We start from the raw sequence: 288358 nt of genomic DNA, 5'->3' as shown, positions 1-288358 counted from the left end.
GAGTGGTGTCTTAGAAAGGCAGCGTCCATTATTAACGCCAACCAGCACCCAGCGTATGACCTTTTCTCACTGTTACCATCAGGTAGGAGATACAGCAGCCTGAAGGCTCACACTCAGCGATTCAGGAACAACTTCTTCCCCTCTGACATCTGATTCCTAAATGGACACTGAACCCGTAAACACTACCTCACTTACAAAATGTACATTATTTCTGTTTTTGCATGAGTTTTAATCTATTCAATATATGGATACCGTGATTTTTTTTTCTTCTTCTTTTATATTGCATTCAACTGCTGCTGCTAAGTAAAGAATTTCATGACACATGCTGGTGATAACAAACCTGATTCTGATTCTGATTGTGATTCTGTTTGTAGACAAGGATAGGTATGGTCCTTGTGGAAAGGTTTTAAATTGAGGTCGGGCAATTTACAAGGGCATTTGGCAGGAACTAATAAGAGTTAATTGGGAACATATTTTCACTCTCAAGTCCACATTAGACACATGAAGGGTGTTTAAAGAGCAATTGCACAGAATACAGGAAAGATATGTTCCTGTCAGAAGGAAGAATGGGGATGGAAAGATACAAGAACCTTGGTTGTCCAGAGAGGTGATGAATTTAGTCATGAAGAAAAAGAAAAAGTATGTAAAGCTTCAGAAATCAGGATCAAAATGAAGCACTTGAGGAGTATAAAGAAACCAGAAAGGAATTAAAATAATTAAGGAAAGCTAGGAGGGGCCGTTAAATGTCTTTGGCAAGTAGGATTAAGGTGAATCCCAAGGCATTCTATACATACATTAAGAGTAAGAGGTTAACTCGGGAAAGGGTGGGACCACTCAAGAATAAAGAGGGGAACATTTGCTTGGAGCAGGGAATGTGAGTGAGGTACTTAATGAGAACTTCACCTCAGTATTTACCAAGGAAAAGGATGTGGAGGACCAGGAGATCAATGCTGAGTATATAAATACATTACGGTATTTGGAAGTAAAGGAAGCAGAAATGTTGGGCCTCCTAATGAGGATTAAGATGGATAAGGCCTCTGGGCCTGATGGGATTTACCCCAGGTTACTGAAGGAGGCAAGAGGTGAGATTACTTAGGTCTTGACCAGTATCTTTGCATCCTCTCCCACCACAGGTGAGGTCCCAGAGTACTGGAGAGTGGCCAATGTTGCACCTGTATTTAATGAGGGAAGAAGTGCAAATTCTGGGGACTATAGACCGGTGAGTCACACATCAGTTGTAGAGAAATTGCTGAAGGAAAATCATAGGGATAAAATATCTAAACACTTGGAAACCCATGGCCTAATTAGGGAGAGCCAGCATGGCTTTGTGTATGGCAGGTCGTGCCGTACCAACTTGATTGATTTTTTTAACAAGGTGACAAGACAGGCTGATGAGGGGAGGGCAGTGGTTGTTGTCTACATGGATCTTAGGAAGGCATTTGACAAAGTCCTTCATGGGAAGCTAATCCAGAAGATTAAGATGCATGGGATCCGCGGCAAATTGGGTGTTTCGATTCAGAACTAGCTTGCGCATAGAAGACAGGAGTAGTGGTTGAAAAGACATTTGAGCTGGAGGTCTGTTGTTACTGGAGTGCTGCAGGGATCTGTGCTGAGGCCTCTGCTGTTTGTAATGTATATAAATGATCTGGATGAAAATGCATATCGTTGGGTTAGTAAATTTGTGGATGATTCCAAGATTGGTGGAGTTGTGGATAATGTAGAAAACTGGCAAAGAATGCAGCATGATGTAGATCTGTTGCAGATATGGGCTGAGAAATGGCAGTTGAAGTTTAACCCAGATAAACGTGAGGTGTTGCACCTCGGGAGGGAAAATGCAAGCAGACAGTACAGGGCAAGTTCCTCAACAGTGTTGCTGAGCAGAGAGATCTTGGGATCCAAGTTCAGACTCCTTGAAACTGGCTACAGAGGTCAATAATGTGGCTAACAAGGTTTATGGAATGCTTGCTTTTATTAGACATGGCATTGCATTCAAAAGTGAGGATGCTGCCTGGAAACTCAACGTCAGGTCACATCTGGAGCATTGCGTACGGTTCTGGTTGCCCCACTATAGGAAGGATGTTGAGGCTTTGCAGAGGGTGCAAAAGAGGTTTATCAGGATGCTGCCTGGTTTAGAGGGCATGTGCTATCACGAGAGGTTGTTCAAATGGGTTGTATTCCCTGGAACGTTGGTGGCTGAGAGGAGATCTGATGGAGGTTTACAAGATTATGGGAGGCATAGACAGAGTGGATGGAGAGTATCTGTTTCCCAGGGTTGAAATATCTATTACCAGCTCTCCTAATTTCATTCTTAAACTCCTTCCTGGAAACTTTGCAATTCTCTAGAACTCTATTATAAACGAGTTTTTGAGCTTTCCTTCTTAACTAGGTTTTCCACATCCTTTGGTTCTTTTACGCTACCATCCTTTCCCTGCCTCAATGGAGCATACCAATGCAGAGCACCATGAAAATTTTCTCTGATCATTTGTCAAATTTCTGCCATGAATTTCCCTGAGAACGTCTGCTCCCAGTTTATGCTCCAAGTTCCTACCTGATAGCATCATATTTTCCCCTACCCCAGTTAAATCTTTCCCCAAATTGTCTGCTCCTATCCCTCTCCAGCGCTATGGTAAAGGAGATAGAGTTGTGATCACTACCTCCAAAATACCCTCCCACCAAGAGATCTGACACATGACCAGGTTCATTTCCAAATTCCAGATCAAGTACAGCCTCTCCTCCAGTTGGCTGATCTACATATTGCAGCACATTCAATCAAGGGATCCCCGTGTGCCTGCGATGTTTGGAAATGGAGTCTCCATCTCACTCACTCGGCAATCCGAGGCTACTGCACTGCAACTGCTCATTTCAGGAAAAAAACCTCTAAATGCACCGGGGATGCCAGATGGGAAATGGGGGCACAGAGCCGGTTAGGTGGGTGGAGGGACAGCAGTGGATGATACATTGGGAAAATGGCAGGATATGTGACCCTGGAGGGGGTATACAAGAGGGGAGAGGAAGGCAGGGTTAAGGCCTAGGAATGGGGACCAGGGGATGGGCTAGTGGTCAATGAAAGAGAAGAGGGAAGTGAGAAGGGGGATTATTGTTACAGAGCAAGAAGGTGAAATGGGGAGGGGGAGTGTGGTGGACTCGGGATCTTGCTCCGTCATATTTTGTAAATCAGGTGCTGTGGAAATCATTGCCTGTAGCTTTTCTTTCAATCTTCCCCTGGAGTTTATGTCACAATTTGAAATTATGTGAATTAAAACAAAGAAAAGGAGAAAATTGAGTGACTGGAGTTGATAAAACTGAGGGTAGCCATTCAGCCCACCTGCCTCCAAGTACAACAAGTGGGTAATGCATCCCAGGACAAATATCGGAGAGATTTCCAGCCTGTAATATATGAGTGTAGCCCCACACATTCAGCTAATTTTCTTATGTTCTCCCTTCAATGTCTCAGCAGAAAGGCAGCACCTCTGTCCCTCTGTACTACAGTGAACAGCCAAGTCAGCCTGTATTTTTGATCTCAGGTCAGTGAAAAGGGACAACAGCATCAGTGACCTGGAACAGAACTCACTGTGGGAACAAAAGCTTTTGGTCTTCGCAGTGTTCATCTGAGGAAACTTCGTGCATCCTGCAGCATCCCCCATCAGAGAGTGTGGAGGTGTTGGTACTAGTACAGGTGACTCAGAACTGGACATCAACCATGTACATGTTCTAATGTGATGTCAGTAAGAGAGAGCATTTTGAGAAAAAAAATGCCAATGCAGGAAAATATAACAGATACTGGAGTAAAACACACAAGGAGAGAAAACATTAAACAAGTGCTAGATTAATGCAAACCAAGAATAGAATAGAATGAAGTCCCCATGCCCATAACCTGGAGTGCATGTGTCAGCAGGAGAGATCAATACAATTATTGACAGAGTCATTCCCAAAGCCATATCTGAGGGAATTCTATCACATGCAGTTTTATACAAACAGAAACTACTTGTCAATGGAATTCCATGGAGACAATTAAATACAATATTGTAATATAACTACATAAAATAAAAAAAAGTAAAAAAAGTCATGAAATATTATTACACTAAATTAATTTCATTGCAATTCAATTAAAAATCAATCCCAATCCTTTGGATCGATCTGAAAACAATACTGTGATGATCCGTCATGATACAACATAACCGTGGTTGACTTCTGGTTATTCATTCATGGGATGTGAGCAGAACAACATTTCTTTCCCATCCCAACTGCTTTCGAACTGGGTGGATTACTGGGTGATTTCACAGTGCAGTTAAAGGTCAGTTACATTACTGAGGGCTTGGAGACATATACAGGCCAGACCAGGTAAAGTCAGCAGATTCCCTTCCCTGAAACACGTCAGTCATGAGTTTGGACACTAATCCATTTCTCAAAGCCACAGTGACATGTTTAATGAACTGACTTTAAACATCCCAGCTGCTGTGATGTGATCTGAACTTGTATATCTACATCACACACTCAGCTTCTTGATTATATTCTCAGTAACTCTCACTCGCATGGTACCATATCTGTTGCTCAGCAACCAGACGCACTCTCATGTTTCAGCCATCTGCAAAGCCGGATGTGCAACAACTGAAGACCTTACCTTACCACTGGCCTCTGCTCCCCTCTGGGAATGTCGGCTCCCAACCCTGGCCTGCCTCTCCTTCTTTCCCTCTGTGAGTACGTGCTGCCAGTCCTCCAGTATATTTTACACTCTTCACTGCTCACAGTAACAGCTTTGTTTTCTGCTTCCTGTTTGTGCCTCTGCTTCTCTCTCTCTCTCAGCTAATGGCTCTGACAGTCTGTTTGTACAAAGTGCAGGCAGCTTGTCAGAGCCAGCTACTGACTCCATGCACAATGGGGTGGGAGAGAGAAATGAGGCAGCAATTTGGGGGTTTGAAAAGTCTGAAATGAGCTTACAGAAGGTGGAAGGAGAGAGAGAAAGGTCAGGTAGAGAGAAAGAAGCAAGGAAGGGCATGCAGGGAGAGATCACAGAGTAAAAGGAGAGAGACCCTCCAAGACCAGTGTACTAGACCAATGTACAAATCCAAGCCATGTTCCTCACTGTGCTTTTTGGCACTGGGAATCTCCCCCACTATGTGAATGTGTGTGTCTCCAAAACCGTATCCAATTATATTTTCACACAACACTGAATAAGGGGGCATTTCCCTGGAGATGGACCGAGAATTGTTCCCTTGAATTTTATCCTGGGTCTTTGTCCAATGACTGCTGATACCTGGATGAAGGAGTCCTCTCATTGATGGGAATCGATCCCATATTCCCGAGTATTAGATAACAAGTGACACTAAAATAGATGGTATTGTAGGGAGTGGACATATTGTACATTCCTGTGACCTTGCACAGGGAGCAGGAATTCAGTTCTCCGGACCTTTCAGACATTTTCTGGGACAGACAGGATATGTATGCATAATTTTGCACCTCTATTTAAGAAGGGCTGCAAATAAAGTTAAAACGCAGGGAACTATAGACTGGTAAACCAATGTCTTTGGAAGGAAGTTAATACAATAGGGCAAATATTGGTGGGAAGTTAGATTGGGAAGATTTTAAAAACTACCAGAGTTTCTTCAGATACATAAAGTGTAGAGGAGAGGTGAGGGTGGATATCAGACCACTGGAAAACAATGCTGAAGAGGTTTGGGGACAATTGGGGACAAGGAAATGGTCGATAAACAGTATAAGGATTCTTTCCAACTGTGATAAGACTGCTGAACGGATCCTGACCCGGATCTGGGCTGAACCCTCCAAATATCCGGACCTGCTTCTCGGTTTTTTTGCACTACCTTACTTCCCATTTTTCTATTTTCTATTTATGATTTATAATTTAAATTTGTAATATTTACTAATTTAACTATTTTTAACATTTTTAATATTTAATATTTGTAATCCAGGGAATGTGAAGCACAGAATCAAATATCACTGTGATGATTGTACATTCTAGTACCAATTGTTCGGCAACAATAAAGTATAAAGAATATATAATACTTAGATTATTATAATACTTATTATAATAATAATAAAATACAATAAATATTATTATTTCTTGGCTAGATTATGTATTGCATTGAACTGCTGCTGCTAAATTAAGAAATTTCATGTCACATGCTGGTGATAATAAACCTGATTCTGATTCTGATTCTGAAAAGAGAATTTAGAGAGCTAGGTAGAAAGCTGAGAAGCAGGACCTCCCAGGTAGTATTTTCTGGATTGCTGCCTGTGCCACACGTCAGTGAGGGTAGAAACAGGATGATCTGGCAGATAAATGCGTGGCTGATAATTGAACTGAATTGACTTTATTTCTTATATCCTTCACATACATGAGGAATAAAAATCTTTGTGTTACATCTCTGTCTAAATGTGAAATGTTCAATCACAGTAATTTATAATAATTTATAATAAATAGAACAGTCAATGAAACATAGAAATACACTCAGATCAGCATGAGTTAATCAGTCTGATGGCCTGGCGGAAGAAGCTGTCCCAGAGCCTGTTGGTCCTGGCTTTTATGCTGCGGTACAGTTTCCTGGATGGTAGCAGCTGGAATTGATTCTGGTTGGGATGACTCAGGTCCCAATGCTCCTACAGGCCCTTTTCACACACCTGGCTTTGTAAATGTCCTGAATCATGGGAAGTTCACAACTGCAGATGCGCTGAGCTGTCTGCAGATTCCTGCGATTAACGAAGGTACAGTTCCCATACCAGGCAGTGATGCAGCCAGTCAGGATGCTCTCAATTGTGCCCCTGTAGAAGGTTCTGAGGATTTGGGGGCCCATACCAAACTTCCTCAATCGTCTGAGGTGAAAGAGGCCCTGCAATGCCTTTTTCACCACAGAGCTGGTCTGTACAGACCACGTGAGGTCCTCGGTGATGTGGGTGCTGAGGAACTTAAAGCTGTTTACCCTCTCAATCCCAGATCCATTGATGTCAATAGTGGTTAGCCTGCCTCCATTCCTGCTGTAATCCACAACCAGCAGGCGGCAGGGCTTCAGGTTCTTGGATCATTGGGATCTCTTCTGGCGTAGGTATGACCTGCTCAAAAGTGACGGCTTGCACCTGAGCCCGAGGGTGACTCATATTCTCGCAGGCAGGTTTGTTACAGCTGTTAGGGAGGGTGGGGACCAGAGTGAAGGGATTCAGGATAGGACAGATGGTAAAAAAGTGAAGATTGCGTGCAGTCAGACTGTTAGGAAAGGCAGGAAGGTGATGGGATGTAGTTGCACCAAACAGGCTGAGTATCAAATCTTTAGGGATGCAGAATCAGAAAGGATAGTAAATACGGTACTCAAAATGCACGTAGTATAAGAAACAATGTAGATGATCTTGTCGTAATATTACAGATGGCTAGGTATGATGTTGTGGCCATCACTGAGTCGTGGCTGAAGGTTGGTTGTAGTTGGGAGTTGAATTTCCAAGGTTACACGTTATATCGGAGGGATAGGAAAGTAGGCAGAGGGGGTGGTGTGGTTCTACTGGTAAAGAATGGCATCAAATCAATGTAAAGATGTGACATAAGATCGGAAGATGTTGAATCCTTGTGGGTTGAGTTAAGAAACTGCAAGGGTAAAAGGACGTTGATGGCAGTTATATACAGGCCTCCCAACAGTGGCTGAGAGGTGGACTACAGGTTACAACAGGAACTAGAAAAGGCGAGTCAAAAGGGTAATGTTGTGATTGTCTGAGGGATTTTAACATGCAGGTCGATTGGGAAAATCAGGTTGGTAATGGATCTCAAGAGAGTGAGTTTGTCGAATGCCTAAGAGATAGATTTTTAGAGCAGCTGAGCCTACTGGGGGATCAGCTATACTGGATTGGGTGTTATGTAATGAACCAGAGGCGATTAGAGAGCTTAAGGTAAAAGAACCCTTAGGAACCAGTGATCACAATATGATTGAGTTCAACTTGAAATTTGATAGGGATAAAGTAAAGTCTGATGTAGCAGTATTTCAGTGGAGTAAAGAAAATTACAGTGGTATGATAGAGGAGTTGGCCAAAGTAAATTGGAAGGAGCTGCAGGCAGAGTGGCAATGGAGTGACTTTCTGGGAAAAATGAGGAAGGTGCAGGACACATCTATTCCAAAACTGAATAAATAATCAAATGGTAAAATAGTACAACAGTGACTGACAAGGGAAGTCAAAGCCATTGTAAAAGCAAAAGAAAGGGCATACAACAAATCAAAAACTAGTGGGAAGATAGAGGATTGGGAAATTTTTAAAAACCTACAGAGAGCAACTAAAAATCATGAGAAGGAAAAGATGAAATATGAAAGCAAGCTAGCAAATAATATCAAAGTGGATAGGAAAAGTTTTTTCAAGTATTTTAAAAATAAAAGAGAAATGAGAGTGGATTTTATTTTTATTTTATTTTATTACTATTTAATTATTTATGGTGCAACTGTAACGAAAACCAATTTCCCTCGGGATCAATAAAGTATGACTATGACTATTTAGGATCACAAGAAAATGAGGCAGGATAAGTATAAATGGGGGACAAGGAGATTGCTGATGAACTAGATACTTTGCATCAGTCTTCACTGTAGAGGACACTAGCAGTATGCCTGATGTTGTAGTGTGTTAAGGAAGAGAACTGGGTGCAGTTACAATTACAAGAGAGAAGGTGCTCGAAAAGCTGAAAGACCTGAAGCTACATAAGTCACCCAGACCAGATGAACTGCATCCTAAGGTTCTGAAAGAGGTAGCGTTAGAGATTGTGGTGGCATTAGAAATAATCTTTCAGAAATCATTGGACTCTGGCATGGTGCAAGAGGACTGGAAAACTGCAAATGTCACTCCACTCTTTAAGAAAGCAGGAAGGCAACAGAAAGGAAATTATATCCCTCAGTGGTTGGGAAGATGTTAGAGTCAATTGTTAAGGATGAGGTGATGGAGTACTTGGCGACACAGACAAAATAGTACAAAGTCAGCATGGTTTCATTCCAGGAAGATCCTGCTCAACAAACCTGTTGGAATTCTTTGAGCAGATTATGAGTAGGAGAGATAAAGGGGATGATGCAATGAATGTTGTATATTTGGACGTTCAGAAGGAGTTTGATAAGGTGCCGCATATGAAGCTGCTTACCAAGTTAAGAGCCCATAGTATTTCAGGAGAGTTACAAACATGGTTAGAGCATTGGCTGATAGATAGGGAGGCAGCGAGTGGGAAGAAACGGATCCTTTTCTGGTTAGCTGCCAGTGACTAGTGGTGTTCCGCAGGGGTCCGTGTTGGGAACACTCCTTTTTATGCTGTATATAAATGATTTAGATGATAGAATAGATGGATTTGTTGCCAAGTTTACAAATGATATGAAGCTTGGTGGAGGGGCAGGTAGTGTTGAGGAAACAGGTGGGATGCTGGACTTGGACAGATTAGGAGAATGGGCAAGGAAGTGGCAAATGAAATACAATGTTGGAAATGCATGGTCATGCACTTCGGTAGTAGAAATAAATGTGTGGAATATTTTCACAATGGGGAGAAAATCCAGGAAACTAGATGCAGAGGGACTTGGGAGTCTTTGTGCAGAACACCCTGATGGTTAACATGCAGGTTGAGATGATGGTGAGGAAGGCAAATGCCATGTTAGCATTCATTTCAAGATGTCTCGGATACAAGAGCCAGTGTGTGATGCTGAGGCTTTATAAGGCACTGGTGAGGCCTCACCTTGAGTAGTGTGAACAGTTTTGGGCCCCTCATCTTAGAAAAGATGTGCTGGCATTGGAGAGGGTCCAGAGGAGGTTCACAAGGATGATTCCAGGAATGAAAGGGTTATCATACGAGGAACATTTGATGGCTCTGGGTCTGTAGTCACTGGAGTTCAGAAGGATGAGGGGGAATCTCATTAAAACCTTTTGAATGTTGAAAGGCCTAGACAGAGTAGATGTGGAAAGGATGTTTCCCATGGTGGGAGAGTCCAGGACAAGAGGGCACAGCCTCAGGATAGAGGGGCGCCCTTTCTAAACAGTGATGCAGAGAAATTTCTTTCACCAAAGGGTGGTGAATTTGTGGAATTTGTTGCCACATGCACCTGTGGAAGCCAGGTTGTTGGGTCTATTTAAGAGAGAGATTGATAGGTTTTTGCTTGTCCATGGCATCGAAGGTTACAGGGAGAAGGCTGGGAACTAGTGTTGGGCAGGAGGGAAAAAATGATCAGCCATGATTGAATGGCGGAGGAGACTCAATGGACCAAATGGCCTAATTCTGCTCCCATGTCTTATGGTCTTATAAAAGCAAAGATGTAATGTTGAGACTTCAGAAAGCACTGGTGAGGCCAATTTGGGGTATTGTCAGCAATTTTAGGCCCCCTATCTAAGAACAGTCGTGGTGATATTGGAGAGGGTCAAAGAAGATTCATGAAAATTATTCCGGGATTGAAAGGCTTGTCGTTGACCATGGATGGCTTCAGTCCTGTGGCCAGTGGAATTGAGAAGAATGAGAGGTGACCTCATTGAAACAGGACGATTGTTGAAAAGACTCGATGGAGTGGATGTGGAGAGGATGTTTCCTATGGTGGCAGAGACTAAGACCAGAGGATACAGCCTCTGAATAGAAGGGTACCCTTTTAGAATGGAGATGAGGACGAATTTCTATCAGCAGAGAGTGGTGAATGTGTGGAATTCACTGCCACAGGTGGCTGCGGAGGCGAAGTCTTTTGGTATATTCAAGGCAAAGGTTGATAGAATCTTGGTTAGTCAGGGCCTGAAGGGATATGGGGAGAAGGCAGGAGATTGGGGCTGGGAGGGAAAATGGATTAACCAAGATGAAAAGGTGAAGCAGACTCGATGGGCTAAAATGGCATAATTCGACGGCTATACCTTATGGTTTTAATGGAGGAGTTCTGAGGATTAAGAGAAATTTCAAAAAAATGGGGTAGGTTAGGATTAATCAGCAAGGCTGTGTGTGTGGGAGATTATATCTCATGAATTTCCTCCATTTCGTCCCTGCTCCAGCTTCCATAAGATCATACAGTTTCTCTCTTTCCATTCTCATTTTTTCATTCCTCATCGATTAGGGCATGGTAGTTTAGTAAGAATGGCTCCAAGGACAGGGTTTTGCAGCCTGTGTGGGATGTGGGAAGTCTGGGAGACTCCAGTCTCCCAGGTGAACACACCTGCACCAAGTGCACCAAGTTGCAGCAACTGAGAGAATGTATTAAGGAACTGGAGCTGCAGCTCAATGACATTCGACTCATACAGGAGAATGAGGAGGTGACAGACAGGAGCTACACGGAGGTAATTACCTGAAAATTGCAGGAGACATGTAACTGGGTGACTGTCAGGAGAAGGAGGGGAAATGTACAGCCAGTGCAGAGAACACCTGTGGCTGTTCCCCTCAATAGTAAGTATACCTTTAGATAGTATTGAGGGGGACGACCTACTGGGGGAGAGCCAAAGTGACCAGGCCTCTGGCATTGAGTCTGGTGATGTGGCTCAGAAGAGCAGAGAGGTGAAAAGGGCTGCAGTTATGATAGGAGATTCCTTGGTCAGAGGAACAGAGATGAGTTTCTACGGGTGCGATAGAGACACACAGATGGTATGTTGCATCCTTGCTGCCAGGATCAGGGATGTCTCAGATTATGAACATGGCATTCTCAAGGGTGAGTGTGCGTAGCCAGAAGTTTTTGTTATGAGACACTCCCAAGCTCACCAGCTTCTGGGATTTAAATGTGCTAACACTCTGGAGAATGGATAGCTGGCTCAGGTTCAGGATAGTCCCACTAATTGGTAATCCTGGTTTTGGTGACAAGGATTGACGATATAATGAGCAGCTGAACAGATGTTTGGTGTTCAATCGTAAGCCTATTTGTGATATCATCAAGCAACACACACAAAATTCTGGAGGAACTCAGCAGGCCAAGCAGCATCTATGGAAAGGAGTATAGTCAATGTTTCAGGTCAGGACCCTTCATCACGATGAGGGGTCTGCTGAGTTCCTCCAGAATTTTGTGCCTGTTGCTTGGATTTCCAGCATCTGCAGATTTTCTCTTGTTTGTAAGGAACAACGGGTTGGAGCTTCAGTGCTCAATCGTAAACTGACTCGTGATATCATCTAGTGTTTGTTTCGTGCTCAGATCTAGTTTGATACCGTGTCTTGAACCTTGCTACACATACCACAGCAACTGGGTCCAAACCGTCCTCATCAAGGACTCTCATCACAGTACGATTAAGCCAACATGTACCCAGTGGGATATCAGAATCTTTCGTCCACTCTGGTCAGCCACACTGAAAGGATTTCCAGACAAGTCCTGGAGATTCATAACCTCCAGGTAGCCGTTCATCAACTTTCACAAGTAGGAAGCCAAGGTTACTCAGGAGAGCCAGTCGGTTCTTCCAACCTCGGAGAGATTCGATAGTACCCAGGTTCTTGCCACGGCTTCCTCACACAATACTCATGAGTATTTAAACTACAGCCATCCCCGTTCCCTTCAGAGCACGGAGAAGTGGCCTTCATTATCTCTCTCCTGACTGGAAGACCCCGGCCTGGGCTACTGCGCACTGGGAACATTGGTCAGAAATCTGCTCGGATTCAAAGTAATTCATGGCAGCCATGAGGAAGGTGCTTAATTACTTCACCAGAGCCAGCAAGCCTCGGACCGCCCGATGAAGATTCAACAGGTGGTATAGTCTGCGGCTGACTATACAACTGAATTTTGGACTTTGGCTCAGGACAGTCGTTGGAACTGGAAGGTTTTGGCCATGCTATAACACCATGGATTCCAAAATAAATTGAAGGATTCGCTTGCCTTAGGAGAGCCAGCAAAGAACTCAGAGGGTCTGATTGACCAGTCCACCCATCTCGATAATCGTCTTGGAGAGCGAAAGTGGGACCACTTCAGGAAAGTGAAGAGAGCTGGTCCCGACACACCGCAGTTCCACTCCCAACCTCGGACCATAATCAGCCAGTCGCCTGCTCAAGATCCAGTTGAACTCACACAGGTCGACTGTGCTTCTCTCTGTCGATGAGAGATCCAGCATTGGAATCAAGATCGCTGGTTTAACTGCAGGGAAATATGTCACCAGCGGGCCCAATGTTCCAGGCTAAGACCGTCCAGTATCGGGAGGACTGTGATGGCAGCAGTCACTGCTCCCTTCCCATTGATTCTGGGTTCGTGCTGAAGGCAGAGTTTTCCAGGGTAACAACTTAAGGCAGGTGAGGGCTTTTGTGTTCTATGGGGCAGCAGGTAATTTTCTGGATTTAACAACAGCCCATTGTTTCGACATACTATTCCAAGAGTTGAGTCAACCCATGTCCGCAACCATCTTGGACGGTTGCCCTCTAGGTTCTAGATGTATCCAGCAACAGACTGTGGATTTGCAGATGAGGATAAATACATAGATACTTTATTGATCCCAAAGGAAATTACAGTGTCACATTAGCATTACAAGTGCACAGATATAAATACTAGAAATAGAAAGAATAAAAAATGAGTTACCTCCAACAGTCTAACAGGAGGGGGTCATCACTTCCCTGGCAATAGGCTGACTCTTTATAGAGCCCAACGGTGAAGGGTAAGAATGACCACATGTAGCTCTGTTTACAGCAGCACACTTGTCTCAGTCTATCACTAAAAGTGCTCCTCTGTTCAGCCAAGGTGGCATGCAGAGGGTGAGAAACATTGTCCAGAATTGCCAGGATTCTCTGTATGGTCCTTCGTTCGACCACAAACTCCAGTATATCCAGTTTGACTCCTATAACAGAGCCAGCCTTCCCAATCAGTTTATTTAGCCTGTTATCATCACCCGTGTTGATGTCATTGCCCCAGAACACCACCCCACAGAAGACTGTGCTGGCAACAACAGACTGGTAGAACATGTGAAGGAAAGGCCTGCATCCTCCAAAGGATCTCACTCTCCTCAGGAAGTAGAAGTAACTCTGGCCCTTCTTGTGGAAGACATTATGGACTCTCCACTCATACCCCTGATTCTCGGTTATCTTGGCTGTCCCAGAATAACCCATCCATGAACTGGAGGGAGAGAGAATCATTGCTTGGTCCAGTCATTGTAAGATAGTTTGTTTGTGGCATGGTGTTCCAAGTCCCAGACTCTCCTGTGACCAACGACCAGTAATGGGGCAGCCTCAGACCTTCTGGACACCTAGTCCTGCCCTCAAGGATGGACAAGCCGGTTCCAGCCAATAGGACTGAGTGAGTCCTGACACTCTCTAGTCGGGATCACACAGGAACTAGAGAGAGGGAATCTCTAGTTCAGGAGAGGACCAAAGAGATCCCAAACAGTCAGTGGAGCTCACAGACAATCTTAAGGAATCCAGCCACCACTAGGTCTCAAGGAAGGGAAAAGACGGCTTTACACTGAACCATGAAACCTATTTCCACGAGGGAAAGAACCCTCTGTAATGCCTCACTGACGTCGCCTGAGGATTCAGGCGGGGATTTGGACTCTGATTTGGCTCATTTCCATGAAGGAGCTTTGTGAACCGAGGGAGCGAACTCTGAGGTCGGTTGAATTACCCTGCTACCTAAGAAGCCTGAGGAGTTGTTCTTGCAGGAAGGTCGGGAGGAGATAGTAACACCCAAAAAGGTCGAGATCCTTTCATTCTACAAGGACCTGGTCTTTGGCAGAGAAAGGCCTCCAGTTTTCCCCTGCACTGACCCTACGACTGTGCGATAGACCTGCTGCACAGTACTTGTCCCACGCAGGGTCAATTGTATGTGCTGTCAGGCCCAGAGAGAAGTGTAATGGAAGACTATGTTATGGAGGCTGTTGCCACGGGCTTCATTCAGCCCTCTACCTTATCTGCCTGGGCAGGTTTCTTCTTCTTACAAAAGAAGGATGGGAGCCTGCAACTATGCATTGATTAAACCACATGATAGCCAAAAATCACTACCCCCTACCATTCATGAATATGGCCTTTAAGATGCTCCAAGGAGCGAGCATGTTCACAAAACTAGACCAACAGATGCATACGATCTGCTCCATGTAGAGGAAGGCAATGAGTGACAGGCTGCATTCAATACACTGATGGGGCATGACGAGTATCTGGTTCTGCCCTTCAGCCTTGTGAATGCTCCAGCCATTTTCCAGGCCATTATAAATGGCAGGCTCCAAGATACTCTCCATAAGTAGGCCTTTGTCGACTTGGATGATATCTAAATCTTCTCAGAGCCATGGAGGAGAGCGTTGTTTATGTCAAGGACATTTTCAAGAGTCTTCTAGAGCATGAACTTTGTGTCAGGTTGGAGAAGTCTGAGTTCCACGTGACGACTGTTTCATTTTTGGGGTTTGTCACCTCCAATGGCAATCTCAAGATGGACTCTATCAAGACCCAGGCAGAGACTGGCCACCATCACCTAGCATCAATCAAGTCCAACGATTCCTGGGGTTTGCAAACTTCAGCTCAGTGGCAGCTCCACTGATGTCACTAATGAAGAATTCCATGGACACTTTCGTCTGACTACTGATGCAGAGGCTGCTTTTGTTGAGCTCAAACATCAGTTCACAACAGCTCCCATCTTGTTTTCTCCTAAGCCGGCCTTACCCTTCATCATGGAGGTGAACGCCTCAGACATTGGAGTGGGTGCCATCTTGTCTCAACACTCACCTTCGAACAGTAAACTGCACCCATGTGCATTCTTCCCTAGGCGGCTACCCCGGCAGAGAGGAACTATGACAACAGAAATCAGGAGCTCCTTCCAGTTAAGTTAGTTTTGGAGTAATGGCATCACTGCTTCGAGAGAGCCAGGAACCCTTTTATCATTTGGACTGACCACAAGAACCTGGCTTATATTCAGGAGGCCAAGAGGCTGAATTCCAGGCAGGCCAGGTGGTCTTTGTTCTTTAACCACTTTGAATTCATCCCGACCAATCGACCGAGGTCAAAGAACCCGAAGCCAGATGCCCTGTCCCATGAGTTTGATGAGTTGGAACAAGAGGAGCAGCCGAACACCGTTTTGCCCCAAGCAAGGGTGGTCGTGGAAATATGTCGGGGAATCAGTGCTTTTGTTCACAAGGCCCAAGCACAAGGGGGGATTTCTAAGAATGGCCCTCCGGGTCAGCTGTTTGTCCCAAGTTCCTTCTGGTCCCAGGTAATCCAGTAGGGACATTCGTCAAGAATGACCACACTGCCGGGGATTGGCAGGACTCTCATGTTTATCAAGAGGAGGTATTGGTGGCCCAGAATGATGAAAGAGGTTTGGCAGTACAGTAAGCAATTGAGGTTTGTGCCCAGAACCAGAAGGCGCATACCCGACCTCAAGAGCTCCTCCACCCTCTACCTTTTCCAGAAAGGTCTTGGGCACACATCCCCCTGGACCTTGTCGCGAGCCTCCTGCCATCTGAGGGGAAGTTGGTCATCATGGTAATTGCCGATTGGTTTTCAAAAGCCTGCAAGTCCATTGCCTTGGAAAAGCTACCATCTGCAGCTGAGAAGGCCCAAATTGTCCTGGTCCTGGTCTTCAGGATCCACAGATTCCTGGTGGACATTGTCAAGGATTGTGGTCCACAATACACCCCACTTTTCTGCTGGGCATTCTTTAAACTGATAGGGGCAACAGCAAGCCTTTCCTCTGGGCCAAAGGTTAGACAGAGTGGACCAGTCAAGATTTAGAACGTATCCTAAGATTCCTGGTCTCAGAAAGACCTGATGAGTGGTGTGATTATTTGATGTGGGCAGAGTTCCACAACACCTTACAGCATTTGGCACATAGTTTGAGTGCCAGTTTCGTTATCCTCCGCCTCTCTTTCCAGAACAGGAGGACAGGGTTGAGGTCCCTTTGGCCGAAGATTTCAGCCAATGCTGCAAGCAGAAATGGATTAGGGCAAGAAAATTTTTTCTGGCCTCTACTCAGAGGGCGGAGACCAAGGTAAACTGAAGAAGGAGACGGGGTCCCACTTTACAGCCTGGGCAACAGGTTTGGCTGTCCACTCATGATTTGCGTCCCTGGGTGAAATCTAGAAAGTTTGCTGGACCCATCGAAGTCCTGAGGAAACTAAATCCAGTGCCTTATACCTTGCAGCTCCCCAAGACCCTAAAGGTCAATCCCACCCTAACATCTGTAAATTAAAACCTGTCTGCATCAACCCCTTATCCCCAGCATCATCAGCCCTGCCGCCACCCAGGTTTATTGAAGGGGGAACAGGTCTTCATGGTAAAAGATATTTGGACTCGCATACTGTTCAGGGTGCTCGGCAATATCTCATGGGCTGGGAAGGATTCGGACCTAGGCAAGGTGCTATGTGCCTGAAAGATATATCTCAGATCCAGCCCTCATCCATGACTATCATCACTATCATCACAGTCTTGGTACATATTGGCACCAATGACAAGGTGAAATGATTTTAGGATTCAAGGTAGAAACTGAGAAATAGGACCTCCAGGGTAGTAATCTCTAGATTTCCGACTTTGCCACATGGCAATGAAGGTCAGAATCAGATGATTTGGATGGTGAATGCCTGGCTGAGGAACTGGTGCAGGGGGCAGAGGCTGAGATATATGGATCATTGGATCTCTTCTGGAGAAGGTATAACCTGTACAAAAGGGACAAGTTACGCATGAACCTGAGGAGGTCCAATAGGCTTGCAGGCAGATTGGCTATTCTAGATTGGGTGTTGTACAATGAACTGGAATTACTTAGAGAGCTTAAGGTAAAATAATCCTTCGGAGTAAGTGATCACAATATGATCAAATTCAGCCTGAAATTGGGATTGGGAAGCTTTTAAAAACCAACAGAGGGTAACTAAAAAAGTTAGTAAGAAGATTAAGATGGAATACAAAAGTAAGCTTGCCAAGAGGACATCAGAAGTGTTTCTGAAACATGAAGTGTAAAAGAGAGGAGAGAGTAGATATCGGACCACCGGAAAACGATGCTGGGAAGGTAGAAATGGGGGACAAGGAAATGGCGGATGAACTGAATGAATATTTTCCATCAGTCTTCACTGAGGAAGACACCAGCAGTTTGGTACAAGCTCCAGGTGTCAGAGGTCATGAAATGTGTGAAGATACTATTACTATGGAGAAGATTCTTGAGAAAAGGGGACATTCAGAGGGCTGACAGCAGAGCAGCAATGACTGGAGTTTTTGGGAACAATATAGAAGGCACAAGACAGATACATCCCAAAGAGGAAGTATTCTAAAGGCAGGATGATGCCAGGCAGCATCTATGAAAAAGAGTAAACAAACAATATTTGGGGCCAAGACACTTCATCAGTCTGATGATGGGTCTCAGCCCAAAAAGTTTACTATTTACTCTTTTCCATAGATGTTGCCTGGCCCGCTGAGCTTCTCCAGTATTGTTGTGTGTTACCTAAGAGCCCATGGTTATTACAGCAAAAGCTCCAAGCATGGATAGACCATTGGCTGATTGGCAGGAGGCAAAGAGAAGGAACAAAGGGAGTTTTCATTGGTTGGCTGCCGGTGAATAGTGGTGTTCCAGTAAGGTCTGTGTTGCAATTGTTTCTTTTCCCGTAAGATGTCAATGATTTGGATAAAGGAAGTGATGGCTTTTATGCCCAACTTTGTGGATGATACAAAAATTGGTGGAGGGGCTGGTAGAGTTGGAGTCAGAGAGGCTACAGACAGATTTGGAGAATAGGCAAAGAAGTGGCAGATAGAACTAAGTGTTGAGAATTGTATGGTAATGCACTTTGGTAGGAGAAATAAAAGTGTAGACTATTTTCTAAATGGAAAGAAAATTCAAAAATCTGAGATGCAAAGGAACTTGGGAGTGCTTCTGCAGGATTCCATTAAGGTACATTTGCAGGTTGAAGTGGTGGTAAGGAAGGCAAATGCGAAGTTTGCCTTCATCTCGAGAGGACATAAGAACATAAGAAGTAGGAGCAGGAGTTGGCCATCAGGCCCGTCAAGCCTGCTCCGCCATTCAATAAGATCATGGTTGATCTGGACATGGACTCATCTCCACCTACCTGCCTTTTCCCTAAAACCCTTAATATCCCATCTATGCAAAAATAGAAACATAGAAAACCTACAGCACAATACAGTCCCTTCAGTCCACAAAGCTGTGCTGGTCATGTCCTTACCTTAGAAATTACCAAGGGTTACTCATAGCCCTCTATTTTTCTAAGCTCCAGGTACCTATGCAGGAGTCTCTTAAAAGACCCTATTGTATCTGCCTCCACCACTGTCACAGGCAGCCCATTCCACGTACTCACAACTCTCTGCATAAAAAACTTACCCCTGACATTTCCTCTGTACCTACTTCCAAGCACCTTAAAACTGTGCCCTCTTGTGCTAGCCATTTCAGCCTGGGGAAAAAGCCTCTGACTATCCACATGATCAATGCCTCTCATCATCTTATACACCTCTAACAGGACACCTCTCGTCCTCTGTTGCTCCAAGGAAGAAAGGCCGAGTTCACTCAACCTATTCTCATAAGGCATGCTCCCCAATCCAGGCAACATCCTTGTAAATCTCCTCTGCACCCTTTCTATGGTTTCCATATCCTTCCTGTAGTGAGGCAACCAGAACTGAGCACAGTGCTCCAAGTGGGGTCTGACCAGGGTCCCATATAGCTGCAACATTAGCTCTCAACTCCTAAATTCAATCCCATGATTGATGAAGGCCAATGCACCATATGCCTTCTTAACCACAGAGTTAAACTGTGTAGCAGCTTTGAGTGCCCTATGGACTCGGACCCCAAAATCTCTCTGATCCTCCACACTGCTGAGAGTCTTACCATTAATACTATATTCTGCCATTATATTTGACCTATCAAAATGAACCACTTCACACTTACCTGGGTTGAACTCCATCTGCCACTTCTCAGCCCAGTTTTGCATCCTACCTATGTCCCACTGTAACCTCCGACAGCCCTCCAAACTATCCATAACACCCCCAACTTTTGTATCATCAGCAAATTTACTAACCCATCCCTCCACTTCCTCTTCCAGGTCATTTATAAAAATCATGAAGAGTAGGGGTCCCAGAACAGATCCCTGAGGCATACCACTGGTCACCAACCTCCATGCAAAATATGACCCGTCTACAACCATACTTTGCCTTCTGTTGGCAAGCCAGTTCTGGATCCACAGAGCAATGTCCCCTTGGATCCCATTCCTCCTTACTTTCTCAATAAGCCTTGCATGGGGTAACTTACCAAACCCCTTGCTGAAATCCATATACACGACATCCACTGCTCTACCTTCATTAATACGTTTAGACACATCCTCAAAAAATTCAATCAAAAAATTGATCCAACCTTGTCTTAAATATATTTACTGAGGTAGCCTCCATTGCTTCATCAGGCAGAGAATTCCACAGATTCACCACTCTCTGGGAAAAGCAGTTCCTCCTCATCTCCATCTTATATCTACTTCCCCGAATCTTGAGGCCATATCCCCTTGTTCTAGTCTCACCTACCAGCAGAAACAACTTTCCTGCCTCTATCTTATCTATCCCTCTCATAATGTTATAAATTTATATAAGATCTCCTCTCAGTCTTCTGAATTCCAATGAGTACAGTCTCTGGCGATTCAATCTCTCCACATAGTCTAACCCCCTTATCTCTGGAATCAACCTGGTGAACCTTCACTGCACCACCTTCAAAGTCAGCATATCCTCCTTCAAGTAAGGAGACCATAACTAAACTCCAGGTGCAGTCTCACCAGTACCCTGTACAGTTGCAGCATAACCTCTCTGCTCTCAAATTTAATCCCTCAAGCAATGTAGGCCAACATTCCATTTGCCTTTGTGATAGCCTGCTGCACCTGCAAACTAATCTTTTGTGATTCACACACAAGCACTCCCAAGTCCCTCTGCACAGTGAATGAGCTCATATTTACCAACATTGAATTCCATCTGCTGGACCTTTGCCCACTCACTGAATCTATCTATATCTCTCTGCAGACTCTCCGTATCTTCTGCACAATTTGTTTTTCCAGTCAATTTAGTATCATCAGCAAAATTAGATACACTACATTCACTCCCCTCTTCCAGATCGTTAATGTATATCGTGAACAGTTGCAGGCCCAACACCGACCCATGCGGCACACCGCTCACCACTGACTGCCAACCAGAGTAACACCCACGTATCCCAACTTTCTGCTTTCTATTAGTTAAACAATCCTCTATCCATGCTGATACATCACCCCCAACTCTGTGCATCCTTATCTTATGGATAAGTCTGTTTTGTGGCACTTCTGAAAATCCAAGTAAATAAATTTCATCTGTTCCCCCCATCCACTGCACTCGTTATATCCTCAAAAAGCTCCATTAAATTTGTCAAACAGGACCTGCCTTTGCTGAATCCATGCTGTGTCTGCCTGATGGATCCACTTCTTTCAAGAAACCTCACTATTTCTTCTTTAATGATAGCTTTAAGCATTTTCCCAGCTACAGATGTTAAACTAACTGGCCTATAGTTAGCTGTCTTTTGCCTACATCTTTTTTTGAAGTGTAGCATGACATTTGCCATCTTCCAATCCGTGGGGACCTGCTCAGAGTCCACATAATTTTGGTAAGTCATCACCAAAGCCTCTACTATAACTTCTGCCATATTTTTCAGTACCCTGGGATGCATTCCATCAGGGATCTTCAGGCCCACAAGTTTACTCAGCACTACCTCATTAGTGATAGCTATTGTGTTGAGGTCTATACCTCCTATTGCACCATAACATCTCTCTTTGGGATGTTTGATGTGTACTCCACCATGAAGACTGACACAAAAATATAAAATGTTGGGTAATGTTGGGGATTTACAAGGCACTGGTGAGGCCTCATTTGGAGTATGGTGAGCAGTTCTGGGCACCTTGTCTGAGAAAGGATGTGCTGATATTGAAGAAGTTTCAAAGGAGGCTCACAAAAATGTTTCCGGGATTGAAAGGCTTATCATATGAGAAGTGTTTAGTGGCTGTGGGCCTGTATTCACTGTAATTCAGAAGAATGAGGTAGGGATCTCATTGAAACCTACCAAATGATAAAAGGCATCGATAGAATGGATATGGAGAGGATGTTTCCTATGTTTCCTCTGGTGGGGGAGTCTAAGACCAGAGCACACAGCCTCAGAATAGAGGGTCGTCCATTTAGAACAGAGATGAGCAGGGATTTCTTCAGCCAGAGAGTGGAGAATCTGTGTACTTTGTTGCCACAGGCAACTGTAGTGCCCAAGTCATTGGGTACATTTAAGGAAGAGGATGGAAGATTCTTGATTAGTCAGGGCATGAAGGGATACTGGGAAAAGGCACATGATTGGGGCTGAGAGGGAAATTGGATCAGCCACGATGAAATACTGGAACAGACTTAATGGGCCAAATGGCCTAATTCTGCCCCTATATCTTATTTTATGGTCTTACTCAGGACCTAAAACATTAGCCAAACTATGGATCACCCTAAAGTTCTGAACTGATACTCAGATTTTTGTTTTGGAGTGACCTCGGAGAATACTGACAGACACCTCTTCATGGGGCTCCATCTCCTTGAATGAGGACAGACCGTCTGTTATTTAGTTCACCTGTCCTCACAGGTTAATGTCTGTGCTGCACCTTGTCACACACAATATCATACTCTCCTGTCTATATTTCAGGTTCAGCAGTGACCAGCAGACGCACGCCCCACATTCAGTCAAGAGATCCCCGTGTGGCTGCGATGTTTGGAAATGGAGTCTCCATCTCATTCACTCGGTAATCCGAGGCTACTGCACTGCAACTGCTCATTTCAGAAAATAAACCTCTAAATGTACCGGGGATGACAGATGGGAAATGGGGGCACAGAGCCGGTTCAGTGGGCGGAGGGACAGCAATGGATGATACATTGGGAAAATGGCAGGATATGTGACACTGGAGGGGGTATACAGGAGGGGAGAGGAAGGCAGGGTTAAGGCTTGGGAATGGGGAACAGGGGAATGGGGGTGTGGTCAGTGAAGGAGAAGAGGGAGGTGAGGAAGTGGGTATGATTGTTATGGAGCTTGAAGGTGACATGGGGATGGGGAGTGTGGTGGAGGGTGCATTTCGTATCTTGCTCTGCCAAATTTTATAAATTAAAAGTTGTGGAAAACATTGCCTATAGCTTTTCTTTCCATTTTCCATTGGAGTTTATGTCATGATTTGAAATTGTATTAATTGAAAACAAAGAAAATGAGAAAATTAAGTGACTGGATTTGATAAAACTGAGGGAAGCCATTCAGCCCACCTTAGTTCCTTCATCACTGCAGTGACTTCACCTGCCTCCAAGTACAACAAGTGGGTAATGCATCCCGGGACAAATATCGGAGAGATTTCCAGCCTGTTTTATAAGAGTATAGTCCAACACGTACTGCTCATGTTCATAATGGATTTCCCACAGTGGGAATACTGGGGTGCTGCACCCCGAGAAAGATATTCAGGAAAACACAGAGGCTCATTGGAAGAGTTTCTCAGAGCATCCCAGAGCCAGATATTGATGGAATGTTTCACAATGAGTGTCCCAATCCCAAATTTCAACACATTATCCTAATCTCCACACTCCACGTCCCATAAAGCTGTGGGTACAGGAGCTTCTCCATTGCACACACAATCTCCCTTCAATGTCTCAGCTGAAAGGCAGCACCTCTGTCCCTCTGTACTACTTATACTTTATACTTTATCGTCGCCAAACAATTGGTACTAGAACATACAATCATCACAGCGATATTTGATTCTGCACTTACCACTCCCTGGATTTTAAATATTAAAAATATTAAAAATTAGTAAATATTAAAAATTTAAATTATAAATCATAAATAGAAAATAGAAAAATGGAAAGTAAGGTCGTGCAAAAAAAACGAGAGGCAGGTCCGGATATTTGGAGGGTACGGCCAGATCTGGGTCAGGATCCGTTCAGCAGTCTTATCACAGTTGTTCCCAAATCTGGCCGTACGAGTCTTCAAGCTCCTGAGCCTTCTCCCGGAGGGAAGAGGGACGAAAAGTGTGTTGGCTGGGTGGGTCGTGTCCTTGATTATCCTGGCAGCACTGCTCCGACAGTGTGCGGTGTAAAGTGAGCAAATTCACTCTCAATTTTTGTTCTCAGGTCACTGAAAAGGCACTTAACAGCATCAATGCCCTGGAACAGAAATCACTGTGGGGACCAAACCTTTTGGTCTTCCCAGTGTTTAGCTGAAGGAAACTTTATGCATCCTGCAGCATCCCCCATCAGAGAGTGTGGAGGTGTTGGTACAAGTACAGGTGACACAGAACTGGATATCGACCATGTAAATGTTTTAAGGTGATGTCAGCAAGAGATCATTTTGAGAAAATATTCCAATGCAGGAAAATACACCAGATACTGTGGTAAAACACACCAGTAGAAAACATAAACAGGTACTAGATTAATGCAAACCAAGAATAGAATAGAATACAACGGACACCAGCAGCTGATTTGAGCAGAGTAAGTCCAAGGAACACAGGACCAGATATTGAAGGAATATACCCTAGAAATAGACTTTGGGGAAAACTATGAAAGACCAGACAATGGGAAAAATACCCCTTCACAGGACCAGAAATAGTGGTAAATTGAATTGAATCAATTGTGATTGATCTTCGGAAAGGTTGTGATTCCCATGTGTGAAAAAAAAATTAAAATCCGTTATTTGGAAGAATCCAAGAATCAGATTCCCAACTCCACACCTCAGGGAATGCACCACGTTCAGTCATATGGGAAAATATATACAGATCAGATTTTAAAGACTGCACCCAAAATCACGTATTGGAGGCGATCGCCTGTGCCCATAACCTGGAGTGCATGTGTAAGCAGCACTGACCAACACAATTATTGACAGAGTCATTCCCAATGCCATATCTGGGGGAATTCTATCACATGCAGTTTTATACAATTAGAAACAATTATCAATGGAATTTCCATGGAAACAACTCAATACAATATCACAACATAACTATGTTAAATAATAAACAGTAAAATAGTGAATTAATTTCATTGACATTTCAGCCATCTGCAAATCCAGGATGTGCAACAACTGAGGACCTTACCTTGCCACTGAAGTCTGCTCCCTTCCAGAAGTGTCGATTCCTGACACAGGCCTGGCCTCTCCTTTCCCTCCATGAGCACATGCTGCCAGTCCTCCAGTATATTTTACATCCTCCATTGCTCACAGTAACAGCTTTGCCTTCTGCTTCCTGTTTGTGTCTCTGCTACTCTCTCTCTCTCTCTCTCTCTCTCTCTCAGCTAATGGCTCCGACAGTCTGTTTGCACAAAGTGCAGGCAGCTTGTCAGAGCCAGCTTCTGACTCCATGAACTTTGGGGTGGGGCGGGGGGAGAAATGAAACAGCAAATTGTAATTCTAACAGTCCAAAATGAGCACAGGGAAGCTGGAAGGAGAGAGAGGACAGGTAGAGAGAGAGCTAAGCAAGGAAGGGCAAGGAGGGAGAGATCACAGAGTAAGAGGGAGAGAAGGGGAAAGGAAGGAGTCTCTGCCATCTCTAAGGCCAGGCAAGTGGACAAATGTCCATATCGTGGCAAAGAACTTCACTTCTTGCTCTGCAACCTGTATTTTGGCACGAGAAATCTCCTCCATTATGTGAATGTGTGAGTCTCCAAAAACTAATCCAATTATATTTTCACACAACACAGAATTAGGGGGTATTCCTACAGAGACGGACTGAGAATTGTTCCTTTGAATCTTATCCTGGGGATTTATCCAAATGACTGCTGATACCTGGATGAAGGAGTCCTCTCATTGATGGGAATCAATCCCATGTTCCCGAGTATTAGATGACAGGTGACACTAAAATAGATGGTATTGTAGGGAGGGAAGAAGATTAGCAACTATTACAGTAGGATCTTGATCAGCTGGGTAGGTGGGCTGAGGAATTACAAATAGAGTATAATTCAGATGAGGATGACTCTGAGCGATTGCAGAACATTCTCAGCGAGGAGGGTGAGCAGACAGAAGTGGTTGCACACATTGGTTCAAATGACAATAGGCAGAAAAATGGATGTGCTGCTGCGGAGTGAATAAAGGGAGTTAGAAAAGAGTTAAAATGTTTCACGGGTCGAGTTTCAGGGCAGGAGTTTCATGACAGGGGTTTCAGGGCATGAGATTCAGGGTAGAAGTTTCAGGGGTCGAGTTTCAAGGCAGGAGTTTCAGGGGTCGAGTTTCAGGGCAGAAGTTTGAGGGCAGGAGTTATAGGGCTATAATTTAAGTGGTAATCTTTGGATTATTCCCAGAGCTATGTCCTGGTGAGCTAAAAATTGAACATATCGTACATTGCTGAAACCTTGCACAGGGTGCAGGAATTCAGTTCTCTGGACCTTTCACATGCTTTCTGGGACAGACGTGATATGTACGGATAATTTTGCCCCTTAATTTAAGAAGGGCTGCAAATACTTTATACTTTATTGTCGCCAAACAATTGATACTAGAATGTACAATCATCACAGCGATATTTGATTCTGTGCTTCCCGTTCCCTGGATTACAAATATTAAATATTAAAAGTATTTAAAATAGTAAAAATGAGTAAATATAAAAATTTAAATTATAAATCATAAATAGAAAATAGAACAATGGAAAGTAAGGTAGTGCAAAAAAACTGAAATGCAGGTCTGGATATTTGGAGGGTACGGTCCAGATCTGGGTCAGGATCCATTCAGCAGTCTTATCACAGTTGGAAAGAAGCTGTTCCCAAATCTGGCCGTACGAGTCTTCAAGCTCCTGAGCCTTCTCCCGGAGGGAAGAGGGACAAAAAGTGTGTTGGCTGGGTGGGTCCTGTCCTTGATTATTCTGGCAGCACTGCTCCAACAGCGTGCGGTGTAAAGTGAGTCCAAGGACGGAAGATTGGTTTGTGTGATGTGCTGCGCCATGTTCACGATCTTCCACAGCTTCTTTCGGTCTTGGACAGGACAACTTCCATGCCAGGTTGTGATGCACCCTAGAAGAATGCTTTCTATGGTGCATCTATAAAAATTAGTGAGGGTTTTAGGGGCCAGGCCAAATTTCTTTAGTTTTCTCAGGAAGTAAAGGCACTGGTGGGCCTTCTTGGCAGTGAACTCTGCTTGGTTGGACCAAGTCAGGTCATTTGCGATATTGACCCTGAGGAACTTAAAGCTAAAAATAAAATGCTGGGAACTATGGACTTCTGAACCCAATATCTGTGGAAGGAAGTTAATATAATAGAGCAAAAATCAGGGGGAAGTTAGAATGGGAAGATTTTAAAAACCACCGGAAGGCAATTAAAAAGAGAAGCAGAAGATGGAATACGAAAGTAAGCTAGCCAAGCTTAAGGAATCCAGCTGTCAGTTCTCAAGGAAGGGAAAAGACTCCTCTACACCGAACCTTGAAGCCTATTTCCAGGGGGAAATAACTTTCTATAATGCCTCGCTGTCATCATCTGAGAATGCAGACAAGGATTTGGACTCTGATTTGCCCCACTTCCATGAGTGAGCTTTGTGAGCTGAGAGAGTGCACTCTGAGGTCTTCGGAATCACTCCTGCCCCCAAATAAGCTTCAGCGGTCATCCTCGAAGGAAGATCCGGAGGAGATAGGAACACACAAACAGGTTGAAACTCCTTCAGTCTACAAGAACTTCAAGGAGGTCTTAAGCAAGGAAAAGGCCTCAACTCTTCCAGTGCACTGACCATACGACTATCTGATAGATCTGTTGTCCGGTACTTGTCCCCCGTGGGGTTGATTGTATGCGTTCTCGGGCCCAGAGCAAAGCATAATGGAACAGTATGTTGAGGAGGCTCTTACCAAAGGCTTCATTCTGCCCTCCACCTCACTTCAACCCCCAGCGCAGGTTTCTTCATACAAAAGAAGGATAGGACCCTGCAGCTGTGCATTGATTATAGGGGATTAAATTTCCGAATGGCCAAAATTCGTTAAGCCCTACCACTCATTAATATAGCTTTCGAGATGCTCCAAGGAACAAGAGTATTCTCTAAACTAGACCTACGGATCACATACAGTCTGGTCCATATAAGTGATGCGATGAGTGGAGGACTGCATTCAATACACTGATGGGGCACTACGAGTACCTGGTTATGCCCTTCAGCCTTGTGAATGCTCCAGCTATTTTCCAGGCCTTTATAAACAACATGCTCCATGATACCCTACATAAGTATGCTGTCGTCTACTCGTATGATATCCTTATCTTCACGAAGTTCATGGAGGAGAATTTTGTCCATGTCAGGGATGTTAAAGAGTCTTCAAGTTGGAGAATCCAAGTTGCACATGATGACTGTTTCATTTCTGGGGCTCATCATCTCCAATGGCAATCTCAAGATGGACCCTACCAAGACTCAGGCTGTCAGAGACTGGCAACCACCATCTAGAATCAAACATGTCCAAAGATTCCTGGGGTTTGCAAACTTCTACTGGAAGTTCATCAGGAACTTCAGCTCAGTGGCAGCTCTGATGATGTCACTAATTAAAAATTCCACAGACCCTTAAGTCAGGACTGCTGAGGCAGAGGCTGGTTTTGATGAGCTCAAACAGTGGCACACAACAGCTTCCACCTTGGTGTCTCCTAACCCGGACATTGCTGTCATCTTGGAGGTGGACACCTCAGACATCGGAGTGCGTGCCATCTTGTCTTAACGATCACCTTTGGATGGTCAACTGCACCATGTGTACTCTTCTCTGGGTGGCTGTCTCCGGCAGAGAGGAACTATGACAATGGGAATCAGGAGCTCCTTGCAGTTAAGTTAGCTTTGGAGGAATAGAGTCACTGGCTCAAGGGGACCATGAACCTTTTTATCAATTGGACTGACCACAAAAACCTGGCTTATATTCAGGAGGACAAGAGGTTGAATTCGAGGCAGGCCAGGTGGTGTTTGTTCTTTAACTGCTTTGAATTCATCCTGACCAATCGACCAGAGTCAAAGAACCAGAAGCCAGATGCCCAGTCCTGTCATTTTGATGAACCAAACGAGAGGAGCAGCCTACCACCATTTTACCACAAGCCAGAGTAGCAGAACCAATTCATTGGGGAATCAACACTCTTGTTCAATAGGCCAAAGCACAGGGGGGAATTTCTGAGAATGACCTTCTGGGTCAGCTGTTTGTCCCACATTCTGTCTGGTCCCAGGTACTCCAATGGGGATATTCATTGAGCAGACCCACACATCAAGGGCTCCTCCACCCACTACCTGTTCCAGAAAGACACTGGACACACATCTCCATGGACCTTGTCATGGGTCTCCCACCATCCAGGGGGAAGTCAGTCATCATCGTAATTGTCAATTGGTTCTCGAAAGCCTGCAAGTCCATTACTTTGGAGAAGCTACCATCTGCAGTGGAGATGGATGAAATTGTCCTGGACCAAGTCTTCAGGATCTACAGATTCCCGGTGGACATTGTCTTGGATCGTGGTCCACAATTCACATCAAATCTCTGGAGGGCATTCTGTAAACTGATAGGGGCAACAGTAAGCCTTTCCTCTGGGTTTCACTCCAATCCAATGGTCAGACCGAGCTGACCAAACAAGAACTGACCCAAGATGCCTGGCCTCGGAAAGACCTGATGAGTGTTGTGACCATTGATGTGGGCAGAGGTCACTCAGAACACCTTACAGCATTCAGCACATGGGATATCAGTCTGGCTATCCTCCGCCTCTTTTTCTGGAACAGTAGGCCGAGGTTGGGATCTCTGCAGCTGAAGATTTCATCCAATGCTGCAAACAGAAATGGAATAGCGCAAGAGAAATTTTGCTGGCCTCTACCCCGAGGGTGGAAACCAAGGTGAAACAAAAGATAAGATAAGGACCCACTTTACAGCCTGAGCACCGGGACTGGCTGTCCTCTCATGATTTGCATCTCTGGGTGGAATCTGGGTGCCACCCAAGATCATGGGAACCTTCAAAGTCCTGAGGAAAGTAAACCCAGTGGCTTATACCTTGCAGCTCCCTGAGACCCTAAAGATCAATCCCACCTTCCACACCTTTAAATTAAAGCCTGTCTGCATCAGCCCCTGAGCACCACCACCATCAGCCCCGCCACCACCCAGTTACTGAGTGCCTGATTTTAGAACCGGCCCTCATCCATGATTATCATCCCCGCTTCTCCGAGCTGCAAGTACCCACATGAATTGAGGAATCAGCCAGGGGTTCCTATTATAAAAAGCTCCCATCCACACCAGTTTCCGGGATTTAGATGATCTAACTCTGCAGAGTACGAGTAGCTGACTTGGCCTCTTTCAGGGATCAAGATAGTCCTGCTAATTGGTAATCATGGTTTGGGTGCCAAGCATTGAGTATTTAAGGAACAGCTGAACAGAGATTTGGTGCTCAATCATAACCCTACTTGTGATATCGTCCAGCATTTGTTCTGTGCTCAGATCTAGTTTGATACCGTGTCTCGAACTTTGCTTCGCATATCCCAGCATCTGAGTCCAAACCATCATCATCAAGGACTCTAGTTACAATCTTGGTACATATTGGCATCAATGACATGGGTAGACAAGGTGAGGAGGTTCTGTGGAGGTCCTGAACTGATGCAGGGGGCAAGGGTTCAGATTTATGGGTCATTGGGATCTCTTCTGGTGAAGGTATGACCTCTACAAAAGGGACAGGTTACACCTGAACCCGAGGAGGTCCAATATCATTGAGGGCAGGCTGGCTGTTGTGCAATGAACTGGATTGATCAGAGAGCTGAAGATAGAAGAACCCTTTAGGGAAAACGATCATAATATGATCAAATTCAACCTGAAATTTGAGAAGGAGAAGGTAAAGTCAGATGTATCAGTATTACAGTGGAGTAAAGGAAATTACAGTGGCATGATAGAGGAGTTGATTGCCAGAATTGATTGGAAAAGAACACTGGTAGGGATTACGACAGAGCAGCAACAGCTGGAATTTCTGGGAGCAATTCAGAAGGCACAGGATATATACATCCCGAAGAGGAAGAAGTATTCTAAAGGCAAGATGATGCAACCATGGCGAACAAGTGAAGTCAAAGCCAAAATAAAAGCCAAAGAGAGAGCATATAATTGAGCAAAAATTGGTGAGAAGTTCGAGGATTGGGAAGGTTTTACAAATCAATAGAGGGCAACTAAACATGTCAGAAAGATGGTTAAGATGAATACAAAAGTAAGCTAGCCAATAATATTAAAGAGGATATAAAAAGTTTCATCAGATACATAAAATGTAAAAGAGAGGCAAGAGTGTATATTGAACCGCTGGAAAAAGATGCTGGCAAGGTAGTAATGGAGATAAGGAAATAGCAGATGAACTGAACAAATACTTTGCGTCAATCTTCACTGATGAAGACACTAGCAGTTCCATGAATCCGGGGTCATGAAGTGTTTGAAGCTATCAATACTAGAGAGAAGATGCTTGAGAAACTGAAAGGTCTGAAGGTAGATAAGTCACCAGGACCAGATGGTGTACACCCCAGGTTTCAGAAAAAGGTGGCTGAAGAGTTTGTAGTGGCATTAGCAATGACCTTTCAAGAATCACGAGAGTCTGGAATGGAAGACTGAAAAATTGCATATGTCGCATATGTCACTGCACTATTCAAGAAGGGAGAGAGGCAGAAGAATGGAAATTATAGGCCAGTTAGTTTGACCTCAGTGGTCGGGAAGATGTTGGATTTGATTATCGCAGATGAGATCTCAGGGTACTTGGGGTCACATGACAAAATAGGCCATACTCAGCATGGTTTCCATGGTTGGGGCCGCTTCTTACGGTTTGGATTATGGAATAGATGGCTTTGTGGCTAAGTTTGCTGATGATACAAAGACAGGTGGAGGGGCCGGTAGTGCTGAGGAAACATAGAGTCTGCAGAGAGACTTTGATAGATTGGGAGAATGGGCAAAGAAGTAGCAAATGAAATATAATGTTGGAAAGTGTATGGTTATGCACTTTGGCATAAATGGGGAGAGAATTCAAAGTTCTGAGATGCAATGGGCCTTGGGAGTACTCATGCAGGATACCCTTAAGGTTAACCTCCAGGTTGAGTCGGTGGTGAAGAAGGCGAATGCAATGTTGGCATTCATTTCTAGAGGAACAGAGTATAGGAGCAGGGATGTGATGTTGAGGCTCTATAAGGCACTGGTAAGACCTCACTTGGAGTACTGTGGGCAGTTTTGGGCTCCATATTTAAGAAAGGATGTGCTGAGGAGAGGGTTCAGAGAATATTCACTAGAATGATTCCGGGAATGAGAGGGTCAACAAACGAGGAACGTTTGATCACTCTTGGACTGTACTCCTTGGAGTTTAGAAGAATGAGGGGGGACTTCATAGAAACATTTCCAATGTTAAAAGGCATGGACAGAGTGGATGTGGCAAAGTTGTTTCCCATGGTGGGGGAGTCTAGTACGAGAGGGCATGACTTAAAGATTGAAGGGCGCCCATTCAGAACAGAGAAGTGAAGAAATTTTTTCAGCCAAAGGGTGGTGTATCTGTGGAATTTGTTGCCACGGGTGGCACTGGAGGTCAAGTCATTGGGTGTATTTAAGGCAGAGATTGATAGGTATCTGAGTAGCCAGGGCATCAAAGGTTATGATGAGAAGGCAGGGGAGTGGGACTAAATGGGCGATTGGATCAGCTCATGATAGAATGGCGGAGCAGAGTTGATGGGCCGAATGGCCGACTTCTGCTCCTTTGTCTTATGGTCTCATGGTCTTCCAGTCAAGCTGGTTTGGGGTTTGTCCCTCCAACCACGCCTTAATTGTTTCCCAACTGGCTGGTAAATTCTGCTTATCCTCTCCTAAATGATGTCAAATTGTTTATTTGCTAAGTTGTTAGCATAGTAACTAAAATTTAAATGCCCACATATGGATACAATTTGTATATACTCTTAATTTATTGAAGTTTAGCCCAAGAAGTTCCCTGGATCATTCATCAGTTTTTTCTGGATCTGCTGGTTAATGACAGACCTCCTGTTTCCTTTCATACTCACCATCAATCAGTCTTGTGTGCTTTCACTCTCTTCGTTTTTATTGGGGCAAGTCCTGACATGGCTGCCAGGCCAATTACCTCATTACTGCCATCATCACTTAAGCCACTAGAGGTCTCTGTTGAGTCAGTATCACTTTGCAGTTCCTTGGAGTTCCCGAGATGCTGTTGTTTCTGTATTCGCTGCCTTTCAACATGATTGACACCACTGGGACAGACATCTCATTTTTCACAGCTAATCCAAACCCAGGTAGAAGAGGTTTTCCTTCCAGATGTCCCTTCCATAATGTGTACCTGTTACCTTGTTCCTTCAGCTGACTTTCTCCTGAACCCCTCACTAGGGTGGCAACATCAATGTCTGTGTTCGAGACTAAAACAACATTGGGACACCCATATCTTTCGCTGTTGGAGATTCCATGGGTTCTCACATTCCAGCGACTCAACTTCACTTCATCAAGTCGCATCAAGTTTATTGTCATTTAACTATATACATGTATATATCGTATATAACCATATAATGTATATTGAAATGGGACAACGTTTCTCTGAACCAGGGTGTAAATCACAGTAGTGCACATAACACGCGATGATTTATGAAGGTAAGGATCAAATCTACAGATGAATCACACATAAATAACAAACTAAATTGCATTAATATTAAATATTGTACTGGAACAGATTAACTAGTGACACTTCGAATTCAATGCGACAGGGAGCTCAGAAGCTGAATGGCCTGGGGGAGAAAGCTCTTACAAATCCTGACCGTTCTTGTTTTTATGCATCGTCGTCTCCTGCCTGATGGTAGAAGGTCAAGGAATATACTGGATGGATGAGTGGGATCATTAATAATACTTAGGGCTCTGCGTATGCAGAGATCCTGATAAATTCCCCCGATGGATGGTCGGGAGACCCCTTTGATCCTCTCAGCCTTTGTCACAGAGTCTTTTGTAGGGAATTCCTGTCCGATGCTCGACTACTCCCATATCAGGTGCAATTTGTCAGGACGCTCTCGATGGTACGCCTGTAGATCAGTTAAGACGTGGAGGAGCCTGGTTGCTTCAATCTGCTTAGGAATTGGAGACACTGCTATGCATTCTTGCTCAGGGAAGTGATATTAAGGGACCAGGTGAGGTCATCCATGATGTCAACTTCCAGGAACTTGGTGCACATAACACTCTCTACGGAGCAGCCATGTATTCGGGAGGGGGATGGTTTGTCTGCACCTTCCTGAAGTCCACAATGTCTTCTCCACGTTCAGGCTTAGGTTGTTCTTCTCACACCAATCCACCAGCCGCTCCACTTCCTCTCTATATTCGGTCTTGTCATCGTTCTTGATGAGGCCAACCACTGTTGTATCATCCATAAACTTGATGACCCAGGTGAGCTGGATCCTGCGCCAGCGGTGGGATGAACACACATCCTTGGGAAGTGCCAGTGCTCAGCACAATGGAACTAGAGATGTTGCTGCCCACACGGACTGACTGTGGCCTTACTGTTAAGAAGCCCAGTTTCCACTTGCTGAGGGACTGTGGCAGTGGCAGCGCCAGAGATTTTTTCTTGCTGATGCTACGGAGGGGCTGAATTATTCAGTGATGGTGCTGAGGGATGCACTGTATGGTAATATGTATTCGCAAGGCCAGACGTATGGCATTAAAAAGTCAGTTTCAAGCATTATGTGCCTACTATAAATGCCTCTGTTGATTCACAAGCAACAGCAATTGATAGATCTAATATAGAAGTGAACTGTTACAGTGTCAACAGCATCAGAGACAACCTGGGCTATATGGAGCATAAACAAAAAAAAAGCAGAGCATCCGAGCAACAGTGGACAACGTGAATCACGCACCAATCCCGCAATCGGCGTCAAATGCATGCTTTTCAACTGAAAAACACAAAACGAACCCACTGCTATTTGCATTACATAGACAGCAATGTCAAAAGATACATCATTATTAAAGTCAAATAAGGCAAACAACAGATGCAAGGCTTTATCAGGAGTTGGACAAATCGTACTCTGACCATGCAATACCTCAATTAATTTGGCTACTGAATTTAAAACAAAAATCAACAGAATCACCGCTTGGAAGTTTAAGCAAAACCAGTAGGCTTAATAGCAGTAAATGTAATATTTTAGGATTTGCAGGAAACATAAGGACTTTGGGGTATCCACCACAAAATAATAATAATAATCAGCATTAGTCTTGGCCCAAATTTTTTAAAAATCAACTGCACTCACCATTAATGTTTTCAGAGAAGCATAATCCGTCCGTTGTGATTGGTGGCAAAAGCATCAATGATTTTCTGGATGTCAAGTGCTTTGGTCCTCAGGCTGTTTATGGCCAATAGGGCCAAGTTGCTGTTCCGAGCATCGCCGCTTCTATTCCTTAAGTAGTTTTTGAGGCGTCTGAGGCAAGAGAAACTCCGTTCATGTGAGGCAGATGTAACAGGCAGAGTCAGTGATATGCAGATTAGTTTGTATAAATCTATAAATGCATCGCAGTAGGGTCTAATTAGAGCTAGAAATTCCACTGTGTCATTCACCGTCTGTCCTTACTTTTGTTTTGCTTCCAGCAGACACCAAACCTGATGTAGCTCTGCAGTCAGGTTCACTTCAGTTACTCCACAGTATTGGGCCATTGGCCAAAGACAATTCTTGTCAAGGAAGAACTCGTGTTTGGGACTCAATGCTGAAACTCCAGTGAGAACACTCCCAGTCTCAACTGAGAACCGTCTTTTCATTTCAGTCAGAAGTCTGTCTATAACCCGATAGAAACAGTGGTTGCGAAGGTCATCAGAGGATGTGACAGGTGTGCATTTAGTTTGGGCCTCAACAACAAAATCATGTAGGCGGCGGGGTGGCTGGGCCTGTCTCCTTTCATGTGGTCTGCTCTGTATACCTGCCTTGACACACAGGTCCCTAGCTCTTGTCTGAACTTCACTCCATGATTCCTCTCCCCATTTTGCTGTGAGTGCATCGATAACAGACTGAGCCAAGTCCACAGCGGATGAAAGCTCCAAACTGGGAGATTGTAGCTGGCCTGACATGAACTTGGTGACTCGGAATAAATCCTCAAACAGAGCAAGAAGTAAAGCAAACTGCTCGTCAATCAGTCCATTTACAGCTCTGGCCTCCGTTTTCCTCCGTGCATTTGGTTGACCCATAATATCCTGTAGTGTAGCTAGAATGGCAGGCAGTGATTTCCTTATAGCCCACAAAGCTGTATACTGCCATGCCCTGTGTGTATCTGACAATTTCTTCAACTCCATGGGCTGTGCAGTTGATTCCAGTTCTCTGTGTTTCTTCATGAAAAGATCGTGGGCAACAGAGTTTGAAAAGAAGTTGTAAAGCAGCTGCACAGTTTCAAAAAACTCACCCTTCCTGCTTGTTGTACATTGCTCACAACATCCACTAAAACAAGGTTAAGTCTGTGAGCATGGCAGTGTATATATAATGCCTGTGGGACCTCTTTCCTGAATCTCTCTTGTACCCCGTTATTGCACCCGGACATCACTGCCGCCCCGTCATAACACTGACCTATACGCGCGTTCTTATCAATAACACACTGGGCAAGTGTCTGGTCAATGCTTTTAAGAAGCGACTCTGCGTCCAACCCTTCTGCTGGAGTGAAGTGCAAGAATTCTTCAAGCATTGTTTCCTTATTCAAATACCGCACCAGCACTGATATTTGCTCCTTTTTACTCAAGTCTTTACTTTCATCCACCATATGGTAAAATGCCCAGCCTCCTTGATTTCTGCACTTATTTGACGTCTGACCGTATCTGCCATAATACCCATAATTTCATTTTGGATATCGTGATGGGTGTTTTTTGCATTTCCAGGATTGTCCTCTATTTTTTTAGCTACAGTCTTATCAAACTTCCCAATTACACTGAGCAACTCAACAAAGTTTCCCCTATTGCCAGATCCATCATTCTCCCGGTGTCCTCGCTGGGCAATGCCTTGGCACGCAGTATAGCGTAGAGACTCAACCACTGCTCTCATATACTCACGATTTTCTTGGACAATCTTTGCAAGTCCTTTATCAAGCATATTTCCCAATCTTGACCCGTCTTATTTTCTCAATCTGAATTCGGCCCATGCCTCCATAGCAAACTTATGAGCTGCACTTACATGGTGGATTTTGAAAGCTGTTGTAGCTTTCCGCCAGTTGCGGTAACCAGTGACAGTGAAGGTAGACTCAGAATGGAAACCATGTCCTCCACAGAGGAAATGCCTGCATGCGAAGCAGAATGTAGCATCTTTTGATTGAATATTCCAGGCAGGAGTACAGGTCAAACCAGCCACGAATAAAACTCCTTTGCTGATTGCCAAACTGTTGCGAAGGGTACTTTTTCAATGCTGGCCAAAGGGGTCCTTCCTCAGGCTGCTGGCTAACATCGCTAACAGTATTCCCACTCGCACTAAGAGCAGCTTCATCCATGTTCTCTTGCGAATCCCACTCCATTTCTTGTTCCTCTACTTCACCCTCACACTCCTTTGATGAAATGCTGTTGTCCTCATCCCCACTTATTTCTTTCTGCATGTCACTTTCAATTAAGACATGCTCAGGCTGAGACACCACTGATTCCTCTAGATAAGGTCGTTTTCTGAGACACCACTGATTCCTCTGGATAAGGTCGTTTTCTGACTAAAAATCGATCCATTTTTCACACCGGCCAAAATAATGCACGTGTCAGGCCCACGCTCGCTTGTAAAAGCACAATGTGTGTGTGTGGCATCCGTTAGTCTCGCGAGACCACGGATTTGCGCCTGGATGTATACTACCAATCTCTCGCGTGAGTGAGAGTGAGTGACATTACCACCTTAAGTGATCTTAGAGCAGCTTAACAGATCTGAGGACAGCAACGGCGAGACATTGACAACAAACAAATAAGCAGAAGTGTAGAGTGAATCTGATAGTTTATAACTTTATTGCTGCGTGGGTGCTGTGGTAATTGGGGGTGCTGTTTCACTAGATCAACTGGAGAAACAAGCTATATTCAAAACTATAGAGAAAGCAAAGCAGCTGCAGTTAATTTCTTGGTGGTGCTATGGTGATGCTATATGCAATTTCTGCTGGGGCTATAGCCCCAGCTAGCACTACCTTAGTGCCGCCCCTGGGTTGTGGAAACCCAGCGAGAACAGTTTCCCCACCAGTTTCTGGTGTATGATGGTATTGAATGCCGAACTGAAGTCTATGAACAGAAGTCTGACAGATGATATCCCATTTTCCAGGTGGGACAGGAGAGAGTGGACAACACAGGCTATTGCATCATCAGTGGATCGATTGAGCATTTAGCAAACTGGAAAGGGTCCAATGTAGCTGGGAGAAAGGCTTTAATCTGCTCCATGACCAGCTGCTCAAAGCATTTCATGATGGTTGACGTTAATGCCATCGGACAATAATCATTCAGGCAGGTTATTGTTGCCTTCATTGACACTAGAATGATTGTTGTCGCCTTAAAGGTCGAGGGAACAATTGGCTGTTCCAGAGAGATGTTGAATATATCCGTCAGTAACACTGTTAGCTGGGCTGCTCAGTCTTTCAGAACCCGACCTGGTATACTATCGGGCCCCGCAGCTTTGCGTGGGTTGACTCTGGTCACGGTTTTCCGCATCTCAGCTTCAGCCAGACGCAGCGTCTGCTCCCGAGGGAGGACGGGTGCCTTCCTCGTCAGAACTTTGTTCTACCCATCAAACCAGGCGTAGGAGACACTCAGCCTCTCAGCGAGTGAAGCATCCTGGTCTCTGACGCACAGGGTAGCCTTGTGGTCTGTAATCCTCTGAGTTTCTTGCCACATGCGCCTCTTGTCTCTGGTATCGCAGAAGTGGATGTAAATTCTCTGAGGAATGGCCTGGGGGGTATTTACAGGTACCCATTACATTTTTTTCAACTACATTGAGGAATTATTGCAGTTGTTTCGGTAAATCAACTGGAAAAGCTGTGGATATCAGAACTACTGACACTGCCTGTCCTGTCAGCGCAGACCCTGCAGCACCAACCAAACACCGACCGATCTTTTCTATGACCTGGGGCGGGATTTTGCGTTCAAAACCCAACAGCCGAAGCGCGGGCGGGAAGATTGACAAGCTGTGATTGGAGGATCGGCCGTCACGTGATGGGAGGGGGGTCGGGAGCTGTTCGAGCAGCGAATTTGATTCTCAATGGTCGGCGCCCGAGTGTGGGCTGGTCGAGGTTCTCACCGGAGGTCGGGGCAGCCGGCAGGAGGTGATTCGGGGAGAGAGTGGGGTTGTGGACACGAGATACGGTAAAAGCTCTGACTGGAGGGACGGACAGAAGGTGACATACGGCCTCCTCCGACTCGCACTTGTCAGAGGCTTTGAGCGCTGATTAGTCTCCCGGTGCCCGCGCGACTGGCGAGGGACGAGCGCGCGCGCGCGGAAAAGGCTCCGGTCCGCGGGAGGAGAGCGCGAGAAAATGAGGCTCCGATTGGTTGACGGGTGAGCGCACGTGACGAGGCGTCGAGCGCGCGCATCCCTCCGACAGCGCAACCGCGAGCGGCGGGAGAAAGGAGGCGCCAGCGCTCAGCTTTCGTGTCCGGTAGTCCGCAGTCCGTGAGTGGAGGAGCCTGAGGGTGGGCCTCACCGGAGGGGAGATCAGCGGCCAACGGGACAACACATTGCAGGGTAAGGGGAGAGGCAGGGCTGTGAAACTCGTTGGCTTCCTCGTGTATCGGACCAGCACAGCAGGGCTGTTTTCTGGCCTTTAATGTTCTATGGTTCTAGTAATTCAATTACAAGGCAATATACAGTAAAAGTTTATTTGTCTTTCTTTATTGTTTCATGACCGAATATGAATGTAACAGAGTAATGTGAATGTGTAAGTCTCTGTTCACGTAGCGTGAGCGAGGAGAACTCATTTCAAGGTCTAGCCTGTTTGTGTTTGGAAGTTAAGGACGTGTGCACCAAATGTAAGTATATCTCTTAGTTGAGATGAGATGTATTTATTCATATTTTTGATGTTGTGTATAGGGTACAGGTCTGGTAGGATTCTAACATTGTTTTGTTTTATAATACTGTATATATTTGCCACTACAGTATTGGTTCTATATATTTTGTTTCAGTTATTTTTGTACTGCATATGTTACAGGGGTGTGGTCTGGAGTTAAACTGACTTTGTAATAGTGGGAACTGTTTCAATTTATTTTGTCGTTTTTATTTTGGTACCCTCTTTCTGCAGCCGAACACCTAAAACAGATAAAGGAACTTAAGACCCAAAAAAGTATTTGTTGTCCTGCGTGTGCATTTTTCTCCAGGCTACAAAATTTGGTACCAGGAGTGGGGTAATTCCAAGCCAGTTTCGAGGGTTTTTGATTTTTGTATGCAGAACAATATACACTACATTATGCAGTAGTGGTGAAGAACAAGACAGCCGGAGGGAGAGCATATTATTGCACCAAGACTGCGGTAGAGCCTTGAGCCCGAGCTGGGACTTCGGGACTGACGCCAGGACATAGAACTGTGATGGTGATCCAGAGGTGTTGCACATTCTACTAGCATTAGACCTAAGGTATAGCCTAGGTTCACAAAGGATGGACAACCAATATGTTTCAAGTGTCAGGTGGGAGGACAGGTAGCAAATAGTTGACCACAGAAGCAAAGTGCAAGGGATGTAGAGCCTGAATCCTCCACCCCTCAGGTTGCTGTGAGACGGGCAATTCGCCGGAACCGCACAGACTCAGATAATGTACAGCCATCCTGTGACCATGTGTTGCAACATACCGTAGGAACATGTCCTGTTGTTGAGCTTAAGATATCTGGTGTCTCTGCCCATTGTCTGTTAGGCACAGGTAGTCAAGGGAGCACCATGACTGAGCAGTTCTCTCGAGAATACTTGAATGGAGAGGATGAGGATATGTTGTCCACTGCTGGCTGGCTTAGGTTAACAGCTGCTAACGGTCTTGATATTCCTTACTTTGGGTATCTAGAGCTAGAGGTTCAAGCAATGGGCATGAAGATTCCCAGTTGTGGCTTTCTAGTAGTCAGGGATTCTGTTAACACTGAACAACCTGTCCCATGCATTGCAGGTATGAACATTATAAGCCAATGTGGACAACTCGTCTACGCTGAATTTGACATGACCCTAGAAGGAAAGTTGGATTCTGATTGGAGAGATGTTTTCCAGAAAGTGCAAATGCACAGTACTGAAAAGAAAGTGATAGTCCGAGTATTGGGAAAAGATACTGAGCACATACCTACTGTGGTTACCATTGTGACTAGGAAAGCCACTGGAGATGCTGGTACTTACCATAAGATGGTACTTGAGCTACATAACACCCCTCTACCGGGTGGTCTTGAACTTATTCCCATGCTCATTGACTCTTGTTTCCGTACACTGCCAGTACAGGTTTCAAATCTCTCTCAAGAGGATGTATGGCTCTCACCTAGGATCCAGCTGGGTATACTATCAAAGGTAGAATGCATAGATAGCGATCAGGAAGGTGCTGTAAGATTGCAGTGGATCTCAGCTGGCATTGAACAAGTGACTGTTGGTGTAAAGGAGAAGGATAGTAACCCCAAGTTAGAATCAACTCTTGACAAACTCGACATTGGGGGTAGTGAAGAACAACAAGCTCAGCTAAGAGCTTTACTGGCTAAGTACCTGGATATCTGTGCATTCAAAGATGAAGACCTTGGGTAAACTAACGAGATTAAGCATGAGATTCATTTAATGAGGATGAGCCTGTTTCACAGCTGTACTGTCGCATTCTGCCCAATCAGTACAGTGAAGTGAAAGAGCACATCTCAAAGTTGTTGAAGAACGGTGTGATTCAGGAGAGCAATAGTGCATATACCTCACCTGTGTTGTTGGTATGGAAGGCTGATGGTAGCTTAAGGCTGTGTGTAGACTATCGGAGACTGAATCCTAAGACTGAAGTGGATGTGTTCCCGCTCACGCAGATTGATGAAAGTTTTGATGCTTTGCGGGAAGCGCAGTTTTTCTCAATGATAGACCTTTCACACAGCCTTTCATAGTGGAGACTGATGCAAGCAGTCACAGACTAAGAGCTGTTTTATACCAGCAACAGGGAGAGACAAAGTACCATCCAGGTCAGAGTAATACTATGGCTGATGCCCTCTCTAGGCAGCCATTTGCAGGGGATCCTGAGCCTATCTCAGCTGACTTTGCTGACTTTGACGGATCCGTGGTGATCTGTAGTCTGATCAATCAAGGCACTGCCCTAAATCCGTCACTGGTTACAGCTGGTCTTAAAAGCTGTGAGGTTAGGCAAATTTGAACTCTTGAAGCTGGTACTAGTGATGTAAGTGATCTGATGTAACGAAACACCCCAACCTTTACAAAATTCACCCAAGCATTCCCACTCGGGATCAAAAGACAGATACCACAGCAAAGGTACTCTTGAGGGAATGGTTTATGAAGTATGGGATTCCTGAGAGGTTGCATTCTGACCGGGGCTGTAACTTCAAAAGTGAGGTCATAAATGAGCTTTGCAAACTGTACGGGGTAAAGAAAAGTCGTACTATACCCCATCACCCTACTGGCAACATTCAGTGTGAGCGTTTCAACAGGACGATGCATGATTTGTTGTGTACATTGCCTCTAGAAAAGAAGCACAGGTGCCCAGAGCATTTACCCGAGTTAGTGTATGCATACAATGTGACACTTCATGCAACCACTGGATATTCCCCTTATTACCTACTGTTTGGTGTTGATCCCCACTTGCCAGTGGATGCTCTGCTGGGGCAAGGACAGTCTGTGAACAGGAGGTATGACTGGTCAGCTGTTCACTAGAAACGACTGAGTGATGCTCATGCCAGAGCAAAAGAATACTCTGAACAGAAGGCAGCAGAACGTATTGCCTGACAGGAGGATAAAATTCATTGTCCCCAGATTGACGTAAATGCACTAGTTTACTTCTGGAACAGACCAGTAGGCTGTAGTAAGATCTAGAATGCTTGGAAATCAACTGTACAGAGTGGTAGAGGTGCTAGACAACACATACACTGTTGATCCTTTGGAGGGAGGGTCTATCAAGAGGGTAAACGGGGTAGACATCAGGCCCTGTGAGAGCGTTCCCACCCCAGTTCCTCAGAGGAGACTGAAAGCTCCTGTAATTCAGGGTAGTCCTTCCCCGGGACATGAATCAGATTCTGAGGATTCAGAGAATGGTGTGATATTGGGAAAAGATGTGTCAGAACAGGGTGTACCGAATCCCGATCCTAGTCTTGACAGTAAAACTTCTGGAACTGAGACCATTGTGCCTGTGACAGCCGATCCAGGGTCAGATGTTGTTAATCTTCCTGTTGCAGCATCCCGCAGGAGTAAAGGAGTAAATGCTAGACCGCACTCTAACCCACATCACAAACCAAGGTCACTTCCAGATGTGGCCTCCATAAGTCGTGCAGCAGTGTCACAGATACTGGCCAGTCTAAGTTCAGTCCTATTCAGAGAAGCAGTTAAAGAGTTAAAGGTACTTTTGCAGTGAATGAGTAATCGAGGACGCTTACTCGTGTGCAGGGGACAATGTAACCAGGTAGTGGTTGAATATGCATCTTTTAATTGTTAAAGTGCACTTATATTTTCAGCTTGGTTATGCTCAAATAGCTGCCAATGCAGAAAACGGTGGTGTCATTTTGCATGGGTGGAGTAGAACGAAGAGTTGCCATGTTCTAGAAAGGACGACGTTTGAATGCTTTTCCCAGGTTTGATGAGGAAAAATTTTCGTGAGTAACAAATGTAGTGAGTAAATTGGTCAGTGCTGGATAGTGTGATTGCTAAGTTCCTTAACTGGCCTACCAGGTTATTTTTTTTTAGTAATTCAATTACAAGGCAATATCTAGTAAAAGTTTATTTGTTTTTCTTTATTGTTTCATGACCAAATGTGAATGTAATGGAGTAATGTGAATGTGTTAATCTCTGTTCATGTAGCATGAGCAAGGAAAATTCAATTCACGTTCTAGCCTATATGTGTTTGGAAGTTAAGCACGTGTGTTCCAAATGTAAGTATATCTCTTAGTTGAGATGAGATGTATTTATTCATATTTTTGATGTTGTGCATAAGGTACAGGCTTGGTGGGATTCTAACATTGTATTTTTTTTTAGATTTGTCTCTACTGTATTGGTTTAGGATATTTTTTAGCTATTTTCATACTGCATACGTTACAAGGGTGTGGTCTGAAGTTAAACTGAGTTTGTAATAGCGGACACTTTCAATTTATTTTGTCGTTTTTATTTTGATACCCTCTTTCTGCAATAAAACATCTAAAACAGATAAAGGAATTTAAGACCCGGAAAAGTATTTGTTGTCCTGCGTGTGTATTTTTCCCCTGACCACAAAATATACAACGTATAACCTGAAATTCTTACTCTCTGCAGACATCCTCGAAACAGAAGAATCCCCCGAAGAATGAATGACAAAAAAAAGCATGAGCCCCAAAGTTCCTTGCCCCTCCCACGCATAAGCAGCATCAACCCTCCCACCCCACCCCCCCCTTTTATTCCAGCATAAAGCGTCAGCATTCCCACCACCCACCATACAAACAAAAGCAAAGCCCCCAAAGAGAGATCATGGTCTACACTACAGTCCATCAACAACTAACTGTTCACTCGAACACAGACTATCAGCTGAACACAAATAAGAAACAAGGAATCAACATGAGGGTGAGCAGGAGACACGGGATACTGCAGATGCTGGAATCTGGGGCAACAAGTAGTCTGCTGGATAAACTTAGTGGTTTGAGCAGTGTTTGTGGGTGGACGAATATGGTGCAGGCATAGAGGGTGTATGAGCAATTTGAGCTGGATGAGCAGGTCATAGAGCACATGATGGGAGTGGTGGTGTGTGAAATAGCCAATGTCCAGAGCATGGCCGGGCATAGAAAAGGGTGATAGGAGTGAAAAGGGTAGGTTGGGCAGCATCTGTGGAGATAGAGAATTTATATTATAGGTTGGTGAATGTTCTTCATTGGACCTGGCCGGTTCTGTCACAAACTGGAATGGTTGGTTATCTGAGACTGTCTTGACATCTCTCAGAGCCAGGGGCTGTAATCTGCCAAGGTGGAAGATATGCCTTTCCTCAAGCTTCATCTTGAGTTGTCATAGTAAGGATGATGAGAGTGGGGTGTTGAATGCATGTCAGAACAAAGTGGAATGTGTCTGAATGAAGAATTTTTGAAAGTTGTTACTGGGTTTCTGGTTTCCCGGGTGTAGAGGAAGCCACATCTTGAGCAGGGAATCAACTACAGTAATTCAGAAATGTGCAAATGAAACACTGTCTCAGCTAAAAGGAGCCTTTGCATCTCTGGGAGTTGAGATGGGAACAAGTTAAAAAGGAAGTTGTTTGATCTCCTACATTTGTGAGAAGGACAGCAAATATTACACAGTAACAGCTTATCAGTGCTGAACAGTGAATTGAGCAGCTGTGGAGGAAATAATCTTGATCGATTGTTTCATGGAAGGGGAGGGAAGATTTATCTTTCTATGATATGACCTGGGAGGTGGTGGAAATGACAGAGAATAATTAATGAATTGTGGGCGCTTGAGGACCTGCTGATGAGTGGGAGGTGATAATGGAGTGAGAGTTGGAGTGCTGTAAGTGGAAAAGACATGGTTGAGAGTTTGGCCAACTATAGTGGAGGAGAAACCATGTTTTAGAGAAAAGAAGGTCATCTTGTAAACAGTGATATGAAGGTACCATCAGATCAAATACAGTGGACCCAGGGAAACAGAATGTAATGGAATCCTTTCAGGAAGTAGAAAGGGAGGATTGAATCTGGTTTAATGGTGGAATTGACATTAGACTGGTTATGTCTGTATTCTGTGTGTGTCACTGGGATGGGCATTGGGCTCTGGCTGACTGGCTTTTGACACTGTGATGTGTAGATAGGGCCATGGTCTGCTGGAATGAATGGTGGGACATTGGTCACATTGATGAGAGTGAAAGTCTTGATGGTGATTGTGATTGTGTCAATGTCTGTGTGGTGTGCAGGTTAGGACTGGATGGTGGGTGAAGTGTGAGTGGGGCACCAGATAGTAGGTGTGGTGCAGGAAGGACTCTGGAGAGTGGTATTGGGGGAGGTTCTGATTGCTTGATGTATAGATAAGAAATCAGACATGGTGGGTGGAACTGAGAGAGGTCATTGTATGACTGGTGGACTAGTGTGGAGTATAAAGAGTTGGTTAAAGCTGAAGACAGGACTTTGATTGCATGGTGGGTAGCCAGACATTAAATGGAGATTACATGATTTCTGATGTAACTATAAACACCTGTGAATGAGCATCCTAAACCTCTGGCCAAGGCGGCTCACAATCATTTCACCACAACCAAGCACTGTGGACATACATGTGTTCCCAGCACAGCATCCATCCATTTCAGACTCTTGGTGGAAAGCTAACACCAGGGAAGTACATCAACTGTCCCTGCCCAATCCCAACATCTCTCTCACTGTGTTTTGATGTATAATTCATCTTGTTTTCTTTTGCATCTGTTAATTTCTGTTAATTCAATGCAGAAAATGTGATAATGTCTGACTGTTTTCTGTTATTCACTCTTACATTCTTTATGTTTTCAAACTTCCTCAAACTCAATGAGTCTGTCCTACAATTCATCTCTAGTATTCATGCAAACCTGGTCTCCATGGGTATACAGATCACAGAGGAGCACTCAGTTATCATTCATGATGAATTGCAGAAAGGAATTGGATGATTTTCACTTACCAGAAGCTGGGACTTGGCGCAGGAAGCCTGAGAGTCCAAAGGAGGTTGGTCCCAAGGCTTGCTGGTGAGCTTCATTTAAATGGCTCCAAAAGTGCAACGTTTACAATTTGTGAGTTAATAGTTGATTAGTTATGAGCTAATTAACAGCAGCCAATACAAGAAGTTTGGGTCAAGCAGAATGGCCATTGTGACAGTGAGTCAGTGGACTGGAAGAGAGCAGAGGCTTTGACTCAAGAGGTTTTGTGATGAAGGGGTGGAGTAAGTGGTTCAGATTTGGGGAATGAAAATAGATTTCTAAAAAGGCTTCACTGAGAAGGCACAGGTAAAGTTTTATTTCGTTTTTCAGTCAATGCAGGATAGTGAAATCCTCCTCCTACCAGACGTGGGAATTCAGGGAGCCTCATGGTCTACATTTGTAGGCAGTTCATCCTTGCATACTAGGTCAAGGAACTGGGGTTGGACCTGCAGGTATTTGGTATCATTAGGGAAGCTGAGGGGTTCAGAGATGAGACTGTTACTGATATGGACACAGCTAAAGTACACACTTCAGATAGATGGGGAAGGAAGAGGAGAAGGCAATCAATGCAAAGGTCCCCTGTACCCATTCCCCTGACTAATAGGTACATGTCTTTGGATACTGTCGAGGGGGATGTTCTTTTAAGGGCTAGCAGAACTGGTCAGGTCTCTGGCTCTTAGGCTCAGAGGGTGAGCATGCAGGCATACTGGGCATCAGGACAGGATACTGAAAAGACTGAGAAGTCTGTGAAAATTCAGTGTCATCTTAAAACATTGTCAGACTTCTATAGCTGTGCTGTGGACACAATACTGACTGGCTGCATCATGGCCTATTTTGGGAACACATACCTTTGAACATAAAAGCCTGCAAAAAGTAGTAGAAACAACGTGGTCCATTGTGGGTAAAGCCCTCCTCACCATTGAGCACGTCTACAAGAGTGCTGTCTCAGGAAAGCAGCTCCAACATCAAGGACCTGCTCCATACCAGTCATGTTCTCTTCATGGAGGAGGTACAGGACACTCAAGACCCACACCACTAAGTCCTGGAACAGTTATTAATTCTCACCCATCAGGCTCCTGAACCAGATGAGATAACTTCACTCACCCCAACACTGAACTGTTCCTACAACCTATGCTCTTAGTTTCAAGGGCTCTTCATCTCAAGTTCTTGATATTTTTGCTTATTTATTTATAGTTATTGTTATTATTTCTGTTTTTTTATTTAGTACTCTAATGTACGCATAAAAAAAGATCTTTAATGAGAACGTTAAATGCGAGGAAACTTAAATTCCTGGACCATGTCATCAGAAAGGGAGAAATAGAATGCTTTACATTACAAAGCTGTATGCCTGGGAAATGCGGAAGAGGAAGGCAAAGAAAATATGTGGACACTGAAAGAACTAACAGATCTAAGTGTGCGAGGTATCATTGACGCTGCGAGGGATCATTCGATGTGGAGTGCCATGATTGCCCAAGCGTGTAACGCGCAAGGCACAAGAAGAAGATTATTTGTAATTTGCTGTATTTTGTTCATCGGTTGCTTGTCTGGCATGTGTGTGGTTTTTCATTGATATGATTGTCTCTCTTTGTATTTACTCTGAATGCCTCAAGAAAATGAATCTTGGGGTAGTATATGGTGACAACAAGTGAGGGTTTAAACTAGATTGGCAGGTGTGTGGGACATAAGAGAGTGAAGTCAGTGATAAGGCAGGGGTATATTCAGCAACCAAAGCGTGTTCGCCCAGCAATCAGGATAGGCATGTTTACCATGAAGTGGCAGATAAGACCCCTGATATACATTATATCTAGTTCCATATTAGGTAGCTGTTGATCCCAGGGGATCATGGATTCACACCTCTGATGGACTGTGTCCTCTCCAGGGCCTGGGTGGGAAGATTTGAAGAACCAGCTGTTGCCCATGTAGCAAGTCCCCCTCTCCACATCACTGATGTAGTCCAAGGGAATACAAGAGCAGATATGTGATATTGAGGCTCTGTAAGGCACTCGTGAGACCACACTTGGAGTATTGTGTTCAATTTTTAGATTAGATTATGAGGACACGTAGTCCTCTTTTATTGTCATTTAGTAATGCATGCATTAAGAAATGATACAATGTTCCCCCAGAATGATTTCACAGAAACACAAGACAAACCAACTGAAAAACTGACAAAAACCACATAATTATAATATATGGTTACAACAGTGCAAAGCAATACCGTAATTTGATTAAGAACAGACCATGGGCATGGTAAAAAAAAAAAAAAAAGTCTCAGTCTCTCGAAAGTCCCATCATCTCACGCAGGCGGTAGAAGGAAGAGGAAAAAAACTCTTCCTGCCCTGAACCTCCAGCGCCGCAAACTTGCCGATGCAGCACCCTGGAAGTACCTGACCACAGCCGACTCTTGAGTCCGTCTGAAAACTTCGAGCCTCCAACACTGAGCACCATCTCTGCCGAGCGCTTCGACCCCGGCCCCGGCAACAAGCAATAGGCAAAGCCGAGGATTTGGGGCCTTCCCCTCCGGAGCTCCTTATTTAAGAAAAGGTATACTGACATTGGAGAGGACTCAGAGAAGATTCATGAAACTGATTCCAGGAATGAAAGGGTTACCATATGAGGAATGTCTGGCAGCTCGTGGGCTGTATTACCTGGAGTTCAGGAGAATGAGGGGGAATCTGATAGAAATATTCCGAATGTTGAAAAGCCTGAACAGATTAGATATGGAAAAGTTATTTCCCATGGTAGGGGATTCTAGAACAAAAGGGCACGACTTCAAAATTGAAGGACGTCCTTTTAGAACTGAGGTGCAGAGAAATTACTTTAGTCAGAATGTGGTAAATCTGTGGAATTTGTTGCCACAAGCAGCTGTGGAGGCTGAGTCTTAAGGCAGAGATAGATAGGTTCTCGATTAGCCAGGGCATCAAAGGGTATGGGGTGAAGACAGGGGAGTGGGGATGACTATAAGAATTGGATCAGCCCATGATTGAATGGTGGAGTAGACTTGATGGGCTGAATGGCCTAGTTCTGCTCCTATATCTTATGGAAGGGCAAGCGCTGATACAGCTTGGCACCAGTGTTGTCGCAGAGGTTGCCAGAGTGAAGTTGTAAACAACATCAAGCTGCCTTCGGGTCCCCTGCTCCAGATTTCTTCCTCAGGATTTAGTTCCGAAGCCTTACCCATGGGTGGGTACGGCCACAAGGTAGCAGGGGTTTAAAATCAGTTTTCCTTCTCCTAGGTGGGCTGCCGTCCCGGGGTTGATGAGTCCCACCTGCCCGAATCTAGTTCCATATGTAACACGCTATAAGGTTTCACTGCTAACATAATGGCCTCTCTGTAATGTTTCACTGCTAATCTACTGGTTTCTCTGTAGCAGCAATGTTTGGGTTATGACTGGAGATAACAGGGCTTTGGAATGTGGGGCTATCCAATGAGAGGAATGTTGTTCTTTCTGGTGGGTCTGGAAGAGGGATTTTTGCGGTCTCTTGTCGGTGAGTGAGGAAGAAGGAAGATACGTGTGGAGAAAGCTGGTAGACCGCTGGATGGAGTGGACTGGGAGCGGGGGGTCCGAAGGTCAGCGACGCCCAGAGGAGGTCAATGGTTCAGTGAGCTCCAACGTGTACTTTTGACTTTTTCCTTAAAATGGACCTTTTTTCTTTTTATTTTCTATACTAACCCTGTATTCAGATTAAGATTTATAAAGTTAAATCATTTAATTGCATATGATGTACTATCTGAAATTTTGCGGTGTGGATCTGTAACTGGGCGACACATCACACAACATCCACACAAATGAGATTTCTTAGTTTGGCAGGGCCAGAAGCTGTCTTCCCCTGGATGAACACATGCTGGCTGAGCCTGAGGGTTACACCTACACTTATCTTAACAGGTAGGATGGATGAAATGAGAGGAGTGTTGATTGCTTCTAGTAACTGGAATATTGTGACCATAACAGAAATGTGGCTGAGAGAAGGGCAGCTCAGTGTTCAGGGATACTGATACAGGGCAAGAGGACAGATAAGACTGGAGAGGATATTGTCCTTTGAAAACAGAGGACATAACAGCAGTGCTTAGGACATTCTTGAGGGGTCATCTTGCAAGGGCATTTGGGTAGAACTTAGAAATAAGAAGAGGATAGTCACCCTGGTCTGGCTAATTACAGATTCCCCAGTAGTCAGTGGGAACTGGAGGAGCAGGCATATGGAGAAATTGTGAGAATAGTAGAGAAGTGCTCAAAGGAAATATCACATTTCCTGGTGTCACCTGGGTCACCCCGAGTGCAAAGGGCCTGGATGAGGAAAGAATTTGTGTGGAGTGTCCAAGACAGTTCCCTTATACCTTATATAGAGGACCGTATTTGGGAAGGAGTACCACTGAACCTTCTCTTCGGCAAAAGGTGGGGTAACTGAAGTATAAGTTGGGGAGTCTAGTGACCACAGTTCTAGAATTCCAATTTTAAAATAGTAATCGAAAAGAAAGAAAGAACCATAGGATTTATCATTTTTTTATTGGCTAGGTCCAAATAGTAAAGTCCTTAACTGCACCAAGGCTGACAAGATAAAGATAAAGAAATATTTGGCAAGTGGGAGATTTTAAAATGATATCGAGAGTCCAGGGGGCAGCATGTTTCTGTTAGTGTGAATGGTAGACACACCCAGTTCAGGAAAACCTGGCTGGCAAAAGATACCAAGACTATGATAAAGAAAAGAAGGAACTGTACAATGTGTTTAGGCAGCTGGGTGTGAATGAATCCTTTGATGAATATAAAAATTTTAAGACCAGGCTTAAGAGGGAAAGCAGGAGGACAAAAAGAGGGTAGGTGATAGACCTGGCAGGCAAGTTTCAGACAGAGGTTCTGCAGCTACCTTAACAGTAAAAGGTTGACTATGGGGAGACTGTCTTTTGAGAGACCATCATGATCACCTGTGTACTTAATGATGAGAGGAAGCAAAGGGTGGTGGTTGAAGATCGATTCTCTGACTGGAGGATAGTGATTAGTCAGTGTTGTGACCTCTGTTATTCATGATTGGTGTAAATTATTTGGAATGTGAATATATATAAGGCACAGTTTAAGTTTGCTGATGATACTAAATGAAGGGGTCTTGTTGATAGTGAAGCAAATTACTTTGATTTGCAAAAAGATCCTGATCTGTTAGGGAGACGGGCTAAGGAATTGCAAAGTGAGGTAATGCATTTTTTGACGGTCAAACAGGGAAGGACATACAGGGCGCTGATGAGTATTGTGGAAAAGGGACCTGCAAGTCCAAGTACACAGTTCACTGAAATCAGCCACACAAGTTCAAAGTACAAAGTAAATTTATTATCAAAGTACAGACATGTCAGAATTAGCAACCAGAGATTCATTTTCTTGCAGGTAATCACTGTAAGTACAAGAAACAAAACATAATCCATGAAAGACTGCATCCAACAGGACAGACGAACAACCAATGTGCAAAAGACAACAAGTGTGCAAATACTGAAAGGAAAAAAAATAATAAAAAATATAATAATGAATAAGCAATAAGTATTGAGAACATTAAGAGTCCTTGAAAGTCAGGCCAAAGTTTAGGGAACAGTTCAGTGATGGGGCAAGAGAAGTTAAGTGAAGATATCCTCGCTGATTCAAGAGTCTGATGGTTGAGTGTTAATAACTATTCCTGAACCTGGTGGTGCGGATCCTGAGATTCCTGCACCTCTTTTCTGAGGAGAGAACATCGTCTGGGTGTATTGGTCCTCAATGATGGAGGCTGCTTTCCTGCGACAGCACTCCTTGTATATGTGCTCAATGGTAGGGAGGGCTTTACCCATAATGGACTGGGCTTTTCCATTCAAGGGGATTGGTGTTTTCATACTAGGCTATAATGCAACCAGTCAATATACTCTCCACCACACATCTATAGAAATTTGTCAACATTTTCAATGAAATGACAAATCTTTGCAAACTGCTAAGAAAGTGGAGACGCTGCCATGCCGCCTTCATAATGACACTGACACTGAGGAATTTAAAATTGCTGAACTTCTCCACCTCTGATCCCCTGATGAGGACTCTTGGACTTCTGGTTTCCTCCTCCTGAATGCAAATACTCTCCTTGACTTTGTTGACATGGAGTGATAGGTGGTGGTTGTTGCACCACTCAGCCAGATTTTCAATCTCTCCCCTATATGCTGATTTATCACCACACTTGATTCAGTCTACGACAGTGGAGTCATCAGCAAACTTAAATATGGCATTGAAGTTATGCTGAGTATAAAGCGAGTAGAGCAGAGGGCTAAGCACACAGCCTTGTGGTGCAACTGTGCTGATGGAGTTTGTGAGGAGATGACAGGGTGGGTGGTGAAGAATGTGTTTAGCATGCTGGCCTTCACCAGTCAGGGCATGGAGTTCAGGAGTGGGGAGATTATGTGGCAGTTACGTTATTTGTTGAGGTCACACTTAGAGTATTGTGTACGGTTTTGGTTACTCTGATATAGGAAAGGCATTGTCAGGCTGGAAATGGTACAGAAGAGATGTACAAGGATGCTGCCTGGACTAGAGGGCCTGAGTTATAGGGCAAGGTAAGCCATACTGGTTCATTATTATCTGGAGCACAGGAGAATGTGGGACAACCTCAGAAGTTTGTAAAATCATGAGGGGTACGGAATGGTGGATGGTCATAGGCTTTTCCTCAGGGTTGGGAGTCCAACTTGGGAGGGTACTAATAGAAGATAAGAGGGCAGAGATTAATAAGAGATCTGAGGGTTAACTTTACACTGAGAGTAGTGAGTACCTGGCAGCATCAATGGGCGTGACCTGTTGAGTTTCTCCAGCATTTTGTGTGTGTTGCTTAATGATTTGTCAGGATTACAAACAGGTTGTGTGCCTCCATTCCCTGAGAGATTTGAATTTCTTGGGCTTCCTCCTCAGGATACTCTCCATCAGGTCAAGTGAGGGGATTCTGTGCAACTTGCTAGGGTACTGCAGACTTTCACAGTGTACCTGGACTGATCCTTCAGTGTGTGTATGTTAACCCCTCACCAGTGGGTGGCTTTGTTCGTTAGGCTGCAAATAACAGTTCACTGTTGGATGTTTTTCCAGTTAGTTTGAATTTGCTGTGAATAAAATTTTTTAATGCTTTGTAGTTTTGACTTTGCAACAGTAATTGAGAGTGCGGGTAAGTGATCTACAGAAACAGCTTAAAAACCCACCATACCTGGGGACAATTAGCTTTGGTACATTAAAGTAACCTGGAATTCAAATGCCATAAATTGTGGAAAATGATGATGTGAAACCACTGAATTGTTATAATCTATCAGGTCCACTCTGCCATTCAGGGAGGGAAAAGTGTCATTCCTTCTTGTTCTGATCCTGCAAGAGACTTCAGAAAGAAAACTGTGTTTGACTATGAAGTCCTGTTGGTGTCCTGAGATTGAGTAAGATGCTGCAAAAGTACAAGTTCTCTTTTTACTACAACTGTTATCCTCAACTCAGATCCCTTGCCCATTTCTATGTCTCCTGCACCCTCCACTGCAGCCATAGTTTCAACCTTTTATGCTGTCAGCACTGGTGTCTTCTCCCAGAATCGTTCCATGTTTCTGTTTTTCCCAGCTCTGAAAAGCTGATCCATAAAACACACATCCTTCAACAAGATTGCAATCAGCCGATAAAACACGGAGAAATGGTGAGAGACAGATGACTTGGATTTGCAGTCCTGCTGTTGCAAACTGCTTCATGTCACTTCATTTAGTCAGCAGTGTTAGACACTAATTAGCATGAAAATGCAAAGATTGTAGAGGTAGATAAATCATACGTGCATAGAAGGAAGGAGGGAGAAAGAGAGAGAGGGAGATAGGATATATGCAGAATTAGGTTATAAAACAGATGCCTAGGTAGAAAAATTCTACAGTTCAACGGCATAAACATTGAATTCTCAAATTTCAGTTAATATAGCCACTTCTGTCCCTTTCTATGGCCTCCAGGTCTACCCAGATCCTCCTATACTCATCCAGCCAGTGACACCACTGCCAACTCTTGATCACACTGTGTCCATCCCCTCTTGCACCTACTCCAATTGTCATCACTCTCACACTTCTGCTACTGAGTTCACTCCCCGCCCCCCCAACTTTCTTATCTGCCCACCCATCTCCCTTATTTGGTTTTACCTTCCATTCCTATCAGATTTCATCATGTACACCCTATTGTTCCCTCCACCTGCCTTGTACCAGTCCTCAGTTGGATTCACGTATCACTAACCAGCTCTTGCTCTGTCTGCCCTCTACTCTTGCAGCCCAGATGCAGGATCTTGACCTGCAGTATCAACTGTACATTCCCCACAGTGGTGTTGTCAAACCTGTTCAGTTTCTCCAGCAGTTTGTTTTAAGACAATTTTAACTCTAATCTCCCATGTCTCCATGGGTCCCAAGTGTCTGAATCTTCTGGATAAGTCAAGCATGAGTGACCATGTTGAATCCTTTACTAAAGCCCATGTAGACAACATCCATTTCCCTGTCAACATCAATCAGCTTCATCACCTCCCAAAAAAATCTCAGTTGTTCATAAGGCAGGAATTCTGATGCACAAAGCCTGGCTGATGGTTCCTCATATGTCCATACTCACCAAAAGTGAGTCAATCCTGTCCCTGAGAATCTTCTCCCATCATTTTCCTACATTTCATGGGAGGCTCATGACCTATAATTTGCTGTGAATAAAATTTTTTGAGGCACTGTAGCTCTGACTTTGCAATGGTAATAGAGAGTATGGGTAAGTGATCCAGAGAAACAGATTGTCCTTATACAAAGAAAAACATTTAGCAATTTTGCAGAAGTCTGGGACCTCACTTCACTAAAGGAGATACAAAGATAACTAGCTCTTGTCCCAGCCCACTCTCTCACCTCTTTATACTGGTGATCTCTGTTCTACACTTCCAGTTAAGGTGAAGAGCCTTCATCCAAAATGTTGATTGCCCATTTCCCTCAAAAACTTCAGATTCACTTGGACCATTTCCGGCACCAACTTCCCCTTTCTTGGTCCATTTAGAATACTACAAAACCACTGACTCCCATAACTATCAGGACAACACTTGCTCTCAAATTCATTCATGTAAGGATGCCATTCCTTTCTCTCAGTTTCTCTGTCTCTGCTGCATCTGTTCTCGAGAAGTGGCCTTCCAAAGCAGGACATCTGGAATGTCGTCTTTTCAGAAGGAACAGCAACTTTCAACGCGCTCTCATGCTGTGGTTGATAGAGACCTGACCCACATCTCCTCTTACAACAATTCTACATTGAATCCATCTCCCTCAGACAGAATAGGGAGTGAGCTTCCTCGCCTTTCATCCCTCCAGCCTTCACATCCAGTAATTCATTCACTGACATTTCCAAAAGCTACAATGTGATCCCACCATTAGTTACATCATCCCCTGCCCACCAACTTACTTTCCACGGGGACCACCCTCTCTGTGATTCACTGGTTTGTTGATAACTCGACTTCAACAGGAATTTCCCCTACAATTGATGATGGTGTAACACCTGCCGCTATACCTCCTCACCACCATTCAATCACCGAAACAGTCTTTCCAGTGAGGCTCAGATTTCCAGGCACCTCATCCGTTGTTGCTCTCAAGGTGACACAAGTAGCGACTAGGGAACCACTTTAACAAACACCTGCACTCCAGACACAATGGCCATCGATAGCTCCCACTTGCAGCCATTTTAATTCCTCTGGCCATTGCCACATCAAGCCATCTGGTCTTGGCATCATTCAGTGCAACAGAGAGGCTAAAAGCAAGCCAGTGGAATAGAACCTCATATTCCACTTGAGTTACCTACAGTCCGATATCCCAAATATTGAATTCTCCAATTTCAGGTCAACTTCTCCTCCTCTGTCCCCTTTTCTCTGTCATCCTGATCTACCCAGATCCTCTCATACACATCATTCTTTCCAAACTCCCCAACCCCAACATGACCCCAGGGGAATTGTTTAGTTCTGACAAGCAAATTTTAAGGGAGATCAAGCAGCAGTGCCATGGTCTCTTGGTCATCGTGGAGAGCGGACATTAGAGTGAGGTGGATTTTTTTCTGATACTGTACTTAGTTTTCAACCTTAAAATGTCTAATTTCAACAGCTCTGGTGAAAGGCTTGTGATATTAGTTTGTTTCTATGCACAGATACTGCCTGTCCTGTAATTTCAGTAGTTTCTATCTCTTATTTGCAACATGTGCAGTTAGTTGTCTTTCAGTGATGATTTCATTCTTCCTGTTGGAGTTCAGATGCCAATTTTGTCTGAAGGCAATTTGATTCGAACACTTCACATAAAAGATGCTGGTGAAAGCAGCAGGCCAGGCAGCATCTCTAGGAAGAGGTACAGTCGACGTTTCGGACCGAGACCCTTCGTCAGGACTAACTGAAAGAAGAGATGGTAAGAGATTTGAAAGTGAGAGGGGGAAGGAGAGATCCAAAATGATAGGAGAAGACAGGAGGGAGAGGGATGGAGCCAAGAGCTGGAAAGTTGATTGGCAAAAGGGATGTGACAGGATCATGGGAGGCCTAGGGAGAAAGAAAAGGGGGAGGGGGGGAAAACAAGCCCAGAGGGTGGGCAAGGGGTATAGTAAGAGGGAGAGAAGGAGAAAAAGGAGAGAGAGAGAAAAAGAATGTGTTTATATATAAATAACAGATGGGGTACGAGGGGGAGGTGGGGTATTAGCGGAAGTTAGAGAAGTCAATGTTCATGCCATCAGGTTAGAGGCTACCCAGACGGAATATAAGGTGTTGTTCCTCCAACCTAAGTGTGGCTTCATCTTTACAGTGGAGGAGGCCGTGGATAGACATATCAGAATGGGAATGGGGCGTGGAATTAAAATGTGTGGTCACTGGGAGATCCTGCTTTCTCTGGCGGACGGAGCGTAGGTGTTCAGCGAAATGATCTCCCAGTCTGCATCGGGTCTCGCCAATATATAGAAGGCCACATCGGGAGCAGCGGACGCAGTATATCACCCCAGCTGACTCACAGGTGAAGTGTCACCTCACCTGGAAGGACTGTCCGGGGGGAGGAAGTGTAAGGGCATGTGTAGCACTTGTTCCGCTTACAAGAATAAGTGCCAGGAGGGAGATTGGTGGGGAGGGATGGGGGGGACAAATGGACAAGGGAGTCGCGTAGGGAGCGATCCCTGTGGAAAGCAGAGAGAGGGGAGGAGGGAAAGATGTGCTTAGTGGTGGGATCCCGTTGGAGGTGGCGGAAGTTACGGAGAATAATATGTTGGACCCGGAGGCTGGTGGGATGGTAGGTGAGGACATGGGGAACCCTATTCCTAGTGGGGTGGTAGGAGGATGGAGTGAGAGCAGATGTGTGTGAAATGGGGGAGATGCGTTTGAGAGCAGAGTTGTTGGTGGAGGAAGGGAAGCCCCTTTCTTTAAAAAAGGAGGACATCACCCTCATCCTAGAATGAAAAGTCTCATCCTGAGAGCAGATGCGGCGGAGACAGAGAAATTGTGAGAAGGGAATGGCATTTTTGCAAGAGACAGGGTGAGAAGAAGAATAGTCCAGATAGCTGTGAGAGTCAGTAGGCTTATAGTAGACATCAGTAGATAAGCTGTCTCCAGAGATAGAGACAGAAAGATCTAGAAAGGGGAGGGAGGTGTCGGAAGTGGACCAGGTAAACTTGAGGGCAGGGTGAAAGTTGGAGGCAAAGTTAATGAAGTCAATGAGCTCAGCATGCGTGCAGGAAGCAGCGCCAATGCAGTCGTCGATGTAGTGAAGGAAAAGTGGGGGACAGATACCAGACTAGGTTTGGAACATAGATTGTTCCAAAGCCAACAAAAAGGCAGGCATAGCTAGGACCCATACGGGTGCCCATAGCTACACCTTTAGTTTGGAGGAAGTGGGAGGAGCCAAAGGAGAAATTATTAAGAGTAAGGACTAATTCCGCTAGACAGAGCACAGTGGTGGTAGAGGGGAACTGGTTAGGTCTGGAATCCAAAAAGAAGTGGAGAGCTTTGAGACCTTCCTGATGGGGGATGAAAGTATATAGGGACTGGACATCCATGGTGAAAATAAAGCGGTGGGGGCCAGGGAACTTAAAATCATCAAAAAGTTTCAGAGGGTGAGAAGTTCATTTCGGATCTCCCCCTCCCACTTTCAAATCTCTTACTATCTGTTCTTTCAGTTAGTCCTGACAAAGGGTCTCGGCCCGAAACGTCGGCTGTACCTCTTCCTGGAGATGCTGCCTGGCCTGCTGCGTTCACCAGCAACTTTGATGTGTGTTGCTTGAAATTTCAGCATCTGCAGATTTCCTCGTGATTCAAACAATTTGTTACCCTGCAATACTAACTACACCCACTAGGGGTCAGAGGACCACCTCCAGATCCTGAGCCTTCAGTTAAACTGGCTGCAGTAATAGTCTCTTGAGTGTCAGTGTAACAGTCAGGCACAGAGACACTGCTGGACGGTGTGGGTGAAACAATGCACAGGAGGATTCCATTGTGCCAGAAGGGTCTGAGACTACAGGAGCTCTTCAGATGAATTTGTCACATTGAAAGTGACAGACAGGGAAAGGAGAGGGTTTTCTTTCATCAGTTTCTCACTGATGGGACATTTTATACAATCCCTGCTTTCCCTCGCTGGCTTTTTCTGTTAATATATCATTACCTTGCAATAATTTGCATTTATACAGTATCTTCAATAGAGCTTGATTTGAGCTCTTGTTCATTGGACTCTGCTTTTGCTATTTTACAGTTGTTTTGATGATCATTGACTGACATACATAAGTTGGCATATTTGGAGATGTATATAGTCTAATCACCAACACTCCATTTCTTTCCCGCCACCACTGATGTACAATCTATATTGCCTGTCCAGTGCTTCCAAGAGTTTTTCCTTCTGATTTTCAACATCAGCAGGTTTTCTTTACTTAGGTAATTTCATTCTGTCTGTTGTTACCCAGATGCTCATGGACTGTCCTCATTCAGGGATTCCACAGCTTCTGTCCACCGATGCTGCTCAACCCGCTGAGTTCCTCCAGTAGATTGTGTGCAGCTCCAGATCCCAGCATTTACAGACTCTTGTGTCTGGATGGAAGACAATTTGACGAAGCATTTGTTACCTTGCAGTGATAAACTGTAACCACTGGGGTCAGAGGAACACCTCCAAATATTCAGGCTTCAGTCAAACTGATTGTTGTAATACCAACCGACAGCCACTGGGTGTCAGTGTATCAGTCAGACTGAGAGGGTGGAGGATGTGGGTAAAACAGTGCACAGGAGGATTCCAGACCATCAGGAGTTCCTGAGTCTGCCGGAGCTTTTCAGATGAATATGTCACATTGAAATATGTCTTTCTTCCACATCCTACAGGATTGTTGGTAGGTTAATTGCCCACGGTAAATTGCACTTGCATTTGGAGAGTCAGAGAGTCAAGGAGCATGGAAACAGGCCCTTCGGCCCAACTCGTCCATGCTGACCAAGAGGCCCATCCAAGCTCGTCACATTGACAGCATTTTGTGGGAACTTTTCCTATCCATTGCCCTCTTCATTTTTTGCATCTACAAAATCTCCACTCGGTCTCCTGCAAGCCAGAGTTTTTCACCAGATCTAAGCTGGAGGTTGCTAGAGATTTAATAACCAAGTACAGTAGCAGAAAGACATCCATCTCACTGTTATTTTGACTCCCCTCAGTAACTGTAAATAAATTATATGTTCTGCAATCTGTATATTCACCCCAAGGAAAGTCTTAGTTTAGACAGCTTCTCCCTTTAACTCAGTCATGGCAACATCCCTGTAAATCTTTTCTGCACTCTTTCCAGATTAATAACATCTTTTCACCAGCAGGACGAATAAAAACTGAACACAATACCCCATATGCAATCTCACCAGCACCTTGTACAATCCCACCATGTACTCCCAATTTTTACACACAATACCAACAGTCTTCTTCACCACCCTGTCTACATGTGACTCCACTTTCAGTGACCATATAGACCATAAGATATTGGAGCAGAACTTGGCCATTCAGCTGATTGGGTCTGTTCCGCTACTTGATCATGGCTGATCCATTTCCCTCTCAACCCCATTCTCTTACCTTCTCCCCATAATCTTTTACACCCTGACTTATCAAGAATTTATCAACCACCATTTTAAATACACTCAGTGACCTGGCCTCCATAACTGCATGTGAAAACTAATTCTACAGATTCACCACCCTTAGGCTAAACAAATTGTTCCTCATCTCTGTTTTAAATGGACGTCCCTCTATTCTGAAGTTGTGCCCTTTGGTCCTAGACTCCCCCACCGTGGGGAACATTCTCTGCACATGCATCCTTATCTAGGCCTTTCAACATTTGATAGGTTTCAATGAGATCCCCCTCATTCTTCTAAATTCCAGCAAGTACAGGCCCAGAGCGATCAAATGCTCCAAATATGATTAGCCTTTCAATCCCAGAGTCATTTTCATGAACCTCCTTTGAACTCTGCCCAATGTCAACACATCCTTACTTAGATAAGGGGCCCAAAGCTGCTCTCAACTCTCCGAGTGAGACTACACCAATGCCTTATAAAACCCCAGAATTACATCCTTGTTTTTATATTCTAGTCCTCTGAAATGAATGGTAACATTGTATTTGTTTTCCTCACCACTGACCTACAATTTAAACTTCAGGGAATTCTGCACGAGAACTCCTAAGTCCCTTTGCATCTTGGATTTTTGAGTATTCTCCCCGTTTAAAAATAGTTTACGCTTTTATTCCTTCTACCAAGGTGCATGACTATACACTTCCCAACAGTATATTCCATCTGACATTTGTTTGTCCATTCACTAATCTAAGTCCTTCTGCAGCCTACCTGCTTCCTCAACAACACCTGCCCCTTCACCTTTCTTCATATTGTCCGCAGACTTGACCAAAAAGCCATCAATTCTGTCATCCAAATGTGAAAAGAAGCGGTCCCAATACTGACCCCTGTGGAACACCATTAGTCACCGGCAGCCAATCAGAAAAGGTTCCCTTTATTCCTGCTCTTTCCCTCCTGCCATTCAGCCAATGCTCTATCCATGCTAGTATCTTTCCTGTAATACCATGGGCTCTTATCTTGCTAAACATCCTCATGTGTGGCACCTTGTAAAAGGCTTTTTAAAAATCCAAGCACATAATATCCACCAGCTCTCCTTTGTCTGCCCTGCTTGTTATTTCCTCAAAGAATTCCAATGGGTTTGTCAGACAAGATTTCCCCTGAAGGAAACCATGTTGACTTGGCCATTTAGATTAGATTAGATTGTGAGGACACACAGTCCTCTTTTATTGTCATTTAGCAATGCATGCATTAAGAAATGATACAATATTCCTCCAGTGTGATATCACAGAAACACAGGACAGACCAAGACTGAAAAACTAACAAAAACCACATAATTTTAACATATAGTTACAACAGTGCAACAATACCATAACTTGATGAAGAACAGGCCATGCCACAGTAAAAAAAGTTCAAAGTCTCTCGTAAGTCCCACATCTCACGCAGACGGGAGAAGGAAGAAAACTCTCCCTGCCATGCCCGACCACAGTCCGACTCTGAGTCGTCCGAAAACTTCGAGCTCCGATCAACCCTCCAACACCGAGTACCGAGCACCACCTCTGCCGAACGCTTCGACCCCAGCCTCAGTCACCAGCAGCAGGCAAAGCCGGGGATTTTGGGGCCTTCCCTCTGGAGATTCTCGATCGCACAGTAGCAGCGACAGCGAACCGAGCATTTCAGAAATTTCTCCAGATGTTCCTCTGTGCTTTCTCACCTCTGTCTCCATCAAATCAGAATTGTGCACGGCATCCTACTTACAAATACGATATCATTTCACCAGAGAGCTGCGCGTGCTGTGCCACGCCGCCATCTTCTCCTCCCGCCTAATTCTCATGTGACTCCAAGGACCCTGAAACTTTATTCTCAACAATCAACTCCAACATCTTCCCAGTCACTCAGACCAGGCTAAATGACCTGGTCTGAGTGACTGGGAAGATGCTTTCTTCTGCCTCTTTCCCTTGTTGAAGAGTGGAATGACATTTTCAACTTTCTAGTCCTCTAGAACCATGTCAGAATCTAGTGATTCTTGAAAAATCATTGTTAATATCTCCACAATCTCTTCAGCTGCCTCTTTCAGAAATCTAGGGTGTAGTCCATCTGGTCCAGGTGGCTGATTTACCTTCAGACCTTTCAGCTTCCCAAGCACCTTCTCCCTTATGCCCCACAACATTCTCAAACCTCCGGCAAACTGTGAGCGTGTTCCACAGTGAAGACTGATGGAAAATATCTATTCATTTCGTCCACTATTTCCTTGTTCCCCCATTACTACCTCTCCAGTGTTATTTTCCAGCAGTCCAATATCTACTTTCGCCTCACTTTTACACTTCATATATCTGAAAAACCTTTTGGTATCCCCTTTGATATTATTGGCTAGCTTACCTTCATATTTCATCTTTTCTCTCCCTACGGCTTTTTTAGTTCCCTTCTGTTGGTTTTGAAAAGCATCCCAATCCTCTAACTCCCCACTAGTTGTCGCTCTATTATAGGCCCTTTCTTTTGTTTATACTTTGTCTTTGACTTCCCTTGTCAGCCATGGAATGTCATCCTGCCTCCAGAATACTTGTCATTGCTCCTCTGCCATCATCTCTGTTAGTGTCCCCTTCCATTCAACGTTGGCTAACTCCTCTCTCATGACTCTGTAATTCCCTTTACCCCAGTGTAATACTCCACTGGAGCTGGAGTTGGATGTACTCAGGATCATCCAGGAGGCTGAAGGCATTATAGATGAGACTATTGAAGAGGTGGTCACACCCAGAGAACAGGCTTCACACAGTAGATGGGTGACCAACAGAAGAGGTAAGGGGATTCAGCAGTCATTGCAAGGTTCCGCTGTAGCCATTCTCCCCAGCAACAAGTACACCTCTTTGGATACTGCTGTGTGGGATGACCCATCAGGGCATAAATCAGATGTCAGATCATAGAAGGAGAGGGAATGGCAGGTAAGGAAATGTCTGGTCAGAGGAGGAATCTGGAAGCAATGCCTCAGCCCAACAGGATGATGTGCTGAAATGGTTTACACCACAATTTACTGGCTCAATGAGACGTCAGACATAGAGAGGTGGAGGAGTGAAGGGAATGGGAATGACGTCCATAAGACCGATTTATATTAAGACACAGTACTGCAGGTTTAAATTCATTAGAATGAATCTGTGGACTTTGTTGAGGAAGCTCCTCAGACAGAGTGATTGATAGTAGGACTGGACTCCCATATGGAGGAGAGTGAGAGGAAACTCAGGAATCATTTTAGAATGAATTCCTGACAAAAAGTCAGTAAAGTCCATGTAAATTATTTACTTTATTTATTTATCAACATAAAGCATGGAATAGGCCCTTCTGGCCCTTCGAGCCACACTGCCCAGGAATCCCGATTTAATCCTAGTCCAATCACAGGACAATTTATAATGACTAATTAAAGTACCAACTGGTTTGTCTTTGGACTGTGAGAGGAAACTGGAGTACCCAGTGGAAACCCACACATTCTCGGGGAGAAATTACAAATTCCTTACAGGCAGCGACAGGAATTGAACCCCAGGTCACCTGCACTGGTAAACATTCTGCTAACCACTACACTGCTGTGGAAGTGGAATCTGGATAAAGTCACTCAGAGACCGTATAAGTACAAATTCTTTATTCAAAGCACCTGGGGCTTACTCAGTTATTCGCCCAAACAGGAACAGTCCACCAACTAACTCACAATTCCCCTTACAACATGAGTATATTCATTCAGATACCCCCACCCAAGACAGGCTGGAGCCAAACTTACCTACTCCATGACATTCCCGAAAGACAAATTACACAATAGGCATAATGGCTCATACACAGAACAGGCTGGTCTTATCTCTGCACATAATTGCACAGGGACAAAGACCCTGAAACACCAGCTGGCTAATTTCGAGAAGAAATATTGATCAGCATTGAATGGCACATCTGTCGATCATCAACGGTTTCTTTCAGAGAAAACAGCCTGCTATGCTTAACTGACGGTGTTAACCCTTTACATACTTCACCACTACCATGCCACCCCAAATGCTGGGTTCCCCAGCCTGTCTGATGGATTCATTGATCAAAACTTAAACTTGTGTTGGGTCCTGATGTCCTGATGAGGAGTTCTTCAGAGGTCAGGAAGGGGCATTAAAACCCATTGCTTATGACTGTTGAATACTGTAGCAGACATTCCGTTCAAATCCCATTGCTTAAATTAACCAGAGAGATAGTCCCTATTCGAGCAACGTGATACCTGCCACTGAAATTGGGAGTTTCCAGGAGATGCATGGAACGGCAACCCACTGTTACATCTATGTAGGTAATTATTTAAAAACAAACAAACATAAGAAAGTTAAACTACAAGCCAAATAACAATTATACAGTCCAATCCAACACCTGAAAGGGCAAAATTCCCCAAATAATAAGGTAGTACCATCACACTACCCTCCTCAGGACAGTTATTTGCAGGTATTGTGAGATCTATCAATCAGAGTTTAAAGAGACACAAATCCAATTCAGGTGATGTTATTTTATTTAAGGTAAACACAAAAATCAAATAGCAATCTACTGGCCCAAGGCTCTTATAGGAATAAAACTACACATTTTATTGTCCAGATGTCAGAAAGAAAGGTTTAATAGATTTAATACATGCAGACCTCATCAGCTGACAATGTTGCAATTGCAGATTGTTGATTCTCTCTGAATACGCAAGTTGATTATCCCTGATCTTCAGGGCCTGAGAGTTTCCAGGCCACTGATAATCTCGCCCCCCCCCCCCAGCTCCCACAGAGATTGTTGTCTGTGTTGCTGTTTCAGTCTAAACTTGATTCACTGAGCAGCCTTCGTTCTCATCAACAGACATCAGCTCCAGATTGTCACACCAGGATTCTGCCCATCGATGGAACATTGACAAGGCAGTCCGTGGCATCTTTTAGTTTCTCTTTATTTTCCACTTTATTGCTGCCAATTCACAATTATCTGATCACCTGAACTACAGTCATCAGGATGAACTTCTGTGCTCAGTCTGAGCAAACACACTTTCAGTTGTTGGTGGGAGTCTCCCAACTGCTTCAGAACATAAAATGCAGGTGTACATACATTTGAACTGCTCATTCCCATACCATAATCAATAAATCAATCAGTAACAGTCAATCATCATTACAGTGAGCCTGTTTCTGACACGAGACAAATGCTCTGTAATGAAGAGAGGGTCTTGCTGTCTCTGCATATTTTGCCCTTCGGTTTCGATTCATTTTGTCTCATTCTGTGTGATAAACGTAGGCTGGTGCAAAGCACAATGTTAGAATTGTATTTCCATATGTAAAGCAGTGTGTTTATTCTTTTTAGTAACACAGCTCCACTGGGAGGGCCCCCTGCTCAAATTAAACCTGCCTGTGAAACCTGAGAGGAAGTGTAAGGACTAAGTGTTAATGTTATTGCAGAGTTTCAGACATCTGTCAGCTATTAATAACAAATGTTACTGAGCTTCAAGTAACCCTACAACACAGAACAGTACAGCACAGGAACAGGCCCTTCAGCCCATGATGACTGTGACAACCACAACGCCAAATTAATCTAAACCGAACTATCTGCATAGAATCCATATCCCTCCATATCCTGAACGGTCACATGCTTTTTCAAATGTATCTCAACTGTACTATCATGCTGATTCACCACCACTCCTGCCAGTGCATTCCAGGCAGCTATCACTCTCTGTAAAAAATACAACCCACAAATCTCCTTTGAATGTTATACCCCTCATCTTAAATCTCTGTCCTTTTGGAAATGACATTTTAACCTGGAAAAATGACTCTGACTGTCGACCCTGTCAATAACTCTCATACTTTTATAAGCCTCTATCAGGTTGCCTCTCAGCTTACGCTCCAGAATAAACAGTCAAAGATTGTTCAACCTCTCCTTACAGCTAATATTCTCTAATCCAGACAATATACTCGTGAACATCTTTTACATCCTCTCCAAATCCACCACATCCTTACAATGGAGCAACCAGAACTGAGGGTTCATGAAGTTTCACCCAGATTAATGCAGGCATGAAAACCTGTGCTTCAACTTGGACAAAAAGCAATCTGTACTCTCCTCTTACCCAGTCCCATGGAATTCTCCCAGCAGGGACACTGCCTCCTTGATGCTGGAATGTACTGGATTTGACTTTTGGGCTCTTTCCTGTGAAAAAAGGGGGACATTGTTGGACTCATTAGTAATATGTGAGAGGTTTAGATGCTCATATACACCCTGGAAAGGCGGGTCATGAGAAGGTTGAAGGGTAAAGCATATTTCCACCTCACAGATGAGAAAAATACCTGATAGGTTGGAGGAGAAAGTCTTCAGGGGGATTAAAACTATTGTAAATAATCACTAATCATCCAACTTGGATTATTCATCCAGAGGATGGGAGAATATAGATCTCTCCCACAGAAGTGAATGTTGTGAAAGGGAACAGAAGAGGAAGTTAACCCAGATGCACAAAGATGGAGTGACTGGAGGTTCCTGCAGAAAATAAACAATGGCATGAAATAATTGGTCTGAATCTGCTGCTGTGCTGTACGTTTCATTTAACTCTGTGTATTACCAGAGTCACGGGAGAGAAACAAAATCTATTGAGTTTCCTTTCCTTCACCATGTTCTTCTCCCACTCTCTTTAGGTCGAGGCAGGTACGTATGAAAATACTCAGGGGTGGTGAGAAACATAAGGAGGTAAACTGCCCACAGTCACAGAGGTTGTTGTTTGGACAGGTCTTGTTTCTGCTGTGTCAGCTGACTGACTCAGATTCCATAAGGGAATGACCAATCCCAGCGGACAGAGAGGGAATGTGAAAGATGAGAGACCACTGGCAGGTTTGGGTTCTAATTAATCCTAAGGATGAATTTAAGCTAAAGGTCTCAATGTGCTGCAGTTAATGGGGAAAACAGGGATACAGAGGGGTGGAAATTACACTACTGTGGAGTAGAGATTTCATGGCTTTGTGAAGGGCAGATCATGTCCAACAATCCTGATGGAGTTCTTTGGGGAGGTGACCAGGCATATAGATGAGGGTAATGCAAGGGATGTGATCTATATGGATTTTAGTAAGGCTTTTGACAAGGTTCCACACGGTAGGCTTGTTCAGGAAGTCAGAAGGCATGGGATCCAGGGAAGTTTGACCAGGTGGATTCAGAATTGGCTTGCCTGCAGAAGGCAGAGGGTTGTGGTGGAGGGAGTACATTCAGATTGGAGGATTGTGACTAGTGGTGTCCGACAAGGATCTGCTCTGGGACCTCTACTTTTCGTGGTTTTTATTAACGACCTGGATGTGGGGGTAGAGGGGTAGGTTGGCAAGTTTGCAAATGACAGAAAGGTTGGTGGTGTTGTAGATAGTGTAGAGGGTTGTCAAAGATTGCAGACAGACATTGATAGGATGCAGAAGTGGGCTGAGAAGTGGCAGATGGAGTTCAACCCGGGGAAGTGTGAGGTGGTACACTTTGGAAGGACGAACTCCAAGGCAGAGTACAAAGTAAATGGCAGGATACTTGGTAGTGTGGAGGAGCAGAGGGATCTGGGGGTACATGTCCACAGATCCCTGAAAGTCGCCTCACAGGTAGATAGGGTTGTTAAGAAAGCTTATAGGATGTTGGCTTTCATAAGTCGAGGGATAGAGTTTAAGAGTCGCGATGTAATGATGCAGCTCTATAAAACTCTGGTTAGGCCACAATTGGAGTTCTGGTCACCTCACTATAGGAAGGATGTGGGAGCATTGGAAAGGGTACAGAGGAGATTTACCAGGATGCTGCCTGGTTGAGAGAGTATGCAATATGATCAGAGATTAAGGGAGCTAGGGCTTTACTCTTTGGAGAGAAGGAGGATGAGAGGAGACATGATAGAGGTGTACAAGATAATAAGAGGAATAGATAGAGTGGATAGCCAGCGCCTCTTCCCCAGGGCACCACTGCTCAATACAAGAAGACATGGCTTTAAGGTAAGGGGTGGGAAGTTCAAGGGGGAGGGCTTTTTACTCAGAGAGTGGTTGGTGCGTGGAATGCACTGCCTGAGTCAGTGGTGGAGACAGGTACATTCGTGAAGCTTAAGAGACTACTAGACAGGTGCGTGGTGGAATTTAAGGTGGGGGGCTATATAGGAGGCAGGGTTTAAGGGTTGGCACGACATTGTGGGCTGAAGGGCCTGTAATGTGCTGTATTCTATGGTCTAATTGGACCACATCTGAAGCACTGGCTGTGATTCTTGGCATCACCCCTTGGAGAAGGGGTTGTGTGGACCAGGGCCAGCGAAGTGCTAGTGGGACTAGGATAGAATATTAGGTCTGGTCTCTTGTTTCCTGAAGTGTGGAAAATTGAAGGCCAGTGTAATTGGGGAGTTTAAAAACTTTCAAGAATGGTGCAGAAGAATAACACAAAGAATCTGTTACTTCAGGATATACAGGGCACTGGAAATCTGGATCTCTTCCTGGGAACTGGTCAAGACTGGGGTGGGGGGCGGTGGGAGGAGGTGTCAGTTGAAATTTCAAAATTAATAGAATTTTGTTTGAGTTCAATTATTAAAATATGAGCCAAGGAGGGTAAATGGAGATCGGACATAGGTCAGCTTTGGAGGGAATAGACGGAAGGGCTGAACAAACTCCTTCTGACACTCAGTGCACGGGATAAATTTGAACAGAATCTCTGTGTGCAGATGTTGATTTACCAGAAACACATTTCATATTCTCATTCTTGACAGGTGGGTGAAACTGGACAGTGATATTGGGGTATTTCCTTCTCAGCTTCCTGTCGGAGATGTGGCTTGACTTAATCTGAACAGGGGGCCTTCCAGAGGTCCTCTGTGTCTACTCAGTAAATTTCTGAAATACCCTGTCCATCGTGCTCCATGCTCTTGTCAAAAGCAGACCCTTCTTGCCTCTCATGGGGCTACTGGATCTGGCTTGGAACATTCCACATACCAGTTTTGAAATCTTGTATATATTTTCCTGATCACATCGACTGGCGCTCTTGTGGCCACCAGTGCAAGGTCTTCTATGTAGACTCTCTTATCCACTCTTAGAAGCTCTTCACTTTCTTGCTAGCTTCAGTGAATGCCAATTAAAGTTTCACCTTAATTCGTGTTGACTTTGCATTGAACATTTTCTTCCTAATTTTCCATCTTTCTTCTAAGTCTGTCCATGTTTCCTGCTGTATCCATGCTTTGTTATTTTTTCCAGCGCTGTAATGTAGACAAGCCTCGCTGCTCTTGTTGAACACTGATGCAATCTGTTTCTACATCGTGTTGATCTTGTCCACTGACACATCCCCGCCAATGTCTGAAAGCCCTCCTTAAGCTGAATGGTGACGGCAGATCTCACACTGATGTTCTTAAGTTTCTCAACATCAAAACATCTTTGTACATGTGCTGTGGTCCCAGTGCTTCTCAGCATGAGTTTCATCACTGCTACAGCAAAGTGATGATTACTTCCTGTATCTGCACCTCTCTTCACCTTTACACCCTGCAAGGATCATCTCCACATACCATTTATCATCAAATGGTCAATCTGGATCTTGTCACATCCATTGGGTAAGCTCCATGTCAGTTTGTTTATTTCATGGTGTGGAAAGAGGGTCTCTCCTGTGACCAGATTGTTCATGGCACAGAATTCCACCAGACTTTCACCATTGTTATTGATCATCCTATATCCTTGCGTATCCATGGCCCTAATGAAGTGTGAGTTGTTATTTCCCACTTTGCCATTTAGATCTCCAATGGTGATGATTATGTCATGGCGTGGTGTTAACTCTATCTCCACCATTTGTAGAAAATGTCCTATTCTTCAATGTCACTATTGTTATTTGGAGCATAGCACTGGATCGCAGTCATGTTCACTTGCTTCACTCTCAGCCTGACTCTCACCAGCCGACTGTTGATTGGTTTTCATTCCACTGGGCACTTCTCAATGCCTTTCTTCAAAATGACAGCTAATCCATCATGACGTTGACCATCTTCCCTTCCTGAATATAAAACTGTTGCACCAGCTGCTGTCTTTAGTCTGCCAGACCCTGACCATCTGCTTTCACTGATGCCAGTGTACGTTGGCTGTAATGACACATTACTGTGGTTATTTGTGCTAGCTTGACAGTGTTGTACATGGTTCGACAATTCCAAAAAACATTTTTGGTCTTGGTCTTGGCAAAGTTCATGGCTCCCTTCACCATACCCGTAGCTTCCTCTCTGTTTTCACTCCTGTCAGCCATGCAAGTCCCAGGTGGTGACTAGGGAACACTATCACACTCAGATGTAGAAGGATTCTTCATTGCTGTTTCCGTAATTGCGACAGGAGTCTTTGATGAAGATGCTTTGGACCCAAATGCTGGAGTATCCGAAACAAAGATCGAGACACGGTATCAAACTGGATCCAGGTCTGAGCACAAAACGAATGCTAGACAATATCACTAGTAGGGTTTACCATTGAGCACTGAACATCAGTTCAGGTGTTCTTTCATACTCAATTCTTGGTGCCCAAAACATGATTATCAATTAGCAGGATCATCCTGAACCTTAAAGGGGCTGCTACCGGCTATCTGTGCTCCAGAGAGTTGGAGAGTCTAAATCCTGGAAGCTGGCACAGTTGGGAGCATCTCGTAACAATTACAATTTTCTTTATAATGAGTCAGGTTCACTAACCCTGACCTGAAACTCCAAACCTGGAGGAACGGTGAACCGTTCTTTGTTTGGTCTCTACCCTTTAACATGTTTGGCATGGGTGACCCAACCTAGAGTTAAAGCACAAGACCCTGATGTAAGCCAACATAGATCTCTGGTTCACTGAGGCACACAAGCCACGATACTCTTTGACAAGATTGTGGTCCTCTTGGGGGTAAAAAGAAGTTTCACTATTTTGACTGGTGCCATGGTGGGGTTGTTGTGTCAGGTGGACATAAAAGGTTTGGAAAGTTCTCCACTATCTGTCCCGACATTGATCCCTCAACCAGTATCACACTGAAACAGGTTAAAAAGATTTTGTGGGGAGAACTGCTGAGGGCTTGGCACTGAAATTCATGGTGCCAAGTCCCTGAAAGAGAAAATACCTTATAAGTGTAAATTCCACCCATTTCCACCAGGAATCTCTGTTTAGCATTGATTCTTGTGGTGTGGGAGCAGTGAGAAGATTGTGTGGTAACTCTTTTTGTTGCTTCATACATTTTCCTGCAAAGACAGTCTCAGCCTATGTCTCTAAGGAGAATATCTGTCCATTGACTGGTCTCTCAGTCCCTGTCTCCCGGGGGATATCTGTCCACTGACTGGTGTCTCTCATTCTCTCTCGCTGGGATTCTGTGTGTTTCAGTTTAAACAAACTGTTCATCGCTGAAATTGATGAATCGAACAGAGAGTGACCGATCTTTAATCCGGATCTGGTCACTGCCGCTGACCTGCCGCCTGTTGCAGAGACAAACATCTTTTGGGGAATTGAAATCGCTGCTGTGGATGGGGACAGGAAGCTGCGCCTCTGGTTTCAGTGTGTGAGAGCCTGTTCAAACCGCTGCTCCCTCTCTCACTCACAGCCCACGTCCCTATCAAAAAAGCGCTCACTGTGGTTCCGGACAAAGCCGGCCTGAGCTGAAGCCGCCGATCTCAAAGTGTCCAAGTCTGGCTCAGTGCTCAGGGCGATGGGGGTCGTGCCTTATTTCTGTCTCCTCCTGTCTTGTCTGGCAGGTGGGTGTCCCGCCGCTTGTCGCTCAACCGGGACCGGCTGTTTCTCGGAGGCTTTGTGAACCCCTGACCGTGGAACATTTTATCAATTTCTGCTCTTTTTTATTGACAGGCGTGCGGTCCGTTGTCGTGCTGACACAGCCCGAGTCAGCTTGTGGTAAAGCCCGGACATTCCCACAGACTGACCTGTGCGGTCAGTGGGTTCAGCCTCGGCAGCTGCAGCATGGACTGGGTGAAACAGGTCTCCGGGAAAGGGCTGGAGTGGGTGGCGACTATATCGAGTGGTGGTAGCAAGTACAACGCGCCTGGAGTCCAGAGCCGGTTCACTGTTTCCAAGGACAGCAGCACCGTCTATCTGCAAATGAACAACCTGAGACTGGACGACACGGCCACCTATTACTGTGCGAGAGGGTGGGAGCACGGTGATGGGGAGCTGAACAGAAACTGGTCCCGACAAAGGAGCTGTCTCCACGGATTCCGCATTGCTGCTTCCCAGAGTCAAATCCCTGAAGCCTCACTCGGACTGCTGGACGCAAATGCCCATTTCTGGACAATTAAAAGCCCAAAAGGATTTGACTCTGATTCTGGGGGATGGCGGGAGCCGGTGTCCGCAGACAGGGAAATTGTGAAAATGCCTTTACTCACACGCCAACAAGAGACAAGGACGGAGTTTGGGATGGAAATCCTGGAAGCGGCTGCTCCGGGTCCGGACAGGGATCATGTTGACATTTTGCTGAGATTATTGGATGTGACGGGCAAGTGAAATTACTGCACTGGGTGAATGGGGAGACGGAGCACTGTGACTGTCTTGGCTACTGAGGCGGAGGAACCTCGCTGACAGTGACTTCGGGTAAGACCAACTTCTCAATTGTATAATCACGCACTAGTATTTTATTTATTTACAGTTTTGGTGAATCCGGCGATTCATCTGAAATCAGTGAGATATTTAGAGAAAGTACATGAATCTCCCTGAACCGGCGGGTTTCTCTAGAGCCCAGTAACAGTACAAGGGTACACACCCCACCCACCAGTGAACTGTCCACAGACCGGGAACAGGCGCAGGGGAACGGGGTCGGATCTTGTCACCAGACTGTGCCTTGACACCAGCCGATTGTGCTGAGTGAGCTCAGTGTTTGGTTCAAGTCTGGCTTCTGATCCTCAGCACCGACTGAAGCCACGTTCAGGGGCTAAGCGTTTCAATGCAGTTGAACTTGTTCCCTGACAGTGACAACAATGGATCTGTTCGGTGTCAAATTATTGGGATTCGGTTTTACTGTCGGCTGCTTTCATGTTGAAGGTAATGGGATTCAGACATAATCTGAGGGAACGGTGTACACATGTATCATCTGGTTGATGGCTCAATATCCCCAGGGTACAGGTGGGTGTCAGTCCCATCATGTAATGTCCGGCGTGAGGTCCGTCCTGGGATACAGCAAAAGTATCGGCGATATCCCAGGATTAATTGATGGGATTGAGGTTTTAGTTTTATTCCCTGATGGGCGAGGAGGTGGGGTACTGTGGGGAAGATTTTTGGAGTTGGGAAGGCAGTGGGGAAGTGGTGCAGGAAAGGTAAGGCAGGGAATTGAAATCACAATTCCTTCACACGTTCCGGGCAGCCTTGCATTGTTGGGTGGAGGAGTGGGGAGTGGTGCAGGTGGGGTGGGGAGGGAAGAGTTCAAGTCAATAATGTGTAATAGGGGAGCATTTAAGGGAAGGTTTGTTGATGAACATTTGTGATCTGGAACACACTGCCTGAATGATGGTGATGGCCAATAGTGAGTGTGGAGAGGGAACAGGAGGAGATCCGCCATTTGTAGGGATACAGAAAAGAGCAGAGAGACCAATGGGTCTATTGGGTTTGCTCAGCTAAATGAAGCACAGAAACAATAGGATGAACGGCCTCACTCTCTGCTCTATCATTCAATGGAATCAGTATTTATCTTGTAAATCTGGGAAATTCTTCCTCAAAGGGATTCCAACCAGCACCCCAGAGTACACAGAGCATGAGTTAAATGCAGATCACAGCTCCCATGTCCTGTCCTGGCAGCCACGGATTAGATACAAAGATCCTTCTGCACTGTCCCATCCCTTCCAGGACAGGGGCAGCAGAGGTTAGACACAGAGTGAAGCTTCCCCCAACCTGTCCCATCACACACTCACGGGACATGAGTTGAACTTTACTGTTCAAATGAACTGCTTATTCTCAGTTCACAGACAGAGCAACTCATCTAATTTCTTGTCCTCCTCCATCCCCCGACTGGGTTTGTTTAACAAGTGTTTTCCTACGTTAACCAGTGTTGCTGGTGATTCAGTAAAAGTGGTTGTGAGATAAAGTGCTGACATTTACAGAGCACCTTTCATGGTGCCCCCGAGTTCTTCACAGGCAATGAAGTTGTTTCAAAGTACAGCCCTGTTGTAGAGTCGGGAATGTGGAGCCACTCTGCACACAGCAGAATCCACAAACTGCAAGGTGAGAACCATCAGACAGTCTGTTCTGGTGATGTTATTGAAGGAGAAATATTGTCCAGGACACCGTGGACACAGTGATCCAATGGACAGGCACAAGGTTGGATTTGGAGTGATTGGAAACAGGACAGTACATCAAAGCAGATGAGTAGTGCAGAGGGATGGATGAACAGTCCACGGATACCACCACAACAAAATTGACAAATTTATACTCAGTTCATAATACAGATTTGGATCTGTGGTCGGATTTCCAAGATTTTAATAATTGGTATTGTTTTTAAATCCAATCATTGGTAATGATGACCCTTCAGTTTTACTGATGTCCCTCAGGGAAGGAGATCTGTCATCCTTACCCTTCGAGCCTATTTATGACTCCTGATCCATCAATGTGTTTGTCTCCAAATGCCCTCTGAATAGCAGCTCAGATGTGTAATTCATTCAGACTTTACCAGCAAAGCCCAGATCCCAAAGGATGAATAAATAAAACTGCCCACCTTTCGTTCATACTACCCGATATTCTATCCACTTAGTACAATACAGACTAAAATCAGACTGAGTCTCCCCCAATCTGCTGATTCATCAGCAATCATTTCGTACAAATTCCCAAGTGTTATTTCATTGCAAATTTCTTCTGAGCTGATCCACCCAGATCCAGTTCCCCTCTTCACCCCAGCACCGTGACCCACCCAGATCCAGTTCCCCTCTTCACCCCAGCACCCTGTGACCCACCCAGATCCAGTTCCCCTCTTCACCCCAGCACCCTGTGACACACCCAGATCCAGTTCCCCTCTTCACCCCAGCATCCTGTGACCCACCCAGATCCAGTTCCCCTCTTCACCCCAGCACCCTGTGACCCGCCCAGATCCAGTTCCCTCTTCACCCCAGCACCCTGCAGTCAGTTTGATCGGTGTTTTTATAAAGACGCAGAGGAACACTGATCCAGACAGAACTGTACTTACCACCTGCTGGTCCTGGGATGTAAAAGATCCTCAGCTGCAAATCTCACCGACTGACATTATTGTGCCTCCTGCACTGCCAACACTGAGCAGCTCAGGGAACATCTGTGGGTGAGAAACAGAGTTAATGTTTCACATCAGTGACCTTTCACCAGACTCTGTCAGTCTGATTTCTGGCAACTACGCTGTTTCAGGTTTTATTTTACTGAATTTATTTTCAAGAAAACAATCTGTTTTTCATTGACTTCTGCAACCCCAGAACATCCCAGAGTCTTTCCAAACCCAGCAAGTATTTCTGCAGTGTGTCACTTCATTTGGGGGATGAAACATCCAACTTGTCTGCATCTTGTTCCCACAAACTGAACTACGATATGACAATCTAGTCCGTTTGGGTGATGTTGGAAGGGAATGGTCACTTTCAGCCTACAATTCCTAAAGTTCCCCACCACTGAGAAGTCCTCAGCTGAATTCTGACTATGCAGTAGATGAATAGACAAACACTAGTTAGTTATAGGCCATCCATATGGTCCCTAGTCTTTGGTCCAGCAATTCCCCTGCTGTCAGGGGTTGACACTGATAAAGAGCAGTAAGGCTCCTCAGACTACAGCTGACCAGCCCTTTCCTGAGGTACTGTCTACCTGGGAAGCTGAGGATAGTGTGGGTGAAATGGTGCTGGTTGTGCCTGGCAGTCTGAAGGAGACAACTAGTGTTCAGTCACTTACACTGGAGTCAATCTCACAGTTCCACAGACCACTGTAACCCAGGATTTACTGAGTGACATATGCCTCCAGAGCAGTGACCACACACTACCACATGGCACCAGGTCCTGCTGGAATTCCCAGGGTAACACTGGGAAATCCACCTCCACGTTTCCCTCACAGGCCGGACCTGACAAAGGATCACATTTTCCATTCATCTGACTGGGGGTTCTGGGCCTTGGGAAGGGATTTATCCAGGAATGATTTCTGTCTGATTATTATGTTTTAATGCATTTCAGATTTATTATTTTAAACAAAATATGCAAAGTTAATTGTTGCCACAGGAATTTACATTAACTTTAATGTTTCCAAGTCATTTTGAACTTGTTAAATTACATGACAGCATTAACACAAGACAAACCCCTCCCATCAGGGTGTTCTGGACCCAGAGTCCCAGCAGGGTGTTGTCTGAGGCTATTTAATGCTGAGGCCCTGATACACCTCAACACAAGCCGCCAGCATCCAGAAACCCAGTGAGGTCCCACCTTTCCCAGTGTAGGAGTGTGGGGAGAGTCCCAGTAGGTTTGAACCAGCACCATTCAGCCCGGTCTGTGTGGACATGGTCCGGCTGGCACCGTGCCCTGTGCTTTCTCTCCTGTGACACTTCAATCACAGCACAGGTCAGCTTGCCCCACTGTTTGACAGAAGTTGTGTCCCCGATGGGGAGTCTGACGTCAGCATTTCACTGGTTGTTTCAGGCTCAGTCTGAAAGGAATGAGAAAGGGACCATTTCTCTGCTCTGCCTGTCCTGTCAACCTGAATCACCTGTGTTTGCTCAGGAAGGCAAATATTCTGAGTTCACAGTCCCCAGTGTCACCTTGAAATGGTTCAAAACAATGCAGCTGTCATTACTGACCAGTTACATTATATCGATTCCTATCTACTTGAGATAGTTATTGATTTATATTCATTCTATTTGAAACCCAGGTTTCAATATTTTATGCCTTTTGTCCCAGAGTGATGACTGTGAAGTGAATATTTCATTATTTTGCCCCTGAATGAAATTGTGACCTTCCCACCACTCCACTTCCACTCCAAATGTTGAATTTGCTGCCCTTCCAATAGCAGAATCGATCTGAAGCCTGTGTGTGTCTGTTGACCATCTTACTGTTGGGCAACAAAGCCCTCATCTACTGCAATTCACACTGCCTGACACATACCCTCCTGCTAGTCTCCTACTCCCAGAGCTCCTGCTGTGTCCACACAGTCTTTTTGGGTGATTTTAACCTCATCCACCAGCAACAATCTGTCATTGACAGTGTCAATCATGAGGTGAATGATGTCACATCGGTGGGTCAGAACAAACCCCGTCTACAACACTGTTCAAGGTAACTCTGACAACTGGTCAAACCACATATCCACCTGTCAAAGCTGTCAATTGGTCAATTAGCTAATTGATCTTCGCACCTTTACCTACCTTAGTAAGTCAACACGTCTCCTTTTCCTGTGAAATGAATTAAGAAACAGTGCTTTCAAGTGTATTTTACACCTTAAGTGGTTGGGAATTGCTACAACCTGCATTTCCTCTCTGGGCTGGTCGTTCAGTGAGAATATCACCTACATCTAACAACACTTTGAGAATTCTCCATCTCCCCAGGAATCTCATCGTCACTGTCGGTTGTGTTGGCCGACACTTCTCCACAGAGTCTGGGCTAATGTATTTCCACAGTTCCTCTGTCCTTTCTGATGCAAGTTACCATTCCCTCCCAGTTAGCCAGTAGTTTCCACAGACTCAGTGGGGTTGGAATTCTTGCTCAGTCACACACGGTAAATATGTGAGGCAGTGTCAGCTGCATCATGTAGTCTGTTGAGTTGAATTTCAGAAGCAGAGTCCATTTCCCAACCTCCACTATATTGCACACATGGTGCTGGAGACTGGGTACCACTATATCCACACCAATCACTCCTCTCATCAACAGCAACACTGAGCACATCAGAATTATTCAAATAAGTTACTTCTAAATCTTACTTTTTTTGTAAACTTCATTGATCAAGTGCTAACAGACTTTTCCGAATCAGGAATTGTATTTGGAGGAGAGACAGATTGTCACTTTGGTATTTTGGCTGAAATCCGACCAATCGGACATTGGGTCACTGCCTCAGTCCTGCACTGAAGTGTTGGCCTGGATTGTGAGTCCAAGTTGCCACTGTGGGATTGATCCACACCCTCCTACCTCAGCGACACAGACTCACAGCTGAGTGTTAAAGTGATATCAGCTTTGTTTCATGAGGTGAATAATTTTGAAAATTACTGCTTTATAAAACGTCTCCTTTCTCTGCCAGTAATGCATTTATTCAGAGAACCGCCTGTGAATTTCTTTCCATTTCAGAGGTCAAGTCCGCACCATCAGTCTACATCACTCCTTCCTGCAACACAGAATCTGACCAAGGCATCAGCCTCCTCTGTCTGGTCAAGGACTATCAGCCTGAGAGCATCAGTCAGACATGGTCCACTAACAGTGGGGACATCACCACTGGAATTAAGAAATTCCAGGCCGGCTGGTGGCGCAGTGAGATCAGCACCAGATTCTGGAGCGAATGTTCCCGAGTTCAAATCCTGGTTAGGCCACTCCCTAGCACGCTTTCCCCACTCCCGAGCACACTGTCCATCCGTGCCCGGTTGAGTGTCGAGATAGCCACTTGGCCTCGTAAGAAATATATAAGGGTCAAGTCAGGAACGTTCATAACATGACCCGGTTAATCCTGACACCACGTGCCAGACAAGAATGGCTGAACGTCTGGTATGACATGCTAAAAAAAAAATAAGAAATACCCGGCGGTGTTGGGGCAAAATTCTAAGTACATAATGAGCAGCTTGCTTGAAGTCTCTGCGGCGGACTAGAAGAAGAATAAAGTCTACTCCTGCAAGGCAGGGAGTGTGACATCGCAGTGGCAGAAACCTCAACCTCAATGTTAGTATCAGAACTAATTTATATCGAAAGCTGCACTGATGTCAGAGCATAAATCTGGAGTAGGAAGCTTTGTCAGATAATGCAGGAGCATGGCAACTAACTCCTTTATTCTGCTCTTACAACAGCAGTGAGAAAATGTATAACAGTCAATATGGGCAGTGAAACTCAGTATCAGGATCTGCCTCCATTGTATCCGCTCCACTGTCTAATTTCAGGAGCCTCTCCACCACCCCCTCCCACTAAACCCTCCCTACAGATCAGCTCCTGTACACATACAGAGACCGCTGGCCCATCGTGCCCCTGCACACAGAACAACAATTTAAACTTTACCCCACTCCTCCGCACTTTCCCCCTCCACCCTGCAGCTGCCCTTCTTCTGGTAAAAGCAATCCCTTGTGAATGTGATGGAGGAATCCACTCCACTGCCCTTCTTTAACCAGTTTCTCACAGATCTGAACAAGCCTTTGCAGTTACAAAAAAAAATAATTTCCTCCTGTCCATCTGTTCTTCTTTCTCATTGAAAGTAAAATTGTGTTTCCCAAACTTGCCAGTGGAAACTGTACCACACCATGTACTGCTGCTCACAGGAGCTGGTATCAGTCATTCTCCATTAAACAATTAGATATGGCAGGTCTGCACCTCAGCCCCATGACCCACCTCTCTGCAATATCATAGCACAGTGGGACACACTGCTGGGAGGCCCAAGTTATACACCCAGCCCTGCCACTCACTGGTGTGAGCCATCAGATCATCAGATCAGCTGTAAATTAACAACATTCTTGAGAGGGCTGGAATTGGGGAACTTGCCTGGGATGAGGGAGAATGAAGTCAAAAACATGGGCAAAGCAATCATGTACTGACAGATATTAAATGTGTTACAGCTCCGACGCGCAGCCCCCCTGTTACAACTCCGAAGCGCAACTCCCCTGTTACAGCTCCGAAGCTCAGCTCCCTTGTTCCATCCCGGGAGGCAATCCACAGTCAAGCAAATGCTGTCCTGGGCTGTGTGATATCTGGATTCGCTCCTGACAACGTTAAAGTATCCTGGAAAAAAGCTGGATCTGCCCAAAAAGGCATCATTCTCCCTTCCACTCCGAGATCTGATGGTGGATTTGAAACAATCGCTTACCTGACAGTGCCTGTGCAGGAATGGACCAAGAAACAGAAATATATTTGTGAAGTGAATCACGCACCTTCCGGTTTCAGTGGTCAGGTCAACATGATGTATCAAGAGGGTGAGTGATGTCTGAAGAAAAATTAATTATCTTACAATACTAAACTACTTAACTGATACTCCCACCCAATTCCTGTCCCTACTGTCGATCTTGTTGAGTGATGTACAGATGATTCTTGCACTTTGAATCAACTCATATCACCAGCAGCTTTAACCCCATCTACTGGGCAGGAAAGGTGTAAGATCAGGTCACCTGTCCATTCCGTCTCAATAATTTTAGTTGTCTATGTTTGTAGTTATAATGAAAATAATTTAGTGAGCAAAGCTCACGTCCCATGTTTTACCTTCTAGAGAAAATCTCCCTGTTCCTTTTTCACTGTCTTCTCAGTGTTAGTTCCTCAAAAAAATATCTCTGCATTTTTGTATTTGTTTCAGTCTCCAGAGTCTATTTCCAGTGTTTCCTGAGAGACTCTTCTGTCGATTGTCCACTCACTGAAATGTAGGTGGCGGGACTAATTTTGAATTGATGCCCAATCCTCAAGTGAATGTTGTGACCTTGTGTCCTCAGATCCTCGACCAGGTTCAGAGACAACATGCATTTATCATTGCTGACATAACCTCATCCCGATAGGATGTGATATACAGAGGATACAGAGTGGGAATATGTGGGGCTCCCTTTTTTCCAAGCATGGGAAAAGAGGTGAAAATATCTAACACTTAAATCTATGAATCTTCCATTTCCAGGTGGAAGTTGTCCCAGCTGTTTTTTGGAGCCTGTGCCAATGTTCTTTTACCAGAGTAATCTCAATGCAACATTCTCCGATGGTTCTACCCAACAGTATCATTGTTCAGCAGGAAAGTGTGAAATAAAGTGATTGGCTGTATATACAATTCATCAATGAATTTTATTACAATCCATTTACCGGATTCCAGACCTGCCTCTGGTATCCATTGGGATTGAAGTTTAACAGAGAGAGAATAAAACACATGATTGAAACTGACTACCTCTCCAATCGCATTTCTATTATCCTCGTGGCCACCTATTTCAATTTGACTTTCCATTCCCATTCTGTCATGTCTGTCCATGGGCTCCTCTACTGCCCTGGTGAGGCCAAAGTCAGGTTGGAGTAGCAACACCTCATATTCCATCCAGATACCTGCCAAACTGATTCCATGAATACTTATTTTTTAACTTCCAGTAATCGTCCCCCACTCCTTTATTCTCCCTTTTATTCTATTCCTCATACTAGATACACCCTCATCCCTTCGTTTCTCCTCACCTTCCCATCATTTCCATTTGGTTCCCCTTCTCCTGCACTTCCCTCCATGGTCCACTGTCCTCTCAGATTCCTCTGTTTCAGCCATTTATCTCTTCCACTTATCCCTACCAGCTTCTTACTTCATACCCCCTCCCCCATCCACACACTTTCCCCCTCACCTGGTCTCACCTCTCATCTGACAGAATGTATTCCTCTCTACTCCTCCCACCTTCTTATTCTGGCTTCTGCCCACTTCCTTTCCTGTACCAGTGAAATCTCTCAGCCCAAAATATCGACTGTTTATTTCCATCCATAGATGCTGCCTGACTTGCCGAGTTCCTCCAACACTTTGTGTGTGTTGTTCAAGATTTCCAGCATCTGTAGAATCTCCTGTGTTTCTGGTTGTCCATACACTCATTCATTTGTGTACATTGTTGCTTCAGTGTGACTCAGATCCCAATTCCAGTTTCCTTGGCCAGATTCCCTCTTGTCTAACTCCAGTCAGCAAGAACTGGAACCTGTTTTTCACCCAATGGCTGTGAGGCATGAGGTGATGAAGGTGAACGGGGCTGAAATTCCAAATTGGCTCTGTCAAAGGACGGATGACCCTTTGATAATGTTGGGCACAAGACAAATCGGTGAGACAAGACACGGGGTCTAACCAATCTCCTGTCCAATCTGACATGCTTTGTGTTTAAATCCTGGATCAGACAAATTGCTAAAGTTACATTGATCCACGTGCCGGACACTGAATTCAGTCCAAAAGGGAAACTCAGTGATTGCAAGGAATGTTAGAAAGGAGAATGTTTTGTTCAAATTGCCCAAGCATTGAGGGAATTATATGCTTCTTGTGGAATTACACCAGCATTCAGCAATAAGGGGAGCAATCCTGACTCTGTCAGGTTTTATGAGGGGATCGCATTTCCCAGAGACTGATGAACATCAAGACCGTGCTGATATGGGACACAACTGAGAAAACTGCCGAAGACATGCTTAACAACATCACAGTGCTGATTAAACTGAGGTTCACAATTCAGTGACCCTTCAGTGTACACCGAGATTTGCATATTTGTGATATTACACAACAACAATGATCATCTAGACTACACCCATGGACTTTCTGTTTTAAAAGAAAATTGCTCATAATCTTTCTGAAATCAGAAAGGTTAAGAAATACACATCATACCTTGTTAGATGATCCGGCCCAGTTAGACTGGAACCATGTGGAACCATCTGCTCTTTCTTCAGACAAAGAATCTCATTGAAGTTCTCAGCCATGACACAAACACAATCAACCTCCACACTAAATATCAAAGAGCAAAAACACCCCACGGGCCTGAAGGTGACCGAGTGTGTAAATGGTGAACACAAAGTGCAGAGAGCTGCAATGTAAGTGAACTGACGATCGTGCAGTGGGAGACGACCTCAACAATTCACTTGAGTGTAATCACACAAAACTGACTCTCATCCAGAGGACAGGTGAGCCAACACTTGATCAAAGATCTGTTTTATTCATTTATCATTTCCCATCAATCACTGATCTCTCTGGAACTGAAGGACTTGCTGCCTCATTCCCTGATGGTGATTCAGCTCCAGCCGTGTTGCTGCAGGTCTGGAGTCACAAACCAGCCAGACCAGATGAGACTTCTCTCCGGAAGTTACCACAGAGAATAACACTACAAATACCTCCGTAGTCTTCTTTTTATTCCAAAAAACGTTTCTGAATTGAATTTAAACTCCTTTCCACCAGGTTGGGATATGAACCCACTTTGCCAGTTCATCAGTCCCTAACTTATGGATACACTCTGACCACGGCTGCTCATTTCAAGTGAGACAGAGGCTTCAGTGTTTGTCAGCATGAAGGCTAAAACCACAGGCACCAGCAGAAGTAGTGCAGGTGTATGAGTGAGCAGAGTTGAAAGGATACGATGTTGTCTGAAGTTTGTGTGGGTGGTGAAGGTTGCAGAGATGAGGAGAGGCACAGCCACAGTGAGACTGGAATGTCGGGATGTGAAGTTAATCAAACTGAGTGAATCCCAGGCTCAGCCCAGATGGAGAAAGGGATTCTCATTGATTCACAGTGCTCATTGTTACTAATCAATGGCACTGAGTCTCCAAGCAAAGAATATACTGAGCTGTGTCTCTGCTGAGAAATCTGCATGCTTCTCTGTCTCACAAAGCTCCGTCTCACAGTGAACCAATTGGTACAGTTATTAGAAAGGGATTCTAAACCTAGTTAGCACATCCTTTGTTCTGAATTTCTTGTCTCAATCAAACTTATAGGAATATGAGGCACGTGACTCAGCCCTGGGTGTTTCTGTTATTCTGTTTGCATTAAATGCAGCTGTCCTGTACTGATGATCTGCCTGGACCTAACACAACCAATGGAAATATCTCCAGTAAGATTCTGAGCATTTCAATTTCTAATCCACAGAATTGGCTGTCTTTATTCAAAATCCCGATATTGAAGAGATGTGGATCGACAAGACTGCTACCGTGAAGTGCACAGTTATCTGTACAGATCCCGAAAATATCCGCATTTCTTGGCATGTGGGCGGGAAGGAGAAAACTAAAGGGGTTCACACCCATCAAGCGGAGAGGGACGGGTCCCGATGCAGAGTGCTCAGTGAACTCCAGATCAGTGTGGAGGAGTGGTTCAGTGGGGTGGAATACGAGTGCTCTGCTCAGGAATCTCCTTCATCTTCCCGAGTGTCAGCACGCACAAATAGTACCAAAGGTGGGTAAGAGACCAGCGGTTAAGTGGCCAGCATTCGTGACCTGGGCAAAAATGTTGACATTTCCTTTCTTTTCTTGTCTATTCCAGTCGAGATAAAAAGTCCCAAGGTCACTCTGCTGCCTCCATCACAGGAAGAGACCAAGAATAGGAAAACGGCCACGCTGGAGTGTGTGATCTTCGGATTCTACCCGGACCAAATAAATGTCATCTGGGAGAAAGGCAACACCGTGATCACCTCCAACACCAGGGCTACACCGACCGCTCTGGAGCAGGGGTGGACTTTCAATGCCAGACACTTCCTGACCGTGAGTTTACAGGAGTGGAAGTCAGAATCAGTCTTCAGCTGTACAGTGATTCATCCCCCCTCCAACACCCGTATCAAGAAGCAAGTGAAGAATGTCCAAGGTAGGGTCCTGGGACGCATCCCATTATTCAAATTGTTTACATTGTGCTATGAATTCAAAGTAAACACTAAATCACGGTGTGGTTCTGGTTTAGTTTTGTGAGTGAACTATTAAAGTTCAGAGTACAAAGTACATTTGTTATCGAAGTATGTGCACCATATACAACCTTGAGATTCTCTTCTTGCAGACAGTCACAAAACAAAGAAATACAATAGAATTCAGAGTCAACCATCCAATGTGTGAAAAAAACAAATTGTGCAAACAATAAAAAAATGCAAACAAACAATCCACAGAACCTGAACCGCAGAGCCCCCTGAAGTAAATCCACAGCCAAGTTGCCAGTTCAGCACTGCAACGGGTCCAGGAGACCGATGGCTGCAGGCCACGGCCGTGGAGCCAGGCTCAGTGCTGAGGTGAGTGCCGATGGCTGCGGGCCGCAGCTGCAGTCAGTTTCGTGCTGAGGCGAGTGAAGCCTCATAGATTAGTGAGCTGAATATTGGTTCCTACTTCACCTTCACCCTCAACGCATTAATCTTTTTAATCTGCTGAGGTGATAAAATTATCCCCTCTTAGGTTTGTTTTCCACTTTCAGCCAACATAATCCAGACTTTCACCATAGAAATAATTGTATCTCGGAAAATACTTTCATAACTTGAGGGGAATCCGGATCATTTCACTGGCAGGCACTCTGGAGATTCCTGATACTTGTCTTCAAAATGCTTCCTCCCTCTACCTTTGAACATAATCCCAGCCTCCAATTAGTGCCTCAGTTGTGACTGAATTTCCAGCAGAGTAGCTCTCCCTCTGCTCCTGTGTGGGAATAGTCAGCCTGGTCAATGTGTCTCTGGAGGGCGGCTTGAACACACAACATCCCGACAATTGGTGGCATCTGTTAGTCTCGCGAGACCTTGGACCTGCGCCAGGAATGTATTGCTTTAGTCTGTGTTGGTAGAGCAGTGTCTGTTGTGGCTGTAGAGGCCCACACGGGAGTGACAGTCTCAGCGGCAGCGACTGCACTTGAAGGCACTGTCCTCTAGTGTTGTCTTGGTGCTGTTTTTCCGACCAGTGCACTTTTCTTCAGCAGCAAGCCTCAGCTTCTCTCTCCTCTTTTTAGACCTCTGCGTAGATTTCCCACCTCTCGACGTTCATGTTCAGTGACTTCATGTCTCTCTTGCAGACATCTTTGAAACAAAGATGGGGTCACCCTTGTGCTCTCTTGCCGGAGGCCAGTTCCCCGTACAGCAGGTCTTTCGGGATCCTCCCGTCTGACATGCAGTGTACGTGGCCCAGCCAGCGGAGACAGCGTTGTTGCAGCAGGGTGAAGAGGCTGGGTATCTGGGCGGGGGCCAGGACCTAACTGTTGGTGACTAGGTCAGTCCGCTTGATGTCCAGGATGGATCTCAGGCTGCGAAGGTGGAAAGCATTGAGACGCCTCTTTTGTCTGTAGTAGAGGCTCCAGGTCTCACTGCCGTAAAGCAGTGTGCTGAGGATGTAGGCCCTGTAGACTGCAACCTTGGTGTGCGTCGTCAGCTTTCTGTTCTTTCAGACTCCCTTTGTCAGCCTGGTGAATGTTGAGGCTGCTCGTCCAATCCATCTGTTGATCTCGGGGTCTAGGGAGAGACTGTCCGTGATGGTGGAGCCTAGAAATGTAAACTTGTGAACTACCTCCAGCTCGTAGTTGTTGATGGTAATGGCAAGGGGTGCTCAACGCCTTGGCCCAACATGTTGGTCTTCTTCAGGCTGATGGTCAAGCTGAAATCCTGGCAGCTCTTGAGAAGCTGTCCATGAGGCGTTGCAATTGCTCTTCAGAGCGTGTTGTCAGTGCCACGTCGTCTGCAAACAACATGTCCCTGATGAGTACTTCACGAACCTTGGCTTTCGCCCTCAGCCGGGACAGACTGAACAGCCTCCAGTCCGATCTGGTGTGGAGGTAGATACCATCAGTTGATGTTCCAAAGGCGTGCTTCAGCATGACTACGAAGAAGATGCCAAACAGGGTGGGGGCAAGCACACAGCCTTGTTTCGCACCGCTGTGGATGTTGAAGGCCTCCGAAGAAGAGCCGTCAAACTGAATAATGCTCTTCATGTCTGTGTGGAATGACTGAACTATCCTGAGGAGCCTCGGGGTACAACCAATCCTGGCAAGGATTTTGAACAGGCCGTCTCTGCTCACAAGGTCGAAGGCCTTCGTAAGGTCAATGAAAGTGACGTAGAGTGTTTGTCTTTGCTCTCTGCAATTTCTCTTGTTATTGTCAAAGGGAGAAGATCCTGTCGATTGTGGAGCGTTCTGACTTGAAACTGCACTGAGACTCGGGATATACCCTTTTGGCTATTTTCTGCAGTCTGTTCAGGACCACATGGGCGAAGACCTTCCCAACGGTGCTCAGCAAGGAGATTTCCCTGAAGTTGTTATAGTCTCTTCTGTCCCCTTTGTTCCCATATATGGTGACAATGTTGCAGTCTCCCATGTCTTGTGGCACTGCTCCCTCTATCCAGCACTGGCACAGTAGTTTATGCAGGTGGTTTAGCAGGACACCCTTTGCACATTTGATGGCCTCTGGTGAAATGCCACCCAATCCTGGTGCCTTCCCAGTGGGCAGGCTGTCGATGGCTTTACTCAACTCTTCGGCAGTCAGCAATGCATCAAGTTCCTCCATGACAGGCAGGCATTCCACAGCATCTAGCGTGCTGTCTGAAATGCTGTTTTCTTTGGAGAAGAGTTCATAGTAATGCTCCACCCATCTCTCCATCTACTTGCCTTTGTCATTGATGGTCTCGCCTGTTATAGTTTTCAATGGTGCTGTCTTGCTCTGAGTTGGCCCGATGACAAAGCAGCAGCAAATTTTAGTTACACCTAATAGAGAAAAAAAGTGCATTTTAATATTTGTAACAAAAACTAAATATTTCTCCTACTTAAAACTTGAAATAAGAAGTGAATTTTGTGGAATTTTTTACATGAAATTTACTCCATTTCCAATTCCACAGACACACACTGAAATTCTGGGTATTTTCTGTATTTGTTTTAAAAAGCGTCTGGTAACAGTTAAGTGACCATGAAACTGCAAAAACAATGTGACGGTCAATCTTGTTCATTTACTTTCCCTCAGGGTGTTTACCCTGTCTGCTCAACAGGGGAGATTCATTTCTTCACCAATGTACATTATTCTTATCTCATCTTCTTGGGACTGGCATATCGTTGACCAGAGATGAACAGGAAATACTGGTCTTGTCAGTGACAAACTCAGCCATTGGGGAATAGTGAAATAATAATTTCTCCCAGATGGCTGTTCACATACCCACCCCTCAGTCACTTTAAGTAAACCTTCATTTGAAGAGATCTGGACGAAGAGGACAACAGCCATTCTGTATGAGGTGGTTCACAGTGATTTACAGGGATTCAGTGTCACCTGGCAGCTGGACAGAGGAAGAGAGAAGATGGGGTGAGGACTCTGGGTCCAGTCAGCAACAGAGGTGAAGACATGATCACCAGCAGACTGCCAAGTGATTCAGCCCTGGGTTTTTATGTTATCCTGTTTGCATTAAATGCATCTGTCACGTACTGATGATCTGCCTGGACCTAACACAACCAATGGAAATATCTCCAGTAAGATTCTGAGCATTTCCATTTCTAACCCACAGAATTGTCTGTCTTTATTCAAAATCCCGACATTGAAGAGATGTGGATCCACAAGACCGCTACCGTCAAGTGCACAGTTATCTGTACAGATCCAGAATATATCCACATCTCTTGGCATGTTGGCAGGAAGGAGAAAACTAAAGGAATTGTCGAACAACCACCGCAGATCGACGGAGCTCGATACAGAGTCCTCAGTGAACTCCAGATCAGCGTGGAGGAGTGGTTCAGTGGGGTGGAGTACGAGTGCTCTGCTCAGGAATCTCCTTCATCTTCCCGAGTGTCAGCACGGACCAATAGTACCAAAGGTGGGTAAAAGACCAGCGATTAAATGGCCAGCATTAGTTACCTGAGTCAAAATGTTTGACACTTCCTTTGTTTTCTTTTCTATTCCAGTCGAGATAAGAAGTCCCAAGGTCACTCTGCTGCCTCCAGCTCAGGAAGAGATGAAGAATTGGAAAACGGCCACACTGGAGTGTGTGGTGTCTGGATTCTACCCGGATCAAATAAATGTCACCTGGGAGAAAGGCAGCACCGTGATCACCTCCAACACCAGCGCGACACCGACCGCTCTGGAGCAGGGGTGGACTTTCAGTGCCAGACACTTCCTGACCGTGAGTTTACAGGATTGGAAGACAGAATCAGTCTTCAGCTGTACGGTGACTCATCCCCCCTCCAACACCCGTATCAGGAAGCAAGTGGAGAACGTCCAAGGTAGGGTCCTGAGACTCAACCCATTATTGAAATTGTTTACATTGTGCAATGAACTTAAGGTCAACACTGAATAATGGTGCAGTCCTGGTTTAGTTATGTGAGTGAACTATTAAAGTTCAAAGTACAAAGTACATTTATTATCAAAGTATGTGCACCATATGCAACCTTGAGATTCTCTTCTTGCAGGCAGCCACAAAACAACGAAATACAATAGAATTCAGGGTCAAACATCCAATATGTGAAAAAGAAAGAACAAATTGTGCAAACAATAAAAAAATTCAAACAAACAATCCACAGAACCTGAACTGCAGAGCCCCCTGAAGTAAATCCACAGCCACGTTGCCAGTTCAGCAGGTCCAGGAGACCGATGGCTGCAGGCCACGGCCGTGGAGCCAGGCTCAGTGCTGAGGTGAGTGCCGATGGCTGCAGGCCACAGCCGCAGAGTCAGTTCAGTGCTGAGGCCAGTGAAGCCTCATCGAAAAGTTTTAACCCCATCTACTGGGCAGAAAAGTTGTAAGATTAGGTCACCTGCCCATTCTGTCTCAATAATTTTAGTTGTCTCTCCAGTTATAATGAAAATAAGTTAGTGCGCAAAGCTCACGCCCATGCTTTACCATCTGGAGAAAATCTCCACTTTCCCTTTTCACTGTCTCTTCAGTGTCAGTTCCTCAAAAACATATCATTGCAATTTTGTATTTGTTTCACTCTCCAGAGTCTTGTTTCCAGTGTTTCCTGAGAGACTCTTCTGTCGATTGTCCACTCACTGTAATGTAGGTGCCTGGATTATTTTTGAATTGATGCCCAATCCTCAAGTAAATATTGTGATCTTGTGTCCTCAGATCCTCAGCCAGGTTCAGAGAGCGCATTCATTTATCATGGCTGACATAACCTCATCCCAATAGGATGCAATACAGAGAATAGAGAGTGGGAATATGTGGGGCTCTCTTTTTTCCAAGCACAGGAAAAGAGGTGAAAATATTTAATGCTGACATTAATGAATTTTCTATTTCCAGGTGGAAACTGTCCCCGCTGTTTTTCAGAGAGTGCACCAATGTTCTTTTACCAGAGTAATCTCAATGCCACATTCTCAGATGGTTCTACCCGACAGTACCATTGTTCGGCGGGAAAGTGTGAAATAAAGTGATTGGTTCTCTATAAAATTCATCAATGAATTTCCTTACAATCCATTTACAGGGTTCCAGACCTGCCGCTGGAATCCTTTGGAATGGACGTTTGCTAGAGAAGAAAACGCGCGATTTAAACTGTCTCTCCCCTCCAAAATTCAATTTGACTTTCCAATATCCTCATGGCCATCTATTTCAATTTGACTTCCCAGTCCCATCCTCACATGTCTGTCCATGGCCTCCTCTGCTGACATGGTGAGAAAATGTCCCAGCTGTTTTTCGGAGCCTGTGCCAATGTTGTTTCAACAGAGTAATCTCAATGCAACATTCTCCGACGGTTCTACCCAACAGTGTCATTGTTCAGCAGGAAAGTGTGAAATAAAGTGATTGGCTGTATATACAATTCATCAATGAATTCTTTTACAGTCCACTTACTGGATTCCAGACCTGCCTCTGGTATCCATTGGGATGGAAGTTTCACAGACAGTGATGAAAATACGTTATTTAAAATGACTACCTCTCCCCTCCACATTTCAATTTGACTTTTCAATATCCTTGTGTCCTGCTATTTCAATTTGACTTCCCATTCCCATTCTGACATGTCTGTCCATTTCCTTCTCTACTGCCAGGAGAAGCCCAAAGTGAGGACCTCATATTCCATCCAGATACCTGCCTACCTGATGGCACGAATACAGATTTCTGCAACTTCCAGTAACCACCCCCCCCAACTCTTTTATTCTCCCTTTTGTTCTATTCCCCATACTAGATACACCCTCATCCCTACACTTCTCACCTGCCCATCATCTCCATTTGGTTCCCTTCCTCCTGCACTTTCCTCCATGGTCCGCTATCCTGTCAGACTCCTTCTGTTTCAGCCATTTATCTCTTTCACTTATCCCTACCAGCTTCTTACTTCATACTGCCTCCCCCGTCCACACACTTTCCCCCTCACCTGGTCTCACCTCTCATCTGACAGAATGTATTCCTCTCTGCTCCACCCACCTTCTTACTCTGGCTTCTGCCCACTTCCTTTCCAGTACCAGTAAAATCTCTCGGCCCAAAATATCGACTGTTTATTTCCATCCACAGATGCTGCCTGACTTACCGAGTTCCTCCAGCATTTTGTGTGTGTTGTTCAAGATTTCCAGCATCTGTAGGATCTCTTGTGTTTCTGGTTGTCCATACACTCATTCATTTGTGTACATTGTTGCTTGAGTGCCACTCAGATCCCAATTCCAGTTTCCTTGGCCAGATTCCCTCCTGTCTGACTCCAGTCAGCAAGAACTGGAACCTGTTTTTCACCCGATGGCTGTGAGGCACGAGGTGATGAAGGTGAACAGGGCTGAAATTCTAAATTTGCTCAGTCAAAGGACCATGACCCTTTAAAAATGTTGTGCACAAGATAAATTGGTGAGACAAGACACTGAGGTCCAACCAGTCTCCTGTCCAATCTGGCATGCTCTGTGTGTAAATCCTGGATCAGACAAATTGCTGAAGTTACATTGATCCACGTGCCGGGCACCGAATTCAGTCCAAGAGGAAAACTCAGTGATCCCAAGGAATGTCAGAAAGGAGAATGTTTTGTTAGAACTACCCAAGCATTGATAGAATTATATGCTTCTTGTGGAATAATGCCAGCATTTAGCAATAAGGGGAGCGATCCTGACTCTGTCAGGTTTTATGTGGGGATCACATTTCCCAGGGACTGCTGAACCTCAAGACTGTGCTGATATGGGACACAACTGAGAAAACTGCAGAAAACATGCTTAACAACATCACAGTGCTGATTAAACTGAGGTTCATAATTCAGTGACCCTTCAGTGTACACCTAGGTTTGCATATTTATGATATTACACGACAACAATGATCATCTAGACTACACCCACAGATTTTCTGTTTTAAAAGAAAATTGCTCATAATCTTTCTGAAATGAGGAATGTTGAGAAATACACATCATACTTTGTCAGATGATCCGTCCCAGTCAGACTGGAACCGTGTGTGTTACATCTGCTCTTTCTTCAGACAAAGACACTGACTCACAATCTCATTGAAGGTCTCAACTGTGACACAAACACAATCAGCCTCCACACTAAATGTCAAAGAGCAAAAACACCCCACGTGCCTGAAGGTGACCGAGTGTGTAAATGGTGAACACAAAGTGCAGAGAGCTGCAATGTAAGTGAACAGACAATAGTGATGTTACAAATATCACCTCTTGTGATAATGATCAGGGAGGCACAGAGAGAATTGGATTTACCGACAAGTACCTTTATTGTCTCAATGCAAGAACATGTGAACTTACACAACCAATACCTGTGTGCACACCTGCTGAGTTTCCCTGACCTTCCATGAACAGTCAAATATTAAAAAGATTATACCAGTCAAAAAGGAGATTTTACTGCTAGCCACGTGTTCCTTGGTGCCCCATTTTGAATCTCCACATCCGTGAGGCACCTCATATCCACGAAAGTGAATCTCCTACAGAGCCACTGCTGCCAGCACACTTGAAGCACCTGCTTTTAAGTTCATTCCTTACTAATTCAAATGTTACATTCCAGTGATATTGGCTATAGTCACCTGATTGACCTCTAACACCTTCTTATTGGCTCTGATCGAGGAATGGCATCTAGTAATCTATGGCTCTTTGTTCTCAATCGGCAATCAGCTTGATCACACAAGGCAGAGACAGACCCCAACAGTCACAGACCTGCATGTTATATCCAACCAAAGAACATCTGGCATGTGTCTTCTTATTTGGAAATGATCCCTGGTCCAAATTCACTGATCTATAGATGGTAGTTCTTTCTGGCCAACAGTGCATTGGGAGACGACCTCAACAACTTCACTTGAGTGTAATCACACAAAAGTGACAGTAACCTGAACAAAGGGCTATTTATTTAATTTACCATTTCCTATCAATCACTGATTGCTCTTGAACAGTGGGACTTGCTGGCTCATTCCTGATGGTGATTCAGGTTCAGCTGTATTGCTGCAGGTCTGGAATCACATAGATGAGATTTCTTTTCAGAAGTTACCACAGCAAATAACACTACAAATTCTTCCAGAGTCTTCATTTTACTCCAGAAGGCATTTCTGAATTGAATTTAAACTCCCATCCACCGGGTTGGGATTTGAACCCATGTTGCCAGTTCATCAGTCCCTAACTTATGGATACATTCTGACCATGGCTGCTCATTTCAAGAGAGACAGAGGCTTCAGTGTTTGTCAGCAAGAATGCTAAAACCACAGGCACCAGCAGGAGTAGTGCAGGTGTATGAGTGAGCAGAGTTGAAAGAATACGATGCTGTCTGAAGTTTGTATGAGCTGTGAAGGTTGCAGAGATGAGGAGAGGTGCAGTCACAGTGATACTGGAATGTCGGGATGTGAAGTTATTAAACTGAGTGAATCCCAGGCTCAGCCCAGATGGAGAAAGGGATTCTCAATGATTCACAGTGTTCATTGTTACTAATCAATGGCACTGAGTCTCCAAGCAAAGAATATACTGAGCTGTGTCTCTGCTGAGAAATCTGCATGCTTCTCTGTCTCACAGAGCTCCGTCTCACAGTGAACCGATTGGTACAGTTATTAGAAAGGGATTCGAAACCTCGTTAGCACATCCTTTGTTCTGAATTTCTTTTCTCAATCAAACTTATAGGAATATGAGACACGTGACTCAGCCCTGGGTGTTTCTGTTATTCTGTTTGCATTAAATGCAGCTGTCAAGTACTGATGATCTGCCTGGACCTAACACAACCAATGGAAATATCTCCAGTAAGATTCTGAGCATTTCAATTTCTAACCCACAGAATTGTCTGTATTTATTCAAAATCCCGACATTGAAGAGATGTGGATCGACGAGACTGCTACCGTGAAGTGCACAGTTATCTGTACAGATCCCGAAGATATCCACATCTCTTGGCACGTGGGCGGGAAGGAGAAAACTAAAGGAATTCACACCCACCCAGTGGAGATGGACGGGTCCCGATACAGAGTGCTCAGCGAACTCCAGATCAGTGTGGAGGAGTGGTTCAGTGGGGTGGAGTACGAGTGCTCTGCTCAGGAATCTCCTTCATCTTCCCGAGTGTCAGCACGGACCAATAGTACCAAAGGTGGGCAAGAGACCAGTGATTAAATTGCCAGCATTAGTTACCTGAGTCAACATGGTTCACATTTCCTTTGTTTACTTGTCTATTCCAGTTGAGATAAAAATTCCCAAAGTCAGACTGCTGCCTCCACCTCAGGAAGAGACAAAGAATTGGAAAACGGCCACACTGGAGTGTGTGGTCTCTGGATTCTACCCGGATGAAATAACTGTCACTTGGGAGAAAGACAGCACCGTGATCACCTCCAACACCAGCACTACACCGACGGCTCTGGAGCAGGGGTGGACTTTCAGTGCCAGACACTTCCTGACCGTGAGTTTACAGGAGTGGAAGTCAGAATCAGTCTTCAGCTGTACAGTGATTCATCCCCCCTCCAACACCCATATCAAGAAGCAAGTGAAGAATGTCCAAGGTAGGTTCCTGGGACCCACCCCATTATTGAAATTGTTTACATTGTGCTATTAATTCAAGGTCAGCACTGAATCGTGGTGCAGCCCTGGTTTAGTTATGTCAGTGAACTGATAAAGTTCAAAGTACAGAGTACATTTATTATCAAAGTATGTGCACCATATACAACCTTGAGATTCTCCTCTTGCAGGCAGCCACAAAACAAAGAAACACAATAGAATACAGAGTCAAACATCCAATGTGTGAAAAGGAAAGAACAAATTGTGTAAACAATAAAAAAATTCAAACAAATCCACAGCCACGTTGCCAGTTCAGCACTACAACTGGTCCAGGAGACCATGGAGCCGTGGAGCCAGGTTCAGTGCTGAGGTGAGTGCCGATGGCTGCAGGCCGCAGCTGCAGAGTCAGTTCAGCGCCGAGGCGAGTGAAGGCACATAGAGTAGTGAGCAGGATACAGGAACTTCCATTGCCTGAGCCTCAACGTCTTCATCTTTTTAATCTTGCTTCCCACTGAAATCAGACAATTATTGGTTGTTTTCTGCTCTCAACCAACATCGTTCAGAACTTCACCACAGAAATAATTGTATTAAGAAAATGTTTTAATAACTTGAGGGGAATCCAGGTCATTTCATTGGACAGGTACTCTAGAGATCCCTGATACTTGTCTTCAAAATGTTCTCTCCCTCTGCCTTTGAACATAATCCCAGCCTCTGATTCGTGCCACTGCTGTGACTGAATTTCCAGCAGAGCAGCTCTCCCTCTGCTCCTGTGTGGGAATTGTTAGCCTGGACAATGTGTAGAAGCCTCTGGAGGGCGGCTTAAATACACAACATTCTGACAAAGCAGCAGCAAATTTTTGGTACACCTAATAGAGAAAAAGAGTGCTTTTCAATATTTGTGACTGAAACTAAATATTTCTCATACTTAAATTTTGAAATATGAAGTGTATTTTCTGCAATATTTTTATGGAAAACTTTGCTCTGTTTCCTGTTCCACAGACACTCTCTGAAATACTGCGTATTTTCTGTATTTGTTTTAATAAGTTGCTGGTAACAGTTTAAGTGACCATGGAACTACAAAAACAATCTAAGGGTCGATCTTGTTCATTCACGTTCCCTCAGGGTGTTTACCCTGTCTGCTCAATAAGGGAGATTCCTTTCTTCACCAATGTAGATTGGTCTCATCTCATCTTGATGGGACTGGCAAATCATTGACCAGAGATGAACAGGAAATGCTGGTCTTGTCAGTGACAAACTCATCCATTGGGGAATTTTGAAATAATAATTGTGATGTTTCTCCCAGATGACTGTTCAGATACCCGCCCCTCAGTCACTTTAAGTAAACCTCCCTTCGAAGAGATCTGGACAAAGAGGACAGCGACCATTGTGTGTGAGGTGGTTCACAGTGATTTACAGGGATTCAGTGTAACCTGGCAAGTGGACGGAAGGAAGAGGGAAGATGGGGTGAGGACTCTGGGTCCAGACGGCAACGGAGGTGAAGATGTGATCACCAGCAGACTGACAGTTCCTGCTGCAGAGTGGAACAGTGGGGCTGAGTACTCATGTGTGATAGAGGACAAGGGTTTGCCAACACCGGTGAAGAAATCAATCAGGAAGAACACAGGTACGTGTGGACAGAATTCAGTGTGAGTCTGATAGCAATTTGACAGATTTATCAAAATCCAGCACTGTGATAGACTATAGAAAATGAGAACAGGAGCAGGCCATTGGGTCTCTCGATCTGCTCAACCATTCAATCTGGTCTCGGCTGATCATCGAAATTCAATCTTTGTTCCTGTTTTCCCCAGATATCCTTTGACCCATTCACCCGAAGAAGTATATACAACCCATTCTTGAATATGTTAGATGATAATTCTTCAAGTGCTTTCTGTGGGAGAGAGTTCCACAGGTTCTCACTCCCTCTCACACGTACACAGCTTAGACTGCCACCCCTGCTCCAGGTGAGATGGAACAAACAGCACAGGATGATGCAAGTCCAGGGGCTGAGTTCCACTTTCTGTTGAGTTGCTGTGTTCAGTGACTCCCACTGATTAAACTGAATAGACCAGCCTCGCTGGGAGTTGTAAAATGCAGCAGGTCCAAGATTTCCACTCCACAACTCCCAACAATGAGCAGAAAGGGAAAAGCCTTTAGTTTCAGATCAAGTGAAGCCTCTCAGATTTAGAAATTGTTCATATTGGTACAAGACCACAATGTGCTGGGTAAGTAGGGAATTATTGGAAGATTCATTCTAACTGAGATTCTCTCTGTTCCAGGTGGTGTTGTGACTCGTCCTCAGGTCTACCTCCTCCCTCCTTCATCGGATGAGGTAGACATCGATCAGACTGTGACCTTGATGTGTCTGGTCACCAAGTTCTCTCCCGCAGAGAGCTATGTGGCCTGGATGGCCAATGACACCCTTCTGAAGACGGGGTTTGTGAACCAGCCAGTGACCAAGGACCCCAGAAAAGGCTGGAACACAATGACCAGTCAGCTGAAGGTTTCTCCTGAGGAGTGGAATAGCGGCACCACTTTTTCCTGTGTGGTGGGTCATGAGTCGCTCCCAACCAACCTGTTCCGAAGCATCAATAAATCTCACAGCAAACCCACCCTGGTCAATGTCTCACTCGTTCTGACTGATAGTTTTAAATCTTGTGTGTAATACTGTGTGATTCAATCCATGAAACCCTAGTTTTGTTAGTCTTATGATTGTTAATTATCAGAGAGGATTATTTAACTGATTAAAACATGATAAAAGCCTAGGCTTTTTAAAATAATTAAAAATGAAATTAAGGTCAAGAACCAAATTAAACAACAAACATGATTCAGCACAAATCTCTGAGTTTGTGTGTACATTCTCAGACCTTCCTGTGCCACATTTGAATGGATTTCAACCCTGTGTGGGACTGCACAATGTATTAAATCTTTGTATGTGTCAATGTACCAATCCAAGTTCAATAAATATGACATGAATATGTCTTCGTTGTGACGTTTGGTGACGGGAAATAAGGAACTTTCAACATGAAGCGTAGCATACGACGCACACTCAGGGAGAAATAGTAATCTTTGTATCTCTGGTATCTAAACCCTTCCCACTTCAGGTGTTCCAATGATGAGCTGTCAACTAATGGTCAGAGAAATTAGAACCTACGGCTATCTGACAAGGAGTTGAGAGTTGAAACCACTGACCAGACAATATCTTTGTGTCAAAGATGTCGGATCACTGTTTGAGGGCTCCTTGTCCCCACTAACACTGCTGCTCCTCATCTGGTGCCTGTGTGTCACTAACTAAACAAAACATATCATTGTTGGGAACTGTTCTGTTGCAATGATGCAGTTAAACATCTGTTTGTCAGGGCAGACTGTTTGCATCTGTACAGAAGGGGACTAATATCCTCACGGACAGGTTTGCTAATGCTGCATGGCGGGGGTGGGGGCCGGTTAAACTAGAGTTGCAGGGGATGAGAACCAGAGTGTTAGGACAGATAGTGGAGAGGTTGTGGAATCAGATGGTAGGAATTAAAAAGTTGAGCATGGTGTGAGTAATGTTTTGAGCTGCGTATATTTCAATGCAAGAAGTATTGTAGGAAAGCCAAATGAGCTCATGTCATGGATCAACGCATGGAATTATGATATTGTAGTCATTAGTGAGACTTGGTTGCAGGAGAGGCAGGACTGGCATCTCAATGTTTCAGGGTTCCATTGTTTTAGACACGTCAGTGCAGGAGGGATTAAAGAGGGGAGGGATGGTGTAACCATTCAGAGAAATCGTCACGGCAGTGTTCAGTCAGGAGAGACTGGAAAACTCCCCTAGTGAGGCTTTATTGGTGGAAATGAGGAATAAGAAAGGTATGACCACATTAATGGGGCTATATTATAGACCACCCAACAGTCTGCAGGATTCAGAGGTATAAATTTGTCGGGAGATCACAGACTTTTGCAAGAAACATAAGGTGGTGATAGTAGGTGATTTCAACTTTCCACATATTGACTTGGACATCCAGACTACAAAAGGGATGGAGTCTATCAAACGTATTCAAGAAAGTTTCATTAATCAGTACATAGAAATTCCAACAGTGTGTGTGCAATACTTGATTTCTTATTCAGGAATGAGACAGGGCAGGTGACAGAAGATTGTATACAGGAACACTTTGCATCTACTGATCATAATGCCATTAGTTCCAAAATAAATAGGGAAAAAGATAGATCTGGTTCCCAGGTTCAGATTCTAATTTGGAGAAAGGCCAATTTTGATGGTATCAGAAAGGATCTGGTAAGCGTGAATTGGGACAGGCTGTTTTCTGGCAATGGTGTACTTGGTAAGTGAGAAGCCTTCAAAAGTGAAATTTTGAGAGCACATTGCTTGTATGTGCCTGTCAGAATAAAAAGCAATGATGACAGATTTAGGGAGTCTTGGTCTTCAAGAGATAGTGAAGCCCTGATTAAGAAGAAGAAGGAAGTGCACAGCAGGTATAGGCAGGTATGAACAAATGAGGTACTTATGGAGTGTAAAAAATGCAAGAAAATACCTAAAAAGAAATAAGAAGGGCTAAAAGAATGGACGTGGTTGCCCGAGCAGACAAAATGAGGGAGAATCCTAAGGGATTCTACAGATACGTTAAGAGCATAATGGTTGCAAAGGACAAAATTGGTTCTCTCGAAGATCAGAATGGTAATCTATGCATGGAGACAAAAGGGATGGGGAAATCTTAAATGGATTTCTTTGCATCTGTATTTACTTGGGAGATGGATGTTATGTTTAAGTTGTACAAGACATTGGTGAGGCATAATTTGGAGTATTATGTGCAGTTTTGGTCATTTACCGACTGGAAAGATGTAAATAAGGTTGAAAGAGTACAGAGAAAGTTTAAAAGTATGCTACCAGGACTGAAGAACTTGAGTTATAAGGAAAGATTGCATAGGTAAAGACTTTATTCCTTGGAGCATAGAAGATTGGGGCAAGATTTGATAGCGATATACAAAATTATCAGGGGTATAGACAGGATAAATGCAAGTAGGCTTTTTCCGCTGAGGTTGGCTGAGTCCACAACTAGAGATCATGTGTTAAGGATGAAAGATGAAATGTTTAAAAGGAACATGAGGGGAAACTTCTTCACAGAGGTTTGTGAGAGTGTGGAATGAGCTGCCAGAGCAAGTGGTGCATGCAAGCTCAATTTCAACTTTTAAGAGAAGTTTGGATAGGTACATGGATGGGAGGGATATGGAGGGCTATGGTCCAGGTGCAAGTCAATGGGACCTGGCAGTTTAAATGGCTTGGCAGTGACTAGATGTGCCTGCTTTCTATGACTCAATGACTGTCTGACAGTGACCAAGACCAGACAGACTGTGTCTACATTACTTGGAGTTATTGACAGTCTGGAGAATATTTTCAGTTGACATGGCCTGCCCATATCCATCAAATCAGGCAATGGACCTCAATTCAGATCTGAACATTACAGGAAAAACGACTGAGAACAATGCCCAAAGTGGGCTCAGGCAAATGGTGAAGTGGAATACCAAAATGCATCACTGATGGAAAGGATGAGGACTGCTTGAGCAGAAGGACTTGATTGGAAACGTGAACTGAGAAAGTATGTGACTGTGTACAGATGTGTGGAACATGCTACCACAGGGAAAAGTCCTGCTGAACTTCTCTACAACCACAAAATGAGGGGGAAGTTACCAGACATCAAGGAGGTACACACAACAGAACTGGAAGTACGGGATCAGGATGCAGAACAAAAAGGAAATTGCAAGCTGTTTGCAGACGGCCACAGGAAGCTGAAAAGTCTACTGTGAAAGTTGGAGACACTGCGCTTATCCAGCAAGAAAAAATGGACAAATTCGCCACACCTTTCAACACAACACACAGGGTGGTAAGGAAAACAAGAAATCAAGTGATAGTTGAATCTCCAACTGGAGTGCAGTATGCAAGGAACACCACACATGGAAAAAGTTCAACACAAGAAGGACTTTTGGCAAACAGGAGGAAATTCAAGGATTTCACAATGAGATACTGGGACAGGAGAACAATATGATGGACAGTTATGGATAAGACCAGCTTCACTGTGAGCAAAAGCCATTACCAGACGTTGAAAGCAAAGAGAGACTGGTAGAGAGACCTCAAAGGGTTAGGAAACAACCTCTGAAGTTTCACATTATTGTATTGAAGTAGAGCTTAAGTTGTGGGTTTGAAACAACGTAGACTGTTGTAAGTTGAAAATGAAGTTTTCAGTTCCAGAGTTATTAAGTTGAAACAGAAAATGTGTTGGTTATAGTCATGCATTTCAGAGAGTACCGTTGAATTGAAATGATTAAATCTGTGAGTTGAATGTGTTCTAAAACACTGCAGTTCATTTCTCAGGAAAGCAGCAATGTCATGTATTGAAATGGTAAGGTCAGTTAATGTAGTTTTGACACTTGTCAAGTTCAGTGATGTCATCACTCTGGGACAGAACATCACATGATTGAGGGAACATGGAAGCGAGAATGAGAAATAAAGACACACTCAGAGCATAAAGCATCGAGTCGTGATATATGCACTGTCTAATTAATACTAAGATAGGTTGCAAATACACCACACCGCCTTCTTGGGGCATCGCCTGTTGAAGGTGTCATCAACCCTGGGGTGGTTGGTGCCCATGATGGAGCTGGCTGAGTTTACAACCTCCTGCAGCTTTTTCCGATTGTGAAACAGTTAGAATGTTCTCCACGGTACACCTGTAGAGATCTGAGAGAGTCTTTACCGACATACCAACGTACTCAAACTCCAAATGAAATGCAGCCACTGTCATGTCTTCTTTGTTATTGCATCAATATGTTGACTCAGGATAGATCTTCAGAGATATTAACACCCAGGAACTGGAAACTGCTCAGCCTTTCCACTGCTAATCCCTCAATGAAGACTGGTGTGTCTTCCCACAAATTTCCTTCCTGAGACAGGAAGATTTCAGGAAATGTTGTCTTTGGTCAGAAACTGAATTTCTCATTCCAATTCACAGCTCTGATAGCACATTTTATTGGCATTCCAGCAGCTAAATGTCACGTAGCTAGGCAACTGTCCCACAGTTCATGCTGTGACCCGAAAGGGTCCCAAGGAAATAAGCTCCTTGATGTTTAATTTTGTTTTCTCAGTCAAAGGTTGGAAGCAGAGATGAGCAACCCACTCTGTAAACAAACCTGATTTCATTCCGTTGTACAATTATGTACAAATTGAGCTTTGGGATAAATCTGAGCTGAAGTTGTCATTCAGCCAGCTGACAGCAGATATTGTCCAGTTTGTAAATTTTCTATTTCTAATCTACAGAGTTGTCTGTCTTTATCCAAAATCCCTCCATTGAAGAGATGTGGATCAACCAGACTGCTACTCTGGTGTGTATGATTGTGGGTGCTGATCTGAGCCAGGTCCAAATCCACTGGCAGGTGAACGAGAGGGAGAAAGTCAAAGCAAATGCGACCAAAAAAGCAAGAGGGGAAGGAACCCAAGACACAGTGATCAGCCAACTCCAGACCAGTGTGGAGGAGTGGACCAGTGGGGTGGAGTACACTTGCTCTGCCCAACAACCTTCTGCAACCTCACCAGTATCAGCACGGACAAAAAGTACCAAAGGTGGGCAAGATGTCAGCGATCAAAATGGACAACGTTGGTTACCTCAGTAAAAATGTGTGATATTTCCATTGTTTGCCTATCTGTTCCAGTGGAGATAACAAGTCCCAAAGTCAGACTGCTGCCACCGCCAGAGGGAGAGACCAAGAGTGGGAACACGGTCACCCTCGAGTGTGTTGCCTCTGGATTCTACCCGGACCAAATAACCATCACCTGGGGGAAAGGGGACTCTCTGATCTCCTCCAACATCAGTGTGAGACCAACTGCTCTGGAACAGGCAGGGACTTTCATTGCCAGCTACGTCCTGACTGTGAGCACAGAGGAGTGGAAGGAAGGCTCAGTTTTCAGATGCACAGTGTCTCATCCCCCCTCCAACACCAGTGTCAGGCAGGATGTGAAAAACATTCAAGGTATGATTCTGAGATTCACTCCACTGTTGACATCCTCTGCCACAGCCACAACCCAGGGACAACCCAGGTCAATAGGTAACGGCAAGTCTGGCATTGTTGTAGTTGTGTGAGTGGATTAATAATGCAGAGGCAGAGAGTGGGAAAGAAGCAGAGTTCATCCGATGCTTTCAAAACTTAACTCTCTTCTAAACTACCAACACAAGGTCTGTCTGTCCAACAGTAAATACCCATCTGGACCCCTCTGTCACATCTCAGACAGATGTGCAAGAGTGCAGCACTCCCTCAGTACTAGCACGAGGATCATTGACCTACAGTCTGTTCCCAAGCCTCAGGACAATGGCGTGAACACATAACCGGAGGTGACTGTGCCGGATTCTAGTTTTAGATTACAAACTATTTCTCTGATGTTCTTTGGTGAAGGACACTGGCCTTCCTACCCTGTTTACCCGTATCCATCAGTCCCACACCAAACTCTTCACTGCTCTGTGACGGACCTGCTGGAGCACAGCAAGGAATGCCGGCCTTGTCAGTGAGGGAATGATGAAATAATGACTGCAGGGTCAATGTTTCCACACCAACGTCTCAGAGACATGAAGCAAGTCTATCTGTCAGCAGAACTGGAGGAACTGAGTTCCACTGGAGCAGGCATTGTGGAATGTAACTGGACATCAGACAGTTGTTGAGTTCCAGTCAACCAGAGAGATGCACAGTACTCAGCCAGGCACAGAACTAGTGCTGAAGCAATGGTACAGAGTACACTTGTGATGCTACCTCAATGTTATCCCTTTCTCTGTTCACAAGTGTTTTCTAACCCACTGAACACTTTCCACAATTTATCTTTCATTTCCAAAAGTAAAAAGCCTTAACATTTTAGATGCGGTGAGATCGCTAGTGGTATAAACATTGGCTTGGATGGAGTAAGAGCAGAATATTCCAGGTGAACAACAAATGATTAAAAAATCCATTCCCAATAGGAACCCTCTGAAGTTACCCTTCCCCACCAGATGAGAAGGAAAGAAGTTGGGTCACTGGGTTCTCTGCAGCAGAGATTCCCATGGACAGAGTGGCCAACAACACCAATTGTCAACCTTCAATTGATTGTTGATCCTACAACAGTGTGGTTTACCTCACTGAAACAAGCAAGATTACCTGCAAGTCCTTCTCATTAGCTCAAAATGGAAATATATATTTCATGATTAAATGCATCAAAATAAATTACTAACATTTCTGAGATCCTGCAGTTCTTGTTAAAACTTCCTTGTGTCAGGTCTGATGGTGTTGGAAACTTGTGTAGACTACTTGACAGGTTGAATGTCAGCCTGTGTTTGTGTAATCAAAGTTCAATAAAGAAGGTATGGAAAGCATTCGGCTGCCAGTGTTCCGTGCCGGTATGTTTTGGGATACATTTGTGTGACTTAAACCTGAGGGGCTGGAAGTGTTGCCTGGTTGGTTCTGTGCTTCATTGTATAGACAGACAGACAGACATTCAAGTAGATTTTGGTCAATGTGTACTATAGTTTCCACTGTGCAAATGATAGAACATTCCGGATTGGTCCACAGTTTCTAAGGTTAATTGACAGGGAAAGGTATTTCATCAACTTTGTGAAGACAATTAGTGAACTCATTCAGAAAGTGGAGAGTTACAGAAAGAAGGGACAATATGTAGACAGTGATGCCCTGTGACCTGCAGCATGTGTTCAGTGCTGACACTATTCACTAGATCAAAGATTCAAAGGTTCTTTTATTATCAATATACTATATCCATATACGACTCTGAAATTTGATTCTCCAGGTAGCCACGAAAACAAAGAAAGTATATGAAAATCGTTCACAGAGAAACAGCAAACCCACCCCCCATATAAATAAGAACAACACCCGATCATCAAACCCCCCCAAAAACACCCTCCCCCACACAAAATGGAACAGAAACAGCAAACCCCAAAAGGCAACCCCTCGTCCACACAAAAAACTAACAGAACACCAACCCCCAAACACCCTCACCTCACACAACAAAACCGAAAAGGAACGGGCGAAAAAAAAAACACAGAATATAAAATGATAGGTCTGAAAATGTCCACAGTCCATAAACACAACAGTCCAATCCATAAACACAGATCCACAATACCATCTCCGATATCACCGACATGCATTGAAAGAGAGGAGAGGAACACCACACGAGGCAGAGAGGCTGACCCGCCTGTCACAGCGAGACACACAGCAATAGGCCGCTCACAGAATCCATCTCCAGCAGCGATCAAAAGACAGGCAGTCGGCGCTGATATTGGGCAGATACCCACGTGACAACTTTGCCACTCACACAAGGCTGACAAATCTATCAGCAATCTGTAGTGTTTTAACTGCAGAGATGATAATCGATGAAATGAATAGGCAAGAACCAATTCAAGGTTTTGGGACCACATCCAGGAAAGGACAAACTGTCTTGAAGAGAGTGATGAACAAACATGCACTCCCCAGTGCAAATTACAAGTTGGGATAATGTTAAATGAGAGTGTAGCATTTGTAATGAAGATCTGGTCAATATTTTCGGTGGAGTGAACATAGTCGATGAGGAAAAACTAGTTCATTGAGTTCTGTCTAGGGGCTCCCAAGTTACAAATGACATGCTGTAAGGAAACAAGTTAAGTCGAGTTTATTGTCATGTGCACAATTACCTTGAGGGGCAGGTAAAATCAGAAACTTGCTTGCAGCATCACAGGCATGTAGCTTCAGACAACACACTACATCCTAATTTTACATAAATCATGCAAGACAATGAAGAGAAAAAAACAGTGCCGGAAATGCAAAGAAAAACAGACATTCAACTTGAAGAGGTTCATGGAAGTTCAGAACAGTCTTCCACAGTGTCAGGTCTGAAGGTCATTTTAAACATGAGATTTAATGGCTTGGATAATCACTGGGAATAATGGATCTGGGCAAAAGTCAGGTCAATGCATTTGGTCAAAGATCAACTACAATGTCATTGAATGTTGGAACTGACTCAGGCCTCCTGTTTTCCTGTCTTCCTGTTGTCTTCATGTGATTAGGATGTTGTTGATCTTCAGGAAACATCAACTATCTCACTTTCTCAATTCTTTCAGAAACCTGCACAGACATGACAGGAGAGGAGGGGAAGGAAGAACAGGGACACGTGGGTGGAGATGACAATGTGCTTACAGTTGCTGCCTTTGCCGTTCTGTTCATCATCAGTTTCCTCTACAGCACCTTCGTCACCGTTGTCAAGGTAACTAATTGACTAACAGAGACATCCCATGAAACACAAACTTTCAGCTTCCTTATCTCACATTGCATTCTCTGACACTGCAATCCCAACGACAGCACAATCAACAGACAACGCAGTCTGAGGCCTTCACAACCCCTGGGACTTTACACCTTTCCTCTTTACTCCGAGCCTCTGGGCCTTGATAAGCAGAAGGTGGCAGAATGTGAAAGGGTATTTAGAGCAACAATTGTGAACTTAAACAAGGAAATCAAGCAAGAGTTGTATTGAGAGAACAGCAGGGTAAGGGTCAGAAGAGGATGATTTGGCAGATGAATGTGTGGCTGAGGAACTGGTGTAGGGGGCAGAGGCAGATTTCTGAATCACTGTGATCACCTCTGGGGAAGGTGTGACCTGTATAAAAGGGACAGATAACACCTGAACCTTAGGGGGACAAATATCAAGTGGGCAGGTTTGCTAGAGCCGTTCGAGTGCATTTAAACTAATTTGACAGGGGGATAGGAAATGGAGTGATAGGGCAGAGGATCTAGTCATTGGTTTACTAACAAAGGCAGTATGTAGCGAGGTTGCTAGCAAGCAGAGACTGATGATTGGACTAAAATGCAGTCAACAGGATGAGTTGCAATGTAAAAGGAGGACAAAATAGGAGAGGGTGATGAATACAAAAGTGAAGGTGTAACATTTCAATGCACACAGTATATGGAATAATGTGGATGGACTTGTGGCACAGCTACAGATTGGAATGCATGATGTTGTGGCATCACTGAATCACGGCTGAAAGAAGATTACAGCTGGGAGCTTAACGTCCAAGGATGCCCATTGCATCAAAAGGACAGGCAGGTAGGTAGAGGGGGTGGATTAGCTCTGTTGGTAAAAAATGAAATCAAATCAATAGAAAGAGATGACATAGGATCGGAAGGTGTAGAATCATTGTGGGTAGAATTAAGGAATTGCAAGGGTAAAAAGACCCTATAATGAACAGTGGCAAATACTTGGTCTACTAATTACAACAGGAGATAGAAAATGCATGTCAAAAGGGCAATGTTACAATAGTCATGGGAGAATCTCAATATGCAGGTAGATTGGGAATATCAAGTTGGTGCTGGATCTCAAGAGTGGAAATTCGTACAATGCCTACAAGATGGCTTTTTAAAGCAGGTCATGGTCGAGCACATCAGGGGATTAGCTATTCTGGATTGGGTGTTGTGCAATGAACTGGAATTGATTACGGAGCTTAAGCTAAAGGAACCCTTAGGGTCCAGTGATCATAATATGATATAACTCACTCTGCAAATGGAGAAGGAGAAGCTAGAGTCAGATGTATCAGTATTACAGTGGAATAAAGGGAAATGCAGAGGCATGAGAGAGGAATTGCCCAAAATTGATTGGAAGGGGACACTGGCAGGGATAACAGCAGAGCAGCAATGGCTGGAGTTTCTGGGAGTAATTCAGAAGGCACATCCCAAAGAAGAAGAAGTATTCAAAATGCAGGATGAGACACCGTGGCTGACAAGAGAAGTGAAAGCCAACATAAAAGCCAAACAACGGGCATATAATAGAGCAAAAATTAGTGGGAAGTTAGAGAATTGGGAAGCTTTTAAAAAACAACAGAAGACAACTAAATAAAGTCAGAAAGAAAAAGAAGGAATACAAAGGTAAGATAGCCAATAATATTAAAGAGGATACCAAAAGTTTCTTCAGATACATAAAGTGTAAAAGAGAGGTGAGAGGAGATTTTGGAGTGCTGGAAAATGATGCTGGAGAGGTAGTAATGAGGGACAAGGAAATGAATAAGCACTTTGCATCAGACTACACTGGGGAAGGCACTGGCAGTATGACGGAAGTTCAAGAGTGTCAGGGGGAAGAAGTGAGTGAAGATGTTATTACCAGGGAAAAGGTGCTTTGGAAACTGAAAGGTCTGAAGGTAGATAAGTCACCTGGATCAGATGGTCTACACTCCAGGATTCTGAAAGAGGTGGCTGAAGAGATTATGAAGGCGTTAGTAATGATCTTTCAAGAATCACTAGATTCTGGTACAGTTCTGAAGGACTGGAAAATTGTAATTGTCACGCCATTCTTCAAGAAGGGAGAGAGGCAGACAAAAGGAAATTCTAGCCCAGTTAGCCTGACCTCGGTGGTTGGCAATAAAATGTTGCAGTCGATAATTAAAGATGGGGGCGGTTCTGCTCCTATATCTTATCTTATGGTCTTACTCAGGACATAAAACTTTAGCCCAACTATGGATCACACTAAAGGTCTGAACTGATACTCAGATTCGTGTTTTGGGGTGACCTCGGGGAATACTGACAGACACCTCTTCATGGGGCTTCATCTCCTCGAATGAGGACAGACCGTCTGTTATTTAGTTCACCTGTTCTCACAGGTTAACCTCTGTGCTGCACCTTGTCACGTACTATATCATACTCTCCTGTCTATATTTCAGGCTCAGCAGTGACCAGCAGACACACGCCCCACGTTCAATGAAGAAATCCCCCTGTGGCTGCGATGTTTGGAAATGGAGTCTCCATCTCACTCACTCGGCAATCTGAGGCTACTGCACTGCAACTGCTCATTTCAGGAAATAAACCTCTAAATGTACCGGGGATACCAGATGGGAAATGGGGGCACAGAGCCGGTTCAGTGGGCAGAGGGACAGCAGTGGATGATACATTGGGAAAATGGCAGGATATGTGACACTGGAGGGGGTATACAGGAGGGGAGAGGAAGGCAGGATTAAGGCATGGGAATGGGGAGCAGGGGATGGAGGTGTAGTTTGTGATGGAGAGTGGGGAGGTGAGGAAGTGGTTATTATTGTTATGGAGCAAGAAGGTGACGTGGGGAGGGGGATGTGGTGGAAAGTGGGTTTGGGATCTTGCTCTGTCAAATTTTGTAAATCAGATGTTGTGGAAATCATTGCCTATAACTTTTCTTCCAGTTTTCTGCTGGAGTTTATGTCATGTCATGATTTGAAATTTTATTCATTAAAAACAAAGAAAAGGAGAACATGAAGTGACTGGAGTTGATAAAACTGAGGGAAGCCATTCAGCCCATCTTAGTTCCCTCATCACTGCAGAGATTCCATCTGCCTCCACATACGAGTGGGTAATGCATCCCGGGACAAATATCGGAGAGATTCCCAGCCTGTACTATATGAGTGTAGCCCCACACGTACTGCTCATGTTCATAAAGGATTTCTCACAGTGGGAACACTGGGGTGCTGCACCCCGAGAAAGATATTCAGGAAAGCACAGAGGCTCATTGGAGGAGTTTATCAGAACCCCATTACACATCCCAGAGCAAGATGTTGATGGAATGTTTCATAATGAGTGTCTCAATCCATATTTCAACACATTATCCTAATCTCCACACTCCATGTCCTATAAAACCGTGGGTACAGGAGCTTCACCATTGCACACACAACCTCCCTTCAATGTCTCAGCTGAAAGGCAGCACCTCTGTCCCTCTGTACTACAGTGAACAGCCAAGTCAGTCTGAATTTTTGTTCTCAGGTCACTGAAAATCGACTGAACAGCATCAGTGCCCTGGAACAGAACTCACTGTGGGGACCAAAGCTTTTGGCCTGCTCGGTGTTTAGCTGAAGGAAACTTTGTGCATCCTGCAGCATCCCCCATCAGAGAGTGTGGAGCTGTTGGTACAAGTACAGGTGACACAGAACTGGATATCGACCATGTACATGTTTTAATGTGATGTCAGCAAGAGAAAGCATTTTTAAGAAAATATACCAGTGCAGGAAAACATGCCAGATACTGGGGTAAAACACACCAGGAGTAGAAAACATAAACAGGTACTAGATTAATGCAAATCAAGAATTGAATAGAATACATTGATGGACAACAGCACCTGATTTGAGCAGAGTAACTCCAAGGGACAGACATTGGAAGAATGCACACAGGACCAGATATTGAAGGAATATACCCCTGAAATGGGTATATATTGGCCATCAGCCTCTGACCTCTCTCGTTAACAGGGCATTTTCACCCACAAAACTGACGTCCATTGATTTTTTTTTTGTTTTTTGCTCCATTCTCCATGAACTCTAGAGACTGTTGTGTGTGAAAATCCCAGTAGGCCAGCAGTTTCTGAGATATTCAAACCACCCCATCTGGCCTCAATAACCTTTCTACAGTCAAACTCACTTGGATCACACTTCTTCATCATTCTGATGTTTGGTCTGAACAACAAACATGTCTGAATGCTTTTATGCATTGAGTTGATGCCACATGATTGGCTGATTTGATATTTACAGAAAAGAGCAAGTGTACCTAATAAAGTGGCCACTGAATGAAGCCATCAAAAGTGGTCCTTTAATATATTAATTTGATTGAGTTCAGCACCTGTGAAAGCTGAGTCCTGGCTATTGGAACTTAAGCCATTTGTAAGCAGTTGTTACTGATGTTTGTGATGATTATTTATGTCCATTATAAATCATAAAAATGCTTGATGTGCAATTCCATTACAATGGAATCTCGTGGATAGGGTGGTGAAGAAAGCTTTCGGTTTGCTGGCCTTTATTAATCAGAGCATTGAGGATAGGAGTTGGGATGTAATGTTGAAATTGTGTAAGGCATTGGTAAGGCCAAATTTGGAGTACTGTGTACAGTTCTGGTCACCAAATTATAGGAAAGATGTCAATAAAATTGAGAGAGTACAGAGGAGGTTTACTAAAACGTTGCCTGGGTTTCATCTCCTAAGTTACAGAGAAAGGTTGAACAAGTTAGGTTTATTCTTTGGAGCGTAGAAGGTTGAGGGGGGACTTGATAGAAGTGTTTAAAATTATGAGGGGGATTGATAGAGTTGACGTGGATAGGCTTTTTCCATTGAGAGAGGGGAAGATTCAAACAAGAGGACATGAGTTGAGAGTTAAAGGACAAAAGTTTAGGGATAACATGAGGGGGAACTTCTCTACTCAGAGAGTGGTAGCTGTGTGGAATGAGCTTCCAGCAGAAGTGGTTGAGGCAGGTACGAAGTCGTCGTTTAAAGTTAAATTGGACAGGAAAGGAATGGAGGGTTATGGACTGAGTGCAGGTCAGTGGGACTAGGTGAGAGTAAGAATTCGGCATGGACTAGAAGGGCCGAGATAGACTGTTTCCGTGCTTTAATTGTTATATGGTTATATGGAAAGAGACATTGGGGAAAACTATGAAAGACCAGACAATACCCCTTCTCAGGACCAGAAATTGTGGTTAATTCTCAACATTGTTCCTGAGGGAATACAACAGAGCTTGGGAATGCACAATTGATCTTCGGGAAGGTTGTGATTCCCATGTATGAGAAACAATTTATACAAGAAATTCTCTTATTTGTAAGGATTTGAGGATTAGATTCTCAGGGAATGCTCCACCTTCAGTCAATTTGGAAAATATATATGGAACTGTGTTTGGAGACTGGAACCAAAATCACATAGTGGAAGAAACTCCTGCACCCATAATCTGGAATGTAGAGCAGGTTGTGAGGGACATGGCACTGACTCAGGTACTGGGGGATGTAATTGCAGGAACCGGTGATAACTGTGACCAGATTCTATGGAGATTACCTGTCACATGTAATGGCAAGTCTGACCAATAGAATTTTGGCAGAGTCATTCCCAGTGCCGTCTCTGAGGGAATTCTACCACACACAGTTTTATAAAAAGAAACAACTTATCCATGGAATTTCCATGGAAACAATTCACTACATTATCATGATATAACAATCTAAAATAATAAAGAGTAATCAGGCATGAAATATGATTATGAGGACACGCAGTCCTCTTTTATTATCATTTAGTAATGCATGCATTAAGAAATGATACAATGTTCCTCCAGTATGATATCACAGAAACACAAGACAGACCAAGACTGAAAAACTGACAGAAACCACATAATTATAACATATAGTTACAACAGTGCAAGGCAATACCGCAATTTGATAAAGAACAGACTATGGGCACGGTAAAAAAAAGTCTCAAAGTCTCTCAAAAGTCCCATCATCTCACGCAGACAGTAGAAGGAAGAAAAACTCTCCCTGCCATGAACCTCCAGCGCCGCAAACTTGCCGATGCAGCACCCTGGAAGCACCTGACCACAGCCGACTCTTGGGTCCGTCCGAAAACTTCGAGCCTCCAACACCGAGCACCAAGCACCATCTCTGCCGAGTGCTTCGACCCCGGCCCCGGCCGCCAAGCAACAGGCAAAGCCGAGGATTTGGGGCCTTCCCCTCCGGAGATTCTCAATCGCACAGTAGCAGCGGCAGCGAAGCAGGCATTTCAGAAGTTTCTCCAGATGTTTCTCCATGCTGCTCACGTCTGCCTCCATCAAATCAGAATTGTGCATGGTACCCTACTTAACAAATACAGATATCATTCTGTAGCGGCCGCGCGCGCTGCGTCGCACTGCCGTCTTCTCCTCCCCCTTCTAAATATTATTAAGGTAAAGGCATCCGTTAGTCTTGCGAGACCATGGACCTGCGCCTGGAAAGTCTTCATTCTCCAGGGTGCAGGCCTGGGCAAGGTTGTATGGAAGACCAGCAGTTGCCCATGCTGCAAGTCCCCCCTCTCCACGACACCAATGTTGTCCAAGGGAAGGGCAAATATTCTTAATAATGAATTAATTACATTGCGAAGTAATTAAAAATCAATCCCAATCATGTAGATAGATCTAAAAACAAAACAATGATAGATCGGTCATGATACAACATAACTGTAGATAACTTTTAGTTATTCATTCACAGGATGTGAGTAGAACAACATTTCTTTACCATCCCAACTGCTCTTGAACTGGGTGGTTTACTGGGCCATTTCACAGTGCAGTTAAAGGTCAGTTACTTTACTGAGGGCCTGGAGACATATACAGGCCAGACCAGGTAAAGTCAGCAGATTCCCTTCCCTGAAACACGTCAGTCATGCATTTAGACACCAATCCATTTCTCTAAGTCACGGTCACTGACACAGGACTTCAGTTACACATCCCTGCTGCCGTGATGTGATCTGAACTCACGTATCTATGTCACGAACCCAGCTTCTCAATTAAACTCTCAGTAACATAAACTGTGTCTGTATGTGCCCATACTGCTTCATATTACAGAGAGATCAACAATGACAGTCCAGTGTTTATTTCCAGCCACAGTACCCATCTCACTCACACACTCTGCCATTCTCCAACACATTCATTCAATCTACCCCCTCGTGAAACCTCTTTCCCCAGCTTGTACACACAACTTTCATTTGATTCCTCTGCCCTTGACATTTTAACACCATTCCTCCTTCAGTAGCTTTATTCCTTCTTTCCAGTTTGTCAATGCAGCTTCTCCCCCTCTCCTCTCCGCCCCCCCCACCCCACTCCCCCTCCCTCCACCCCACCATGGCAACTTCCTTTGTGCCAATAAACAATACCTGTTGCTCAGCAGCCAAACTAACTCTCACTCTTGCATTTCAGCCAACTACAAATCAAGGATGTGCAACAACTGAGGACCTTACCCTGCCACTGGCCTCTGCTCCCCTCTGGGAATGTCAGCTCTCGACACTGGCTTGCTCCCTCCTTCTTTCCCTCAGTGAGCACGTGCTGCCAGTCCTCCGGTATATTTTATACTCTTCACTGCTCACAATATTCTTTTTATTTTCTCTCTCTCTCTCCTGTCCCTCCCTCTCTCTCTCTCTTGCCCCCCTCCCCCTCTCTCTCTCTCTCTCTCTCTCTCTCTCACACACACACACACACACACACACACACAAACACAGAGCTAATGGCTCCAACAGTCTGATTGTACAAAGTGCAGGCAGCTTGTCAGAGCCAGCTTCTGACCCCGTGTTCTGTGGGGTAGGAGAGAGAAATAAGGGAGCAAATTGGAGATTTGAAGGTCTGAAATGAGCTTAGAGAAGGCAGAAAGAGAGGGGGGTGGACAGATAGAGAGAAAGAGAGAAGCGAGGAAGGTCAAGGAGGGAGAGATAAGAACACAAGAAATAGGAGCAGGAGTCGGCCATCCAGCCCATCGAGCCTGCTCCACCATTTGATAAGATCATGGCTGATCTGGCCATGGACTCACCACCACCTACCTGCCTTTTCCCTGGAACCCTTAATTCCCCTACTATGCAAACACCTATCCAACCTTGTGTTAAATATATTTACTGAGGTAGCCTCCACTGCTTCATTGGGCAGAGAATTCCACGGATTCACCACTCTCTGGGAAAAACAGTTCCTCCTCATCTCCGTCCTAAATCTACTCCCCTGAATCTAGAGGCTACGTCCCCTCGTTCTAGTCTCACCCACCAGTGGAAACAACTTTCCTGCCTCTGCCTATCCCTTTCATAATTTTAAATGTTTCTATAGCATCTCCTGTCATTCTTATGAATTCCAGTGAGTACAGTCCCTGGCAACTCAATCTCTCCTCAACAGTGGAATTAACCTGGTGAACCTCCTCTGCACCACCTCCAAAGCCAGTATATCCTTCCTCAAGTAAGGAGACAAGAACTGCACACAGTACTCCAGGTGCGGCCTCACCAGTGCCCTGTATAGTTGCAGCATAACCTCCCTGTTCTTAAATTCAATCCCTCTAGCAATGAAGACCAACAATCCATTTGCCTTCTTGATAGCCTGCTGCACCTGCAAACCAACCTTTTGTGATTCACACACAAGCACTTCCAAGTCCCTCTGCACAGCAGCATGATGCAATTTTCACCACTTAAGTAATAATCTGCTCTTTCATTTTTCCTTCCAAAGTGGATGACCTCACATTTACCAACATTGTACTCCATCTGCCAGACTCTGGCCCACTCACTTAACCTATCTATATCTCTCTGCAGACTCTGTAACTTCTGCACAATTTGCTTTTCCACTCAATTTAGTGTCATCAGCAAACTTAGATACACTACACTCTGTCCCCTCTTCCAGATCGTTAATGTATATCGTGAACAGTTGCAGGCCCAGCACCGACCCCTGTGGCACATCGCTCACTACTGATTGCCAACCAGAGTAACATCCATGTATCCCGACTCTGTTTTCTACTAATTAACCAATTCTCTATCCATGCAAATACATCACATGGAGATCGTAGAGTAAGAGGGAGAAGAAGGAGAAAGGAAGGAGTCTCTGCCACCTCTAAGGCCAGGTACTGGACCAATATCCAAATCCGGGCCATGCTCTTCACTTCCTGCTCTGCACCCTGTGTTATTTCCCCCACTATGTGTCTCCAAAATCTGATCCAAGTATGTTTTCACACAACACTGAATTAGGGAGCATTTCCCTGGAGACGGACTGAGAATTGTTCCTTTGAATGTTATTCTGGTCCAAATGACTGCTGATACCTGGATGAAGGAGTCCTCTCACTGATGGGAATTTTTCCCATATTCCTGAGTATTAGATGACAAGTGACACTAAAACAGATGCTATCGTGGGGAGAGAAGAAGGTTAGCAACAATTACAGTGGGATCTTGATCAGCTGGGTGGGTGAGATGAGGAATTACAAATAGAGTATTATTCAGATGAGGATGTCTCAGAGCGATTGCAGAACATTCTCAGTGGGGAGGGTGAGCAGACAGAAGTGGTTGCACACATTGGCTCAAATGACGATTGGCAGAAAAATGGATGTGCTGCTGTGGAGTGAATATAGGGAGTTAGAAAAGAGGTTAAAATGTAAGACCCCAACAGTGGTAATCTCTGGATTATTCCCAATGCCATGTGCTGGTGAGGTTAAAAATTGGAGGACGTTGTAGATTAATGCATTGCTGAAACCTTGCACTTGGAGCAAGAATTCAGTTCTGTCGACATTTCAGATACGTTCTGGGAGATCTGTGATCTGTTCCTTTACTTGAGAAGGGCTACAAATAAAATGTTGGGAACTATGGACACAGTAAACCCAATATCTATGGAAGGAAGTTAACAGAGGAGTTACGAGGGTGCACTGACAGATGACTGAACCCAGTGCAGATGACTGACTGAACCCCATGCAAAGACAGAAATAAGAGTTTATTCCTAGGAATCCCAACAGAACATCAGTGATTTGACTAAGCAACACAGTGAGATAAATCATTCTTGAAGCACAAGGATCCCATGATAACCAGTAATTGGGAGTCTGCTTTAAATAATCACAGTATGAGGAAAATCAGTGCCAGTCAAAATACACTTGACAAGACTAAACAGAATGCACAAGAACTTCGCAATTAACAAATATGTTGCACAGGCCCACAGGGGACATGACAGTACCTCCATCCCGAAGGCAGCCAGGGAGCTGTGGAGAACCCGAGACAGGGCTGGTAAACTCAGGAATATGGAATCAAACTCAGAAACCTGGAATAGTCCTCGGAAACCTGAAGGGCCATGGGAGACCTTGAACATAGACCAGAGAAGCTCAGAACATACACTAGAGAAACTCAGAACATTGCAGTGAGAAACTTGGAACATAGCCTCTGGACAATCAATGAGAATAGCAGGCACCCTTGTCTCTGACCGACCGATGTCCAAGCTGCTGTTGAACCTCTGCTGGGTCCACTTATGTTCGGGTCCTACTGACACAGTATGCACTGACAGACGACTGAATCAGGAGCGGAAGAACGAGTGAATCTCATGCAGAGACAGAAACAAGTGTTTATCCATAGGAATTCCAACAGAACATCAATGTCTTGGCTGAGTGACACTACGAGACGAATCATTATTGAAACACAAGGACCCCACAATAAGTGCTAATGGGGAGTCTGCTACCGTGAACAGCAACACCAGCCAGAATTTTTGTTCTCAGGTCAGTGAAAAGGGACAACAGCATCAGTGCTCTGGAACAGAACTCACTGCAGGGACCAAAGCTTTTGGCCTGCTCGGTGTTTAGCTGAAGGAAACTCTGTGCATCCTGCAGCATCCCCCATCAGAGAGTGTGGAGCTGTTGGTACAAGTACAGGTGACTCAGAACTGGAGATCGACCATTACAGTTTTCATGAGAACATTTTGAGAAAATATGCCAATGCAGGAAAATACAACAGATACTGAGGAAAACACACCGGGAGTAGAAAACATAAACAGGTACTAGATTAATACAAACCAAGAAGGGAATAGAATACAACAGCCAGCACCTAATTTGAGCAGAGTAAGTCCAAGGGACGGACATTGGAGGTAGACACAGGACCAGATATTGAAAGAATATACCCTAGGAATAGCCATTGAGGAAAACTATGAAAGACCAGACAATGGGAAAAATACCCCTCCACAGAACCAGAAATTGTGGTTAATTCTCAACCTCATTCATAAGGGAATACGACAGAGCTTGGGAATGTACGACTGATCTTAGGGAAACAATTTAAAATCAGTTATTTAGAAGAATCAGAGAATGAGATTCCCAACCCCACATCTCAGAAATGCACCACGTTCAGACATTTGGGAAAATATATATGGAGCAGATTTTAGAGACTGTACCCAAGATCACGTATTGGAGGAGATTCCCTGTGCCCATAACCTGGAGTGCAGAGCAGGTCGTGAGGGGGCATGGCACTGAATCAGATACTGGGGAAATGATCCAGGAACAGGTGATGACTTGGGGCCAGGTCCTGTGGAGGCTCCCCATGCCCATATCCTGGAGTGTATGTGTAAGTCCTTGGGTATACTTAAGGAAGAGTTTGATAAATTCTTGATTCATTAGGGCATGAAGGGATATGAAGAGAAGGCAGGAGATTGGGGCTGAGATGGAAAATAAATCAGCCATGATGAAATGGCAGAGAAGTGTCAATGGGCTAAATAGCCTAATTATGCTCCTGTGTCTTATGGTCTTATCTTCCAGTCCCACATGACCTCTTTCTAGGGATTTGATTTCATTTTTTTACTGACAGAGCCACTCCAACCCTCTGCCTACCTGCCTGTCCTTTCAATACCATGTGTATCCTTGGATGCTAAGCTCCCAACTATTATCACCTTCCAGCCATGACTCAGCGATGCCCACAACAGTGTATCTGCCAATCTCTAATTGTCCTACAAGACCATCAGCCTTTATTCTGTAAACTGTGAGTGCATTCAAATATAACACCTTCACTCCTGTATTCATCACCCTTTTCGATTTTGCCCTGTTTCACTTTAACCCATCTCACTTCTCACTGTTACCGTTGGGAAGGAGGTACAGAAGTCAGAAGGCACACACTCAGTGATTCAGGATCAGCTTCTTCTCCTCTGACAACCGATTTTAAAATTGGTATTGAACCCATGAACAATACCTCACTATTTTAATAGCATTTTTGTTTTGCACTATTTTATATATATATTTACTTTGATTGATCTGCTTATTTTTTTCTGTATTATCATGTATTGCATTGAATTGCTGCTGTTAAATTAACCAATGTCACGACACCCGCTGGTGATAATAAACCTGATTCTGAATGCAATTTTGCCCTGCTATCTGCCTGTCCTTCCTCACAGTCTCATCACACACGGGATCTAGTTGGACACCAACTACTCCATCCTCGGCCCTGTCACTCTAGTTCCCATCTCCCTGGCAAGTTATTTTAGATGCTCCCCAACAGCTCAAGCAACCCTAGCAAAAGAGCACAGTGTAACCTGATCAGATTCCCCATGATAGTTTTTACCATCTGCATGGTTTGTCGTTATTCTGAGGAGGGGCAGGGCCTGAAGGGGGTACGGGAGGAAGGTAATATGCTGCCATGGAGTGGGGACGGATGTGGAAGGAATACAGACACTGTGCCTACTCTAAATGCGATGCATGTGATAGAGTTTGTCAGATGTGTTCTTAAAAGATTCTTTAATCAAAATGCAGAGGTCAGGATAGTGGATCTCCTCAGGGAACGAGACAGGACAGGTGACAGACGTGTGTGCAGGCGAAAACTGTTTTGCTCTACTGATCGTTTTCAGGATAATTATGGGGAAGGACAGGATTGGTCCTCGAGTGGACATTGAAAACAGAAGGAAGGCCAATTTTGATGGCATCAGAAGAGATCAGGCAGACATGGACTGGGATAGGTTGTTCTCCTGCAAAGGGATATTTGGTTAGTGGGAGGTCTTCAAAAGTAAAAGATTGAATGTCCAGGATCTGTATGTTCCTGCTAGGATCAAAGGCACAGCTAAAGGATTTAGGGAAGCTTAGTTTTTCAGGGTATTGGGGCACTTGTGAAGAAGGAGGAGGTGAAGATTACGCATGGGGAGTTAGGATCAAATGAGGCACTTCAGTACGAGAAATGCAAAAGAACATGTAAGACAGAAATCAGGAGAACTAAAAGAAGACATGATGTTGCTCTGACAGACAAGGTGAAAGAAAATCCCAGGGGATTTCATCAATATGTTAAGAGCAAAAGGATAGTAATGGGCAGAATTGCTTCTCTTGAAGATCAGCATGGTCATCTGTGTGTGGAACAGGAAAAGATGGATGAGATCTCAAATGAATTCTCTGCATCTGTACTTTCTCAGCAGACAGACACAAACTCCATAGAACTGAGGAAAAACAATAGTGGGGCCATGGACTGTATCCAGATAACAGATGAGGGGGTGTTTACTTGAGGGAAGTTAGGGTGGAAAAATCCCCAGAGCTTGACAAGGTGTCCCTTTGGTCCTCACGGGAGACAAGTCCAGAAACCACAGCAGCCGTGACAGAGTTACTTAAAACATTCTTAACCACGGGCAATGTGCCGGAGGACTGGAGGATACCGAATGCTGTTCCATTGTTCAAGACAGGCTCTGAGAACAAGCCAGGCAACTAGGGGCCAGTGAGTCTGATATTAATTGTGGGTAAATTATTGGAAGGTATTCTACTGAACAGGATGTATAAGCATCCGGATAGTCAGGGCCTGGTTAGGGACAGTCAACATGTATTGTGCGTGGTACATTGTGTTGAACCGATCTTAAGAGTTTTTTGAGGACATTACCAGAATCAGAATTAGAATCAGGTTTATTATCACTGGCATGTGTCGTGAAATTTGTTAACTTAGCAGCAGCAGTACAATGCAATACATGATGATATAGAAAGAAAAAAATAAATAAGTAAATCAATTAAAGTATACATATGCGTAACACCCTGGGAAATGTTTCATAATGGTCTTTCTGTAGAAGCAGTGTTTGGGTTATGATTAGAGATAACGGGTGCTTTGGAATGTGAGATGTCCAATGAAGGGAGTGTGTTTTTCGTGTTGTGTGCCTGACACCGGTGTGAGCTGGGTCTTTTGTTCAGCGGGAGATGAAGGGAGAAGACGCCGGAGAGAAGAGGTCGTAGGACTCGACCCGGAGCGGGGCCATGATCCGACAAAGCCCAGGAAGATCAAAAGAGGATCAGCGAAGGGGAAACCATGAGCTCCAACTTGTGCACATTGGGCTATTTCATTAAAATGGGCCCTTTTCTTTTTCTTTTGCTTTTTCTTTACTAACCCTTTAGTCAAATTAAGAATTATAAAGCTAAATCATTTAATTGTATGGGGTGTACTGTCTGTTATTTTCTGGTACTTATTTGTGACGGGGTACGAATCACACAGCATCCACACAAACAGAGGGATTTGAGGGGTTTGCGCTTCAATCTCACACGTTTAGCGGGGCCGGAGATTGTCTTCCCTAGGCTTACACAGCCGACAGAACCGGAGTGTTTCATGTGTATTAAATAGATTTTAAAAGTGCAAAACAGAAATAATATAAAAAAGTAGTGAAGTAATGTTCATGGGTTCAATGTCCATTCAGAAATCAGATGACAGGGAAAGAAATTGTTCCTGAATCACTGTGTGTGTGCCTTCAGGTTTCTGTACCTCGTTCCTGACGGTAACAATGAGAAGGGGGCATGTCCTGAGTGATATCCTTAATGTTGGCTCCTTTCTGAGGCACCATTCCTTGAAGATGTCTTGGATACTATGGAGGGTGGTACCCGAGATGGCGCTGACTAATTTTACAACTTACTGTAACTTCTGTGCAGTCGTGCCCCTGCCGCCACCCATATCAGACAGTGGTGCAGCCTGTCAGGATGTTCCCCATGGTAAGTCTGTAGAACCGAGCAGGTTGATGAAGGGAAAACCTTGTTTACATGGACTCTAGCAAGGCCTTTGACAGAGTACCACACAGGGGGCTCATCCTGAAGATTAAGTCACTTGGTGTTGAAGTTGCAGTAGTAAATTGTCTTAGCGGGAGAAGACAGAGTGGAAGTACACAAGTCTCTCTGACTGGAGGGCTGTGACTAGGGGTGTGCAGCAGGGGTCAGCGTTGGATCTGTTGTTGATTGTTACATACCTCATGGCGATCTTGTGACTGTCTTGTGAGGATGATGTAATGGTCTTTTGAAGGTCACCTGATGTAATTTTCCTGCCGATGTGAGTTCACCACAGGTATAAAAGGGAAGACCCCTGGTGACGCAGTTAGTTTTTCCAGTTAGAACGTCAATGAGATACTCAGCTCCGCTGCATATTTGCATTATGACGCAGTTTTGATTTTAAACGGAGTTTTATGTTCTATTGTAAGGTATAGAAGTCTGGACCGGTAGTTTGATCAATCGCTGCCAGGTTTGTTAATGTATCTTTTCAGTAACATTGGACAGTGAAGACGGGACCCTGAAGGAGACGTTCGACAGGTTTGGAAAGGATCAACCATTATTGAATTCATTCAAGAAAGAGTGATCTGCATGAGATAGCCTTTGCCAAAAGTGGTAGAAAAGGCTGAGCAGGATCTATTCTACGGAGGAATGTCAGTGCCTTTAAAACCATTTTATTTCCGTCGTCGTGAATCCTGTAGACAAGGCAGGATCCGACTGGGAGTGGCAGTGACGTCGTGTCTTCGAGGAATTCGTTACTTCATGAAAGTCTCTCCTAATTGACTATATAAATCTCTTGGACTTTAAAATTTACCATTCGAGGAACTGTGTTTGAATGTATCGCTTTAAGAACTGGTTTGGCATTTATCGCTTTAAGAACTAGTACTGAGTAGCGGTTTACTGAATGGCTGTATAGCCGTTTACTTCCGGTTAAGGTTTTCGGTTTTTTTCATTGTTTATCAGGGTTTAATAAATGCTTGTTTGTTTATAAATCTTGACTCGATATATTCATTGTTGCCGATCACGTGACATTGATCATCATCTGTTTAGAAACTGCATCAGCAAATTTGAAGAAGAGATCAAGTACGGGAAAGTAGTAGGGGAGGCTAACAAAGATCGCAGCATCACAGACAAGAGAAATACAGCAGATGCTGGGAATCCAAAGCAACACAGACAAAATGCTGGAGGAACCCAGCAGGTCAGGCAGCATCTATGGAAAAGAGTAAACGGTCGACATTTTGGGCTGAGACCCTTCATCTGGTCTGGAAAGAAAGATGAGAGGTTGCTCAAAACAATTCACTGGGGACCTGATAGATCTCAGAGTTCTGGAAGGATAACGGAGCACTGATAAGAATTATTTGGGAGCTTCTGGTAAGCATCAGTACGATCAAAATAAACCAATGCAGCAAGATTGCAGCATGGTCTGAACCAGTGGGAAGATGGACTGAATAACGGCAGAGGGGAATAATGCCAATGGGTGTACAGTGTTGCACTTTGGCAGGACAATCCAGGGCAAGAACACAGTGAATGGTAGGATTGAGAGGGTGAACAGCTTCAAGTTCCTCAGTATACACATCACCGAGGATCTCACTTGGTCTGTACATACCAGCTGCGTGGTGAAAAAAGCACAACAGCACCTCTTTCACCTTAGATGGTTGAAGAAGTTTGGCATCAGTCCCCAAATCCTAAGGACTTTCCATGGGGTACAAGTGAGAGCATCCTGACTGGCTGTATCACTACCTGGTATGGGAACTGTACTTCCCTCAATCACAGGGCACAGGTGGTGCGGACAGCCCAGCACATCTGCAGTTGTGAACTTCCCACTGCTCAGGACATTTACAAAAAGGGCCCGAAGGATCATTGGGGACCCGAGTCACCCCAACTACAAACTGCTCCAGCTGCTGCCATCCGGGAAACAGTACCGCAGCATTAAAGCCAGGACAACAGGCTCCAGGATAGCTTCTTCCACAAGGCCACCAGACTGATTAATTCACACCGACACAATTGCATTTCTAAGCTATATTGACTGTTCTGTTGTATATCATACTGAACATGCTACTTTTTACAAATTACTATAATTTGCACATTCAGACAGAGATGTAATGTAAAGACTTTTACTCCTCACGTATGTGAAGGATGAAAGAAATAAAGTCAATGCAATTCAATAGGGAACTGAGATGTGCAGTAGAACAAAGGGATCTAGGAATACAGATCCATAATTCCTTGAAAGTGGAATCACAGATATATGGACAAACAAAAGAACAATAGAACAATACAGCACAGCACAGTACAGGCCCTTCTGCCCACAATGTTATGCTGACCCTTAAACCCTGCCTCCCATATAACCCCCCTCCTTAAATTCCTCCATATACCTGTCTAGTAGTCTCTTAAATTTCACTAGTGTATCTGCCTCCACCACTGACTCAGGCAGTACATTCCACGCACCAACCACTCTCTGAGTAAAAAACCTTCCTCTAATAACCCCCTTGAACTTCCCACCCCTTACCTTAAAGCCATGTCCTCTTGTATTGAGCAGTGGTGCCCTGGGGAAGAGGCGCTGGCTGTCCACTCTATCTATTCCTCTTATTATCTTGTACACCTCTATCATGTCTCCTCTCATCCTCCTTCTCTCCAAAGAGTAAAACCCTCGCTCCCTTAATCTCTGATCATAATGCATACTCTCCAAACATAGAAACATAGAAAATAGGTGCTGGAGTAGGCCATTCGGCCCTTCGAGTCTGCACCGCCATTCAGTATGATCATGGCTGATCATCCAACTCAGAACCCTGTACCAGCCTTCCCTCCATACCCCCTGATCCCTTTAGCCACAAGGGCCATATCTAACTCCCTCTTAAATATAACCAATGAACTGGCCTCAACTGTTTCCTGTGGCAGAGAATTCCACAGATTCACCACTCTCTGTGTGAAGAAGTTTTTCCTAATCTCGGTCCTAAAAGACCTCCCTTTTATCCTCAAACTGTGACCCCTCGTACTGGACTTCCCCAACATCGGGAACAATCTTCCTGCATCTAGCCTGTCCAATCCCTTTAGAATTTTATACGTTTCAATAAGATCCCCCCTCAATCTTCTAAATTCCAACGAGTATAAGACTAGTCGATCCAGTCTTTCATCATATCAAGGTCCTGCCATCCCAGGAATCAATCTGGTGAACCTTCTTTGTACTCCCTCTATGGCAAGGATGTCTTTCCTCAGATTAGGGGACCAAAACTGCACACAATACTCCAGGTGTGGTCTCACCAAGGCCTTGTACAACTGCAGTAGTACCTCCCTGCTCCTGTACTCGAATTCTCCTGCTATGAATGCCAGCATACCATTCGCCTTTTTCACCGCCTGCTGTACCTGCATGCCCACTTTCAATGACTGGTGTATAATGACACCCAGGTCTCATTGCACCTCCCCTTTTCCTGATCAGCCACCATTCAGATAATAATCTGTTTTCCTGTTTTTGCCACCAAAGTGGATAACCTCACATTTATCCACATTAAATTGCATCTGCCATGAATTTGCCCACTCACTTAACCTATCCAAGTCACCTTGCATCCTCTTAGCATCCTCCTCACAGCTAACACTGCCGCCCAGCTTCGTGTCATCCACAAACTTGGAGATGCTGCATTTAATTCCCTCATCTAAGTCATTAATATATATTGTAAACAACTGGGATCCCAGCACTGAGCCTTGCGGTACCCCACTAGTCACTGCCTGCCATTCTGAAAAGGTCCCGTTTATTACCACTCTTTACTTCCTGTCTGCCAACCAATTCTCTATCCACATCAATACCCTACCCCCAATACCGTGTGCTTTAAGTTTGCACGCTAATCTCCTGTGTGGGACCTTGTCAAAAGCCCTTTGAAAATCCAAATATACCACATCCACTGGTTCTCCCCTATCCACTCTACTAGTTACATCCTCAAAAAATTCTATGAGATTCATCAGACATGAGTTTCCTTTCACAAATCCATGCTGACTTTGTCCGATGATTTCACCGCTTTCCAAATGTGCTGTTATCACATCCTTGATAACTGACTCTAGCATTTTCCCCACCACTGATGTTAGGCTAACCAGTCTATAATTCCCTGGTTTCTCTCTCCCTCCTTTTTTAAAAAGTGGGGTTACATTAGCCACCCTCCAATCCTCAGGAACTAGTCCAGAATCTAGAGTTTTGAAAAATTATCACTCATGCATCCACAATTTCTTGGGCTACTTCCTTAAGCACTCTGGGATGCAGACCATCTGGCCCTGGGGATTTATCTGCCTTTAATCCCTTCAATTTACCTAACACCACTTCCCTACTAACATGTATTTCCCTCAGTTCCTCCATCTCACTGGACCCTCTGTCCCCTACTATTTCCGGAAGATTATTTATGTCCTCCTTAGTGAAGACAGAACCAAAGTAGTTATTCAATTGGTCTGCCATGTCCTTGTTCCCCATAATCAATTCACCTATTTCTGTCTGTAAGGGACCTACATTTGTCTTAACCAATCTTCTTCTTTTCACATATCTATAAAAGCTTTTACAGTCAGTTTTTATGTTCCCTGCCAGTTTTCTCTCATAATCTTTTTTCCCTTTCCTAATTAAGCCCTTTGTCCTCCTCTGTTGGACTCTGAATTTCTCCCAGTCCTCAGGTGAGCCGCTTTTTCTGGCTAATTTGTATGTTTCTTCTTTGGAATTGATACTATCCCTAATTTCCCTTGTCAGCCACGGGTGCACTACCTTCCCTGATTTATTCTTTTGCCAAACTGGGTTGAACAAATGTTGTAGTTCATCCATCCGATCTTTAAATGCTTGCCATTGCATATCCACCGTCAACCTTTTAAGTATCATTTGCCAGTCTATCTTAGCTAATTCACGTCTCATACCTTCAAAGTTACCCTTCTTTAAGTTCAGAACCTTTGTTTCTGAATTAACTATGTCACTCTCCATCTTAATGAAGAATTCCACCAGATTATGGTCACTCTTACCCAAGGTGCCTCTCATGACAAGATTGCTAAGTAACCCTTCCTCATTGCTCAATACCCAGTCTAGAATAGCCTGCTCTCTAGTTGGTTCCTCGACATGTTGGTTCAAAAAACCATCCCGCATACATTCCAAGAAATCCTCTTCCTCAGCACCCTTACCAATTTGGTTCACCCAATCTATATGTAGATTGAAGTCACCCATTATAACTGCTGTTCCTTTATTGCACACATTTCTAATTTCCTGTTTAATACCATCCCCAACCTCACTACTACTGTTAGGTGGCTTGTACACAACTCCCACCAGCGTTTTCTGCCCCTTAGTGTTATGCAGCTCTACCCATATCGATTCCACATCTTCCCGGCTAATGTCCTTCCTTTCTATTGCGTTAATCTCCTCTCTAACCAGCAATGCTACCCCACCTCCTTTTCTTTCATGTCTATCCCTGAATATTGAATATCCCTGAATGTTGAGCTCCCATCCTTGGTCACCCTGGAGCCATGTCTCTGTGATCCCAACTATATCATATTCATTAATAACAATCTGCATTTTTAATTCATCCACTTTGTTACAAATGCTCCTTGCATTGACACACAAAGCCTTCAGGCTTGCTTTTAAAACACTCTCAGCCCTTATACAATTATGTTGAAAAATGGCCCTTTTTGATTTTTGCCCTGGATTTGCCGGCCTGCCACTTTTACTTTTTACCTTTTACTTTTACCAGGCAGCATCCTGGTAAATCTCCTCTGTACCCTTTCCAATGCTTCCACATCCTTCCTATAGTGAGGCAACCAGAACTAGAAACAATACTCCAAGTGTGGCCTAACCAGAGTTTTATAGAGCTGCATCATTACATCGCGACTCTTACACTCTATCCCTCAACTTATCAAAGCTAACACCCCATAAGCTTTCTTAACTACTCTATCTACCTGTGAGGCAACTTTCAGGGATCTGTGGACATGTACCCCGAGATTCCTCTGCTCCTCCATACTTCCAAGTATCCTGCCATTTACTTTGTGCTCTGCCTTGGAGTTTGTCCTTCCAAAGTGTACCACCTCATACTTCCCCGGGTTGAACTCCATCTGCCACTTCTCAGCCCACTTCTGCATCCTATCAACGTCTCTCTGCAACCTTCGACAATACTCTACACTATCCACAACACCACCAAGCTTTGTGTTGTCTGCAAACTTGCCAGCCCACCCCTCTACCCCCACATCCAGGTCGTTAATAAAAATCATGAAAAGTGGAGGTCCCAGAACCAATCCTTGTGGGACACCACTAGTCACAACCCTCCAATCCCAATGTACTCCCTCCACCACCACCCTCTGCTTTCTGCAGTCAAGCCAATTCTGAATCCATCTGGCCAAACTTCCCTGGATCCCATGCCTTCTGACTTTCTGAATAAGCCTACTGTGTGGTACCTTGTCAAATGCCTTACTAAAATCCATGCAGATCACATAGACATAGACATACTTTATTGATCCCAAGGGAAATTGAGTTTCATTACAGCTGCACCAACCAAGAATAATGCATAAATATAGAAATACAAAAACCACAAACAATCAAACAACAATATGCAAACTATGCCAGATGGAAATAAGTCCAGGACCAGCCTATTGGCTCAGGGTGTCTGACCCTTCACGAAAGGAGCTGCAAAGTTCGATGGCCACAGGCAGAAATAACCTCCCATGACACCCAGTGTTGTATCTCGGTGGAATATGGCTGGAGTCCAACAGCAAAAAGTTCAATATCCGGGCTACAAAGACGTTCCTCGATCGTAATATGAACCGGATTGCACCATCTGTTGTTAACCAGAACAGCAAGCCCCTCTCCTTTACGCTTACCGCTCTCAGTGCACTTCCGGTCAGCCCGAACGGTCTGGAAGCCCTCCATGGAAAAGTTTTGGTTGGGTATGTCCACGTGCAGTCCAAGTGGAGAACTCCTCTTCTCCATAAGTCTCTGTTGTCTCGACCCGGTCCTCTTTCCTCCGCCTTTTTGATACCCCTCTGCATCCTCTGTGTGTTTTCCTCCAGATTTCAGCAGGGGTGTCCGCCGCTCTGTTCACTAAACCAGCCAGCGTAAGTGCAATCAGCTGGTCCCTGGAATAAACAATGCAACCATACTGCGGCCTCACTAATGAGACATGTCCAAATGTAACTATTTCCAGTGCTAAAAACCCAAATAAAACTCTCTCCACCAGCATGTTCGAAAGGGTGCAGCTTCAATGTGTTACCGTGAAAAAAATACAACAAATGACGTAAGTTAAAAAAGTAAGAAGAAAAAAGTAAGAAAACTACCACTGCACTGCCCTCATCTATATGCCTGGTCACCTCCTCAAAGAACTCTATCAGTCTTGTTCGACACGATCTGCCCTTCACAAAGCCATGTTGACTGTCCCTGATCAGACCATGATTCTCTAAATGCCCAGAGATCCTATCTCTAAGAATCTTTTCCAACAGCTTTCCCACCACAGACGTAAGGCTCACTGGTCTGTAATTACCTGGACTACCCCTACTACCTTTTTTGAACAAGGGGACAACATTCGCCTCCCTCCAATCCTCCAGTACCATTCCCGTGGACAACGAGGACATAAAGATCCTAGCCAGGGGCTCAGCAATCTCTTTCCTCACCTCGTGGAGCAGCCTGGGGAATATTCCGTCGGGCCCCGGGGACTTATCCGTCCTAATGTATTTTAACAACTCCAACACCTCTTCTCCCTTAATATCAACATGCTCCAGAACATCAACCTCACTCATATTGTCTTCTCCATCATCAAGTTCCCTCTCATTGGTGAATACCGAAGAGAAACATAGAAACATAGAAACATAGAAAATAGGTGCAGGAGTAGGCCATTCGTCCCTTTGAGCCTGCACCGCCATTCAGTATGATCATGGCTGATCTTCCAACTCAGAACCCTGTACCAGCCTTCCCTCCATACCCCCTGACCCCCGTAGCCACAAGGGCCATATCTAACTCCCTCTTAAATATAGCCAATGAACCGGCCTCAACTGTTTCCTGTGGCAGAGAATTCCACAGATTCACCACTCTCTGTGTGAAGAAGTTTTTCCTAATCTCGGTCCTAAAAGGCTTCCCCTTTATCCTCAAACTGTGACCCCTCGTTCTGGACTTCCCCAACATCGGGAACAATCTTCCTGCATCTAGTCTGTCCAATTCCTTTAGGATTTTATACATTTCAATAAGATCCCCCCTCAATCTTCTAAATTCCAACGAGTATAAGCCTAGTTCAGCCAGTCTTTCATCATATGAAAGTTCTGCCATCTCAGGAATCAATCTGGTAAACCTTCTTTGTACTCCCTCTATGACAAGGATGTCTTTTCTCAGATTAGGGGACCAAAATTGCACACAATACTCCAGGTGTGGTCTCACCAAGGCCTTGTACAACTGCAGTAGTACCTCCCTGCTCCTGTACTCGAATCCTCTTGCTATAAATGCCAGCATACCATTCGCCTTTTCACTGCCTGCTGTACCTGCATGCCCACTTTCAATGACTAGTGTATAATGACACCCAGGTCTCGTTGCACCTCCCCTTTTTCTAATCGGCTATCATTCAGATAATAATCTGTTTTCCTGTTTTTGCCACCAAAGTGGATAACCTCACAATTATCCACAGTAAATTGCATCTGCCATGAATTTGCCCACTCACCTGACCTATCCAAGTCACCCTGCATCCTCTTAGCATCCTCCTCACAGATAACACTGCCGCCCAGCTTCGTGTCATCCACAAACTTGGAGATGCTGCATTTAATTCCCTCATCTAAGTCATTAATATATATTGTAAACAACTGGGGTCCCAGCACTGAGCCTTGCGGTACCCCACTAGTCACTGCCTGCCATTCTGAAAAGGTCCCGTTTATTCCCACTCTTTGCTTCCTGTCTGCTAACCAATTCTCTATCCACATCAATACCTTACCCCCAATACCGTGTGCTTTAAGTTGGCACACTAATCCCCTGTGTGGGACCTTGTCAAAAGCCTTTTGAAAATCCAAATATACCACATCCACTGGTTCTCCCCGATCCACTCTACTAGTTACATCCTCAAAAAACTCTGTGAGATTCGTCAGACATGATTTTCCTTTCACAAATCCATGCTGACTTTGTCCGATCATTTCACCGCTTTCCAAATGTGCTGTTATCACATCTTTGATAACTGCTATAGCAGTTTCCCGGTCTATAATTCCCCAGTTTCTCTCTCCCTCCTTTTTTAAAAAGTGGGGTTACATTAGCCACCCTCCAATCCTCAGGAACTAGTCCAGAATCTAAAGACTTTTGAAAAATTATCACTAATGCATCCATTATTTCTTGGGCTACTTCCTTAAGCACTCTGGGATGCAGACCATCTGGCCCTGTGGATTTATCTGCCTTTAATCCCTTCAATTTACCTAACACCACTTCCCTACTAACATATATTTCCCTCAGTTCCTCCATCTCACTGGACCCTCTGTCCCCTACTATTTCTGGAAGATTATTTATGTCCTCCTTAGTGAAGACAGAACCAAAGTAATTATTCAATTGGTCTGCCATGTCCTTGCTCCCCATAATCAATTCACCTGTTTCTGTCTGTAGGGAACCTACATTTGTCTTAACCAATCTTTTTCTTTTCACATATCTATAAAAGCTTTTACAGTCAGTTTTTATGTTCCCTGCCAGTTTTCTCTCATGACCTTTTTTCCCCTTTCCTAATTAAGCCCTTTGTCCTCCTCTGCTGAACTCTGAATTTCTCCCAGTTTTTCTGGCTAATTTGTATGCTTCTTCTTTGGAATTGATACTATCCCTAATTTCCCTTGTCAGCCACGGGTGCACTACCTTCCTTGATTTATTCTTTTGCCAAACTGGGATGAACAATTGTTGTAGTTCATCCATGCAATCTTTAAATGCTTGCCATTGCATATCCACCGTCAACCCTTTAAGTGTCATTTGCCAGTCTATCTTAGCTAAGTATTCATTGAGGACCTCGCTCACTTCCACAGCCTCCAGGCACATCTTTCCACCTTTATCTCTAATCGGTCCTATCTTCACTCCTGTCAACCTTTTGTTCTTCACATAATTGAAGAATCCCTTGGAGTTTTCCTTTACCCTACTCGCCAAGGCCTTCTCATGCCCCCTTCTTGCTCTCCTCAGCCCCTTCATAAGCTTCTTTCTTGCTACCCTATATTCCTCAATAGACCCATCTGATCCTTGCTTCCTAAACCTCACGTATGCTGCCTTCTTCCATCTGACTAGACTCTCCACCTCACTTGTCACCCATGGTTCCTTCACCCTACCATTCTTTATCTTCCTCACTGGGACAAATTTATCCCTACCATCCTGCAAGAGATCCCTAAACATCGACCACATGTCCATAGTACATTTCCCTGCAGAAACATCACCCCAATTCACACCCGCAAGTTCTAGCCTTATAGCCTCAAAATTTGCCCTTCCTCACTTAAAAATTTTCCTGTCCTCTCTGATTCTATCCTTTTCCATGATAATGTTAAAGGCCAGGGAGCAGTGGTCACTGTCCCCCAGATGCTCACCCATTGAGAGATCTGTGACCTGACCAGGAATCATAAAGACACTTTGGAACACTGGCCTTCATCAATAAGTACAGGAGCTGAAGTTGTATAAGACATTGGTGAGGTCAGATCTGGAATGCTATAAGTAGTTCTCATCACCTGCAAACAATAAGTTTGAAAAGAGTACAGAGAAACTATGCAAGGAATTAGCCAAGACTTAAGGACATGAGATATAGGGGAAGGTTGCATAGGATAGGATATTATCCCCTGGAGCATAGGAGATGTACAATATTATGAGGGGTACAGAAAGGGTAAATGCATGCATGCATTCCCTGTTCTTCCTGTGTCATTCCTTCTCTGGACTTTGACAGGATCACCACTTACACTGGGCTTTTCCATGTTTCTTTTGCCCTCCCAAACGCTGCTGCTCTACAGTGAGCGACCAAGGGCAGCGATTCCCATGCTGGGAGGGATGGTACACATTTTCGGGGTTTGAGAAAGTTCTTAAACCACTTTGTCTATACAAATAGAATGATCAGCCACTGCAGCCCTTTAAGTGTAATTAGAACCTCATTGCTCTTATTAAATTCAGCTGTGGGCCTAGGGAGAGGACGCTGAGCTGGGTCACTTACCCAATTTAAATGCCGACCCAGATCGGAGGCGAGAGCCAAGTGCACTCGCTCCCTGCAATCTTCATGCCTCTCTCCAAGACACCGGAGCCTTTCACTGTTCCGTTTAGTCAACTTAAACATTGGGACAAGAGCTGATTCCGCCCGTTCTCCGCGGTGGCCATCTCTGTGGCACTGAGCCCTATGAAGACTGCCCTGGCTGCAGTGCTCTGTACTGCTAATATGATGAACTGAGAAGTGAGGCTTTGGGCCTACTCTGGGCTGCTCCAGGGTTCAGATCTGAGGACTCCGTTTTGACTCGGAATGCTGTTGCTCGTTTCAATTGCTTACGTGATTTGTGTTTTTCTTCTGCCTCTTACATCAGGTGCTGGTTTTTTATTTTTATTCTTCCTTTTTCTTGAATTGGGCTGTTTTGGGTTTCTTGCTCTGTGGCTACCTGTGAGCAAGTAAGCCTCAAGGTTGTATAATTTATACATTCTTTGATAATAAATGTACTTGAATCTGTCTGTGAATTTGAAGGATTTTTCAGGGACAGCATTGGTGGTACCTCTCCAATAAGATGCCACTGTGTGTATTTGGTGTCTCAGGGATGTACAGCAGGGGCAGATCTTCACCATCTGGTAGAAGATGAGCTTCGAGACATGCTGGAGCCCCAGATCCTCAAACACTGATTCCGAGTTCTCCAAGGAGGCTCCTGAGGTCACGTTTTCCAAAGTCTCATCATAAACCTTCACTGTTCAGTGTTGCAACTGTGTAGCAGGGCAAGTGGAGAGAGGAATGGTGTCATGTGACCGGCAACAATGAATATAGAATTGAGTCAGGTTTTATACAAGCAATCAAACATTTATTAAACTCCAATCAATATAAAAAAAATAAACAAATGAAAATCTTAACCGGAAGTAAACTGCTATGCGGCCATTTAACAAACCGCCACTCAGTACTAGTTCTTAAAGCGGTAAACGCGAAAACAGTTCTTAAAGTGGTAAATTCAAACACAGTTCTTAGAATGGTAAATTTGAAAGTCCAAGAGATTTATACAGTCAATTGGTAGAGACTTTCCTGAAGTAAAGAATTCCTCAAAGACACGATGTCACTGCCAATCCCAGCCAGATCCTGCCTTGTCCGCAGGATTCACGACGACGGAAATAAAATGATTTAAAGGCACTGACCTTTCCCTCTGGATACTAGATCCTGCACAGCCTTGTCTGCTGCTTTTAGGAGAGGCTATCTCATGCAGATCAATCTTATTTGAATGAATTCAATAATGTTCGATTCTCTCCAAAACTGACGAACGACTCCTTCAGGCTCCCATCTTCACTCTCCAATATTACTGAAAAGATACATCAACAAACCCGGCAGCAATTGGTTCAACTGCCGGTCCAGCACTTTTGTACCTTACAATACAACGTAAAACTCCGTTTTAAATCAAAACTGCGTCATAATGCAAATACTCAGCGGAGTGGAGTATCTGGCTAACGTTCTAACTGGAAAACCTAACTGCGTCACCAGGGATCTACACTTATATACCTGGTGAGAACAGGTCATCACACGACCTCCCATCGGCGGGAAAATTACATCATGTGACCTCTGCAGGACCATTACATCATCCTCATAAGACGGTCACAAGATATCCATGAGATATGTAACAATGGCTGCTGTACGACAATTCAGGTATTTCAGTGATGCTGATTTGGAGTGCGGCCTCTGAACAGCATATACAGAAACATAGTCTGTGTAGAGTAGCTCACTGCCCGAGGCTGGAGTGACAGTGTTTCTGTGGGTTGCAGGTTGAGGAATTACCCTGTCGTCCTGGGAATCAGCTCCACTGCAGCAGGAAGCTCCTGAATTCAGAGGAATTACATGGAGAGCCAGTGGCCATGGGTCATTACAGGGATTCCAGTGACTTTTAATAGTTTCCTCTACACCAGACTTTGTCATCGTCACCAAGACAAGCGATATCCTTGTCTATCTCTAACTGTCCCTGAGCACAGCATGGAGACACTGCAGTTCAAAGTCAGAATTAGGTTTAATATCACTGGCATACGTTATGAAATTTGCTAACTTTGTGCTAGCAGTACAACGCAATATATAATAACAGAGAGAAAAAGAAAACTGTGAATGACAGTATCCACATATTTAATAATTATATTAAATTAGTGCAAAAAAAAAGGAAGTTAAAAAGTAGCGAGATCGTGTTCATGGGTTCAATGTCCATTCAGAAATCAGGTGGCAGGGTTCTGGTGACGTCATCGTTCAGAACGGCAGCTCAAATCAACAGTTCCTCTGGAAAAACGCATATTTTGCCCCATTAATCCATCAAATATAAGATCTTTCGACAACATCTGAATTGATAAGGAGGGCAAGAATGGAGATACAAAAAGCATCACTGCGGAGTCTATGGGAGAGAGAGGTACAACACGTGGCTCTCCTGCACGTGCGCGTGGCGGCGAGGCTGACACAGGGCCTCGTGCAGGCGAAGCAGAAAATATGATGAGGATTCTGGAAGAGATAAGGGAAGTCCAAAAAGCAGCAACTCAATGATATAAAGTCAGAGCTCGCCAATGTCAATCAGAAAATAGCGGTGGCAGAGGCTCGAATTGAGAAGGTGAAAGATTGTGTGCAAAACGTGGAACAGGTACTAAGTAAGACGATAAAAATATTAAATCAACAGGAAAGTAAATTGCTTGACCAGGAGGGAAGATCACGACGGAAAAATATCGGGCTTTATAATGTTCCCAAAGGAGCGGAGGGATTGTCGATGATAGACTTTGGAGAAAAGCTTCTGCGGGAAGTGCTGGAGGTTCCCCCGACTATGGAGATTGTAACTGAGAGGGCACATCGTTCGCTTGTTTCAAGGCCTCCCGGAGACAGGGAAAGCAAGCCGCACTCAATAGTACTTAAATTCCTTCGATTCACGAGCAAGGCGGAGATTCTACAAAGGGCCTGGGGTAAGAAGAGGGTTTTTTAGAACAGGAAGTTAATGTACTTTGATCATGATTACCCCCCGGCGGTCCTACAGAAACGGAAGTAATGTTCTAAAGCAAAACGAATATTAAAGCAAGTAAAGATTAAATTCCAAACCCCGTACCCTGTTAAACTGAGGGTATTTTACCAAGAAGGGATACGACTATATCAGACAGTGGAAGAGGCGACTACAGACATGAACAACAGAGGAATGCCCATTAGCATGGTCAAACCAGCTGAGCAGTTATCCCGATTTGCTTGGGAAATAGTAAGAGAACAGGGGACGGGAACAGGACGAGAGAAGGATATTAGGAAGAGACTGTGAGTTCTCCAAGGGCAGCCCTCACCTCCTCCAGAAGAGCCAAAAGGTTTGGCTAACTTTAAAAGTGCTGATAAACTAAATGGAAGCAAAAATAGACAGTGATATACCTATCTCGAGAAATACGTATTATAATGTGGATTTTATATTACTCAATTTTTTTTAACTCATTCATTCATTCTTTTTTCCCCACCTAAATGAGAATATATACATGGGAGGAATACATAGGGAAATCACATAGATGTTTTTACTCACTTTTATAGATACTGCAGCAGGGACCCTCAACTCACAGGTAGGATGGGCTATTGCCCACGGCTAGACGTTTCTTCCAGGTCAACCCAGGGTCATCTAGAGACCCCAGCCTTGGAATCACACCTTCGTTACCTTTCTTTTTAATATTCACATTTCCTGGCTCTTATTTGGTCAGGGAGTAGATCGATTAAGTTATATTCTGCAAATCTCAATGATATACTAACAGATACATACACATGGCTAAGGACAAAGTAAAATTCATTTCTTTTAATGTCAATGGGCTGTTGAATCCAGTCAAGCGCAGTAAAATTCTATCAAAAATGAAAAAAGAACAAGCCCATGTAATATATTTACAGGAAACTCACTTGTGATAAATTTGTTTTTCTCCTCATATAAATCAGGACATAGAAGAGGAGTTGCTATCCTCATCTCAAGCAAGCTAAATTTTGAAAAAGTATTCCAAATGGGAGATAAGGAGGGCAGATATATTCTGGTAAGGGGGAATATAGATGGAAATCCAGTTACTTTATTGAATATATACGCACCCCCAGGAAGTGATAGTAGTTTCTTCCAGAAAATTACTAATATTATGGTAACGGAAACAGAAGGTCTCTTGATATGTGGGGGAGACTTAAATTTACAATTACAACCAAAGTTAGACTCTTCCAATAGAAAAACATATGAAACAAAGTCCTTACATAAGAAAGTTAACACTTTTTTTGAGAATGTTGGTCTAATTGATATATGGAGGGAGCTTTTCCCCAATAGAAGGGATTACACTCATTATTCTGCCCCCCATTCCGTATATATAAGAATAGACTATTTCATAACATTTGGAAAACATAGAAACAAAATAATCACCTGTGGAATTGGGCCATGCACCTATATATTTATCTGTTGATTTTGACCTACAACCGAAGAATACTATTTGGAAACTAAATTCAAGTCTACTCAATGATCCCTATTTTAAGGAACAAACTAAAAAAGAAATTGGTCTTTACCGAGAATTCAATGATAATGGAGAGGTTTCATCTCCCATTCTATGGGATACTCTGAAGGCTGTCTTAAGAGGGAAAATTATAGCGATATCTTCATATAAGAAAAAAATAAGGAATAAAACATTAGAGGAATTACAAAATAAACTGAAGGAACTAGAAGAAAAACACAAATTGAGTTTGGCACAGGATACACCAGAGGAAATTTTAAAAATTAGGAATGAAATTAATAATTTGGTTACACAAGAAATTAGAAAAAATTTAATGTTTCTGAAACAGACACTATGAAAGTGGATCTAAATCTACTGATGCGGAAACTGAGAAAAAAAGATAGCAGAAAATACAATTCATAGAATTAGGGATCCAAGAACAAAAGTGATAAAAACTAAGCTAAGTGAAATTCAGGAAGCTTTTGAATTTCAATATAATGAAACCCAACTACTTTCATATAACTATAGCCCACCAAGAGAAATGGAAAGTAGATATCCTTGGGCATGGCAAACAGAATCCGTCAAATATTTGGGCATCATTATGCCAAAACACGTGGCAAAATTATCAGAATGCAATTATCAGCCCATATATAAAAAATTAAGGAAGATATAACAAGATGGAACCTAATTCCTTTTCTTGGTCTCAGTTCAAGGGCTAAATCTATTAAAATGAATATACTGCCCAGACTACTATATCTCGTTCAGACTCTACCAATACAGATTAACCAAAATCAATTCAATGAATGGAACAAGATACTATCAAGATATATATGACAAGGTAAAAGGCCTAGGGTTCATCTCAAAACTTTGCAATTAGCCAAGGAAAAGGGGGGATGGGGCCTACCTTCTCTTAGAGATTATTATTTTGCGGCACAGTTGAGAGCTGTGATATGCTGGTGCGAGCCATCATATGACACTTAATGGGAAAACATTGATACTTTCCATCCCCACACAGGCAATTTTGGCTGATAACAACCTACAAAGTTACATAAATAATAATGACAACCCGCGGGTGAAATGGACTCTTAACAGATGGAAAACTATTATAAAAGAATGTAAACTAGAGAGAGACATTGCAATTCTTAAATGGTGTGCATAAGACTCGGATTTTACGCTGAATAAACTGGAAGCTAGATTTAAGGACTGGACAGCTACAGGAATAACAGCTATTTGCAATATAATGAAAGAAGGAACACTGTTCAGTTTTGAAATGCTCAAAGAGAAACACTTGTTAGAAAAACAAGACTTTCACCGGTATTTACAGATGCGACAGTATGTTAATAGGACAGTTAAAAATGTAACCAAGGCAAGCACATGTCTGATAGAGCTACTTAGAAAAGCATATAATTCAAACAACGGTAGTAGAATAATTTCAAGAGTGTATAAGAGTTTGTCAAATTTTAAAACACATTCGACTTCATACATTAAAACAAAATGGGAGAGGGAAGGAGGGATAATAATATCCGAGGAAGACTGGACAATAATATGGAGGTATCAATGGAAGTGTAGCAGTTCACAGAAATGGAGGGAGTTCAGGTAGAAAAACTTAATAAGATATTTTATTACACCCTCTCAGAAATCCCATTATGACAGTAACCTCCCTGTTTGCTGGAGAAATTGTGGAAATCAAAATGCAAACCATTATCATATTTTCTGGGAATGCCCCATTATCACAGACTATTGGAGTGGAATACATAATGCCCTACAAGACATCTTTAAATGTGAAATACCCTTAGAGAGTAAGACCATATATTTTGGGTATATACCTCAAGAATGGTTAAAAAGAGATAAATATTTAATGAATGTACTGCTGGTAGCTGGTAAAAAGACCCTTACCAGGAAATCACAGCAGGCCAGGCAGCATCTCTAGGAAGAGGTACAGTCGACATTCCAGGCCAAGACCCTTCGTCAGGACTAACTGAAGGAAGAGTTAGGGTCCCGGCCCAAAACATCAACTGTACCTCTTCCTAGAGATGCTGCCTGGCCTGCTGCATTCACCAGCAACTTTGATGTATGTTGCTTGAATTTCCAGCATCTGCAGAATTCCTCGTGGTTACCAGGAAATGAGAGCCCAACTTTAAATGTATGGATGGAAATTACAATGGACATTTACAAAATGGAGAAGATAACAACATAAGTTGGAACAATTTTATTCATACTGGAAAAAATGGTTTAACTACATAACACCTCGTAGGCCTGATTTTATTCTCACAAGTCAATGAATATGTTGTAAAAAAGGATCACTCCCTACTCTGTACATAGTTTTCTTCTTTCGATTGTTCTTTCTCTCCTCTCCTTTCTATAAGTGTATACTTCAGATAAATATTATGTGGAGATTTGTGACAAATATGATTATATGATATCTATGTACAGTATCTGAAATACACCTTATGGAAATGTTTGTTTTGATGATGAAATTCAATAAAAATAAATTACATTAAAAAAAGAAATCAGGTGGCAGAGGGGCAGAATCATTGGGTGTGTGTGTCATCAGGCTCCTGCACCTCCTCCCTGATGGTAGCAACGAGAAGAAGGCATGTCCTGGGTGGTGGAGGTCCTTAATGATGGACGCCACCTATCTGAGGCACTGTCATGGCAGGTATAGACTAAAAGAATAGATCCAAGCCTTTCCAAGGAAGTTTGGCAATACTGTCATGTGGAAATGGAGTTGAAGTCTGTCCTTTCTGATGGGTTTTGTGCTTGGTCCTCAAAACAAGAAGGTACTGTCTGTGTGGAGTTTGTACATTGTCCCTGTGATTACTCCTGACTCCCTGCCATTTCCCAAACATTTATTTATTTATTGAGATACAGTGCAGAACAGGCCTTCTTGGTCCTTCGAACCATGTTGCCCAGTAACTCCCAATTTAATCCTAGACTAATCATGGGACAATTTACCTAGCAGTTCGTCTTTGGACTGTGGAAAGAAACCGGAGCACACAGAGGAGACCCCTGTATTCCATGGGGAGGAAGTACAGACCCCTTACAGATGTCAATGGAAGTGAACTCTGAACTCCAATGCCCCGACCTGTAATTGCATTATGCTAACCACTACACTACCATTGTGTCCCTTTCAACACGATTGTTGTTCGGTTAATTGACCTGGTATAAGTTACCCTTAGTGTACAAGTGAAGTGTTCCAATGTAGCAAAGTGGGGGGAGGGGTTTGAGGATCTGGGATGTAAACTGTAGAGAATGTGAGATTTAAAATAATGGGATTAATGTCGATGGGTGGTTGATGGTTGGCGTGGACTCTGGAATGAAGGGACCTTTTCCATTGCTGTATCGTTCTAAGACTACATCTCTTCAGGGACGGAGAAGAAAAGCAATTGTGACAATCAAAAGGAGGTGACTGTCCCGATCAGCTGAAGGATTGTGGAGAGACATTAAAAGAGACTGGTATGAAAAAACATACCCAAATTCATTGATTTTTCGAGGTTTCATCAATAAACGTCATCACAGTCACATAGATTGTAATCAGTGTCTCTGGTCAGAAGAATCATTTATTTCTGCCAAGCAAATTTTATTTAGAAACATGGAGCATGAGTTTATGGATTTATGAATTCATGTGTGTGCAAGTTTTTGGAGATCAGAGTGAAATGTTTTCTTTCCCCTGCTGTTGTGCTTGGTTTGGCGGCACAGTCGCATGGCAGCTAACACAGCGGTACGATCAGGGTTCAATTCCCACATCGGTAAGGAGTTTGTACATTCGCCCCACAGCCACGTACGGGTGCTCCGGTTTCTCCACACTCTGAAGAGAAGGCAGCAGAGACTGGCATGAGCAAGCACTTAAAATGCAATTGCTCAGTCAGATATACTTGCACAAACTTTGTCACAGTTGCATAACATGCAATCAGTGCTTTTATTCATGAGAATTATTTATTTCCGCAAAACATTTTATTAAAGGATAAGGTGCAATAGTGACTGTGAATTTTTTGACACGGGCTCCTGGTCATTGTAGAGAGTCAATATAAGCAGTGAGGTGGAAAGCTTTCCTGCTACTGTATGTGTTCAATACATCTCTAACTTCCTCAGCTCTGTTTAAAGCTTTATCTTGAGCTGTCAGTCTGTTACTCTATCTACAGACGCTGCTTGTCGCTGTATTACATGGAATTTTATTACATACGCAGTTTACTAGCACCAGCATTAAGTCATGAAGTTTATTAAGTTTGTAGCGGCAGTACAATGGTAATAGAGACAAAAACTAAGTAAATCCACTAGTGTTTCTTAATTTAGTTTTGCTCTCTCGCACTATTGTACTGCTTCTGCAAACTTAACAAATTTCATTACTTATGTAGGTGATATTAACAATATAATGGAGATAAAATATAATTAAATAAATAGTGCCAAAAAAAAGGAAATTAAAAAAGTCGTGAGGTAGTACTCATGGGTTCAATTTCCATACAGGAATCGGATGGCAGAGGGGAAGAAGCTGTCCCCGAGTCACTGAGTGTGTGCCTTCAGGCTTCTGTATCTCCTTCCTGATGGTAACAATGAGAAGATGGCATGTCCTGGGTGCTGGAGGTCCTTGATAATGGACCCCGCCTTTCGGAGGCACCTTCATGGGATGTATAGACTAAAATAGACCCCAGAATCTTTCAGGCAGTTTGCCAATACTGCCACGTGGAAATGGTGTTGAAGACTGTCCTTTCTGCTTGGTCCTCAAAACAAGAATGTGGTGTCTGTGTGGAGTTTGCACATTGTCCCTGTGATTGCTCCTGACTTCCCAGTGTGACCTGGTTTCCCGCCATTTTCCAAACATTTATTTGTAACAGATGCAGTTTTTATCTGCTTTGGCAATGATTGAATTCTGCCTGTTGTAACTCAGGTACCAATGTGAGCTGAGGTCGATTTGATGGAAAGTATTTGGCTCCTTGTACTAATAACCTGCAGCCACTGGGTGTCAGAGGAGTACCGCTAAATACAGTGCATTCCAGTTAATTGAGATGCATCAGGACCAGAATGTTTTGGCCCAGTTAAGCAACTGCCTCAGTTAGTTGAAGTTTCATGGAAATGGTTAAAAAGTTATAAATAAAACTACCATTTAAATGATTAAGAACTTATGTATGAAAATTAAACACTGAACAAATTAGAACATTATCAACACTGCTATAAAACTGTGTATCGACAAATTCTTTCAGTGCAGACTGCTGTGTTCTTTTGATTGACTGTAAATGAACAAAATCAGCACAGACACCTGGAGCAGATAAAGAACTGCTACCTTCAAACAATGCTTTCAACGATCACATCCTCCAAATCTTCCTTTTCAAGATGATTATTGGTGCCTTCAAATTCTTCACAGTTTCTAACTTGTCAAAGAAGTGAAATTGTTCGATTTTCACTCCCGGCTGTTTCTGATATCTCTAAGCCTGAATGCTTGAAACCACAGGGAGGAAAACAGTTCTGAATTGTCTTACTGCTTATTTCTCACCGACTATCAGTGACAAAAATCACTGCTTTTTGAACACAAACACACGCAACTGATGCTATTTTAAAAATGTTTACTTTGAGCATAGTGTAGTGTCTAATGGTCACACAAGTGCCCATCACTGATGCTAGTTAGAAACTATTTGGCAACAGTCTCCTGTCCCAATTAATCGGCATAATGTCCCAAATAAATGAAGGGAATCCCAGCTATTTTCTCTATGAGTTTTTTGTTCTTTAAGAATTGTCCAAGTAAGTGAATGTCCTAGTTAACTATTTGTCCATTTAACCAGAAGCCATTTATTGAGGTTTCAGTCATGACGGCTGCTGTAATACTCACCAAAAGCCACTGGGTGTCAGTGTAACAACGCGAGAGAGAGGGGTTGCTGGAGGATCCGGGTGAAACAGTACACAGGAGTCCACTGTGCCAGGAGGTCCTAAAACTGCAGAAGCTGTTCAGATGAATATGTCACACTGAAAGTGGCAGACAGGGAAAGGGCAGGGTATCCACTCTCTGCTTTCTCCAGGGATTGATCTCTCCGTGATTCGCTTATAAAATTCCTCGCAACGCTTACCTCTGCAAACCAATCAGTCCTTCCAGGTGACATAACACTTCATCTGCATGTCTGTCGGGATATATTTCATTATTTGTAAATTTAACTGTGGTATGTGTTGGGTGTGAACTATGTGTACTGTGTTGTGCACTTTGGTCCAGAGGAACATTGTTTTGTTTGGTAGTGTACATGTATACAGTTGAATGACAGTAAGCCTGAACTTGATCATCTACTGTATCCAGTGCTCCTGGTGCAGCCCCTTCTACATTGGTGAGACCTGAAGTAGACTGGGGGACCGTTTTGTTGAGCACCTTTGCTCCATCTGCAATAGCCAGGATTTCCCAGTTTCAATTTCAATTTCACTATTTATTCCTCTCTGCCACAATGAGGACACTCTCATGTTGGAGGGGCAACATCTCATAATCCAGGCAACGCACTCAAAATGCTGAAGGAACTCAGCAGGCCAGGCAGCATCTATGGATGATGTTTCAGTTGATGTTGATGTTTCAGGCTGAGACTCTTCAACAGCAGTCCTGGAAAAGGGTCTCGGCCCAAAACGTTGACTGTACTCTTTTCCATAGATGCCGTCTGGCTTGCTGAGTTCCTTCAGCATTTTGAGTGTGCTGCTTGAATTTCCAGCATCTGCATCTGTGACCTCATATTCCGTCTGGGGAGCCCCCAACCTGACAACATGAACACAATTTCTCGAACCTCTGGTAACTGGAACTGGAAGAAGATGGCGCCAGCAAACAACGCTACCGAAGATGACATCCTCAAGACGGGTCACGAAGCAACTCTTTTCATTTCTTTTATATCTGCTTTCCACTTCAGATATGGTTCTGCTACTGTTAGAGCCTGTTACCTACATCCTGGTGATTTGCTTTCGGGCCGCTCTGGTGCTTCACAAGAGGGTTCCGAGACGCTGCAACCATGGAGGCCGGGAAATCCAGAGGCAGGGCGTGGGCCCATGATCGACTCCATCTCTCACCGATTGAAACGCCAAGGAAGATTGAAATCAGGGACGAGTGTTTAGTGCTGTCTACCAGACTCCCGCTCGCCACTGCCAGAGGGGTCCGCATGTGGCACTCTCTCTCTCTCGCTGTCCTTGCATTCAAGTGGTCCCTCTCTCTCTCAGCTGTCCGCAGATGGTGCCGGAGCAAGGTTTAATCGATCAGATCGTAGATTTGGACTCTAATTCAGGTTTATGGTGTGTCCTGGTATCTAGTTCGGGTTATGGTTGCTCTCTTTTGTTACTATTGGGCGGTTTTTAAATCGGGGAGCCCAGGAGATAATGAATGCAGAGCTGAACTGTACTGAAATATGCCTTTTCATTTTGTGTTTCCGTTCATTTTTTGTTGCCATTTGCATGATTTTTTGTGTGTGTTGGGGGGATGCTTGATGATTTTCTTTGAACGGGTTGGTTCCATGGTAAAAAGAAAACTGCAAACAATAAAAGCAAGCAAATAGCATTCAGAACGGAAGTTCACAGAAGTGAGTTCACACTGTGATAGCTGCAGGACACAGCCGCAGTTGGTGCAGAGACAAGCAAACCTCACAGAGCAGCGATTTGGTCCGGCCTGTGCCTTGCCTCCAGCTCCGACACCCCATCCTTTTCAAAATGGCCCAGTGCTTAAATGCCCCTTAGGCCAACGCCCTGCCACCTCAATTCAGTCGGTATGCAACTTTCCCAATTCGGCTGGGCACTTAAATCGATTAAACCTCAGGTCTTTCCTCACTCTCAGGCCCCAATATGGTCCCTGCCGCCTCGACTCCACATTGCCTGTGTTCGCCTCACCTCAGTTCTGCCAAATCGAATTGCTTCCAAGTTCACTCCAGGAACGGCCAAACATTGGCTCATTCCCCACTCTCTGACCCAGACCCCACTGCCTTGGTTCAGCCTGTGCGCAGCAGCCCTGCACCTTCGAGAATTCCGTTGCCACTGCAAAAGTGCCGGGTTGTAGATATGGTTCAGAAGACCAACTCCAACAGGGAAGTTACAGTCTATTGTTTGCAGTGATCATTTACCAGAAAAAAACGTAATTAAACGTAATTAACTAATTTCCTTTGTTTGATTTGCCACCAGCGCCAGCTTAATTTCCTCACCACTGATTTGTTTTCCACACCTTGTGGCACATCAGGCGGCAACCTTGCCTTTCTTTAGCATTTTTGTCTTTTTTTTTTACGAAGCCAATTTGCTAGCTCGACACTCAACCCAGCACGGATGGAAAGCTTACAAGGAGCCGGCTGGATTCGAAAATGGAACCACTCACCTCCAAGTCCGGTGCAGATGCCATTACACCACTGGCCAGTCTCCATGACCATGGATATTGTCTGTCCAGTGCTTTGAAGGGTATTTTTTCTCTGCAATGTAAACTGAGCAGGTTTTATTTTGCTTTGGTGATTGTTGCATTCTGTCTGTGGTAACCCTGATGCTAATTTGAACTGACCAGATGCAGGGATTCAACAGTTTCTTTCCAGCCATCAATGCTGCTGAAATAACTGTGTTTCTCCAGCAGATTGTGTGTTTGTCTGGATTCCAGCATCTGCAGTCTCTTGTGTCTGGATTGAAGTTGACTTGACGGAAAGCATTTGGTACCTTGCAGTGACAACCTGCGACCACTGGGGGGCAGAGGAACACCGCTGAAATGAGGTGTTGCGGCTTCAGTCAAACTGGCTGCTGTAATTGCAACGTCGACCAGATTGTGTGTTGCTCTCGATTCCAGCATCTGCAGTTGCTTGTGTCTGGATTGAAGTCAATTGATGAAAAGTTTGGTACCTTGCAGTGACAACCTGCAACCATGGTGGGGAAAGGGGTGGGTCAGAGGGAACACCCCCAAATAGTAAAAGATTCAATCAATATATGGAGGTGTTCCTCTGGCCGTGTAGTGAATCTCACAGTGGCTACCCATTTTAATCCTACTTCCCATTCCCAGTCTTACGTTTGCCCAAGGGTTTTGCTATTACTATGATGAGGCATAACTCAGTGTGGTGGAGCAGCACCTCATTCCATCTGGGCCTCCTCCAACCTGAAGACTTGAACTTCGATTTCTCCACTTCCCATCATTTCTACCCTCCTTCCTTACCTCTTTTTCCATTTCCTATTCTGGTTATCCTCTCACCCCTTCTCTTCTCCGTACCTGTCCACCAACTCCTCTAGATCCTTTCTTCCTTCCCTTCCTCCCATGATTCACTGTCCTTTCCTGTTAGATTCCTCCTTCAGCCCTTTATCTCTTCCACCTATCACCTCCAGCCTTATTTCCTTCCCTCTCCTCTCACCTGCCAGCTTGTGTTCCTCCAAACCCCTGGGTTGTTTAAAGTGGGGGGCCCGTTCATAATCTGGCATCTGCCCCCACATTCTTTCCAGTCCTGATGAAGAGTTTTGGCCTGAAACATTAACTGTTTATTCCCCTTCACAGCCATCTATAAATTTGCCTGTTATGCAACCATTGTTGACAGAATGTCTGATGGTGACGAGAGGGGGTACAGGAGCGAGATATACCAGCTAGCTTAGTAATGTTGCGCTCAATGTCAGTAAAACCTAAGAGCTGATTGTAGACTTCAGGAAAGTTAGGTTGAGGGAACATGAACCAATACTCATAGAGGGATCAGAAGTGGAGTGAGTCAGCAATTTCAAGTTCCTGGGTGTCAACATCTCTGAGGATCTAACCTGGTCCCAACATATTGATGCAGCTATAAAGGAAGCATGACAGTGGCTATACTTCATTAAGAGTTTGAGATTAGGTTTGTCACCTAAAGCACTCAAAAACTTATACAGATGTACGGTGGAAAGCATTCTGACTGGCTGCATCACTGTCTGGTATGGGGGTGGAGGGGGCTACCACACAGGATCGAAAGAAGCTGCAGAAAGTTGTAAAATTGGTCAGCTCCATCTTGGGTACTAGCCTCTGACGTATCCAAGACATTTTCAAGGGACTCACATCACCCAGGACATGCCCTCTTCTCATTGAAGGAGGTACAGAAGCCTGAAGGCACACACTCAACGATTCAGGCATTGAACCCATAAAATTACCTCACATTTTTATTTCTGTTTTTGCACTATTTTTAATATAGCTATTTAATATACATATATATACTTACTGTAATTAATTTACATTTTTCTATATCATCGTATATTGCATTGGACTGCTGCCGCAATGTTAAACTGCCCGACAAATGCCGGTGATGTTAAACCCGATTCTAACCTGCGGAGCTCCCGCTAAGAATCTTCACCCTCGACCCGCAGACGCGGCGCATGCGCGCTCCCCTCCAATCCCTGCCCTCGCTGGCGTCGCGGCCGCTCTTGCCCGTGGAGGACCAGCAGGAGGACTTGTCTGCGGAGCAACAATCAAACTGTTGGCAAGGAGGGGAGCGAAGTTGTCGTTTCGGGCTTAGACGCCACATCAAGACTATTGGCTGCTTTTGTCTCTATGGTGGTTTAAGGGGGGAACTGCCGCTCTTTTCTTGGAAGGACCATTGTTTACAGCGCAGGACGTTTATTTCACCCCGGAGGACCAACCGCCGTTGCGGCGGGAGGACCTTCGTTCACCTCGGAGGACCGACCGCTATTGTCCCGGGAGGACCGTTGTTTAAAGCGGAGGACCGTGTTGAAGATGGCGGAGAGTGGAGCGGAGGAGAAAGAACCGGAGGGCGACGGGGAGCGGAGAGTCCGGGTATCCTGGGGTGGGGGGTGGGAATGTAGCCCTGGCAACGGGGAGTCTGGATACAGGGGGAGTATCTGGGGGACCCATTGTCGGAGAAGCAGGAAGGGGCTAGTGGAATCCGGGGACAAGGGTTATTAGGGAGTCAGAAGAGAAAGTGGGATATCTGCGCGAAGGTTGTTCGGGGGGCGGGGGGTTCCTCGGGGTGTCGAAGTCTCCCTGGGTAGAGAGACACAATCTCCCCGAGGTGGAGTGTGTGACCGGGAAGTGGGGAGAGATATCTGCCTGTTACGGTTGTTGTGGAGTGGAGTCCTACTCCGTTTCCTGATGGGGATGGGGAATGTGGTCAGGCTGGATGGGGCGTCAGCCGACAGAAGAGATCTAGGATCCCCGGGGTGGGGACTGTCCGGGTATTCCCATGATAGGGAGGGGGGGTTGAGGGGGGTCCAAGGAGACGGAGATGGAAGAATCTGCTGGAAGGGGAGGGTGGAGTAGGGGCGGAGGGTTTGGATGTCCCGGGAGGGATGAGGGGATGGGGGTGGGGTTATATAGTGACAGGGAGAAAGGGTGGGGTCGGATGAGGACCCTCCTGGGAAGAGGAGGGGGGGGATATAGAGGTATTGCTGGGGTGTCCACTTGTAGAGTGGGTTCAGGGTGTGAGGTGTAACTCCAGCTTTCTTCCCCCACCCCCCCATACACACACAGGAGCTGGTGGATGAGCTTTACACATTCCGGGACCTCTACTTCGAGACTCATGGCATGGAGGAGGCTGGAAATAGGCAGCGAGATCTGGAGGAGCGCATGCAGGCAACTCTGGAGGCCCTACAGGAATTAGAGGGTAGGGAGAGTCCAAGAAACTTCCTCCAACCTCCATCAAACCCTCCCCAGGTGCACCCTCCTAATACCCTCTTTTACCCTGTCCTCTCCTGTCACACCCTTTGAGAAAACCCTCAAGCCCTCATCCCCTCCTCCCAGGCACCAACACCGTATCCCTCTCCTCTCCTAGGGTTACTGTTCTAAGCTGCACAAATGCACAGCCGCCCAGTAACTGAAATGTTCCCACGTATAGCCTTCGTTGCCACACAATTTTTTTTGACCATGTAAAAGTTTCCTGATCAGAGCAATGGTTGGTCTGCGCAGCTGTGAAAAAAAATGAGAGGGGATGTTGCCCAGGAACCCCCCCCCCCATCTAATCCTTATGCAGGAACCAATCCTTAACCCTCCCGTTATTATGCATCCCCCTCCTCATCCTTAATCCTCTCTCCCCACCGATTTTGCCCCTGCTCCACTTGGTTGTTGACTATTGCTGATACTATGAGCAAATGGCTCTCGCCCCCCCCTCCCCACCTGTCTCAGTCACTGGCCCCTCCCCCCCAATCACCGGTGCCCCACTGTCAATGCTGCATACCCATTTCTCCCCATCACTGACGCTCTCATCCCTCCCACAGGATGCCCCCAGCGGAAGGCTCACCTGTTGGTGCTGGAGGGCCGGGCGCTCAATATAATGCCTGAGTACAGCCCACGGGCTGAGCAGCTGCTCTCACGGGCTGTCAAACTAGAGCCGGGGCTGATCGAGGCCTGGAACCAGCTGGGAGAGGTGTACTGGAAGAAGGGGGACCTGTCTGCCGCCCATACCTGCTTCTCTGGGGCCCTCAACCAGGTTAGAGGGTGAGGGGTGAAGATCGGGGGTGGCAGAGGGAAAATGGAGTGAGGGGAAGGGGTGGAGGGGGTGGTCGGGAGATCGAGAGGGTTAGGAGTTCAAAGTAAAATTATTATTGAAGTACATGTGTCACAATATACTTTATACTTTATTGTCGCCAAACAATTGGTACTAAAACGTACAATCATCACAGCGATATTTGATTCTGCACTTCCCGCTCCCTGAATTACAAATATTAAAGATATTAAAAGTAGTTTAAATTAGTAAATATTAAAATTTTAAATTATAAATCATAAAAGAAAATAGAAAAATAGATAGTAAGGTAGTGCAAAAAAAATGAGAAGCAGGTCTGGATATTTGGAGGGTACGGCCCAATTCAGGGTCAGGATCCGTTCAGCAGTCTTATCACAGTCGGAAAGAAGCTCTTCCCAAATCTGGCCGTACAAGTCTTCAAACTCCTGAGCCTTCTCTGGGGGGAAGAGGGACGAAAAGTGCATTGGCTGGGTGGGTTGTGTCCTTGATTATCCTGGGAGCACTGCTCCAACAGCATGCGGTGTAAAGTGAGTCCACGGACGGAAGATTGGTTTGTGTGATGTGCTGTGCCGTGTTCACAATCTTCTGCAGCTTCTTTCAGTCTTGGACAGGACAACTTCCATACCAGGTTGTGATGCACCCTAGAAGAATGCTTTCTTCGGTGCATCTATAAAAATTAGTGAGGGTTTTAGGGGACAGGCCAAATTTCTTTAGTTTTCTGAGGAAGTAAAGGCGCTCAGATTCATTTTCTTGCGGGCATACAAAAGAAAACAAATTAGAATCAATGAAAGACTGCACCCAACAAAACGGACAAACAACCGATGTGCAAAAGTTAACAAACTGCAAATACAAAATAATAACAAGCAATGCAATAAACATCAAGAACATGATGAGTCCTTGAAAGTGAATCCATAGGTTGTGGGAACAGTTCAGTGACAAGACAAGTGAAGTTATCCCCTCTGGTTCAAAAGTGTGATGGTTGAGAGTAATAACTGTTCCTGGATCTGGTGGTGAGGTTCTCGAAGCTCCTGTACCTCCTTCCTGATGGCAAGCAGTAGTTATTGTGTCGGCCTAAGGAGACCAGGGGAGGGAGCTGGGGGGGATGTGCTGGGCTGGGGAAGATGACTGAGGATGGAGTGGGGTGGGGGGGCAGCTCACACAGCGTCTAGTAGTTTAATTCCATCCTCTAACAAAACTGTATTGAGAAGAAGGGCATGATTAAACTGAAAAGTGTGCAGAACAAGATTTACAAGAATGTTGTCGGGACTCGAGAGAGATTAGACAGGTAGGGTTTCCTCCTGGGAGCGTAGGTAACTTGGGGATCTCCTTGAGATGTATAAAATCATGGGGTGGTGGGCTTGGATAGGGTGAGTAGTCTTTTTTTCCCCCAGAGTTGGAAATCAATAACTGGTGAGCATTGCTTTAAGGACAAGTTTGTTTTTACACAGAGGTGGGAAGTAGTTGCCATAGGAAGTGATTGAGACAGCTACTTCAGTTACATTTAAGAAGTTACTAGACAACGGGGTGACCCGTTGGGGCACCATTTGAGAGAAGGGTAGTGCAGTCTGATGTGACCAGAATGAACATTAAATTTTCCTGAATGCTACTGGTATTGCTTTGCTTTGGAAATTGAAGAAGAAAACCTCAGTTTATTAAAGAAGAATGACGCGTAGCAAGGCAAATATAGCTCCTCCTCGTTTAGTGACACTTTTGATGGCATCATTTCTGATTGATCTGCCACCCTTCTGCTTCTTGTTGTCATTCTGGAGACGTGCAGTCCTTTCATCTGCCATCTCTTCATCTCTTCTGCTGTTTGTTGTTTGTCTTTGATCTTGGAGACGTGCATTTCTCTGCTCTCTTGTCTCTTCCTCTCTCCTCCTGTGCCTGTTTTTGTCATTCTGGAGACGTGCAGCCCTTTCATCCCCCATCTCTTCTGCTGTTTATTGTTTGTGTCTGATCCTGGAGACGTGCATTTCTCAGCTCCTTTGTCTCTTCCTCTCTCCTCCTCTATGACAGTTGTGATTTTGGAGACGTGCATGCCTCTCCTCCTCTGTCTCTTCTTCTCTCATCTTTTTTGTCCTCTTTGATCCTGGAGTCGTGCGGCCCTGGCCTCATCCGATTCTTGTTCTCTCCCTCTCCTTGCTGCTTCCCAACCATGTTTGGAGTTATCTCTTGACCACAATGTCCCCCTCCTCTTTCCACGCTGCATAATTAGGCTGACCATATTTTTTTTTACCCTAATGCTGGATAGAAGATACGAAGCAGTAACACCAAAGCCTCCAGGATGCTGATTATTCTTGATGATGTAGTTGGCGCTCTCCTAAATGGACATGATATAGTCACTGCTGTCCTTTGACTTCAGCAAAGGGTTTGATGGGAGTCTCGAAGTACATCATTACGATAAGATTTAATCAACTCTTATTGAAGGGTCTCAGTTTGATCTGTCCCAATCCTGCACATGCTGATGGTGATTAGCAGAATGTGAGCGCTCGAAATCAAGCTGCCCTGCCCTTTTGCTCCAGTTGGTGTCAATGCTGTGAGCATCGTGAGTCACTTCTGAGGGTGGCTGTGCGCATGCATCATGGTGTCACATTGCGGTTTCCATCATGGCTGACATTGGCTCTCGGGTGAAAGCAGGGCTGTTGATTTTGGCAATTGAGCAATTTTATACGAATATATAATCCTGAATTTTGCCTGTATGCCTGTAAGTTAGCGCATTTTAAGTCGACTTAGCCAAAAATAGTGCAGCTGTAATGCATCGTTTGCACTAATTGGTGATCACAAACAGACAAACAGAGCATGAGAGTTTTAGTAATATAGGGATAGATGTGGAAAGTACAAGGATTGTGAGTTTAGAGGCATTGGTCAGACAATATTTGGAATATTGTGAGCAGTTTTGTGCCAGTTCTCTGGGAAAAAAACGTGTTCTAGCATTGGACAAGGTCCAGAGGAGGTTCACGAGAATGATTCTGGGAATGTTGGGGTTAATGTGTGAGGAGAGTTTGGTGGCTCTGGGTTTGTACTCACTGTTCAGGAGTGACAGGGGATCTTATTGAAACTTACTGAATACTGGAAGTCTTGAATAGAGTAAACCTGGAGAGGATGGTTCCAGTTGTGGGAGACTAGGACCAGATGACACAGCCTTAGAATACGTCCATTTAGAACTGAGATGAGAAGAAATTTCTTTAGCCAGATGGTGGTGAATCTGTGTAATTCATTGCCACAGATGGCTATGGAGGCCAAGTTATTGGGAATAATTAAAGCAGAGGTTGAAAAGTACTTAATCTGTGAGGGTGTGAAAAGTTACAGGGAGAAGGCAGGAGAATGGGGTTCGAAAGGGAAAATAAATCAGCCATGATCGAATTGCGGAGCAGACTAAAAGGCCAAATGGCCTAATTCTGCTCCTATGTCTTATGGTCTGATATGGGCCAAGTGTTGGGAAACCGTGCTCCTCTGTGTACTGTCCGTCCCATGTTCTGGGAACTGGGTGAGATATCCTGACCAGAGAGGAAGCCCGCCTGGCCACGTGGAATCAATCTCACTGCTTGACAGGTCTTGCAACCTCCCTGCGGAGTGAACTGGCCTCCTGGATGCGCTCAACCTTCTCATGAACTATATATGTGGGGGTAATGGGCTTCCTGTTGGTGCTGTGCTGCATCCCATCCTGACCTTGGTGGGAGAGGAGGGCTGCTGAAGGCGGTTCTGGCAGGGTGTGTGATAGAACGAGATTTATGAGGGATGGGTACAGTGGGTTAGAGCAAAGGTGGGGGGGGAGGGATTTGGGAGGGGTCCATATTTACTGTGGCTCCACCTGGCATGTCCCACCCCCACCCCACAGTGCAAGAACAAGGTGTCTCTGCGGAACCTGTCGATGGTCCTGAGGCAGCTGCCGGCTCAGGGGGAGGACAGCACCAAGAATGTCCTGGCCAGCGTGGAGCAGGCGAAGGTGGCGGTGCAGATGGATGTCACCGACGGAACCTCCTGGTGTGAGTGTGACCTGGCTGCCGGGGGGGAGGGGGGTTGGGAGCACCATGGGAGAAGGGGGCAGTAAGGGAGCATTGTGGAAGGGAGGAGAGAAGGGAAGGATTGCCATGGGTGGGAGGAAAAGTAGTGAAGGAGCCCCATAGAGGGGTTGGTGGGGGAGGGTAGAGAGGAAGGGGATGCCAGTTTCTCCCGTGACCAGCTGTGAGGATGTTAACCCCTGTCCCCCTCCACCCACCCACCATGCTCAGCTGCAGTAACGTCTCTCTTTCCCCCCAAACAGACATCCTGGGCAATGCCTACCTGTCACTATTCTTCCTCACTGGGCAGAGTGAGCGGGTCAGTCAGCAGGCACTGGGTGCCTACGCTCAGGCGGTGAGTATCACCAGGATGGGGGTGTGGTAGGGCCATTGGTGTGACTGAGTTGTGGGATGGGCGGTTGCAGGTGCAATGGGGGGGGTGTCAAAGGGTGTTCGGGAGTGAAGGGGCTGGGGCAAGATTGGAGGTTTGGGGTTGGGTGGGATGATGGGTTCAGGGGCTGGTTTGGAACGGGAGGTCAGTCAGATGGGATTGTAGGAGGTCATGGGGGTGTTGGGGTTGAGGACAGGGTTCAGGGGGTTAGGGGAAGGTTTGGGGTGACAAGAGGGAGATCGCGGTGACATGATTGGAGAATGATGCTCAGAGTCAGAGTTCAAGGTGTTGGAAGTCAGGTGACTGGGTTAAGAGGTTGGGGCTGGGTTGGGGTTGGAGATGGGATGAGTGACTGGGTCGGGGGTAACAGGATCGGGCACTGGCTTCAGAAGGCTGGAGAAGTAAGCTCTGGTGATGGGATTGAGTGAGGTGTTGGGTCAGTTGAGGGGAAGAGGGTGATATTCTAGAGAAGGGCCTGTGATGTAAGGGTGGTGTTTGTTGGGAGGGTGGGAGAAGACAGCGTGACCTGACCATTGTCTCTCCCCCTCTCCAGGAGAAGGTTGACACAGCCTCCCACAACAACCCAGACCTCCACTTCAACAGGTCCACGGTGAGTTCACCCCCACCCATCTCTGGTGGGTGGATATAAAAGTTCACTGAGAAGGGCTCCTGAATCATTGGGACTTGCCCGGGGAGGGTGAGGATGGCTCTCAGTGAATGTGATGGAGTTGAGGGTGTTTGAGGGATTGCTGAGAGGGCGGACCCCAAGAGGCTGGAGGTGGGGCACACTAATGCTTGGGATATGCCGGAGAGGATGGGATGGGGGCACAGAGGCGGATTGCAGGGAGGGATGGCAGAGGTTGGGATGAGTGGGGTGGGCAATGGGACTCCTGAGCAGACAGAGAGTCTGAGGGCAGCGGAAGGTGCGGGCAGACTCCTGCTTCTGCTTTAATCCCTGACCCCTGTTCCCTCAAAACACCCAGCTTCACAGGTATGAGGAGAGGTACCAAACGGCGCTGGAAGGATTTGCTCGGGCTGCTGCCCTTGACCCTGCCTCCTCAGAGGCTTCGCACCGCCATCAGCAGCTGCTCTCCTTCCTGGACCGGGTCAGCACCATGGTGCAGCAAAAGGTGAAGAGGGGGCAGAATGTGGGAAGCTGGGTGGGGGAGACTGACTCATGGGAGTGGGGAGGGCCACAGTCAATGGTGCAGGGGGTGGTTTGCATTCACCCAGGTCCCAAACTTTGTCACATGGTGTGAGCAGAATTATCTGGAGCTTAATGTGAAAAAGACTAAGGAGCTGGTGGTAGACCTGAGGAGAGCTAAGGTACCGGTGACCCCTGTTTCCATCCAGGGGGTCAGTGTGGACATGGTGGAGGATTACAAATACCTGGGGATACGAATTGACAATAAACTGGACTGGTCAAAGAACAATGAGGCTGTCTACAAGAAGGGTCAGAGCCGTCTCTATTTCCTGAGGAGTCTGAGGTCCTTTAACATCTGCTGGACGATGCTGAGGATGTTCTACGAGTCTGTGGTGGCCAGTGCTATCATGTTTGCTGTTGTGTGCTGGGGCAGCAGGCTGAGGGTAGCAGATACCAACAGAATCAACAAACTCATTCGTAAGGCCAGTGATGTTGTGGGGATGGAACTGGACTCTCTCACTGTGGTGTCTGAAAAGAGGATGCTGTCTAAGTTGCATGTCATCTTGGTCAATGTCTCCCATCCACTACATAATGTACTGGGTGGGCACAGGAGTACATTCAGCCAGAGACTCATTCCACCGAGATACAGCACAGAGCGTCATAGGAAGTCATTCCTGCCTGTGGCCATCAAACTTTACCACTCCTCCCTTGGAGGGTCAGACACCCTGAGACAATAGGCTGGTCCTGGACTTATTTCATAATTTACTGGCATAATTTACATATTACTATTTAACTATTTATGGTGCAACTGTAACGAAAACCAATTTCTCTCGGGATCAATAAAGTATGACTATGACAATAGCCGTCGGTTCTTGGGTGCCCTTGAGTGGGACCGTGTCCTAGGACTGTTCATGAGGACAGATGAGCCTGTGGTGTGAGTGTACTCTGCCTCCTCTCTGGTTCCAGGGGAAGCTGAAGACAAAGAGACTGAATGCCATGGTGTCCAGACTGGTGAACCGGGAGCTGTCACAGCACCAGGGCCGTTCCTACTCCAGCCCGAGTGGGCAGCCGCTCTCCCTTAGCCTGCGGCCCCTCTCTGCTCTCCGCCCCGGGCCCAACCCTGGGTTGGTGGTACTGGGCAAGGTGGTCTTCAGCCTCACAACCGATGACAAAGTGCCCTTGTAAGTACAAGGTCTGGGGAGTGTGGGGGACCACTGGGCAGGTCTGGAGAATGGATCCCAGTTACCACAGTTCAAGCGGGTCAAGTTACCAGGAGAGTTGGGGCCTGGTTACCAGGGACAGGCAGGGCTTTGAATGGAGCTTTATTACAAGGGCAAATGTGGACTTGGTTACTCGGGTCCTCAGTCACCAGAGAGAGTGGACCCTTGAATAGCAGGAGAGATGGGGATATAGTTACTGAGGGAGGTGTGGCCTTGGATACTGGGAAGAGGGGTATGTGGTAACTGGATCTGGTGTGGCCTTGGTTACGGGGTGGAGGGTGTAGTCTTGTTACCCAAGGCCTTGGTTACCAGGGGGTGGGGCGGGGGAAGAGGATGGATCTCGGTTACTGGGGGGGGGGGGAGAGGATGGATCTCGGTTACCGGTGGGGGGGCGGAGAGGATGGATCTCAGTTACCGGGGGGGGGAGAGAGGATGGATCTCGGTTACCAGGGGGTGGGGGAAGAAGATGGATCTCGGTTACCGGGGGTGGGGGGGGGAAGAGGATGGATCTCGGTTACCGGGGGTGGGGGAGAGAGGATGGATCTCGATTACCGGGGTTGGGGGGAGGATGGATCTCGGTTCCCAGGGGGTGGGGGCTGGGGCCCTGATGTACTGTTGACTGCCATCACTACTCAACCCGCTTTCCCTGTTACTGACCGGTCCCTCCTTTGTCCTAAGTACCTTCGGTCTGTTGGATGGTGAGGGGACCTGTGTGGCGGTGATGGTGTACAACATAGCAGAGAGCTGGGCGGTGCTGATCGGAGACACGGTGGCCATTCCCCAGCCCCTTTTCAAGGAGCATCGACTGGAGCACCGTGGCAAGGTGAGTGTGAGAGCAGGGTGTGACCCCGGGCAGAGAGCACAACCCATTGTGGTGTCTCGACGTAGATTGTGACAAAATCTATACCCAAACCAGCACTGACACCTCTCTCTCCTGCTGCACCAGGACTCAAACCCCCTCTCCCTACCACTAATCCTCAACCCCCTCTTCCCCCCCAACTTCCCACTTTCCCCCATCCACCCTCCGTGCATGCTGGACTTTGACCTTTCTCTCCCCACTCCCTCTACTTCAGGCCTGACACCTCTTTCCCTTCATCCCACAGAAGTTTGCCTTCAACAGTGTCCGTGTGGAGACCCCACTGGTGCTGATAGTGAACGGCAGGAAGCAGAGTGCCAGCTGCCAGGCCACTGCCATCGTCGCCTACAGACCCTGCAGCGAGTGAAGAGAGGTTCACCTGACCTCTCCAGGACTGAGTCCAGACAGCAATTTGCTCCCCACATCCTGGAACCCATGGAGTTAACATTACTGTTGGTGCTTCCTGTGGGATCGCTGGCCGACTACCCATGGGGTGGGGGGAGAACTGGGTCCTTGTGGTGGAGGGGTACTGAGGGCGCAGTGGGGGGACATTTTCAGGACCATGGAGAGGCAAGTGGGGGGAGCGCACCCTGGTCGTGAATTGACACTGATTTTTCAACGTCTCCACCTGGAGATGGCGGTCAATCCACACCTTCTACATACTGAACCTCATGCCAAATCCTTCTCCACTGCCTCTGGGTCTTTCAATTGTTTTGATAGATAACTGAATGTTTCACGTATGGTTAGCAGAAAGATGTTTTTACAAGAAGCTGAAAATATTTGCTCAGCCATAATAAACCATATTACAGAGGGTTGTAAATTCCTGCTGTCACCGTAATAAACTGTTACAGGAGGCTGTAAATCACTCTTGCTGCAGTAAACCATGTTCCAAAGCTGTAAATTACCACACTTCTGCTGTAATAAACCGTTTACAGGAGGCTGTAATTCATCCTCTCACTGTAATAAACTGCTTACAGGAGGCTGTAATTCGCACTCTCGATGTAATAAATCACATTATAATGCTATAAATCACCATTCTCACTGTAATAAACAGCTTACAGGAGGCTGTAAATTACCACTCTCACTAATAAACCGCTTACAGGAAGTGGTTATTTGCCCCTCTTGATGTAATAAAATGCTTACAGGAGGCTGTAATCGCCACGCTCACTGTAATAAAATGCTTACAGGAGACTGTAATTTACCACGATGTAATAAACCGCTTATAGGAGGCTGTAAATCACCACATTCTATGTAATAAACCGCTTACAGGAGGCTGTAAATCGCCACACTCGATGTAATAAACTGCATTGTATGTAGCCCATTCACCGAGGGAGGCCAGATGCCCTGCCTGTGAACCTTCATGATCCCCTCCGCAGCTCTCAACCGTTCCCACAAATCTCTTGCCATCCTCAACCCTCTGAAGCTCAAGCCTTCGCTTAACCCCTTCACAAACAGCTCTCCTCCCAGGATGATGGGTGACACTGGGTGTAAAGTGCCCACAACAGACTGAAGAAATAGTTATGAGTTCCCAGTGACTAGTTTATTCAGGGTAACATTGTGGAAAGACAAAGCAGGACATACTGTTGAACTCCCAGCAGTGGGATGCTTTCTCCTTTCTCCTTTCCCCCATCTCCCCACCACCCCCCAGTTCATCCCCTCTCTTCCCACCACCTCACCCTCTCATCCCCATTCTCCTCACATCCTCTTCATTCTGAAGGAGCTGCTGGTTGCGGCGAGGGTGGGGTGCTGATGCTGCTCCCGGTCCTGGTCGTCACCAGGAGAGAAGCTGAAGAAACTGCCAGCACCTTCTGGAGCCGGCGAGCTGAAGAAGGAGGGTCGGAGGCGGAAGTCGCCTTCAGCTGAGTGTCTCCGACCCGGGGAGTCTGCCGGCAGCAACTTGTTCAGGCCACTTGAGGCTGAGGTAGGGAGGGTGGAGGAGAGAAGCAATGGTCAGTTGGAGGTCCCTGCCAGGGCTACTCATCCCTAACCTCACCACCACCAACCCCTACCCTTTCCCCTTCATCCTTACTCCCCTCATCTCTGACCCCTGACTCCACACCCCGATGCTGACCTTGACCCTGCCTCTGTACCTACCTGACCCCAGCTCTCTCACCCTCACCCCTCCTCCCCATCTCACACACCCAACCTGTCTCTGATCTCTGTAAACAATTGGCCCCAAACCGACCCACAGACAACCTTAACCATTCCCTGTCTCTCAGCCCGATTCCAGCCATTCTCAACACTTCCCTGCTTCCTTGGAGGGCTATCCCTCCTGACCTGCACGAATTTCTTCAGAGATAGGAAACATCTATCTGGATGCAGCACGGCTTGGTGGTGACTGCAAGAAACTGGACACAGCTCAACAGATCACCAGCCTCCCCTGCATGGAATGGACTCCATGCCCAACCAGTGAGTGCCAACCATGGTGTCTAAATTTCCTAAGTTTGGCCCATACCCCTTCAAGCCCTCTCCTCCATGCACCCCTCCAAGTGCTTCTGCAATTATACTATTGACTCTGCCTCAACTCAACGACAATCTCTGGCAACTCATTCCATATACCTAACACCCTCTGTGTGGAAAAGGTTGCCCCTCAGTTTCCTTTTAAATCTTCTACCTCCTACTCTAAACTTCTGCCCACTGGGCTTGGACTCCCCTACCCTGGGGGGAAGAGACTGTTACCATCCACTTTATCTACACCTCTCATAATTCTAAACACTTCTACAAGGTCACCCTGCATTCTCTTGCACTCAAAGGACTAAAGACCTCGCCTGACCAATCTCCCCCCATAACTCAGGTCCTCTAATCCAGGCAACTTCCTCATAAATCTCAAACATGAGAAAATCTACAAATGCTGGAAATCCACCACAACACACACTAGATACTACAGGAATTCAGCAAGTCAGGCAGCATCTATGGAATAGAGTAAACAGTTGATGCTTCAAGCCGAGACCCTTCATCAGGACTGAAGAAGGGTCTCGGCCCAAAACGTTGATGGTTTATTTATTTCCATAGATGCTGCCTGGCCTGCTGAGTTCCTCCAGCATTTTGTGCCTGATTCCTCATAAATCTTTCCTGTACTATTTCCAGTTTAACCACACCTCTCTAAGTTAACAAATTTCATGACACATGCCAGTGATAATAAACCTGACTCTGATTCTTATAACAGCATGACCAAAACTACACATTTCTCTAGAGAAGAGGTCCCCAACCTCCGGACCACGGGCCGAGACATGGCTGCGAAGAATGCAGTGGTGCAGCGGTAGTCAGAACGCACCCAGCACATCTTTAAGAAGAAAGTTGAAATAAACAAGCTAATTAATTAGGTGCCACTATTAATTAGTTTGTTTATTTCGGCTTTCTTCTTAAAGATATGCTGGGTGCGTTCTGACTACCGCTGCGCTACTGCATTCTTCACGGCAATGTATCGGCCTGTGGTCTGGAGGTTGAGGACCACTGCTCTAGAGAAGGTTATGAAAAATTGCAAGTGTCACTCCACTCTTCAAGAAGGGAGATAGACGGAAAAAAGGAAACTACAGGCCAGTTAATCTGACCTCAGTGGTTGGGAAGATGTTGGAGTTGATTTTTAAAGATGGGTCTCAGGGTACTTAGAAGCACATGATAAAATAGGCCGTAGTCAGCATAGTTTCCTCAAGAGAAAGTTGTCTGATAAATCCATTGGAATTCTTTGAAGAAGTAACAAGCAGGATAGAAAAAAGAGAATTGGTTCACGTTGTGTACTTGAATTTTCAGAAGGCCTTTGACAAGGTGCCATACATTAGGCTACTTAACAAGCTATGAGCCCATGGTATTACAGGAACAATTCCAGCATGGATAAAGCAGTGGCTGACTGGCAGGAAGCAAAGAGTGGGAAGAAAGGAAGCCTTTCTGGTTGGCTGCCAGTGACTACTGGTGTTCCACAGAGATCTGTGTTGGGACTGATTCTTTTACCTTTAATGTCAATAAATTTGTATGATGGAATTGATGGCTCGGTCACAAAGTTTGCAGACGACATGCAGATAGCTGGAGGGTCAGGTAGTTTTGCAAAACTATAGAGGCTACGGAAGGATTTAAGACAGGAGAATGGGCAAAGAAATGGCAGGCGGCATAGTGTCGGGAAGTATATGGTCATGTACTTTGGTAGAAAAAAATGAAAGGGCTGACTATTTTCTAAATGCAGAGAAAATACAAAACTCCGAGGCACAAAAGGGACTTGGGAGTCCTTGGGCAAGATTCCCTGAAGGTTAATTTGCACATTGATTCTGTAGTGAGGAAGGCAAATGCAATATAATAGCATTCATTTCAAGAGGACTACAATATAAAATAAACAATGTAATGTTGAAACTTTATAAAGCAGTGGTGAGGCCATACTTGGAGGATTGTGAGCAGGTTTGGGCCCCCTTATCTTAGAAAGGATGTGCTGAAACTGGAAAGGGTTAAAAAGAGATTCACGAAAATGATTCCAGGATTGAATGGGTTGTTATATGAAGTGCATCTGATGGTCTTGGGCCTGAATTCACTAAAATTCAGAAGAATGAGGGATGACCTCTGTGACACCAATGGATTGGTAAATGACCTTGATAATAGTGGATGCGGAGAAGATACTTCCTATGGTGGGAGGGTCTAAGACCAAAGAACACAGCTTTAGAGTAGAAGGGCGTCCTTTTAGTACAGAGATGAGGAATTTCTTTAGCCAAAGGCGGTGAATCTGTGGAATTACTTGCCACAGATGGCTATGGAGGCCAAGTCTTTATGTTTAAGTAAGGCAAAGGTTGATAGATTCGTGATTGGTCAAGGCATGAAGGGATACGTGGAGAAGGCATGAGATTGGGGCTGAGAGGAAAACTGGATCAGCCATGATGAAATGGCGGAGCAGAGTTGATGGGCCAAATGGCCTAATTCTGCTCCTGAATCTAATGGTCTTTACTCCGTTCAGCCTAAGCAATTTGCACACCTGGTACATAATTTCTGAACTCCGGTACTCAGTGCCCTGACTGATGAAGGACAGCATGGGTTGAACACCTTTTTCACTACCCTGTGACAACAAACCATGCAGTCGTACTCCTAGGTGGTTCAGTTGTAATGCACTCCTTAGTGCACTACCATTCATAGTACAAGTCCTCCGCTAGTCTGATTTTCCAAAATACATGTCCTCACACTAATCCGAATTGAAATATATTTACTATTCCTGAGCCCACTTCTCTAACTGTTCAATCCCCCTGTAATCCATGACAATCTTCTTCACTACAAACAACATTTCCTAATTTTGTGTCATCTACAAACTTATTGACCACAACTTGTGCATTTGCATCCAAATTAAATAACACCAATCTTTGCAGAACACCACTAGTTAGTTACCGGCTTTAATTCTAAGGAACAACTTTACACCAACACCCTACGTCCGAGACAACTTTAAATTCATCTGGCATCTGCACCAGAAAAGGTGGGGCCTTCCTGTAGCCACTCATTTCAATTCCACTTCCCGTTCCCATTCCGACATGTCAGTCCACAGTCTCCTCTACTACCGCAATGAGGCCACACTCAGGCTGGAGGAACAAGACCTTATATTCCATCTGGGTAGCCTCCAAACTGATGGCATAAACATCGATTTCTCGAACTTCCAGTAATTGCCCTCCCCCCCCATCTTCTCCATTCCCCATTCTTGTTTCCCTTTCACACCTCTTTTTACCTGTCCATCACCTCCCTCTAGTGCTCCTCCCCTTCCCTTTCTTCCACCGTCTCCTACCTTCACCTATTAGATTCTGCCTCCTCCAGCCCTTTGATCTTTCACCAATTTCCCAGCTCTTTCCTTCCCATAAGTTTCACCTACCCACCTTGTACTCCTTCCTCCCCTCCCCCACCTTCTTATTTTGACTTCTTCCTTTCCAGTCCCGATGAAGGGTCTCGGCCAGAAACATCGACTGTTTACTCTTTTTGATAGAGTCTGCCTGGCCTGCTGAGTTCCTCCGGTTTTGAATCCATCTAACTAGTTCTCCTCGGATTCCATGGGACATAACCTTGCAGACCAGCCTACCCTTTGAGACCTTGTTGAAAGTCCGAAATAAACAACATCCACTGCCCCACCCTGATCTACCCTTTTGGTTACCTCTTCAAAAAAAATTAGCAGATTCGTCTAGTATGGGTTTCTTGGGAAAGTAGTCAGCATAATTAAAGACCCTATTCATCCTAGACAGCTGTCGGGCAGAAGATATTAAGCCGGAAAGCGCACACCACCGGGCTCAGGGACAGCTTCTACCTTGCTGTTATAATACACTTCAGCAGTCCCCTGATACAATAAGGTGAACTCTTGACCTCACAAATTACCTTGCTGTGGTCCTAGTATCTTAGTGGCTGTCTGCTTTGCACTCCCACTGTAAAGTGTCACACAGAATGGAGATAGGCCCCTCGGCCCAATTGTTCTGTACTGAACAAGATTACCCATAAGTTATTCCACTTGCCCCTATCTTATCTCTCTAAACCTTCCCACACACTCATACTTGTTAATTTATCTGGCTCAACCACTTCGTACGGCAGCTCATTCCATATTCTGACCGCCTTCTGGGTGAAAAGGTTGCCCCTCAGGTTCCTATTAAATCTTTCCCCTCTCACTTTAAACCTGTGCCCGCCAGTTCTTGATTCCCCACCCCTAGGGGGTAAAAGCACTGTGTGCATTCACCCTGCTTGTGCCCCTCATGATTTTATATGATTAACCCTCATGCTCCAAGGAATAAATTAGCAACCTCATTCCAGAACTCAGTCCCTCAAGTCATTCAGGAAGGGCAAGACAAAGGAAGACATACCAATCTTCATAGAGGGATCAGAAGTGGAGAGAGTGAACAGTTTCAAGTTCCTGGGTGTCAAGATTTCGGAGGATCTAACCTGGTCCCAACATATCGATGTAGTTATAAAGAAAGCAAGATAGCAGCTATACTTCATTAGGAGTTTGAGAAGTGGCATGGCAACAAGTACACTCAAAAACTTCTATAGCTGTACAGTGGAGAGGTTTCTGACAGGCTGCATCACTGTCTGGTATGGAGGGGCTACTGCACAGGACCGAAAGAAACTACAGGAAGTTATAAATCTAGTCAGCTCCATCTTGGGTACTAGCCTTCAAAGTACCCAGGACATCTTCAGGGAGCGGTGTCTCAGAAAGGCAGTGTTCATCATTAAGAACCTCCAGCACCCAGGGCATGCCCTTTTCTCACCATTACCATCAAGTAGGAGGTACAGAAGCCTGAAGGCACACACTCAGCGATTCAGGAACAGCTTCTTCCCCTCTGCCATCCGATTCCTAAATGGCCATTGAATCCTTGGACACTACCTCACTTTTTAAATATAAAGTATTTCTGTTTTTTGCGCGTTTTTTCATCTATTCAATACACGTATTCTGTAACTGATTTACTTGTGTATTTATTACTATCTTTTATTCTAGATTATGTATTGCATTGAATTGCTGCTGCTAGGTTAACAAATTTCACGTCACATTCCGGTGATAATAACCCTGATTCTGATTCTACAGTCTTCCCAGCTTACTGATATCTTTCCTATCGCAGAGTGACCAAAACTGAACACAATATAACAAAATGGACTCACCAACATGTACAACTGACACGTAACATCCCAACTTTTCTACTCAGTAACACACACAAAATGCTGGGGAAGCTCAGCAGGTCAGGCAGTATCTGTGGAAACGAATAAACAGTCGACATTTCGGCCCAAGACCCTTCATCAGGACTGGAATGGAAGGGGAAAGAAGTCAGAAATGAAAAGGTTAGTGGGGGGGAGGAGGAAGGATAGCTAGAAAGTGAGAGATGAAGCCAAGTGGATAGAAAAGGTGAAAGACTGGAGAGGAAGGAGAAAAGGAGGCAGGTGAGAAGAGGTTAAAGTTAGAGCGGGGAATAGAGGAAAGTGGGGGGGGGAGGAGGAAATTTTTTTAAACAGAAGTAGAAATCCATGTTCATGCCAGCAGGTTGGAGGCTAGCCAGACTGAATGTAAGGTGTTGCATCAACACCCTGAGGGTGGCCTCATCTTGATACGAGAGGAGGCCATGGACCAACACATCAGAATGGGAATGGAAATCTACTCTGCACTGAATGATGAAGGCCTGGATGCCAGAAATCTTCTTCACCAGTCTACCCATAACCTCACTTAAGGAAACTGTGTACCTGTATTCCTGGGTCCTTCTGTTCTACAACACTCCCCGGGGTCCTCCTGTTCACTGTGAATGTCTTACCCTCATGAGTCTTCACAAAAAACACTTTGTGCAAATCCAAAATTATTCTCCATTTGCCATTCTTCAATCCACTTACCCAGTTGATAAAGCACCCTCCTAATAATCATCTTCACAAAATCTAATTTAGAGTAATCTACAAATTTACTAACACTGCATTTATTCTGCACACCGCTACTGTCTTTCCTTTGTACTGCCTCAACACACTTGCGTTTTGAAACGGACACCAATACGAATCTAAGAGCTTCACCGTGCCTTGTTACATGTGACAATATTAGAACCAATGCCAACACCAGTTGCAAACTCATGTTATCCAAATTTCACCATTAGTCCTGGCCCTCTCTCCATCACTCCTTTCCAACCTCCTCCCGTCCACATCCTAACCCAATCCCACTCTCTGTCTCTCCGATAGTCCACTGACCTTCCCATTACGTACTGAATACACCCCTCCTCACTGATGACCATCACATTCCTTCTGACACCCCTTCCACAGACTCCACTCTTCCTTCCTCCACCTCATGCAACCTCCCCAAAAGGTATGGTCAATACAAGAGGGGTTAATTTTAAGCTAAGTGGAGGGAAATGTCGGAGGATGTCCAAGGGAGATTTTTTTTATGCTGAGTTCGATGGGTGTGTGGAATGTATTGTTGGGATGGTGGCAAAGGCGGATACTTTAGGGACATTTAAGAGACTCTTAATGAGAGTTATGTAGGAGGAAAGGGCTAGATTGGTCTTGGAGTAGATTAAAAAGTGGCATTATATCGTAGGCTGAAGGGCCTGTACTGCTCTATGTTCTACTTAAGGAGGGAAGAGGCGGAGACTGGGAGGTGTGGGATGGAGGTGGTTCGCTACCTGTGGGCAGGCTGTAGGCCATTCCGGGCTCCCCCTCCCCTGACATGGCTATACTGCGGAGCCGCAGGCTGTCGTAGAGGCCCTGCAGCCTCTGGTACTGCCGGTTCCGCTCCATCAGCTTTTCCGACATCTCACTGTACTTCTTCTTGTACTCCTCCAACAGCTTCTTCAGGGAGCTGACCTCGCTGCGACTGTTGCTCACCTCCATGTCCTTGCCCTGGATCTGCTGGGTGTACATCTTCTCCATCTGCCTCAGGCGGCCCTCCGCCTTGCTGTAGGCGTACTCCTGGTACATGCGCTCCTGGTGAATCTGAAGGAATTGGGCGGAGGAGAGCGTTAGGACCCAGGAGATTCCCATATGCCACATACCCGGGGGTCCCACTACTTCCCCCAAAGGCTTTTACAACCACTTTTCCGGGTACTAGGATCCAAGGGATATGATCAGATCCAACTCCTGTGGTCCGATACCAGGGCCAAAGGTGATTTTCCCACACTTCTTACCCCAGTTAGTGAAGCTGGGGCTAACTGTCCCCATCCTTGCCATCTCCTCCCCACCCCACCCCGGTTCCAGACCCCACGCCTCAAACATGCTCCCTCTCTCCTCCCAGACCTCGATTGCCAACCCCACCCCACCCACGGACTGGTGTCCCCCAACATCCAGATCCCACTCGTGACCCCGGACCTGGTAGGTCCAGAAGGCAAGAGCCCGGGACGCGATATCGAGGATGATCTCAGGCCGCAGCCCCGCCAGCACCATCGCCTTGTACTCTTCGGTCGGGCTCAGCTCGGTGCGCACAATGTCCAGTTTGCCGGCCAGCGCGCTCTTGCAGGCAGGGCAGAGGGCGGGCGAGCGGCTGAACTCGCCACTGCCGTGCTGGTCACAGAAGACGTGTGAGCAGGCGGTGACCCAGGCGAAGCCTGAGAGGCGGGCCCGGCAACGGCTGAAGTTACACAGCAACACATCCTCGCACATGGCCATGGCGGCGCCAAAAAAGGGCGGGAGGACCGGCCGGCCTCACGGCGCAAGCGCGACGCGGGAGGACTCAATCGCCGCGTGAGGGCGCTGGGAAACGCGCAGGCGCGGCGCGGGAGGGCCGCCCGGCGAACAATCGGCGCTCGCGACCCCTGGCCCACGCGCAGGCGCAGATAGTCCGACACAAACCGCCAGCTCAAGGCGGGAGAACTGGCCCGAGCGAACAACCGCGGCGCGGGACCACTGGCTCCACGCGCAGGCGCAGGCAAAAGAAGCCGAGGAACCGGCGGAGGCAACGAGGCTCTAGCCTTAATGCCCGGATAGGGCACCTGGGGTCCTAGTGCCCGGCCGCGTTCGCTCTGCTTCGTCCCGGGGTCCTAATGCCCGGCAGGGGTACAGTGGCTCCACTGAGGTTGTCTAGTTTCAAAGCAAACAGCCCAATACCTTAATCGAAGTGCAGGAAAGGTTCTGGAGAGGATTAAAATATAGAATAGTACAGCTCTGGACTGACCATTCGGCTCATGATGTTTGCTGATTTTGACGCCAATTCCAAAAAGGTCCTTCTAAGTATTATCTACAACCCCACCCCCTTTTTTTTAGATTCCTAAACCATTTTAAAAGCTTCTTAAATTCCATTATACCGCTGGCTTCCACTATCACAACTGTTATCATCATCATCAGTTTGAGCTTTGACTGCCAAGACACACACACTCCTGTTTCCGGTCAAGTGGATCAATTCATTGGTATTCATTTCCAGTTCTCTGGCTGCTGTCTCCATCATCATTTGTCTTTGTCTTCCTCTTGCTTTCTTCCCTTCAATCTTTCCCATACATACTGTGCTTTCTAACTCCTCTTTCCTAATCACATGTCCAATGAAGTTAAGCAAACAACAGGAAATCTGCAAATGCTGGAAATTCAAGCAACACACATCAAAGTTGCTGATGAACGCAGCAGGCCAGGCAGCATCTCTAGGAAGAGGTACAGTCGACGTTTCAGGCTGAGACCCTTCGTCAGGACTAACTGAAGGAAGAGCTAGTAAGAGATTTGAAAGTGGGAGGGGGAGGGGAAGATCCAAAATGATAGGAGAAGACAGGAGGGGGAGGAATGGAGCCAAGAGCTGGACAGGTGATTGGCAACAGGGATACGAGAGGATCATGGGACAGGAGGTCCGGGAAGAAAGACAGGTCGGGGGGGGGACCCAGAGCATGGGCAAGGGGTATATTCAGAGGGACAGAGGGAAAAAAAGGAGAGTGAGAGAAAGAATGTGTGTATATAAATAAATAGATAACGGATGGGGTACGAAGGGGAGGAGGGGCATTAACGGAAGTTAGAGAAGTCGATGTTCATGCCATCAGGTTGGAGGCTACCCAGACGGAATATAAGGTGTTGTTCCTCCAACCTGAGTGTGGCTTCATCTTTACAGTAGAGGAGGCCGTGGATAGACATGTCAGAATGGGAATGGGACGTGGAATTAAAATGTGTGGCCACTGGGAGATCCTGCTTTCTCTGGTGGACAGAGCGTAGGTGTTCAGTGAAGCGGTCTCCCAGTCTGCGTCGGGTCTCACCAATATATAAAAGGCCGCATCGGGAGCACCGGACACAGTATATCACCCCAGCCGACTCACAGGTGAAGTGTCGCCTCACCTGGAAGGACTGTCTGGGGCCCTGAATGGTGGTAAGGGAGGAACTGAAAGGGCATGTGTAGCACTTGTTCCGCTTACAAGGATAAGTGCCAGGAGGGAGATCAGTGGGGAGGGATGGGGGGACAAATGGACAAGGGAGTCGCGTAGTGGGTGATCCCTGCGGAAAAGCAGGATCTCCCAGTGGCCACATATTTTAATTCCACATTCCATTCCCATTCTGACATGTCTGTCCATGGCCTCCTCTACTGTAAAGATGAAGCCACACTCAGGTTGGAGGAACAATACCTTATATTCCGTCTGGGTAGCCTCCAACCTGATGGCATGAACATCGATTTCTCTAACTTCCGCTAATGCCCCACCGTCCCCTCGTACCCCATCCGTTATCTATTTATTTATATACACACATTCTTTCTCTCTCTCTCTCTCTCTCTCTCTCTCTCTCTCCTTTTTCTCCCTCTGTCCCTCTGAATATACCCCTTGCCCATCCTCTGGGTTCCCACCCCCCTTGTCTTTCTCCCCAGACCTCCTGTCCCATGATCCTCTCGTATCCCTTTTGCCAATCACCTGTCCAGCTCTTGGCTCCATCCCTCCCCCTCCTGTCTTCTCCTATCATTTTGGATCTCCCCCTCCCCGTCCCACTTTCAAATCTCTTACTAACTCTTCCTTCAGTTAGCCCTGACAAAGGGTCTCGGCCTAGAGATGCTGCCTGGCCTGCTGTGTTTACCAGCAACTTTGATGTGTGTTGCTCCAATGAAGTTACGTTGCCTTTTCATAATCTCATACATTATTTCTCCTTTTGTGTTTGCTCTGTCCATGACATCCTCATTAGATATTCATGATATTCTTTACATCCTCCCCAAAAACCACATCTCTGTTGCTACAATTCGTCTCCTCATATTATTAGATATTGTCCAACATTCTGAGCCATACAACATAACTGGATAAACATAACATTTCAGTACTCTGAGGCGGGTTGTCATGCCTAGTTTAGTATTGGTCAGTGTACTCTTCATTCTCGTAGAGGTGTCTTTCGCCATCCCTATTCTTCTTTTAATGTTCAAGTCGCACCTGCCATCTGATGTCACACAGCTTCCTAAGTAGGAAAAGTTCTGTACTTGTTTTATGTCTTCCCCATTTATTCTCAGCCTGCAGATAGGATTCTCCTTCTTTTTGGATATCACCATGCATTCTGACATTTTGCAATTGATAGACCCATTTTCGCACTTTCTTCAACAACTATATCAATTAAGTTTGGTAGTTCTTCCTCCGTACTTGCAATTAACACAGTGTCATCTGCATATCTGAAATTATTGATGTTTTCACCGCCAACTTTGATTCCCAAGATGTCTCTTATTTTTTGTAATATTGTTTCACTGCACACATTCAACAAATCAGGGGAGACAACACACCCTTGTCCAACGCCTCTCTTGATTTTTGTAAACTGACTTACTTCTCCATCTATTCTTACTGTGGCAGTTTGTTCCCAGTACAGATTTCTTTTGAATCTAGATCTAGAGTTTCCCGTAATATTTCAAGTAACTTATTGTGCTTCACTTTATCAAACACTTTTGTGTAGTCGATAGAACAAACAAACAAATCTCTTTGTACTTAAATAGCTCGTTCTGATAGTATCCTTAACATCAACTGTTAACCCATTCCAAACACCAGACACCCTCTGCATAAAAAGAACTTGCCCCTCATGTTGCCTCCCCTCAACCTTACAAACATGTCCTCTGATCTTTGTCATCTCTACCTGGGGTTGGAACATGCCCAGCAAGATCTGTTACTAATAAATATCCAGACAAACTGTAGCACTGCGTGACAACTCGCATTCTGGATCACCTGTCAATGAGCAGGTACCTTGACAAAAAAAAGGCAGATATTCTAATTTAGGGAATTAAAAAAAAGCAACAAAAGTAACTGTAAATGTTGAAAGTATTAAATGAAAACCTCAAAATCCTCAGCAGATCAGTCTGAAACAAACTTTCTGCCCATTCGATACTTGATCTAAGTATTTACAGGATTTTCTACCTTTGATATAATACATATGGAATTGGAGTCATAGAGAAGTACAGCACAGAAGCAGGCCATAAAACCTATCTAGTCTCTGCCAAAATCATTTGAACTGCCTACTCTCATCAGCCTGCACAGGGACCATAGCTGTCCATATCCCTACTATCCATGTGCCTATACAAACTTCTCTTAAACATTAAAATCAAGTTTGTTTGCCCCACTTGTGGGAGCTCGTTCTACACTCTCATGTCCCTTTGAGTGATGAAGTTTCCCCTCATGTTCCCCTTAAACTTCTCCTCTTTCACCTTTACATAGAAACATAGAAACATAGAAAATAGGTGCAGGAGTAGGCCATTCGGCCCTTCAAGCCTGCACTGCCATTTATTATGATCATGGCCGATCATCCAACTCAGAACCCCGCCCCAGCCTTCCCTCCATACTCCCTGACCCCCGTAGCCACAAGGGCCATATCTAACTCCCTCTTAAATATAGCCAATGAACTGGCCTCAACTGTTTCCTGTGGCAGAGAATTCCACAGATTCACCACTCTCTGTGTGAAGAAGTTTTTCCTAATCTCGGTCCTAAAAGGCTTCCCCTCTTACCCATGACCTCTGGCTATAATCTCACCAAATATTGAATAAAGGAAAGGTCAAAGGAATTGTGCTGTGTGTAACCGGGCCATGTCACCGTTTATATTCTATCTATCCCCTCGTCGTGCTCTCTTCCCTAAAAGTCAGGAAACTGTCATCAGGGGAGTGCCTACCGAAAGGGGAGAGTGTGTTGGGGGGGGGAGGGAAAGATGTGCTTTGTGGTAGGATCCCACTAGAGATGGTGGAAGATAGGATGGTGCTGGGAACAGAGGTTCAAGAGGTGGTAGGCAGGGATATGGGGAACTCCATCCCTGTCATTATGGTGAGAGATTGTGGTGAAAGTAGATGTATAGGAGTTTTTGGAGATGTTTGTGACAGCAGAATAGATTGAGGACGTCTTCATCATGCTGATTAAATCCGATTTCCCATTTCCTTTCTGACACGTCTGTCCATGTTCTCCACTAGCGCCATGACAAGGCCAAACCCAGGCTGGAAGAGCAACAGTTCACGTTCCGTCTGGTTGGCCTCCAACCTGATGGGACAAACATCGATTTCTCCAACTTCCAGTAATTTCTCTCCCTCTCTCCCTCCCATTTCCCATTCTGGATACTCTCTCGCCACACGGTCCTGCTGCCCACCAGGAGCCGCTGACGTGGTTCACCTACACACAGAGGTCAAGGGGGGGAAGGAGGAGACTGGCTGACATGGTCTTCATGAACATGGGGGTGGGGAGGGACGCAGACATTGTCCTACCACCCATAGGGAACCTGCCATTATGAGGGTGCCAATACCATCCTCTATCTCAGTCCTTCCGTTTTGAGGAAGGCGAGAGCCCAGTCCTCCGAGCAAAAATGGTCATTTGAGTGCTTTGTGGAGAAGGACAACACTGCCAGTGCACATATATTAGTTGCAATTTAGGTTCAAGTAACTTTTATGTTTATAAACGAATGATAGCTAATGCTTTTATAACAAATAAAGGAATAATATTTATTTCAATATTAGCATTGACGTGACCATTCTGTATTTGTATATTTCAGATTCTTTTGTGAATAAAATACTTACCAATTTTTATGGATGCACCTGTCTGGGTGCATCACGTTTGGTATGGCAACTGCTCTGCCCGTGACCGCGAGAACTGCAGAGTGCTCACTCATCACATCACTAACTAGCCTCCCGTGTATGGATTCCGTCTAAACTTTCCGCTGCTTCGGTAAGGCAGCTAGCATAATCATAAACTGCACCCACCCTGAATTTTCTGTCTTCTCCCCACCTCCCATCGGTCAGAAGACACACAAAAGTGTGAAGGCACTTACAACTAGGCTCAAGGACAAATTCTGCCCACTGTTATCAGGCTATTGGACGGTTCCACAAACCATAAGATTGGCCCTTGACCTCACAATTACCATGTGGTAGCCCCTGCACCTTAATGTCCACCTGCACGGCATTTTTTCTGGTTATTCTGCATTCTGTTACTGTTTTCCCTCATGCACTGTGCAATAACGATCTGTATTAACAGTAGGCAAGCCACATTTTCCACTGCACCTCGGTGCATCTGACAATACTAAACCAATTCCAATGTTTTGAAATGAAAATTCCACGGGAATGAGTGCAGATAACGTTCACCGATCATGGGGGTTCAGGAGTCCTCCTCGCTGCAGCCCAGTCCTCCCACATGACGGGATGTGGTCCTCCCTGTGACGGGCAGATGCTACCCAGTCCTCCCACATGACGGGGAGAGAGAGGTCGCTGCAGCCCGGTCCTCCCAGTGACGAGAACAATGACGTCCTCCCACCCGGTCGGGGCGCTGCAGGGCGTCAGCTGCAGCGTCGCGTCACAGACGGCAACTCTTGCGGACGAGGTGGCGCTACCATTCGGAAGCACGTTGCCGGCGAGAGAGGCTGCACGGCAGTGGGCGCCGGGGAGGTGAAGCAGGGGGACGGCGGAGAAGGAGGCGAGGGGCGGCGCTGGGAACCGAAGCGACGCAGTGGTGATGGCCGAGGTGCTGGAGAAGATCCTGAACAATCTGCTGGAGCCCGACACGGTGCTCATTCAGCAGGTGAGGTGGTGGGGGGGGTGGGGGAACGGAATTCGGAAGTTACGGACCACGACCCGGAGATGGGGGGGGGGGGAGCCGGAACCGAGTACGGGCCGGGATCGGGGGAGGAGAAGGGCGACGGGCCAGGAGCCAGTTCGAGCGGTTCCCTCAACGTTGGAGCGGAACTGCCCAACTGTCAAGCTGCGCTCGCGCACCTTCAAACGGCCGCGCGCGCGCTTTGCGGGGGGAGGGGCCTGTCGGCAGTAGGGGCAATCATAATAATGGGGCGTGGCCTGGTGACGGTGTGCAATCATAATAAGGGGGCGTGGCCTGGTGACAGTGTGTGCAATCATAATAAGGGGGCGTGGCCTGGTGACAGTGTGCAATCATAATAAGGGGGCGTGGCCTGGTGACGGGTGCAACAATACTAAGGGGGCGGGGCAAGAGTGATTTACCAGCAGGGGCGTGGCCTGGTAACTTAGTGGGCGGGACCTTGGCCCCAGCTCAGCAAGAGAATGAATTGAATTGACTTTATTACTTACATCCTCCATATACAGGAGTGAAAACCTTTACCATATAACAATTACAGCACGGAAACAGGCCATCTCGGCCCTTCTAGTCTATGTGGAACTCTTACTCTCACCTAGTCCCACTGACCTGCGCTCAGCCCATAACCCTCCATTCCTTTCCTGTCCATATAGCTGTCCAATTTAACTTTAAATGAGATCATCGAACTTGCCTCAACCACTTCTGCTGGAAGCTTGTTCCACACAGCTACCACTCTCTGAGTAAAGAAGTTCCCCCTCATGTTACCCCTAAACTTTTGCCCTTTAACTCTCAACTCATGTCCTCTTGTTTGAATCTTCCCCACTCTCAATGGAAAGAGCTTATCCATGTCAACTCTATCAATCCCCCTCATAATTTTAAATACCTCTATCAAGTCCCCCCTCAACCTTCTATGCTCCAAAGAATAAAGACCTAACTTGTTCAACCTTTCTCTGTAACTTAGGAGATAAAACCCAGGCAACATTTTAGGAAACCTCCTCTGTACTCTCTCAATTTTGTTGACATCTTTCCTATAATTCGGTGACCAGAACTGTACACAATACTCCAAATTTGGCCTTACCAATGCCGTATACAATTTCAACATTACATCCCAACTCCTATACTCAATGCTCGGATTTATAAAGGCCAGCATACCAAAAGCTTTCTTCACCACCCTATCCACATGAGATTCCCCCTTCAGGGAACTGTGCACCATTATTCCTAAACCCCTCTGTTCTACAGCATTCTTCAATGCCCTACCATTTACCATGTATGTCCTATTTTGATTAGTCCTACGGAAATGTAACACCTCACATTTTTCAGCATTAAACTCCATCTGCCATCTTTCAGCCCACTCTTCTAACTGGCCTAAATCTCTCTGCAAGCTTTGAAAACCTACTTTATTATCCACAATTCCACCTATCTTAGTATCATCTGCATACTTACTCATCCAATTTACCACCCCATCATCCAGATCATTAATGTATATGACAAATAACATTGGACCCAGTACAGATCCCTGAGGCACACCGCTATGTTTGGTCTCCGTCTAAATGTGGGGCATGGAGATGCAGTGGGCGGAACAAGTAGCTTGGGGACAGGTAATGGGAGGCACCTTAAACCGTCCTGGGGTAATTGGGAATGTGTTTATCAGTGTCTTGTTTAGAATTGTAAGTCAAGACCCCCACCACCCATGCTCTTTTCTCACTGCTGCCGTCACGTAGAAGGTACAGGTGCCTCAGGACTGGTACTACCAGGTTCAAGAATGGTTACTATCCCCTTAACCATCAGGCTCTTGAACATAGAAAGGGTGCAGAGGAGATTTACAAGGACGTTGCCTGGATTGGGGAGCATGCCTTATGAGAATAGGTTGAGTAAATCAGCCTTTTCTCCTTGGAGTGACGGAGGATGAGAGCTGACCTGATGGAGGTGTATAAGATGATGAGAGGCATTGATCGTGTGGATAGTCAGAGGCTTTTCCCCAGGGCTGAAATGGCTAACACAAGGGGGCACAGTTTTAAGGTGCTTGGAAATCGGTACAGAGGAGATGTCAGGGGTAAGTTTTTTACGCAGAGAGTGGTGAGTGCGTGGAATGGGCTGCCGGCGATGGTGGTGGAGGCAGATAGGATAGGGTCTTTTAAGAGACTCCTGGACAGGTACATGGAGCTCAGAAAAATAGAGGGCTATGGGTAACCCCAGGTAATTTCCAAGGTAAGGACATGTTCGGCACAGCATTGTGGGCCGAAGGGCCTGTATTGTGCTGTAGGCTTTCTAAAAAGGGATAATTATACTCATCGATTAAGATGTTCCCATGACCAGTGATCTCACTTTAAGGATTATTTATCTTATTATTTCTTGTTCTTGTTATTTATTGCTATTTACATTTGCATTTGTAGTTTGTTGTCTTCTGTGCTCTTGCTCTTTCATTGATCCTGTTTACAGTTGCTGTTCTGTAGGTTTGCTGAGTATGCCTGCAGGAAAAAGAACCTCGGGGTTATATGTGGTGTTATGTATGTAGTCCTATGATAAATTATAGTTTGAACTGAGTCCCAGTGGTTTGAAGAGTGAGCTCTAATGATTTTGACAGGCGAAAGACACAAAGCTGGGGTTTGAGGCTGGAAATATGCAGTGATGTGTAGTGAATGTGGAGTGACAATCACTGAGTGTGTGGCTGCAAATATTCTAATCATCTCCACTTCTGGCCATAGAGAAGAAAGATCTGAGCGCTTTGGGGCATGTAGTTGAGATGAGAGCTGTAGCATCTGCTGATGGAGTGGACCAGCTGGTCATTGTCAAGTTTATGGTCAAAAATGCACATAGCATCAGATGTGCAACATTCACCTGAACAACATAAAGATAAGTTGTTGAAGAAAGGGTGTAATTAGAACAAAAGTAAGGTCCATTGTAGTGCAAAGTGGTCATAGTTTTGCTGTACTGTGACAGTGATTAGGGTTGTTCCGGTCGGTTCAAGAGCCAAATGATTAACAGTCCATGATGTTGTGTCGATCTTTTAACCAACTCTTTGATCAATCTAACTCTTCCCTCCCACATAACTCTTCATTTTTCCATGTGTCCATGTAAGAGTGTCTTAAATGTCCCTAATATATCTGCCTCTACCACCACCCTGGTAGTGCATTCCATGCATTTGGACCTTTGTGTAAAGAAGAATCTACTCTGTCATTTCCCCTATGCTTTCCTCCAATCACCTTAAAATTACGCCCCCTTGTTATTAGCCGTTGGAAAAAGTATTTGCTGCCTACTCTACCTATGCCTTTTAGCATCTTATATGCCTCTATGAGGTTGCTACTCACCCTCCTGCACCACAAAAAGAAAAACGCTGGTTCACTCAACCTAAATTCATAAGATATGCTTTTTAATCCAAGCAACATCCTGGTAAATGTCTTCTGCACCCTCTTCCACCTACTTCCAATAATGAGGTGACCAGAACTGAACATAATACCCCAAGGGTACTATTACCAGAGTTTATTTGGAAATAGCTGTTCTTCCTTGAACCTGGTGGTGTGGGACTTAAGGCTTCTGTACCTCCTGCCTTATGGCAGCCGTGAGAAGATGTCATGGCCTGGATGATGGGGATCATGCATTTAGATGGTGCTCAGGAGGCTGTGAGGGAACCTAAGATGAAGGGTTGGGACTGAGAAGAGAGTGACTTGGAGGGATCAAGAGCCCGGAGTACAGAGTGAAATAGACTGTGAAAATATTTCTGCTTTGGTGGCTAGGATCCAGAAGGCGAGTAGTAGAGGATAATGTATTTCTTCCATTCCAGTATAAGTGGATAGAAGTCTGAAATGAGAGAATGTGTAGGATGTGGGAGGAGATGAGGTGGCTGCTACCATTCTTACAATTCTGTATAACAAGTCGAGCTTAATCCACCCTACCTTTGAATTTACTGTGTCATCCAATCTCTAAATTCCTGGTTCAATGAACTACACAAATCTGCCGTCCTTAGTGACGGTGGTTCTGCAGCTTCCATGGAGCACAATTCCAAAGGTTCACCCACTCTGACGGAAGAAATTTCTGCTGCTCAACGCCTGATGGGTGACCTGGAGTTTGCAACCTGTGGAGACAGCTTTTCAGAAGGAATGCCTCTGTCTCAAGAATGGCTAGTGTGGAGAACTGAGCATCATATTATTTAAGCAACACACATCAAAGTTGCTGGTGAACGCAGCAGGCCAGGCAGCATCTCCAGGAAGAGGTACATTCGACGTTTCGGGCCGAGACCCTTCATCAGGACTAACTGAACGAAGAGCTAGTAAGAGATTTGAAAGTGGGAGGGGGAGGGGGAAATCCAAAATGATAGGAGAATTCAGGAGGGGGAGGGATGGAGCCAAGAGCTGGACAGTTGATTGGCAAAAGGGATATGAGAGGATCATGGGACAGGAGGCCCAGGGAGAAAGAAAAGGAGGAGGTGGGGGAAAACCCAGAGGATGGGCAAGGGGTATAGTGAGAGGGTCAGAGGGAGGAAAAGGAGAGACAGAAAAAGAATGTGTGTATATAAATAAATAATGGATGGGGTACGAAGGGGAGGTGGGGCATTAGCGGAAGTTAGAGAAGTCGATGTTCATGCCATCAGGTTGGAGGCTACCCAGACGGAATATAAGGTGGTGTTCCTCCAGCCTGAGTGTGGCTTCATCTTTACAGTAGAGGAGGCCGTGGATAGACATATCAGCATGGGAATGGGACGTGGAATTAAAATGTGTGGCCACTGGGAGATTCTGGGAAGCCACACTCGGGTTGGAGGAACAACACCTTATATTCCGTCTGGGTAGTCTCCAACCTGATGGCATGAACATTGACTTCTCAAACTTCTGCTAATGCCCCACATCCACTATTTATTTATATACACACATTCTTTCTCTCTCTCTCCTTTTTCTCCCTCTGTCCCTCTCACTATACCCCTTGCCCATCCTCTGGGTTCCCCCCCTCTCCTTTTCTTTCTCCCTGGGTCTTCTATCCCATGATCCTCTCATATCCCTTTTGCCAATCAACTGTCCAGCTCTTGGCTCCATCCCTCCCCCTCCTGTCTTCTCCTATCATTTCGGATCTCCCCCTCCCCCTTTCAAATCTCTTACTAGCTCTTCTTTCAGTTAGTCCTCGGGTCTCGGCCCAAAACATCAACAGTACCTCTTCCTAGAGATGCTGCCTGGCCTGCTGCGTTCACCAGCAACTTTGATGTGTGTTGCTGGAATTTCCAGCATCTGCAGAATTCCTCGTGTTTGCAACATATTATTTAGTTCGATTCAGGTAAAAAACACCCTTGCATTTCCATCAAAGCTGGGAGCGAAAGGAGGAGGGGGAGGCAGACATGGACAGTAGAGTGGTATGGTTCATTGTACTGTGGATCGTGCAAATCATTTCTTCTCTTGCCCACAGGCCACGGCTCAGCTGAAGGAGGCATTTAAGGATCCATCAGTGGTCCCTGCTCTCTGCACAATCCTTACAAGTGCACCAAGCCCTCAGGTAAGGCACTTTGAACTTCCTTTGGACAGAGTTAATTCAGGCAAGCTGATTACGGGCCTAAGATGGTCAAGGATGCAAATTTAAGAGAAATTGGGATATAAAGCAGAAGGGAAAAGCAGATATATTTCCAGCAAAACGACTGAGTTGAAAGGTAATGGAAGAGTCTTGGATGCAGATTGAATAGTAAATTTAAAAAGGGAATTTGTAAATACTTGAAAAGGAAGCAAAAATTGCAGGACTGTAGGAAAAGAGCGAGTGAAAGCACTAGGATTAACTGGATCTCTCTCTCATCTCCCTTTCACTCACTCACTCTCACACTCTCTCTCTCTTTTCTCTCTCTCTCTTGCTCATCTCTCTCTTTTCTCTTCTCTCTCTCTCTTCCCCTCTCTTTCTCTTTCACTCCCTTCCCCCCACCCTTTCCATGTCTAGCCCACTCTCTCCTTTCTTTCCAGATGAGTTTATAGGATTGTGGGATTTGGCTGATTTGAGACAGTTTTCCTGGCGCTGTGGGAATGCTGACCCACTGTCAGTTCCATGTGAAGTAAGCCTTCATTGTGGAACCTGCTTTCAGCCCTTCTCTGTTTTGTTCCTGGGGCCTTTGCACTTCACTTTCTCTTCAGCTATCAGCAGCTCACCCTTTTCTCCCCCTCCCCTGCTTTAGATCCGCCAGTTTGCAGCAGTACTCGTGAGAAGAAGAGTTGCTAAGCACTGGAAGAAGCTCTCAGTTGATCTAAAGGAGAAGTATGTGATTGACCTTTTAAATATGATCCAAGTTGGATAATGCTTAACCTGATATGTAGTTTATAAATGAGGGCATGATTGCCTCTTATCATCTGGGACCTGGAGTGGAACAGACCACCAGAAAGTGTTGGGCTGCAGTCTCTAGGGGAATGGATGTGTCAGGAGTCAGACACTAACTCAAAGTCAAACCCATCCTGAGGCAGAGAGGACAAAGGGCTCCCCTCTTTGGTAACTGGGTGAGTGCACGGGTCCAGTTTTGACCTTTCCCCCAGGGAAACTGCAGACAAAACAGAAGGGGCGCATCTGGAATATGAGGTCAAATCCGGCTTTAGACATAAAAATTTGTGCTGGTGATATGTTTTTGGGTGCTGTTGCTGTCAGGTAGTAAGAAAGCCGGTGACACGCCTGGTTTTGCCACACCACCACCAGGACACCAGTTCCATTATGTGTGACTGAATGAGTCTGTGTGTCCAACTGAAGGGGAGGTTGCAGGGTCTGAGGAAATGCAAAGAAGTGGAGTGGGTTGGAAACTTAGGACCTTGGTACAAAGTCACCGGAGAAGGGAGGTTCCCAATAAATTAACTTGGCGTGAGATTATCTGAGCCCCTGGTTTTTCCTTACCAGGAACACAAGGTTTTCTGCAGCTGCCGGAAATCCAGAGTTACAAAATGCTGGAGGAACTCAACAGATCAGGCAGCATCTACGAAGAGCAATAGAGTTGACGTTATAGGCCAAGACCCTTCATCAAGACTGGAAAGGAAGGGAGAAGAAGCCAGAATAAGAAGTTAGGGGAGGGGAAGGAGTGCAAGCAGGAAGAAAATAGGTGGAGGGAAGTGGGTGGGGGAGGGATGATTATGAGGTGATAGGTGGAAAAGTTAAAGGACTGAAGAAGAAAGAACCTGATAAGAAAGGACAGAAGTGAAAGGAGGAGGAGGAGCACCTGAGGGAAATGATAGGTAGGTGAGGAGAAGGGATGAAGTAAGAGGGGTGCCAGAATGGGGAATGGAAAAGGAGAGAAGGGGAAGGTGTTCATACGGTCAGGTTGGAATAGGAGGTGTTGCTCCTCCAACTTGATAGTGGCCTCATCATGACTGCAGAGGAAGCCATGGACTCAATATGTCAGAATGAGAATGGGGATTGGAATTATGATGGTTGGCCTCCAGTAAATCCTCACTGTTGCGGATGGAGTGAAGGTGCTCACCGATGTAGATGAGGCCACACCAATTACAATAGAAGACCCTGACACACTTGCAGTTGTAGTGTTGCCTCATCTAAGAGGACTGTTGTGGCCCTAAGAGGAGGTGAATGGGCAGGTGAAGCACTTAGTCTGCTTGCAGGGTTAAGGAGGGACATCAGTGGGGTGCGACAACTTTGAAGGGAATCATGGAGTGAGCAATCCCTGCGGAAAATGGAAGGGAGGGGAGTAAAGATATGTTTGGTGGTGGGATTCCATTGAAGATGGCAGAAGTTGCATAGATTGATGTGCTGGATTCAGAAGCTCATGGGGAGCTAGGAAAGAGAAACTCCATCCATATTAAAGTGGCCTCTTCCCCTTTCCTTTCCAGTCCTGATGAAGGGTATCAGTCTGAAATCTTTATTCTCTTTGATAGATGCTGTCTGACCTGTTGAGTTTCTCCAGCAGCTTGTATTCACTAACCAGGATCCTCATTACAAAGTTTGTCCTTTGTTGTCAAAGAATTGGAAGGGGTAGTTAGAGAGTGGCTCGTGTAACTCAAGCTATTTAAATAAGGATGATCTGTGTTATAGAAAGTTCTGTACTGTTTCCAGCTAGTGTCAGTAAACCATGTGCAAGGACAGTGTTAAAGAAGCTTCACTCATTCTCACTAATGTAATCATTACCCTCAGAGTGTGTGGTGAGATGGTATAAAGGGAATTTCACTCTCTGTCTAACTCCTGGAAGTAGGAGTGTTACCGTGTCTAACCTTAAGAGTGTGTGATGGGCTGGTGTCGAGGAGGTTTCACTATGTATATTTAATGGGAATTTTTGTTTTAACTTGGTATGGCATCCCAGATCTAACGGGTTCTCTCTCTCTCTCCCTCTCTCCCCCCGCACTATTTTTTTTCTCTCCAGTTTGAAGCCGGTGATTTTGCAGTCTCTCCAGCGGGAACATGAGTAAGTGGACAAATTTTGGAATTAAGTTGGGAAATGTGTAGCTCAGGAGGTTGATGGTTGGGTTGAGTAGCTCTCTGATCCTGGCAGTCAACTTGCAAACGCTTTGTCGCTATACGAGGAGACATCATCAGAGCGCTGTTCACTTGTGGTGTGTCCTCTGAATGCTCGACCTTTATATACTTATCATTCAGTTGATTGGTCGACATTACAGAAATGTGGCCAAGTGGTTAAGGCGTTTGTCTAGTGATTTGAAGGTCGCTAGTTCGAGCCTCAGCTATGGCAGCGTGTTTGTGTCCTTGAGCAAGGCACTTAACCACACATTGCTCTAGTGTCTGTGCAAGGTGTGGCGCCCCACACAGACTTGCAATCTGTGCCTTGTAAGGCATGAAAATGCCCGACTCAGGCCTCTCAAGGTCTGAGTCAACGTTCTTCTCCCTCCCCCCCACCCCATAGGGAGGATGTCTCATTGCTGATTGGTTATGTGTCAAACTCTGTGCGTTGTCTGGAATTTTGCCCACATTGGCTTATAAATAGAATTATTTGTGGAAAACCGTGCTTCTAGGAACTTTCTTGCATGCCATGTCTTTGCTTGCACCATGACTCCCACTGATGCCCAGTCGAAATTATGCCCCTCTCAAACTGTACTGTATCCACCCTTTGAGAAGTTTTTGGGAAATCCACTTGTAAACCACAAAGACTGAAATGATGCCATTGAGATGGAAAATACCATAAAATCATAAGACAGAGGAGCAGAATTAGGCCATTTGGCCTATCGAGTTCCTCCACTATTCAATCATGGCTGATCCTTTTCTCCCCTCCTCAGCCCTACTCTCCGGCCTTTTCCCTGTGACCTTTGATGCCGTGTCCACTCAACAACCTATCTATCTCTGCCTTGAATACACCCAACGATCTGGCCTCCACAGCTGGTAATAAATTCCACAAATTCACCACCCTCTGACTAAAGAAATTTCTCCACATCTCTGTTTTAAATGGATGCCTCTCTATTCTGAGGCTGTCCCCTTGTCCTAGACTCCCCCACCATAGGAAACATCCTTTCTGCATCTACTCTGTCTAGGTCTTTCAACATTCGAAAGGTTTTGGTGAGATTCCCCCTCATCCTTCTAAATTCCAGCAAGTACAGTGAAGAGTGGCAGTAGTGAGATTGTGAGCAGGCATTACATTGCTGCTGCTCAGTTCCATGCAGACAGGATGTAGGCACAGACAGCAGTGCATTTCTGAGCGCAGCATCATGCACGTTTTCAACTATAGGTTTATGTGCTCTATAAAATAACTGTTCACATGAAGTCAATTTATTAAGGTCAACATTATATACCTGTAACTCAGACCTTAAAAATAATCCAGGCTTTAGTGAGTGGGAAAGAAGCAGAGAGATGTTTCATTGGCGATCTGGAGAACAGCAATCTTAAGCATTAGTATTAACATGGAATGCGGTATTGAATGTGCCAGTAGAGTAGTCAAGTTGAGAAAGGCAGGTTTCAGTGGAATGAGACTAGTTCTGGTTCTGCGCCCTGTGCCTAACCATTGGGAGTGTGTGATGGGAGCTTAGTCTGTCAAAGAGGTATAGTCTTGATATATCACCATGAAGGAGATGTGTAGGGAAGTTGAAGTCAGCACTTCCTCATATTCTTTTCATTCCCTTTTCCAGGCACACAGTTCGGCACGCAGTGGCTCAGCTGGCTGCAATTATCATCAAGCATGAAACGCCAGAGAAATGGCCACAACTACTTCAGTTTATAACTCAGTGGACTAAGAGCAGCGTTCCAGCAGAGCGGAAGGTATGTGAATGGCTGTGGGAGGTGTAGGTGAGGGGTGGCATCGTAAGAGTACACATCAATGGTACAGATGTTGTCAGCTTGAAAATGGTGTGCTGCAGGGAAAGCTACTTTTAAAATGCTCCTTGGCAGCCCATATAATATTGTCTGGCAGCTTGTTCAATATACATACTGTGTGAAGAGGTTGCCCCTCAGGTCCCTTTCTTAGATGAGAAAATGCAGATGGAATGAAGAGCCTGCCCTCGCAGGGAGAATGGAGTCAATGATATAGATGTAGGTAGATGTACTATGGCTACAGTACTGGGCTAGGTGGCAGAGCTCTAACCCATTCTAAACTTTCCCACAGTAACTGGGTATTCAGCAAATTCAAGTCACTAATTAAATCTGGAATTAATTCTATTCTCAGTAACAGTGGCCATAAAAAGACTGAATTAATGTTAAAACCCTGTCTGATCTCCCACTGTCTCTCAGCAAAGGAGAATCTGAAATTCATACCTGCTCCAGCCTAAATGTTCCCCAAAATGTATTGTTGACTTTTCATTTCAGTTCAGCAATAATTGGAGATGGAAAACAAATGTCAGCAGCATTCGAAATCTGTGCAGGGATGTATTAAAAGGGGGGTGTAATGGGGGTTGGATGCAGAGTCTCAGTAGAATATTGCACAGCAGTGGGCTCCAGTGCTGAAATTTTATCCCCTTTTCTTGCACTGATATTTTTTCTCCGTTTATCAGATTGTGGTTCCTGAAGCAGCCAGAACAATATACAGCTGAAGTGGTTCTGACTAGGGTTTGGTCACACTGAATGTGTGTTCCCCTGTACATTGAAAACTAAGGGGTAAAGGCTGAAAACATTGGAAGCATTTAACAGATCAGGAAGGTCTGAGGGAGGATCTCCGACCTGAAATCTTAACCCTGTTCCCCCTTCCACAGAAAAAAAAATTTTCTATTTTTGGTTCGGAATTCCAGCATCTCTATTTTCCTGATATACATTAGCCAGAATCAGTTTCAGATTTATTATCACTGACTTATGTTGTGATACATTTGTTTTATGGCAGCAGTACAGTGTAAGACATAAAAAAATTCCTAATGTACAATAAAAATAAATAGTGTAAGAGAGAGGTAGTGTTCATGTATTAATGGGTCATTGAGAAATCTTATGGCAGAGGAAAAGCTGTTCCTACATTGAGTTTGCATCGCCAGGCTCCTGTAGCTCCTCCCTGAAGGTAGTAATGAGAAGAGGACATGTACCAGAATGTGAGGGTCCCTAATAATAGATGCCACCTTCTGAAGCACCACTTTTTGAAGATATCCTCAATGGTGGGAAAATTATGCCTGTGATGGAGCTGGCTGAGTTGACTGCTTCCGTATCCTCTTTAATCTTGTGCATTAGAGCCAGATTACCAGCCTGTTATGAAACCGGTCAGAATACACTCCACTGTACATCTGTAGAATCTTCACTTCAAATCTCCTCAAACACCTAACATAGCATAGCCATTGGTGTGCCTTCTCTGTGATTACATGAAAATGCTGGGCCCAAAGTAGATCCTCTGAGATACTGACACCAAGCTACTCACCCTTTCCACTGCTGATCCCTCAATGCATATGTTCTCCTGACTTCCCCCTCCTGAAGTCCACAATCAAATTCTCTGTCTTGCTGATGTTGAAGATGAATAAAGAGAGTGAAAGGCTAGACTGAGCAAACCTACCTTCCTTTGATGCCAGGAAGGAGGGTTATGGTATCTACAGCCAGAAGGCCTAGCCTGGTTAGGTGTTGAGACTTTAGGCACTGGGGTGGGGGGAAGAGATGTGTGTTTGGATCATGTCACTGGAGTGATCACTCTAGCAAAGTTCTGATTAGCAGGCCAGTAACCAGTGCATCTCCTTGCCTGTTCTATTCCTCAGGTTGGGATGCTACTGCTGAGCACCGTGGTCGATATCAGCACCGACTCCTTCAAGCGTCACTTCCGCGAGCTGATGCGGCTCTTCCACCAGACCCTTGAGGATCATGACAACCCACTAGTTGTCTTCTACACCATCCAGACTCTAACCACGGTGGTGTCGTACATGGGGACCGATGAGATGGTGAGTGTGGGCTAGGTCCTCTCCAAAAAGTGAAGCAGCCTCCCACGCAGAAGACCCTGCACTGGCAGTTCCAGTGAGCCCTGTTGAAGTTTAGTGTTTATGTACCCATTGAACACGTGTCTGTGCTATTGTCAGCAATAGATCTAGGGGATTAAGCGACACTTAGTGGGCTCAATGGCCTTTTTGGTGAAATTGCAGCACAGAATGCGCATGTCTGGTTTCTGTTGATCTGATGCTGCAAATTGCATATTTCTTTCTATTTCAACTACATGGTTAGTGTCTGTTGGTGATGCACTGCTGGTGATGAGCAGTTCTGGGGACCTGCCATCTCACTCCCATCACTCCCTGGCTTTGTGGGGGGAGGGGGGAGACAGTGTGTGGGGCAATTTGACAAGGTTGCTTCTTTTCCTTCTGCAGAACATGATGCGTCCTATGATCCCAAAGCTGTTGATTGCCATTCAAATCCTCATACAGCACAATCAGGTGAGTCAAATCATGAGAGAATAGGAAGCTGCAAGTTCCTCCTGGCCAGTGAAGTATTGAACTGCAACTTGCGTGAGCCCTTTAAATGACCCCTTTGTCTCTGCTTACCAGTTTTGCATGCTTAGTAAGAGCATTGGAGTCTTAGCGTAATACAGCACGAAAACAGGACTTTCAGCCCAACTAGCCCATCCCATCTATGCCATGTCTATTTGATTACATTTGGCTTGTATCCCACTAAACCTTTCCTATCCATTTATCTGTCCAAGAGTCTTTTATATGTTGTTATTGTACCTGCCTCAAACACTTATTCTGGCAGTTCGTTCCACATATCCACCACTCTCTGAGTTCTCAGGTTCCTTTTAAATCTTTCCCCTCTCACCTTAAACTGTGCCCTGTAGTGTTTGATTTCCCTTCCCTAGGAAAAAGGAAAGACAATCAAGATTTACCAAGAAAATAACCAGCCTCATGTTACCCACGTGCATTTTGTTTGCTTTTGTTCTTACAGGGCCTGAATCCTTCTCTTGGCCATTTGGGTGATAGTCCCCTGTAAACTTCCTTCCAGCATCACCCTAGATTTCCTGACCAGAGATGCATAATTCCAACTGCATTCCACTCCCCTACACCTCCCTGGCCTGGGATCTGCTGCACTATTGTTGGGATCATTGCTGTCTGAGGGTGGGTTGAGGGAGCCTTCAGCCATAAATTATCCACCTCCCTGAACGTGATTGTCAAATTAGGTGTCTGATTTCATTTGAGTCTTGGCTGCAGTTCTGAACATTTAAGCAGTATTTTGCTTCCTGGAATGTTGTGCTGTGAACAATAGTACTTCTGGTGCTGGGAATTACTGTTAATGTTAAATCTGTACACATAACAGTGAGATGGGTATTTGGTGAATGGATGTCTGCTCTCTGTGGGAAGTTGGATTAAAGAGTAAAATTGCTAGTTTTCTCATAGTTTAACTTTTCCTACACTTGGTTGTATTTGTATATAGTCACTTATATACATGTACTGTAATTTATTGTTCAGTGAATTTTGCAATGATTTTTCTAGCAGTTTCTCTGCAGCAAGTGTCACACCACTGATTGGCTCTTGCATAGGTTGTTCTTATTGGAATGAAACTATAAAACATGGAAACAGAATTAGGCCATTCAGCCCATTGAGTCTGCTCCACCCTTCCATCGTGATTGATTTATTCTCTCTCTTAACCCCAGTCTCCTGCCTTCTTCCCATGAACTTTGACACCCTTACTAATCAATCTCAACTTTTAGTATACCCAATGATTACCTCCACATCCATTTGTGGCAATGAATTCCACTGATTTACCACCCTCTGGCTAAAGAAATTCCTCCTCATCTCTCTTCGAAAGGGATAGCCTTCTATTCTAAGGCTGTGCCCTCTGGTCCTAGACTCCTCCACTAAAGGAAAGATCCTCTCCACATCCACTCTACCCAGACCTTTCAATATTCAAGGGGTTTCAATAAGATCCCTCTCATTCTTCTAAACTCCAACAAGTACAGGCCCAGAGCCATCAAACACTAATAATATGTTCATTCTTTCATTCCCAGAATCATCCTTGTGAACCTGTTCTGGACCATCTCCAATCCCAGCACAACAGCTCATAATACTCCAAGTGCAGTCTGACCAATGCCTTATAAAGCCTCAGCATTATATTTTTGCTTTTTTATTTAAATGCTCTCAGAATGAATGCTAACATTGCATTAGCCTTCCTTACCACCAATTCAACCTGCAAGTTAACCTTTAGGGAATTTTGCACGTAGATTCCCAGGTCCCTTTGCACCTCCAATTTTTGAGTTCTCTCCCTTTTTAGAAAATAGTCCATGCCTTTATTCATTCTACTGAAGTGCATGAGCATATACTTCCCTTCATCTGCCATTTATTTACCCATTCTCAGTTGTGTGTAAGTCCTTCTGCACTTCCGAATTCCTCAACACTACCTGCCTCTCCACTTACCTTCATATAAAGTACGTATCATCTACAAACTTGGTCACAACGCCATTGATTTCGTCATCCAAACCATTTGCATATAATGCGAAAAGTACCTTTATTGTCTCAATGGAAGAGCACAACCAATACCCTTGAGCACACCAACTAGGTTTTCCTGACCTGCCACAAACAATCGAAGAACAGAAAGTATAATACTAGTCGAAAAGGAGTTTCTGCTGCTGGCCACATGTTCTTCACAGTCCCATTTTGAATCTCCACGTGAGCGTGGGACACCTCACGTCTGCCATGGTTGTTCTCCTACAGAGTTACCACTTCCAGAACACTTGAAGCATCTGCTTTGATATTAATTTCTTATCATTTCAAATATTGCATTCCAGTGTCACTGGCTGTAGGTCATGTGACTGGTCTTTAACACCTTTTTGTTGGCTCTGCTCCAGGCCAGCATCCAATGATTGCACCCTTCTCAGCAAGTGACAATCTGTAATTTATGGCTCTTTGTTCTCAATCAGCAACCAGCTTGAATCATGCAGAATGGATTCAGACCCCAACAGTTAAAAACTTGCATGTTATATCCAACCAAAGAACACCTCACAAATAACTTCTTAATTTGGAAATGATCCCTAGTTCAGCAGATTACCTGAGGCATCAATGTATCAACCTTAAAACACTGATCAAGCCAAGCGACTTTAGCTCAAAATGAAGAACAGAGTCTCTTCATAAAATGGCAGCCTCCATCTCCTCCCTCATGGCAAGAACAAAGGCAATTGGTCTGTCTGCTTCCCCTGTCCTTGATTCATTCAAATTCACTGATTTGTATACTGTAGTTCTTTCTGGCCAACAGCCTCCACAATCTCTTCAGCTACCTCTTTCTGGGTCTGGGGTGTAGTCCAAATGGTCCAGGTGACTTATCTACCTTCAGACCTTTCATCTTCCTAAACACTTTCTCCTGAGTAATATCAACTACACTCACTTCTGCCCCCAACACTTGAATTTCTGGCATATTGGTAGTGTCATCCACAGTGAAGACCGCTACAAAATATTTATGTTCGTCTGCCATTTCTTTGTCCCCCATTACTACCTCCCCAGCATCATTTTCCAGCAGTCCAATATCCACTCTTGCCTCTCTTTCCCTCTTTATATATCTAGAAAAACTTTGGTATCCTCTTTTCTATTGTTAGCTGGCTTACCTTATTTAACATTTTCTGTTCTTATTGCTTTTTTTTTAATGTTGCCTTCTGTTGGTTTTTAAAAGCTTCCCAATTCTCTTCATCCCGCTATCTCCTGTCTGCTCCTCTTTTGAATCCCTTTATCACTACTACACTCCATTCTGCCACCCCCCCACTTCCCTTCTAAACCACAGAGCCAAGCTCAATGCCAGAGACCCAGTTACCCCAACACTATCCAAAGCAAATGCTGCTATTATGTTATTTGTCTAATCTGAGCTGGTTTTCACTATAAACTGACCACAACTTCTCTGTGCTTTGTCTTTTTTCTTCGTTATTATGACACTTAATAAATTACTGTAACCAACAAGTTTCATGCCTCATTCTTGACTTCTAAAAGAACCTTTGGATCACAAAAGCACCAAAATCTTAATGAGGACTAGGTATACTTTAACATTAGGAAAGGAAAGGAGAGAAAGAGATGGGGTTCTCATAATCAGATCCAGCAGTTTGTTCCCAAGTAGTGGTGGTGACTGGCATTCTTTGATTATCCTTACCTGTAGGTGGCATTGTAGAGCAGTTTATCGAGAAGCAGGAAGTTATTCCAGTTCAGGGATCCCTGCTTTCCTCTGTACCTACAACTGCATTATAGGTATATGATCTTCACTTTGCTTCCTACCACAACTGCAGCTCTCTCCCTCTATTCCTACAGGATCAGGCCATCGAAGCTATGGAAGTCTTCAATGAGCTGATGGAGAGTGAAGTATCAATCATCGTGCCATATCTGTCCCAGATCGTCCATTTTTGCCTGGAGGTCAGTGCAAGAGCCTGCTGCCCAGCGGCCATGAGTTTTTGTTGGCTCTGTGCCTCTTCCCAGTCCTTCCTGTCCCACCTTGGGTTATGGTTCCATTGGCTCCAGCAATGTGCAAAGTCTCACCCTTCTGCCTGTCTGTGCAAACAGTGATCAAACTCTTCTCTAAGGTGAAGCTGGGCTTACAGCAATGTGAACAGTGATCTGAGTGAGTGTGTTTGACAAGCCAGTGTCGAAGCCCATTGATGCTCCCTGCCAGTGGAATGTTCGATTGGACAGTACAGAGGGAGCTTAAATCTGCTTCACTGGCTGTGAATGGAGCATTAGCAAGTACCTCTACAGCTTGTGCAGTGCCATGGAAACTACAGTAATTGGGTGCTTGAGGAGTGACCATAACCTGAGCAAACTTTGTTGGAAGATTCAAAATGTTTTGATTCTTTCTTAAACCAAATCTTAATAAAGAATTAAAAAGATCCTTAATCTAAACAAACCAAACAGCAAAGCTATGAGATGCAAAGTTGCCAAGGTAGACTGAAAAACTGTGTTAAAATATATTACAGTAAGTCAGTACCAACTAGCATTTAAAAATTAACTGTTTAGTCTTTATAACAAATATATATACCTCTTTTATACTGGTAATTCAACAGAAAAAGTCATCCAGCTATGGGAAAAGGGAAATTAAAAATGGTATTACAAAGTAAAGAACCAAGAAATTGATCAACACAGGGAAAGTGAAATAGGAGAGGATTTGATTGAGGACACAGAAAAAGGCTGTAAAAAAAACTTGTACAGATACGTAAAAGTGAAAAGATTAGCTGAAGCTAATATGGGTGTCTTACAGACTGAGGCAGGAGGAAATCTGTGGAAGTAGTAAGGAAACTAAACTACACTTTAGTGTCTTCCTTCACCGAATCCTCAAAGAACCTCTCTGAGATAGTGCAGAAGAACAGAGCAAGAGAGAGTAAGGAGCTGAATGAAATTACAGTACTGTGGAATTAGTGCAGTATAAGGATAGTCCCTTATGGGAGGCTAATCCAGAAAATTAAGATGCATGGGGTCCATGGTGAATTGGCTGTTTAGATTCAGAACTCGCTTGTGCATAGAACACAGAGGGTAGTGGTTGAAGGGACCTATTTGAGATGGAGGTCTGTAATTAGTGGAGCTGCGCAGGAATCTGTGCTGGGACCTCTGCTTGGGGCACAATACAGATCAGTAACAGATAAGGGCTGAGAAATGGCAGGTAGAATTTAACACACATAAATGTGAGGTGTTTCACCTCAGTAAGGTAAATGCAAGGAGGTAGCAAGTCCCTTAACAGTGTTGCTGAGCAGTGAGATCTTGTGGTCCAAGTTTATAGCTCCTAAAATGTTGCTGCACAGATCAATCAGGTTAAAAAGGCCTGTAGAATGCTTGCTTTTTTTGTTCAAGGTATTGAGTACAAAAGTCAGAAGTTTATGTTGCAACTTTATAAAACTCTGGTTAGGCCCCATCTGGAGAATTACATACAGTTCTGGTTGCTCCACTGTAGGAAAAATGTTTAGACTTCAGAGAGGGTGCAGAAGAGGTTTACCAGGATACTTCCTGGATTAGAGGACACGTGCTACCACAGGAGACTGGATAAACTTGCGTTTCTTCTAGAGCATCAGAGGCTGGGGGGAGATCTGGTAGAGGTTGACAAGATTACATGAGGCATAGATGGAATGGACAGAGAGTATCTGTTTCCCAGGGTTGAAATGTCTCATTCCAGAGGGCATGCATTGAAGGTGAGGGAGTAGGTTCAGAGGGGATGTGAGGGTAAGGTTTTTCACGCAGAAAGTGGTGGGTGCCTGGAATGTACTTCCTGGTATGGTGGTAGAGGAAAATACATTAGAGGCGATTGATGTAAGGAAGATGGAGAGATATGCATGTTGTGTAGGTAGGAGGGATTAGTGTTTGCGTTTTGTTGATTTACTTTTTAGCTGGTTTGGCACAACATTGTGGGCCAAATGGTCTATGTTGTATGATTACAGAAATGAATGGGACTGGCAGCCTATATATTGCCAGGACATAATTAAGTACATCCAAGGTTTTGAAAGGGGCGAGGACAACAATTAACGGAATCACTGGTTGTCAGGTTCCAAAATTCTGGAGGTACTCGGAATTCCCATGGATTAATCCTGCCAATTAAGCAAGGCAAGAGAGGGAAAGAAGGGGTGCTGCAGATCAGTTAGCCTGGAATCAGCTAATGTGTGAACTGAGGAAGGTAGAACTGGGTAAGTGGTAAAAGGATAATAAGTAGAGTCAGTGTGGATTACGAAAATTAAACAAGGCTTAACACATCTGTGCAGAGATGGGAAGTTGTATAGAGCTGAATTAGTAATGGGAACCATATGGTGTATGTGGACTTTCAGAACACCTTGGATAAAAAGAAATGGAACAAAATTTGAGCATCTGGGACTGGGTAATAAAGGGGCCTAAACTAAGGAATGGTCTAAAAACCGGTATGTGTGTTCAGTAAATTTAGTTCCCTGTAACATGTTCTGGGACATCAAGAAATCAGAACCTAGTACCATCTCTCCTGCTCCAAGACCTTTTATTCACTTGTCTTAATGTCCCTGTTCCATGACTTGGAGTCAGATTATTCTCGTTATTTCCTGAGACCTACCTTGGATCTACTCTGTAAATGTGGCTGTTGCTTACCCATTGGCAATTTAGTTCCCAAGATCTGCCTTGGACCTGTTGTGTAAATGTGGCCATTGCTCAACCATTGACAGTTTCTGAGGATACTGTTTATTTCTCCTCCACCAGATTGCAGCAAACCCAGTGCTGGGGGACAACCTCCGGGTGAAGGCCCTGTCATGTGTGAGCTTCCTCATCAAACTGAAGGCGAAGGTGAGAAGGATTTTGGATATGCAGTGCCTGTAACAAGTGTTAAACCCCCCCCCCCTTAGGGGTGGGGTATGTTCATGTTTTATTAGACAATAGGTGCAGGAATAGGCCATTCAGCCCTTCACTCTGCTATCTTTAAGAGCTCTATCTAACTCTTTTTTGAAAGAACCCAGAGAATTGGCCTCCACTGCCTTCTGAGGCAGAGCATCCCACAGAAACTCAACCCTCTGTGTGAATTGTTTTGTTGTTTTATTGTTTTACAATGTTGAATCACAAAGGATTTTATTTGGCTCTTTTGACACTGGTCAAAAGAAAAGACCCTTGTGTCAAAGTGAAAACAAATTCCTACAAACTGGTCTAAATGTATTACAATTATTAAACACAAAATAATTGATTGCATAATTACTCACCCCTTCAAGTCAGCAATTACAGCCTTGAGTCTGTGAGGATAGGTCTCTATCAGCTTTGCACATCTGGACACAGCAATTTTTGCCCCACTCTTTGCAAAACTGCTCAAGCTCTGTCAGATTGCTTGGGGATCATGAGTGAACAGCCCTTTTAAAGTCCAGTCAAAAATTCTTAATTGGATTGAGGTTTGGACTCTGACTTGACCACTCCAGGACATAAACTTTGTTGTTTTTAAGCCATTCCTGTGTAGCTTCGACTTTATGCTTGGGGTCATTAACTTGCTAGAAAACAAATCTCACAAGTTGCCGTTTTGTTGCAGGTTGCGTCAGGTTTTCCTCCAGGCTTTCCCTGTATTTTGTTACATTCATTTTACCCTCCACCTTCACAAGCCTTCCAGGGCCTACAGCAGTGAAGTAACCCCAGAGCATGATGCAGCCACCACCATGCTTCACAGTAGAGATGACGTGTTTTTGATGATGTGCAGTGTCTGGCTTACGCCAAACATAGTGCCTAGTCAGATGGACAAAAAGCTCTATTTTGGTTTCATAGAACATAGAATAGTACAGCACAGTACAGGCCCTTCGGCCCACAATGTTGTGCCGACCCTCAAACCCTGCCTCCCATATAAGCCCCCACCTTAGATTCCTCCATATACCTGTCTAGTAGTCTCTTAAACTTCACTAGTGTATCTGCCTCCATCACTGACTCAGGCAGTGCATTCCACGCACCAACCACTCTGAGTAAAAAACCTTCCTCTAATATCCCCCTTGAACTTCCCACCCCTTACCTTAAAGCCATGTCCTCTTGTATTGAACAGTGGTGCCCTGGGGAAGAGGTGCTGGCTATCCACTCTATCTATTCCTCTTATTATCTTGTACTTCTCTATCATGTCTCCTCTCATCCTCCTTCTCTCCAAAGAGTAAAGCCCGAGCTCCCTTAATCTCTGATCATAATGCATACTTTCTAAACCAGGCAGCATCCTGGTAAATCTCCTCTGTACCATTTCCAATGCTTCCACATCCTTCCTATAGTGAGGTGACCAGAACTGTACACAGTACTCCAAGTGTGGCCTAACCAGAGTTTTATAGAGCTGCATCATTACATGTCGACTCTTAAACTCTATCCCTCGACTTATGAAAGCTAACACCCTATAAGCTTTCTTAACTACCCTATCCACCTGTGAGGCAACTTTCAGGGATCTGTGGACATGTACCCAGAGATCCCTCTGCTCCTCCACATTACCAAGTATCCTGCCATTTACTTTGTACTCTGCCTTGGAGTTTGTCCTTCCAAAGTGTACCACCTCACACTTCTCCGGGTTGAACTCCATCTGCCACTTCTCAGCTCAATGTCTCTCTGCAATCTTCGACAATACTCTACACTATCCACAACACCACCAACCTTTGTGTCGTCTGCAAACTTGCCAACCCACCCTTCTACCCCCACATCCAGGTCATTAATAAAAATCACGAAAAGTAGAGGTCCCAGAACAGATCCTTGTGGGACACCACTGGTCACCAATATTTCATCAGACCATAGAAATCTTCTTCCAGCTAACTTCAGAGTCTCCCACGTGCCTTCTGGCAAACTCCAGCTGAGATATCCTTCGAGTATTTTCCCCAACAGTGGCTTTCTCTTTGCCACTCTCCCATAAAGCTGCATCTGGTGAAGAATCCAGGGAACAGTTGTTGTATGCACAGTCTCTCCCATCTCTGCCACTGAAACTTGTCACTCCTCCAGAGTTATCATAGTCTCTTGGTGGCCTCCCTCACTAGTCCCCTTCTTGCACAGTCACTCAGTTTTTGAGGATGGCCTGCTCTAGACAGATTTACAGCTATGCCCTGTTATTTCCATTTTTTGATGATTGACTTAACTATACTCCGACGGATATTCAGTGACCTGGAATTTTTCTTGTATCCATCTCCTGCATACAATAACCTTTTCACAAAGTTGCTTGGTGTGTTCTTTTGTCTACATGGTGTAGTTTTTGCCAAGATACTGACTCACCAGCAGTTGGATCTTCTACTTCTGATTTTTAGTGGTGGTTGGCACCTCTAACTGGACTGGAGTGTAGTGTAGAGAGTAGGGAAATAAAATCCCCACTAGTTCTTTATCAAATGAAAACTAAATTACCCCAAAAAAAAGCCTTATAAACTATAAATAATGAAAGAAAATTTTGTGGTCACTTCCATAATTTAGTAAAGTTTTTAAATGAAAACTATCAACCCCAAAACTAATAATGCAGCCTGCAGTTGCTTTCTTTCAACCTTGTATGCTTCACACTGTAAAATATTATGCTCAACTGTTTCATAATGATGATAAAACCCACACACCTCAGAGTGATGTTTTCCAACAAGATACAAGAAATAATTAAACATGCCCAATTCTAAGCAGAGTCAATATAATTCCTTCCCTGGTTTTACCCCCTTCTCCCATCAACCCAACAGTTTTATGTATTCAGTAAAAGTCTTTCCCTTTATGCCATTTTCCCACGTTTCGCCATAATCCCCTAATTCTTAGCCCCACCAGTCCCTTTGCTTCTGATTTGCTAAGTGGAATGTCTATATCCACAGCTGAACTTTTAACAGCTTTTTTGGCCAAACAATCAACCCACTCATTCCCTTCAACACCCTAAGAAGAGGACATGTAGACCAATACTTTGAATATGAAATAAAGTTTGAAGAGCTTCCAGCAGAAAATCTGACCTCCTGCTAGAATGACCGGTTTTAAGAATAGTCAAAACTGAAAAAGAATTTGAACAAATTACGACTTTGCAAGGACAGATTTCCTCCCCCCACTATAAGCCCAAAATGCTGGCAATCAATTCTACTGTGTATACTGATAACTAGTTAATAAGACATTTCTTTATTGTTACCTGTAATTCAAGCACAAAAACAACTACACCAACATTCCCAGTTAAATTATCTTTTGATTCATCAGTAAAACTAGTTAACATATTACAATAGTTTTCCTCAACATATTGATGAACCAGCAGACTCTCAGGCATATCCAAATCCTTGGACTTCATTAAATCATGCAACCTAAAATCAACAGAAGTCTTGTAAAAAACCAAAGTGGGGTTACCAAAAAAGCTACATATTGCATAAACCAGTTACATATTGCATAAACCAGTAAACCCATATTCCTAGTGATAAGAACTGAGCCACCCAAAACTAAAAACTTTCTTCTTGTGATGTTCTTGACAGTCTCCCAACACACTTTTAACAGGGTGATCATTCCTCTGTCCCCTCAAATTAATCCAGTACATTAATATCAACTTCAACCTCCACAACTGTAAGGGTAATTGTCCCATTTGAGCCAGTAAATCCAAAACAGGAGACAACTTTACTGTACCACAACAGTCTTGTATCAATGTGCTTGTATCACATCCATAAGCCACACAGCCATAATCAAGGTCTGATCTAACTGAACAAATATAAATGGTCAACATAGATTGCCATGTAACACCACAAGAATAGACACCCAAAGATATTTAATGCCCCTAACAGTTGGACCTTCCAGGTACAGGTATATGTTTACTACAATCAATTGAAGCACCTTGATTGCACACAGATGATCTCCATTTAACTAATTATATGACTTCTGAAACCAATTGGTTGCTCCAGTGATGATTTGGTGTGTCATATTAAAGGGGGATGAATGCTTATGCAATCAATTATTTTGTGTTTTATATTTGTAATTAATTTGGATCACTTTGTAGAGATCTGTTTTCACTTTGACATGAAAGTCTTTTTTCTGTCAATCAGTGTCAAAAAAAGTCAAACTGAATCCACTGTGATTCACTGTTGTAAAACCATAACACATGAAAACTTCCAAGGAGGCTGAATACTTTTTATAGGCACTGTAGTTCTATCTTATTCCATAACTGTTTTAAAACCAATAGAATTACGGTGTCTGTGCTTCCCCCACCAACACGTTGACCACTTGCCTAGCCTCATTTCCTTAGAGGAGGTCAAGTGTAGCCCCCACTTTAATAGTACTATTTCTATAAAAGTGGTTTGCCATTGTCTTCTTCTGGGCCGTGTTTTTACAAGACAAGTGACCCATTATTAATATTCTTCAGAGGTTGTCTACCTGGAGTTAGTTGTCACTTGTGATATGCACCAGCTGCTCATACAACCATCCACCACCTGCTCCCGTGGCTTCACGTGACCCTGATCAGGGTGGGGAGGGGGTCTAAGCCAGTGCTACACCTTGCTCAGGAGTGACCTGCAGAGGAAAGAGCACCTTACACCTCCTTTGTTCGGGACATATTTCCATCCTGCCACCTCCTCAGATAATATTAAGAAAGTTAAAATCCCTTTGGTTATATTCCCATTGTTTCTGTGCTTATCTGGAATAATTACATATTTGCTTCTCTAATTCTCATTGGCTATTGGCGGAAGAGTATAATCCTACCAAAGTAGTTACCCATTCTTATTTCTGTGGCCGTACTGGATGACACCCCCCCCCACCCCCACCAAGAATAGCCTATAGTGGTTCCATGATGTTCTCCTTAACCAGTCATATTACTAGTCTTTCCTCCCTCCACTTGTTCATGCCAGAAGCATCAATACCCTGGAACATTGAGATGCCCGAGTCTGCCCATCCCTCGACCATGTTTCCAGGCTAGCAGTAATATCCCTTCCCATGTGCCAATCCATGTCCTGAATTTATGTGCCTTATCTCTCAGACTTTTTACATTAAAATAAATGCTGTTTAGTCTGTCAGACCTTCCTCACTCCCTGCCTGTCCTGCCAACTGGACTTGCTAGCTTTAACTTCTACATTTGTTTCAACTTTCTCATCTGCTACATTACTCCTTGGTTCCCAGCCCACTGCCAGACCAGTTTAAACCCTCCCTCGTAGGAGCAGGAAATCTCCTTGCCAAGATATTGGTCTCCCTGCAGTTTAGGTGCAACCTGCCTCACTTGTACAGTAGCTGAACCCCTTCCTCATCCACCAGCTCTTCAGCCAAGTGAACATTTGCCCGCCCTCCTATTCCTCCCTCACCAGCATTTAACATAGAGAGTAACATTGAGAATGCAACTCTACATTTCTTGTATTTTAACTGCCTACCTAATCCCCAAATTCACTCTGTAAGAGTGAAACCCATCTCTTTTCTTGCCATGTCATTGATACCAATATAGAAGATCTGTCTCTCTTCTCAAAATATTTTACATTCACTCAGAGAGGTCTTGATCCTGGCACCAGGGAGGCAGTGCACCATCCTGGAGACCCACTGGTGGCCAGAGAAATGTCTGTCTGTGCCCCTATTTCTGGGGTCCTCTGTCACTACCCCTCACCTGGTCTTTAACCTCCACTGATGCACAACAGAGCCAGTCCTGGTGCCTTGGCTGTTGTTGTTTTCTCCCAGAGCCATTCCTCGCAACAGTATCCAAAGCAGTGTGCTAGTTAGAGAGGGGAACAGCCGCAGGGGCTCCTGCACTGTGTGCCTGACCTGCCCAGGGTGGACCCATCTATCAGGCTGAATTCACAGTAAGTCCAGTTGCCCTTCCAACTGATCCATGTGGTCTGAAAGAATCTGCAGCTAGGCACCGTTCCTGGAGATGTGGTCATCACGGACGACTCTTCGACGCTTCCTGCTCTCTCACATCTTGAGCAGGAGCCCACTTCTCCACTGACTGCCATTACTGAAGTTAGTGTTTGGATAAAAGAAAGAAAAAGGAAAAACCTCGCCTTGATCATGTTCCTTTCTGCTGCTCAGTCTTGGTGAAGCCTCGAGCACAGCTGCTGTTCCTGGGCTTGAATATAAAGGAGGATAGTAAAAGCTTCTTTAAGTATGTGAAAAGGAAAAAAATAGTTAAGACCAAAATTGGGCCCTTGAAGACAGAAGTGGGTGAATTTATTATGGGGAACAAGGAAATGGCAGACGAGTTGAATAGGTACTTTGGATCTGTCTTTACTAGGGAAGACACAAACAATCTCCCAGATGTAATAGTGGCCAAAGTACCTAGGGTAATGGATGAACTGATGGAAATTTATACTAGGCAGGAAATGGTGTTGGATAGGCTGTTGGGTCTGAAGGCTGATAAGACCCCGGGACCTGATGGTCTGCATCCCAGGGTACTTAAGGAGGTGGCTTTAGAAATCGTGGATGCATTGGTAAGCATTTTCCAATGTTCTATAGATTCAGGATCAGTTCCTGTGGATTGGAGGGGGATTAATGTTGTCCCTCTCTTCAAGAAGGGAGGAAGAGAGAAAACAGGGAATTATGGACCGGTTAGCCTGATGTCGGTGGTGGGAAAGATGCTGGAGTCAATTATAAAAGATGAAATTACGACACATCTGGATAGTAGTAACAGGATTGGTCTGAGTCAGCATGGATTTACGAAGGGGAAATCGTGCTTGACTAATCTTCTGGAATTTTTTGAAGATGTAACTATGAAAATGGACAAGGGAGAGCCAGTGGATGTAGTGTATCTGGACTTTCAGAAAGCCTTTGATAAAGTCCCATATAGGAGATTAGTGGGCAAAATTAAGGCACATGGTATTGGGGGCAGAGTACTGACATGGATTGAAAATTGGCTGGCTGACAGAAAACAAAGAGTAGCGATTAACGGGTCCCTTTCGGAATGGCAGGCGGTGACCAGTGGGGTACCGCAGGGTTCAGTGCTGGGACCGCAGCTGTTTACAATATACATTAATGATTTAGACGAGGGGATTAAAAGTAACATTAGCAAATTTGCCGATGACACAAAGCTGGGTGGCAGTGTGAAATGTGAGGAGGGTGTTATGAGAATGCAGGGTGACCTGGACAGGCTGGGTGAGTGGGCAGATGCATGGCAGATGCAGTTTAATGAGGATAAATGTGAGGTTATCTACTTTGGTGGTAAGAACAGGAAGGCAGATTATTATCTAAATGGAGTCAAGTTAGGAAAAGGGGAAGCACAACGAGATCCAGGTGTTCTTGTACATCAGTCACTGAAAGCAAGAATGCAAGTACAGCAGGCAGTGAAGAAAGCTAATGGCATGCTGACCTTCATAACAAGGGGAATTGAGTATAAGAGCAAAGAGGTCCTTCTGCAGCTGTACAGGGCCCTGGTGAGACCACACCTGGAGTACTGTGTGCAGTTTTGGTCTCCAAATTTGAGGAAGGACATTCTTGCTATTGAGGGAGTGCAGCGTAGGTTCACAAGGTTAATTCCCGGGATGGCAGGACTGTCATATGTCGAAAGATTGGAGCAACTGGGCTTGTATGCTCTGGAATTTAGAAGGCTGAGAGGGGATCTTACTGAAACATATAAGATTATTACAGGATTGGACATGCTGGAGGCAGGAAGCATGTTCCCGCTGATGGGTGAGTCCAGAACCAGAGGCCACAGATTAAGAATTAGGGGTAGGCAATTTAGAACGGAGTTGAGGAAAAACTTTTTCACCCGGAGAGTGGTGGATATATGGAATGCTCTGCCCCATAAGGCTGTGGAGGCCAAGTCTCTGGATGCTTTCAAAAAAGAGATGGATAAAGATAGCGGAACCAAAGGTTATGGGGATAAGGCAGGAACTGGATAATCAGCCATGATTACAGTGAATGGTGGTGCTGGCTCGAAGGGACGAATGGCCTACTCCTGCACCGATTGTCTATTGAGTCTGAGGACTCTCCCATTGAGCACCTCAGGCCAGGTTACCACATTAAAACTCAGTCTGTAACTTTGCTGCCACCCAACAGGCAATCGTGAAGCAGAAGCTGCTGCCCAGTATCCTGAATGTGCTATATCCCATCATGTGTGCAGCCCCGCCAGAGGGTGAAATGGATCCCGAGGACCTGGACCTGGATGATGACATTGAGGATGAGGTGGAAGCTCAGACCCCAAAGCACTTTTCAACACAGGTAGGTGGGACGGCAGGATAAAAGGAGTTGACAGCGAGGTGTGTCACACTGTCTGAAGGGAAGTACTGGAGGAAAGAAGCATTACCAAAGGGACGGGTCTGGGAAAAGGATGGTTCTGAAGATGGGTGACCGGGGTGGGATTATACTGGGGAGGGGGTGCATTGGGGAATGAATGGGATGGGATTGGAGAAGAGCTAGGACTGAGGGTGTAGTTGGTTAAATTACAGTTTTCTTGGAGCTGACATTGTGGCATTGAACTTCATCCGAGTTAAACACTTGTCTTTCATTCTTGACTCATCTCTGTAAGCTGATACATATTACCCAACTTAACAAAAGGCACAGAACCTCTTCTGATGCCTTGAGTGGGATTGTTTCCCAGTGGGACGGTGTTGGATATCTCAACCATGCCAGTGAATGTTTGCTCCCCCTTGTCTATAATTTTTTTCCTGAGCTGGTGTTCCAAAGGCTTCAGGGACCCTCTTCCCCCATTCTGTCTGTCCTTTTCTGTAACTGCACTCAGATAATGGAACCATCCTTGCAAACTTGCACCAATAGTGACCAGGGCCAGGCTAAGGGGGTGCTCCAGATCTACCTACAGTTTGAAATGTCCCTCTCCTCTCTCCCAGGTGATCGATATGCTGGCTCTACACTTGCCTCCAGAGAAGCTTTTCTTCCATCTGGTGAGTTCAGCCTGACGATGGGGAGTTACAGGTTGGGAAAGGGCAGCTTGGCATGAGGGATAGTGTGGGTGACAGCATTGAAGTCAACTCATTCAAGTCACCCTTTGGTCAGAATGGTGGCAGCAGCAGCAGCAGAAGTTGGACAGGAATGGAAGAGACATGGCAACAGGGGAAGGCTGCTAAATGATATTTGTTATACACAGGACCCCGCTATGGGAATTAGAACATAGAGCAGTACAGCACAGTGAAGACCCTTCAGCCCACAATATTGTGCTGACTTACTCAACCAACCCTACAATCAACCTGACATTTCCCTCCTACACCTCCCATTTTCCACTCCATTTTCATTCACATGTCTAAGAGTCACTTGTGTCCCTAATGTATCAGCATTTACCACCATCTCCAACAATATATCCCAATGTAACCACTCTATGTAAAAGCACCTACTGTATCTCTAACATCTCCTCTAAACCTTCCTTCACTCACCTTAAAAGTATGTCCTCTGGTATTAGTCAAGACCACCCTGGTAAAGTCACTGACTGCCCACTCTGTTTGTGCCTCTTAGAAACTTTTGCATATCTGTCAAGTCACCTTTCATCCTCTTTCACTTCAAAGAGGAAAGCCCTAGCTCGCTCAACCTTTCTTCTAAAGACATGCTCTCCAATCAAGCAACTTCCTGGTAAATCTCCTCTGCACCCTCTCTAAAACTTCCACATGCTTCCCATAATGAGGCAACCAGAACTGAACACAACACTCCCAAGTACTCCCAAGAATTAGTCCTGATGGGAAACCTCTTTGACTGAGGATATAGAATGCAGGTGAACTGGGAGAGCTTGTTGCCCAGAAATGATAGTTTGAGGAGGGTCTTGGAATATGTAGAGTGTCAGCATTCCTCACTTGTGAGATTTAAATCTGAGCTCCATGTCACGGAGTATCAAGGGTGCACAGTCCTGGTAAAGGCCAAGCAGGTGACAAGACCAGAAACCCAGCAGTGGTTAGTCGGCAGAAGCTGTAGAATGTGATGAGGACGAATATCTATAGTTGCTGCCTGACCTGCTGAGTTCCTCCAGCATTTTGTTTGTGTTGATCAAGATTTCCAGCATCTGCACAATCTTTTGTGTTTAAGAAATAACCATGCAGTTCATAAGAGGTGAGAAACTATGTTCTTTCTGTTTGACAAGAGGATCAAATACTAGTGGTCATAGGATTAAAGAATGTTAGAAAAAGAACGATGGGGAAGATGAGAACCTTTTCCCATTTAAAGTTGTCAGGATTTGAAACTGATTCCATAAAACTTGTTAAAATGGGACTTGGATAGGCACTGGAGGATGAGGACCTTTGAGGACTGATGCAAGAATGTCATCCTCTGAGAACAAGCATGACATCATTGTCTAGAGCCCACAAGGGCTGAAAGAAGGGGAGTATATATGAATTTTTTTTTAAGGAACATCCAAGTTGGATTCAATGGTAATATCTAGGGTTGGAAAGCAAAGCTGGTTGTAACAGCCAATCAAATCACATTAGGCCAGTTCCCCCAGATTAAGGGAATATAATGTGATTTCCCCAAGAAAAGATGTCAGAGTGTTCTTTAAAAAAAGGAGGATGAGTGTAAACAAGTGAGTTGAGCCCAAGGGCCAGTTTCTGTGCTGTATTACTCTGACTAAGAGAACAAGGGAGGCAATGCATCAATCATCTTGGTAAATTTGGATAAAGATCTGGTCTGCATGGGTTTTGTGAATAAAGGACATGGGTCAGAGAGACAAATACAGGGTTAGGATAATAGGAAGATAAGAACAGGAGATTATTCAGCCCTCTTTCTAGTCTATCACTTACCTTGCCTGGCCTAAAATCTATCTGCAGCTTTGTTTCAAAGAGCCCTTGAGTATTACAGCACAGAATCAGGCCCTTCAGCTCAACTGGTTATTGTGGACCAAGATTCCCATTTTCCCACGTTTGGCCCATATCCCTCTAAACCTTTCCTATCCATGTATATAGCTGTCGAAGTGTCTCTTAAATGTTGTTAATGCACCTTTCTCAACCACTTCCCTGGCAACTCGTTCCAAGTACTGATTGCTCTCTGGGTGAAAATGTAGCCCCTCAGGTTCCTATTAAATCTTTTCCCTTGCACCTTAAATCTGTGCTGTTGAATCCTTGATTGGGGAAAAGACTTTCATGATTTTAATACACCTCTACAAGATCACTTGTCAGTTTCCTAAGCTACAGGGAATAAGGTTATAGCCTAGCCAACCTCTTCCTGTAACTTAGTGATTTAAGTCCTGGCAACACCCTTGTAATTTGTTCTGCACTCTTTCCAGTTTAATCACATTTTTCCTTTAGCTGGGTGACCAAAACTGAACACAATGGAAGATGTGGGGTTTAAATCTGACCACTCTGTCACTTCAGCAGAGAGCCATTGGCCATTGTCTGATTGTGAGAGCTGGTCCTGATGACCTTTGGCCCCACTCCACCGTAGAACTAGCGCAGAACCAAGCAGTGTTAATAGGGGCAGGTTTAGGTGGGCCAGCTGTTTAGATTTTCAGTGAGGCCAGTTGCCAGATAAATCTGGAGAGAACTTCATTGACCATGCAAGTCTGTGCAGATAGATCATTACCCTCTCCTACAACAATATAGCAGTTTAGGTGGGCGAATCAGAAATACTCTGAGTCAAAAAGAGTGAGAATAGAATTTGGAGAAATTCACCTGGAAAAGGTGGCAAGTCCCAGTTAAACCATTTTGCTTCCCGTCATTACCATTCCACAGACCCCAATGATGGAGCCAACGCTGAGGAGTGAGAATCCGTACGAGAGGAAGGCTGGTCTGATGAGTATGGCGGTGTTGGCAGAGGGCTGTGCGGACCACATCCGCCAGAAGTGAGTGCAGCCAGCTTTATCAGTGGTCGGGAGATTCCCGAGAGATCTATAGACACTGTGGTAAACACCTGTCAATATTCGCTGTAAGAGCATCTGTAGACTGTAGAGTGAACATACACCAGGTGTAAAAGGGTGTTTAGACTGTTGTGTGAACATCCGTCTGTACTTGGTGTAACAGGACATGTAGACTGGTACGAATACCCATCAGTACCCAGTGCCAGAGAATCTATAGAATGTAGTATGAAGATTCATTCATCAGTACTTGGTATGAGGGTCTGTAGACTATAGTGTGAACACCCGTCAGTGACTGATGTAGCAGGATGTATCGACTGTAGAGAGAACTCTCGTCAGTACCCGATGTAACAAGGTGTGTAGACTGTAGTATGAACACCCGTCAGTACCCAGTGTAACAGGGAGTGCAGACTGTAGAAATTACACCTGTCAATATCTGGTATAACAGGGTGTGTAGACTGTAATGTGAACACCCATCAGCACCCGGTGTAACAGGGTATGTAGACGGCAAAGGGAACACTTGTCAGTACCTGGTGTAACAGTGTGTGTAGAGTGTAATGTGAACACCCGTCAGTACCTGGTGTAACAGGGTATGTAGACTGTAGAGGGAAAACTCGTCAATACCCAGTGTAACAGGGTGTGTAGACAGGTGTGAACATGTGTCTGTACCCAGTATAAGAGGGTCTGTAGATTGTAAATTTAACACACATTAGTACCAATGTAACAGGGTGTTTAGACTGTAACATGAACTTACATCAGGACTCAGTATAACTGTGTAGATTGTAATATTAACACTCATTAGTACCCACTGTAAAAGCATCTGTAGACTGCAGTGTGAACAGCCGTCAGTACTCATTGTAACACAGTGTTTACATAGTAGTCTGAACACTCATCAGTATCCAGTGTAGAGAGTCTGTAGACTGTTGTGTGAACACCTGTCAATACCCAGTGTAACAGAATCTGTAGACTGTGATGTTAACACCCATTAATACTCATTATAACACAGTGTTTACATTGTAATCTGAACACTCATTTGTAGTGGTGTAACAGGTTCTGCAGACTGTTTAGTGAACAGCGATCAGTTCTCATTGTAATACATTGTAGTCTGAACACCCATCAGTATCTTGTATAAGCGGGTCTGTAGACTGTAGTGTGAATATCTGTCAGTAGCATGGTGTTACAGGGTCTGCAGACTGTAGTGTGAACACTCAGCAGCACCACAGTGTAACAGGGTCTGTAGACTCTTGTGTGAACACCTGTCAGTAGCCAATGTAACACGATCTGTGAATTGTTATGTGAACACCCATCCGTGCCTGATGTAACTGGACTGCGAACTATAGTGGTAACACCCGAGAGTGCTTGGTGTAACAGGGACTGCGGAGTGTAGTGCGAACACTGAACAGACTGTATATAAAGAAATATTTCGTCTCTTGTCTCCTCACTTGCAGTACAGCTGATGGTCTGTTTCCCTTGGCCTTTCAGACACCTACAACCCATGCTGCAATGCATATGTCAGGCCCTTGCAGACCAGAGCCAGGTGGTCCGAAACGCAGCGCTGTTTGCCTTGGGACAGTTCTCCGAGTTCCTGCAGGTATACGTTTTGGAATGAAATTCCAGGTCTCGGTCAGGCAGATGTCAACTGGTCGTTAATCTTTTCTCTCACTCCGTCCTCACACGTTCCGTTCTTTTGAGTGGGTGGATGAGTGAGATTTTTCTCAGGTTGCTCTCTTGGGCTAGTGCTGTCTTGCTCTACCTCCCCATCCCTTTCCCTTTCTGCGTCCTGTCCTTATGTTGTGTCCTTGCCTCTTCTGGTGACCCAGTGAAGACTATTCTGCGTAATCCATTGCATGCTACACATTTGTTTCACTCTGCGGCAATGTGCCCTTCTCACTGTGCACCAGAGCAAGCTTTGGAGTGATGTTATTCCTTGCCCTTCAACTTCTGTCTCCTCCATAGCCGGATATCAGTAAATACTCCGAAGACATCATGCCTCTCCTCCTCAACTACCTCAGCACCATTGACAATTCAAAGGGCGGCCACCTCACCAAGGCCTATTACGCACTAGAAAACTTCGTAGAGAATCTGGGTAAGGTGACTGTTCCTTTCCTTTTTGTTAAGAAAAGTACATTTATTGCATCTTATACATCATTACAATACTAAAACAAGCATACTGAAGACAAAAACAGCCTAAATTAAAATGTGGCCATCCTGATTTTGGGTATTTATCCACTGCAGTGCTGAACGGTCTGAACACTTCCATGCTACCTGTGGACACTGGAGGTTCTTCCCCCAGTTCCTCCAGGGTTGCCCGGGCTGGAAACTTGCCAGGCTGTCAGCCTGGGTGGAGCCCTCCACTGCCTCCCTCCAGGAGCCACTGACATTCACCTTGGCCAGCTGCAGGATCAAGAGGATCAAGTTTACAAGAACATCCTCCTCCTTCCTTCCCCCCCCCCCCCCCCCCCCACTGGACCTGGATGACCAAATATTAAGAGGATGAGGCTAAAATGCACCAGGAGACTGGAGCAGCCCCCAGAGTTACGCAAATAGGGGCTACAGCTTTGCACGCTCATTGCCCTTGTGGTACACAGTCTCTTCCACATCCACACTTTCTTGAGGGAGGTGTGCTGGGTTCAGTTCCCCGTGCAGAGGATTGAAGGACATCCTGACACACCTGTGTACAGGAGATTGACAGTCAGCTTCTCATCATGTGAAACTGAACTTTGGCAGGTAGAGCAGTCTTCTGTGTTGTAAGGCTGGTGCTTGTACAGGAGAACTCTGATGTAGCCAATGTTGGAGCCACAGATTGGGGATGGAGGTGGAAGGTTAGGTAGCTGGTGAGGCAAATCTACAACACCCACAAAATACAAAAGCCAAAATTAGAATGTGGAAGGAACACAAGCTTGAAGGTGATAGGTAAGAGCAAGTAAGGGGGAAGGTAGGTGGATGGGTGGGGAACGGGGATGATGTAAGAAACTGGGAGGGGGATAGAAGGAAGAACTGAAGGGCTGAAGGAGGAATCTAATTGGAAAGGGCAGTGAACCATGGAAGAAAGGGATGGGGGGAACTAGAGGAAGGTGATAGGCAGGTGAGGAGAAGGGTTGAATGGGAAATAGAAAAAGAGGGAAGTAGGGAGAGGGAAAAATTACCAGAAGTTAGAGAAATCAATGTTTGCTCCAAGTTGGAGGCTACCCAGACAGAAAATGAGGTGTTGCTCCTCTAACCTGAGCATGACCTCATTGTGGCTGTAGAGGAGGATATGGGCAGACACGTCAGATGGTAATGGGAAGTCCATTCTTTGTGGCAGGCAGAGCAAAGGTGCTCAATGAAGCAGTCTCCCAGTCTACATCGAGGTTCACCGATGCAGAGGAGGCTGCACTGGAGGTACTACATTGGGTTAATCACTGTGTGATGTAAACGAAACTGCAACTTGCAGACATTGGAAAATCCTCAATAGGCCGTGCTGCAAGGTAACCTGCTACAGGCTGCACAGATTCAATTCTAGTGGTATCTTCAGCGTAGAAAGGATGTCAGTAGTATGGTAGCACAGGAGATTGCGGATGTTGGAACCTGGGACAATAAATAAATGGCTGCAGGAGCTCAGTAGGTCAGGCAGAATCTGTGCAGATATTTCAGGGTGAGACCCTGTGTCAATCCTGAAACATTGACCATTGAGGTCTGGTGTATGGGGATTTATTGTGGGTCTCAGCCTGGGGTTGTGTGTAAAGATCTGTTGTTCAGATCTGGTGTTGTGGAACACTTGAGTGGTCACTAACTGCCTTTTCCTGACATACCATGCAGGGAAGAAGATTGAGCCATATTTGCCCACACTGATGGAGAGGATGCTGATGGCCCTGTGCTCGAGCAGCAGCAGCCGGGTGAAGGAATTGGCCATAAGTGCCATTGGTGCAATTGGTGAGTCCAGTACCTCCCACTCTCTCTCCAAAGTGCTGTGACTTCTGTTTTCCAGTGCTGCCGACTCTGTGAGAATCGTCTCATCAGGCACTGCTTTGCACATCACAACCATTCAGTTGAATTGTTTCAGTGTTTATCTATTTCCAGAAGGTAGAGGTTAACGGGGTGGGGGGGAGGTTTAAATCTGTATCATCCCATTTCTGAACTTATTTTCATCCTCAAAGTCTCCTCTTTGTTAACCACCCACCCCCCGTTAATCTCTACTTTCTGGAAAAGACTCAGTTTCCCCAGATGCTCGTTTGCAAATGGAAATGGGTTTCAAGTCCCAGTTAGACATCCAAAGTAACAGTGTTCCTCCTCTGGGAATCTTGAATACGAAGTCGAAGCCTGCAGACAGATCTCAGTGCTCTCCCCAACCCCATTTCCCAAACAGCTTCACCCACCACTTCATCATGCAATGAAGTTCCCCAATAATGTTCATCACGTCAACAGTTGAGCTGCTGCTTTGTACGTTCATTCCTTGTGGTGCAGAGGTAGAATAATCTTTCACCCTACCCCCTGCCCAGCACAGAAATGCTCAGGTTTTTAGACAGAACTTTACCTATGATATCCCCTGTTAACACTTGCCTATTGTTCTTCCCATTCTTCCCACCCCCTTCCCCTTGCATCACCTTTGAACACCTCAGCCAGCGCTGCCAAGGAAGCACTGCTCCCATACTTCCAGGCAGTCATTGTCCAGCTGAAAGGATATTTGATCAACACCAGCGAGGAGCTACGCCAGGTCCAAATCCAGTCACTAGGTAAGACTTGCTGCCCCTGTATCGGGAGTAGAGGGACAGGTGTGAGAATGTGACTGAACTGGGAATCTCAGAGCAGTTACAGGGAATGCTCTGCCATGCTTGTGACAATCATGCAGGTCTTCCACACAGACATGCAGACATGTCTCCACGTAGTCCCCTTTACTGCCGTGATGAGGCCAAACTCAGGTTGGATGAGTGACACCTCATATTCTGTCTGGATAGCCTCCAAACTTATGGCATGAACATTGATTTCTTCTACTTCTAGTAATTTTTCTCCCCCCCCCCCCTTTTTTTCATTTCCATTCTAGGTCTCCTCTTTCCCCTTCTCTTCTCACCCACCCATCACCTAGTTTTCCTTCCCTTTCTTCCATGGTCCATTGTTCTCCTCTGTTAGATTCCTTCTTCAGCCCTTTACCTCCCACTTATCCTTTTCTAGCTTCTTACTTCATCCTCCCTCCCTCACCCGCCTTTCTCCCTCACCTGGTCTCATCCATCATATGCCAGCTTGTATTTCTTGATTTCTTGTCCTTCCCCCGCCCCCACCAACTTCTAATTCTGGCTTCTGTCTCCTTTCCAATTCTGATGAAGGGCCTCGGCCAAAATGTTGGCTGTTTATTCCTCTCTGTTGATGCTGCCTGACTTCCCAAGTTCCTTCAGCAGTTTGTGTCTGTTGCTCAAAATTTCCAACGTCTGCAGAATCTGTGTGTGACTTGCTTCCACACTGAGAACACTTCTGATGTTCTTTGCGTGTGTATTACATGTGTCTATCGGGGACTAATCCCTCAGGACTAAAACTAAGAAAACACCATGCAACCACAACACAGGTCTGAGGGAGCACCGCACAGTGGGAAGGGCTGTACTGGGGGAGCGCCACACCATCGGGGATACACAGTTCCTGCCCATAGAATGTTTTGTGGGAGCTGAACACTTCGTAAAACTTATGCTGTCCCTACCTTATGAGTATTTTATGAGACCTCCTTCAAGAAACTTTACACCTTGTTAGTCCTTTTGCTGTTGCCTGGGAAGCAACAGTGAGGAACAAGAGAGAGGAAACTGACAGTTGTTTATTGTTGCAGAAACTTTGGGGGTTCTTGCACGAACCATTGGGAAGGATGTCTTCTTGCCCCTTTCAGAAGAATGCTGCCAACTTGGCCTGAATCTCATTGACCATGTGGATGATCCTGATCTGCGGCGGTGCACGTAAGTTCACTCCCCATTACTCCTCAGGATCTTGTATATTGCCTTTTAGAAAGTAAAACTTTCAAGCAGCACAGTCCAGGTCATGATGAGTCATCAATCAGTAAGAGATAGCACAGAAAACCTACAGCACAATACAGGCCCTTCGGCCCAGAAATCTGTGCCGAACATGTCCTTACCGTAGAACTACCTAGGCTTACCAATAGCCCTCTATTTTTCTAAGCTCCATGTACCTATCCAGGAGTCTCTTAAAAGGCCCAATCATTTCCGCCTCCACCGCTGCCGCCGGCACTCACCACGCACTCACCACTCTCTGCGTAAAAAAAGACTTACCCCTGACATCTCCTCTGTACCTACTTGAAGCACCTTAAAACTATGCCCTCTCATGCAAGCCATTTCAACCCTGGGAAAAAGCCTCTGACTATCTGCACGATCAATGCCTCTCATTATCTTGTACACCTCTATCAGGTCACCCCTCATCCTCTGTCACTCCAAGGAGAAAAGGCCGAGTTCACGCAACCTATTCTCATAAGGCATGCTCCCCAATCCAGGCAACATTCTTGTAAATCTCCACTGCACCCTTTCAATGGTTTCCACGTCCTTCCTGTAGTGAGGCAACCAGAATTGAGCACAGTACTCCAACTGGGGTCTGACAAGGGTCTTCTGCATCTGATCAATGTCTCGCTATAACCTCTGACAGCCCTCCACACTATCTTTCTTTGCTTTATTAATCTTTATATTGATTTAAAAAAACATAGATACAATCAAATACAATCAAGAGGAGAATTAGTTCAAATATGTATATCAGTAACCAAAATTAAAATGGACACTGTCAAAATCATTGATATTGTTAAACTAGTATAAAATATATAATAAAAAAAGAAAATAACAATTCTCTTACCAGTTAAAAGGAGAAAGGAAAAAAAAGGGTTTTAAATAGAGAGAAAAAAAAACACTACACTATAGAAAAAAAACAGAACAAACAAAACAAAAAAAAAGGGACTGGGCAGTCCATTTTGAGGATACAACCAAAAAAAGAAGAGAGAAAAACTTTCTAATCAAATCTAAGACCTCGAAAAAAAACTTGAAAGAGTAATAAATCAAATTAACTGAAAATATTGGATAAAAGGTTGCCATATTTGTTCAAATTTAAAGGATGTATCAAATGTCCGACTTCTTATTTTCTGTAAACTTAAACAGGACATAATAGAGGAGAGCCAATAAAAGACAGTAGGTGGATTAGAATCCTTCCACTTCAATAAAATGGCTCTCCTAGCCAGTAAGGTCAAAAAGGCTATCACACATTGAGCGGAAACAGGAATATTTCATGCTTCCGATGGAATAATCCCAAAAGTTGCCGTAAGCAAGTGAGGTTGTAGATCCAAATCCAAAACTCTTGATAGTCTTTTAAAAACATCTCTCCAAAGGTTATCTAGCTTTATAGAAGACCAATACATATGAGTTAAAGTGGCCAACTCAGTATTACATCTGTCACAAATAGAATTAATATTGGAGAAAAGACGCACTAGGTTATCCTTTGACATATGGGCCCAGTGCACTACCTTGAACTGTATCGAGGAATGACGGGCACAAATAGATAGATGAGTTGTTAACCAAATGAAAAATTTTACTTCATTGATTATCTGAAAATGACTCTTGAAATTCCAATTCCCAAGCGCATTTAATTTTATCGTTAGATATCATTCATAAACTCAATAACCATTTATAGATTATAGCTATCAACCCTTTTTGAAATGGTTTAAACTGAAAGAGAACATCTATCATATTAGGTGGATAAGCAGAAGGGTAATTTGTTAACAAACCACGTAAAAAATTCCTAATTTGTAAATATCTAAAAAAGTGTACATTATATAAATCATATTTATCCACTAACTGAGAAAAAGACATTAAACAGTCCCCTAAAAACAAATCTGAAAATGTTATTATTCCTTTGGTTTTCCAAATTAAAAAGGCCTTATCCAAAATTGATGGTTTAAAAAAATAATTAAGATAAATATTACTCAAAAGAATAAAATTATTAAACTCAAAAAATCTACGAAACTGGAACCAAATTCTTTATGTATCTTTAAGAACGGGATTAAATTCTTGTCTGCTAATCTTAGAAAACAAAAAGGGAAGAGGAACTCCCAGTGAAGAGGCCAAAGAGAATCCTTTCACCGAGTTTACCTCTAGATCCAACCATGAAGGACATTCATGTATATCTGAATAGTGAATCCTAAAAGTAATATTTATATCGAATATTGATCGCCCAATAGTACATACTAAAATTAGGCAAAGCCATACCACCATCCTTTTTTAATTTCTGCAATAAGGGTTTACTCAATCTAGGATTTTTTATTGTTCCAAATATAAGATGAAATTATAGAATCTATTCTGTCAAAGAACTTCTTAGGAACAAAAGAGAGAACTGCCTGAAATATATATAAAAATTTTGGTAAAACTATCGTTTTAATGGCATTAATTCGACCTATTAATGATAATGTCATAGGAGACCATTTAGAGAGCATTTGTTTGGTGTAGCCAATTAATGGAAAAAAACTATACGTATATAGATCCTTAAAATTTTTAGTAATTTTAATACCAAGATAGGTAAGGTAATTTTTAGCAATAGTAAAAGGTACTTGATGATTTGGATCCGAGTAATTATTAATAGGAAGTAACTCACTTTTATGTAAATTTAATTTATAGCCAGAAAAACTACTAAATTCAGAAAGTATAGATAACATAGAAGGAATAGATTTCCTAGGATCTGAAATATAAACTAACAGGTCATCTGCATATAATGAAACCTTGTGTACTTTGTCCCCTCTCTTAATACCCTGAACAGTGTTAGAATCTCTAAGAGCAATAGCAAGGGGTTCTAAGGCCAAATTAAGTAATAGGGCTAAGTAGGCATCCCTGTCGAGTGCTCCTATGTAATCTAAAATAGGGAGATTTTTGATTATTAGTTATAACAGCAGCCATGGGAGCATGATTGATCAGTTTGATCCAGGAAATAAATCCCAGGCCAAGATTAAATCTTTCCAAAACCTTAAATAAGTAAGACCATTCCACCCTATCAAAAGCTTTCTCTACATCAAGAGAAACAACACATTCCAATTCTTTAGATGGTGAAGAGTGAATAATATTTAATAATCTTCAAATATTAAAATGTGAATATCTATTTTTAATAAATACAGTTTGGTCATTGGAAATAATGGTAGGTAAGATATTCTCAAAGTCTATTAGCCAAAATCTTAGAGAGAATTTTAAAATCCACATTCAGCAGAGAAATTGGTCTATAAGAGGCGCATTCAGATAAATCTTTATGTTTTTTCGGAATTAAAGATATTGAAGCTTCATAGAAAGTTTTCGGGAGAGTCCCAGAAGATATAGAGTCAGTGTAAATTTGACATAAATAAGGTATAAGTATTTCAGTAAAAGTCTTATAAAATTCCACTGTATATCCATCCGATCCCGGAGCTTTAGCTGATTGAAGAGAGGATATAGCCCTTGCTATTTCTTCTTGTTTAATAGGTGCATCTCATGTATTCACATCTTGAATAGAAATTTTAGGTATGTTCACTTTTTGCAAGAAACTATTCATAGAAGTAATATTATCTGAAAATTCAGACTCATATAAAGATTAGAGTAGAAATCCATAAATGTCTTATTAATTTCATGAGGATCTACTGTTACAGATCTGTCAGGTTTTCTTAATTTCAGGATCTGTCTTCTAGCCATACTTGCTTTTAACTGACCAGCTAATAATTTGCTTGGTTTGTCTCCACGTATATAAAATTGGCTTTTGGATTTAAAAAGTTGCTGTTCAATAGGAAAAGTCAAAAGCAAATCATGTTGTGCCTGGAGCTCCACCCTTTCCTTAAAGAGATCTTCACTAGGCGTTACTGAATAAAGTTTATCTATTTCTTTAATCCTATTAGTGATCAGCAAAAGTTCCGCCCTAGTTTTCATTCTTAAACGTACTGAATATGAAATTATCTGTCCCCTAAGAAAAGATTTCATCGTATCCCAAATAACCAAATTTGACATTCCCTCAGTTGTATTCAATTCAAAAAATAGAGAAATTTGTTCTTTAATAAAATTTACAAAAGTTGAATCTTGCAACAATGAAATGTTAAATCTCAACTGAGGTCTGTAAATATTATCATTAAATTCCAAAGTTAATTTCATAGGTGCGTGATCTGACAACGCAATCACATTATATGCACACTCAACAACAGAGGGCACCAATCGCGTATCCAAGAAAAAATAATCAATTCTTGAATATTTATGATATACATGTGGAAAAAAAAAGAAAGATCTTTTTCTTTAGGAAATTTAAGTCTCCAAATATTGACCAAACCGTATTCTAATAAAAAAGAATTAATGCAAGTCGTAGCTTTGTTAGGAAGTGATGGATTGGTGGACGATCTGTCAATCAATGGGTTAAGACAACAGTTAAAGTCACCGCCCATAATCAACTTATATTCATTTAAATTCGGCAATACAGAAAATAGCTTCTTAAAAAAATCGGGGCTGTCTGTATTAGGTGCATATACACAAACTAAAGCCACCTTTTGACCACACAACAAACCAGTAACAATTAAATATCTTCCAATTAAATCAGTAACACTATTAAAATGAACAAAAGGGATTTTAGAATTAATAAAAATAGATACCCCTCTTATTTTATTTACTGATAAAGAATGAAATAAGTGTCCCTTCCAAAATTTAAAAAAGCGACTTTCAACTTGTTTACAAATATGTGTCTCCTGCGCAAAAATAATACCTGCATGAAGTGTTTTTAATTTCTTAAAAATCTTTCTACGCTTAATAGGTTGGTTCATACTGTTTACATTCCAAGATATTATATTGATTTTATTGAGATCCATATTTAAAATTTAATTTAAAAATTATATGAAGTAATCTAACGTGCAGGTGCAGCCTAAATCGGAAGAAAAGTTGAAGCTTGACTCAATCAGAAAGAACAGCAAGATGATTGACAAAAAGAAACCCCTCAGGGCTGCCCAGTGGAAAAAAAACTAACCTAATAGCCCCACCCACCTCCCCCGAAACCCCAGAAATCGTCCAATAGGCAAACGACATGCTAAACTATTGACCCTTAACCCCTCTCCAGATGGCAGCTCCATTTATAAAGTAAAAAAATTACCACCACCAAAAAGACATAACAAAGAATACATAAAGAAGTAAACAAATTCCAAATATTTTCATATTATGTCTAACAGTAATTAAGACCGAGTTAATGACAGCCATCTTAAATCTATTTAAAATACACAGCCATGTATTCAAAAAAGAAAGATAAATACTAATATATACTACAACTAATATTAAAGATTTACAAATCAAGGAAAAAAATAAGTAAATATATATGTATTAAATTCAGAACTATATTAACTGTTAAAGCAAACAACAACAAATCTAAGTAAGTTAACCAAGTCTGTATCTGAACATTGATAAAACAAACAGCGGACTTTCATCAACGGCGTTACAAACCACTCCCAGCTAAGGATCAACTTTTCAAATTGCTTGCAAAGTGGACTTAAACTCTTTTATAAATTTCCAACCATCTTCTGGAGAATCAATCCGTCTTAGACAAGCATTTGGTGGAGAAATCATCAAACGTGCCGGATAGCGCAAGGACAGGCGACAATTCATTTTTTAAAAATTCCGCCATCACTTCCCGATATTTAATTCTTTCGGCGTAAATCTCTGGGGCAAAATCTTGCACTATACGAATCTAAACTCCATTATAGATTAACTTACCCCTTTTCCTTGCATTCCGAAGAATAGCTTCTTTGCTTGAAATATAATGCAAACAGAATTACAGGACGTGGTTTAATTTCGGCTGGTGATTTAATTTCGAGTGATGGTTTAAGACGTCGAATTCGGTGGGCTGTGTCCAATATCGATCAAGCTTCGAGAATGTCACCAAAAAGTGAATATAACATGTTCAAAAAAAACTTGTGGCTCACTGGTTTCCATATTTTCAGGGAAACCCAGTATACATAAATTCGTCCTGCGATTTATGCTTTCCAAATCAATTGTTTTCTTCTTAATCCTTGATAGTTCCGAAGTATTCTCATTAATTTTCTTTTCCATAAAAGACATCTTCAAATCCTGTTCCTTAATAGATTGATCCATTAATTCAGAATCTCTTTCAATTCTGTGAGTACTCTGCTTAAGCGTCTGATATCGATCTTCCAGACTCTTCAAAGACTCCTGAATAGCAATGGTGGTTTTTTCAAACGATTCATTAGCTTTCATCAATTTATCCATTTTGGTATCCAACGTACTGATCTTCACATTCATAGCTTCCATTAAAGAGAACATTTTTTTCTGAAGTCAAAACTTCCTCTGACTTCTCTGTTTGTTGCGGCTCAGGAAGAGTTTTGCTAATACGTAATTCAGTTCTAGCCATCATACTTAACCGTAAAATCCTTCAGCAAATATAATAAATCTTCAAACATAAAACAGATCTAGCAGTGGAAAGTAAGTTATAAAGGATGGAGCTGAGACAAGAAGACGTCTTACTCCATACGCTGCCTAATGGAGACTCCAGGCACACTATCGACAATACCCCCAACCTTTGTGTCATCAGCAAATTTACTAACCCATCACTCCACTTCCTCATCCAGGCCATTTATAAAAATCACGAAGAGTAGGGGCCCCAGAACAGATCCCCGAGACATACCACTGGTCACCGACCTCCATGTAGAATTGACCTGTTTACAACCACTCTTTGCCTTCTGTGGGCAAGCCAGTTCTGGATCCACAAAGCAATGTCCCCTTGGATCCCATGCCTCCTTACTTTCTCAATAAGCCTTGCATGGGGTACCTTATCAAATGCCTTGCTGAAATCCATATACACGACATCTACGGCTTTTTCTTCTTCAATGTGTTTAGTCGCGTCCTCAAGAAATTCAATCAGGTTCGCAAGGCATGACCTGTCTTTGACAAAGTCATGCTGACTATTCCTCATCATATTATGCCTCTCCAAATATTCATAAATTCTGCCTCTCAGGATCTTCTCCAGCAACTTACCAACCACTAAAGTAAGACTCACTGGCCTATAATTTCCTGAGCTATCTCTACTCCCTTTCTTGAATAAGGGAACAACATCCGCAACCCTCCAATCCTCCAGGACCTCTCCCGTCCTCATTGATGATGCAAAGATCATCGCCAGAGGCTCAGCAGTCTCCTCCCTCGCTTCCCACAGTAACCTGAGGTACATCCTATCTGGTCCTGGTGAATTAACTAACTTGATGCTTTCCAAAAGTTCCAGCATACCTTCTTCCTTATTATCTATGTGCTCAAACTTTTCAGTTCACTGCAAGTCATCCTTACATCACCAAGATCCTTTTCCGTGGAGGATACTGAAGCAAAGTATTCATTAATTACCTCTGCTATCTCCTTCGGTTCCATACACACTTTTCCACTGTCACACTTGATTGGTCCTATTCTGTCACGTCTTATCCTCTTGCTCTTCACGTACTTATAGAATGCTTTGGGGTTTTCCTTAATCCTGCCAGCCAAGGCATGGCCCCTTCTGGCTCTCCTAATTTCATTCTTAAGCTCCTTCCTGCTAGCCTTATAATCTTCTAGATCTCTATCATTACCTAGTTTTTTGAATCTTTCGTAAGCTTTTCTTTTCTTCTTGACTAGATTTACAACAGCCTTTGTACACCACGGTTCCTGTACCCTACTATCCTTTCCCTGTCTCATTGGATCATACCTATGCAGAACTCCACACAAATATCCTCTGAATATTTGCCACATTTCTTCTATATGTTTCCCTGAGAACATCTGTTTCCAGTTTATACTTCCAAGTTCTCATCTCCTCCACCCTTTCTGCCAACAAAATCCCTGGTGATCCAGAAAGCTCCTTCCCCTCCAGGGAGACTACGCCGGGCTTTTCTGGTGAGAGTGGCCCCAGGATCATTGTACCCACCCACAAGGCCTTGACAGCTTGTTTCTGATTGCAGGTACAGTCTGTTTGCTGCCCTCTCAGTGGTGATGGGTCCGAGCATGGCCACTCACTTGGAGAAGATGACGACAGTGATGTTACTCTCCATCAAATCCACTGAAGGGGTTACGGTAAGGGTCAAAGGTGGGGTGCAAAATGATGGATGTGCCCTTCTAAGTGCTTTGTTGTGGTTACAATGTGCTTTCTGCTCTGGAATTTTGTCCTAAGATAAAGATCATCTTTTTCTGTCATGTACATTGAAACATACATAGAACATAGAATAGTACAGCACAGTACAGGCCCTTCGGCCCACATTGTTGTGCCGACCCTCAAACCCTGCCTTCCGTAAAACCCCCCACCTTAAATTCCTCCATATACCTGTCTAGTAGTCTCTTAAATTTCACCAGTGTATCTGCCTCCACCACTGACTCAGGCATTGTATTCCATGCACCAACCACTCTCTGAGTTAAAAACCTTCCTCTAATATCCCCCTTGAACTTCCCATCCCTTACCTTAAAGCCATGTCCCTTTGTGTTGAGCAGAGGTGCCCTGGGGAAGAGGTGCTGGCTAACCACTCTATTCCTCTAAATATCTTGTGTACCTCTATCATGTCTCCTCTCATCCTCCTTCTCTCCAAAGAGTAAAGCCCTAGCTCCCTTAATCTCTGATCATAATGCATACTCTGTAAACCAGGCAGCATCCTGGTAAATCTCCCCTGTACCCTTACCAATGCTTCCACATCCTTCCTATAAGTGAGGCAACCAGAACTGGACAAAGTACTGCAAGTGTGGCCTAACCAGAGTTTTATAGGGCTGCATCATTACCTCACGACTCTTAAACTCTATCCCTTGACTTATGAAAGCTAACACCCCATAAGCTTTCTCAACTACCCTATCTACCTGTGAGGCAACTTACAGGGATCTGTGGACATGTACCCCCAGATCCCTCTGCTCCTCCACACTACCAAGTACCCTGCCATTTACTTTGTATTCTGCCTTGGAGTTTGTCCTTCCAAAGTGAACCACCTCACACTTCTCTGGGTTGAACTCCATCTGCCACTTCTCAGCCCACTTATGCAACCTGTCAATGTCTCTCTGCAATCTTCCACAATCCTTTACACTATCTACGACACCACCAACCGTTGTGTCGTCTCATACGGTGTCACGTGTCATATGGTGAACTGCGTCATTTGCATCAATGGCGAACAGTCCAAGGATCTGCTGGGGCTACCCTCAAGTGTCTCCATGCTTCTGGTGCCAACATTTGCCCACTACCTAATAACCCTAACTCGTACATCTTTGGAATGTGAGGGGAAACATACGTGGTCACGAGGAGAATATGGATTCTTTACAAACAGTGGCGGGAATTGAACCCTGATATTACAGCTAGCAATGTAAGGGATTCCATTATCTGCTACGTTACTTGTTGCTCAGCACTGCATTGAAACATTTCATCCAATGGTACTGGTTTTCCTGTGAGATCATCTCCACTGTGGGCCTGTGATTGACACTCTAGCCAGTCTCCCACCTTCAAACATATTTCCACGGCTTTGCTGCCCACAGGTCCTGTTTAAACAGAAGAAAAGGGAGGAGCTTGAGGGCTCCACAGCCCCCAAAGACCATTCTTCAAGTGGAGGAATTTCCCCTCAGTGTGAAGATCTGACTTCTATTCTGAGACTGTAGTCTCTTGATCGCCCACCCAAGGGAAACCTCCTGCCCACATCCATCCTGTTGCTACATCCACCCTGTGTGCCCTCTGCTCGACATTGGCTTCCCAGCTGGGAGTGACCCAGTTTTAAAATCCTTCTTCCTCTGTTCAAGTGCCTCCAGCCTCCTTTCATCCATTGCCTATCTAAGCTTAAATGTCCAATTGAATCTGCATTCCACCTTCCACCTCACATCAGCCAGTAAGTGAAGAAGCTCCCCCTCAGATTCCCCTTAAATATTTTATTTTCACCTCTACCTGTGACTTCTAATTCTAGTCTCACCCAACCTAAGGGGAAGAAGTTTGCAGGTATGCACCCTATATATCCCCTCAGTATTTTGCAGACCTCAAAAAAAGAATTTCTCCTCATGTACATTCTGTTTGACAGAAAGACAGCTGCCCAATTTCCACCTATAACTGGGGACCGATTCTAAGGCTATCTTCTCGTAACTATCTGTAAAGGTTCAAATCTCATGCGCTGCCCTAAATGTTCATGAATCCCTCTTTGCACTCATGTGAGGCACGTTGACTGTCAGCAGCCTTGTCCTTTTCCAGGCCCATTATGATATTAACAGCAAAACATTCCTGCTGCTGGACGACGACCTTGATGAGGACGAGCCTATCACAGAGGAGGAGGACGAGGATGATGCTGACATCACTGGGTATGTTAGGGCTACCTTTACCAGCTCTTGGTGCTCGGTCATGCCCTGCTTGTGGGAGTACAGGGGGGATGGAGGTGGAAGGGACTAACACTGGGAGTGGGGAAACTTCCTTGTTAGAGTGAGGTAGGTGAGAGTGCCATCATCAGGTCTGGGGAGATGCTCATTTAAGTCCAGCACCATGCATGCTAAGCTCAGCACAGTCCAGTTCACCCTGCTGGTTAATGATAAAGATTCTAGTGAGCAGCACTGATGGAAATTGAGGAGGCAGAAAGAAACACAAACTGAAATCATGATTCTGGGAGGAGCCACCTCCTTGGGGTAGCTCACAGTTTCTGGCTCCCCAGGGAGAAGAACTCCACCCCCGCCCCTGGTTACAGATTTGCCAATATTCAGAGCTTCTGGCTTCCCCTTGTGTTTACCTCTTCTTGGGGTGAGTGGGAAGTAGACCTTTAAATGGTTACTCAGTCAGCAAGTTCTTGTTTAATTTTTCACATCACAAAAGTTGTGGTCGCAAACTACAAAAGAGATATCCATCTACTGAAGGAGGTGAACCGTGTGACAGGTTCTAGATCACAGGAGGGGCTGAACAGCCTGGGACTTTCTAGATTGGAAAAGGTCATGGCAAGAGGTTTCAAACCCTCTGAAGCAGTCTGTATTGTTGCACTATGGGGTAAGAAAAAAAAAGCGAGTGGGATGGGAAGGTGCTCACCCCAGCCACAGTATCAATCAAAGGTTAAATGGTTGCTTCTGCGTCTTCCTATTTCTCTCCCCATCAGTTTCAGCGTGGAGAACGCCTACCTTGATGAAAAAGAGGATGCCTGTGACGCCCTGGGAGAAATTGCAGTCAACACTGGGTGAGAGCTTCCAAAAGGTCCATCTCCCTCCTTCTCAAACCCACCGACATTCCCCCAGGGTCTCCACTTCCCCATCCTCCAGTCAGGCTGCACCTGAACACTGCCCTCACACCCAAGGGTCAGAGCTGTCTCTGTTTCCTGAGGAGACTGAGGTCCTTCAACATCTGCCGGACGATGCTGAGGATGGTCTACGAGTCTGTGGTGGCCAGTGCTATTATGTTTGCTGTTGTGTGCTGGGGCAGCAGGCTGAGGGTAACAGACACCAACAGAGTCAACAAACTCATTCGTAAGGCCAGTGATGTTGTGGGGATGGAACTGGGCTCTCAGGGTGGTGTCTGAAAAGAGGATACTGTCTAAGTTGTATGCCATCTTGGTCAATGTCTCCCATCCACTGCAAAATGTACTGGGTGGGCACAGGAATACATTCAACCAGAGACTCATTCCACCGAGATGCAGCACAGAGCGTCATAGGAGGTCATTCCTGCCTGTGGCCATCAGACTTTACAACTGCTCCCTTGGAGGGTCAGACACTCTGAGACAATAGACTGGTCCTAGACTTATTTCATAATTTACATATTACTATTTAACTATTTATGGTTCTATTACTATTTATTATTTATGGGCAACTGTAACAAAAACCAATTTCCCCTGGGATCAATAAAGTATGACTATGACTATGACAACAAGCTCAGGGGTAAGCCTGGGCAAAGCAGACCCCCACCGTGGAACACTGTGGACCCCCCTTAGGGCATACACCTGTAATATCTGTCACCACAGACAAGTTTGTCCCCTTGTCACTTCTCTCTGCCATTCTGAGCCAGAAACATTGGCCATTCTGGTCGGAATTGCAGACCTCTCAACCTATCCCCAGCACCCTCTTGCCCTTTCCCTTTCCCCTCCCCCTCCTCTCTCTCCCCCTGTCTCTCTTCCCTCTCCATGTCTAAAGCAGTTTTGTTTTGCCATAGGGTTGCCTTTATGCCATACATGGAGTCGTGCTTTGAAGAAATCTTCCGAATCACTGATGTAAGTACAATGTTGTCTGAACCTTGCTCCCCAGCACCAGAAGCTACTGCTCCTACAGTGACCTCCCAGCTGTTCGGTCCTGGTCAGGGCAGCTATGATTACCTGTGCAGTGACAAGGGAGATTTTTAACTTCATTTTAAGAACAATGGGCTTCTTCACCACCCCAAGGAGCTGGGCTATGTAATTTAACACCACTGCACTGTTAGCTTGGCAACTACATAACGTAAGTTTGGTTTCCCAGGATACACTGTCTGTCTGTCAGTCCATTTGGTGGTGGGCGATTTGGTGGTCAGTGCAAGATCGACAGCTGATCTATCTTTGCCAGTTTGCTCATTCTGAGGGCTTCCTTAGTGCAAGTTAGCTTCTCTAATTCCTGCATTTAACATAGAAACATAGAAATTTACAACACATTACAGGCCCTTCGACCCACAATGTTGTGCCGACCATGTAACCTACTCTACAAACTGCCTAGAATTTCCCTAGCGCATAGCCCTCTATTTTTCTAAGCTCCACGTACCTATGTTAAGAGGCTCTTAAAAGGCCCTGTTGTATCTGCTTCCACCACTGCCACCAGCAGTGCATTCCATGAACCCATCACCCTCTGTGTGAAAACCTTACCCCTGACATCCCCTGGATACCTATTTCCAAGCACCTTAAAACTATGCCCCCTCATGTTAGCCGTTTCAGCCCTGCGAAAAGCCCTCTGGCTATCCACACGATCAATGCCCCTCATCATCTTATACACCTCTATCAGGTCATCTCTCATCCTCCGTTGCTCCAAGGAGAAAAGGCCAGTACACTCAACCTATTCTCATAAGGTACACCCACCGATCCAGGCAACACCCTTGTAAATCTCCTCTGCACTCTCTCTATAGTATCCACATCCTTCCTGTAGTGAGGTGACCGGAACTGAACACACTACTCCAAGTGGGGTCTGACCAAGGTCTTATTTAATATATATAAACTAAACAAGTAAGTGCTTAACTTGTTGGACAGCTCTTTGAGGTGTCTCAGAGTGGTGAAAAGCCATTCTGGAAATTGATGTGGATTTTTGTTTTGCCTCAGCTTCAGGACTAGGTGAAAGACTAATTCCAAGACATTGATATACTTTGCAGTATCCACATGTCAACGTCAGGAAATCTGCTTACGAAGCTGTTGGCCAGTTCTGCTGCGCTCTTTACAAAGTCGCTCAGGAAAATCCAACCGACCAAAACTTGGAAGGTAACAGTTCCTCCCCCATCTGAGGGTGTTGTATGTTTGGCTGTCGTGAAGCTGTTCTTTGGAGTCAGGCTGGGGTTATAAGTGCCATTTGCAGGCAATGGAGTCAGGCTGGGGTTATAAGTGCCATTTGCAGTCAAAGCTTGCCTGCTTGGGTATTTGTTGTCTTAAGCAAGCAATCTTGTGAAATGAAAGCAGAAACAGTTGAGACAAACAGGGGTAATGTTTTAGGTTGAAACCCTCTGTTAAGGGTCTTCATTGAAGTGCTAACTTTGGTTTCCCTCTAAACAGATGTTGACTGACCTGTGTTTCTGCACTTTCTGCTTTTATTTCCAAATTACCAGTATCTGCAATTTTTGCTTTTGATATTCTACATCCCTCTCTCTGTCATGCCTGAAACATCTGTGCACTCAAATGTTGAGCTGCCAAACATGTCCTTCATCCAACCAGGTTTCTGTAATAGCTAAGTTTTGTAGTTCCATGTGCTAACCAAGACTGTAAGCTCATCTGCCTTACCTGTTTTACTCCATGTGATCATTAACCCAGCCCTGCTTATTCGTACTTTCTCCTCAATCGTTCCCTCTGCTGCTCCAGTTCCCAAACCCCAAACACACCAGCTTAAACACTCCCGAGCAGCACTACACACTCAAGGCAACTTACCGTGGCCAATTAACCTATCAAGCTGATAGGTTTAATATTCACTCTTTGTGCAGTGTAATACAGAGAAAGGCGAGGTAAGATGCTTCCTGTCTGTAGAGAGTATCGTTGTAATAGTAGGCAGCCGTCGATCCCACAGGATCATGGGTTTGCGCCTCTGCTGGACTGTGTCCTCTCCAGGGTGCAAACCTGGGCAGGAAGATTTGAAGAACTGGCTGTTGCCCATGCAGCGGGTTACCCTGTCCACATCACTGATGTAGTCCAAGGGAAGGGCAACTGCCAATACAGCTTGGCACCAGTGTCGTCGCAGAGGTTGCCAGAGTGAAGTTGTAAACAACAACAAACTGTAGGGATCCCAGCTTCAGATTTCTTCCTCGGGGTTTACTCCTGAAGCCTTTCCCATGGGTGGGTATGGCCACAAGGCAGCGGAGGCTTAAAATCAGAGATTTCCTTCTCCTAGGTGGGCTGCCGTCCAAGGCTGACGAGCCCCACCTGTCCAAATCATTGTAATGATACAGTGTTAAAGTCAATGTCAGAACAGTGAGCTGGGGATGACGGGTTTCAGGTGGGTTGGAAGAGCAGTGTGTGATAGGCTGGGGTGTTCATTAATGTTAAAAATGGAAAGAGTTTCTAAAAGAAGCAAGAAATGCAAATTAAAGGTAAACTTTAATAAAACATTAGTGGTGTCACTGGGTCTCTCCCTAGCACTGATAATCTCACTGACATTTGTACCCCTTATCTGCCTCATACAAAGGAACAGTACTGGCTATTCTCTAGTCCTGTGGCTAAAGAAGGAACAGATATCTCTGACAAGGCCCCAGAAATCTCATCTCCTTCCTCCTTCAGTATTCTGGGATAGATTACATCAGGACCTTGATCAAAGTTGCTGGTGAACGCAGCAGGCCAGGCAGCATCTCTAGGAAGAGGTACAATCGACGTTTCAGGCCGAGACCCTTCGTCAGGACTAACTGAAGGAAGAGTTAGTAAGATCTCCCCCTCCCCCTCCCACTTTCAAATCTCTTACGTTGCTTGCGTTCACCAGCAACTTTGATGTGTGTTGCTGTTCATTGGCGAATCAACACTCTTGTTCAATAGGCCAAAGCACAGTGGGGGGTGGGGGCGGGATTTCTGAGAACGGCCTTCTGGGTCAACTGTATGTTTCTCTCATCCTGTGTAAAACAGGTGGGAGGGCCGTAGCAACACACATCAAAGTTGCTGGTGAACGCAGCAGGCCAGGCAGCATCTCTAGGAAGAGGTACAGTCGACGCTTCAGGCCGAGACGTCGACTGTACCTCTTCCTAGAGATGCTGCCTGGCCTGCTGCGTTCACCAGCAACTTTGATGTGTGTTGCTTGAATTTCCAGCATCTGCAGAATTCCTGTTGTTTACATCAGGACCTTAATGTTTTAGGATACCCAATGCCTCCTCTTCCTTTGTAGGAGGAGGGAGCAAGCCAGAACCTCTGGCATAAATCCACACAATCACAGGGATTTGGCACAAACAGTGCCAGAGATCAGGACTGAACCTGGTTCACTGGAGTGGTGAGGCAGCAGCTCAGCTATCCACCTTCATTTAGGATGGAGAGAAAGGAGAGGCTGGGAATGTGCTCCTTCAGCAGGAAGGATCTTGATGAGTAAACAAGGAGATACTGTTGTTTGTGCATTGGAGGGAGTGATGAGCATCTGAAAGACCCAGGGAGGGCATGACAAGGATTTTTGTGTGCATTGTGGTAGTATCACATGAAAGTCGGGTGGGATCTGATAGCATTGGTTACATACCAGCGTGGTGGTGTATGAATATCTGAGTATTTCAGGCTCTCACAAAGGGTGAAGTGGCAACCTCCTATGGAAAATTAAACTTACCTAATCATGCTGAGCTGAGCTAATATTTATCTCTCAGCCAACATCTTATCTGGTTGTCTGTTTAATTTGTGCTTATGGGAGCTTGTTGTGAGCAGATAGTATGCCAAGGTTCAAAGCTCATTGCAACAATTGCATTTTGGAGATATTGCACTATAATTCTTTTGAAATGTCCTGTGGACATGAAAAGTGCTATGTAAATACAAGACTGTGAAGCCAGCTGTGACTCTGGAAGGCAGAAGAACCAATGTAAAACTGGAGCATGACCCCTCCTCTAAGCCTCTAAGCAAGTTTATTGAATGCAAAATACGTAAATGAACTGTGCTTAGTACAAACATGACACTTGTAGCCACGGTAAACATTATCAACCTATTCCGAATATAAAAACAACAGGAATGTCCCCACTCTTAGTTGACTCTTGAAACACAGGTGTGTTGTCTCAGTCTGCCCCTTACCTCTGCCTATCGGATAAGCTGATCCCTACTTTCGTGTAAGGTTATTAAAGCCACCAAGAGGCCACTTCACCATTTTCCCAAAGAGCATGCTTTATTTCTATTTCCAATCAGAATCAGGCACATTATCACTGACTTAATCAACATGAAATTCGCTGTTTTGCAGCAGCAGTACAGTGCAAAGATATAACATTGCTATAAATTACAGAAATAAATAAATAAGTGAACAGAAAAGGAATAATAAGGTTGTACCACCTTTTCAGTGAAAAGGTAGGTGCCCCGTGCAGGAAACCCACGTGCAGAGATGCAGGCCATCACTCCTGGCAGCAGTGCTGAGTGAGTAGCACTGTGTCCTTCGACTGAGCCAAAAGCAAGTTCCCATCTGCAAGTGGAATACTGAAGGACCTGCAGCCTCGAAGAGCAGTGGAAGTCCTGCTTGGTGCCTTGAGGCTAATATTCATCTCTTAAGACACAGTTAAAGCATGTTGGGTTTCTTCACGTTGCCATTTGTGGGAGCTTGCTGTGCAGTTCTGGCTACGGGGGTTCTCTACATAGAGAGCATGTGTAATGTACAGGAGGTAGAGCATTGGCTGCAACACACATTTTCATTGTCTGAGCTGCACAGAAGCAGGTTTTAACACAGCATACTGAACTTCCCTTATGGGCATCCTATTTCTGTGGAGCAAGTGTTGGCCACTGGCTTCAGGGCTTTTGTCCAGGAGTGTAACCAAGTCTTGACCTAATGCAGCCGTTTGTGCTGGAACTGTGATGCTGGCCTGTCCCACACCTCTGTTTCCTCTCAGCAGGCTCATCCCGAATCCTCTCAGTCTGGATCTCACCTGCCACCCTTTTCCTCCCCCGATTCTTCAGTGTGTTATCTTCAAGCTCATGGATCCATTCCACATTTCCAGCATTTTCCATTGTCCCCTACTGTTCCGAGCGGTGCTTCCAACCATTCAGCACAATTGTATTAGGTAACAGCAAAAAAAACCTTTCAGCCTAACTTGCTACTGTAGGGCCTTTTTAAAGAAAACAATTTAATTAGTTCCATCATCACATTTGCCAGTTCCCCAGAGCCTTGCATAGTTTTTCTCATCTATTTAATCAATTTCCTTTTGAAAAACTTAATTCTGCTCCAATCTTCCATTTAGGCACCAAATCATAGCAACTTGCTTTGCTCCTGCTCTCTGTGTCTCTTGCCAAGAGGACCATTTCACCCTGTTACTTTATCCAAATCCTCCAACAAGTACAGTAAAGAAACAACCTTAGCATCGCCAGCCTCCCACATATCTCTTCCTGTAAAATCTCCTGAGCTTTCCCCAGGACCTTGTCCTCTTTCCTAAAGCCCATGCCCACAGATGGACTGAGTTCTCAGAATGAGACCCACACAATTATTTACAATAATCTTCTGACTTTTGTACTTGAAAGCTAAGGATTTTTCCTTTTCATTTCAACTTATCTTCTCACCTTTGGAGATGTACACACCAGGATTTCCTTGATATCAGTTCCTCCTGTGCTCACCTCTGTCTCTGCTCTTGTTCCCTTTCTGTGAGCATTGGATCAGGGCAGCTTCCATTTTTTTTAATATACAATGACTCCAATATTACAACAAAAACATACGCTGAGTGTTCCAGTTAATTGGAACATATCCGGACCAGTACATTTAGACCCAATTAAGCAGCAGCCCCAATGAGTCATGGTTTCATTGAAATAGTTAAAAACATATAAAAAGACAAGCTAGCATTTAACTGTGAGAAATAATGTACTTAATTGAAATACAGAGCAAAGTAGAATACTGCCAATACTATAATACTACAAAAATGTGTATTAGTTCCTAATAGTTATCAACGGAGGAACTCATGCTGCCATGTTTGTTTTATTGTATGACTTAAATAAACAAAATCAGCAGAGAACAAAAAGTTAGTGAAGATTATAGACTGCCTTCAGACAATACTTTCAAGATTACTTCCTCCAAATCTTCATTTTCATTGTAACGTTCAAGATGATTGTCAATACCTTCCAATTCTTCATAGTTCCTAACCTGGTGAAGCAGTGAAATTGTTTCATCACTTTCACTTCTGGCCGTTTCTACCATCTCCAAGCCTGAATGCTTGAAACCGCAGTGAGCAAACAGTTCTGCTGTGTTGGCCTGCTGCGTTCACCAGCAACTTTGATGTGTGTTGCTTGAATTTCCAGCATCTGCAGAATTCCTGTTGTTTAAAGGGAATCCTGGCTATTTCCTTAATTAATTTTTGTTCTTTCAGAATTGTCCCAAATAAGTGGTTGCATTGATTAACCAATGGCCTATTTAACTAGAATCTAGTGTATACAATATTCAAGACTGTATAAAGCATACTCTTTACAGTTTTAAATTAAAATATCAATATTACTCTCTACAACATACTTGGGCCCCTGTGGGTCCCACTGTTCCCAGAAATTCCTCATTGTACCTGTGAATACCACATGCTCCTTCTCCAGGAACACCAAGGCCCAGACATAACCCCAGAAGAAGGGCAGACCCCTTGACCACCTGCCACCTAGACCTGTGAACAGCCACGTGGCCAGGACCAGATATAAACCAAACAGGAGATCTCCCGAGCGACTTCCCCCCCCTCCCCCCACTGCATCGGGTGACCATAGATCAGGTGAGTGGGGCTGAAGTGTGACCAGAACCTGAGGAGAAGCCTCAGCTTCCCATTAACAGTCTGTCATTGTAGGTGCTTGTCTGCTAGACAGAAGGTGGTGCTGTCTCCAAGCAGAGCTGCAGCCGTGCTGCAAGAAGGACTTTATCCTCACACAGGCATCATGCTGCCTGTTACTGTGACGTACAGTTAGTGGGGTGGCGGGGTGGGTTCCTGGGGTGAAGGGCTCCATGTTTATCCTCCCTCCTAATGAAGGAACCTCAACTTTCTATCCTAATATCCCACATGTACACATTTCACAGATTTTACAGAATCTTCCCAAAGTAGACAGTGAACATTCTGGACAGAAGGTTGCTCTTCAGTACCTCCAGCCAGATTCCTCTTTCAGTCTGCTCCCAGCATTTAGCATTGTGGGTTCCTTACTCACAGAAGTCAATTTGTCTTCTTACATCACTGCTTTCATTCACACCATTCCACTCTCTCTACCTGCGCCTATGCCATCAGATTTACAGGGTAATGCTTTCCTTCCTCAGTACTCGTTCCCCTCACTGTACACTTACAGAGTCACACTTTTCCACTATCTATAGCTTTACTAATCTCAGTAAACTTACACCTACCTAACTTTACCTGTTCCCCATCTCTGTAAACCTTCCTGTTGCAAAGTTGAAGCCCAACTGATCCACTGAACCTGCCCACCAACATGTCTTTTCATAGCCATGTAAAATCCTCAGAGAGAACTATGCTAAAGGGAGAACCTGAGGAAAGAAAGAGATAAAATACTTGACAAAATTCCTCTGTGGCAAAAACTAAGCCAGGCCCCTTAATTCCAATACATTGCAAAATCTCCCCCCAAAGACAATAAACTTTGCAAATATTCTTGCTACTCTCCGATAGATCTCCACAACAGTAAGAAGAGCTCAAGACCAGGACATTTTCCATAGTCAGGTATCTGGGAGAGCTGGTGTCCAAGTGTTTAATCATTTACTGTTGGTAATTGTTCCACTGACAAGTATTTCCTGCTGCACTATTAAACCATAATCAGCAGGTGGCCTTTTAGTTTTGTCTTTTGCCCGCTTATTTAACCCATGAATATCCACTTATTCACTTCATTATAACAATGCTGGTTTGATTTTTGCCACTGATTTCCTGTCTTATGAAATATGTTCTCTTAATTTTCTTTATAATGGAGAATTAAAATGTGAGTAAATAATCAGATATATTGCTATTTTATGGGACCTGGTCTCATTCTGAATGCCCTCACTCCATTCAGTATTGCTAAAGCCTGCAGGGATGTTGCTCGATAACTGCTAAGTGTTGCCCAATTCCTGCCCGGTGTATGCTCAGAGAGCTCCATGTCTCATGGTAGAGGAGAGCATGTTCCTGGCCTTGTGAGGGACTAGGCTGAGTAGCTCCACACAATAAATAGGAGTGTGAAGGATCTTTGCCTGCATCCTGGCCTCGGATCTCACAGAAGGAGGGAACATACCCATGATCTGAGCAGCAGTATTTTTCCCCGGCCAAATTCTGGTCCATCTATCTCCAGCTCCTGCTCGTTAACCCTCTTCCTCACCCACCCCTTCCCTCCAGCACACACATTGTGTGTCTTCACTCATTGCAGGTTTCCAGAAGTTACTATCTATGGTCTTTCCAAACTACCTGAAAACCATCCATGAGGAGAAGGACCGGCTGGTGGTCATGACGATCTTGGAATCCATGAACAACGTGCTGAAAAACTGCAAAGGGGATGTGCTGAAGGAGCCAGGCCGCTTGGACGAAATCTGCAAAGCCATCAAGAATGTGCTGCAGAAAAAGGTAGGACAAAGCTCCCTGTCCCTCTGCGTCCACTCTCAGAGGGAGCACCCAGAAAGTGTGGTCAATGTCTCACTATGATATCCTGTGTCTGAACTAGCTGGGTTCTCATTGTTTATTCTGTGTCCCTCAGACAACCTGCCAAGATCCAGAAAATGAAGAGACAGAGTCAGATGAAGAGCAGGAGGTAGGTGGACTGGGGTTTTGTTCAAGGCAGTTCAGCTTTCCACATTTTTACAGTCTTTAATTGTTTTTTTTTAAAACGCTATTAAACCATGTTATTACCAGATCAGCTAACCTGCTAGTAATGCACAGATGTAAAACTAGAAGTATTTACTTCTATCCAATTCGAAGCATAATATCAGAAAAATAGTCTGAGTGGTAAAGGGCAACAAGATCTCAGAGTACAGATATAAAAATAGCTGCAGGTTAATATTATCATATTAGAGAAGGTAAATAGGGCACCATGGTTATTTCTGGAGAGGGTTTATGCTAACTATGAACCCATGGTGAGGGTAAAACCACTCTGCACGCTGATTGCAGTTCTGTCTTTGGGTAGTTTGAAAAATAACGTCAGTGGAGAAGCTGGTGAGAAGATATAAGACCCTTGCAGAGGTGGGTATTCTCTCTTTCTAAGACTCCAGGGTGGCCTAACGTTGAACTACGAAGTTCCAGTAGTGTTTGTTAGCCTACAGAGAGTGTGTGTGAGCTTGCTGGTTGGAAGAGCTAAACCTGATGTCTTCAACACAAGGCAGTCAGTAATAAACCCCACTGGGAGTTCAGGAAGAACTGTTTTCTCACAGGGTGTGGCAAATGTGGAACTAGCTCTCACAAGGAATGTTCACGTGGTTATTTTCTAAATGGACAGAAAATCAAAATGGGGAAAGCCTCATGTTCATCTGCAACCCTCTCAGGTGATTGAGACCATGTAGACCAAATGTTTTCACAGAGGTTTTTTTCAGTTCAGACCAGACTGTTATTGTCTCTCTCATGTGCACAGTGCACCAGGCTCGGTAGCTGCTGGGTACATACCATGTCATTGTAAGGTGCACCCCACTCTCCTGAACATCCTGCCCTGACAGTCCCATCATCTCTTCCTGCCGCCATCTTCTCTCCTCCTTCGCATTGGCAGGAACTTGCCTGCTCTGTCAGGCAGAGTGTTGGAGCCCCTCTGTCAGAAGAGTGTGCTGCATTGGCCAGTCAGTGCACAGAGGTTGGTGCCTAGTGCTCTGTCTGCTCCTGCATAATGCAGAGCCCCATTGCTCCCCCATTTTCGTGCAGGCAAACAATAAAGTGCAAGATCATAACAAGGTAGATTGTGAGGCTAACGGTCCATCTTATCGTACAAGAGGTCCATTCAACTGTCTGCTATCAGTGAGATAGAAGCTATCCTTGAGCCTGGTGATTTGTGCTTTCAGTCATCTTCTGTCTGATGGGAGGGGAGAAGAGAGAACATCAGGGGTGGCTGAGGTCTTTGATTATTGAGGTTAAGAAGTGCTGTCAGATTTATTTATAGATTAGATGCAGAGCAGAATGTGTATGGGCTTAGATAAAGAGCACAATTCAGTGAGCCAAGCCCTAACCATCCATCTTCCTCTTCCTCCTCTAACTGATCATCTGTTTAACGATCCCATAATTATTTGAAAGCAGGCCTGTGTGGAAAGTGCTTTAGGTTGGTGACAAAGGTTGTAGATGTTATCACTGCCACAACATCTCCTCCTTCCCTTTCTCCCATGGTCCACTCTCCTAGTTAATTCCTTCTTCTTCAGCCCTTTACCTCTTCCATCTATCACTCCCAGTTCTTCCTTTCATTCCACCTACTTACCTTTCCCTCTCCTGGTTTCATCTGTCACCTTCTAAGTTGTACTCTTTTCCTCCCCCCCCCCCACCTTCTTGATTCTGGCTTCTTCCCCCTTTCCAGTCCTGATGAAAGGTCTTGGCACAAAACATCGACCCTTTATTCATTTCAATAGCTGCTGCCTGACCTGCTGAGTTCCTTCAGCATTTTGTGTGTGTTACTCTGGATTTCTGTTGTGGTTGTGGGTTACCATGTTCAGGAGCACCATTCTGTCCTGTTCCATGCAGTTAAGTAATGGTCAGGACTGGGACTGACAGTGTAATTTAAGTCCAGGTTGATGTATATGATGTGCCATGGTGGAAGTGGGGAGTTGTGGGCATCCACTGCCCACTCTTCTCACCAAAGTCAAAGGTGAGCAGCTCCAAATTCCTGAGCGGCAATGAATCAGAGGATTTACCCAAGGCCCAACAGATTAATGCAATCACAAAGAAGGTATGCCAACAGCTCTACTTCATTAGGAGTTTGAGCAGATTTGGTATGTCAACAAAGACTAGCAAATTTCTATGGATGTGCATTCTGACTGGTTGCATCACCAGCTGGTATGGTGGCTCCAATGCATAGAATCGCAATGGGCTGTAGAGGGTTGTAGATTCAGCCAGCCCCATCACAGCCACAACTCCTCCCCACCATCGAGGACATCCTCAAGAGGTAGTGCCTCAAGGAAGCTGTTGTCACTGAGGCCCTCACCATCCGAGACATGCCCTCTTCTGGTAACTACTGTCAGGGCGGCCGCTTATGTTGCCTCTACATAAGCTGTCTCCAGCACATCCTGGGAATTACCTGGCGTGACCGGGTGCCTCACACTTAAATACTTGTAAAGACCAACTGCAGGAGTATTGAGGCCATGATCACCCAGTGTCAGCTGCAGTGGCTGGGGCACGTGATAAGGATGCCCCCATGTCGGCCACCCGGCAGAGTGTTATACAGCCAGCTACGTCATGGTCGGCGCTCAGCTGGAGGGCCGAAGAAGCGCTATAAAGATCAGATGAAGGATGCCTTAAGGAAGTGCAAGATCAGACCTGAGGACCTGAGAGATGTTGCTGCTGACCATACCACTTGGTGACAGTGGCAGGAGAGGTTGACTGGTGCTGGAAGCATGCGGTGTAGTAGACCTCTGTGGCGATGAGGGCTGGCATCAGGAAAGGCATTGAGGAAGACTGGTTCTCAGGGAGATCACCTTATTGGGTAGGTGCAGGTTCACTAGCCAGCAGAGGAGAACATAGCCTGGGGGAAGCAACGAGCCAAGAGCGTCAGATGGGGACCAAAGACTGGGGCAAAAATTAAATAGCTGGGTGAGCTCAGCAGGTCAGGCAGCATCTGCTGAGGCAGAGGGAGGGTCATGTTTCAGATTGTGGTCTGTCCTGATGCAGGGTCTTGACATCGAGCCATCCCTTTTCTCCACGGAGGCTGCCTGACCTGAGTTCCTCCAGCTGATTGTGTTTAATCCAAAAACTGACAGCAATGGTGCCAAGGCAGGCCTTTACTCTCCCTACCCTCACTTCCCTCCCCCACACAAGTTGCTCTTCTGTTATCTGAAGCTCCCCTGTACACTATTTACTGAAAATCTGTGGATCCACCCCCTGCAATCTCCTTATAGTTCAGTATTCAGCTCCTCTGCATCAGAGAAACCAGGTGACCGTTTAGTGGAGCCCCTCTCTTGATGCCATGTAGAAGACCTTGAACTTAACACAAATTCCACCCCTAACCTATTTTTGGCCTGCTGTGTGGGATCTAGCTGTCTGTGATAGTTCACAAGCTGCCTTCTTTGCAAGAATGATTAAACTCCATTAAGTTTGCAACTCTGTGTTCTGAGGTGAAGGGATGAAATTAATGAAAGCAGTGGCTATGGCAGGCCCCTTCTTTTACCCTTTCATACAGCATCTCCACCTTCAATACTATAATTCCAGGCAAACTCAGCACCAAATTCCTTGATCTTGGACTCAACACCTCCCTTTGCAACTGCATCCACAGTCAATAAAGATAGGCAACAACATCTCCACCATAATTATTCTAAACACTGGTGCCCCACGAGGTTGTGTCCTCAGCCCCTTACTCTACTCCCTGTACACTCATGACTGCATGGCCAGATTCTGCTTCAGCTCCATCTACGAGTTTACAGGTGATACCACTAGTGGTCCATATCTCTAACAATGAGTCAGAGTCTAGAAAGAAGATAGAGACTTTACTGATATGGTGTCATGACAAACTTCCTTCAATGTCAGCAAAACAGAAGAGCTGGTTATTGACTTTGAAGAAGAGCTGGAAGTTGAGGAGGGGTGCAGGGCATAAGCTCCTGTCCACATCAGTGGTGTTGAGGTTGAGAGCTTCAAGTCCCTAGAAACATCACCAACACCTCAACTTCCTCAGATGGCTAAAGAAATATGGCATTTCCCTATCGATCCTTACTAATTTTTATCGGTGCATCATAGAAAGCTTCCTATCCAGATGCATCATGGTTTGGTGTGACAAGTGCTCTGCCTGTGGCTGCAAGAAACTGTAGAGAGATTTGGATACAACTCAGCACATCATAGAAACCAGCCTCCTCTCCATGGACTCTGTCCATACATCTCACTGCCTCACTAAAGCAGCCAGCATAAATAAAGACCCCAGACGTTCCCTCATCTCTCCTCTTCCATCTGCTTTGTCATTGTTTTACATTGTTCTACTTAAGTACACTGTGTAATGATTTGATCTGTGTGAACAGTATGTAAGACAGGCTTGTCACTTTACCTCAGTATTTGTGACAATAATAAACCAATTCCAACACCTATACCCCTTCCTAATTTGAACACTTCAAAGAGCCCCAGTGCCTGTAGCCCGAATCAGCATAAGACTCCAAGTAAGATGAGAACAGAGCTGTCCTTGATGTACCTGTGACGTAGAGATTATCATAATGAGGATGAGGTTATAGAGTACTTGGTGACACAGGACAAGGTAGGACAAAGTCAGCATGGTTTCCTCAAGGGAAAATCTTGCCTGACGGACCTGTTGAAATTCTTTGAGGAGATTACAAATAAGATAGATAAAGGGGATGCAGTGGGGGTTGTATATTTGGACTTTCAGAAGGCCTTTGATAAGGTGCCACACATGAGGCTGCTTACCAAGTTAAGAGCCCATCGTATTCCAGGAAAGTTACTGGCATGGTTAGAGCATTGGCTGATTGGTAGGAGGCAGTGAGTGGGAATAAAATGATCCTTTTCTGGTGTTCTGCAGGGGTCGGTGTTAGGACTGCTTTTTATGATGTACATCAATGATTTAGATGATGGAATAAATGACTTTGTTGCTAAATTTGTAGATGATACGAAGATTGGTGGGGGGGCAGGTAGTGTTGAGGAAACAGGTAGGCTGCAGAAGGACTTAGACCAATTAGGAGAATGGGCAAGAAAGTAGCAAATGAAATACAATGTTGGAAAATGCATAGTCATGCATTTTGGTAGAAGAAATAAGTGTGCAGACTATTTTCTAAATGGGGAGAAAATCCAATAATCTGAAATTCAAAGGGACTTGGGAGTCCTTGTGCAGAGCAACCTAAAGGTTGACTTGCAGGTGGTGGGGAAGGCAAATGCAATGTTAGCATTCATTTTAAGAGATCTAGTGTACAAGACCAGGTATGTGAGGCTTTATAAGGCACTGGTGAGGCTTCACCTTCGAGTATTGTGAACAGTTTTGTCCTCATCTAAGAAAGGATATGCTGGCATTGGAGGGGTTCAGAGGAGGTTCATAAGGATGACTTTGGGAATGAAAGGGTTATCATATGGAATGTTTGATGGCTGTGGTTCTGTATTGGCTGGAATTTAGAAGGATGGGGGGGGATCTCATTGAAGCCTTTCGAAAGTTGAGACCTAGATATGGCAGATGTTGAATGGATGTTGCCCATGGTGGAGGAGTCTAGGACAAGAGGGCACAGCCTCAGGATAGAGGGGCAGAGAAATTTCTTTAGCCAGAGGGTGGTGAACTTGTGGACTTTATTACCACAGTGTGGAGGCCAGGTCTTTGGGTGTATTTAAGGCAGAGCTTGATAAGTTCTTGATTCGACATGACATCAAAGGTTATGGGGAGAAGGCCTGGGTGTGGGGCTGAGGAAGGGATAAAAAAATGGATCAGCCATGATTGAGTGGCAGAGCAGACTTGATAGGCCAAATGGCCTAATTCTGCTCCTGGGTCTTAGTCTTATAATAATAATAATAATAATAATAAGTACCTTATTGATCCCGAGAGGCAATTTCTTTCGTTACAGCAGCAGCATTTAAAAACACACTTAGCAGTGTGCAGACTTAACTGATAATAAAATACAGAATAATAATATGCACAATAATAATGTAAAGAGGAGAAAAACAATGGTCTGTCCGCTGATTGACTCTAAACACGGAATTCTTTGCACAAGCCAGATTGTTGACAATCCTCAGTGCTTCAAAGCAGAATGTCATCTTTACCAAACCCATACTTCACTGCAATAAATCTGCTGGTTATAAAACCCTTCGGTTACCTAAGCCCTGTGTGGAGGAGAAGCTGGGTCATAGCAGGATACAAAGCCAGCCAGTCTTTGATCTTCTTCATGTCTCTCATTGAATGTTGGAAGAGTTCAGGCAGCATGCATTCAGCTGGGTACCGAGAGCATTTGAACGTTTAGTATAGTTTCTGTTCTGTTTCAGGAGGTGGACAGGCATCTTAGGACTACTTAAGAGCAGGTTTAGCCTGTTAAGGCACATATCTGCACAGGCACGGAGGAGTTCTGCCTCTGGGGTCTGGGGGCGGCATGCAGCCAGAAACTGGAGAACCTCCTTCCCTGTCTGAGAAATTTCGGAAGGAGCAGAATTCCAAGTGTCGCAACATTCATTATTCATTAACATGCTTTATTCATTCATTTCTGACCCCTTTCCTCTTCCCCTTCCATTCTCTCTCTCAATAGCATCATGCAGATAGATATGCCACTGAATAGGGATTTTGCCCCTGCTATACTCATCCCTTCCCCTTGTCAAAGAAAAGCCCCTTCCCTCTGCTCTCCTTTCCTCTCTTCCACCTATTGCTCCTTTGACTGTTTTCTTGTCACTGTTATATAAATAACTTGCCCCTTTTATTGGTTACTGCTTCCATTACCTCCACCACAACTAAGCCATCTCTGGCTACTCTGTATTTCTAGTCCAACAGTGGATCTCCAGTCTCACTTTCTCCTCTAGTGTCTGAGAACATAACCATGTTCTACTTGGTGCTGAAACATCTGGCTGTATCTCACTATGACTTCTGTCTCTTTATGCCACACACTGCCTGACATCCAGTCCAAGGCAAGTTGTTGCCCCTCTAGTCAGACACTGGGAAGAATGGTCATAGTCAGAAAATTACAGTACAGAAACTGACGCTTCAGCCCATCTAGTCTATGCCAAACTATTTAAATTTCCTAATCGCATGTCCTGCACCGAGCCATAACCCTCCCATCCATGTACCTATCCAAACATTTCTTAAATGTTGAAATCAAAATTGCACCTATCACTTGTGCTGGCAGCTTGTTCCACACTCTAACCGCCCTCTGAGTGAAGAAGTTTTCTCACATGTTTCCCTTAAACATTTCACCTTTCGCCCTTAACCTGTGACCTCTGGTTATAGTTCCACCTACCTCTGAGGAAAAAAGCCTAATTGCATTTACCATATCTATACCTTTCATAATTTTGTATTCCTCTATCAAATCTCCTCTCAATCTTCTACGTTCCAAGGAGTAAGGTCCTAATCTATTCAGTCTTTCCTTATAATCAGGTCCTCCAGTTCAGGCAAAATCCTTATAAATTTTCTCTGTACTTTTTCAATCTTATTCACATCTTTCTTGTAGGTATGTGACCAAAACTGCACACAATACTCTAAATTACGCCTCACCAATGTCTTGGACAACTTCAACTTAAGGGGCCACAGTCTGAGGATAGAGGGGAAGCCTTTTAGGACCGAGATTAGGAAAAACTTCTTCACACAGAGAGTGGTGAATCTGTGGAATTCTCTGCCACAGGAAACAGTTGAGGCCAGTTCATTGGCTATATTTAAGAGGGAGTTAGATATGGCCCTTGTGGCTACGGGGGTCAGGGGGTATGGAGGGAAGGCTGGGGCGGGGTTCTGAGTTGGATGATCAGCCATGATCATAATAAATGGCGGTGCAGGCTCAAAGGGCCGAATGGCCTACTCCTGCACCTATTTTCTATGTTTCTATGTATTCAGTACATTGATTTTTGAAGGCCAATGTGCCAGGACCTTTCTTTGCCACCATTTTCAATGAATTATGTACCTGTCAGATCCCTTCGTTCAACCACACTTCTCAATGCCATACGTTCACTGTAAGACCTATCCTGGCTGGTCCTACCAAAGTGCAAAGTCTCGCACTTGTCTGCATTAAATTCAATCTGCCGATTTTCAGCTGGTTCAGATCCGGCTGAAAGCTCTGATGGTCTTCCTCACTGGCCATTGCACCCTCAATCTTGGTGTCACCCAAAAATTTGCTGATCCAGTTAACCACGTTATCATCCAGATCGTTGATATAGATGACAAATAATAACAGACCCAGTACTGATCCCTGCAGCACTACACTTGTCACAGACCTCTAGTCAGATCTACCACCACTCTCTGGCTTCTCCCACAAAGACAATGTCTAATCCAGTTTACTACCTCATCTTGAATGCCAAGCAACTGAACTTTCTTGACCAACCTCCATTGTGAGATCTTGTCAACTGTCTTGCTAAATGAAGTCCATGTAGATAACATTCACTACCTTGCCTTCATCAACTTTCCCAGTAACTTCCTAGAAAAACTCTATAAGGCTGGTTAGACATGACCTACCATGCACAAAGCCCTGGTCAATCCCTGTTTATCCAAATACTTGCAGTATATATCTGGTCCCTTAGAATAGCTTTCGGTACTGGTGTCAGGCTCACCGGCCTGTAATTTCCTCATTTATTCTTAGAGCCTTTCTTAAACAGTGGAACAACAGTACCTCACCTGTCACTAAGGATAATTTAAATATCTCTGCTACAGCCCAGGCAATTTCTGCACTTGCCTTCCCCAGGGTCCGAGGGAACCTTGTCAGGACCTGGTTTTGGGTTCCACCTCCCTGCACCAGATTGTTCTCTGAACTGAGTCCACCTTGCTCCCTGTAGGCTACCTCCACTTATTCCTCACCTCTACAGAGAGGTCAGCCCAAAACTGTGGGACTGGGACTTGGAAGCAGAGTTTGAGGGCACTGACCTTGCATTGTAGTGTTCTGGAGAAGAAGTTGCAGAGACATTATTTAAAGCCATTCCTTCACATCGTTTACTAGCATAGTGTCGATCAGTGAGATGTAAGCGGGGTAAGGGTGTATTGGGCAAAGATGCCATACAACAGACAGATAGCAGTCAGTTTTCTTACAGAAAACCAGATAATTACTGCAAACTGCACAGTCTTCTTATCCTGTGGCTGTATTACAATAAAATCAAATAAATCAAGTCCAAAGCACTTCCAGTGATTTTACAGTCGTAGCACGGAAACCGGTCTTTGACCCAACTGGTCCATGCTAACCAAGTTGTTGACTGAGCCAGTCCCATTTGCTTATATTTTGCCTATATTGCTCTAATCTTTAAAACTATAAAACTTTAGTCAGACTGCACTGGCAGTATTGTGTGCACCTCTGACCGCTCCATTATAGGAAGGATGCAGACATTGTGAAGAGGAAGCAACTAACCAGGATGCTGCCAGTATTAGAGGCTATGAGCTAAAAGGAAAGATAAGTTGCTCTCTTTAGAGTGTCAGAGGCTAAGATGAGACTTGATAGAGGTTTTTAATCTTTTCCCCAGGGTAGAAATGTCAAATACCAATGGACATGCGTTATAAGGTTAAAGGGGGGAAAGTTAAGGGTGATGTGAGGGACAAAATAGTGTTCATTGTCTGCAGTGGGTTACTGGGGTAATAATGGAAGCTGGCAATTTGGTGGTGTTTAAGAGACTTTTGGATAGACACATGAATATTAAGGGAATAGAGGGATATGAATGATACACAGGAGGAGAACTGTTCACTATAAATAGGCATCAAGAACAGCACAGTGACCTGTCCTGTACTGTTCCATGTTGTAATCCTTTCCTATCCATCTATTTATCCAAATCATTTACATATTGTTACTGTATCTGCCTCAACCACTTCCTTTAGCAGAGGCCAGAGGCTTACAGGGATATGGACCAAATGTGGGAAATAGGGACTAGCTGAGTGGATACCATGGTCGGCATGGACCGGTTGGGCAGAAAGGCTTGTATCCAGACTCCATTGTTCTATGACTATAGCCCTACTTGCGACTCCACTTTGAGGGAATATGGACTTGTACTCCTAGGTCCCTTTGTATCACTCCTGTTGAAGTGTAGTCAAGATGTTTTGTGTGGGGAGCAAACTTATCTCTTCAACTCTGTCTTTATTCCTTTTTGTTTTTATAGGACTTTGTTCCCTGGAACGTAGGTGATTAATGGGTGACCTGGTAGACAGGGTGAAAAGACATAGCTTTTCTTTTCCCCCCAGAGAGAGGATGCTAAAAAGCAAGAGGGCAGAGATTTAAAAGGAACATCAGGGGAAGCTTCTTCACGCTGATGGTTGTGCATGTCTGGAAAGAGCTGCCAAAAGTAGAGGTTGATGTGGGCACGTTAACAACATTAAAAGTCATCTTGATAAGTAGATGGGTAGGAGATGTTTAGAGTGCAATGGGTAAATGCGGACAGATGGAACTAGCTCACTGGGCAACACAGTTGTTATGGATGAGTCAGGCCAAAGTGCCTGTTCCCATTCTGTAAGTCTGTCTATTTGCAGTCACTTGCAACAGGGCCAGCACTGTCTTCGGCAGATTTCTGGAGGAACAGCCAGTCGCTTTGTGCTTCTCACATGTTTTTCTGTCTTGCAGGCAGAGTACGACTCCATCCTGCTGGAGTACGCAGGAGAGGGCATCCCCCTACTGGCCACTGCAGCGGGAGGGCAGACCTTTGCCCCGTACTTTGCTGGATTCCTGCCCCTGCTGCTATGTAAAACGGTAGGTACAGCTTCGGCACGGAAATGCTGCCGGTTGCTCCACCATGATCAAGGGCAGGTATGGTGCTGAGGGGTAGGAGGGTGGCAGATTGGGTGGAGGATGTGATGCTGAGGGGTAGGAGGGTGGCAGATTGGGTGGAGGATGTGGTGCTGAGGGGTAGGAGGGTGGCAGATTGGGTGGTGAATGTGGTGCTGGGGGGTAGGAGGGTAGCAGATTGGGTGGTGGATGTGCTGAGGGGTAGGAGGGTGTGGCAGATTGGGTGGTGGATGTGATGCTGAGGGGTAGGAGGGTGGCAGATTGGGTGGTGGATGTACTGGGGGGTAGGAGGGTGGCAGATTGGGTGGAGGATGTGGAGCTGAGGGGTAGGAGGGTGGCAGATTGGGTGGTGGATGTGGTGCTGAGGGGTAGGAGGGTGGCAGATTGGGTGGAGGATGTGGTGCTGGGGGGTAGGAGGGTGGCAGATTGGGTGATGGATGCGGTGCTGAGGGGTAGGAGGGTGGCAGATTGGGTGGTGGATGTGGTGCTGAGGGGTAGGAGGGTGGCAGATTGGGTGGTGGATGTACTGGGGGGTAGGAGGGTGGCAGATTGGGTGGAGGATGTGGAGCTGAGGGGTAGGAGGGTGGCAGATTGGGTGGTGGATGTGGTGCTGAGGGGTAGGAGGGTGGCAGATTGGGTGGTGGATGTGGTGCTGTGGGGTAGGAGGGTGGCAGATTGGGTGGTGGATGTGGTGCTGAGGGGTAGGAGGGTGGCAGATTGGGTGGAGGATGTGCTGAGGGGTAGGTGGGTGTGGCAGATTGGGTGGTGGATGTGATGCTAGGGGGTAGGAGGGTGGCAGATTGGGTGGTGGATGTGTTCTGAGGGGTAGGAGGGTGGCAGATTGGGTGGAGGATGTGCTGAGGGGATAGGAGGGTGGCAGATTGGGTGGAGGATGTGCTGCGGGGTAGGAGGGTGTGGCAGATTGGGTGAAGGATGTGGTACTAAGGGGGTAGGAGAGTGTGGCAGATTGGGTGGTGGATATGGTGCTGGGGGGTAGGAAGGTGGCAGATTGGGTGGAGGATGTGCTGCGAGGTAGGAGGGTGGCAGATTGAGTGGAGGATGTGCTGAGGGGTAGGAGGGTGTGGCAGGTCGGGTGGAGGATGTGGTGCTGAGGGGTAGGAGGGCATGGCAGATTGGGTGGTGAATGTGCTGAGGGGGTAGGGGGTGGCAGATTGGGTGGTGGATATGGTGCTGAGGGGTAGGAGGGTGTGGCAGATTGGGCGGAGGATGTGCTGGGGGGTAGGAGGGTGGCAGATTGGGTGGTGGAGGGGTAGGAGGGTGAAGCAGTTTGGATGGTGGATGTGGTGCTGAGGGGTAGGAGAATCTGGCAGATTGGCTGGCAGACAGGTGACAATGGGGCAGGAGCATTGACACAGGCCAACAGGACCTACTGCTCGTTACAGCCATGAGAGAACTGTGGGTATCACGGGAGCAGACCTGTGTTCAGATGAACTCCTCTGCCCTTCTCTTTCCTTCCCCTTCCCCCAACATATGTATATGAAACCTTCCTTCCTAATAAGGGAAATGTGCAAGCCTTGTGGGCTGTGTCTGGGCAGACAGGCACACTAACCCAGAAAGGAGTTCTGGAGACCTAGATTGGGACCTAGTGTGCCTGAGATCTCTGGCGTTCTCCAAGAAACGGTTGCCATTACTTTTGCAAGAACGTAATAAGGTGGAGAGGTTGCGAAAACCATTTTGCCGGGATGGAGGACTAAAGTTATAAGACAGGCAGGACAAGCAGTGATTGTTTTCCCTGGATTAAAGAAGGCTATGGGGTGACCTTACAGATAAAATTTCAAGGGGGATAGATAAGGTGGATGGTCACAGTCTTTTTCACAGGTTAGGTGAGTCTAAAACTGGGCAACACAGTTTTAAGGTGAGAAGGGCGAGATATAAGGGGCAAAATGGGGCAAAGGCCTGCACTGTTGCCCAAACAGATTTGTGGGACTTGAGTTAGAAGAAAGGCCCTTGGGAAGTGCTTGCCACTGTCTGGATAATGGACAAGAACTGGTCTTGTGTTTTAGAAACCGAGCTGCACTGTGGCCGAGAAATCCTTTGCCATCGGGTCAATTGCTGAGACGGTTCATGCCTTGGGGCCAGCTACAGTGCAGTTTGTACCCCGTTTGCTGCCAGTGCTTCAGGCTGGAGCCCGCGACACGGACGAGGAGGTGCGCAGCAATTCTGTCTTCGGCATTGGAGTGCTCGCTGAGCAAGGGAAGGAAGCCATATTTGAGTATCCTGAACTTGCAAGAAAATATAAACATTCTTAACATATCCTCTCTCTCCCCCTCTCCCTGCCTCTGTCTTCCACTTTGTCTGTTCTCTCCTTTTCCACAACTGATCATCGCTTAGTTGTGTAGTGTTGATGTATGTACACTTCTGTTTCTTTCTCTGTGCTGTGTGTGTGTTGCCAGACTCATTGTCACGAGTCCAGCAAGAGGCTGTGCCTGATAAACTTTGGTGCCTAAGGAGAAGTGGAATGTCATTTGTTGTCTTTTGTCTGTGGGACTCTGGTTCAGCTCTGCTGTCAGTTCCTTAACACTCATCGTCAGACACTACCCATCTCTGCTGGGAGTCCTGTCGTCCATCATTGCCCGAGAGCAGAACCGGCGGGTGGTGGACAATGTCTGTGGAGCCGTGTCCCGAATGATAATGACTAACCTGGCAGGTGTCCCTGTGGAACAGGTAAGGGAATGACACAGGCTCATGGTTTCCCATACCCCTGTCCCAAACCCATCCAATAGACAATAGGTGCAGGAGTAGGCCATTCGACCCTTCGAGCCAGCACCGCCAATCACTGCGGTCATGGCTGATCATCCACAATCAGTATCCAGTTCCTGCCTTATCCCCATAAACTTTGATTCCGCTATCTTTAAGAGCTCTATCCATCTCTTTCTTGAAAGCATCCAGAGACTTGGCCTCCACAGCCTTCTGGGGCAGAGCATTCCATATATCCATCTATCTGGGTGAAAAAGTTTTTCCTCAACTCTGTTCTAAATGGCTTACCCCTAATTCTTAAACTGTGGCCTCTGGTTCTGGATTCACCCATCAGCGGGAACATGCTTCCTGCCTCCAGTGTGTCCAATGCCTTAAAAATTTTATATGTTTCAGTAAGATCCCCTCTCAGCCTTCTAAATTCCAGAGTATACAAGCCCAATTGCTCCAATCTTTCGACATATGACAGTCCCACCATCCCGGGAATTAACCTTGTGAACCTACGCTGCACTCCCTCAATAGCAAGAATGTCCTTCCTCAAATTTGGAGACCAAAACTGCACACAGTACTCCAGGTATGGTCTCACCAGGGCCCTGCACAGCTGCAGAAGGACCTCTTTGCTCTTATACTCAATTCCCCTTGTTATGAAGGGCAGCATGCCATTAGCTTTCTTCACTGCCTGCTGTACTTGCATTCTTGCTTTCAGTGACTGATGTACAAGAACACCTGGATCTCGTTGTGCTTCCCCTTTTCCTAACTTGACTCCATTTAGATAATAATCGCCTTCCCGTTCTTACCACCAAAGTGGATAACCTCACATTTATCCACATTAAACTGCATCTGCCCACTCACCCAGCCTGTCCAGGTCACCCTGCATTCTCATAACATTCTCCTCACATTTCACACTGCCACCCAGCTTTGTGTCATCGGCAAATTTGCTAATGTTACTTTTAATTCCCTCATCTAAATCATTAATATATATTGTAAACAGCTGCGGTCCCAGCACTGAACCCTGCAGTACCCCACTGGTCACCGCCTGCCATTCTGAAAGGGACCCGTTAAATGCTACTCTTTGTTTTCTGTCAGCCAGCCAATTTTCAATCCATGTCAGTACTCTGCCCACAATACCATGTGCCCTAATTTTGCCCACTAATCTCCTATGTGGGACTTTTTAAAAGGTTTCTGAAAGTCCAGGTACACTACATCCACTGGCTCTCCCTTGTCCATTTTCATAGTTACATCTTCAAAAAATTCCAGAAGATTAGTCAAGCACGGTTTCCCCTTCGTAAATCCATGCTGACTCAGACCAATCCTGTTACTGCTATCCAGATGTGTCGTAATTTCATCTTTTATAATTGACTCCAGCATCTTTCCCACCACCGACATCAGGCTAACCGGTCTATAATTCCCTGTTTTCTCTCTTCCTCCCTTCTTGAAGAGAGGGACATTAGCCACCCTCCAATCCACAGGAACTGATCCTGAATCTATAGAACATTGGAAAATGATTACCAATGCGTCCATGATTTCTAAAGCCACCTCCTTAAGTACCCTGGGATGCAGACCATCAGGTCCCGGGGACTATCAGCCTTCAGATCCAACAGCCTATCCAACACCATTTCCTGCCTAGTATAAATTTCCTTCAGTTCATCCATTACCCTAGGTTCTTTGGCCACTATTACATCTGGGAGATTGTTTGTGTCTTCCCTAGTGAAGACAGATCCAAAGTCCCTGTTCAACTCATCTGCCCTTTCCTTGTTCCCCATAATAAGTTCACCGGTTTCTGTCTTCAAGGGCCCAATCCCTACTGGAAATGGATGTGGAGTCTGGAGAATCAGATGGGATCTCATGAGGGGCACAGGGGAGTACTCTGCGTGGTGTGGTGTATGGAGATCACGGTGGCAGAACAAGGGACACTGTGGGAAGATGTACCAGAGTTAGGTGCAATTGTGCAATCCAGCAGAATTAAGCCGTTCAGCCATCAAGTCTGCACTGCCTTTCAATCATAGCTGACTTATTTTCCCTCTCAACCCCATTCTCCTGTCTTTTCCCCATAATCTTTGACACCCTTACTAATCAAGAACCTATCAACCTCCACTTCAAATAATACCCAGTGACTTGGCCTTTACAGCTGTCTGTGGCAATGAATTCAACAGATCCATCACCCTTTGGCTAAAGAAATTCCTCCTTATCTCTGTTCTAAAGAAATATCATGCTGTTCTGAGGGTGTGACCTCTGGTCCTAGACTCCCCCACTATAGGAAACATTCTGTCTAGGCGTTTCAATATTTGGTCGGTTTCAGTGAGAATCCCCCTCATTCTTCTGAATTCCAGCGAGTATAGGTCCAGAGCGATCAAGCACTCCTCATTAACCCTTTCATTCCTGGGAATATTCTCGTGAACCTCTTCAGGACCCTCTCCAAAGCCTCTCATTCAGTGTCTCACCCTAGAGATTTTGCCACTCAGGAGAGCTGGGAAAGCGAAGCTGAGAGGTTTCATCCAATGTGTATCAACCACTGCAAACACCCCAATACTGTCCAGACAGAATATCAACATCGCGGTGCTGCTAATCTCCTCAATGGGAGAACGGGCCAAAGTATGGTGACAGTGCTGTTTGTCTCTGTGTGGTCAAAGATGAGCCCGATCCAGTCAGGTCCGTTGAATTATTGCATCCTCTCCGTTTGTGTTGGAAGGTGTTTCCTGTCCTGGTTCGATCTCTGCCGCTGAAAGAGGACTTTGAAGAAAATGTTACAGTCTTTAACTGCATCGCCTTCATGTACAAAAGCGATTCCAGTCAGGTGAGGCAACCAGGGAGTAAGAGGCACTGGACAAATTCAGGGGAGTACAGGTTGTTCAGCTGAAAATTGGGCCTCACCACACCAACTCCATGCCCACCTACGCTAGTACCATTTATAAGCATTCAGTCCCCTTGTCTGCCTGACATATATGTAATATCTGTTTAAATGCTTGCAAATGTAATAATTCTATCTGATACCAGCTCCTCTGGCAGCAAGCCCCAAAATCTTTCTCGTATCTCCTCCCACCTTAAACTAAGGGTGTGTTGTGGGAAGCATGTCTACCTTACAGAGCAAAGTGAATGAAGTAGACTCTAGTTTAATGCCTCTACCATGTCTGTTAGAAATACTGTTTCCTCTGCCAACTTTATGGATCAGTGAAGTGAAGTCATGGGATGTGGAGGGGGGTAAAGAAAGCTGTTCATTGCTTACTCAATGGCCTGCTTCTTATTTACCTGGCTGATCTTTAGGTTATTCAACATTTGCAGCAGTTACTGACTGTTTTTGCTGAAGTGATTGGTACAGACCAGCTCAAAGAAGGTAAGAACACTTGTGTTTTATTTATGTGGCTGAAAATCTACAACCTGCCAGGACTTGGTATTCACAGACCTACCCATCCACATTCCTCTGTGTGCACCAGTCATTTAAGATATGGAACTCAGTACTACACAACAGAGGATCACGTGTACCACTGTGAATCTCTGCCGGTCATACATATCATGGTACTTCGGCCATGCAGTCCGCCGTATCAATAATCACCTCATCTCTTCACTTTGTGTGTCTGACGTGTGCTCAATAAGACACTCTAGATTCCTTGGTAATACAATCTCATACACTGTTATAACCTCTCAGCTTCTGGCTTGTATCATCTTATCTACCATTGTCAGCTTCATTTGCACATTAAGTATGTACCCACGTCAGTCACACACCTCTGTGTACCCACGTCGGTCATTCCAGTACTCTGTGTGTCCATCACACATTGTGTAGTGTGTACCTCCATCAGAAATGCACTGTACTAATGTTTGTCTTTATTTAATACAGAAAGTCAGAACACCTTGGTGATGCTGTTGAAGGATATGTCCCAATGCTTCCCTCAGGAAATTCAGAATTCACTGCTGGCAATTCCTCAAGAAGCTGCCAAGAAGCTCTCTTCTATCCTGTATTCCTGAGGTAAGAAGCTGCCTGAAGCCCTGGTCCAGGCTGCTGGGGATGGAGTGGGGGTGGTGGTTGTCCACATATCTGGGAGCCTGTTTGTCAGTGCAGGTGAGGCTCTCCTTTGTCACTGATGGTGTCCAACACCTATGAACTGTGGTCAGTTCGAACCACAGACAGAGTCTTTTGTCCTCTGCTCTCAGCTGAGGGTTGGATAGGTCTGTCTGATCTGCTGTCCAGCTAACACCACAGTTGAGCAGTGCTGGTTAGTGAGAACATGCCTTTGCCTTCCTACAGTCACGACCTTGGGTTTCACTCTCACACCCCAGTCTGGGAGAGCTCAGAGCTCCACCTGTGTGGCACTCTCTTCCAGTTGTCCCTCTGACTAACCTGTGCTAACAATGCAAAGCTCTTTCCCCACTGATCCTCCTGCATAAACAGCGCTCTCTCCTTACTGCTCCTCCTACAGCACAGTGCTCTCTGCTCATCAGCCCTGCTGCACAGAACTCCCTCCTCACTGCTCTTCCCTCTGCGCAGCTGCTCAGTGCCCTTTCCACAGTGAGGTGCTCCTTCCTCACCACCCCTCCCTCAGTGAGTGTTCACTCCTCCCACCCCTCCCTCAGCACAGTACTCACTCTTTCGCCCCTCCATCAGCACGGCGCTCCCTCCTCCCACCCCTCCTTTAGTGCAGCACACCCTCCTCACAGTTCTTCCTCAGCACGGCACTCCCTCCTCACCGCCCCTCCCTCAGTGCGGTGTTCACTCCTCACCACCCCTCCCACAGCACGGCACTCCCTCCTTCAGTGTGGCACACGGCCCCTCATCATGGCATTCACTTCTCTCCCACGGTGTGATTTTTCCCTCCTCAGCACCTATCCCATTGTGTGGTTCTCCCTTACTATCTCTCCCTCAGCAAGGTGCTCCTTCACTGCTCCTTCCATAGCACGACACTCCCTCCTCACCACTCTTCCCACAGTAGTGTTCCTGGGTGACTGATGGTGATGTCTGGTCTTCCCCCACCATACCTGGTTCTCACCCGTGGACTGAGCTGAACTGCAGCTGATTCATCTTGTGCTGAGTGTCCTGTCTGTGTGCACTACAACAGACCTAACTCCTTGTTCATCCTCTCTCTCTCTCCCCCCCCCCGCCCACATCTCTCTGCAGTTTGCGGTTGTTAGGACTGACCTGAGGATGAACAAGCCCAGTATTTCTCTGCAGCCAACACACTACATTGTTACTGAGTAATCCACTCTGGTGGGCCAACATGAGGAGTGGGACTATTTGGACCTCACATGGAAAGCATGAAGGAAATTGGTTGATGCTCCTTGTGGGGAGATTTTGAACAGACTTTTAACAGTTCCAAAAAACAAGTTGCCAAAGATTCTTGGTCATGTTTTTTTTTTCACCCCTGCTGCTAAAAAGGGGTGATTTATTTGTTTTCCTGCCAAGGAAGTGTTTCAAGACCAACGTTGTGGAATGAAATTTTTCGTGGTTGTGAAAATTTTCTTTGAGTTCCAATAAATAAAAGCCAAGAAAAGAAGTTGCATTTGGCCCTGGTTGCATTATGGGATGCACAGGGTTAACAGTCTCCTTCCAATAACGGACAGTCTATGGAGTAGTATCCCCTGTGCCTGTATCCCCCACTTCCTCCCCTCCCTCCCCCATCGCTCCTCTGCCTCCTCCCTCCCGACTCACTCCTCCATCTCCATCTCTCTGCCTGCCATCTCCCCTCTACCCCCTCAGCCCGCTGTCTCCCTTCCCCCATCTTCCCCCTTTGCATGCTCCCTCCCCCTCTCTCCTTCCAGCTGCTCCTTCTGCCCCTCCACCTTCTTCCTTGCCCTTCACTTCCACTCTCCCTGTGCATTTATATATAGGTGTGTGTCCAGGATTCTCTCGATGCTTGTGTGTCTGTTTATCTGTTGGTGTGCGTTTGATATATGTGAACACAATTGTGACTGTATACGCGAACCTGAGGGTCTGTGTCATATGTATTCGTCTCCTGTTTTTGTACATTTGTGTCTATGTATCAGTATGTTTATGTATGAATGTGTTTGTCAGTGATAATGTGACACATCTGTGTATGTTTCTGCTTGTGTGTGGTCTGTGTGTGTGTGTGTGTGTGTGGCTCCTGTGTGTTGTGTCTGTATATTTGTGTTTTCTGTGTCTGTGTCTCTATGTTTGCCTGTGTGTGTGTCTGTGTCTGTGCCTCTGCCTCTCCCCCTCCCCTTCTCCCTCCCCCTTTTCCTCATTCCCCCCCCCCTCCACCCCCATGTTCCTTGAATTCGGGACAGGTGACCAAATGGGGAAAGCAAATTGCTGAAGAAATTCTTGAATTCAATGAAATACAGAATCAGATCAAATGTAACTGTCCATTCAGCACAACCTGAAATCTCCCATAGTTATCACTTGCTCTTGGGAAAACCCATACACAATCACCCTCTGTATTGTAAGTCAAACAGTCAAACAGCATAAAAGGTCAAACAGACTAAATACAGCCCCAAGCTCCCAACTTCCAATGAGTCTCTCTGCAATAAAATGATTGTCATTAGTCGAAGAATTCAATCAGGAATGGTCAATGTGGCATGACCCTAGATTTCCTCACGAGTCTTCTTGAAGCAACACAGATTGGATGAAAGGAATTAACAAATCTGTGATGGATTGGCTATGTTTAGCACTCTCTGCAGGTTCAGCGGGTCAAGAACAGAGCAGCTGCCTCTCTGACTACTAACTACTGTGCATCTGTAGAAATCTGAGAGAATCTATTAAAAGTTTTTGAGGGGAAAGACAGGAGAATGCCAGGACCTTGATAGAGGTCTTTATGTCCTCTTTAAGACCATAAGGCATAAGAGATGAGTGAGGCCATTTGGCCCATTGAGTCTACTCCGCCATTCAATCATGGCTGATTTATTTTCCCTCTCAACCTCATCCTCCCACCTTTTACGCTCTTACTAAAAGGGTCTCAGCCCAAACATTTGGACTCTTCACTTCCACAAATGTCTGATTTGCTGAGTTCCTCCAGCATTTCCAGCATCTCCATCAAGAGCCTACCAAGCTCTGCTTTAAATATACCCAATGACTTGGCTTCCACAGCCGTATTATAGCAATGAATTCCACAGATTTGCCACCCTCTGGCTAAAGAAATTCCTCCTTATCTCTGCCTTAAAGGAAGATCCTATTCTGTGCAACACACACAAAATGGAGGAACTCAGCAGGCCAGGTAGTATCTATGGAAAAGAGTACAGTTGATGTTTCAGGCCAAGATCCTTCATCAGAGATCCTATTCTGCGGCTGTGTTCTCTGGTCCTAGAGACACTACCACTATTGAAAACATCCTCTGCACATCCACTCTATCCAGGCCTTTGAGTATTCAGTAGGTATCAATGAGATCACGACTCATTCTTCTAAACTCTAGAGAGTACAGCTGTGGTGAGCTTCCTTAAGACTGGAGAGTAGCCAATGTTATTCTTAGTTTAAGAAAGAACAAACCAGGAAATTACCAAGTGAATGATCCCAACATCAAAATTGGTCCTCTGGAAGATGAGAGCGGAGTTGAAAGAGATGGGGGAGACCTTAAATGGATTTTTGGCATTTGTATTTACTCGGGAGACAGACACAGACTCTATAGATGTGAGGCAATAAAAAAGCAAGGTCATGGGCCCTGTACAGATTAAAGAGGAGGTGTTTGCTGTCTTGAGGCAAATTAGGGTAGATATATCCTAAGGGCTTGACATTGTGTTGCCGCGGACCCTCTGGGAGACTAGTGCAGGAATTGCAGGGGCCCTAGCTGAGATGTTTGAAACACCCTTAGCCACAGGTGAGGTGCCAGAGGATTGAAAAATAGCTAATGTTCTTCTGGTGTTTAAGAAAGGCTCTAGGAATAAGACAGGAAATTATAGGCCGGTAAGCCTGACCTCAGTAGTGGATAAGTTATTGGAGGTATTCAAAGGGACCGGATATATATGGATAGACAGCGACTGATTAGGGATAGTAAGTAAGGCTTTGTGTGTAGTAGGTCATATCTAACAAAACTTTTAGAGGTTTTCAAGGAAGTTACCAAGAAAGTTGAAGGCAAGGCAGTAGAAGTTACCTGCATGGATTTCAGTAACTGCTTTGACAAAGTCCCACATGGGAGGTTGGTCAAGAAGGTTCAGTCATTTGGCATTCAAGATGAGGCAGTAAATTGTATTGGATATTGGCTTCATGGAAGAAGCCAGAGAGTGGTTGTAGATAGTTGCCTTTCTGACTGGAGGTCTGTGACTAGTGGATCAGTGCCGGGTCTGCTGTTACTTGTCATCTACTGTACATTAGTGATCTGGATGATAATGTAAACAACATCAGCAAATTTTCAGATGACACCAAGATTGGGAGTGTAGTGGACAGCAAAGAAGACGATCAAAGCTTGCAGGGGGATCTGGACCAGCTGGAAAAATGGGCTGAAAATGGCAGATGAAATGTAATGCAGACAAGTGTAAGGTGTTGCACTTTGGGAGGACCAACCAAAGTAGGTCAAAACATGATAGCAGTAGTTTTCAATGAAATTCCCCCCTCGTTCTTTTAAGTTCCAGCAAGTACAAGCCCAGAGCTATCAAACGCTCCTCATTCATTAACCATTTCATACCCAAGATCATTCTCGTGAACCTCCTCTGGACTCTCCAATTTCCTTCCTTACTACCAACTCGACCTGCAAGTTAATCATTTAGGGAATCCTGCACGGGGACTCACAAGTTCCTTTGCACCTCTGATTTCTGAATTTGCTTTCTGTTTAGAAAATAGTCTACGCCTTTTTTTCCTTCTACAAAGTGCATGACCATACACTTCTCTCCGTTTGCCACTTCTTTGCCCATTCTCCCAATCTTTTGAAGTTTTTCTACAGACTCCCTGCTTCCTCAACACTACCTGCCACTCCACTTCACCAAGTTTGTATTGTCCGCAAACTTGGCCACAAATGCATCGATTCGGCCATGGAGTCATAGAAAACAGGCACTTTGGCCCACCTAGTCTATGCTGAACCATTTAAATTGCCTACTCCCATCGATCTGCAACGGGACCATAGCCCTCCATACCCTTACCATCCACGTCCATGTACTCATCCAAACCTTGCTCAAATGTTGAAATTGAGCATGTATGCATCACTTGTGCTGGCAGCTTGTTCCACATTCTCTTGACCCTCTGAGTGAAGAAGTTTCCCCTCATGTTCCCCTTAAACTTTTCACCCTTAACACTTGGCCTGTGGTTGTAGTCCCACCCAACCTCAGTGGAAAAAGTCTGTTTGCAATTACAGTACCCTATCTATACCTTTCATAATTTTGTATACTGCTAAGAAATCTCCTCTCAGTCTTCTATGTTCTAAGGAGACTGTCATTCCAAATCATTGACATATAACATGAAAAGAAGCTGTTCCAACACCATCTGCTGCAGAACACCACTGGTCACCAGCAGCCAACCAGAAAAAGTCTCCTTTATTCCCATTCGTTGCCTCCTGGCAATCAATCAATCTTCTATCCATGCCAGTATCTTTCCTGTAATACCATGGGCTCTGATCTCCTTAAGTAGCCTTGTGTGTCGGCTCAACACGGGTATTAGCCTCCATAGCATCCAAGACATCTTCAAGAAGTGGTTCCTCAGAAAGGTGGCATCCATTAAGGACTCACATCACTCAGGACATGCCCCCTTCTCATTGTTACTGTTAGGAAGGAGATACAGAAGCCTGAAGGCACACACTCAGCGATTCAAGAACAGCTTTGTCCTCTCTGCCATACGAATTCTAAATGGACATTGAACCCATGAACATTACCTCACATTTTTATTATTCCTGTTTTTAATTTAACTATTATATATACACTCACTGTAATAAATTATTTTTTCTATATTTATCATGTATTGCATTGTACTGCTGCTGCAAAGTTAACAAATTTTATGACATAAGCTGGTGATATTAAATCTGATTCTGATCCTGACCTTGTCAAAAGTGTTCTAAAATTCCAGGTAAACGACATCCATTGACTCTCCTTTGTCTATCCTGCATGTTATTTCCTCAGAGAATTCCAACAGCATTACCAAGCAAGATTTCCACTTAAGGAAACCATACTGATGTTAGTCTATTTTATCATGTACCTCCAAATACTCCAAAACCTCATCCTTAATAACTGACTCCATCGTGTTACCACCACTGAAGTCAGGCTAACTAGTCTATAATTTCCTGCTTTTTAACCTCTTTTAAAAAGTGGAGCGACATTTCCAAGCATCTTCTCCTTAGTAAGGCTGACTATATTCAATTCTGCCCCCTGATACTGCTGAATTTCTGATATACTGTTAGTGTCTTCCACTGATGCAAAGTACTTATTGAGTTCATTCACCATTTCTTTGTCCCACATTACTACCTCCCCAGCGTCATTTTCCAGTGGTCCAATATCCACTATCGCCTTTCTTTTACTCTATTTACAGTGGTGCTAGAAAGTTTGTGAACCCTCTAGAATTTTCTCTGTTTCTGGATAAATATGACCTAAAATGTGATCAGATCTCTACGCAACTCCTAAAACTAAATAAAGGGAACGCAGTGAAATAAATAACTCAAAAAAACATCATACTTTTTCATTTATTTATTGAGAAATATGATAAAATATTACATGTATTTGTTAGAAAAAGTATGTGAACCTTTGCTTTCAGTAACTGGTGTGACCTCTTGTTCAGCAATAGGTAAGTTTAATGTCACAAATGTATACAATATACAACCTGAAATTCTTTTTCTTCACAAACATCCATGAAAACAGAGGAGGGCCCCAAAGAATGAAGCCTCAAAGCCCCTCCCACACACAAGCAGCAAGGCAACAACCCCCCCCCGCAACATCAGCAAAAAAAAAGCATTGGCACACCCCACCAAGCACTCTATCGTGCAGCAAAGCAAAGCACAGGCTTGCAGTACCCCAAAGACTACTCATTCACCCGATAATTCAACATACCACAGGCTCTCTCTCATAAGGGGAAAAAAAAAGAGATGTCCCCGTTTCATGTCGTGGGAGGAAACATAACAAAACAACTCGCTGATTTATGGCATTAAAAGTATTGTGTCGCTTTTTCCCAGCTCTGTGCCTCAGGGCACACAGCCAGCAGCAAGCCCGCTGCTTGCGATCTTCCTCGTTCTCCCACAACACAGCAATCGGCAGCACCAGCCTTGACTCAGCCCACCTCCGGAGCCATGAAAATCCGGCCCCCTGAAGGCACGCCAGGGCTTCAACCAAACGTTTCCAATAACTGTTCATCAGCCCTGCACATTGGCTTGGAGGAATTTTAGGCATTCCTCCTTACAAAATGCTTCAATTCTGGGATGTTGGTGTGCTTCCTTGCATGACATGCTTCAGGTTCTTCGACAACATTTCATAGAAACATAGAAAATAGGTACAGGAGTAGGCCATTCGGCCCTTTGAGCCTGCACCGCCATTTATTATGATCATGGCTGATCATCCAACTCAGAACCCTGTACCAGCCTTCCCTCCATACCTCCTGACCCCCGTAGCCACAAGGGCCATATCTAACTCCCTCTTAAATATAGCCAATGAACTGGCCTCAACTGTTTCCTGTGACAGAGAATTCCACAGATTCACCACTCTCTGTGTGAAGAAGTTTTTCCTCATCTCGGTCCTAAAAGGCTTCCCCTTTATCCTCAAACTGTGACCCCTCGTACTGGACTTCCCCAACATCGGGAACAATCTTCCTGCATCTAGCCTGTCCAATCCCTTTAGGATTAAGGTCAGAACTTTGACTGCCATTTCAAATTGTGGAACTTCCTCTTTAACCAATCTTTGATAGACTGACTTGTGTGTTGGGTTGTTTTCTTGCTGCATGACCCACATTCTCTTGAGCTTCAGTTCATGAATGGATGCCCTGACATTTTCATGTAGAGTTTGCTGGTACAATTCAAAATTCATAGTTCCATCAATAATGGCAAGCCGTCCTGGTTCGGAGGCAGCAAAGCAGGCCCAAACCATGACACTGCCACCACCATGTTTCACAGATGGGATGAGGTTCTTTTGCTGGAATGCAGTGTTTGCTTTTCACCAAACGTAACACTTCCCATTTAGCCCAAAAAGTTCTATTTTTGACTCATCCATCCACAAAACATTCTTCCAATAGCCTTCTGGCTTATCCAGGTGGTCTTCAGCAAACTTTAGAGGGGCAGCAATGTTCTTGGAGAGTAGTGGCTTTCTCCTTGCAATCCTGTCATGCACACCATATTATTCAGTGTTTGCCTGATAGTAGACTCATGAACACTGACATTAGCCAATGCAAGAGAGGCCTGTAGCTCCTTAGATGTTACCCTGGGGTTCTTTGTGACCTGGAATATTACACGCCTTGCTCTTAGAGTGATTTTTGTTGGTTGACCACTCCTGGGGAGAGTAACAATGGTGTTGAATTTCCTCCATTTGTACACCATCTGCCTGACTGTGGATTGGAGGAGCCCAAACTCTTTAGAAATCGTTTTGTATCTTTTTCCAGCCTGGTGAGCATCAACACCTTTTTTTCTGAAGTTTTCAGGAATCTCCATTGATCAAAGCATGACACACTTCCAAAAACCTGTATGGTGAAGATCAGACTTTGATAGTGAAGACTCAGGTTTATGTTCTTTAAATAGGGCAGGGGTTCCCACATGCACAACTGATTGTCATCCCATTGATTGAAACACCTGACTCTAATTTTCCCTTTAAATGAACTGATAATCCTGGAGGTTTACTTACCTGGCTTTCTGCATTAATTACTCATAAAATGTAGTCTGATCATTTAAGTTACAATAATAGACAAACACCATCTGCTTAAACTAATAACACAAACAATTGTACTTCTTATCATTACCGAGTACACCATTTAAACAATCAGGGTCTAGCTTCGAAAAAGTATGTGAGCCTCTAAGTCAGGGGTTCCAATCAATGAGTTGAGATTGGAGAGGTGCCCTGCCATTTAAAAAAGAGACACAAAGTCAGGTTACTGACAGAGCCTGCACTTCACAAGAAAGATCTCTTTATGTATACCATGCCTTGATCAAAACAACTTTCAGAGGACCTTGGAAGAAGAATTGTAGAGATGTTTAAAGCTAGTAAAGGCTAGAAAAGCATTTCTAAAGATTGAGTGTTCATCAGTCCACAGTAAGAGAAATTGTCTCCAAATCGAGGAAATTCAGTACTGTTGCTACTCTCCCTAGGACTGAGTGTCCTGCAAAGATCACACCAAGAGCACAATGTACAATGTTGAAGGAACATAAGATATAGGAGCCTCTGAGCCTGCTGCACCACTCAATAAGATCATGGCTGATCTGGCCATGGACTCATCGCCACCTACCTGCCTTTTCCCTATAACCCTTAATTCCCCTACTACGCAAAAATCTAGCCAACCTTGTCTTAAATATATTTACTGAGGCAGCCTCCACTGCTTCATTGGGTAGAGAATTCCACAGATTCACAACTCTCTGGGAAAAGTAGTTCCTCTTCATCTCCGTCCTAAATCTACTCCCCCAAATCTTGAGGCTATGTCCTCTAGTTCTAGTCTTGCCTTCTAGTGGAAACAACTTTCCTGCCTCTGTCTTATCCATCCCTTTTATCATTTTATATGTGTCCATAAGACCTCTTATTCTTCTGAATTTGAGCAAGTACAGTCCCAGGCGACTCAATCTCTCCTCATAGTCTAACCCCCTCATCTCTAGAATAAACCTCCAAAGCCAATATATCCTTCCTGAAGTAAGGAGACCAGAACTGCATGCGGTACTCCAGCTGCGGCCTCACCTGTATAGTTGCAGCATAAACCCTGCTGCTTTTAAATTCAATTCCTCTAGCAATGAAGGCCAACGTTCTACTTGCCTTTATGATAGCCCGCTGCACCTGCAAACCAACCTTCTGTGATTCATGCACAAGCACTCCCAAGTCCCTCTGCACAGCAGCATGCTGCAGTTTTTTTACTGCTTAAATGATGATCTGTTCTTTCATTTTCCCTTCCAAAATGGATCACCTTGCATTTACCAACATTGTACTCCATCAACCAGACCCTTGCCCATTCACTTAACCTATCTATATCTCTCTGCAGACTCTCCATATTTTCTGCACAATTTGTTTTTCCACTCAATTTAGTATCATCAGCAAACTTAGATACACTACACTTGCTCCCCTCTTCCAGATTGTTAATGCATATTGTGAACAGTTGAGGGCCCAACACCTACACCTGCAGTACACTGCTCATCGCTGATTGACACTCATGTATCCCAATTCTCTGCTTTCTGTTAGTTAACCAATTCTCTATCCATGCTAATACATCACTTCTAACTCTATGCATCCTTATCTTATGAATAAGTCTTTTATGTGGCACCTTATTGAACGCCTTCTGGAAATCCAAGTAAATAACGTCCATCTGTTCCCCTCTATCCACTGCGTTTGTTATATCCTTAAAGAACTCCAGTAAGTTTGTCAAACAGGACCTGCCTTTGCTGAATCCATGCTGCATCTGCCCGATGGATCCATTTTTTTCTCCAGATGCCTCTCTATTTCATCCTTAATGATAGCTTCAAGCATTTTCCCAACTACAGATGTTAAACTAACTGGCCTATATTCACCTGTCTTTTCCCACCTCCTTTTTTGAACAATGGCATGACATTCGCTGTCTTCAAATCCGCCGGTACCTGCCCAGATTCCAGAGAATTTTGGTAAGTCATCATCAAAGCCTCTACTATAACTTATGCCATTTTTTTTAGTACCCTGGGATGCATTCCATCAGGACCAGGGGCTTATCTATCTTCAGGCCCACAAGTTTGCTCAGCACTACCTCATTAGTGATAACTATTGTATCGAGGTCCTTACCTCCCATCGCATCCATAACATCTCTCTTTGACATGTTAGATGTGTCCTCCACCATGAAGATTGACACAAAATAGCCATTCAAAGCCTTGGCCATTTCCTCATTACCCAATATCAATTCCCCCTTCTCAACCTCCAAGGGACCTGCATTCACTTTAGCCACCTTTTTCCATTTTATATAAATATAATAACATCTACTATCTGTCTTTATATTTTGTGCTAGTTTATTTTCATAATTTAGCTTCCCTTTTTTTATTGTTCGCTTAGCGGTACTTCGTTGCTTTTTAAACTTTTCCCAATCTTCCAGTTTCCCACTACTCTTGGTGACTGTATGCATGAACTTTTAGTTTGATGCCTTTGTTTATTTAATTAGTAATCTAAGGCTGGCTCTCCCCACCCTTACTGTCCTTGCGTTTAACTGGAATATACTTTTGTTGAGCACCATGAAAAATCTCTTTGAAAGTCTTCCACTGTTCCTCAACTGTCCCACCATATAGCCTGTGTTCCCAGTCTATACTAGCCAAATCCTCCCTCATCCCATTGTAGTCTCCATTGTTTAGGCATAATACACTGGTTTTGCACCCTCCATTTGTATGAGAAATTCAATCATACTGTGATCACTCTTTTCAAGAGGATTCCTAACTACAAGATCACTAATTTTACCTGTCTCATTGCACAGGACCAGATCTAAGATAGCACATTCCTTGTAGGTTCAATAACATGCTGTTCAAGAAAGCCATCATGGATGCATTCGATGAAATCTTCCTCAAGACTGCCTCGACCAACTTGATTCACCCAATCTATATGCAATTTAAAGTCCCCCATGATAACTGCTGTTCCATTCCTACATGCCTCAGATATTTCTCAGTTTATTGCCTGTGCCACTGTAATATTATTATTCAGTGGCCGATAGACACCCTCAACAGAGATTTTTTCCCTTTTCTATTCCTAATCTCTACCCAGATGGATTCAACATTCTGCTCCTTAGATCTTATATCATCTCTCACTATTGCCCTGATCTCATCTTTAATTAAGAGTGCTATCCCACGTCCCTTACCTTCCTGCCTATCCTTCCGTATTACCTGATATCCTTGGATATTTAGTTCCCACTCCACTCCACCCTGCAACCACATTTCCGTAATGGCCATTAAATCATACCCCTTTGTACTGATTTATGCCACAAGTTCACTGACCTTGTTTCGAATACTATGGGCATTCAATTAAAGTGCTCTTACACTCATTGTGCTTTTAAAATCTTGTGATCTATTTCTCAACCAGAGTTGTAGATATACAGACCTATCAACAGTAGAATTAGAATTTTTCAAGATTCTGAATTCGGCTTGCAGTTCAATACCTAGTAAATCAGTTTCTCGATTATATAGTGCACTCTCCCATGCTAAAAATGTAAATACACTGTATATTAAAGAGAAGTGGGAGAAAGAAGTGGGGTTGGTACTTTCAGAGGAGGCTTGGGGGCAAATATGCAGCTTTCAGTGGTCTTCGACTAATTCTTTGACTTGGAGAGAACATTGTTGGAAAAATATTATAAGATACTTCAAGACCCCATATCAGGAAAAATATAGAGATACAAACGTGATGTGTTGGAGAAAGTGCGGCTCCAAGGAGGCAAATCATTTTCATATTTTCTGGGATTGCCCTAAATTAAGTATATATTGGGAAAGTATTCATAGAACATTAGTTAAGGTACTTAGGTCCCAGATACCTCTGAACTTTGAGACGCTCTATTTGGGGCATGTATTGTTTCTTGAACAGAAGGAAGATATAAAGTTGCTGCAGGCCCTCTTAGCAGCAAGTAAGAAATCAATCACTAGAAAGTGGCTAAATCCAATACCACCTACATTAGAAGATTGGCACGAAATTATCTTGGAAATATTTAAAATGGAAAAGTTGACTTACTCTCTGAGAATTCAAAAAGAAAAATTTTATCAAATCTGGAATAAATGGATTGAATATATAACCCCAATGCGAGCAGACTTTAGATGACTCTCCTAATGATTTATACTGCTCTTCTCATCAACACAGTAATATTGCTAACGTAAGCACCCCTAGTCTAAATGTTTACTGTTTTTGTTTTCTTTTGGAAAATAGAGAATTAATACAAGTAAAGGAAAATATTTGGGAAAGGGATAAAAAATGATAAAGTTAAGTAAATAAGTACATAGGGATTGGATAATTATGTCTGGGGGCAGGAGCAAGCATGAACGATATAAACACCTACAATGGTTGTTACATAGGCTTACATACAACATTTTGGACCAGAAGAAATGGTCCAGAAGAGATTTATGGATACTATCGTTACTATGTTTCTTAACAACTAATACCATTACTTAGCCTAATAGATCAGAATTACCACTGTACATAATTATCTATTTAAGTGTCTAATTTCCTTTTATATCATCTCAATGTGTACTTAAGAATGTATAAATAATTATAGTTTTATACATATAAAAAAAATGGAAAAGGTTATGTGTGGAAAAAGTACATGATACTTGTGAATTCCTTATCCAAATAAAAATAAAAATTTTTAAAAAAGTAATCTATTTCTCTTTTGCTTTTTTTTACTCCACTCTTACTTTTCTCTCTTTATATTTTTTGGTTTTTCTTTATCTTTATCCACACTTATTCCTTTATCCATATTTCTCCAATCTATTGAACCCACCCCCTATCCACAGCCCTAGTTATGCCATTCGCTAGGATCCAGGTCCCATCACGGTTCAGGTGGAGCCTGTCCCATAGGTACAGCTCCCTCCTTCCCCAGTACTGGTGCCAGCTTCCCATGAATTCAAACCCACTTCTCCCACACCAAACCTTGAGCCACACATTTAACTCTCTAAGCTTCTTGATAATTTGCACATGGTTTAGGTAGTAATCCACAGATTACTACCTTTTTGGTTCTGCTCTTTAATTTAGTCCCAAGCTACTCAAATTCCCTCAGCAGAACCTCTTTCCGCCTTCTACCTATGTTGTTGGTGTCCGCATGGATCACAACAACTGGATCTTTCCTCTCCCACTGCAAATTCCTCAGCAGGTCAGATAAGATGTCCCGAACCCAGGCACCAGGCAGGCAACACAGCCTTTGGGATGCTCTATCCTCACAGCAATGAACTCTGTCTAGTCCCCTGACTACACTATCCCCAGTTACCACTACATATCTCTTGAATGGCGCCCTGAACTACGGTGCCACAGTTAGGTTCCTCATCCTTCCTACAGCTCCCACTCTCATCCACACAGGGAGCAAGAATCTCAGACCTGCTGGACAAGCTCAAGGGCTGGGGCTCCTCCAGCACTGTCTCTCGGATCCCACTACCCGCCTCACTCACAGTCACACCCTCTTGTCCCTGACCACAGACCGAATTTGAGGCAGCTAATCTAATGGGTGTGACTACCTCCTGAAACAGATCCAGGTAACTCTCCCCCTCCCTGATGTGCTGAAGTGTTTGAAAATCAGATTCCAGGTCATCAATTTTGAGCCTGAGTTCCAGGAACCACAATGGGGTCCACCAGCTCCCACATCATGCAGCTACAGCACAAGACCTGATCCTGCATCATCCCTACTTTATTTAATTAACTGTAATTTAGTGACTTTTTATTCAACCACTACCAAAGCCTTACCTGCTATTTACCTGTTCCTCCTTGCCAAAACCTCAAGTTCCCGCTCCTACACTGGTCCACTCACACAATAGCCACTTTGCTTCGACCCTGCTTTACTTTTATTTGCTCCTGCTAATGAGTCACAAATCAATTGGTCCGCTGCTAAAGTGCCGAGCCCTGTGAAATGCTCCTTTTTAAACTCCTCTCCCGGACCTGTGCAAATCTCTCAATCTCAATCTCAATCTCAATCTCAATCAATCAATCTCTCTCTCTCTCTCTCTCTCTCCCTCTCCCTCTCTCTCTCTCTCTCTCTCTCTCTCTCTCACACACACAAACACACACACACACACACAACCAACTGGTCCACTGCTAATGCACCGAGCCCTGCAAAATGCTCCTTTTTTAAATGCTTCTCCTTGACATGTGCCCAAGTGAAAGTGAGCCCAAGGGTAACAGCAAAAGACGTGCAGAATTCTCTGGAACTTGCTAAAGTCTCTGTCCATGTGTCCACTACAAGAAAAGCACTGAACAAGAATTGTGTTCATGGAAAGACACCATGGAAGAAACCACTACTCTCCAGAAAAAACATTGCTGCACGTCTCAAGTTTTCAAAGACCACTTGGATGTTCCATAATGCTTCTGGGACAATATTATGTGGACAGATGAGACAAAAGTTGAACTTTTTGGCAGAAATGCACATTGCTATGTTTAGAGGAAAACAGGCACTGCACACCAACACCAAAGCCTCATCCCAACTGCAAGGCATGGTGGAAGGGGGCACCATGGTTTGGGGCTGCTTTGCAGCCTCAGGGCCCGGACAGCAGCAATCATTTTGGGAACAATGAATTCAAAATTGTATCAAGACATTTTACAGGAGAACGTCAGAGTAGCAGTCCATCACCTGAAGCTGCAACAAGACAATGAAGCGAATCACAAGAGTAAATCAACAACAGGATGGTTTAAAAAGAAGAAAATTTGTGTTTTTTAAAATGGCCAAGTCAGAGTCCAGATCTTAACCCAATTGAGATATATAAACACCATAAACATAAACACTCAAAAAAGGGCTTTATCACTATAAAAGGGTTATTAGACCCTGCACTCTGGCAGAAAGCTATCAACCAGCTGCTGCAACCTGCCCAGACACTCTGTGTTACCTGAATGTCATCATTGTTGCCAGTGAAGATGACAAGGTACATCTCCAAAATGTCATAACAGCGTTAAAAAGATTAGAAGTTTATGGGCTCAGAGCACAACTTGAAAAGTATGAATTCTCTAAACCAAGCATCACTTACTGTGATCACAACATTGACACTCAAGGTTTTACACAAGCGTGCTGAGAAAATTCAAGCAGTGGTGGTTGCCCCAAGGCCAAAGGACGTGCCACAGTAGTGGTCCTTTATAGGATTTGTCAGTTGCTAGAATAGGCTCCTGTCAAACCGGGCAACTGTGCTCCACCCCTTGAACTCATTACTACAGATCAGGAGGAAATCCAATGGACAGAACAGTGTGAGGTAGCTTTACGAAAGGTAAAAGAAATGGTGGTGCCAGACACCGTACTGATACATTGTGATCCACATCATTTGGTGAAACTTGCCTGTGACTCCTCACCTTATGGCATGGGCGCAGTCTCACCACATGTTATGAGTGATGGAAATGAATGCCCCAAAGCCTTTGCATCATGTTCCCTTACCACTGCAGAGAAAAATTAGGCTCAGATTGACAGAGAGCCCTGGACTCTGGTTTAGGGTGTAGAATGCTTCAACCAGTACTTGTATGGGAGACAGTTTCCCCTCATTTACTGGTTATCAACCACTGGTGCCCATTTTCAGCCCACAGAAGGGTGTTCCGCTAACAACAGCACCACGGATGCAGAGACGGGCTCTGATTCTTGGAGGACACGATTACAAGGTTGAATTCAAGAGGACAACTGATCATGGACATGTTGATGGATTGTCCTGTTTACCCTTGGAAAAGAAAGAAAGCCTGAAAAATTTACGAAGGACACTCTCCTTAGCATATTCTCCCTAATGCAAATCAGAAGTCTCCCTAATATGGCAGCGATGACCCAGTGGAAAACCAGAAAAGACCCTACACTCTCTCAAATCTAAATGGCTGGAATGTGCAGCAGAAATTCTAGTTTCCCCCATTTTTACCAGCACTGGGATGAACTTGCCCTTGACAGAGGTGGCCTTATGTGAGGATTGAGAGTTGTATCATCCAAGCTGAGAGCTAAAGTGTTGGAGAAGCCACATGCCGGTCATCAAGATGAAAGCATTGGCTCAAAGCTTTGTCTGGTGACCTGGTGTAGATCATCAGATCAAACAGCTTGTCGCGCACTGTTCGCGGTTTGGGATGCTGACATGTCCAAAAGACGCTTTCTTTCTTTCTTTACATAATCCCTCGTGCGCTATATTAGGGAGGTACATCATTATGCCACCACGTCATATGTGAGGACCTTTCTGAACAAAAACTTGGTAGGCAAGTTATCCTGGACTCCTGTACTTTTCTTTCGATTAATTTTTGGAGTTACAACACATTCACCAACCGGAGCAACAGGTCAACCACAGATATCATCTCTCTGGCCCTACATTCCTTCTTAGAACACCTGGAGAATAAAGACGTGTACGTAAGGCTCCTTTTCATTGACTACAGCTCTGCCTTTAATACCATCATTCCAACTAAACAGATTCCTAAACTCCGGAACCTGGGGCTTAGCACTCAGGTCTGCAGCTGGATCTTCAACTTCCTCACAGACAGGACCCAGGCTGTAAAAATCAGGGACAAGCTCTCCTCTACAATCACTCTGAGCACCGGTGCCCCACAAGGCTGTGTACTCAGCCCCCTGCTGTACTCACTGTACACCCATGATTGTGTAGCCAAGTTTCCATCAAACTCAATATATAAGTTTGCAGATGACACAACAATTGTAGGCCGTATCTCAGGTAATGATGAGTTTGAGTACAGAGAGGAAATTAAGAACCTGGTGGCATGGTGCGAAGACAATAACCTATCCCTCAACGTCATCAACACGAAGGAATTGGTTGTTGACCTCAGAAGGAGTAGTGGACTGCACGACCCAATTTACATTGGTGGTGCGCAAGTGGAACAGGTCAAAAGCTTTAAGTTCCTCAGGGTCAATATCACAAATGACCTGACTTGGTCCAACTAAGCAGAGTTCACTGCCAAGAAGGCCCACCAGTGCCTTTACTTCCTGAGAAAACTAAAGAAATTTGGCCTGTCTCCTAAAACCCTCACTAATTTTTATAGATGCATCGTAGAAAGCATTCTTCTAGGGTGCATCACAACCTGGTATGGAAGTTGTCCTGTCCAAGACTGAAAGAAGCTGCAGAAGATCGTGAACACGGCATAGCACATCACACAAACCAATCTTCCGTCCGTGGACTCACTTTACACCGCATGCTGTCGGAGCAGTGCTGCCAGGATAATCAAGGACACGATCCACCCAGCCAACACACTTTTCCTCCCTCTTCCTTCCGGGAGAAGGCTCAGGAGCTTGAAGACTCGTACTGTCAGATTTGGGAACAGCTTCTTTCCAACTGTGATAAGACTGCTGAATGGATCCTGACCCGGATCTGGGCCGTACCCTCCAAATATCCTGACCTGCCCCTCGGTTTTTTTGCACTACCTTACTTCCCATTTTTCTATTTTCTATTTATGATTTATAATTTAAATTTTTAATATTTACTAATTTTAACTTTTTAATATTTTTATTAATTAATATTTGTAATTCAGGGAGTGTGAAGCGCAGAATCAAATGTCGCTGTGATGATTGTACGTTCTAGTACCAATTGTTTGGCGACAATAAAGTATGAAGTATAAAAGTATAAAGTATAACAGATATGGGTAGCGATCCCGTGCTCACAACCCTAGTTGTCCTGTATCTTAACTTAGCACCCGGTCCCTGAACTCACTTTGCAGGATGTCATCGCCCTTCCTGCCTTTGTCATTGGTGCCAACATGGACCATGACCTCTGGCTGCTCACCCTCCCGTTTAAGAATTGAGTGGGCTCGATCCGAGATGCCCCTGACCCTGGCACCTGGGAGGCAATGTACCATCCAGGAATCTCGTTCTCATCCAGAGACCCTCGTGTCTGTTCCCCTAATCAAGGAATCCCCTCTCACTACAGCTCAGCCCTTCTCCCCACTTTCCCTGCTGAGCAACAAAGCCAGATTCAGTACCAGGCACCCGCCCGACTGTTGGGCTTTCCCCTTTAACAGTATCCAAATCGGTTATCATTGTTATTGAAGGGAATGGCCACATGGGGACCCTACAGTGTCTGCCCTCAGATTTCTGAATGCTGCATGAACACAACCCGTCTTCCATTTCATTTGCATTATTCATTTGTTTTGGTATTCATTGTTAACTTTTTGTGTCTTTGCGCTTCACTGCTGTCACAAAGCAATAAATATTCAGAATCAGGTTTATTATCACCGGCATGCGTCGTAAAATTTGTTAACTTAGCAGCAGCAGTACAATGCAATACTTGATAATAAAGAAAAAAACTGAATTAAGTATATATAATTAAATTAGTATAAAAATTAGTATAAATTAGTAATAAAGTATATATAATTAAATTAGTGCAAAAAAAATCGAAGTGAAAAAGTAGTGAGGTAGTGTTTGTGGGTTCAATGTCCATTTAGGAATATGATGGCAGAGGGGAAGAAGCTGTTCCTGAATCGCTGAGTGTGTGCCTTCAGGCTCCTGTACCTCCCACCTGATGGTAGCATTGAGAACAAGGTGTGACCTGGGTGATGGGGGTCCTTAATGATGGATGACACCTTTTTGAGGCATTGCTCCTCGAAGATGGCCTGGATACTACGGAGACTAGTGCCCATGATGGAGCTGACTAATTTTACAACTTTATGTAGCTTCTTTCAGTCCTGTGCGGTAACCACCACCCCTCACCCCCTATCCGACAGCAATGCAGCCAGTTAGAATACACTTCATGCTACATCTGCAGAAATTTGCGAGTATCCTTTGAGAAGTCTCCTCAAACTCCTAATGAAACATAGCCATTGTCTTGCCTTCTTTATAGCTGCATCGATATGTTGGGACAGGGTTAGTTTCTCAGAGGTATCGACACCTAGGAACTTGAAGTTGCTCACTCTCTCCACTTCTGATCCCTCAATGAGGTCTGGTGTGTGTGCTCCCTCATCTTACCCTTCCTGAAGTCCGCAATCAGCTCTTCGGTCTTACTGACGTTGAGTGCCAGGTTGTTGCTGCGACACCACTCCACCAGCTGGTACATCTCTCTCCAGTACGCCCTCTCGTCGCCATATGAGATTCTGCCAATGACGGTTGTATCGTCAGGAAATTTATACACGACATTTGAGCTGTGCCTAGCCGCACAGTCGTGGGGGTAGAGAGAGTAGAGCAGTGGGCTAAGCACACACCCCTGAGGTGCACCAGCATTGATCGTCAGCGAGGAGGAGATGTTATTTCACATATAAGTGTCACGTACACGCAACCCTGTAAAAGTATCAGCTGCAATAGAACACACCTGGAGTCTGGTTTTGCTGTTAACAAAACACTATTATAGTAATTATAGTAATAATATATATACTATTATAGTAACTTAAAACAGGTAAATCAAGAGTTAACAGTGTTATGCATATATAGGTGTATAGATAAATCCCCAAGCTCCTTCAGAGCAAGGGTGGTAGGTGATACAGTCTTACGATGGTGTGGAAAGAGAAGTCAGTTCAATCTTCATGTTAATAGATAGATATACTTTATTGATCCCGAGGGAAATTGGGTTTCGTTACAGCTGCACCAACCAAGAATAGAGCATAAATATAACAATACAAAAACCACCAACAATCAAACAATATGCAAACTATGCCAGATGGAAATAAGTCCAGGACCAGCCTATTGGCTCAGGGTGTCTGACCCTCCACGGGAGGAGCTGCAATTAATGTGAGATGTTTGTAATCCAAAGGCAAATGTTGTGACAAGGCAATTACATCGCTATTTCACAGATGCCACGACAGCAGTACAGAATAACAATAGCAGTAGGTTTTATCTCCGAAGTTGTTCCACTCTGCACACAAAAGTATCACCGACAGTGATCTTCAACAAATATCCTTTCAACACAAGTGGTACCCCACCCGAATTCAGCTATTGGACATCCCAAAGTGGTGGCCACAGGATACTCAAACCGAGTCCACATATGGATTATCACCAACAGTAGCTTATCACAAAGGGGACCCTCTTCAAGGGAACCACCACCCAGGCAAGGGTCGACACACCGGTAGATTCCACAAGGTTACCCCAATCACGCACAACGTGATAGCCACTTATCCAGTTCCACATCATACGAAATAATTTCAACAGTGATTTGCCTCAGGGGTGCCTTTCTTCAGTGAACTACCACACCCAGACAAAGCGTAAATACACACGTGGTATTCACAATAGACAATAGACAATAGGTGCAGGAGTAGGCCATTCGGCCCTTCGAGCCAGCACCGCCACTCACTGTGATCATGGCTAATCATCCATTATCAGTATCCAGTTCCTGCCTCATCCCCATAACCTTTGATTCCACTATCTTTAAGAGCTCTATCCATCTCTTTTTTGAAAGCATCCAGAGACTTGGCCTCCACAGCCTTCTGGGGCAGAGCATTCCATACATCCACCACTCTCTGGGTGAAAAAGTTTTTCCTCAACTCCGTTCTAAATGGCCTACCCCTAATTCTTAAACTGTGGCCTCTGGTTCTGGACTCACCCATCAGCGGGAACATGCTTCCTGCCTGCAGCATGTCCAATCCCTTAATAATCTTATATGTTTCAATAAGATCCCCTCTCAGCCTTCTAAATTCCAGAGTATGCAAGCCCAGTCACCAGAGAACAAAGGTGTTCCCCTCACCAGAGAACCCAGTCCTGTGGATTAACTATGTGACAATCATCCTTTCATATTCGAATGAAATCAAACTCACCCCTACGGGCTACTTAGAGAGAGTCCAAACAGTGACCTCTTTGTCACTAGGTTTCTTCTGTTTCAAACCTTTCTCTCCCCTCCTCTTTCTCTGCCAAATTCTTCTAGTTGCAGCACTTGTGAGAGTCAATTATCAATACTCTGGATTGATCTCAACTCACTCGTTTTGGGCTACTAAAAGTTTAAACCAGCAACCTCACTCACTGCTGTCTTTCATTGATCAAAACCATCTCGACTCTGAACATGTGTCTCTCTATGTGTGTCTGTAAGAGGATCATCTGACCTTGCTTATTCAAAACAAGCCGCAAACTTGTATATACATTCATTGTCCATTATGTTACTTCACCTCTCTTACCATAGTAACTAAGCAATTTTGTAGTCAGTAGAAATCCAAAAGTCAGAGTCATTCTCCTGGCATTTTAAAGTGACAGTCCACAGAAAGAATGAACCCTAGGGGTATATAACGTAAGACACTGAAAATTAACCAGAAAAAGAAGTTCAACAAGCCATTGGTGAGGCTGCACTTTAAGTACCATGTGCAGTTTGGTCACCTTGCTACGGGGAAGGCGAGGTTAGGCTAGAAAGGGTGCAGAAAAGATTTACGAGGATGTTGCCTGAGTTAAAGGGAGAAGTTGGCCCAGGTTAGGTCCTTATTCCTTGCACAGTAGGAGAAAGAGGGGAAGCCCTCCAGTGTAGGGGTACAAAACTAGGAGGCGTGGGTTCATAGTGAGAGAGAACTGAGGGGCAACTTTTTCACACAGAGAATCAGAATCAGGTTTATTATCACCGGCATGTGTTGTGAAATTTGTTAACTTAGCAGCAGCAGTTCAATGCAATACATAATATAAAAGAAAAAAAAATAATAAATAAGTAAATCAATTACAGTATATGTACAGTGACTAGATTAAAAATCGTGCAACAAGCAGAAATAATATAGATTTAAAAAGTGAGGTAGTTTCCAAGGGTTCAATGTCCATTTAGGAATCGGATGGCAGAGGGGAAGAAGCTGTTCCTGAATCGCTGAGTGTGTGACTTCAGGCTTCTGTACCTCCTACTTGATGGTAACAGTGAGAAAAGGGCATGCCCTGGGTGTTGGACGTCCTTAATAATGACTTTCTGAGACACTGCTCCCTGAAGATGTCCTGGGTACTTTGTAGGCTAGTAGCAAGATGGGGTCGACTAAATTTACAACCCCCTGCAGCTTCTTTCGGTCCTGTATAGTAGCCCCCCCTCCATACCAGACAGTGATGCAGCCTGTCAGAATGCTCTCCATGGTACATCTATAGAAGTTTTTGAGTGTATTTGTTGTCATACCAAATCTCTTCAAACTCCTAATAAAGTTTAGACACTGTCTTGCCTTCTTTATAACTGCATCAATATGTTGGAACCAGGTTAGGTCCTCAGAGATCTTGACGCCCAGGAACTTGAAACTGCTCACTCTCTCCACTTCTGATCCCTCTATGAGGATTGGTATGTGTTCCTTCCTCTTACCCTTCCTGAAGTCCACAATCAGCTCTTTCATCTTACTGACAATGAGTGCCAGGTTTTTGCTGTGGCACCATTCCACCAGTTGGCATATCTCTCTCCTGTACACCCTCTTGTCACCTCCTGAGAGAAATACATATATTTGTCACCATGTACAACCCTGAGATTCATTTTCTTGTGTGTAGGCTCAATAAATCTATGGAATAACGATCACAGAGTGAATGAAAGACCACCGCACTCCCCCCCCCCCAAACTGGGCATTCAACCACAGTACCGAAGACAACAAACTGTGCAAATACAAAAAGACAGAAATAATAATAATAAATAAATAGAACATAGAACATAGAACATGGAATAGTACAGCGCTGTACAGGCCCTTCGGCCCACAATGTTGTGCCGACCCTCAAACCCTGCCTCCCATATAAGCCCCCACCTTAGATTCCTCCATATACCTGTCTAGTAGTCTCTTAAACTTCATAAGTGTATCTGCCTCCACCACTGACTCAGGCAGTACATTCCACGCACTAACCACTCTCTGAGTAAAAAAACTTCCTCTAATATCCCCCTTGAACTTCCCACCCCTTACCTTAAAGCCATGTCCTCTTGTATTGAGCAGTGGTGCCCTGGGGAAGAGGCGCTGGCTATCCACTCTATCTATTCCTCTTATTATCTTGTACACCGCTATCATGTCTCCTCTCATCCTCCTTCTCTCCAAAGAGTAAAGCCCTAGCTCCCTTAATCTCTGATCATAATGCATACTTTCTAAACCAGGCAGCATCCTGGTAAATCTCCTCTGTACTCTTTCCAATACTTCCACATCCTTCCCATAGTGAGGCAACCAGAACTGGACACAGTACTCCAAGTGTGGCCTAACCAGAGTTTTATAGAACTGCATCATTACATTGCGACTCTTAAATTCTATCCCTCGACTTATGAAAGCTAACACCCCATAAGCTTTCTTAACTACCCTATCCACCTGTGAGGCAACTTTCAAGGATCTGTGGACATGTACCCCGAGATCCCTCTGCTCCTCCACATTACCAAGTATCCTGCCATTTACTTTGTACTCTGCCTTGGAGTTTGTCCTTCCAAAGTGTACCACCTCACACTTCTCCGGGTTGAACTCCATCTGCCACTTCTCAGCCCACTTCTGCATCCTATCAATGTCTCTCTGCAATCTTTGACAATCCTCTACACGATCTACAAAACCACCAACCTTCGTGTCATCTACAAACTTGCCAACCCACCCTTCTACCCCCACATCCAGGTCGTTAATAAAAATCACGAAAAGTAGAGGTCCCAGAACAGATCCTTGTGGGACACCACTAGTCACAATCCTCCAATCTGAATGTACTCCCTCCACCACCACCCTCTGCCTTCTGCAGGCAAGCCAATTCTGAATCCACCTGGCCAAACTTCCCTGGATCCCATGCCTTCTGACTTTCTGAATAAGCCTACTGTGTGGAACCTTGTCAAATACCTTTCTAAAATCCATATAGATCACATCCACTGCACTGCCCTCATCTATATGCCTGGTCACCTCCTCAAAGAACTGTATCAGGCTCGTTAGACACAATCTTCCCTTCACAAAGCCGTGCTGACTGTCCCTGATCAGACCATGATTCTCTAAATGCCCATAAATCCTATCTCTAAGAATCTTTTCCAACAGCTTTCCCATCACAGACGTAAGGCTCGCTGGTCTATAATTACCCGGACTATCCCTACTATCCCTACTACCTTTTTTGAACAAAGAGACAACATTCGCCTCCCTCCAATCCTCCGGTACCATTCCCGTGGACAACGAGGACATAAAGATCCTAACCAGAGGCTCAGCAATCTCTTCTCTTGCCTCATGGAGCAGCCTGGGGAATATTCCATCAGTCCCCGGGGACTTATCCGTCCTAGTGTATTTTAATAACTCCAACACCTCCTCTCCCTTAATATCAACATGTTCCAGAACATCAGCCTCACTCATATTGTCCTCACCTTCATCAAGTTCCCTCTCATTGGTGAATACCGAAGAGAAGTATTCATTGAGGACCTCGCTCACTTCCACAGCCTCCAGGCACATCTTCCCACCTTTATCTCTAATCAGTCCTACCTTCACTCCTGTCATCCTTTTTTTCTTCACATAATTGAAGAATGCCCTGGGGCTTTCCCTTACCCTACTTGCCAAGGCCTTCTCATGCCTCTTTCTTGCTCTTCTCAGCCCCTTCTTAAGATCCTTTCTTGCTTCCCTATACTCCTCTATAGACCCATCTGATCCTTGCTTCCTAAATCTCATGTATGCTGCCTTCTTCCGCCTGACTAGATTTTCCACCTCACTTGTCACCTATGGTTCCTTCACCCTACCATTCTTTATCTTCCTCACCGGGACAAATTTATCCCTAACATCCTGCAAGAGATCCCTAAACATCGACCACATGTCCATAGCACATTTGCCTGCAAAAACATCATCCCAATTCACACCCGCAAGTTCCAGCTTTAGCCTTATAATTTGCCTTTCCCCAATTAAAAATTTTCCTGTCCTCTCTGATTCTATCCTTTTCCATGATAATGCTAAAGGCCAGGGAGCGGTGGTCACTATCCCCCAGATGCTCACCCACTGAGAGATCTGTGACCTGACCCGGTTCATTACCTAGTACTAGATCTAGTATGGCATTACCCCGGTTGGCCTGTCCACATACTGTGACAGGAATCCGTCCTGGATACACTTAATAAACTCTGCCCCATCTAAACCCTTGGAACTAATCAGGTGCCAATCAATATTAGGGAAGTTAAAGTCACCCATGATAACAACCCTGTTATTTTTGCACCTTTCCAAAATCTGCCTCCCAATCTGCTCCTCTGTATCTCTGCTGCTACCAGGGGGCCCATAGAATACCCCCAATAGAGTAACTGCTCCCTTCCTGTTCCTGACTTCCACCCATACTGACTTAAAAGAGGATCCTGCTACAATACCCACCCTTTCTGTAGCTGTAATAGTATCCCTGACCAGTAATGCCACCCCTCCTCCCCATTTTCCGCCCTCTCTATCCCTTTTAAAGCACTGAAATTCAGGAATATTGAGAATTCATTCCTGCCCTGGTGCCAGCCAAGTCTCTGTAATGGCCACTACATCATAATTCCATGTATGTATCCAAGCTCTCAGTTCATCACCTTTGTTCCTGATGCTTCTTGCATTGAGGTTCACACATTTCAGCTCTTCTACCTTACTGTCTTTACACCGTTTATTTTGCTTCTCTTTCCTCAAAGCCTCCCTGTATGTTAGATCTGGCTTTACTCCTTGCACTTCTTTCACTGCTCTATCGCTCTGGGTCCCATCCTCCTTGCAAATTAGTTTAAACTCTCCCGAACCATGCTAGCAAACCTACCTGCAAAGATATTGCTTCCACTCGAGTTCGGGTGCAATTCATCCAATCTGTACAGGTCCCACCTTCCCCAGAAGAGATCCCAATGATCTAAAAATCTAAAACCCTGCTCCCTGCACCAACTCCTCAGCCACGCATTCAACTGCCATCTCCTCCAATTCTTACCATCACTGTCACGTTGCACTGGCAGCAATCCTGAGAACGCCACCCTTGAGGTCCTGTTCTTCAGCCTTCTGCCTAGGTCCCGAAACTCACTCTTCAGGACCCCATCCCTCTTCCTGCCTATGTCGTTGGTGCCAAAATGTATCATGACTTCTGGTTGCTTTCCCTCTCGTACCAGGATGTTGTGCACCCGGTCAGAGACATCCCGGACCCTGGCACCCGGGAGGCAACAAACCATGCGGGTGTCCTTCTCACGTCCACAAAATCTCCTGTTGGCTCCCCTGACTGTAGAGTCTCCAATAATGACAGCTCTCCTCTTCTCCGTCCCAACCTTCTGCACCACCGGGTGCAGAATGAGCAATAAATACCAAGATCATGAGATGAAGCGTCCTTGAAAGTGAGTCCATAGGTTGTGGGAACAGTTCAGTGATGGGGCAAATGAGGCTGGCTGAATTTATCCCCTCTGACTGAAGAGCCTGATGGTTGAGGAGTAATAACTGTTCCTGAACCTGGTGGTGTGGGACCTGAGGCTCCTGTACTCCTTCCTGATGATAACAGTAACAAGAGAACATATCCCTGATGACAGATGCTGCTTTCCTGTGACAATATTTCATGTAGATGTGCTCAATGGTCAGGAGGGCTGTGATGGATGGAGCCAAATACACTACTTTTTGAAGTTTGTCAAAGTTTTAGATGTTTGCCAAATCTCCACCAACTCCTAAGGAAATATGGCACTGCCCTGCTTTCTGCATAATTGCACCCAGGTCAGCTTCTCTGAAATAATAACACTGAGGAATTTAAAGGTGCAGACCCTCTCCACCTTGATCTTCCAATGAGGACCTCTGGTTTCCTTCTCGTAGTCAGCTCCTTGCTCTTGCTGGCATGGAGCGAGAGGCTGTTGTTGTGGTGCCACTCAGCTGGACTTTCAATTTCCCTTGATTCAGCCAGTGACAGTGGCGTCATCGGCAAACTTGATCATGTGCTTAGCCCCACAGCCAGAAGTGTTAAGTGGTAGAGCAGGGGGACTAAGCACTCAGTCCTGAGGTGCACCTGTGCCGATGGAGATCGTGGACGAGACGTTGTACCAATCCAAACTGTCTGGGCTCTGCAAGTGAGGGAATAAGGAAGTATTGAGGCCCAGGTCTTGATGCTTATTGATTGGTTTTGAGGAGATGGTGGTATTGAATGCTGAGTTGTCATCAATTCAGATGTTCCAGGTCTGAGCGAAGATCCAATGATATGGCATCTCTGTGGTAGGAAATTTGGAGAAAATTCAAGTTGTTTCTCAGACAGGAGTTGATATACTTCATCACAGTGGATGCCAGTGCTACCGGGCTATAGTCATTGAGGCTGGTCACCACACTCCTCTTGGGCACCGGTATGACTGAAGCCTGGTTGAAGCAGGTGGGTACCACACACTACCTGAGCAAGAGGAATTGGGACAACATCATTGGTACTGACCTGATGGGCCAAATGGCCTGTATTGTTGTGTATCATTCTGTAACGCTCTGTGGCTCGATGCGCAGGCTGATTGGAATCATAGTTGACACAGACTCGGTGGATCGAACGGCCTGTTCCTGAAGTATACGCCTCTGTGTATATTTTTATTGTAAATAAGTTTTATTCTTGACCATGGTTTGAGAGTGAACGAATGATTTATTGTAAACATCTTTATTTTGAATACGGACTGAGAGTTAACGCATGATTTATTGTAAATAACTTTATTTATTGAATAAGGACTCAGAGTCAACGAATGTTTTTTTTGTAAATAACTTTATTTTGTAATATTTCTGAATAAAGTGTCTTTTTGGAAAAAATACGCCTCTGCGTCATTAAAACTACAGCTCCCGAAAGGCGAAGCGTAAGCGCAGCTGCAGACTACAGGCGTAGAGAGCAGAAAGCCCAAGACGACAATAAATTACGGTAACATACACAAAATGCTGGAGCAATTCAGCAGAGCAGACAGCAGCTATGGAGGGAGATAAACAGTCGACATTTTTGGACCGAGACCCTTCACAGGGACTGGAAGGAAAGCAGTAAAAAGGAGGAAGTGGGGTTTAAAACTACAAATATCCTACAGTTCCCGGCAGGCAAGGCGGTTCGAGCTCAGCGGCGGACTTCCGGAGTTCTGCAGAGGAGAGAGAGGGGTGTTGGGGCTGGGGGGTGAGTGTGAGGGCGCGGGGTGGTGGGGGAGGGGTGTGGAGAGGGCGAGTGGGGATGAAACATAGAAAATAGGTGCAGGAATAGGCCATTCGGCCCTTCGAGCCAGCACCGCCATTTATTATGATCATGGCTGATCATCCAACTCAGAACCCCGCACCAGCCTTCCCTCCATACCCCCTGATCCCTTTAGCCACAAGGGCCATATCTAACTCCCTCTTAAATATAGCCAATGAACTGGCCTCAACTGTTTCCTGTGGCAGAGAATTCCACAGATTCACCACTCCCTGTGTGAAGAAGTTTTTCCTCATCTCGGTCCTAAAAGGCTTCCTCTCTATCCTCAAACTGTGACCCCTCGTTCTGGACTTCCCCAACATCGTGAACAATCTTCCTGCATCTAGCCTGTCCAATCCCTTTAGGATTTTATACGTTTCAATCAGATCCCCCCTCAATCTTCTAAATTCCAACGAGTACAAGCCCAGTTCATCCAGTCTTTCTTCATATGAAAGTCCTGCCATCCCAGGAATCAATCTGGTGAACCTTCTTTGTACTCCCTCTATGGCAAGGATGTCTTTCCTCAGATTAGGGGACCAAAACTGCACACAATACTCCAGGTGTGGTCTCACCAAGGCCTTGTACAACTGCAGTAGTACTTCCCTGCTCCTGTACTCGAATCCTCTCGCTATAAATGCCAGCATACCATTCGCCTTTTTCACCGCCTGCTGTACCTGCATGCCCACTTTCAATGACTGGTGTATAATGACACCCAGGTCTCGTTGCACCTCCCCTTTTCCTAATCGGCCACCATTCAGATAATAATCTGTTTTCCTATTTTTGCCACCAAAGTGGATAACTTCACATTTATCCACATTAAATTGCATCTGCCATGAATTTGCCCACCCAACCTATCCAAGTCACCCTGCATCCTCTTAGCATCCTCCTCACAGCTAACACTGCCACCCAGCTTCGTGTCATCCGCAAACTTGGAGATGCTGCATTTAATTCCCTCATCCAAGTCATTAATATATATTGTAAACAACTGGGGTCCCAGCACTGAGCCTTGCGGTACCCCACTAGTCACCGCCTGCCATTCTGAAAAGGTCCCGTTTGTTCCCACTCTTTGCTTCCTGTCTGCTAACCAACTCTCCACCCACACCAATACCTTACCCCCAATACTGTGTGCTTTAAGTTTGCACACTGATCTCCTGTGTGGGACCTTGTCAAAAGCCTTTTGAAAATCCAAATATACCACATCCACTGATTCTCCCCTATCCACTCTACTAGTTACATCCTCAAAAAATTCTATGAGATTCGTCAGACATGATTTTCCTTTCACAGATCCATGCTGACTTTGTCCGATCATTTCACCGCTTTCCAAATGTGCTGTTATCACATCCTTGATAACTGACTCCAGCAGTTTCCCCACCACTGACGTTGGGCTTACCGGTCTATAATTCCCTGGTTTCTCTCTCCCTCCTTTTTTAAAAAGTGGAGTTACATACGCCACCCTCCAATCCTCAGGAACTAGACCAGAATCTAACGAGTTTTGAAAAATTATCACTAATGCATCCACTATTTCTTGGGCTACTTCCTTAAGCACCCTGGGATGCAGACCATCCGGCCCTGGGGATTTATCTGCCTTCAATCCCTTCAATTTACCTGACACCACTTCCCTACTAACATGTATTTCGCTCAGTTCCTCCATCTCACTGGACCCTCTGTCCCCTACTATTTCTGGAAGATTATTTATGTCCTCCTTAGTGAAGACAGAACCAAAGTAATTATTCAATTGGTCTGCCATGTCCTTGCTCCCCATAATCAATTCACCTGTTTCTGTCTGCAGGGGACCTACATTTGTCTTTACCAGTCTTTTCCTTTTTACATATCTATAAAAGCTTTTACAGTCCGTTTTTATGTTTCCTGCCAGTTTTCTCTCATAATCTTTTTTCCCCCTCCTAATTAAGCCCTTTGTCCTCCACTGCTGAACTCTGAATTTCTCCCAGTCCTCAGGTGAGCCACTTTCTCTGGCTAATTTGTATGCTTCTTCTTTGGAATTGATACTATCCCTAATTTCCCTTGTCAGCCACGGGTGCACTACCTTCCTTGATTTATTCTTTTGCCAAACTGGGATGAACAATTGTTGTAGTTCATCCATGCAACCTTTAAATGCTTGCCATTGCATATCCACCGTCATCCCTTTAAGTGGGAGGCGAGGGGGATGAGTAGGGGAGGTGTGAGAGGAGAGCTAGGGGAGTTTGGGATTGACAGTAGGAAGGGAGAGAATGAGGAATGGATGGATGGAGAAGGGAGTGGGACGTTCTGAGGGAGGGGTGAGCAGAGGGTTGTGTGGTCTGAGGGAGGGGTGAGCAGAGGGTTGTGTGGGGCGGGGTGCGGGTGCAAGTGGCTGGGGGGGGTGTTGAGAGGTTGTGAGCTTTGGCTGGTGGGTGTTGGTGCTACCCCCGATCTCCCTCAGCTCTCCGTTTGATCACTACTCCCCTCCCAACTGGACACTCATCTTCCCCAGATACATTCCCTTCCCCCCTCTGACACCCACTCCCGGACCCCTACCCCACTCAGACACTGACCCACCCCAGGACCCCAACCCCACTCAGACACTGACCTTCCCTTCCCCACTCAGATACCCCCCCCAAGCTCCTTTCCCTCCCTCAGACATCCATTTCCTGGCCCCTTGCCACACAGACCACCCCCCACCTCTCTTCCCCACATCCCCCCAGCTCCTGACTCCCTTCCCCCTTCCCTCTTCCCCCCCCTCTGACACCCACCACCAGACCCCTACCCCACTCAGACACTGACACTCCCCAGTCCCCTTCCCCACTCCGATACCCCCCCACCTCCTGGCTCCCTTCCCACTTCCCCACTCAGACACCCCCCACCCCCTTCCCCACTTTGACACACCCCTGGCCCTTCCTTCCCCTCCCCTCTCTCAGACTGCCCCCTGACTGCCGTCTCCTCTCTTGGACTCACCCCGGTCCCCTCACCTCCCTGAACACCACCCCACCAGACTACATCCCCTCCTTCAGACCACCCCCCGACCCCTCCTCTGGACTCCCCAGTTTCAGATGCCCAATGCTCTCCTTACTTCCCTCCCCACGGCAACCATCTCTCCCCCCCGCCCCAGACATCCTCTCTTCCCCACCTTAGAAACCTGCCGATCCCGGCCTTGGAAACACTCCCTGACTTCCCTCTTCCAGCTCAGAGCCCCCTCAGCCCATCTCCTCTCTGATACACCGCTGTCCCCTCCCTCCCTTCCTGATTCCCTTTCCTCCTCTTCCTTAGAGACCCTCACTTGGCCCCCTCCTCCCCTGCGCAGACACCCACACAGCCTCTCTCCTCTCAGACGCCCATTCACCGCTGCCCCTCTCTGCCCTCAGAGAACCCCCGACCCCTCACCCTCCTCAGACCCGCACTGACATCCTCTGTCTCTCCGCTCCCACCCCCAGAGCCCGGCCGTGGACGGCGATGCCCATCGAGGTGGAGCGCAAGTTTGCCGTGCGCCCTGACACAGAGCGGCGTTTGGCGTCCCTGGGCGGGCAGCGCCTGGGCAGCCGCTCTCTGCTGGACTGCTACTTCGACACCGAAGACCTGCGGCTCACATCCGCCGACCTGTGGCTGCGGACCCGCGAGGGCCGCTGGCAGCTGAAAAGCCGCGTCGGGGCGGGGGGGCCGGCTGACGGGACCACCAGCTACCGCGAGACCACGTCGGAGGCCGAGATCTTGGCCCTGCTGCGGCCCCTGCTGACCGCCGCCGCGGGTGGCCTGGACCGGCTGGTGGAGAGCGGGCACCTGCAAGAGTTCGCCACCATCCACACCCAGCGCATCTCCTACCGCCTGCCCCAGGGGACGGTGGTGGACCTGGACCTGGCCGACTTCGGCCACCGAGTAGGCGAGATCGAGGTGGAGGTGGGCACCGAGGCCGAGGTGCCCGCGGCCCAGGCCAGGATCGAGGAGCTGGCACGCAGCCTGGGTGGGTGAGGCTGCATTTTCCCCTCATCCGCTGAAGTGTAACGCCCCACAGAAACGAGAGGTCGTGTTTCCCGCCCTGAAGTGGGTGGAGGGAGGGAGACTGGAATGGGGGTAGGGGAGGGAGGGGCATATTAGAGGTGGGGAGGGTTCACAGAGATGGGGATCAATGAGGAGTGCACCGGGTAGGGTGTATGGGAGGAGGGGTTCACGGAAACAGGGTAGGGCATGGGGAGGGAGGTCTTCTCGGTGACGGGGTAGGGCATGGGGGAGGGAGGGTTATACGGTGACGGGGTAGGGCGTAGGGGAAGGAGGGTTTCACGGTGACAGTGTAGGGTGTAGGAGGGAGGGTTTCATGGTGATGGGGTAGGGTGTAGGGGAGGGACTGTTTCATGGTGACGGGGTAGGGCGTAGGGGAGGGAGGGTTTCATGGTGACGGGGTAGAGTGTTTGGGAGGGAGGGTTTAATGGTGATAGGGTAGAGTGTTTGGGAGGGAGGGTTTAATGGTGACAGGGTAGGACGTAGGGGAGGGAGGGTTTATGGTGATGGGGTAGGGCGTAGGGGAGGGAGGGTTTCATGGTGACGGGGTAGAGTGGGAGGGAGGGTTTAATGGTGACAGGGTAGGACGTAGGGGAGGGAGGGTTTCATGGTGATGGGGTAGGGTGTAGGGGAGGGACTGTTTCATGGTGATGGGGTAGGGCGTAGGGGAGGGAGGGTTTCATGGTGACGGGGTAGAGTGTTTGGGAGGGAGGGTTTAATGGTGACAGGGTAGGATGTAGGGGAGGGAGGGTTTATGGTGATGGGGTAGGGCGTAGGGGAGGGAGGGTTTCATGGTGTAGGGGAGGGAGGTAGGGTTTTATGGTTCTATGGTGATGTAGGGCGTAGAGGAGGGAGGGTTCTATGGTGACAGGGTAGGGCATAGGGGAGGGAGGGTTTCATGGTGATGGGGTAGGGCATAGGGGAGGGAGGGTACTATGGTGACAGGGTAGGGCGTAGGGGAGGGAGGGAGGGTTTCATGGTGATGGGGTAGGGTGTAGGGGAGGGACTGTTTCATGGTGACGGGGTAGGGCGTAGGGGAGGGAGGGTTTCATGGTGACGGGGTAGAGTGTTTGGGAGGGAGGGTTTAATGGTGATAGGGTAGAGTGTTTGGGAGGGAGGGTTTAATGGTGACAGGGTAGGACGTAGGGGAGGGAGGGTTTATGGTGATGGGGTAGGGCGTAGGGGAGGGAGGGTTTCATGGTGACGGGGTAGAGTGGGAGGGAGGGTTTAATGGTGACAGGGTAGGACGTAGGGGAGGGAGGGTTTCATGGTGACGGGGTAGAGTGTTTGGGAGGGAGGGTTTAATGGTGACAGGGTAGGATGTAGGGGAGGGAGGGTTTATGGTGATGGGGTAGGACGTAGGGGAGGGAGGGTTTCATGGTGTAGGGGAGGGAGGTAGGGTTTTATGGTTCTATGGTGATGTAGGGCGTAGAGGAGGGAGGGTTCTATGGTGACAGGGTAGGGCATAGGGGAGGGAGGGTTTCATGGTGATGGGGTAGGGCATAGGGGAGGGAGGGTACTATGGTGACAGGGTAGGGCGTAGGGGAGGGAGGGAGGGTTTCATGGTGATGGGGTACGGTGTAGGGGAGGGACTGTTTCATGGTGATGGGGTAGGGTGTAGGAGAGGGAGGGTGTCATGGTGATGGGGTAGGGCATAGGGGAGGGAGGTAGGGTTTAATGGTGACGGGGTAGGGCGTAGGGGAGGGAGGGTTCTATAGTGACGGGTAGGGCGTAGGGGAGGGAGGGTTTTATGGTAACGGGGTAGGACATAGGGGAGGGACTGTTTCAAGGTGATGGGGTAGGGTTTAAGGGAGGGAGGCGGTCACTGAGGCAGGTAGAGTACAAGGAGGGGAGGGTTTTGCGGAGATGGGGAGGGAAGGAACAGGGGTGGGGTGGTTGCAGGTAGATTCAGTGGAGCTGTGGTCCATTGGGTCTCATCATGGCTACCACAAGAGGCCCCAGTTTTAAGCTGCTTGGAAGTAGGTACAGAGGAGATATCAGGGGTAAGATTTTTTATGCAGTGAGTGGTGAGTGTGTGGAAAGGGCTGCTGGCGACGGTGGTGGAGGCAGATAGGATAGGGTCTTTTAAGAGACTCCTGGACAGGTACATGGAGCTCAGAAAATAGAGGGCTATGAGTAATCCTCGGTAATTTCCAAGGTAAGGACATGTTTGGCACAGCTTTGTGGGCCGAAGGGCCTGTATTGTGTTGTAGGTTTTCTGTGTTTTATTGGATGTCTGCATCCGCCCCCACAGTGCGGAGGGGGTTGTTGTGCTGAGTTTTTGACGTGTCCTCTATCCTGTCTCCTTCCTCAGGTCTGGACGGTGAAGAGGTCCTTCCTGGCAAGATGCACGTCTTCCTGCAGAAGTTCCGCCCACTTCACTACCAGAAGCTCTTGGACGCCAGAGTCCTGTAGCCGGAGTCAGGGAGTGGGGAGCGTAGGGATGGGGCGTGGGGCAAGTGCCTCGGGAGCTCAGCATCTCCACTGGGAGCAGCATGTGATAATTACCCCAGTGCTGCAACCGTGCTCCGTGCACCCCTCCCCAGGCCCAGAACTTCCGGTGCACAGCAAGACTCCGGCACTGCGCAAGGTGTCGAGGCAGCTGAGGCTCCAGACTCCCCAGGGCTCCAGAAACGCTCCCCATCCGCCTCTGCAGAGTGTGGGGATTTCATCGGACTGGGATGTCTGCCCAACTGCAACCCCCACTCCACCCGGGAGATTCACACCACACTGTTTTTATACATAATTCTGGTTCCAGTTACTCGGCGTGTCACAGACAAGTGAAATAAAGACAGCGATTGATTGGGTGTCTGTATTTTCCCACGGGCAACGTAACTTGATTGTAACGGCACTTTTCCCAGCTGGAGCATAAAACTCCACTGTAATGAACTATCGATGTCCAGTCTGTATCTTTTGTGTCGTGTTCTTCTTGTTAGTGGCTCTCCTACTGATGGAAGCAACCCAGCCTCTTCCTCTCCCCTCGCCTTCTGTTCCTGCTGAATTCCAAGAAATACAAGCCCCAGTCTACCTGGTAGAACAACTTTGTCATCACAGTGAATTTGCCTTCGTACTTTCTCCAGTTACCGGGCTACCAGCCAGGTACAAACACCGATTTTAACTGATTGATTTGATGATGAACTCTACCATCTTCACTGGGGATTAAATTTAAGGCAGCTTTTCTTCTTCAAAAATCTCCGTAAGCCCACCCTGCGCCATCTCCAGTTTAAATTCCATGTGGAATATTTTGGAGGACCAAGAACCAAGATGATGCCTTTGATGTCTAGTCTGGCGCCATTTAAACTCAGCTCCCGCCGTCTGTCCCTCCTGATTGGTTAGTTCTCAACCAATCGGGTGAAGGAAGCCATTGAAATCGAACTGGAGGAGAAGAATTGTAACAAAGATGAAGGTCTCGCTCTAAGTAAGAACTGGAATTCGATTGTAAACAAGGTGGAACAGCAGAGACCTGATTGGTTGGGGACTAACCAACCAGGAGGGACGGACGACGGGAGTTAAGTATACATACCACCTGACTAGACACACAGAGGCATCATCCCTGGTGAAGATGGCAAAATTTGTCATCGAAACGGTTAGAATCAATACCCGTACCCAGCTAGAAGCCCGAGAAGACTTTATTTGTCATATACGAAGGGAAAGCGCTAGATCCATGTCCAGTTTTGTTTTCTAGGTAAGGGGACCAAACTGGCTCTCTGTATGCCAGATGTGGCCTGCACAACTGCAGCTAAACATCCCTCATTTTTAAACACCAACCCCCTTTGAGATGCAGGCCAAATTACGACATGCCTCCGGAATTCCTTCCTGCTAACCTTCTGCGATCCGTGCATGGACACGCCTAGATCTCTCCGTACTTCACACACTGGTGGAGTTTTGGGCACTAAATCTCCTTTGACTTCTCTACACAAAGCTCATGAAAGGGCGGTGCTGAAAGTCCTTGCCATGCTGGGGTGCAAAAACTGGGACACCGTGCTGTAGTTGGTAAGGCCGCACCAGTTACGTTCAGCTTTGGTCAGCCAGCCGCCATTACGCTGGAAGAAGCGCAGAGGGAATCTACGAGAATGTTGCCAGGACTCAAGGAACTGAGTTACAAAGTCAAGTTTATTGTCTTACGCACGGGTGCGGAGGAAAAACTTACTTGCCACAGCATCACAAACCCAGGGCATCAAATGATCTGCATTCACAAAAGAGACAAAAATTAATCATAAATCATACACAATTTTTATGAGAAAACAAACTGGAGCAAAAAGGAAGTCCATGTGAGTGCAAGGTGGTCCCAGTGGTGCTGAACTCCAGTCATCGGGGTCAAAGCAACGCGCACAAAATGCTGGAGGAACTCAGCAGGCCAGGAAAAGAATAAACAGTCGACGTTTTGGGCGGAAACCCTTCGGCAGGACTGGAGAGAAAGAAAGAAAGATAAGGAGTAGGGTTAAAAAGTAGAGTAGTCTTTTTTTTTAACCTCCAGTCCTGCTGAAGGGCCTCGGCCCGAAACGATAGGTGCTGCCTGGCCTGCCGAGTTCCTCCGGCATTTTGTGTGTGTGTGTGTCGCTTGGATTTCCAGCATCCGCAGATTTCTTCTTGTCAGTGATCAGGGTTGTTCCGGTTGGCCTGAGTACTGAATGGTTGGCGTGGGAAGTAGCTGTTCCTCAAGCTGGTGCTGCGAGACTTCAGTCTTCTGTACCTCCTGCCCGACGGTGGGTGGTGGACCTTGGCTTCCTGAGACGGTGCCACTGTTGGTGGGGGGGAGATGTACTGGGCACAGTCCACTACTCCCTGCAGCTTCTCGTGTTCCTGCGCAGTTGAATCGCCATGATCCAGACCGTGATGCAAGCAGTACACGTGCTTTCAACAATGCATCTGCAACAGTGTATAGAGTCTTACAGAGAGGAGTTTTCACTGCACCTTGAAACTAACCAATTTACCATGTTAGAACATAGAAGAGTGCAATACAGCAACAGGCCATTCAGCCCACAGTGTTGTACTGATCCAGCTAAAAAGAAAATCAAAAACACCCAAACACTAATCCTCCCGACCTACACAATGTCCATATCCCTCCATCTTCCGCAGATTGGTGAGCCTATCTAGATGTCTCTTAAAAGCCTCTAATGTATTTGCCACCACCACCAAACCAGGCATCCACGTCCCTCTGAGTAAAAAACATCCCCCTCGAACCTACCCCCCTCACCTTCAGTGCACACCCTCTGGTAATAGACATTTCAACCCGGGAAACAGATACTCTCCGTCCAATCTGTCTATGCCTCTCATCATCTTGTAAACCTCGATCAGGTCTCCCCTCAGCCTCCGACGCTCCAGAGAAAACAGCCCAGGTTTATCCAGCCGCTGATGATAACACATGCCCTCTAAACCAGGCAGCATCCTGGTAAACCTCTTCTACACCCTCTCCAAAGCCTCAACATCTTTCCTATAGTGGGGTAGAACCATACACAATACTCCAGATGTGACCTGATGTTGAGTTTCCAGGCAGCATCCTCACTTTTATAGTCATAGTCATAGTCATACTTTATTGATCCTGGGGGTAACTGGTTTTCATTACAGTTGCACCATAAATAATAAATATTAATAAAACCATAAATAGTTAAATAGTAATATGTAAATTATGCCAGGAAGTAAGTCCAGGACCAGCCGATTGGCTCAGGGTGTCTGACTCTCCAATCGGAGGAGTTGTAAAGTCTGATGGCCGCAGGCAGGAATGACTTCCTATGACGCTCTGTGCTGCATCTCGGTGGAATGAGTCTCTGGCTGAACGTACTCCTGTGCCCACCCAGTACATTATGTAGTGGATGGGAGACATTGACCAAGATGACATGCAACTTGGACAGCATCCTCTTTTCAGACACCACCGTGAGAGAGTCCAGTTCCATGCCCACAACGTCACTGGCCTTACGAATGAGTTTGTTGATTCTGTTGGCGTCTGCCACCCTCAGCCTGCTGCCCCAGCACACAACAGCAAACATGATAGCATTGGCCAATGCCTTGTCTAATAAAAGCAAGCATTCCATAAGCTTTGTTAGCCACCTTATTGACCTCTGTAGCCAGTTTCAAGGAGTCTGAACTTGGATCCCAAGATCTTTCTGCTCAGCAACATTTTAACAGTGCACTGTTCCCTTGCACAAATACACGAATGCTCCGGATGGCTCTTGATGTGTGTTGGCAACAGCACATGACGAACGTCGAGCTCTATAACGACCTACCGATGCTCACCACTAAAATCGAGGCGAGAAGACTGCAACTAGCGGGGCACTGTCTACACCACCCTGAGCTACCTGCTAGCCTAGTCGTCATATGGGAGCCCAAGCATGGGAGGATGAATCCTGGGCGCCCTCCCAAGACTATGGTCAACACGCTCCTAGAAGACAGCGGCGCGGCTAATGTAGATGAACTGAACACACTGGTGAGTGAGAGGGAGAAGTGGAGAGTCCGTCATCGTGCCCGACACCGGCCCCCTAGGCCTGAGTTGATGTAGTAGTAGTAGTCCCATTGCATTTGCCCTACCGAGGTGTAACACCTCACATTCGTCTGGGTTAAACTCCATCTGCCATCTCTCAGCCCATATCTGCAACCGATCTATATTGTGCAGTATTCTTTGCCAGTCTTCTACATTATCCACAACTCCACCAATCTTGGTATCATCTGCAAATTTACTAACCCACCCATCTGCATTTTCATCCAGGTCATTTACATACATCACAAACAGCAGAGATCTCTATAGAACAGCACGGGATTATTCTTCGGAGTGTTGGAGGTGAGGGCCACAGATTGGGTGAATGTGCTCGAGTCTTTTTCTCCCCCCAGGGTTGGGGAATCAAGAGCAAGAGGGCACAGGTTTAAGGCGAGAGGGGAGAGATTTAACAGGAATCTGAGAGGCAAACTTCTCCCCCAGACGGTGGTCCGTATTTGGAACGAGCTGCCAGAGGAAGGACATTCTAGCTATTGAGGGAGTGCCTTGTAGGTTCATGAGGTTAATTCCCGGGATGGCGGGACTGTCATTTGTTGAAAGATTGGAGC

At 45.0% G+C, this 288358-nt stretch overlaps 4 protein-coding genes, 2 long non-coding RNA genes and 1 gene segment (V, D, J or C); 5 read left to right on the top strand and 2 right to left on the bottom strand.

Moving 5' to 3' along the window:
* LOC140203873 (uncharacterized) overlaps positions 1–25055 on the bottom strand; it is a 117657-nt gene extending 92602 nt beyond the window's left edge. The window contains exon 1 of the long non-coding RNA XR_011887404.1: positions 24937–25055. This is a non-coding gene — a long non-coding RNA (uncharacterized lncRNA). The remainder of the gene's footprint in view (positions 1–24936) is intronic.
* Positions 25056–39458: 14403 nt separating this feature from the next.
* Positions 39459–53625, top strand: LOC140203871 (uncharacterized). Of its 2 annotated transcripts, none has more exons than XR_011887402.1 (2): positions 39459–44445; positions 47742–53625. It is a non-coding gene; the product is annotated as an uncharacterized lncRNA (long non-coding RNA). The 2 variants fall into 2 exon arrangements; XR_011887403.1 differs by having other exon boundaries at positions 46399–53625.
* A 19682-nt stretch (positions 53626–73307) lies between these two features.
* On the top strand, positions 73308–109161 carry LOC140203869 (immunoglobulin heavy constant mu-like). The segment is given in 10 exon segments: positions 73308–73509; positions 80186–80539; positions 84172–84474; positions 84562–84879; positions 88518–88820; positions 88909–89226; positions 94157–94459; positions 94548–94865; positions 105975–106117; positions 108558–109161. Coding segments are annotated over 10 exon segments (2436 nt in total).
* A 37839-nt stretch (positions 109162–147000) lies between these two features.
* Positions 147001–157767, top strand: ttc5 (tetratricopeptide repeat domain 5). 2 transcript variants are annotated; one of them, XM_072270014.1, is made up of 10 exons: positions 147001–147369; positions 148063–148195; positions 148806–149017; positions 152889–153036; positions 153315–153406; positions 153996–154052; positions 154426–154572; positions 155553–155767; positions 156485–156629; positions 156910–157767. In XM_072270014.1, exons 1-10 carry the CDS (start codon positions 147310–147312, stop codon positions 157027–157029), a joined length of 1329 nt encoding a protein of 442 aa, XP_072126115.1. In that variant the 5' UTR covers positions 147001–147309; the 3' UTR covers positions 157030–157767. The 2 variants fall into 2 exon arrangements, with proteins under 2 accessions (XP_072126115.1, XP_072126116.1); XM_072270015.1 differs by lacking the exon at positions 154426–154572.
* A 573-nt stretch (positions 157768–158340) lies between these two features.
* LOC140204452 (E3 ubiquitin-protein ligase CCNB1IP1) lies at positions 158341–166800 on the bottom strand. The gene is made up of 3 exons (XM_072271180.1): positions 166425–166800; positions 165743–166052; positions 158341–158578 (listed from the first exon to the last, which is right to left on the bottom strand). Exons 1-3 carry the CDS (start codon positions 166719–166721, stop codon positions 158358–158360), a joined length of 828 nt encoding a protein of 275 aa, XP_072127281.1. The 5' UTR covers positions 166722–166800; the 3' UTR covers positions 158341–158357.
* Positions 166801–172829: 6029 nt separating this feature from the next.
* On the top strand, positions 172830–262073 carry ipo4 (importin 4). Its single transcript, XM_072270013.1, has 31 exons — positions 172830–173017; positions 178433–178519; positions 179181–179260; positions 181353–181394; positions 183061–183190; positions 185089–185268; positions 185686–185751; positions 189592–189693; positions 192478–192561; positions 200656–200817; positions 201444–201497; positions 204258–204367; positions 205862–205970; positions 206336–206465; positions 208178–208291; positions 208978–209091; positions 210168–210291; positions 218295–218406; positions 220535–220641; positions 221418–221495; positions 222461–222518; positions 223634–223739; positions 230964–231157; positions 231288–231341; positions 241903–242028; positions 244089–244297; positions 244617–244749; positions 247469–247573; positions 248041–248110; positions 248612–248740; positions 249887–262073. Exons 1-30 carry the CDS (start codon positions 172952–172954, stop codon positions 248737–248739), a joined length of 3234 nt encoding a protein of 1077 aa, XP_072126114.1. The 5' UTR covers positions 172830–172951; the 3' UTR covers position 248740; positions 249887–262073.
* Positions 262074–277000: 14927 nt separating this feature from the next.
* On the top strand, positions 277001–284181 carry thtpa (thiamine triphosphatase). Of its 2 annotated transcripts, none has more exons than XM_072271179.1 (3): positions 277001–277063; positions 280762–281285; positions 283635–284181. In XM_072271179.1, exons 2-3 carry the CDS (start codon positions 280781–280783, stop codon positions 283733–283735), a joined length of 606 nt encoding a protein of 201 aa, XP_072127280.1. In that variant the 5' UTR covers positions 277001–277063; positions 280762–280780; the 3' UTR covers positions 283736–284181. The 2 variants fall into 2 exon arrangements, with proteins under 2 accessions (XP_072127280.1, XP_072127278.1); XM_072271177.1 differs by lacking the exon at positions 277001–277063 and adding an exon at positions 277203–277303.
* Positions 284182–288358: the final 4177 nt, after the last annotated feature.

This window comes from Mobula birostris, chromosome 10 (genome assembly GCF_030028105.1).
Source record: "Mobula birostris isolate sMobBir1 chromosome 10, sMobBir1.hap1, whole genome shotgun sequence".
Classification (NCBI taxonomy): domain Eukaryota; kingdom Metazoa; phylum Chordata; class Chondrichthyes; order Myliobatiformes; family Myliobatidae; genus Mobula; species Mobula birostris.
The sequence above is the reverse complement of the archived record's forward strand: the minus strand, read 5'-3'. Positions and strand labels throughout refer to the sequence as shown.

Bases quoted from the DNA above. Each gene is read 5' to 3' on its own strand.
- ttc5 (XM_072270014.1), top strand. From the start codon at position 147,310: ATGGCGGAGAGTGGAGCGGAGGAGAAAGAACCGGAGGGCGACGGGGAG. The intron at 153,037-153,314 runs GTGAGTGTGACC...CCCCCCAAACAG, and splicing joins CACCGACGGAACCTCCTGGT to ACATCCTGGGCAATGCCTAC. The intron at 154,573-155,552 runs GTGAAGAGGGGG...CTCTGGTTCCAG, and splicing joins GCACCATGGTGCAGCAAAAG to GGGAAGCTGAAGACAAAGAG.
- thtpa (XM_072271179.1), top strand. From the start codon at position 280,781: ATGCCCATCGAGGTGGAGCGCAAGTTTGCCGTGCGCCCTGACACAGAG. The intron at 281,286-283,634 runs GTGGGTGAGGCT...CTCCTTCCTCAG, and splicing joins GGAGCTGGCACGCAGCCTGG to GTCTGGACGGTGAAGAGGTC.
- LOC140204452 (XM_072271180.1), bottom strand. From the start codon at position 166,721: ATGGCCATGTGCGAGGATGTGTTGCTGTGTAACTTCAGCCGTTGCCGG. The intron at 166,053-166,424 runs GTCCGGGGTCAC...CAATTCCTTCAG, and splicing joins TTGCCTTCTGGACCTACCAG to ATTCACCAGGAGCGCATGTA. The intron at 158,579-165,742 runs GTAGCGAACCAC...TCCCTACCTCAG, and splicing joins GGCCTACAGCCTGCCCACAG to CCTCAAGTGGCCTGAACAAG.
- ipo4 (XM_072270013.1), top strand. From the start codon at position 172,952: ATGGCCGAGGTGCTGGAGAAGATCCTGAACAATCTGCTGGAGCCCGAC. The intron at 185,269-185,685 runs GTGAGTGTGGGC...TTCCTTCTGCAG, and splicing joins ACATGGGGACCGATGAGATG to AACATGATGCGTCCTATGAT. The intron at 231,342-241,902 runs GTAGGTGGACTG...TCTGTCTTGCAG, and splicing joins AGTCAGATGAAGAGCAGGAG to GCAGAGTACGACTCCATCCT.